We start from the raw sequence: 239,519 nt of genomic DNA, 5'->3' as shown, positions 1-239,519 counted from the left end.
AATGTAATCAGATTACGTTACTGAGTTTGGGTGATCCAAAAGTTACGTTACTGATTATAATTTTGGACAGGTAACTAGTAACTGTAACGGAGTACATTTAGAAAGTAACCTACCCAACCCTGACGGTAACTATACCGCTTGTCTCATGGAACAGTAGTTCCATTACAGGGAGTAACTCCAGGTCCACAGGTGAAGGGTTTGTTGCGTGCACCTGTAGGTGTAAAAATTATTTAAGTAATGACAGTTGCCGAGTGGAGAAAGTATCTTATAGTCCTAGGAGAGTCTGGGTCGTATAAGAGCACAAGGCGAGACCCAGATGCAGACACAGCGTCTTCGTTGTTTTTTATAATCTGAAAGGAGTAGGCAAGAGAATGGTCGTGGACAGGCAAAAGGTCAAAACCAGTTCTGAGTCCAAGGGGTAAAGAGTGGCAGGCAGGCTCGATGTCAGGGCAGGCAGAAGGGTCAGGCAGGCGGGTACCGAGTGCAGAAAAACAGGCAAGGGTCAAAACCGGGAAGACTAGAAAAAGAGAATAGAAAACAGGAGCACTGGAAAAACACAATGGTTGACTTGAAAACATACAAGATGAACTGGCACAGAGACAGGAAACACAGGGATAAATACACTGTGGAAAATAAGTGACACCTGGAGGGGGTGGAGACAATCACAAGAACAGGTGAAACAGATTAGGGTTTCACCTGTTAGTTGTCTTGCTGAGTGGTTTTTAATACAAGTTTCTCCCACTCTGGCGATCATTGACTCTAAGGCTGGTGCCGCAGCTGGAATCAGCAGGGCACTGGAAAGGCAACACCCGTAGGTAATAGACCTGGAGCAGGGGTAAACTAGGCTAGCTCACTAATCACAAGGGAGAGGTGTGAGTCGAGCATGACACAGTCTCCATAATAACCGTCGTCACCACTTCAAATCCCCATGACAGTACCATGGAAAATGCTCCCTAATCTTATGCATAGTTAGCAGGACAGTGTCTTATAAACATATAGTAAACATGTTTTATTAAGGTACCAATATGTTAACCAACCTACCACACATCATAAACACTACTGCAAAATTGCAAGACTACTACACGCTTAGTATATCTTGACTTGTTTAATAGCTAAATAAAAGCATGGTAGACTACATGGTGCTTGTGCACCTTACACGTTGACCTCATAATACTGGCATAACAGCGCCATCTTGTGGAAAGTACATAGCCCTGCGTGACACAGTCGGGACTCTTTGCACAGTTGATTTTATTAATGAAAGTGAGCATAATAATAATCATCATCATCATCATAGTAATAATACAAACATTTTGTTTGTTGTTTGTGTGCTATCAAAGGAATCATCCTTATCTCAACTACATCATGTCCTTGTGGTAATACTATAGACTATAAGACATCTGGAAGAGAATCACACATTTACAACATAAAGAGAATAGGGAGGCAGAAAATAAACCATATCAAACCGTACACATGGCATTTATATACATACAAACTTGTGCGGCATTGCATTAGATCAGACATATTCTAACACAGTAATGTATGTAATAATGACAGAGATGATTTGCATGGCTGACATGGAAGTAAGTGCAGGGCTGTGTTAGAACAGTTAGTATATAATATGTACAGATGGGGAAGAGGATTTATACAATCTATTCCTTACGCTTCTGTCTATATCTTGCTTGAAAGCACGCACGCACACCAGCACGCACGCACACCCGCACACACACATTCACTCACTCAGACGCTCCATTGGAAGCCATTCTTGGCTGTCAGTGCGATGTGCCATTAAAATCCTTCCCCGGTACTCTTCCTGTCCTCTCACTTGATGGCCAGCCAGATGATGATAGCCAGGACGGTGACCACCAGAGACACCACCATGGCCAGCATACACATCCTCTTACGGGACTTCCTCTACAGGGGGAGGGAGCACAAACAGGCCGTGATTGGTGATTGGAAATAATAATTTGTTCTTAACTGATTTGCCTGGTTAAATGAAGGACGCTGATCATCGACAGATCATTCGGACTTATCTACAAATCAAACACGGCCCATGTTGTGACGGTGTTGTGTTGATACCTGGTAGTAGGGCTGACACAATAATCGTATAATTGTGTAATCGACAATTATGGACAATAACCAAAAATATTGTCATATTCGTCTTAATACATTCATTTTAGGAGGGGGGATTCAACTTTATTTTAATTTACAAATAGTTCACCCAATAGCGGTTTTTCATTATTACATGAAGAGGGTAAAGTTATTTTACGAGCATAACGGCACACTTGGGAGGAAAAGCTTCCTTTACAAAAGTTCCAAATGGTCAAAACCATTCGTTTTTGAGACAGGGGTATCACCAAAGCTGTGTTGTATTCATTAGATATAAAAACAACATTAGGTATATTCTCCATTAGTCAGCACCTCTACAGTTGTGGCCAAAAGTTTTGAGAATGACACAAATATTAATTTCCACAAAGTTTGCAGCTTCAGTGTCTTTAGATATTTTTGTCAGATGTTATTATGCAATACTGAATTATAATTACAAGCATTTCATAAGTGTCAAAGGCTTTTGCAGTGTTGACCCTTCTTTTTCAAGACCTCTGCAATCCGCCCTGGCATGCTGTCAATTGACGTCTGGGCCACATCCTGACTGATGGCAGCCCATTCTTGCATAATCAATGCTTGGAGTTTGTCAGAATTTGTGGGTTTTTGTTTGTCCACCCGTCTCTTGAGGATTGACCACAAGTTCTCAATGGGATTAAGGCCTGGGGAGTTTCCTGGCCATGGACCCAAAATATCAATGTTTTGCTCCCCGAGCCACTTAGTTATCACTTTTGCCTTATGGCAAGGTGCTCCATCATGCTGGAAAAGGCATTGTTCGTCACCAAACTGTTCCTGGATGGTTGGGAGAAGTTGCTCTCGGAGGATGTGTTGGTACCATTCTTTATTCATGGCTGTGTTCTTAGGCAAAATTGTGAGTGAGCCCACTCCCTTGGCTGAGAAGCAACCCCACACATGAATGGTCTCAGGATGCTTTACTGTTGGCATGACACAGGACTGATGGTAGCGCTCACCTTGTCTTCTCCGGACAAGCTTCTCCGGATGCACCAAACAATCGGAAAGGGGATTCATCAGAGAAAATGACTTTACCCCAGTCCTCAGCAGTCCAATCCCTGTACCTTTTGCAGAATATCAGTCTGTCCCTGATGTTTTTCCTGGAGAGAAGTGGCTTCTTTGCTGCCCTTCTTGACACCAGGCCATCCTCCAAAAGTCTTCGCATCACTGTGCGTGCAGATGCACTCACACCTGCCTGCTGCCATTCCTGAGCAAGCTCTGTACTGGTGGTGCCACGATCCCGCAGCTGAATCAACTTTAGGAGAGGGTCCTGGCGCTTGCTGGACTTTCTTGGGCGCCCTGAAGCCTTCATCACAACAATTGAACCGGTCTCCTTGAAGTTCTTGATGATCCGATAAATGGTTGATTTAGGTGCAATCTTACTGGCAGCAATATCCTTGCCTGTGAAGCCCTTTTTGTGCAAAGCAATGATGACGGCACGTGTTTCCTTGCAGGTAACCATGTTGACAGAGGAAGAACAATGATTCCAAGCACCACCCTCCTTTTGAAGCTTCCAGTCTGTTATTCGAACTCAATCAGCATGACAGAGTGATCTCCAGCCTTGTCCTCGTCAACACTCACACCTGTGTTAACGAGAGAATCACTGACATGATGTCAACTGGTCCTTTTGTGGCAGGGCTGAAATGCATGGAAATGTTTTTTGGGTATTCAGTTTATTTGCAATTAATTGCAATTCATCTGATCACTCTTCATAACATTCTGGAGTATATGCAAATTGCCATCATACAAACTGAGGCAGCAGATTTTGTGAAAATTAATATTTGTGTCATTCTCAAAACTTTTGGCCACTTTTGGCCATGTTTTTTATTAGACTAGTATTCATTAGGTATGCCATAGCTAGTTCTCAAAGATGCATTATAAGCTCAAACATTTTTCAATAATGGTGGTCATTCCATAATTGTCACAGCCCTACCTGGTAGTTGGCGGCCCTTTGGAGCTGTCCGGTACCTCTGTCTACATGGACCTCTGCACTCTCCACATTAGCCTCAATGCTGTCTGTGAAACAGAGAGGAGAGGAGACACAGTGAAGGGCAGGTTCACAGGAGCCAGGACTGATACAGTATCAGATGGAATTCTAAACCTTCACAGACAGCATCCTTCTGAACCAGCATGTTATCAAACCAGAGAAGGAGAAAATCCATTTCAAGTCTACTAACCGATCATCTCTCCCTGGTCGTGGATCATCACTGCCAGGTCCTTAAAGATCTGGTTTACATCCATGATGTCAGACTGGAGGGAGAGGAGAAAGGGAGAAAATCACCACGAGGGTTAGTTAGGCTGAAGTCCAAATCGAACCCTACTCCCTAGCCCCCACCCCAGTCCTGTCATATCTACAGGAGAGGCTATACTCGGGAATAGGGGCTAAAGGTCAGGCTATACTAGAGACAGTGGAGGCTGGTGGGAGGAGCTATAGGAGGACGGGCTCTGTGTAATGGCTGGAATGGAATGAATGGAACGGTATCAAACATGTGGTTTGCATATATTTGATGTGTTTGATATCGTTCCATTCATTCCATTCCAGCCATTACACAGAGCCCGTCCTCCTATAGCTCCTCCCACCAGCCTCCACTGACTAGAGAGTTTGGGCAAAGGGTTGATTTGGAGTTCAACAGTATGCTAAATGACTCAAATGTAAATGTAATATGGCTCTGTGATTCCTGTATGGAATGTGAGTGGAGCTGGTAGCTGGGTGAGTACCTCTAGCTGCCTGATGTTGGTCTCCCTCTCCTTGATGACCTCCAGGTCCTCCTCTGTGACCTCTGGCTCCTCCAGCTGCTGGGTCTGACTCTGACTCCAGTCATCATCATCTCTACACACATACACACACAAACCCACGGACACAGACACACCACAAACACACACCTTTGTTACAACTTAACATTTTTATTATAACAGTATATTTGATAGGATTCTACCTCCACTGTGTACCTACTTTTCAAATGTCACAAGTTGTTCATCGACGTTCCCCTCATCTCCCTGCTGAAATAAAAACAAACCCATCATTGAAACACTCTCATTCACATTAGTTCTCTGCTGCCAATGGCTGGAACGAACTACAAAAATCTCTGAAACTGGAAACACTTATCTCCCACACTAGCTTTAAGCACCAGCTGTCAGAGTAGCTCACAGATTACTGCACCTGTACATAGCCCATCTATAATTTAGCCCAAACAACTACCTCTCCCCCTACTGTATTTATTTATTTATTTATTTTGCTCCTTTGCACCCCATTATTTCTATATTTACTTTGCACATTCTTCCACTGCAAATCTACCATTCCAGTGTTTTACTTGCTATATTGTATTTACTTCGCCACCATGGCCTTTTTTTTGCCTTTACCTCCCTTATCTCACCTCATTTGCTCACATTGTATATAGACTTATTTTTCTACTGTATTATTGTCTGTATGTTTGTTTTACTCCATGTGTAACTCTGTGTTGTTGTATGTGTCGAACTGCTTTGCTTTATCTTGGCCAGGTCGCAGTTGTAAATGAGAACTTGTTTTCAACTTGCCTACCTGGTTAAATAAAGGTGGGGGAAAAAGAAAAAAAAACATTGCATTACACTAATCAGTCATCATACTGTAATATGACAATGAAACTGTGTTTAATTTAGCCTTTCTAATAATACTATTGGTGAGTGACTATGACAGGCGGCTAATTCTAGGCCAATGAGAAAGCAGGGTGTTTACCGTGAGGCGGGACCCGGACCGGGCCCTGGCCACTGATTCCCTCTCCTTCTCAGCCACCCGTCGCTGGACTGCCTGGAAGTTGTTGAGCGCTGCAGAGAAGTCATTCATCAGTCGGTCCTTCTGGATCTTCTGCTGTCTCTGGAAGGATCAATCCCACAATACAGTAAAGTAGATTAGAGTAGAGTACAGCAAAGTAGAGAGGAGTAGAGTACAGTAGAATAGAGCAGAGTAGAGTACAGTACAGTAGAATAGAGTAAAGCAGAGCAGAGTAGTGCAGAATAGATTCAGTAGAATATATTGTATGGTGAGATGTCCTCGCCAGAGTTAGATATGATTTACACATTTGGGTTGTTAGATAAGATGATATACTGTATCAGGAAATAGAACACAAGATTATCGACATACAGTTAGTTAATTTGAAAATGTTAGCATTAGTAGGACTTTGATGTAGCCTGGTCCCAGATATGCTTACACAAACAGATCTGGGACCAGTCCATAGATGTGGAATTCTTCCATAGAACTATAGAAATATACAGTATCTATGCATATAACTTCCACTCACCTGTTCAGAGGGAGGGAGAGGCAGGGAGCCCAGATCTTTCAGGTGTCTGTTGGTCTCTTTGGCCAGCTGGTTGGTGTAGTGCTGTACCTGTTGGCTGTGAGTAGCAAACACACACACACACATACATATATATATATTTCATTAGTGATGCTCTTGTTGTCCCCATCAGTGGTGGAAAAGGCAAAGTGTTGAAGTAGTCAGTTAGTGTTAGTAGTTACTTAGTTACTGAATAGCAGTCAGTAGTAGTAGTCAGCAGTAGTGTCAGTAGTACTCACAGTCTGTCCTGCAGCTCTGGGGTCTCTTGTCTCGTCCCCATCTGGTACAGCATGTTTTTGATCTGCACAGCTGTATAGCAAAACAAAAACTGAGGTGAGCTGAACTAAGAGAAGGGGGAACTGAGAAAGCAGGATAGAACAACCCTTTATCTCTCTCTCTCTCTCTAAATAGAGCACTATATACTGTAGGCAGACTCAGGCTATTCTTGTCTCAGAAGTTCATTTTTTTAAACTTCAGACATCTCTGGCTAATATTAGTTAATTCCAGAGGAGACCAGAAGTAGGTGGAAGACACAAATAAACCCAAAACATCAAGCCTCCTAGATGTATTTGTGATAGTCAATTGTCCAAAGTGTGGGTATCTGGTGTTAGGGTAGGTTATAGAATAGAATATGCCTACTTTAATATACCATACAGGGAAATGTGCATTGCAAAATGTCACTCGCAGCAGTAGAACACTGGGTTCTGTCACTGTCTTGTTCATTTCACCACTCACTGTTCTGTGTGATTTTCTGGATGTTGACACTGCATGTCTGGGTGAGGTTGCTGAAGTCTCGCGGCTGCGGGTGGTAGCTGTCTGTTCTCCCGTATGACATCCTTGCTCCTGGCGTCTGTCACACTCCGTAGTGGGAACTGAATTGTTGGACACACCCGTCATACAGTCACATATAGCAGCCTTCATATATTCAAACAATCACCATTGTCAGAGTGCATATAATATAATCACTAGAAGCTACATAAGACTAAGTAAGGATGGAAAGACAGAAATAGTTGTGGTTTATCCGACCACATTGGTGGGCTATAATATATCGACTACTTACAGTGCACATTGCCGCATAGGCTAGGCCACATTTCGTCATGAACGCAGGTTGTTTACAATCGGAGCGAAGGTTCGGCTGGCATCGGAGCCGACTGGAGGCTGGCTATCCATGTGCACATAACAAAAATACCCGTCTACTTGGCGCGCTACTTCATTATAATGGCCCAAATAACAGTAGTTTACTGTTGCAAAAAAATATCCCAGAAACGTTATTTAGCGGGTCAACCATGACCAAGATATGAGGTCACGTTATAATTTTAACTGATTATTAATTAGACAATTCTGTGACCTGCTCATTTCATGATTGTAGGCTATAGTATAGCCCAATTGAACATGAATGACTATTTAAGAATAGCCTCGGTCTAACACTATTATTCAACCATAACATCTGAAATATCAGCTAAAATCTATAAAGTGACAGCGACAAGCCTGCATTACATTAAACATTTTTTTATGGAGAGCCCTCAGTCAGTCTGACATGCTCATATAGGCTATTGGTTTCAATGGGTTGTATAGCCTATAGGCCACTAGGCTAATTAAAATCGAAAGGCAGAAGACAAGCTATTCAACTTAATTAAGAAAACAGCTACAGCTACACAGAAACAATTGTAACCAGTTCCATATTATGTGTTGAACGCTGTAGATACAACGTAGCCTACCTATCCAGTTGAATCACTTACAGTTATAGGCACTGGCAGTCGCAATGTAGCCTACTTTCTGGGTGGTTTAACCAGTGTAGACAATCAAGATAAATCTGTTTTCTACTTACATATGTAAAATGGTTGATAAAATATTATGATAAAACCCTTACTTTTCAATGCGATTGCAGTATAATGCGTCGTTTCCCGTTTATGTCTCCGTATAATGAGATTTCTTCTAAGACCGAGCCCATAATGCGACGTCACACGTTGGTTGTTGGTCACAGTAATTCAGTGTGCGATTGGGATGTGATTGTGTCAAAGTCACTACTCTGCTCATATTCTGAGGCAGCAGACAAAAACTCATACGCTGAAACATACTAGATCTGTACTAAATAAGTATAATAGCAACCTCGGGTCAAGTGTATCCCTATAGAAAAGTAACTCATTTTATGAATTCTGATTTGTTTATGTTAGGTTATAGGCTACTTTCTCTGTTGATGACAGATTCGAATCTCTGATATGAGGGTTGGGTTATGATTGGAGGGCAGCTCAATCTGCAGGTTCATTATTATCAGGCCACTATGAGCAACATCCGTCACTCAGTCCTAAAATCTAGGTCAACATAACTAACGATAGAATAACTAAGCCTTTTGGTTTAATAGAGACCAGCAGTAGTAGGCTGCCCTGTGCCTGTCCCATGACTTTCACACGGCTTCTTATAATGGATCCCAAAGGCTGCTGCACTGAGCAGCACTCACATGACCAGCCGGTGTCAGGCCCATTAGTAGGACATGAACAGATTGAGTGGGTAGGATTTTGCAACATGGTCTCAGAGCATTTTGTATTATTCTGTACGTAAATCTGTGACACGCCATTTAGTCAAAATGCAAGTGGAGATCTACCTCTGACTTTTTAAATCATGACTTAAAAAACATAAGCCTATGCAACATTAACCAATTAAAACAGTACTGTAGCAATGAGGTTTGTGCAGTAGGCTATAGGCCTAATACATTATCACTGCGTATTGGCAATGCTGGAATTGCCCTGCCAATGTTGTTCTTCTCAGACCATTTTGTGGGGGAAAAAACAGGTAGATGATCAATTTGTTGTATTACTCGTGAAGCACCGCAAAGTGAGCATAATATTTAAAAAAATGTTTTATTGGACTGATGGCCTACATCTGATGGTCAGTCTGAGGGGAAGGACGGATCAGCGGTGAGACTGCCTCTCACCCGACTCATTGTCCCTCTGTCCTCCGTCCTCCTTCCCCTCAGACTGACCATCAGATGAGAAAAGAGGACACAGTCTTCCAGCTGATGGCAAAACTCAAGTCGCACTGCAGTATTTCTGCCTCATGCACCAATTCATGGTGTTAATCCTTTGACCAGAGAAAGTGAAATATTCCTCCATATTAAAAAAGACAAGCCGCTAATAATAACAACTCAAGTTTATCGGAACACTTTGCTAAACTCGTTCATTGCAGCTGTAGTACTGTTTGTAGCATTTGGAAGTAGGGCGAACGCACATTTAATGGCTTATAACTGTTTTGAACAAAGTGTTGACAGTGCTGAATAACAACTTAAACATGAACTTACACATAAAAACAGCAACTCTTCGCTGTATTCGTTGTCTCTCTCTAGTCATGGTTTTAAAAGTTGTGAAATGTCAGTATCAACTTTGCTGTGCGTTCGATGCTTATTTTTTTCCAGTCTATGGCTCGATAAACTGTGCAGACACAGTAATCTGAGCCATTTGATTGGCAAACTGTAGGCCTATAGATGCACTTGATTCGCTCTCGGGGGCCTGCCGTGTAGGCGGAGTTCTACCTTCAGACACATGAAATGGTTCAAAATGGGAACACTTTGCCTTCCCGGTGCTAGGGCTGCTGAATCAAGTGCACCTACCGCCAACAGCGTGAAACAAATGCAAAAAATAGGAACGCAAGGCTTTATCGTTGGCATTTTTACAGAAATGTTTGGTGATCGACTAGGAATGCCTTGGAGATTGACCGGTTGGTGACCACTGATTTAGTATATGTTACGTTTCATATGGTATGTATTAATTTGTTGATGTCCATCATCCATTTCGTATGTTACCAATTGAAAAACGTACAATATGTTGCGAAATTGCAAAACGTATATGTTACAAATTCCAATTTGTTGTGGCTAACATTAGCTAGGTGGCTAACGCTAATGTTAGCTAGCTCTAGGGGTTAAGGATAGGAGAAGGGTTAGCTAAAAGGATAAAAGTTAGGGGAAGGATTAGCTAAAAAGATTAAGGTTAGGGGAAGGGTTAGCTAACATGCTAAGTAGTTGCTAATTTGCTAAAATGCTCAAGTTGTCCATGATGACATTTGAACATGCAACCTTCAGGTTGCTAGACGTTCACATTATCCACCCACCCATCCATCCCGACCAACCTACTTTCATTTTTGCCATAAGAAACCTATGTGAGCATACCAAACTAAACATAACATAGTCATTTGAGTGTTCCGGATTTACGTATACTATGTTACATCTAGTCTATGAGAACAGTCTGCAACGATAGACACTCTCTGGGGCTGGGTGTGTGGAATGATTGAGGTAGCTGGATGCAAACTGAAGGCTCTGTTTTACTATTGTTTCACTTCAGGATTCTGATTCCAGCCTATAATTGAGGAGGATTCTAGGAAGGAATACCCCCCCCCCCCCCCTCTTTTCAAATAGAGTAACAGATTATTTTAGGGCCCTAAAGTTTGTTTCGGAATTAGGTTGTTCCACATTGCCAAGACATAGCTACACTCCTGAAAAATAGCAAATTAAAAGACAAAAAAATGCAATAAATTCACAACCAAATATATTATATAATTAATTAAATGTATCAAAATTTGCTTTTAATACATGTCGGTCTCAGAGCATCAATGTCACATGTATTTCTCTTCAAAAGCAAGACACATGAACACTGGTGATGTGAGCTTGTAGATACGGATATTCTTTGCTATAGTCAGCATGTGGTCTCGGAGCTAATTAACACTGAACAAGCTGATCTGATACTGTATTTCAACTACAGTAATATGAGGTGATCTGTAGACTAGCCTTAAAGAATACCATCATATCCTGCTAAACAGGACATTCCATTTGATATTGATGAAACAGTTACACTTTATAATAACTCAAATTAACAAGCATTCATAACCAACTTAAAGTATTTCATTATATGAAAACATGTAAAAGCATTTATATTAATTTATGAAGCATTTATAACATATTATTCATGTAAGTTATTATAAAGTGCTACTGATGAATTGAGAATGAATACACACACCTCAACATTGTCTTGTGTTGACGAATATTTACACAAAGCAGAATCAACAATCCTGTCTGTACCACAGCTTTCAAATTATAACATGGAGGAGAAAGGTTTAAAACACCCACTACACAGTCTTCCACTCCACAATAAAAAGCAAGTGACCCTAGATAGATAATCAAAGGTTGAAAAGGGTGTCGAATAGGGATTATATTTCAATCTTATTCTATTTTCCAGTGTGGACAATAAATATGAAAAGGAAGCTATGTGAAGGAGGGAAAAGACAGAGGCTCATACTAGCACTGCGGTCCATTTAGGATATGATTACAAAGACATCAAGCACCGAAACAAGCCTGTTCATTGGGCAATTGGACAAAACCAGTGCCCAATAACCCAAAAGAAATGAGTGGGGGTGAGCAATAAAAATTAAATTAAATTCAAACATGAGGGTGGCATCCTTTCAGTCACTGGAGCTGGGTTCACACGAATCACACGAATCATACACTGTGGTCTGTTCGCTTAGCTTAGCCCATTGCAAGAGTACAAGACACTGAAGACCAGCTACTCTTGGCAGGCAGGACGAGATGCCTTTACCCTTTGAACCTTCACACTGGGCTGTTCCAAACAATCCACATCGAGAGGTTGAGAGAGTCCGACTGTTGCTGTCTGTCGACCAGGGGGTCTGCTAGCTCTACTGTGCCTTGGATGGTGCAGCAGCAGTAGGACCAGGAGGCTCCAGGGCAGGCCAGTGGCAGTCTATGAGGGCATCATAAAGCTCCTCACTCTCCTCCATGTACTGCCTGTTGACTGCCACCACATCCAATGCCACCATGGGGTCTGCAGGAGGCACACACACAAGGCACACAGTCAGGCACACAGACAAAGGGGCACAGCCCAAGAGCCTTAAAGATCAGACAGACTGGACAGTTTGAAGGCTATACTCCAGGCCTAGGTTCAATACATTATGTCAAATAGTGTCAAATACTTAAGCTGCTTTTTTGTATCATGAAGCTAGAGAAATGAAAGAAAACAGAGCACTCACACTCCAGTCCATCATCTTCAGTCTCCCCATAACCCTAAAACAAAAAGAAAGGTCTTTACTCACAACAGCCATGCCCTAACCCTGAGAACCATGGTTATTAACCTTTAACATCACATATTCAGTGGTCATTAGAATGGTACCGCTTATGTATATGTAAAGAGTGATAGAGTAGAGGGGGTGGGAGAACACACCTGGTTGCTATAGTCATAGTGGTTGTAGTTGTAACCTCCGTAGCTGCCTGTGTTCTGGTCATACCCCCAGTTGGAGTAGTAGTCAGGGTACTGTTGGTAGTACTGGTTGTTGTATGAGTATGGCTGATTGTACCTGTTGTCTGAGTAACCACCTCTGTTTTTACAGGAAAGAAAACCTTTATGAATAAACATATTTATTAAAAATCAATATGCTATTAATAATGAGTAATGAATGAAAAGTGTGGATTATTTGGGATATGTCCTACATCTGTGATGGGAGACAACTTGAACATACCAAACAAATGGAGTAAAAGTGTCTTCTTTCATCTACACACAACTACCTTCTCTACTGTATGAAGGGAGGCTCCGTTAGTCCCTGGACAAAGTAAGTTCAGTGGCATGCAGTACATACCTGCTCTCTCCTTGTCTTCCATATGTGGCGCGGTTTAGTTTGAACCTCTTCGGCTGTAGAGAAGAGAGTTTTTTTCAGAATGGATTATTCCAGACGTTATTTATTTCTAATAAAGTTAATGGGTATATCAATAGTTCACCATATGCCCTATACATATCCAATCCTCTCAGAGTGCCTGAAATAGGTGTAGTAGGTAGGGGCTATGTGTTGATTCGGGATTGGAAATCAATGTGGAATCATTAAATGCTGTGTGTGTGTGGTGGCCCTGTACCGGTGTGGCTCCAGGGAGAGGCTTCCCGTTGACTTTCCTTAGACACCTCTCAGCAGTGGCCTCGTCCGCCAGCTCAACAAAGCAATAGCCTGCCGCACCCCTACACAAGGTGGAGAAGGACCGAAACACATACGTGTCGTGTTTGGTGGTTGTGCAAGTTCTTCTGTTGTTGAATAGTGGTAGTAATATACAGTAGCTACAAGACATCCCCAAAGACAAAAAAAGTCTGCATTAGTCATAACCCTTCTATTGTAGTAGCCTAATGTTCTCCCGTCTTACCAGTTCATTTTGTTCCGGATGATTCTCACCCCCACCACAAGCTCTCCCATGGTGGCGAATGCACGAGAGATGAACTTCTCGTCCATATAAGGCTCTAACTACAGGGGATGAGAGAAAAACACTAAGTTGAACAGAAAACCTCTACTCTAGCTAGCTACTGTAAGTTGCCTACACTCTGTTACTCTACACTCTAGCTAGCTAGCTACATTCAACTGAACATATTCTCAAACGTTCAGGGTCACTGACTTGGCGTGGTCTTTATCACCCAGAAATGACAGTCTTCACTAGACTAGAGGCTCTTTGGGGCTTGTCAGTGAGCAAGAACTAGTTAACGTTGGCCAAATATTAAAAATGCCTGAGGGTGCATCTATTATCTAACGAGCTAGTTGTTATCACGGTGGTAGCACTGAGGGGAGGTAACACTAGCTATCCTAAAGTGGGAGTCACACAAGAGCTAGGATATGCTAATGCTAGTTTTCTATGCATGCAAAGTTGTTATAATAACATATCAGGACTTACATTACCCATCCATAAGCAACTCATTTTGTTTACAATTTCAGTTCACCAACGTAAACACAGCTTCATAACACACGCTGCGATTGTTGCAAATCTGCAGACTGCCATCTAGAGGATTTGCGGATGGTGGTTGGGGGTGTTCCTTTTACTGTTGCATTGTGGGATAGTAAAGTCCTCCACATTGCGTCACATTTCCTAAAACGTATTGGCGCTTTTGGTGCATTCAAGACAACTGGGATTTCGGAAAAAAACGTCAGGGATCTTCAGGTCGGAAAGTCCGAGTTCGAGAAAGAGGCCCGAGTTCCCGACTTGGAACTCCGAGTTGGATGACGTTTTCTCAGGCGGAGTTCGTTTTTCCGAGTTCCCGGTTGTCATGAACGCACTGAAGTCGGAAGTCTGAGATTTCCGAGTTGGCTGTTGTCTGAACACTGCATCGTAAGAAAACTGGAAACGCGGGGGAAAACGAGGTCAAATCATGAAGTCAGTTATCTTCGGGTAGGAAAGTCGGAGCTCTAGAAAGATGTCCGAGTTTCCGATTTGGAATTCCGAGTTGGATGACGTTCAAAACGATTTACCCAGTTGGAGCTATTTTTTCCAAGTTCCCAGTTATCTTGAACTCACGGAAGTCGGCGATTTCCGAGGTCTGAGTACCAGTTGTTTTGAACTGGGCATATCCGCTGCGAACTAGTCATTGGAAAGGTCGTGCCAGGCATAAATGTAGCTTGTACCACATGACAAAGACGTGGGTCACTAAAACGTTTTAAAATATGATGTGGTTACTTCAAGTATGTGCCTTTTGGATTCCGGGATTAGATTTTACAGTAGCACGAAAGCGTGCGCGTTCAGTTCAATAAAATCTGAAGAATCAAATAACATTAGCTGACATTACCTTCTAGCTAAATTCACAGAATAACTAGGTAAACATGAGTCCTGCTACAGGACTTCCTGCTTCTTCGGGATCCCCTGGAAGTAGCACACCTTTCTCCATAACTGGACATATCCAGCAAGTCTACAGCCATGTCAAAATAGAGAATTTGGTTGCAGGACTCAGTGGAGGAGTCGTGTCAACACTGGTGCTTCACCCTCTTGACCTAGTCAAAATCAGGTTTGCAGGTAACGTATGTCAATGTGTGGCTCTAAACCTCTTAGCTACAAGGTGTTTATTTGTCCTGACTAAAAAGGATTTGCAGCAGCTAGCTAACTTCTACCTTTGACAGGTGTAAGAACCTGAAAATGATGCAATCGGCACATGGTAATAACATAGGAGTAGCTTGCTACCTGGCTATAACAGTTGATGTTCTGTTGACTCTGACAGTGCATGTTTTCCCCTGCCTTGTCTTTTCCTGCAGTGAGTGATGGACTGGACCTGAGACCTAAATATAATGGCATTATTCATTGTTTGAGAAATGTGTGGCAGCAGGAGGGGGTCCGAGGACTCTACCAAGGAGTCACCCCCAACATCTGGGGTGCTGGGGCATCATGGGGACTCTACTTCTTCTTGTATGTATAACCAGAAGAAGTAAAACCAGTCTACTTTCTCAGGGATAATAACTTTACAATATGACACTGGATGACATGACAGTCCATCAGCTGACATATATTTGAATTTCAATAGTCTATCCCAGGTTTTTTTTTTTACTTTTCTTTACCAGGTAAACTGCAAACATATTTTTTTTTTTACAAAATCAAATTTTCTGCAATTCTACAAATGTTTCCATTGAGGCGACATAAAATGTTGTAGATTTGAAGCTAGTTTACAGCAATTCTACACAGTTTGGCATGGAGCTGAGAGACAATTCTACGGTTTTAAAGCTAATTTCCAGCAATTCTATGCATTTTGCAATGCTTAATGCTGTGTTCTGCTGCTCAGACATTATAATAAAATCCCTGACTGTCTAGCTATTATTGGATTGTTAGTGCTCAAATATGGTATTATTTCAAATATATACAGTACCAGTCAAAAGTTTGGACACCTACTAATCTTTATTTTTACTATTTTCTACATTGTAGAATAATAGTGAAGACATCAACACTATGAAATAACACATATGTAATCATGTAGTAACCAAAAAAGTGTTAAACAAATATATTTTAGATTTGAGATTCTTCAAAGTAGCCACATTTTGCCTTGATGACAGCTTTGCACACTCTTGGCATTCTCTCAACCAGCTTCATGAGGTAGTCACCTGGGATGCATTTAAATTAACAGGTGTGCCTTGTTAAAAGTTCCTTTGTGGAATTTCTTTCCTTAATGCATTTGAGTCAATCAGTTGTGTTGTGACAGGGGTGGTATACAGAAGATAGCCCTATTTGGTAAAAGACCAAGTCCATATTATGGCAAGAACGGCTCAAATAAGACATGAAGGTCAGTCAATCTGGAAAATGTAAAGAACTTTGAAAGTTTCTTCAAGTGCAGTCGCAAAAACCATCAAGCGCTATGATGAAACTGGCTCTCGTGAGGACCGCCACAGGAAAGGAAGACCCAGAGTTACCTCTGCTGCAGAGGATAAGTTCATTAGAGTTAACTGCACCTCAAATTGCAGCCCAAATAAATGCTTCACAGAGTTCAAGTAACAGACACATCTCAACATCAACTGTTCAGTGGAGACTGTGTTAATCAGGCCTTCATGGTTGAATTTCTGCAAAGAAACCACTATTAAAGGACACCAATAAGAAGAAGAGACTTGCTTGGGCCAAGAAACACAAGCAATGGATATTAGACCGGTGGAAATCTGTCCTTTGGTCTGATGAGTCCAAATTTGAGATTTTTGGTTCCAACCACTGTGTATTGGTGAGACGCAGAGTAGGTGAACGGATGATCTCTGCATGTGTGGTTCCCACCATGAAGCATGGAGGAGGAGGTGTGATGGTGTGGGGGTGCTTCGCTTCGCTGGTGACACTGTCAGTGATTTATTTAGAATTCAAGGCACACTTAAGCAGCATGGCTACCACAGCATTCTGTAGCGATACGCCATCCCATCTGGTTTTGGCTTAGTGGGACTATCAATTGTTTTTCGCTAGGACAATGACCAAAAACACACCTCCAGGCTGTGTAAGGGCTGTTTGACTAAGAAGGAGAGTTGCATCAGATGACCTGGCCTTCACGATCACCCGACCTCAACCCAAATGAGATTGTTTGGGATGAGTTGGACCGCAGAGTGAAGGGAAAGCAGCCAACAAGTGCTCAGCATATGTGGGAACTCCTTCAAGACTGTTGGAAAAGCATTCCTCATGAAGCTGGTTGAGAGATACATTTTATTTTATGTATTTAACTAGGCAAGTCAGTTAAGAACAAATTCTTAATTACAATGAGGGCCTAGGAACAGTGGGTTAACTTCCTTCATACTGGACACAGAGACGTAAAAATTGTATCCACGATGGTATTCTGTTGCAGCTAGCGATATTCATAAAATAAATATTTTTCACATTAAACCCCCCCCCCAAAAAAATGTGCGTATGCCCTGCAGCCCAGTTTGAAATCCCCTGATCTATCCAATCAAATATGAACTCATAACTTAACATGACTGTTGATAATAGCACTTTTAAATAGCAATGGTAGCTTAGGGATTTGTCTATTGAAATGTCCAATGAATTTTCTGTACTGTCTGTGTTAACTTCCCCCACAGTTACAATGCCATCAAGGCGTACACTAAGGAAGGGCGTCAGTCTGAACTGAGTGCCACAGAACACCTGCTGTCAGCCGCCCAAGCAGGTTAGTACTGCCTCTGTCTAGACCCCAGGGACACACACACTGATGGTGGCGTGAGGTCAATACAATGTCTATAACCACAACTTCGAAGGTCAACACTGTTTTATCTATCCGCATAGGACCAGTGTGGGTCGGTCCATGCTTTCATTCCAATCAAACAGTTACCGTTACACAGCGAAATAAACATATAGTCTGCTCCACTAGTCCAGACTTTGATTAGTTGATTCAGGCGTGTGACTGACTGATTGGAACAAAATATTTGACACTTCTGACTCAGGAAAAAGTACATATGTGTATACATTACATTACAGTTACTGGTAAATTTTGTGATCTTTTATTCCTTTTTTGGCTATATACAGTCATGTGATTTGATTTACCCTAGCCTAATGATGTTAGAGAGCTCAGTGGAATAAACTAATGCACTGCACTCACTGCCAGACAATGGTAAAGGGAAGAAAGACACTGACTGCCCTGTGTCATGTTCTACCAACCTCAAGTGACTTTAATGAAACTTAATGAGATAGGGGTCTTCACCAGCTCCATCCTTCACAGGCTCCATGTAATGTAGCGTAGAGCTTGTAGTTTGGTTTAATTCATGTTGTATACTTATGCAGCTGTGTGTGTGTGTGTGGGTGTGTGTGTGTTAGCTCAGAAACTCACCTCTTTTCCCTCTGTCTCCAGGTGTATTGACTCTCACCCTAACCAACCCTATCTGGGTGACTAAGACTCGCCTGGTGCTGCAGTATAACGCTGATCCCACCAGGAAACAGTATAAAGGGATGATGGATGCACTGGTGAAGATCTACCGGCATGAGGGGATACCTGGACTGTACAGGGTGAGGCTCAGTATAACCCAGGTTTTGTCATCTGTATTTATGATGGCTGTATCCTGAATAGAGCTTATTAGGACTCTTGTCTGCTTACAGGTCAGGTCCAGTGAATGTGCAGGACATGTGAATGGTGCCATATGTAAACATGTTTTCTCCTTAAGATCCCTCACAGCCTAAAATTAGGCAATGTACCATAACACTTCAATTTAACGCTGTCTCAAATAGCCACCTGTCCTTTTTAATAGCCGGGCATCGGCAAACACTTCAGCAAATAAATGCCTGTTTCAAATAAACGCTGGGTCTAAATGAATTGTTTACGAGGTTACCATGGACAAAGCTCTGATATTCCCACAGTCAACATTTTTTTATTTTATTCTGTCATTGTTGCTAGCCATGGCGCCACCAAAAAGAAAACACGAGATCAAATGGAGCTCTCTATGTAGCTGATGCGCGAAATTGGGGAGTATGATAGGCACGCTAGTCTTTGCAAGTCTGATCTACAATGGATTTGTTATTATAATGTTTATACTGGTCACAATAAACAGTGTGGTAGTCTTTTCAACTTTTCATTGAGAAAAGCTGTGTGCATTAAGGAAATAGTCGCCTGGCTCAAATAGAAGCCTGGCTCAAATAGAAGCCTGGCTCTAATAAGCACAGATTGTGTTCAGTGATTGAAGCAAATAAACACCACGGCTATTAAAGATGCATAAATCGCTCTGACATTTCTTGGTTGCTCAAATTCTAATAGTTCTAATAAGACTCCTGAACAGGTAATCAAATGGCTACCCGGACTGTTTGCATTGTGTTCCCCCCCTAACCCATCTTTTACGCTACTGCTACTCTCTGTTTATCATATATGCATAGTCACTTTAACCATACCTACATGTACATACTACCTCAATCAGCCCGACTAACCGGTGCCTGTATATAGCCTCGCTACTGTTATAGCCTCGCTACTGTGTATAGCCTCGCTACTGTTATTTATCACTGTCTTTTTACTGTTGTTTGTATTTCTTTACTTATCTATTGTTCACCTAATACCTTTTTTTGGGGAAATTGCACTGTTGGTTAGCGCTTGTAAGTAAGCATTTCACTGTAAGGTTGTATTTGTTCCACGTGACAAATAAACTTTGATTTGATTTGAGTTAGCCTCATTTAATTTAGTGTAGTGTAGAGAATCATTGTACCATCTAAACCGCTGTGAAATAGCTTTTCCATACTCCAAAATATTGTATTTTCAGATGTTTGAAGCTGGTGTACAAAACCGAAAGTAAAAGCCGCAAAACAAAACTTAAGAACGAGAAGCATAGAAATAGCCACATAGAACAGATCTACCACTTCTTAGACCTGCTTTCAATGAGTGACATACCTACAACTCACATTTCAATGTGAATTTGGTCATTTGCCCAAAAAGTTACATATTGCAGCTTTTATTGAAGTTTTACAGTATGTACTGTAGTTGCATAAAATTTGAATGTATGTCTTGTAGACTACCACTAGGGGGCAGTACATCCATTTGACATTTTAGCAATTTAGCACACTCTTATCCAGAGGGACATACATTTAGTGCATTCATCTTAAGATAGCTAGGTGAGACGACAACATTTCAGTCAGTGGTGGAAAAAGTACCAAACTGTCATACTTCAGTAAAAGTAAAGATACATTAATAGGAAACGACTCAAGTGAAAGTCGCCCATTAAAATTCTACTTGAGTAAAAGTTTAAGTATCTGGTTTTAAATATACTTAAGTATCAAAAGTAAATGTAATTGCTAAAATATACTTAAGTATAAAAAGCAAAAGTATCAGTCATTTGAAATTCCTTATATTAGGCAATCCAGACGGCACCAAACCAGTACAGCTACCCCAAAAACTACTTAAGTAGTATGTTAAAGTATTTTTACTTAACTACTTTACACAGCTGTTCACAGTCATAGTAATACGTACATTTTTTCCTCAATAAAATAGTTAGTAGTGTTAGTAGAAGTAGATCATGCACAGGGCAGGGCTGATCAATGTCAGTCCTCTAAGGCCAAAACACTTCTGGTTGTCATCCTCTACTTCTAATAAGGGACTAATTCAGACTTGGGACACTAGTTGAGTGCAATTAACTACCAGGTAGGGAAAAAAACAGAAGTGTTTCGGACCTCCAGGACCGGAATTGAACAGCCTGGGTAGTCGATAGGATAAATTGTCTTTCAAGATATTAGTGTCTTTAAATCAGCTATAAGTATTTTTCAATATTATAAATACCATGATCATATCAATTGGATTTGGAAGATAATATATAACATTTCATTTCAAAGTTTATTTGTCAGGTACAGATAATGACCCCGGTGTTTAATCCTCCAGGGGTATGTTCCTGGTTTATTTGGCACATCACACGGGGCATTGCAGTTCATGGCCTATGAGGAGCTAAAGAGAGACTACAACAAATATAAGAAAATGCCTTCAGAAGCTAAACTGGTGAGTGCAGACTGCAGAGTGAGGAAACATTAAGACTTCTATAACCACACTTCGTTTTAATGACTCAACCATATGGGTAATAAACCTTTAAATTACTTATTAAGAAAACCCACATCTAAGTGTTGCAGGATTTCTGGAAGAATTACCGTAATGGTTATGAAAGAAGTGACTCACAGGCATCATTCCTCCAACCTCTCTCTCTCTCGGTCTGACCAGAATCCATTGGAATATATCACAATGGCAGCTCTATCCAAAATATTTGCTGTGGCTACCACATACCCTTACCAGGTGGTGCGGGCTCGCCTGCAGGACCAGCATAATAAGTACAATGGAGTCCTGGATGTGGTCAGGAGGACATGGAGGTAGGCCAAGACCACACTGTTGGTTAACTGTACATACAGGGAAAACAGCTAGTTTTAGGTTAACTAGCCAAAACTTGGTAGAATTGACTGTTAACTGGGCATATAACCATGTTCATGGGTTAGGTAACATAACAGTATGAAGCAACGAAGATCTGCAGCTTCAAACTCTAACCCTATAGAGAGCCATGAGAAAGCTTGCTAACGCCCATTCCAATGCTGCCATTTCAGTCTGTTTTTTTTCTCCCACATAGTGACTACTGTGTTTCTTTTGGCCCCTCCTCCACAGGAATGAGGGAGCTGTAGGTTTCTATAAAGGCATGGTGCCCAACCTGATCCGTGTCACCCCAGCCTGCTGTATCACCTTCGTGGTCTATGAGAACGTGTCTCGCTTCCTGATGGGCCAGAAGTGAGGAGGACTAAGGAGACAGCCATGGAAGGACCACAAAAAGGAAGGGATTCAGACAGTGTATGTGGCGCTAGATAAGATAAGCCATGAACTGAAGTCTGCAGAACTGTCACAGCAGGTAACTGGACAACTGAAGCGGACATATCACCTGGATGCACCTCTGGCAGCCGAGTCAAAACATGATGTTGACAATGCTGATAATTAAAGACTGGTCTCTGTCTCTTCCTTGGATGCATCACAGAAGAACAGACCTACTGGTACTGTACAGGATGTGGGTGTGAAACATCAAAGCAAAAAGCAACCATTCTTTCAATGCTGCTGGCTGGCTGTGTGTGTGTGTGTGTGTGTGTTAAAAGAGCATACCTGCTATTTTCAGGGTACTAATGTACGCCCAATTTGTTTTTATTTAATGGATTGGTATCATACTGTAGTGCATATAATTATGTCATAGGAAATGATCACAGATGACTGATTGCACCGTTTAACATCTTTGAAATAATGTTAATTTCAGAAGTCTTCATTTGAAATATCAATGTTGAATTGGCATTAGTTCATTTTCAGGTAAAATGTTCTATTAAAGTTTAAAGCTTTATGTTGCTTTTGCATTTCAGATAATTTTACATTTTGCTGTGCTGTGTTCACTTGTCATTTCAAAACGATATGAACACAATTTTTTTTATGAATTCACCTGGTCATGCATAAACAATGTTCAACAAAAGTTCTGATAGTAAAACATTTGTTAGCTTTTTGTAGCTTCAGATTACATTTAACAAAGATAACAAAGATATCAACACATGCATTTCTTTATTAATTTACCTGGTAATGCATAAACCAATGTTCAAATGATGTTCTTCTCTGATAGGAAAACATTTGTTAGCTTTTTTTGCTTCAGATAAAATTTTAAAGCTGTGCCGTGTTAACTTGTCACTTGAAAAATATATCTACCCATGCATTTCTTTATGAATTCACCAATTTTCAAAAAACGTATTTTCTGATAGGAAAACATGTTATAGTGTAATGAGTAACACAATGCTTGATTCATATAACATATTACTTAATTGACAGTAATTCAAAATCTTGCCTTATTAAACAGGAATGGGACTAATGAGGAATACATCTAATTTCAGGTGGCCAATATACTAGACCCTACCCATGTGCTGTAGTACAAAACATTCAAGTGAACATCAGTGATCCTGTAGTAGGCTTTAGCCACAACTGAAGTTGTCTGATTGGCCAGAGGACATTGTCAAAGACTAGGAACCCATCCAGAAACTAAACTGATATGTAGTCAAAGGCTTCAGAAGGACTGTTAGGGGTTCTTTCTCTATGGGGCCTGGTCTCATCACTTAATAAAGACGGCCTCATTTGGGCAACTCCTCTATGAAGACCCTGGATACGGAGTTCCACCCTGTAGATGCGTCTCCTCTGGGGTAGTCAGCACAGGTCCCCACCCAGATAGCCACGTCCACCAGGCCTGCCCGGATCCCCTCACACAACCCTTCAACTGGGACAAGACGAGAGGAATACACAGGTCATAGATCCCCTCACACAACCCTTCAACTGGGACAAGACGAGAGGAATACACAGGTCATAGATCCTCTCACACAACCCTTCAACTGGGACAAGACGAGAAGAATACACAGGTCATAGATCCCCTCACACAACCCTTCAACTGGGACAAGACAAGAGGAATACACAGGTCATAGATCCCCTCACACAACCCTTCAACTGGGACAAGACAAGAAGAATACACAGGTCATAGATCCCCTCACACAACCCTTCAACTGGGACAAGACAAGAAGAGGAGTTACTCTAACAACTGTTAACAAAGTGTTGTTTCTACAGTCATTAATGCATAGTTAAAAGGACGAAGTGTCACTGAGAAAAATACTAAGGTCATTGAGGTATATTTACAAGACAACTTCCTGAGTTACATTGAACACACACTGCCGTATGTGTGCCAATAGAAGGGCTGTTAATTGCTTTGTTTTGGTCTTGCTACAGTGGTGAACTTGGCAGCTAAAGAAAAAATAGTGGGCATGCGTATGCCAAATGTCTTGCTTCACAGTAGAATTTAAACAGTAATAGTAGAGATATTATTAATATTTTAAGGCTACAATAGATTTCACATTTGAGATATAAGCAAAATAGCACCACAAACAAATGGCTACCACTAGCTACTCTCAGTTTAGCTCCGTTCCACTTACCGGATGAGCTATACATGTTGGTGGTATAATCTGTAACCAGATGAGGTTCTGTATATAGTGAGTGTAAGGTTGATTACCAGATGAGGTTCTGTGTATAGTGAGTATAAGGTTGATTACCAGATGAAGTTCTGTGTATAGTGAGTATAAGGTTGATTACCAGATGAGGTTCTGTGTATAGTGAGTATAAGGTTGATTACCAGATGAGGTTCTGTGTATGTTGATGGTGGAGTTGAGCTCAGGGCTGCCTTGGTCGAGGTAGATGATGAACTCGATGGGCAGAGGTCCTGTACACTCAGCTCCGTTGAAGGTGAAGTACCAACGCTGGCAGCAGGCTGTCTTACACTTCAGCCTCAGGGAGCCGCTGAAGAGCACACGCAGGGCACTGTCTGACCGCAGCTTGGTGAATGTACAGTCCTACAGGGAGACACGAGAGGTGGAGAGGAAATCCTAACACTAGCATCCAATGATAGCATCTTCAATGTTTTATGTTTTGTATTCATGTCTCATTTCAATTCAGTGTGAATAATACAATGTTGTTAACAGTAATTATAATGTTAGTACAGAGGCTTAAGAGCAAATTTAAATAACATGTTAACGAATGCTTTTCTCTAAACGAACACAATCAACATTATTATGGATGATCAATATAGTAATAATGCTGATGTAACTATATTACTCCGTGCCCCAGATCCTGTCTAATGAGCATTGCCTGCTACTTACAGCTATCTTGCCCAGGTCGATCCCATAGTTGAGTGAGTTCCAGGCACACTGCTTGTAGTTGGGTTTCCATGGCTCCTCAAACACCTCACTCACACACTCTCCTTTCTCCCCCTTGATGCCATCACGCCCCGGGATGCCAGGGGTCCCAGGGATGCCATTGGTGCCAGGGTTACCCTCCCTGCCAGGGGTACCAGCCGGACCCTGGGGGCAGCTGTTGTACTGGAGAATGAGAGAGGGAGGGAGAGAGGAAGAGGTGGAGGGAGAGAGACACTGTTATAATGGGGAACAAGAGGGAGAGACAGACTGTTCTAATAACCACACTAATAACATACCACCTAGAGTTAAGAAATACCAGGTTGTCATCTAAGCATCATATGAACTACATCAAATGTATGTGCCTGTCACGATCGTCTTCTTGACAGAGATTGGACCAAGGCGCAGCGTGTGCAAAATACATCTTATTTTATTGAGAAGAGAGAGAAAACACAAAATGAACACTATATACAAACTAACAAAACAACGACCGTGAAGCTAAATAACGTAAGTGCACAGACAAGCAACAAACGTTCAACATAGACAACTACCCACAAAAGCCTACTGCCTATGGCTGCCTTAAATATGGCTCCCAATCAGAGACAATGAATGACAGCTGTCTCTGATTGAGACCCAATCTAGGCAGCCATAGACATAACTAGACAACCTCACTCTTCTCTACCCCATACACATACAACACCCCTAGACTAAACAAAAACACACAAAGACAACCCACCCCAACTCACGCCCTGACCAACTAAATAAATAACAGAAAAAGGAACAATAGGTCAGGAACGTGACAGTGCCCACATTCATGACAATGGACATCTAGACCTGTAATGGATAATGGTGGACACAGACGTCAGTTCAATGTCTAGTTTTGATTTACAGTTGATTGAGTTGTCAACTAACGTGAATTCAACCTGAAATCAACAGAAATGTGAACCTTGTCATGAATTTAGGCTAAAAGTTGGGTGAAAAAAAGACAAACATTTATGAAATTACTTTACGTTGATGACTTTTTGCAAATCCAATCACATTGATTTTTGTTTGTTTAAATGATGTGGAAACAACATTGATTTAACCAGTTTGTATCCAGGGGGACTTGACTCCCAATCACAAAAGTGCAAAAGAAGATGTCAAATGTCTGGGCCATTTGTGACCAAAATAAGTGAGTGATAGAGTGAATGAATCAGGAATTCAGAGTGTAAATCTGTGTTCCTGTGTTTGTGGTCAGTCAGTGACTTGAGACAGACAGACCAGCATGATTCAATGTCCAGTTCTGTTTTGTTTAAACAGATGCTCCCTCTTACTCACAGTGACTCAAACACATAGAGACAGGCTGGCCAAAGTAACCATACCACACACAGAGAGAGAAACCATGCTTCTCTAACATGACTGCTTATTGTAAGACTCTCATACTTAGATATACTTGGTGAATCTGCAACTGAGTAAATGTAAATTGGGGGAAATCATGAAGTATTTTTCTGTGCTGTTGTCTGATGTACTAGGCCTAGAGTCCAGTATTTAACATACAAACGTGTGATACTCTTAGCTAAGCACATTGTATCAGAATAAATAATGTAGCCATGTTCTCAGATCAAGAACATTCACTCAAAGGATATATACGAACATAGGATTTTTTTTTTGCCAGTGCTCAATGAAGTCATCAGTAACCGTTGAGAATCGTCTAGGAAAATGTCCGCTTATTATTAGACATGCAGCTGTGCTGTGCTAGGTTGTGCTGTGCTGTGCAAAGCCTGAGTCTTCTATAACAAAAAAAGAAACAAAAGACAACTTCAGCTTATATTACAGTGAACTGGTTATTTCAAGAACTTGTTCTAATTTGAGCTGATATTGTTCATATTACTTTTAGACAATGAGCATTTCAGGAATGCCAAAATCAAATATAAAATGGGGTAGACTATGGAATTACATGCCGTATTTAAATTCCAGCTGTCGAGACACAAATGGTATAGTGAGCAATATACCAGGCTTGAAGAGACCTGGGCCCGGTTTCCCAAAAGCATCTTAAGGCTAAGTTCATTGTTAGAACCTTCGTAGGAGCATCGTTATATCTCCGAGCTGTTTCCCAAAACCATCGCTATTAACGTTGCACTTGAAAACACTCGAAATCTAACGCCTGCCTCAGACCACTCATAGAACAGCTAAGCGTGCCGTAAAATGCTTTATTTGCCCTCACACGTCACTTTACACACAGAAGATCTCCGCTAAACATAGAATCACATCTGTCTCTGTGAGCATGATAACTTCAGAACAAAAAGTAAAAGTTGCCACTGTCTTTGCAATTGATACAAACTAGCGACCTATAAAAATATGTTTCAAATGAGAGATGACCGCATTAAAATATAAACAGTAAGCTATAGGCCTATTTAAATCATTTTGAAATACATTTCATGTTCAATAAAATTAGTTATATTTTGCTGTCTTTAATTTGTCTCAACATATGTTATGATGTGTAGCCTAACATGTGCACAATGATCTGCCAAATCAGTGATTTAGTGCAAATTTATCATTAGAATAATACCCCTCAATATTTCCAGCCATAAGTGGTAATATCTATCTAGGTGTAGGAGCTGTTCCGTCGTCGGTATTGTGAAATAATTATAACGTTAAGGAAAGATTTCGATGGAGAAAGCTGATCCGAGAACAGCGAAAGCAGCACTTGCTTTCTTTCGATCCTAACAGTATCAACACGTGCTCCAACGATACACTTAGCGACGATTCTCTCTGTATGGTGTTTAGGGAAACGCCTGATACATCTTCGGCCTTTGTAGGAAAGATGTATCTTTAAAACACTCGCAAGCCTACATTCCATCGCTATTGGAAAACTGGACCCAGGACTATTTTTGCCATTCAATGGCTATGGTGGAGCCACCTGGGGGTCTGCTCTGACTGGGGGAGTGATGTATCTGGGTCCCCCAGCCTACCAAACAAAGTACCAGGGTCATAATGTTGAAATAACAGATTGTGACTTTAAGATAAACCAAGTATTATCCTATTAATGCACTATTAATGCACTTGAGCACATGTATGGGATTTGAGATACATAATACATAATAAGTGACAATATGTAAATGCCTCTGTGACTATACATATATTTGAATGTGGTTATTATCCTTTATTAATATATGCCATTTAGCAGACACTTTTATCCATACATTGTTACATATAGGTGGTCCAGGGACTCCAACCCACAATCCTAGCATTGCAAGTGCCGTGCTCTATCAACTGAGCCATACAGGACTGGATCCAATATCATTATAAGACCACCGTTGAGGGAATGAATGTCTGTGATGTTTATTTGGGTTTGATTTGTTTCTGGAAAGAATTCAAAAGCCATGAAAGGAACCTCTGTTTCTGAAACGTGCTGAACAAACTGCAGTAGCCCACTGTATAATATACAGTGTTTATACTTTACACAGACAAACATACTACTGCTGTGATAACAGAGAAAGTGACTGTTATTGCAACTATGGACTAACATTGAGAAATCCCAAGCACACCATACATTAAGTTTGTACTCAATTAGGTTTTACACAGATCCAAACTTTTCAAACGAGCTGGACAAAAAGAAGACCTAAAATAGAGAAAAAAGTGACGTCTCAGTAAACAGTGTGCAGACTTCAAGCCAGGGTGAGAGCATGCTGCTAAAGACATACAGAATACACAGTAACGTTACATTGGCAAGAAAAAAACTATATGCTCTGGAAAGGATGAGATTATTACCATGTTGTTCAAATAAGAGGTTCTTGAATCGGATTCAGCAGAGATTCTGGTGCAGTTTGGTTTATCTGCATCGTTTCCAGTACACTAGACAGATAATAACAAGATGATGTTCATCAAATCACATTACTCAGTTATTACCATGCAGTCCTTTACTGCTGGTCAGATGTATGCACTAGGACTACACCAAAGCAACCACCCACTAGTTTACAGTAGGCTAAACCTACTGGGCAAAAACTGGTTGAAAATGTAGTTTCCATGTGATTACAACCCCAACAAAATCAATGTGATGAGTTGAATCAACGTGGGAAACTAATTGGATTTGCAAAGTCATCAACATAATTGAATTTCGTATTTTTTTTCTCCAAAAAACGTTTAACCGAAATCAAATGACATGGTGACATTTTGTGGGTTTCACGTTGAATTCACGTTAGTTGACAACTGAACCAAATGTAAATAAAAACTAGACGTTGAAATTACGTCTGTGCCCAGTGAACAAACAATGAACCAGCCAGACCCCTCGTGACTTCTGTCTGGGTCTTTGTTATTCTTCTGCATGTTGGACCTTTGTCAACTTCTTGTTTGCATCAGTTATGCCCAATATGCCATATAATATTGAAAGAACATTAGCGAGTGGCCACTGGTCAACGTGGCACCAATCATCCACAGCACATTCAACATGATGGTAGTAGGTATAGAACTGAAAATCACTAAAAAGCAAATATCTTTGAAAAAAACGTTTTGATATTTTAAAGGATGAAATAATGAAAGGAAATTGCAACAATTAAAGGCTTAAACATCGGTTAAATGAAGCATCGGTTAGATGCGGCACTTTGAGGGCTGTGCAGCTTTAACCCAAAATAGTTTATTTGAGATGAGTTTTTTTACCTTTTCGTATTCAACATCCTTCCTGTCAAGTGCCTTTCTCAATTTCTCTGCTCCATGGAAAGGTAGAATCACGCAGGTGATGAGCAGCAGACGAGTTAGAGCTGATACCATCTTTTATTTTCCCAAAAGATCGAGAGAGACCACAGCACTTCCCTTCTGCTCTGCTGCGCCGTACTTCAAGTGAGTGGGGGTTAGGGAAGTTTAGAGCGCGCCTATGCTCTGCCTATAAATGTGTTCTCACATAGCGTATGATTCATGAGTTTTTGTCACTTAAGTTTGTCAAATGTCTGGACCTACTCATAAGTTGTCATGGGCGGGAAATAACATTTTATTTGAAAATATAAATTATCTTAATAATGTGAGCCTACTGCGTGTCAATTGGTCTGGAACTGGAACATGTCTTAACCACATGGTCACTTGTTCAAGACCCGTTTTAGGCTATTTGTTCCCCCTCAATTGCTTCACTATAACAAAGTGCTCCAGCGAATTTGGAACTTTTACTGTTGAAAAGCGATATCTCAAGTATAAATAACGTAAAGTGCACACACTAAAGGGAAGAAGAAAAAAAACTTTTGAGCAAAATAGTGTTTTTTTTTACACAACTGCAAACTTCAAGGAGTTGGTGTGATGGGAATCTGTGATGTCATCGGCCTCCCACATTGCTTGGGGAATAATAGAGGAGCAATAAAGAACAAAATAAATCTTCAGCATTACAGATTGAATAGAGCCCAACATATTGATTATGCTTCAGCTTGTTTACAGTTGTTGTGGGCTGCCCTGTGCCCCACCACTAATAACAGATTGGGAAAATGGAACTATGTAATTTCTAATCTATTCTAGACCCACATCATGGTATGGAATCAGTTATATGTGGGTATCCTACTCTGTTATTTCATGAAATTGGGAAGATCTCAATGGCATACGCCTTGTGTCCTCTCGCCTCATCTCCTTCTCAAAACCCATTGGATGAGAAAGTCAGAGGTCCCGCCCCTCTGATCTTCTCCTCCAATGGGTTTTGAGAAGGAGGCATATTTAATTGAGATGTTCCCTATGTATTTATCCTGTAGGCTTGCTGATGATGATTATGTTGATGACTACAAACAATTATAGGTTATGTCTATTGGTGCTTTCAAGACAACTGGGAACCCAGAAAAGAACGAGGTCAAATCATGACGTCAGCTATTTTCAGGTCAAAAAATCTGAGCTCTAGAAAGACATCAGAGTTTCTGACTTGGAATTCCAAGTTGGATTAACTTTCAAAAAGATTTTTCCCAGTCGGAGCTAGTTTTTTCCCGTCTTGAACGCACTGAAGTCAGAAATCTGAGATGTCCGAGTTCCCAGTTGTTTTTAACGCGACAAATAACAGACATGAAAACATGGTTCACTGTCTGTATGTGCGATACAAAACCAGGCATCCATTCATGAGACAAATTACATTTCAGTTTATTTTATTCAATAATCTTTTATTAAAAGGAAATACATTTGATACAAAATATATATCAAATAGCGCATACAACGTAACACTACAAAAGTGCACAAAAATGTATAGGGAATTTAAAATAAAATAAGAATTCTACAGCCTAAACAAGTCTATATGCAATCAAGGATGAGTAGCGGTTATACTATTAATGTGTGAAGGAGTGGAAGCAAGAGAACAAATTCCCTTTAGCTGTAACCTTTGTCTTCTGATAGCCACATAATAATATACAATACATTTGGATGAAGAATAAGGACAGCGACAGATTAAAGATAATAAAACAATACAGCATGGAGGGATTCAAATTATTGTGAGTATGTATGGATGGATAAATGGTTTTTATTAATACAGTGTGCAAGACTTATTCCCAACAGGCCTTTCGGGAAAATGCTTGCAAGAAAAACGTGTACTGTCAAACACAATTCATGGATTACCAGTAAGAATCATGACAATTGAAATACTGAACAAAAGCCACACATTGGTCAAAAAAGATCAACTCAACTAGGTACATGCGTTGGATTGGATTTCGTCTCTGATTTTTCTACTGGTGTTTTCATATTGGATCATCAGTTATGTTAGATATACATACTACTATATTTGGTTTAAAGATAATTGCGGCGTAGCAGAAATATAAACTTCAAAAAAAAAAATTCTATCTCAGTACAAATTGTACAGTATCACTCAGTCATTTGCACTGGGTTCATCTTTAAGTGGTAACTCCTCTAGTGTAGTGAGATGTCCAACCACAACAACTTGTTGGTCAAGAGCCAGAAATAAGCCTGGTTACTTTGTCCACATATTTCACTGGAGATGAATGCACACATGGAATGACTGTCACACATGTAAAGCATCTGTAGGTAGACAGACAAAAAGTAGGTTTTCTGAAGACCATGATTTAGTTCATGGGGCACACTCTTCTAGGAACTGTAGTATAAAAAAAAATACATGCTCCACTCAGATTTACAGGAAATTAAGTTTATGAGCAGTCAGCAAAATTGAAAAATGCTTATGTAACTATTTATAGATATACTGAAAAACACTGTAATGGAAAAGGAATGAAAAGTATTGGTAGTGAGAACCTCCTGTCTACTGCAATTACTTTAACTACAGAACTGCTATGCTTGCTACTCATTGTTTCATGATGGAATTGTCTACATTCACATGACATTAACCATTTGAATACAAAAATAAAATAGATTTAACCACCACAGCTAGATATCGTTGAAGTTCTGATTGTTTGGTGAAACGATTTTCAGATTTTCAAGCACTTAAACTCAGTGTAAAGACTAGTCCAGTGATAGAAAATAAAATAGTTTACATAAAAATTGGCAGTGTATATTCTACACACTTTACATATCAATCTACCCTCAGAAAAGTACAGCTTTCATAAGTAAATAAACAATATGTTAAGTGACTGTTTTACAGCAGGGAAATGCAACCGTTGGTCTGAAGGGCTGCATGATTCTCTAACCTCATTCACCTTGATGTGGCCAGTGATCCAGTCAAGCTGACTGATGTATAGTAGCTACACCTGTTGAGTCGGTCACTGAAGAGAGCTCTCTAGGACCCTGGTGGCCCACCTAGTCTCCTCCTTCCTGTCTCTGTGGTGTGAAGGAAAACTCCTGTCCTCTGGATTTTCTCGACTTCCTGCTGGTTTTCTCTTCTCCCTCTGGTACTTAAATCCATCCACTAATATCACTGATTGTTCTGAGAGTGTACACATCTGGTATGGTATGACAGGCTAAATCAGTTGCTCATTTGAAAGGAAGAACAAAAACCAGCAGACACTCAGTCCAGCTCCTGAGGACCAGAGTTGCCCATCTCTGTTGGTGTTAAGTATCATAGGAGCCTGTTGATTGGGCTCAGCAGCTGCTATCCTTCTCCTTTTTCTCCTCTGGTAACTGGCGAACCAGGTGAGGGACGGAGCCTTTCGCACTGCCGCTGTGGGAGTGGCTTAAAGCCAGGTGCTGTCCACTGGGCACCTGTCTCGTCTCTGATAGTTCACTCCGGGGAGTCATCCTACAAGACAAGTTTGTAAAAAACAACCTTGTTAACAGTGGAGCGGACAAAACCTTTTGAAGTACGTATGTGTAGGTCAGAAAGTACTTGGGCAAAAGGGTGAAAGTATCTGTCTTTACCTTCCCTCTGGGACTCTGTGGAAGCTCTCTGAGCGGCTGCTAACCTTGCTGGAGCTGCCCTTCTTACTACGTCTCTCTGCCCCCTCTCTCCCCCCAGACAGGGCCTGTCCACTGGGCTGCCTCTCCCTCTCCCTGTCCCTCTCCCCCAGCCTGGAGCCACGGGTGGAGTTGCCTCTCTCCAGCTGCTCCCTGGCAGAGGCCTCAGATGAGCCCCTGGCCTCAGAGAAAGAAGCCTGGCCCCGGATGGCCTCATGGTTGCCCACTGCTGAGGTGCAGTGGTTGCCTGTGGCTGAGGCACCGGTGCTGGTGCCCATGGACTTGGAGATGACCTTGAGTTTGTGGGAGCCGGGGTTGTAGTGGTTCTTCTTGTGCTGGACACGGCTGTTGTGTTTGAGGAAGAACTCACAGGACTCCTGGAGAACTCTGCGGCTCTCACTAATGGGGCTGGGTAGAGAAATAGAATTAGAACACAGTAGAATTATATCTATCTGCAATCTGGGAATGTTGCATACTGTAAAAACCCAAGTTGCTTCCCAAATGGCACCCTATTCCTTATATAATGCACTACTTTTGCCTTAGGGTGCCATTTGGGATACAATCCATGGAAGAATATGATTTGTTTCAGCAGTTGAGAGACAGGCATTAGTGAAATGTCCTTACTCTTTCTTCCTGGTCCTGTTGAAGAAGAAGGCCCATTCTGAGCAGGTCTTCTTGCTGCTGACCCAGAACACAGCTGAGATCCCAACCACCAGGGTCATCAGGTATTTAATCAGGAATAGGGACAGGTCTGGGCGACCAGACTCTGTAGTCTGAAACACAACATTACAGTGTTATAAACCGGGTGGTTTGAGCCCTGAATGGAAATTTGTCCTTTGGTCTGGAGTCCAAATTGGAGATTTTTGGTTCCAACCGCCATATCCTTGTGAGATGCGGTGTGGGTGAACGGATGATCTCTGCATGTGTATTTCCCCACTGTAAAGCGAGGAGAAGGTGTTATGGTGTGGGGGTGCTTTGCTGGTGACACTGTCAGTGATTTATTTAGAATTCAAGGCACACTTAACCAGCATGGCTACCACAGCATTCTGCAGCGATATGCCATCCCATCTGGTTTTGGCTTAGTGGGACTATCATTTGTTTTTCAACCGGACAATGACCCAAAAACACTTCCAGGCTGTGTAAGGGCTATTTTACCAAGAAGGAGAGTGATGGAGTGCTGCATCAGATAACCTGGCCTCCACAATCCCCCGACCTCAACCAAATTGAGATGGTTTGGGATGAGTCGGACCGCAGAGTTAAGGAAAAGCAGCTAACTGTGGGAACTCCTTCAAGACTGTTGGAAAAGCATTCCAGGTGAAGCTGGTTGAGAGAATGCCAAGAGTGTGCAAAGCTGTCATCAAAGCAAAGGGTGGCTATATGAAGAATCTCAAATATAAAATATATTTTGATTTGTTTAACACTTTTTTGGTTACTACATGATTCCTAACATGTTATTTCATAGTTTTGATGTCTTCACTATTATTCTACAATGTAGAAAATAGTAAAAATGAAGAAAAACCCTTGAATGAGTAGGTGTTCTAAAACTTTGGACCGGTAGTGTACATTTACATTTGAACCATTTAGCAGATGCTCTTATCCAGAGAGACTTACATTCATCTTTAGATAGCTAGGTGGAACAACCACATATCACAGTAAGTACACCTTTTCTCAATAAAGTAGCTATCAGTAAAGCTGGAAAGATGGTGGGTGGGTCAAGAGCAATTGTGTTGTTTCAGGAATATTTTATTATTATCTTTTTTGGGAGGGGGATTATTTAAGATCCTCTATGAAGAGGTAGGGTTTCAGGTGCTTTCGGAAGATGGGAATGGACTCTGCTGTCAGGGGGAAGGAAGCTGGTTCCACCATTGGGGTGCCAGAACAAAGAAGAGCTTGGACTGGGCTGAACGGGAGCTGGCCAAGAGACCAGAGGTGGCAGAACAGAGTGCTCAGGTTGGGGTGTAGGGCTTGAGCCTAGGTAGGGAGAGGCAGTGTTCCGTAGGCAAGCACCATGGTCTTGTAGTGGATGCAAGCTTCGACTGGAAGCCAGTGGAGTGTGCTGAGGAGTGGGGTGACATGGGAGAACTTGGGAAAGTTTGAAAACCAGGTGGGCTGCAGCGTTCTGGATAAGTTGCAGGGGTTTGATGGCACAAGTGGGAAACCCAGCCAGCAGCGAGATGCAGTAGTCCAGACGGGAGAGGACAAGTGCTGGGATTAGGACCTGCGCCACTTCCTGTGTGAGGTAGGGTCATACTCCACGGATGTTGTACCACACCCCATCGTGCCTTATTGCTTAATGAGACCATTTCCATTTAAACGTCTGCCAAATATATTCATACATTTTACTGTGGCTGAACGAAGGCATAAGAACAGCAATGATTTTTAACAACTATTAATTTTAGATGAATTTTGCAGTGGCATATCTTCATAGAGATATCAAATTATTATGAAAATGTTCTAGTGCTGAGCGTGTGTTACCTTGTGTGAGCAGGGAATGCTGTACTCCTGGCAACGGTCATTGATCCAGGTGTTTTCCCAGGTGGAGCGCTGGCTCTGTTCATATATATAACACCCCTGCAGAGTGACCAGGGGCACCAGGTACAGACCACTGAACACCCCAATACGGATCATAAACTTCTTCAGCTTCTCCTGGTTCCTCTCATCATGCTGGATCACCTGACGCACGTTGTTGAGCGACACGATCCCAGCCAGAAGCAGAGACAGCCCCACCACAACCCCGATACACAGTGGCGCCAGCACAAAGTACCGCAGCGCGTCCAGATCATAGAGCCCCACGAAGCACACCCCGCTGATGTTATCTCCCTCCACCTTGTTGAGAGCCAGTAGCATGACAGTTAGTGCTCCGGGGATCCCCCAAGCGGCAGAGTGGAACCACACCGCCTTCTTCTCGATGGCCTCGCAGCTCCACTTGGGCCCGGCGGCCAGGAACCAGGTGATGGTGAGGATGACCCACCAGACGATGCCGGCCAGGGAGAAGAAGTAGAGTAGCATGAAGAGTAACGTACAGCCTTTACTCTGGGAGCCCAGCACCACCGTGTCCATGGCAGCCGGGTGCACCGCCTGGGATGAATGAATGAATAAATAGATTAACGAATGAATGACAACTTTTATGTCCCATAGAGAAGTTTTCTAGGAAAAGAAGAGGTATACCTGGCATACATATAAAACTTCACAATATATAGCTACATGACTTCAGATATCATCACAGGACATACATCACCAGACATGGGCTGTATCCCAAATGGCACCCTATTCCTTACATACAGTGCATTCGGAAAGTATTCAGACCCCTTCACCTTTTCAAAAAAAATTACATTACAGCCTTATTCTAAAATGTATTAAAATTCATGTTTTTCCTCATCAATCTACACACAATACCCAATAATGACAAAGAGAAAACAGGTTGACATTTTTGCACATTTATTAAAAATTAAAAACAGAAATACGTTATTTACATAAATATTCAGACCCTTTGCTATGAGACTCGAAATTGAGCTCAGGTGCATCCTGTTTCCATTGATCCTCCTTGAGATGTTTCTACAACTTGATTGGAGTCCACCTGTGGTAAATTCAATTGATTGGACAGCATTTCAAAAGGCACAGAACTGTCTAGATAAGGTCCCACAGTTGACGGTGCATGTCAGAGCAAAAACCAAGCCATGAGGTCAAAGGAATTGTCCATAGAGCTCCGAAACAGGAGGATTGTGTCGAGGCACAGATCTGGGGAAGGGTACCAAAACATTTACGCAGCATTGAAGGTCCCCAAGAACACTGTGGCCTCCATCATTCTTAAATGGAAGAAATTTGGAACCACCAAGACTCTTCCTAGAGCTGGCCGCCCGGCCAAACTGAGCAATTAGGAGAGAAGGGCCTTGGTCAGAGAGTGGACCAAGAACCCGATGGTCACTCTGACAGAGCTTTAGAGTTCCTCTGTGGAGATGGAAGAACCTTCCAGAAGGACAACCATCTCTGCAGCACTCCACCAATCAGGCCTTTATGGTAGAGTGGCCAGACGGATGCCACTCCTCAGTAAAAGGCACATGACAGCCCACTTGGAATTTGCCAGAAGGGTCCTAAAGGACTCTCAGACCATGACAAACAAGATTCTCTGGTCGGATGAAACCAAGATTGACCTCTTTGACCTGAATGCCAAGCATCATGTCTGGAGGAAACCTGGCACCATCTCTACGGTGAAGCATGATGTTTTTCAGTGGTAGGGACTGTGAAACTAGTCAGGATCGAGGAAAAGATGAACGGAACAAAGTACAGAGAGATCCTTGATGAAAATCTGCTCCAGAGCGCTCAGGACCTCAGACTGGGGCAAAGGTTCACCTTCCAACGGGGCAAAGGTTCAACTTCCAAGAGGACAATGACCCTAAGCACACAGTCAAGACAATGCAGGAGTGGCTTCGGGACAAGTCTCTGAATGTCTGTGAGTGGCCTAGCCAGAGTCCGGACTTGAACCCGATTGAACATCTCTGGAAAGACCTGAAAATAGCTGTGCAGCAACACTCCCCATCCAACCTGACAGAGCTTGAGAGGATCTGCAGAAAACAAATGGGAGAAACTCCCCAGATATAGATGTGCCAAGCTTGTAGCGTCATACCCTAGAAGATTCAAGGCTGTAATCGCTGCAAAAGGTGCTTCAACAAAGTACTGAGTAAAGGGTCTGAATACTTATGTAAATGTGATATTTATATTTTTTAATACATTTGCAAAAAAAAATATTCGTCATTATGGGATACTGTGTGTAGATTGATGAGGGAAAAAACTATTACAACAATTTTAGAATAAGGCTAATGTAACAAAATGTGGAAAAAGTCAAGGGGTCTGAATACTTTCCGAATGCACTGTATTACAATACTTTAGACCAGGGTCCATAGGGCTCTGGGGGAACTGGTCAAAAGTAGTGCACAATACAGGGGATTGGTTGTCATTTCAGACACAGACATACACAGACCTTGTTGCAGGATGCATTGTTCCCCAGCAGGAAGCCAATGAAGTAGATGAGCGACACGAAGCTGTAGCACACGGCGTAGAAGATGATTGGCCGTTCGGGGTAGCGGAAGCGTTTGACATCGATGAGGAAGGTGAGAAAGGTGAAGAGCGTGGCGCAGAGGCAGACGATGGAGCACACCCCGATGAAGGTCTTGGCGAACTCGATCTCATGGGGCTTGAAGTACATGTTGGCGCAAGGGGGAGCGCAGTCCCCGGCACCCAGGAACGTGGATCCCTGGCCGGGTCGGGTCTTCAGCTGAAGGGGGCACCAGAAGCCCATGTCCCTCTTGGCAGACAGAGAGGTCTTGGGTGTGGTCAGTCTGGTTGGTGGCAGGGCTGAGCCATCTGGAGAGTAGAGGCAATACTCCAATCTAGAGGAGAAAAAGTGGGGTAAAGAGTCAAAACCATAACTAAATGAATACCATTTCAAAACGTAGTGCTGATAAATGTAATAACTAGTCAACTGGATGTTTGCAAGCAGTTTATAAACGTTTACTATTTGGTCACCTGAAAAATGTCAGACATGTGCCTTTTCATCTATAAAACTTGGTACAGTACAACACGCCTATGTATGTAACAGATGTTGTGGCTCAGTGAACCTCGCACATGTGATGAGTAACCTGGCCTGAGACCTGGAGAATTGAGTTCGACTCAGTCAGTCACATTTACCTGTCGCACTGCAGCTCCAGAGGCCAGGTGATGCCGAAGGTGCCAATGTCCTTCCTGCAGTCTGACCTCACTTTCTCACACAGGTCACGACATGGCCGGATGACTTTGGTGTCCTCAATGCATGCTGGGATAAAGGCCTGACACAGGAAGTGATGTACGTCTGGAGAGCAGCGCAGGTTGACCAGCGGCATGAAGGGCTAAGGAGACAGGAGGGAGGGAAGGGGAGAGGGGGAGTGAGAGAGAAAGAGAGAGAGGGAGAAAGGGAGAGAGAGAAAGAAAGAGGGAGAATGAGGGAGAGAAAGGGAGATCGAGAGAGCGAAAGATAGACATAGATAAATTCAGATTTTTATGGTTCAAGAACATACTGTAAATACTAGGGTTACAAAATGCCAGTATCTTTTCCTCAATTCAAAGGTTTGAGTTGAGGAAAAGTACAACCAAAGTCCTGGTTGTAGTTTCTGGATTCCTAATTCTAGGGAATCTTCCAACCAGGATTTTGGGAAAACCTGTGAAAGTGACCTGAATTTTGCTACCCTAGTAAATACTAGTACTGTGCTCCTGTAGCTGTACCTGTAAGGCTGGAGCTGAACAAATGGTCAGACATGTTTTTAATCAAACAACCAATATTGATTTCAACTAGATTCATCTAGACATCACAACAGTTTGTAATTAAAAGTCAGTCAACGTGAGGTTAATACTGTCACCCACGGCCACAATACAGTCCATGCAGTTACCTTGCCATGGGCAGATCCAGAAATAGAATTGTTTTATTTTCCTGTACACGTGACTTGGTTGCAAAAGATTAGAAGGCTACAGTACATAAGAGGCTGTAATGCACTGTATTATGGTGCCACACAAAGGATTCCTTTCATAGGCTGACTCATTTTCTTTCGTTTCAACAGATTTGAGTAGGGGGGGGCATCGGGAAATGACTCTGGGACTATTTGGAAACAAGGAGTCAAGAGGGATGTTGACTGGAATGGACAGAACTGTTGGGCTTCTGCTCAGTATCCATTCCATCACACTAAAGCTGCAGCTCTGATCTAACAACCGTTCGAGTTCACAGTGATTTCTACCAAAGCATGAATGGTTATATTTGGCATTGTTGAGTCACGCTAAACAGAGTTTATCCAAATAAACAGATATTGTCGAAGTAACGACCATATCACAAAATCTTAAGATACCATCTGTAACGACTGCCACAAATCATTCCCAAAACAATTATAACTGCATCATTCAAAGACTACAGACTGTATCATGTGGCCATCTTAATCTAAGGGCCACTTGGTTTGGATCAGATACACCATGTTATCAAACAGTCCTGTTCAGTTTACAAATCCAGTTATGCAGAAAGAACTATGACTGCTGGAGGCAGTGAATCCAGCCGATGTTTACACTGTATAAGCAACATTTCCCCATCAGCACAGGGCCAATCTAACAACCACACTATTCAACGTTCTCTCCCTGACGGTTTCCCCAGCTCCAGTCTGGCTGCAGCCCAGATCTAAACGGGGCCTGGGGAACTGGCTCTCCGACTGTATGAGTCCTTGTTTCACTTCTTTGAAGGTCCCAAACTCCATCTCAAAGAGCTCTTCTTAGTCTACAATCTGCCGTTTCTTGTATTTTTCTGTGGAGCCACTGTAAATAGTTAGACATTTATTATGTATTGGAATTGGGGCCTCTGTATGTCCTCATTCAAAAAGAATGATCCCGCTACTGTGGATTTCCACTCAAGGTCCCTCAACTATGGATAACAATGACTCAATTGACCTTTTACTGCAGTAGGCTAAATCAGGGTCACACAGAATGTTTCTTGGTAAGGCCTTAAACAAATCTACTTTGAAACAAAAGTATACACCTCACATACATGGTTATGGGCTTAAAAAAAGAAAACACCTGTACCATGTCAGATATAGAGTTGAAATGTATCCAATTTAAATTTAGCATCCCAATATTACACTTTATATACATTACAGAAAACTGAAATATAACAAAAACTTTTGACATAGAAACACCAGATTTCCTTCAGTTAAAAAAATATGTTTATTAATTATTAAATTATGAAAATATGAATAACATTTCACCTATAAGGCTACTAGACGGCGATTTGGTCATTTAACTGCAGGAAAGGGCTGGCTACGCAATATGGCATCCTAACTTCAAAATGCAATGGTTGAGTATGTAATGTATAATAAAAACATATACTAGTTTTCACTCTATTTAGGTCTATTTCCTAACAGGTGCTGAAAGTGTTACTACTAAGCTGCCAAACACTAGTGGAATATTGGCACATTGACATCGTAACAGGAACAATGCCCTTAAAGGAAAGGGCTAGTCCTCAACCCGGAAAATCCTATCGAATAACACTGAACAGAAGAGCAACAGGAGAGTCAACATCATAACAATACCTAGATCCCATTATGGCACACTTTCCAACAGGCCATTTGGTCAGATTGTCTGTCAGCAGTAGGTACTGCATGCATCTATTACTATAGATACCTAACACTGACATTTTGAAGTGAAGTGAAGGAGTGGGAGACAAAGAAAGGAAGAGAGGGGGAGGTAGAAATAGAGAGAGAGTACAGTGTGGAAGGAATGCTGGCTAATCTTTGTGTGAGGTAGGTGTGTCTCCCTCCCCTTCCTCTCTTAAATCAAAGGACGCCCCACACGACAAAGTACCCAGAGTTCCCTGTGGCTCCCTGAGGTTGTCCTGAAATAAGAGGAGCACCTCAGCTCAGCCTGATAGATAGACATCACACAAAAAGTCCTCCAGCATATCACTGTCTGCCAAACACTGATTTAAATAGAGTACAGGCTTAACTGAATTAACCATAAAGATGGAATGCAATATGACATTTTATTAAATAGTTTGAGGAATGGCCTTGTCTCTGGGAGAAGATCATCAAAGCCAGATGATGTGATGGCAGCTTGCCAAAGGATCCCGACCCTACCGTTACGCTTGTTTACAATGAGGTTGGAACTCAATCATGGTTACGTGAAAACACTGTGGAGCCGGCGTGAGATACGGGTTGGAAAACGTACCTCAATGCAGGGATAGGATATACCATTGTAGTCCAAATTTGACCTTTATCCACACTGTTCCATCAAGAAGATTGAAATACTGCTACTTTTCCTGGAAAACTGCCATTTTTGTCTTCATGCTAGCTACCAGTAGCCACAGCAGCCATTATAGAATGAAAAACAAAAGGAGCTGATTGGCTGACACTGCCATTCCAAAATGGCTGCGGTGACTACTGCTAGCTAGCATGAGGACAAAAGGAACGTTTTTTGGGAAAACTAGCAGTATTTCAATCTTCTTGATGCATCAGTGTGGATAAAGGTAACATTTGGAGTACAATTTCAAAGCAAAAGAGAACATTCACACGGTAGTGACTCCTCTATTGAAGTTGAGGTATATCCCATCCCTGCATTGAGGTATCTTTTCCAACCCATATCTCACGCCGACTCCACGATGTCTTAATGTAACCATGATTGCGTTCTGACCTATGTGCTGCTCTGTGTAAAAAAAAGCATAACAGTAGGGTCAGTCTCTTTTGGCAATGATGGCAGGTGATATGCGGGACTGCTGGCATCGGAACCCCCCCACCGGGGGAAAGGAGTTCCAATGGCGGGCCTTAAGGTTATTATAACTGATGGTGGTGGGGAGGTGGATGGCTGTCGAAAAACGTTGCTGAAAAACAGCAAGTGAGAGAACGAGGGTAAGTTGACATATAAATACCTCCCTAGATTTACACCCATTGGTTGAGAGAGAGGAAGGTGATAATTGCAAAAGTGAGTCCATAGGTTAAACAGCAAGCATGAGGAATGTGCATTATTGTGCCGTGCTTATAGCCTATAAGGTAAAAAAGTGAATGACATTCCACACATGGCTAATAGGAAAGAGGGGAAACAAGACGCTATGCTGACGATGATACGTTTGTATTCACTCCCAGGATGCCTGTAGAATAGGAAACAAAAGTGAATTATGTTCTGCTGACTGGATGAAGTTAAACAAGCATTCAGTCTTCTGATTTAACTTTCGTAAACTACATTACATGTAACTGAACACTGCAGCTACAGTGAGAGAGGATGGAAGACCTTTGAGAATGCTAAGACACACAAGCTTCAATACTCAGCTATCAAATCAAACTTTATTTGTCACATGCATCAAATACAACAAGTGTAGACCTTACCGTGAAACGTTTACTTACAAGCCCTTAACCAACAGTGCAGTTCAAGACTTAATTTCCATTAAAAGACTGCATTTCCTCTACATCTTAGCAAGTACATAGAAAATGGTTTGAAAATAGTTATTTTAATACACAATTATCCTTTTGCACCTGTTGGATTCATGGCAAACATTTTGAGGTTTAAAAAGGCTTTGGTAGTTTGTAATTTCCACTTTGACATTTTAGACTTGATTTTCCCTTACGAAAAATGTATCAAACCCTACAAAAATGTCCATTAATTATAATCAACATAATAAATAATTCACATTTCCTGTTGGTGCAAGATTATTTGGGATCATTTTCCTGCTGTAGCAAACTGGCTCAAATTAAGATCCTACATCTGTAACAAACTGCAAAGTCATTTTTCCCTCTACGCTCCAAGTCTGATGGGAAATCTAAGGGTTTTATCACAGTGAGAAACACTCACCTCCATCCTGCTGGCTGCTATGTCCTGGTCATAGTGCTCCATCATGTTGGGGAAGAAGGTCATGTTGTAGAGCATCCCCAGGCAGCGATGCACCTTGATGGGTTCACAGGTAAACAGACTGTGGGCGTGGCAGCTCCTCGCCCCTATCAGTGCCAGGCACACCCAGACCAGCCTGGGTATCATTATGGTGGCAGCCAGTTGCTAGGCTAAATTATTTGTGTATAAACAGCTCTATTTGGTTCAGTGGAGGGATAACTTTATGTTGGAGGCCGGATCACTCTTTCATCCACATTCCTCTAGGCTTGCTGGGGTCCTATCCATGGAGACAAAAGGAGTAACGACAGGTAAAACATTCCCCATCAGCCACCACGGCATCAGCACGGTGGCACATTCGGATATCCCAAGCTTTAAAAAAGAACAGAGTATAATTTATCTGGTGTGTTTTGAAGGGCTAGTATGGAGTTTGGTTCCAAAGCATTAAAGGTCCAATGCAGCAGTTTTTATCTCAATATCAAATAGTTTCTGGTTAACAATTAAGTACCTTACTGTGATTGTTTTCAATTAAAGTGGTCCCCAAAAAATTATTAGCTTCTTAGCAAAGATATTTGCTAGGACTGTCTGGGAGTGGTCTCAGTGGGGAGGGGGAAACTGAAAACTAGCTGTTATTGGCAGAGAGGTTTGCAACTCTCTTTCTTATTGGTCTACTAACTGGTGATATCACCAGGCAGGCCAAAACTCCATCCCACGAAAACAGGCTGAAATTTCAGTTGGTGTTTTCAAACAGCTCTTACACTAAAAGGGCATTATCATCATTTTCACAGTATTATTCCAATCTCATTATGTGGAAATACAGTGGGGAGAACAAGTATTTGATACACTGCTGATTTTGCAGGTTTTCCTACTTACAAAGCATGTAGAGGTCTGTAATTTATATCATAGGTACACTTCACTTCAACAAAAATCCAGAAAATCACATTGTATGATTTTTAAGTAATTAATTTGCATTTTATTGCATGACATAAGTATTTGATACATCAGAAAAGCAGAACTTAATATTTGGTACAGAAACCTTTGTTTGCAATTACAGAGATCATACGTTTCCTGTAGTTCTTGACCAGGTTTGCACACACTGCAGCAGGGATTTTGGCCCACTCCTCCATACAGACCTTCTCCAGATCCTTCAGGTGTCGGGGCTGTCGCTGGGCAATACGGACTTTCAGCTCCCTCCAAAGATGTTCTATTGGGTTCAGGTCTGGAGACTGGCTAGGCCACTCCAGGACCTTGAGATGCTTCTTACGGAGCCACTCCTTAGTTGCCCTGGCTGTGTGTTTCGGGTCGCTGTCATGCTGGAAGATCCAGCCACGACCCATCTTCAATGCTCTTACTGAGGGAAGGAGGTTGTTGGCCAAGATCTCGCGATACATGGCCCCATCCATCCTCCCCTCAATACGGTGCAGTCGTCCTGTCCCCTTTGCAGAAAAGCGTCCCCAAAGAATGATGTTTCCACCTCCATGCTTCACAGTTGGGATGGTGTTCTTGGGGTTGTACTCATCCTCTTCTTCCTCCAAACACGGCGAGTGGAGTTTAGACCAAAAAGCTCTATTTTTGTCTCATCAGACCACATGACCTTCTCCCATTCCTCCTCTGGATCATCCAGATGGTCATTGGCAAACTTCAGGCGGGCCTGGACATGCGCTGGCTTGAGCAGGGGGACCTTGCGTGCGCTGCAGGATTTTAATCCATGACGGCGTAGTGTGTTACTAATGGTTTTCTTTGAGACTGTGGTCCCAGCTCTCTTCAGGTCATTGACCAGGTCCTGCCGTGTAGTTCTGGGCTGATCCCTCACCTTCCTCATGATCATTGATGCCCCACGGGGTGAGATCTTGCATGGAGCCACAGACCGAGGGTGATTGACCGTCATCTTGAACTTCTTCCATTTTCTAATAATTGCGCCAACAGTTGTTGCCTTCTCACCAAGCTGCTTGCCTATCGTCCTGTAGCCCATCCCAGCCTTGTGCAGGTCTACAATTTTATCCCTGATGTCCTTACACAGCTCTCTGGTCTTGGCCATTGTGGAGAGGCTGGAGTCTGTTTGATTGAGTGTGTGGACAGGTGTCTTTTATACAGGTAACGAGTTCAAACAGGTGCAGTTAATACAGGTAATGAGTGGAGAACAGGAGGGCTTCTTAAAGAAAAACTAACAGGTCTGTGAGAGCCGGAATTCTTACTGGTTGGTAGGTGATCAAATACTTATGTCATGCAATAAAATGCAAATGAATTACTTAAAAATCATACAATGTGATTTTCTGGATTTTTGTTTTAGATTCCGTCTCTCACAGTTGAAGTGTACCTATGATAAAAAATGACATACCTCTACATGCTTTGTAAGTAGGAAAACCTGCAAAATCGGCAGTGTTTCAAATACTTGTTCTCCCCACTGTATGTATGAAACACAGGAAAATCACGTTCTCACTGCATTGGGCCTTTAACGTCAATATATATTTTTTAATCTTACTGATAAACTTGTCCTTATAAATAAGAATTTGTTCTTAACTGACTTGCCTAGTTAAATAAAGGGTACACACAGATAATTCATATTGATCTGAGTGGATTATTGCTAGTGAGAAATACATCTGTCCAGTCTCTTCTGCAGTGGAGAATAGATTATGTGGTGGAATTGCACACTGAATTGCAGCTAATTTAATAACAACATCAGCTTGTTGATACAGGCTTGAAGCTTTAAGTGTCTTGTGAAGTTTGGTATGTAACAATGTCTGATTGGAGCATGCCACGCCATCTAATCTCACACAGGTAATGATTCACAGAAAGCACTGTCTGGAATGCATGCAGTTTGCATTCAATAAGTGTATAATTTGCTGTACCTCAGAAGATAAATCACTTATTTCACTTTTTCATCTGTTGCAATAGCCATTTTCACTTTTGTATGGTTGTTTATTTGTTGTTTTATTTAGTTTACATGTGTGTTTGAGCTGTGGAGAGAATTGCTTTAAAAAATAAACAAATCGATCAAAATTTATGTAATGATTATTATTATGATTTCACCAAACAATCGAGTGTTTTGCTACTGTATCGATTGGCATATAGCGAACCATGCGAACCACTTCATTACTTTTTCTATTATGTTCAGTAGCTTAGAATAGTTCAGCCAGCAAAAAAACATATTCGATTCCCAAAATAGGCTACTAACAAAAATAATACTGAGAAAGGGCTATTGAATAGTAAAATGTTTTGACTTGGTCACAAATCACGCACACTCCGGTCAAATCGATTTTTTTTTTTAAACATAGATTTTTAATTTTTTAAGTAAAAAACAACTACTTCAGAATAAAACCTATTATCAAAGGTTTAAGAAAATTACACTGCAGTTACATGGAATACTTAGAATAGGTATATTTCCTTCCTACGTGTTTTTCCCAAATGGGAAATCGGAAACTCCATTTGTCCCCCATGTCTGGCAGCCAACTTCGGGAAGTGCGACTAGTAAATATCCCTGTCTCAATGCCTTGGAAAGGGCCTCGATAAGTTTCAAATGTAACATTTGTTTAGACAAGGACAGAAAAGTCACATCAATTACACTTACCCTTTCGTTGTTAGTTTTTCCTAAATAAAGGGCATCATTCCATTGCAATCTTTTTGGATTTTGCGACGTTTCCAGCGACTTTCAACTATTCTCCGCCTTCTTTCTTTCAGCTCCACATCCTGTCTGTCTCCGTGTTCGATACAACACCCATATACAGTAATTATCCGGGGAAATACTGGCCGTTGTCATATGCAGGTGCTATTATCAAGCGTAGGCAGTGTAGCCAAAAACATTATGTATTTTATAATGGTACTATTCCAAGGAGATGGATAGTCCTCGATCTCAGATAATACATGCATCATAACGCTGTATCAACTTTGTACAATTAAATTCTGACTTTTCTTACATTATTATATTTTTCACTGTAAGGGGAGAATTCAAGTTGTACATTAAAGATACAAAATTAACGTAAAAAGGCTACAGATGAAATGCCACAAAGAAATGCTGATCATGGTTGTATTATGTGACTGACTGGATTCACCACCAGATGGCAGGAATGGTTCTACGAAGCATAGGCCTACACTGTATCATATTGTAGCCAATTTTGGGGACAAAAATCGGTTACAAAAATCTAAATGTCATGCATAGGACTCAGCCATCATCTTCATCTTGATGTCTGGAGACGTCTAGACACATAAAGATGAGAAGTCTTGAGTTGAGACACCTAGCGACTAGATAGTAGGCCTATCAGGTTATAAAAAACAAATGAGAGGCAGTGCACTACAGTAACTGAAGTCGTGTTTGGGGGGGTCACATGTTATCATAATAATTGCCTACAATCTCGGCTGCATTCTATAACTTCTAATTTTGGTCAAAGGTGCTGCCCATTCATTTTTTTCTCAACTGGGGGGGGTGGGTCTGGCAGCATAGCACTTGACTTGCCTTCAGCAAAGAAATATTTACTAGAAAACCTTTTACTTGAAAAACACTTATATTCACGCTGTCCCATCAGCAGCTGTTTCTTTCACCCATGTAGCCTCCGTCATGTATCCCTACGTGGACGACCACTGAAACATGATCGTATAACATTAAAGATGCCTGGCTACCCAAAGTCCTTGCTCCGGCGAAACGCTACGCCACGCCCAGTGACGTTAGTTTGCAGGAACAATGGAGCAGCTGAATAATTCAGTTTGTCGCCAGGCAAACATTAAAGTGATGCTCCAGAACTTTTGGATCATTTCAGCCAGTAGTTTTGAATGTGGTGCTCACAAGCCAAAACGGGTCTACGTTTTTTTGTGTACTATGGAATCCAATAGTGTACTTTGTCATTCATTTCATAAGATATTGTAGCGACCCGCACAGACAGCTGTGTGTTATGTGTTAGGCTAGTAGGTGGTTGTGTTGTACTGACCAGTACCCAGTGTTCGCGGGGTCCGACATGTCAATCAACCTGCTATCTGCCAATCACGGGAATGCCTGGAATGTTCTGATGCCGGGCATCCTGGCGGTTGGCGGAGTGGCGCGGAGGGGGGTTGGGCAGGGGGATGGAGCATTGGAAGTTAAGACCAGGTTTAGCCTTTGTTCTCTCTCTTGTCTGGCCTTCACAAGGGAAGGTCACGGTTGGCTTATGGGTTATCTTTCATTTATTTGGCCTGGGCTACGGCCAAACAGTAGCCTGTGTAAAGTTGGTTTAATAAACCGTCAATCCGTAAACTCAGTCCTCTGTCTGGACAATTGTTCCTTTATGATCTAGTCAGGTCATTACAATATGTTACATTTTTGCAATTCGTATAAAATGTTAGGAATCTAATTCGTACGATGTTACAAATGTGTTGTGCTTAAGATCCCGAACTGCATCTTTAACTTAATCACACATGTATTTCACTCTTCTGATTATCCCACTGGATCTTGTCTAGGACTATGTACTATTTTCTCCATCTATGTCCACCAACCCTATCATGTTTCTTCACCATTGAGACCTAATTGAAATGTCGTAATCAGCGATATCAGAAAATTAAAGATATAACGTTAGTAAGTCAAGGCAGAAGCTAGCAGATTCATTACTTACCAACAACAGCTGCAAATTCCAATAAAACATCATCAAGTTTTGAAGTTTACTTTCCTTGCTTTGTCTAACAACACTATCATGAATCTAGCAAATAATGTTTGTGGGTCAGCGTGCTGTATTTATTTTGTTTCATAGCACAAATGTTTAATGGCACGTTTCTCACATTGGCTTTAGCCATGAAGGGAGCAGGCCACCTGCCCGGCAAGTGCAGGGGGTTGCCTAGCAACACCGGCCTCTGTGGGAGTCAACGTCTGCATAACACGATACACTCCCATGATTTGTGAATCAGTATGAATCAGTTCAGACCGAACAGCTAAACGCCACAGCCGACAGCTAAAATGACTTTGAAAAAATACGATTTCTGCTAATAGGGTGAAGTATCTAACAAAATAACTACACTATTGCTTTCACTAATCATAAACTATTTACATATAATAGAAATTTCAGTACATTTGTGGACAAAATTCTTACTTAGCCTATTCAACCTTGAATTAGTCTTGATACCATACCTGGAGGGTGATGCATCATATTTTATGTTATAAAGTTATAAAAAGCATTATCCGAGGAAAGGAAACAGATAACCAATATTTTAGATTCAATCAGAAGTAACATTCTGCTCTCTTGTTGTTGTTTAAAATCAACCTTTGCTCATCTACTTTCAGTGCCATGATAACTCTGCATCATAAATATTTTCCTTGGGAACTGATGGATTCAACAGAACAGGCTGTTCTCATTGGGATGAATCCAAGAAAACTGTCATTGCCCAATACCAGCTTACTAAGTTTCAGCCTCACGGCTAGAGGGTAATGCCAAAGAACCCACGCCATAGCCTGTGACTGCTTGTTCATTTCATTTTCCATGTGAAGTTGGGCTGAAGAATTGCTGATGTATTTGAAGTACTAAGCTTTATGACACCAATGTAGCTTCCTGGAGCAATGCATGATAACAGCTGCAGCACCTGTTGCTGACAATGGCATGCGGCACTGAATTATGACATAATCAACTTTGACTGTTCTGTTCCTGAATCATCGACAGTACATTTTCAAAGCTGGAAAGAGGGAAAGTTGGTATGAGGTATGCAGAGAATGTCAGTTCAGGGAGTCATCGTCAATCTTCCATCACTGCATCAATCATTGCTCACATGCCTACCCGCTGAACTCATGGCATGAAGCTGTTTCATCATAGTGTCCTTTTCAGTGGGACAGAAAGTGAATAGCGCAGAGGCTTGCTGGGACATAGCTTCAGAAAGTGGCTGGGGCTGGGGAATAGCTGCCGAGGTTGACAGCCAAGGTGTCTGTTTCGGAGGCTGTGTTGATTTGGCAATGACTCTGAAACCTGACCATGCACCTTACAGAATGACCCCAAATAATTTCCCCAGCGGGCACTTGATGTTCCTCGATCTTAAAGAGGCCGTTATACTGTCTCATAGACCCATCAGCCATGATTTATCTATGTATACTGAAAAAATATATATACGCAACATGTAAAGTGTTGGTCCCATGTTTCATGAGCTGAAATAAAAAATATGCACAAAAAGCATATTTTTCTCAAAATCTGTGCACAAATTTGTTTACATCCCTGCATTTCTCCTTTGTCAAGATAATCCATCCACCTGACAGGTGTGGCATGTCAAGAAGCTGATTAAACAGTATGATCATTACACAGGTGCACCTTGTAGTGGGGACAATAAAAGGCCACAAAAAAATGTGCAGTTTTGTCACACAACACAATTCCACAGATATCTCAAGTTTTGAGGGGCAATTGGCATGCTGACTGCAGGAATATCTACCAAAGCTGTTTCCAGAAAATGTAATGTTAATTTCTCTACCATAAGCCACCTCCAATGTCGGTTTAGAGAATTTGGCAGTATGTCCAACCGGTCTCACAACCATAGACCACCCCTGCCCAGTCATGTGAAATCCATAGACTAGGGCCTAATTTATTTATTTAAATTGACTGATTTCCCTATATCAGCTGTAACTGTATATTTTTCTTCATTGTAGTTTGATTGGTGTTTGTATTTCTCCCTAAAACTATGATTAGAAGAAAATGATCACATCTAAATAGTCAGTTCTTAGTTTCGATGATTAATCTACCATGTTGTTATTAAAATGGTGTTAAGCAAAGATCACATTTAACAGAAAGGAACTATATACACAACAACTTGCTTGTGAGACCCACAGTTGGTCTATGAGAAATGTGGCATAACATATTGTTTGTCTAAAGTGATGATTGGTGATCAATAAAGACACATAAACTTCTACAATTATCTGTTTTCTTTAGAAAAGGATCTAGATAACATGTATGGCATCGCTAAAAAGGCCTTGATGTTGAAAATATCTTAAATATATTCATTACTACTCAAATCTGGTCAAATCTGTTCAGTGACAAAATCAGTATTGTTAAAGGACAATGTAAAGAGAGGTCCATCTATTGCAAAACTTCCAGATGGCGTGCTAGCATTTCCAGGATCCATACCTCTACATCATCACATGGAATTATTGTACAGATATAACTACAGGGCAACCCTTAATGAGGAATACCTGGGTAATCTGTCCACTAATACATGCACTGATAATTGCAACTTTGACGCATGATACAAGAACAATGGACTCCGAACATTACTCTAAGTCTCCACCTAGGTTTATTTATACAACTGTACAATTCTTTGGGGGAAAAAATAGATGATGAATGAATGTTAAATACATTCAGATGAAGGTCAAAATGTTCCCTGTACTTTGGCTCTGACATTTGGGTGAAAGATTAAATACAATGTATACTATGTGCGCAATTCTGCCACCAGAGGTCATATTACCTTGAGCAATATCCTGAAGCATTTAGCCTATGAGGTATCTGAGAAGTCTGAGGAGCATGACTGACCTTTAACCTCTTTGTGTGGTTTGGACTGGCTAATACAACGCTAATACAAGTCAATGAAATTAAAGTGGTGTTCGTCACTCTTTCCACTGGTCGCCTTCCTCACAGGACAGCTGTAAACCAACCTGAAACGCCAACCAACCTGAGCCAACCATGGTGACAGCATTGGCAATGGTATGATGTAGTAGGGTAAAAATAGAACCGTAACATTATAAGAGGCTCTGGAGAACAACAGTACAACACACAACCTCACACACAGACCAACTATCCTTCATCTCCAGCCAAAAGCAAGTCCCAGAGAAGCCTATAGATTAGCACATCTAACAGGTAGTCAGTCAACTCTCTCATCTCTGTCTCCACTATGCTCTACACACACAAGATTAACAGTCTAAACAGTGGGGATGTGTATCTGGTAAATGCCCACTGCGATGTAAAGGAGAAGGACCAGGAGAAGAAGGAGTCCTACCAGGCCACTTGGTTGGACTTGGTGATGGAAACAAGACCAGAACAACAGTATGTATATTAGCATGATAGAGTTTCATCAAATTTAGCTTTTAATCACTGTTCCAGCCGAGTGCTGTTGTTCATGTTCAATGTGTGCCACAAATTCATTATCATCATTCACTAAATTAACACATTTTCACAAAGATTATATTGGTCTTACAAATAACGTGTCTAAGAACAGCAGGACACTTTCAAACTGCTCTTTAAAAAAATGCTATTGCTTGATTCCAGGACCACATTGTTTGAGAACGACTCCTCGAGAAAGGAGACTTACAAGCAGAAACAGGTGGCTCATTTCTTGGTCCAGAGAAACCCAAGTCAGAGGATCAAGATGGGCACAAGGGGTGGAATGCTGAAGGAGTACCAGCTGCCATACAAGAACGCCCTCCGTGTGCCCATCTTCACTCCCAGCAAAGCCGCCTCGCCCAAAGACCTGTACAGATCTCCCTCTCCTTCAGAGTACAAGTCTATCATGGAATTTGAGACGATCGCCAAAGGAGTATGTTCAGATAAACAGGAGATTTTCGAAATCACTAAGGACTTACCTAAGGTCTCCCAACCTATCCGTGTTAACTTCAGGGCATCTAGTCTTATATCCCCAACACGTGAGTTTTCACACTCCTTCAGGGGTTGAAAGGGAAGAATGAATGTAGGACGTTGGAGGTAAAATGTAAAATCAGAGGAAATGATATCAGCAATGTGTAAATGGAAAAAGGGAAAGTTGAAGGGAATTATTAATTTATTTATGAAAGAGACTTTTAATTTTAACAGACTTCTGGCTGTGAAAGTTATGTTGAGGGAGCTGTTAACATGTGGAAAGGATAAAGTGAATTTCAATGGAACAGTGTATGACACCATTTTCTGGGTCAGTATCATAGACATCATGGTCAGTATATTCAACCTAGGAAAGTTTTTTATTGGCAAACCTCTAAGTTATTTTCATGGACATTAGCCGGTGCTGCTATACAAGGAAACAGAAGTTAATGTCGCCATCTAGGGGTGAAGCATCAGCATGGAAATGTATATGCCTTTCTTATACAATATGTAACGTTTTGACTGGTGTACTGTGATGTGATCTGTAATATAATAAATAAATCAAATAATAAAAATGAATCCAAACAAAGGATTTATTTATGGGACCTCATCCCCCTCCCATTCAGTATGTATTTTCACAGGTGTGTTTATTTTATTTCATTCACAGACAGACTTGCTTATAGTGGACATCAGTAACAAACTTCTAAAGGTTCTGTGTAATAGAGTCCCACAGTGGAGGTGTTATAACACCCATAAAACCTAGCGGTCAAACAGGGAAATGGTTCTAATCCTTTTTCCACCATTTTCCCCATAGGGAAATAAGGGCTGTGTTTCATGTAGGCTTACCCTGCCTGGCAAGATGTTTTGAAAACAATGTAAATATCTCTCGGACAAGTTGACTTTTATCAATATATTCGGCATTATTTACTCTCAGTTTCGAAAATGCTAATTATCATCAAAGTAGACATCATGCAAGACTGCAAATCCCTGCAAACTCCTGCAGGTCATATCTAGCTGACACCTTTGCTAACAGGTATTGTGTCAATTTAAAACTTGCACAAGACAGTTCACAGGATTGTCAATTTAAAGAAATGTAGCCAATTTATTAATTACTACATTTAGCTAACATTAGATAGTTAATCCAGAGATTATTACCTTTGCCTCAAATTGTCAGTCTCGTCCAAATCATCATGGTATTTGTAGTTCTTTATGGTAGCCACATTAGCAGCTAATTAGCATTCATTTGGGGGGGGGGGGGGGTAAATACAGGCAAATATATTGACAAAAGTCACCTTTACACGGTTATCAAAACGTCACATCAGGGTATGCCTTCACAAAATACAGCCCTTATTGTAAGTGTTTCAAAAATCCCTATGGGAAAAATGAATGGTGGAAAAATGATTGGAACCATTTCCCTGTTTGATCGCTAGGTTTTGTGGGTATTATGACTCATATTGTGGTACTCTATACTAATTCATTTCTGTGGTAATGTTGTATTTGATGATGCAGTTAAACATCTACGCCACCAGGTGGCATAGTGAACATACGGTTACTACAGCAAAACAACTTGGTGTCAGACAGTATACACTGAGTGTACAAAACATTAGGAACACCTGCTCTTTCTATGACAGACTGACCAGGTGAATCGAGGTGACAGCTATGATCCCTTATTGATATCAGTTGATAAATCCACTTCAATCAGTTTAGATGAAAGGGAGGAAACAAGTTAAATAAGGATTTTTAAGCCTTGAGACAATTGAGACATGGATTGTGTGTGTCATTCAGAGGGTGAAAGGGCAAGAAAAAATATTTAAGTGCCTTTGAACTGGGTATGGTAGTACACTGCTGGGTTTTTCACGCTCAACAGTTTCCTGTGCATATCAAGAATGGTCCACCACCCAAAGGACATCCAGCCAACTTGACACAACTGCGGGAAGCATTGGAGTCAACATGGGCCAGCATCCTCGTGGAACGCTTTCAACACATTGTAGTGTCCATGCCCTGACGAACTGAGGCTGTTCTGAGGGCAAAAGGGGATGTAACTCAATATTAGAAAGGTGTTCCTAATGTTTGTACACTCAGTGTAGTTGCCCCACTATGCAGAGCACTGCTGTCAAAATCCAATCAAATCAATCAAATATAATTTTATATGTCACAAGAGGAATAAAATACAAAAGAATGAAGCTATATACAGGGAGTACCAGAAACATAACACTGTGCATGGGTACGAGGTATTTGCATGTATGTACATAAAGGCAGGGGTAAAGTGACTAGGCATCACAGTAGCAGAAGCTGAATGATCTCTAGAGGTCCCGTCCACGGTCCTCCTAGTTCAAGTTCAGTTCCAGTTCCACACCTCTGTCCCACCTTCCCACATAGGAACATTGGGCACCCCGGGCTACTGCTTCAGCCTAGAACCAGCACCCTTGTCTGAGGTGGGGGGAAATTACTTGTTCCTGGCGGTAGATACAGCAGATAGAGGATTACCATGCCTCAAGGATTACCATACCTACCCGAATGTAGTACTAAGGTTTATTAAATATTGGCAGGGGGCGCTGTTTTGAAGCCACCACGCAGCCATTTCGATGCTATAAAATTAATTTATTAATTAATGTCTATATTTGTTTTTGACAAGTATATTCTATTACAGACACCATAATGCATATTTTTAAATTATATTAAGTGAATTGAATCTGAAAATTCTAAATAAAAATATATAAAAATATTCCTGAAAGCATTTTTGTTTTACAAATGTTACTGTCCCCACTAGAACAAAGAAATACTTAAATACATGTCATTTTATCCGTGAAACATTTTTTTTTAAATACAGTGCAATTCGATTAATTCCTATGGAGGACTGCTCCTTCTGGGGTATACCAATATGGCAGCCAGTAGCTTCAAAGCCTCTCATTTGCCATTACATGGCATTAGCATTCCAGGGTTTATACACATCGTTGTCTACTAAGGCCTTGCTAATCTCACAGCCACACAATGAGTCTCAACAGACCTTTGCAAGTTTTTTTCAGGAAGCTGATAAAGCATGGGCAGAAACACCTGTCGTATCTATCCTTATCTAACTCCCTTTATTGAGCTGGCAGGCCAGATCCTGTTTCTTGGGTAAACATTTGTCTCTTTTGAAAAGTCTGACATTATACACCACTATTAAAAAGGCACTGCCTCTGAAATATGGCTGCACAGTTCTCTAGTCATGGTTCACATGGTTCATATTCACTAATCACTAATTGTCACTATTCACTAATTGTCTCAAACGTTTATTGAAAACAAATAGGCATACATTTGCACAATGAGCACTATTTGTCTCTCAAATACATACACTACTGTTCAAAAGTTTGGGGTCACTTAGAAATGTTCTTGTTTTTTAAAGAAAAGCAATTATTTTGTGCATGAAAATAGCATCAAATTGATCAGAAATACAGTGTAGACATTGTTAGTGTTGTAAATGACTATTGTAGCTGGAAACAGCTCATTTTTAATGGAATATCTACATAGGCGTACAGAGGCCCATTATCAGCAACCATCACTCCTGTGTTCCAATGGCACGTTGTGTTAGCTAATCCAAATAGTACCCGCAAACACCAGTCTCAATGTCAACAGTGAAGAGGTGACTCCGGGATGCTGGCCTTCTGGGCAGAGTTGTAAAGAAAAATACATATCCAAGGCTAGCCATTAAAAAGAAAAGATTAAGATGGGCAAAAGAACATAGACACTGGACAGAGGAACTCGACTCCGGCATCCCGAAGTCGCCTCTTCACTTTTGACATTGAGACTGGTATTTTGCAGGTACTATTTAATGAAGCTGCCAGTTGAGGACTTGTGAGGCGTCTGATTCTTTAAACTAGACACTAATGTACTTGTCCTCTTGCTCAGTTGTGCATCGGGGCTTCCCATTCCTCTTTTTATTCTGGTTAGAGACAGTTTGCGCTGTTCTGTGAAGGGAGTAGTACACAGCGTAGTACACAAGATCTTCAGTTTCTTGGCAATTTCTCTCATGGAATAGCCTTCATTTCTCAGAACAAGAATAGACTGACGAGTTTCAGAAGAAAGTTCTTTGTTTCTAGCCATTTTGAGCCTGTAATCGAACCCACAAATGCTGATCCTCCAGATACTCAACAAGTCTAAAGACGGACAGTTTTATTTCTTCTTTAATCAGCACAGCAGTTTTCAGCTGTGCTAACATACTTGCAAAAGGGTTTTCGAATGATCAATTAGCCTTTTAAAATGATAAACTTGGATTAGCTAACACAATGTGCCATTGGAACACAGGAGTGATGGTTGCTGATAATGGGCCTCTGTACGCCTATGTAGATATTCCATAAAAAATCTGCCGTTTCCAGCTACAATAGTCCTTTACAACATTTACAATGTCTACACTGTATTTCTGATCAATTTGATGTTATTTTAATGGACAAAAAAATTGAACGGTAGTGTAGTTACAGTTGTTAGCTAGCTAGCTCATTTTAGCCATATTAGCATTGACATGAAATCCGTCAAACCACCTCAAAACAAGATATGGTATCAAGATGAAACTAGCTGAAACGACCCACTTACAGTTCCCCACAAGGCAGTTTCATGTCATTGTTGCTAGCCATCTGGCCATCCAGAATCACAACAACTCATAGACTTCTGCCCCATTAAGGGAGTGAGCGCTATTTATAATAAGGGTTACATGGAGAAAATCTTACCTCTGAAATGAAAATGACTGCCCCTCCCTTCAGCAAAATATATTTACCTAAACCCTTGTTCTATTTTCTTCAAAATCTTAAGCTAACAAGTGGTGGGCCTGTGCTTTTTGCCATTTTCTTTAATAAAAGGTAGGCTTATGGCATACTCTCTCATACCCCCTCAATTCGAGTCTTGGTTTTAACTTAACAGCCCTTCACTGACACGGAGGTAGGCTATTTAAAGAGTGCATGGTGGGTGGAGGAATTGACCAACAAATCTGTGGATATAGCAGCCTACAGCCTAAATTCGTCTGTGCATGGTGGGTGGAGGAATTGACCAACAAATCTGTGGATATAGCAGCCTACAGCCTAAATTTGTCTGTGCATGGTGGGTGGAGGAATTGACCAACAAATCTGTGGATATAGCAGCCTACAGCCTAAATTCGTCTGTCAAACAGGTAGACCTATCTCTTATTTCTTAAATAGGAAGAAATATGCTCCAACACAAAGCCCTCTTGTTGTTAGTAAAGTCTAAAATGAAGACTGTGCCTACTCGAATTTACCTACTTTCAGCAACATGAGATGTCTATAGGCTAGTCCGTGCGTAAGATAGTGCATTTTTTAGACTAGGCCTAATCAAAATGTATTTTCTGAAGAAGCCTTTGACTCTCCCCCTGAACTGCCACCTTAGGCCTACACAGCACAGCCATTGGTTAGGCAGCACACAAAAGGTTTTTGATCAGCAAGAGCAGAGCAGGCTTGGAATATTCATTAGATTGTGTAATGCAGCCTAGTTGTATTTACACCATCCCAGCAGCTATCTTAGAAATATAACTGTACTTTGTAGCCTATAGGCTATAGGCTATGGATCATTTGATTTAGACAACACTAAATAGCCTGTAGATTGGTTAGCTGACAACTTCACAAAAACAATGTGCATGTTCACTCCCTTAATGGTGCAGAAGTTTGTGAGTTGTTGTGGTTCTGGATGGCTAGATAACTAGCAACAATGACAAACTGCCATGTGGAGAATCTAAGTGGCTTGTTATAGCTAGTTTCATCTTGTTCTTGATACCATATCTTGTTTTGAGGTGTTAGTTGAGGTGTTAGTTTAGTTGAAAATGAAATATCATACAATTATTTTATAACACATTTCTTATACATTTGTACATTAACTTTGCATTGAATATTATTTTAAGTGATTTTTAAGGTGTTCCTAAAATAAATAATTCAACACAACGCCTGAATATATAAACTTGCCTTTGTGACAGCTGAAAATATTTATTTATCATGAAATAAGATATTTCCACCCAACCTTTTTGTGAGATTATGATAACATCCATATGATTTCCCTATCTAAAACAAATCAATAAATGTAAATTATACATAATATACTAATTTACCTAAAAATATGGATGTGGTGGAAATGACAAGGTGTGGTGGAAATGACATCTATGTAAAATAAAACTTATGAAAACAATATTTTATTGCAAACACTTTGAACAACCATTGTAGAACATGTAATTCATTTAAGAAAAAGTAAGATTCCAAAAGTGGGCAGAGCTCAAGGAAGTAGGCCAGTGGTTTTGAGAGATAAGCCCAGATTGCAGAGGGGTCATCCGCATAGAAGAGCTCAGTGAGCAAAATGAAACGGTATCATTTGTGATATGTCCAACACAGGTGTGGAGGGTCACCTGCATGTGAGAATCACCAAAGTAAACTGCCTGGATTTCACTGGTATATTTACGCAGGTAGTTCTCTCAGTGGCACAACTTTGGAACTTTGGTTTTAGAAGTGGGGGGGGGGGGGGGATTATTTGTTTGATCCAGTTGGATAAACACTCCAACCAGCATACCCGACCGCTCAGAGGTGTCTGCATGGTCCTAAAGCACACCATTGCCTCAATTTTGTATCACATTCAAATGATAAAACTGGAGGGGACAAAAATGCAATTTCAGAATGTGAGGGGGTCATTCCCCCCGTCCCCGTCCCCGTCCCCAGTGAAAGTTGCGCCCCTGAGTTCTCTGCAAAGTCAATATGCACGATGATCTCCTCTTTCCGCAGATTCTTTTTTAATTCTCTCAGTTTGGAGTATTGGTGTCGAAAGTTGTACATATGTTTTCCCAACTTCTCTTTCAATCCTTTGGAGAAGTCCTCCAGTAGAATCTGCAGTGTGCCACACACCTTTTCTTTTATTGTCAGATGTACAGTGAACTTCTCCATGTTTCCCTCTTTGTTTTTCCTTCTCTCTCTCTTCAGCTTTGTTTTTCCACTCAAACCACCATGTCTGCTATCCAGCATCAAAGTCAGATTGTTAAGCTCTTTGGCTTGGCAAAGGGAGAACTCTGTGTACATGCACTCTTTCTTCAGGTTCTCACAGCAGAAAGACTCAATACGGTTCTCATTGTTGTTGCAGCTTATCACTTTGTGATACTGTAGTTTGTCAGCCATGAACTGGAGGTTGGTGAGGGTTTTGCAGAGACATGTGTCCTTATCTTGGACTGCTGACTTGACAACCCAAAAAGGACGTCTTTTGCAGAATTCACAGTATGAAATTTAAATATCTGAATATTCCCTTAAACTTCTGATAAAGGTTCTGAATTGTGCCATTCAAGAAGCGCTTCTGCTTTTTCTTCTTGTTCCTTGTTAGTGTGTCCTTTTTCCCTGTTGTTGCTCTGCTGTTGTCATCACGTTCATAGAATCTAGTGATCTTCTCTTCTGTGGCAGTGCTAATTCTGTTACACTGATTTTTCCTGGAGTATTGAAGACTTGATGGCGTGTTTTCATTTGCCCTCATTGCTTTTGCTGAAAATCTAAATTCTCTGTTTGCGGCTTTGACCAGGCCATACTTTCTCAGGATGTTGCCTCTGAGCATTTTTGAAGCCACTTGTTTGTCCTTGGCACTGCACATTTTGTTAATAGTTTTGTTTTAACTCTACAATGATGGTATTTTGAAACAATAAAATGCTTCTCAAGTTCTCCAGAGTTCCCTTCATTTGCTGTTTTGTCTTTGGGGAATCTTGTCTCTCCATTTTGTTCATCAGTCGATCATACCTTTTTTTGTATTTCTCAGCTTTCCGTAAAGCATTATCAAGTTTGACATTTGTCATACTAAGATCTCTGTATGCTTTTGAGCGACCTCTTCCAACCTTTTTCCTTCCAGCAAGTATTCGACTTCTCATTCCTGTTGCAGACCATGAGGAAGGGGTATCAGGGCAGGTAAGTTAGGGGAACGTATGTTAGCCTCATGTTCTGGCTGCAAGTCATCTGGTGACTGAGGTGGTGTGTTGCCTGATCCATTGCAACTGTTCTCTTTAAAGTCTGTCTTAGATTTTATTTAATTGACTCTTTCAGTAGTACATAACATTATATAATGTGTAATTATTAATGTTTTCTCAGAGAAAGACATAGTAGAAGCTTAAAAGTCTGGGTCAGGGACAAGGGCAAAATAGTGAAATTGAGGTATAAAATGCATCTGAAAAGTAGCTAGAATACTTGATAGAGAGATGTTTAAAAAAGTATGGGGTGATTCCGGTGTGAACTTAACATACAAATATTTGTATTTGTTTTATTTTTTATAAAATCCCCAAAATTGACCCGAGGACATAGAAGTGCCCGTAGTTGCATAATCACCCTAAAATTCTACTTGAGTAAAATCATAAAAGTATTTGGTTTTAAATATACAATACTTAAGTATACAAAAGTAAATGTAATTTCTAAAATATACTTAAGTATAAAAAGTTAAAGAAAAAGTATAAATAATGACAAATTCCTTATATTAAGCAAACCAGACAGCACAATGTTTTTTAAATTTATGGATAGCCATGGGCACACTCCTACACTACTTAAGTACTTTACACCACTGGGAATGAGGGTGTGCATAACCTGTCTGCTTGTTTTTGCTCATGATTTCTTGTGTTGAAAATGTGCCCTCATTTATAATATTGCTTTGTTAATGTTTCCCTTACCTTGGTTGAATAGTTTACTCTCCATTCTTTTGGATGTTGGGGAGGCTGTTGCAAAGATGAAGTTAAATATTGTAACAAAATGTGTTTTTGAGGTCTGATTTGCTATTTTTATTTCATTTATGTTATGTTTTACCCCACTGTATTCCCCTTTATGAACTTTAACGGTATTGATGTAGGCGCTATAGCCTACATTTCACTTTGAAAACGTAATCTAAGGAAGGCTCTACTGTGCATGCTCTTGGGGGCGGGTGACAGATGACGATCGACTTCACTGTACAATACTTTGTGAAAGCCCGCTCTCCACTCTCCCTGGTTGACAAACACCTTTGTGTTGAAGGAGAACCATGCTTCGAATTGTGTTATCCCGAACTTTGCCTAGAATCTCTGGCATTTCCAATTGTCAGTATTCGGCGGCCGCCATCCCGGTTCCAAGCGCACAGCCCGAAGTCCATTATAACAAGGTAAGCGATAAGCATTGACCTGTTGAATGACCTGTTGAGTAGCTATTGTCATTGTTGCACACGACTGAAATGATCGGTTTAGTGTATTTCTGTCATGTGCAATTCATTGCAAGGCAACTAGGCATACGTGAGAATTGCAATATCTTTTGGACTAGATGCATTATTTGTTGTTGCTTGACTAGCTAGCCTACTTGTTGATAACTCTTGTTGACATTTAAAACACTTGACCTGATTGAACCTTGTGAGAACGTACTTATCCGATACATTAGGTCAACTGAATTACATATACACTAGATAATTGTTGGGTATGATGGTGTTATGCAAAACTGTAATGTGACAGACAGCCAGAAACCTTCCTGGATTGCATTAATAAAACGTTTGCTAGAGTTGAAAGACCAGCTTGTACATAGACAGCCACAACACATGTACATGCATGTGTTTCTGTTCAATTGTTTTGGAGGAATTTATAAAGAGACTTCTAAACCATTGTAATATTATGTCAGAGACAGTATCTTACAATACTGCACAAATAAAAACTGAAGGGACGTAATGGGATGCAACTGAACAATACAGTGTTTATACTGGCTCCAATTTATTTTCGGTCTATTGGATCAAAGAGTTGTGATTACATATGTAATCTAAACATAGAGCCTAATCAAATCCCCTCTGTCTCATTACAGCTGTTCATCAATAACGAGTGGCAGGATGCCGTCAGCAAGAGGTCCTTCCCCACCATCAACCCAGCCACAGGAGAGGTCATCTGTCAGGTGGCTGAGGCAGACAAGGTCGGTGGCTGGAACTGCCTTGAAACCTGGCTCTGTTCTGTCTAATTACAAGACTTACATGCTCGATTCCTTGGAGTAATCACTGATCTAATATAATTGGATTGGTGAAAGCAGGTATTCCACTAGCCTACATAGCTTGGACCTATGCAGTCGTAATGACTGTCTCAAGGAAGGGAGGAAGACGGCATTTTCAAAGCATTTGAACAGGCCCCTCACTATTTCTGTATTCAACACCACTACATCTGTAACGGCTGTCATCTTCCTCGTCTGAGGAGGATAAGTTAGAAGGATCGGAGGACCAATGCGCAGCGTGGTAATTGTTCATCTTATTTAATGAAAGTGAACAACTCAAAATACAAAACAACAAAAGTGACAACCGAAACAGTTCTATCTGGTGCAGACACACAAAGACTGAAAACAACCACCCACAAAACCCAACACAAAACAGGCTACCTAAATATGGTTCCCAATCAGGGACAACGATTGACAGCTGCCTCTGATTGAGAACCATATCAGGCCAAACACAGAAATAGCAAAACATAGAAATACAAACATAGACTGCCCACCGCAACTCACACCCTGACCATACTAAATAAAGACAAAACAAAGGAAATAAAGGTCAGAACGTGACAGTACCCCCCCCCCCCCCCAAGGTGCGGACTCCGGCCGCAAAACCTGAACCTATAGGGGAGGGTCTGGGTGGGCATCTGTCCGCGGTGGCGGCTCTGGCGCTGGACGTGGACCCACTCCACCATTGTCTTTGTCCGCTTTCTTAGCGTCCTTTGAGCGGCGACCATCGCCGCCGACCTTGGCCTGGGAACCCTAATAAAGGGCCCCACTGGACTGAGGAGCGCCTCTGGACTGAGGGGCGCCTCTGGACTGAGGGGCGCCTCTGGACTGAGAAAACTCCTCAGGACTGAGGGGTAGCTCAGGACTGAGAGGTAGCTCTTGACTGAGAAGTAGCTCATGACTGAGAGGTAGCTCATGACTGAGAGGTAGCTCAGGACTGAGGGGTAGCTCCGGACTGAGGGGCAGCTCCGGACTGACGGGCGGCTCTGGCAACTCCTGATTGGCGGGCGGCTCTGGCGGCTCCTGACTGGCGGCTCTGGCGGCTCCTGACTGGCGGCTCAGATGGCGCTGGACAGACGGACGGCTCAGGCGGCGCTGGACAGACGGGCGGCTCAGGCGGCGCTGGACAGACGGGCGGCTCAGGCGGCGCTGGACAGACGGGCAGCTCAGGCGGCGCTGGACAGACGGGCAGCTCAGGCGGCGCTGGACAGACGGGCAGCTTTGGCCTGCTGAGGCGCACAGTAGGCGTGGTGCCGAAACTGGTGGTACCGGGCTGGGGACACGCACCACTGGGCGAGTGCGGGGAGGAGGAACAGGGCGTACTGGACTCTGGAGACGCACTGGATGCCTGGTGCGTGGTACCGGCACTGGTGGTACCGGGCTGAGGACACGCACCTCAGGGCGAGTGCAGGGAGGAGGAACAGGGCGTACTGGACTCTGGAGACGCACAGGAAGCCTGGTGCGTGGTGTTGGCACTGGTGGTACTGGGCTGGTACGAGGAGGTGGCACCGGATAGACCGGACCGTGAAGGCGCACAGGAGGTCTGGAAGCACCGAGCCTGCCCAACCTTACCTGGTTGAATGCTCCCCGTAGCCAGGCCAGTGCGGCCAGGTGAAATAGCCCGCACTGGGCTGAGCTGGCGAACCAGGGACACCATGCGTAAGGCTGGTGCCATGTACACCGGCCCGAGGAGACGTACTGGAGACCAGATGCGCTGAGCCGGCTTCATGGCACCTGGCTCGATGCCCACTCTAGCCCGGCCAATACGAGGAGCTGGGATGTACCGCACCGGGCTATGGACGCGTACTGGGGACACCGTGCGCTCCACCGCATAACATGGTGCCTGCCCGGTACGACGCTCTCCACGGTAAGCACAGGGAGTTGCCTCAGGTCTCCTACCTGGCTTAGCCATACTTCCCGTGTGCCACCCCAATACATTTTTGGGGCTGCCTCTCGGGCTTCCAGCCGCTCTGCCGTGCTAGCTCCTCATAATGCTGCCTCTCTGCTTTTGCTGCCTCCAGCTCTGCTTTGGGGCGGCGATATTCCCCTGGCTCTGTCCAGGGTCCTTTGGCGTCCAACTCGTCCTCCCATGTCCATTCCTCCTTCTTGCGCTGCTCCTGCTGCCGCTGCCTGTTACCACGCTGCTTGGTCCTATTTTGGTGGGTTGTTCTGTAACGGCTGTCGTCTTCCTCGTCTGAGGAGGATAAGTTAGAAGGATCGGAGGACCAATGCGCAGCGTGGTAATTGTTCATCTTACTTTAATAAAGGTGAACACTCAAAATACAAAACAACAAAAGTGACAACCGAAACAGTTCTATCTGGTGCAGACACACAAAGACTGAAAACAACCACCCACAAAACCCAACACAAAACAGGCTACCTAAATATGGTTCCCAATCAGGGACAACGATTGACAGCTGCCTCTGATTGAGAACCATATCAGGCCAAACACAGAAATAGCAAAACATAGAAATACAAACATAGACTGCCCACCCCAACTCACGCCCTGACCATACTAAATAAAGACAAAACAAAGGAAATAAAGGTCAGAACGTGACAACATCCTTGGCACGCTAAGACAACAACAAGTTGCCTGAAGCAGAAACATGACAATTAGGTGTGGTAGGAGGACGAGAGGGTAAAATAACCATGGGGAAAAGTTAACCGTAACAACAGGTGTAATTAGAGCGCAATCTTGCAGGGGCCAGGTGTGTGACCATCTTTTTGTGTTATTACACTGTTGCAATTGAATTACTTGATGTTATTTTTTTAAATGATGCCTGTTGACCTAAGGGTTGAAACATTGTTGTAAATAAATATCACCTGTGAGCATGAGCAGCAGTGTGCATTGTTTTCCTTTCTGTTTTCCATTTTTCAAATTATATAATCTAATATTTCTGATTTGGTTTGCTTGTCTTTTCATCTCCCTCTGTTTTCCCTCTGTGGCCTCCTCCCTCTTTCCAGGCAGATGTGGACAAGGCTGTGAAGGCTGCCAGGGAGGCCTTCAGGTTTGGGTCACCATGGCGACGTATGGACGCGTCGGACCGCGGGCTGCTCCTGAGCCGGCTGGCAGACGCAATCGAGAGGGACACAGCCTACCTAGCGGTCAGTGACTCCGTCCCATTTCTGCTGGTCAATGTAAATAAATGATTAACCTGAAGTGGTGTTATGAGCGGCTAATTAGATGCACAACATTCCTGTTCTGGCACTCATGCCAAAGAAAGCTAAATTGTTTGGATTGTATTAGAGTTGACTTGTGTGGCACTGACATACTGCTTTGTCTGATGACAAATGTTACCTTCCAGTGGTGGAAACGTTTTACTCAGAAATATTATCTTTAAAAAAGTATGTTCAGATAGATTTATTTGGCTTGTAAACAGCAGCGCCATATTTTGCAGAGTCACTGTTAGTCCTGTATTCCACAGGTTGCTGACCTGAGCAGCTCCCACGCTGAAGTCACATGGCAGAGATAGAGACGCAGGGTCACGGCTAGGTCACATGATCAACACTGAGAAACCGCTGTGGAAGTGGAGTAAAATAATTCCTTAGTGCTGCTCTTACAAGACATACACAAAACATATTTGTTGGTGTTATGGTACAGGTTTGGCGAAAGTAATAGGGGAAAGGCTATAGTGGTGAAAGGGTTTCTCTGGGCTTGTTTTGATAAAATAATGAACAGCTTCAGCACAGGAAGCTGCCCTACTTTGCCTGGTAAATGAGGCCCTGCTAAAATCAGATTTTATTTTGTTTACGCAAGGGATTGGTTCATGGAGAGAAACAAGCTGCTTAGTGTGTGTGTGTGTGTGTGTGTGTGGGGGGGGGGGGGGGGGGTGTATTACAAGAGAGTAGGATTGTTAGTACAGTATTTAGATTGGACTTGATTAACTACTGTCAGATTGGCTTATCAGGGGTGCAAGGTCCTTCAGGACTGGAAATAGCAATGATTCTGTCCACGGAACCGGCTCTACCTACATATGGATATGGTGTGTATGTGAGAGGGAGTCTGTCCAGAGCCAAGCCAGTGACTCATCGGTACTTGTAAGACTGGCCAATCTGTTTAAGTATGTACAGTCCAATGTCTTCAACATGAACTGTATGTGCCTGTAAATGTTGTATCTAGATACGTTTTGTCGTGTGTGTTATGTTGACCACATATACTCTTGTTTTCCCATTTGCCAAGCCAAATAAATGGTGTGTGGACGACGATAATCTTTGATTCACTCTGATGACGATGAGCCAATTCATTCCCCGGGTTTTGTCTTGCTTGTGCAACAGTCTAATTTTTTCCCCTTCAAAATATTGGATTCTAATGTGACCTAACTAAAGTGAGGGTTACTGGTGTTTAACTGGACTCTGAACTGATTAACACCCTGTAGCAGTAAATAGTCCCTGTAATTTGATATGACAATGTTATAGTAAAACATCTGTTTTGCCCATTAGCAGCATGTTACAGAGCCTACCTCTAAATACATACTGTATGCTTCTGTGTACAACACTGGATATCTATTAGCTCTTTCTAGGAAGGTATTGACATTTTTTAAATTAACATTTGTTAGGGGGTAGATCAGCTTTATTATTGCAGATGGCTTCCAGCAATGTAATTGTCTGCATTGTTTCCAATCCCTCATATATTTTTTTGTAAAAAAACCACAAATATATATATATATACACACACACTACCGTTCAAAAGTTTGCGGTCACTCTGAAATGTCCTTGTTTTTGAAAGAAAATCACATTTTTGTCCATTAAAATAACATCAAATTGATCAGAAATACAGTGTAGACATTGCTAATGGTGTAAATGACTATTGTAGCTGGAAACAGCTGATTTTTTATGGAATATGTACGTAGGCGTACAGTGGCCCATTATCAGCAACCATCACTTCTGTGTTCCAATGGCACGTTGTGTTAGCTAATCCAAGTTTATCATTTTAAAAGGCTAATTGATCATTCAAAAACCCTTTTGCAATTATGTTAGCACAGCTGAAAACTGCTGTGCTGATTAAAGGAGCAATACAACTGGCCTTCTTTAGACTAGTTGAGTATCTGGAGCATCAGAATTTGTGGGTTCGATTACAGGCTCAAAATGGTCAGAAACAAAGAACTTTCTTCTGAAATTCATCAGTCTATTCTTGTTCTGAGAAATGAAGGCTATTCCATGCTAGAAATTGCCAAGAAATTTAAGATCTCGTACTACGCTGTGTACTACTCCCTTCACAGAACAGCGCAAACAGGCTCTAACCAGAATAGAAAGAGGAGTGGGAGGCCCCGGTGCAGAACTGAGCAAGAGGACAAGTACATTAGAGTGTCTAGTTTGAGAAACAGAAGCCTCACAAGTCCTCAACTGGCAGCTTCATTAAATGGTACCCGCAAAATAACAGTCTCAACGTCATCAGAGAATCTGTCTCCGCACCACGTGCTCACACCACTGGTGTCCCCCAGGGCTCTGTTCTAGGCCCTCTCCTATTCTCGCTATACACCAAGTCACTTGGCTCTGTCATATCCTCACATGGCCTCTCCTATCATTGCTATGCAGACGACACACAATTAATCTTCTCCTTTCCCCCCTCTGATAACCAGGTGGCGAATCGCATCTCTGCATGTCTGGCAGACATATCAGTGTGGATGACGGATCACCACCTCAAGCTGAACCTCGGCAAGACGGAGCTGCTCTTCCTCCCGGGGAACGTCAACTGTTGATGTTGAGTTCCATGATCTCGCCATCACGGTTGACAACTCCATTGTGTCCTCCTCCCAGAGCGCTAAGAACCTTGGCGTGATCCTGGACAACACCCTGTCGTTCTCAACTCACATCAAGGCGGTGACCCGTTCCTGTAGGTTCATGCTCTACAACATTCGCAGAGTACGACCCTGCCTCACACAGGAAGCGGCGCAGGTCCTAATCCAGGCACTTGTCATCTCCCGTCTGGATTACTGCAACTCGCTGCTGGCTGGGCTCCCTGCCTGTGCCATTAAACCCCTACAACTCATCCAGAACGCCGCAGCCTGTCTGGTGTTCAACCTTCCCAAGTTCTCTCACGTCACCCCGCTCCTCCGCTCTCTCCACTGGCTTCCAGTTGAAGCTCGCATCCGCTACAAGACCATGGTGCTTGCCTACGGAGCTGTGAGGGGAACGGCACCTCCGTACCTTCAGGCTCTGATCAGGCCCTACACCCAAACAAGGGCACTGCGTTCATCCACCTCTGGCCTGCTCGCCTCCCTACCCCTGAGGAAGTACAGTTCCCGCTCAGCCCAGTCAAAACTGTTCGCTGCTCTGGCACCCCAATGGTGGAACAAACTCCCTCACGACGCCAGGTCAGCGGAGTCAATCACCACCTTCCGGAGACACCTGAAACCCCACCTCTTTAAGGAATACCTAGGATAGGATAAAGTAATCCTCCTAACCCCCCCCTCCCCCTTAAAAGAGTTAGATGCACTATTGTAAAGTGGTTGTTCCACTGGATATCATAAGGTGAATGCACCAATTTGTAAGTCGCTCTGGATAAGAGCGTCTGCTAAATGACTTAAATGTAATGTAAATGTAATCAGTGAAGAGGCGACTCCAGAATGCTGGCCTTCTAGGCAGAGTTCCTCTGTCCAGTGTCTGTGTTCTTTTGCCCATCTTAATATTTTCCTTTTAATGGCCAGTCTGAGATATGGCTTTTTCTTTGCAACTCTGCCTAGAAGGCCAGCATCCCGGAGTCGCCTCTTCACTGTTGATGTTGAGACTGGTGTTTTGCGGGTACTATTTAATGAAGCTGCCATCTAGATCCTTTGAGGCTGTGGAGGGATCCAAATTGTGGATTTAAAAGAAAACATGAATCATCAGTGTACAATGACACCTTTGTTTGACAATGTTACGTAATACAGAATACAGCCTTGCTACTATCTGTCCTCATTTAAACTTCATCAGTTAGGCCATGGCGGAACTCTGTTGACACTTTGACCTTATTTTGCCATAGGAACTGGAGACCCTGGACAATGGGAAGCCCTATGCCGTATCCTACAGCGTGGACGTGCCCATGGTGGTCAAGTGCCTCAGGTCAGTCACAGTAATATAAATTGCAGTGTGTAAGTGTGAGAGCAGTGAAATGAACGCATGCATTTTATCCTTGGGGGATCAGGCTTTCAGCTCGACTGCCCCCAGCCTCTGGAATGCTCTCCCGGATCACCTGAAGGCACCACAGACTCTGGGATCCTTTAAAACGGGCCTAAAAACCTTTCTCTTTAGGAAGGTTTTCTGTTGATAGCTGTGCTCCTTGGTGACCTTGTCCCTTGTAGTGTCAGCTGTGTTCTTTGTGTCAGTTGCCTTCTAACGTTCTATTTGGTTTTTATTTTATGCACTTTGATATTATTCTGTATAATTATTCTGTATAATACATTTATTATTATTACTTTCTGCAAACCAAAATGTATGAGTTGTCATGAATCTTAAGTGCCAGATGTGGCGTTATGCTATATGGTTGAATGTTTATGTTACATTTCAAGTGTGTGTGAAGTTGTAGGGCGAGGCAGAGACAGAATGGTGGGAAAGAAAGGGGGAAAAAGAGGGTGAGACTGACTGTGAATTAGTTCTTACAAGAATGTGACTGCAGACTGCCAAACCTCCCTTATTTGATTGGCTGGCACACAGCACCATGACCTAGACTGCTTGCTGTATACTCACTGTGGATCCAATCACTATCTCAATCTACTGTCTGCTTGTTTACCCTTTAATGGATTGGAAATAGACTCATTTACAGTTTCCTTCTTTGAAAAAATACACATTTCCTTCTACTCTTGATATCTGAAACTATAGTTGCTATAGTTCTATTTCATAATAAACATTTATACATGGTAGCCCTACTGAGTCTAGTGTCCTCCTGGTATTTACTGAATATGGAATGTAGTGAGTACTTAATGCAGTTGAGAAATATTGACATCCCCCAAATCCCTTTTGATATATCTGAAAGGTGTAATATTTTTGACGATTCTTGAGTCCAAGTGTTTACTGTCTGTGTGTGCATGTGTGTGCACAGGTACTATGCCGGCTGGGCAGATAAGTGGGAGGGGAAGACCATTCCCATCGATGGAGACTTCTTCTGCTACACCCGTCATGAGCCCATTGGTGTGTGTGGCCAGATCATCCCGGTGAGTGAGTGAAGGAACTGTTCAGGGGTTAGGGATGGACCTCCTTGATGAATCTTAAGAAACATTCTCAATATACTTTCTCAATAGTTCATATTCGCAATTTGAACATGATTTGGATATGTAATTTAAGGTGACACCCTGCCTCCAAAACCTGGTAGAGCTGCAAGGCTGTGCGGTATATAGTGGCAGCCTGGACTTTAATGTGTTGAGTGCCTGCATGGATTTATGTCTGTGTACTTTGCATGAGTTTATGCACACGTTTGATATGGTCTGTCTTCACTCTACCGTTCACTCTCTTCCTCTCTCTATCTTCCCTCAGTGGAACTTCCCTCTGCTGATGCAGGCATGGAAGCTGGGGCCAGCTCTGGCTACAGGCAACACTGTGGTGATGAAGGTGGCTGAGCAGACCCCCCTCACTGCCCTGTATGTGGCCAGTCTCATCAAGGAGGTTGGTACACTAATACACACACACACACACCCTCCTTACCACATTTCTTAAGCTCTCTCCTCTCTCTCTCTCTCCTCTCAGGTTGGTTTCCCTCCAGGTGTGGTGAACATCCTGCCTGGTATGGGTCCATCTGCTGGTTCTGCCATCGCCTCCCACATGGATGTGGATAAGGTGGCTTTCACAGGATCTACTGAGGTAAGACAGACCGCCCATACCTCAGGCATCTCAAAGAACTGAGTCACTGCTTTCAAATGGCCAATGTGTTTTGGTGTATTAGTGTGTGTATGAGAATGAGCCCTGTGCTGTCTAAGCAGCTCCATGCTCTATGTGTCCAGGTAGGTCACCTGATCCAGCAGGCATCTGGCTCCAGCAACCTGAAGAAGGTCACTCTGGAGCTGGGAGGAAAGAGCCCCAACATAATCATGTCTGATGCCAACAGTGAGTATGGCTCAAGGCAACTTTACTTTTGGGATGGGCATCCAGTTATAAATATGTCAAAAATGGGAACACTTAATTTGGATAGTCAGCTACAGCAATATCTTAAGCAAAGTGTGGTCTCCGTTTTATTTATGAAGTATCAATTGCAGCAGACAGCTGCTACTTTTACAACGAAGGACATCTACCACAGGAGGCTGATGGGATGAGTTATAGGAGTACAGGCTCATTGTAATGACTAATGGAATTAATGGAACGGAGTCAAACGTGGTTTCCATATGTTTGACGTGTTTGATACCGTTCTGTTTATTCCATTCCAGCATTACAATGAGCCCGTCCTCCTATAGTACCTCCCACCAGCCTCCTCTGAAATCTACTACGGCATGTGCATGTTTGCCTGTGTGTCTTTATTTGTTTGATTGCGATTGCTGTGTCTGACTTAGCTGATATGTTTCGACTTGAGGTTATACACCTTCCTCTTCAAGTCAAAACTTTGCTCAGCTATAATGTTTGCACCGCAGTGACAAATGCAGGATAGGGCTAGAAAACATACCTCAGTCCAGGGATGGAAGATGTCACAGTACTCCTAATTATCCCATTATCCGACATGGAAAATCGAGAAGATTAAAATACTGCTAGTTTTTTAAACGGCCTTTTTCGTCAGCATGCTAGGCTTGCTAATGCTAAAGCAGCCCATTGGATTCCACAACACTTCAAGCAGCTACTCACCCCAAGGCCAGGTGTCAATTTCATGGAGTCCAATGCTGCAAAACGTCAAGTGGAAACATATCGGCTATGTATGACTGTGTTCTCTCTCTCTCTCTCTTTCTGCAGTGGCGGAGGCGGTGGAACAGTCCCACTTTGCCCTGTTCTTTAACCAGGGCCAGTGCTGCTGTGCCGGCTCCCGTACATATGTGCAGGACACCATCTATGATGAGTTTATGGAGCGCAGTGTGGAGCGGGCCAAGAGCAGGGTGGTGGGAGACCCCTTCAACATGAAGACTGAGCAGGGACCGCAGGTTAGAAATACTGCATGGTGCACACACCCAGACGAGTAGAGTAGGAGTTGAAGACACACCCAGACGAGTAGAGTAGGAGTTGAAGACACGCCCAGACGAGTAGAGTAGGATTTGAAGACACGCCCAGACGAGTAGAGTAGGAGTTGAAGACACACCCAGACGAGTAGAGTAGGAGTTGAAGACACGCCCAGACGAGTAGAGTAGGAGTTGAAGACACGCCCAGACGAGTAGAGTAGGAGTTGAAGACACGCCCAGACGAGTAGAGTAGGAGTTGAAGACACGCCCAGACGAGTAGAGTAGGAGTTGAAGACACGCCCAGACGAGTAGAGTAGGAGTTGAAGACACGCCCAGACGAGTAGAGTAGGAGTTGAAGACACACACCCAAACATAAGACACTGGATAAAAATAGAAGAGCTGCACACTCTATTGTACTGAAATAACTGTGGTACCAGCATTTCCAAATGCAGAGCCTTTATCAGAAAACAACTACAAGAACGCACTTGCATGCATACATATACACAAGCACTTGTAGTCTGGTTTGGTTTATAGCTCTCTTCCTTACACATTAATAAGACACCCACTTACGAGCACTGTAAAACGGTTCCCTATCTAGGTGGATGAGGAACAGTTCAAGAAGATTCTGGGCTACATCAGCAGTGGTAAGAGTGAGGGGGCCAAGCTGATGTGCGGGGGAGGGGTGGCTGCAGACCGTGGCTACTTCATCCAACCAACCATCTTTGGAGATGTCCAGGACGGCATGACCATCGCCCGTGAGGAGGTACAGCATGGCATTTATAATTAACAACTCACTCTTCATGAAACTGGTTGTCAAGATTCACCATTTTGGCTCTTGGGGCTGCCTTGACAGAATCCCCCTACTGGCTATACCCATGAAAATGGAAAGAAAAGCCAGTATATTTTGCTTGTCTAAAGTATATTTGTGTGGCTATTCTGAAGCTAGAATCCTTAGTTGCTACATTCATTTTTGAACCTTAATGAACTTTAAATTAATTATATACAGTTGAAGTCGGAAGTTTAAATACACCTTAGCCAAATACATTTAAACTCAGTTTTTCACAATTCCTGACATTTAATACTAGTAAAAATTCCCTGTCTTAGGTCAGTTAGGATCACCAATTTATTTTAAGAATGTGAAATGTCAGAATAATAGTAGAGAGAATGATATATTTCAGCTTTTATTTCTTTCATCACATTGCCAATGGGTCAGAAGTTTACATACACTCAATTAGTATTTTGTAGCATTGCCTTTAAATTGATTAACTTGGGTCAAACGTTTTGGGTAGTCTTCCACAAGCTTCCCACAATAAGTTGGGTGAATTTTGGCCCATTCTTCATGACAGAGCTGGTGTAACTGAGTTAGGTTTGTAGGCCTCCTTGCTCGCACTCGCTTTTTCAGTTCTGCCCACAAATTTTCTATGGGATTGAGGTCAGGGCTTTGTGATGGCCACTCCTATAACTTGACTTTGTTGTCCTTAAGCTATTTTGCCACAACTTTGGAAGTATGCTTGGGGTCATTGTCCATTTGGAAGACCCATTTGCGACCAATCTTTAACTTCCTGACTGATGTCTTGAGATGTTGCTTCAATATATCCACATAATGTTCCTTTCTCATGATGCCATCTATTTTGTGAAGTGCACCAGTCCCTCCTGCAGCAAAGCACCCCCGTGCTTCACGGTTTGGATGGTGTTCTTCGGCTTACAAGCCTCCCCCTTTTTCCTCCAAACATAACGATGGTCACTATGGCCAAACAGTTCTATTTTTGTTTCATCAGACCAGAGGACATTTCTCCAAAAAGTACGATCTTTGTCCCCATGTGCAGTTGCAAACAGGAGTCTGGCTTTTTTTATGGCGGTTTTGGAGCAGTGGCTTCTTCCTTGCTGAGCGGCCTTTCAGGTTTATGTTGATATAGAACTCGTTTTACTGTGGATATAGATACTTTTGTACCCGTTTCCTCCAGCATCTTCACAAGGTCCTTTGCTGTTGTTCTGGGATTGATTTGCACTTTTCGCACAAAAGTACGGTCATCTCTAGGAGACAGAATGCGTCTCCTTCCTGAGCGGTATGACGGCTGCATAGTCCCATGGTGTTTATACTTGTGTACTATTGTTTGTACAGATGAACGTGGTACCTTCAGGCATTTGGAAATTGCTCCCAAGGATGAACCAGACTTGTGGAGGTCTACAATTCTTTTACTGAGGTCTTGGCTGATTTCTTTTCATTTTCCCATGATGTCAAGCAAAGAGGCACTGAGTTTGAAGGTAGGCCTTGAAATACATCCACAGGTACACCTCCAATTGACTCAAATGATGTCAATTAGCTTATCAGAATCTTCTAAAGCCATGACATTTTCTGGAATTTTCCAAGTTGTTTAAAGGCACAGTCAACATGGTGTATGTAAACTTCTGACCCACTGGAATTGTGATACAGTGAATTATAAGTGAAATAATCTGTCTGTAAACAATTGTTGGAAAAATGACTTGTGTCATGTTCAAAGTAGATGTCCTACCCGACTTTCCAAAACTATAGTTTGTTAACAAGAAATTTGTGGAGTGGTTGAAAAATGAGTTTTAATGACTCAAACCTAAGTGTATGTAAACTTCCGACTTCAACTGTATACCCATTGATTCTTAAAGAATAGAACGTATAAATGCCCATGATGTAACGGCAGCCTTCCTCCTCTTCACGAGAAGAGAGGGTGTAGCAAGGATCGGACCAACACGCAGCGTAGCCAGTGCTCAACATGTTTAATTTAACGATAAACAGTGAACACTTACAACGAATACAAAATAACAAATGTGGCAAACCGATACAGTCCTAGCTGGTGCAGAGAAACACAAAGACAGGAAACAACCACCCACAAACCCCAACACAAAACAAGCCACCTATATATGATTCCCAATCAGAGACAACACAAAACATCTGCCTCTGATTGAGAACCATATTAGGCCAAACATAGAAACATAGAAACAGACAAACTAGACACACAACATAGAATGCCCACCCAGCTCACGTCCTGACCAACACTAAAACAAGCAAAACACACAAGAACTATGGTCAGAACGTGAGGTGCGGACTCCGAACGCACCCCCTAAAACTCTAAGGGAGGGTCTGGGTGGGCATCTGTCCGCGGTGGCGGCTCCGGCGCTGGACGAGGACACCACTCCACCATTGTTTTTGTCCCCTGCCTTAGCGTCCTTTGAGTGGCGACCCTCGCCGCCGACCTTGGCCTAGGAACCCTCACAAAGGGCCCCATCAGACTGAGGAGACAGCTCCGAACCGAGAGGTAGCTTAGGACATAGAGGTAGCTCAGGACATAGAGGTAGCTCAAGACAGAGAGGTAGCTCCGGACTGAGTGGCAGCTCCGGACTGAGTGGCAGCTCCGGACTGAGTGGCAGGACTGAGTGGCAGCTCCGGACTGAGTGGCAGCTCTGACGGCTCGGGACAGACGGCGGCTCTGACGGCTCGGGACAGACGGGCGGCTCTGACGGCTCGGGACAGACGGGCGGCTCTGACGGCTCGGGACAGACGGGCGGCTCTGACGGCTCGGGACAGACGGGCGGCTCTGACGGCTCGGGACAGACGGGCGGCTCTGACGGCTCGGGACAGACGGGCGGCTCTGACGGCTCGGGACAGACGGGCGGCTCTGACGGCTCGGGAGAGACGGGCGGCTCAGACGGCGCTGGGCAGACGGATGGCTCAGATGGTGCTGGGCAGACGGATGGCTCAGATGACGCTGGGCAGGCAGGCAGCTCAGACGGCGCTGGGTAGGCAGGCAGCTCAGACGGCGCTGGGCAGGCAGGCAGCTCAGACCTGCTGAGGCGCACAGTAGGCCTGGTGCGTGTTGCCGGAACTGGTGGTACCGGTTTGTAGACACCTCAAGGCTAGTGCGGGGAGCAGGAACAGGGCACACTGGACTCTCGAGGCGCACTATACACCTGGTGCGTGGTACCGGCACTGGTGGTACCGGGCTGAGGGCACGCACCTCAGGGCGAGTGCGGGGAGAAGGAACAGTGCGTACAGGGCTCTGGAGACGCACAGGAAACTTGGTGCGTGGTGCCGGAACTGGTGGCACCGGGCTGGAGACACGCACCACAGGGAGAGTGCGTGGAGGAGGAACAGAGTTCTGGAGACGCACAGGAAGCCTGGTGCGTGGTTTAGGCACTGGTGTTACTGGGCTGGAGCGAGGAGGTGGCGCCGGATATACCGGACCGTGAAAGCGCACTGGCTCCCTTGAGCACCGAGCCTGCCCAACCTTACCTGGTTGAATGATCCCCGTAGCCCGACCAGTGCGGGGAGGAGGAATAGCTGTGCTGGCGAACCGGGGACACCATAAGTAAGCCTGGTGCCATGTACACCGGCCCGAGGAGACATACTGGAGACCAGATATGTTGAGCCGGCTTCATGACACCTGGCTCTATGCTCAATCTAGCCCGGCCGATACGTGGAGCTGGGATGTACCGCACCGGGCTATGCACACGTACAGGAGACACCGTGCGCTCCTCCGCATACTCTCAGTTTCCACGGTAAGCCTGGGAAGTTGGCGCAGGTCTCCTACCTGACTTCGCCACACTCCCCTTTAGCCCGCCCCCCAATAATTTTTTGGGGTTTCTTCTCGGGCTTCCAGCCACGCTTCCTTCATGAGAGCGGCGATATTCTCCAACCTTAGCCCAAGGTCCTTTACCCTCCAGAATTTCCTCCCATGTCCAGGAGTCCTGTGTAATGGGCCGCTGCTGCTGCCCGTAGCCACGCTGCTTGGTCCGAGATTGGTGGGTGGTTCTGTAACGGCAGTCTTCCTCCTCTTCACGAGAAGAGAGGGTGTAGCAAGGATCGGACCAACACGCAGCGTAGCCAGTGCTCAACATGTTTAATTTAACGATAAACAGTGAACACTTACAACAAATACAAAATAACAAATGTGGCAAACCGATACAGTCCTAGCTGGTGCAGAGAAACACAAAAACAGGAAACAACCACCCACAAACCCCAACACAAAACAAGCCACCTATATATGATTCCCAATCAGAGACAACACAAAACATCTGCCTCTGATTGAGAACCATATTAGGCCAAACATAGAAACAGACAAACTATACACACAACATAGAATGCCCACCCAGCTCACGTCCTGACCAACACTAAAACAAGCAAAACACACAAGAACTATGGTCAGAACGTGACACATGAGCTTAGTTCATACCCTGTCATACCCCATCAGAACCTACAATATAAGCTTGTTTTACTCCAGTGTTTGTAAACAACAAATGTAAACAAACAATGTATAGCCTCAAAACATGGTTAAAACTATACATGGGATATCACGGATGGTCAGTTCTTGCATCCATAGCACTGTCTATGAATTTGAGTGTTTTTTTCTCCATCCCTTAGCTTTTTAGCGAAACTGTGGCGAGGAGAATGCTTTATTGTTTCAATTAAGTATTCTAGCTCTAAGGAAAGTAGCCAGACAAGCTCATACATGTGTAACATGTTCTCTTCAGAGAACAGATCTCTTTAGGTTAGATTATTTAAATGTATTTATCCTCTATAACACTTTGTCTGTGTTCAGATCTTTGGGCCGGTGATGCAGATCCTGAAGTTTAAGACTCTGGAGGAGGTGGTTGAGAGAGCCAACGACACAAAGTACGGCCTGGCAGCTGCTGTCTTCACCAAAGACATCGACAAGGCCCACTACATCTCTAGCGGAATTCGCGCTGGTACTGTCTGGTACGCTGATTTCTAGCTGACTTTATTTTACATTATGTCCATCAAATTGTCAATTTCTTTCCGTAGTATAAAAGGTCCAGAAGTTGGCCCATTAAAATACGATAATTGTGTATGTGGTTTGTCCATTTCTTTCTCCTAAGGATTAACTGCTATAATGTGTTTGGAGCACAAGCCCCCTTCGGTGGCTACAAATATTCTGGTAACGGTCGTGAGCTGGGAGAGTATGGCCTGGACAACTACACTGAAGTGAAAACGGTAAGGACCCCATAACCACTACAATACTGTAGGATAAAATGTTCATGCCCCATTGGGCCACATACGTAAATGTATGAACGCTGTTGCCACACGTTGCATACGTAATAAACAGCAACATCTCATAAGCAGCTGTATCTATGTTCACAAAATGTGTTAATGTCAAAGCTTCAAAACATATTTTATTCTTTATCTCAGGTAACAATCAAGGTCCCTCAGAAAAACTCGTAAAGACGTCTGAACTCTGCCTCCAATCAAGGAAACTAACTGACCATAGGAAGGCTCTATCGGAATAAATCAGCCTTTATTTTGTTTATCACAGAGTTAATCAGTTATTCAGTTGGACTTTAGTGTTACTTAGCCTCTGTACTCATCTCTAACTTCATGTAAAGAATTTCCAAACAAGATGAGAAAACAATTACAGGCATGGTGCTGTTAGTTTACACCCAGCTTGTTGTACAGCCGTGTCAAACTTCAACAGCTTATTTTAAGCACTTCATAGAGCATGCCATAATATTTCATAATACTTATTTCAGTCATTATGTTCATCCTGTTTTTATATGGTGAATCCCTGCTACAATGCAGAGTAGTTTTGTACTCTTGTAGAGTGAAAGTGTGAACTTTGAAAGTATTTTGGATAATAAATGCACTTGATACTCGCTATTACTTGTTTTTAACCTAGTGTCATCTGATTCGACACAAACAATAATTTACAAAGTGTTTTATTAATGGGCAAACAATTAAAATGCTTTTATGGAGGAAACAGCATGGGATTAAAAAATATAGATATTGACTGAAAAGAAACATCACAGAACACAATAGTGGCAGTTCTAGTGCCACACAACAATATGTCTCAACATATGTACATTATTTAGGTTGAAGTGTGTAACTCTGGATTGCAGTTTGAAAATAGGCTGCTGTATTACGCTCAGGTGTAATGATAATGATATTGCATTTAGGGAGGAAGTAACCAAAGAGTATACCATACAGACTGCACAGCACAGAGCAAGGATTGACGGAGAGTGTGTGCTTTCCTTTGGTAGACAGGTGCACCGTCAGAGATGACCCAAGAGATGAAGAAGATAAGCAAGCTGAAAGTGATGGATTTACCCTCGTTGTAGTTTTTGGGCAGGTCAGTTCCCATGTAGGCAAAACTAAAGCATGCAATACCCAGCAAAGCGGCAAACAGTACTATCACATAAAAGATGGGGATGACTCCATATGTGCGATCCAAAATTACCTCGCTATACAATGTTATCTGATTGGGCTTGGGTCCTTCAATGGCTATCCACAAAATGCACAGAAACAGCATTATGACAGTGGTTGTGATAATAGTGATCCACTGACCCCCATGCTTGACCCAGAAATCATACGCTTTGGGCAGTTTGGCGGCCATTTTGAAGATACAGACAATCTGGAAGGAGCGAACAGCAAGACAGGACAGGCAGGCCAGATAGAAGACTACAAACACAGAATTGCGTAAGGTGCAGATGGCCTCTGTGGGTTTGCCGATGTGGAAGAAGACACTGATGGAGGACATGGACAAGCAACACAACATGAGGAAGCAGAGCCTCCCACCGGCTGACTTTACCACAGGGGTGTCATTCTTACAAAGGAACAGAACCAAGATGGCCATTGAGATGAGGATGATGGAGCTGGCCTGGAACATCAGAAAAATGGCCAACGGAGCATCAGAATGCAGATACTCTATAGAGCGCTTAGTGCATGAGGTACTGCCAATCCTGGCCCACTCATCCTTTTGGCATGCTATGCAGCTGTAGGGATCGGCTGTTGGGCGAGGAAGGGAAGAGAAGGTCTGGGTGACAGATTCTAATATGTGTACAGATAACAATCATTCTTGTCATATGATTCATAGGTGTTCTTTCTGACCTCTTGACCTGTCCAGGAAAAACTCCAGGCAAAAACAGAAAGTCATGTTGCTCAGTACCTGTGTGGTTGATGTACTTTCCTTCAGCGCAGATCTCACAGTCAAAACAGCAGGTGTGGAAGCCAGTTTGAACTCTTCTGGAGCCAGATTTACACTCACTAGAACACTGCAGAACTGGAGCCTGCAAGAAGTAGGAACAGCTTAAAATATCACTGTGGAAAAGACCAGCATCAGTTATCACTAATTTGAATACCACGCAGTGTTTTGATGGTGTATAATGTATACTTGCATGCTTTTGAAGAATGTAGTACTAACCTTTGTGCCCTCAAACCAATGTATGAGAGTTTCATTAATATGGAAGCTTGGTGTGGGGTTGGTAAGGTATGAGCCAATGTCCACATTAGAACATGTTTCATTTTTGCAGTCCCAGTGTACAATGTCGTAATGAGCTGGTGAGTCCCCGTTCTAATCAAACTCTATACTTTGATTTTCCAATTTAAATTTACCTGTTGTAGTGCCTCAGTGACCTGGGAATGCAAGACAAAATGGTCAAATAAAAGATAATGTCAATTAATAATCATATTTTTGGTGATGTGGTTGACCATAAGGCTTCATGTTGAAGGAGATGCAGCTCACTTACCATGTAAGGATAAGCAATGATTTCTGAGTTAGCACATTTCCATGTCCCACACCGCAAAGCATTGTGGAGTGCATGAGCCACAGCATACACTGCAGAGTAGATGACAAAGCTGTATGTCGGGTCCTCTCCAATAATTGTCTGGGCACTGGTGGAGTTGCAGTCAGAGCAAATCTGACCACATCTTTCCTTCAAGTCCATGTCAGTGCATGCATTCTCATGTCTGGATTTTACTGTGTTGTTAATGAACTCATCAAATCCTCTCAGGTCCTTGTGCGTCTGTACAGTGACACCTAAGACCGTCCCTATCCTCTCAATCTGACTCTTCTTGATCAACTCTTGGTTCATGGACCATGTCTCACTAGCGATCCATATCTTCTCCTTCACTCTGAGATCTATGGCCTTTTGGATGAAAGGAATGACAAACTCCACATTGGCAAAGACTAGAATAACCTGGACATTGAACATGGCTATGTTGTTGAATAGACGCCCTATTAAGGATTTGTTTTGGGGAATGGTGTCTTGGTACGCCAAACAGATGTTAGCTGGTCTAATCTCATCCTGAAAAACTGCCAAGGCGTCTCTGCTGTAGTCATTATCACCACCGATGAAAGCCACCCAGTTCCGGTTTAACTGTCGGAGTATACGGACTATAGACTCCACCTGATATTTGTCACTGGGAATGGTTCGGTAAAAGGAGGGAAATCTGTTTTTGTAGCTCAGTTGGACACTTGATGCCCCATGAGTCACCTGTTGAAGTAAAACACAAAACAATAATGCTTTTGTGAGAACAAGGATTGTCATATTTGAACAAGCATTACAGTACAGGTACATTTACATTGCAGTGTTCTACAGAACCATTCACGAAGAGTACAAACACAAGGGAGCTACTGAATAAATAGCACCATCATGAGGTTATATTGTGCCATAAAATACTATTTACCATTGGAATCATCTCAGGCATGTACAAAGGGGTGACACTGATGGTTTGGCTGCTTCCAAACGGGCCAGTGACTGAGATTACTTTAGGTCTGTAGTTTGTACCGTTCCACACGGGGATGGCTCCTCTTCCCTTTTGGGTCAGAAATTCCAGAGCAGCCCCATAACTGAGCAAGTCAGAGCAGTAGTCGAAAATCTCATAGCCCAGGCTGACACCAGGCAACAGCAATGTGGAGTTGTTGATCTCTTCAATAGCAAACCTCATGACTTGAATCTGCTGGTAGCTTGCTGAGGAAAATTTAAACCTGGGATGTAGAATAAAAGGTTGCATAGTTTTACTGTCCATGTGTGCAACAAAAAAAGTTTGACATTTACAGTATTGTTTTTTCCCCCCAGTGGTGAAAGCAGACTTTGCCTTACCTGTGACATTGAAGCACCTCAGGTTTTCTGTTTTCAGTGTCAGTCGCTGTACCAGTCACTCCATACTTCTCATGCAGCTGGAATAGTCCTCCCAGAATGTAGTCTCCATCCAGGCTGAGTTATGGTGAAGAGGAGCATGTGTCACTTTGTTTCATCAGGTGAAATGACACCATCACCACAAGAAACAACATTGTAGGTTTCTAAGTAAGAGTGAGTTGTTAGAGCAGAGGCTGAAATGCTCTCCATCTACTAAGGTGACTGATACCAATCATCTTTCACTCTGTTTTACATGTTGCGTTACTTCCTTGTTTGTGTTCCATGCCCCAGATACCTGGATAACCACATCCACCTATCCATGGTCAGGCTATTATGGAAACATGTCTTGAGGTTTATGAAAATATCTGTCAGGTCTTTCACACACAAAAATACTTAGACATTTCCACCAGAAGAGGCTGGTGGGAGGAGCTATAGGAGGACGGGCACATTAATGGATGGAATGGAATAAACAGTAGCGGTGCATGGGTAAAATCACTGGGGAAGCCAAGACAGAATAAAAAGCCATATTACAACCTGTGTTGTGATAATTACGTTGTTTGCTCTATAACCTGTTAGTTCATATGCCTTGCGACTGTGATATATATGCCTAAGGCCGAGACAATAAGAAGACACAGTGGCAGAATAAATTCAACCATACCTTTGTTTCATCACAAAACCAGAAAGCAACCTCTGTCTCAACCTCTGTCTGGTGAAGTCCACAAAGCATATTGCATGTAACAATCAATTACATGACCTACAGCATGGTCAAGCAAGTTACTGTTTCTGACATTTTAGGACCACTAAACAACTATTGATTTAGAACTATGGTGAGTTACCGCAAGTCGCAAAGGAAACATGAGCTGCCTCCACTATTCCAGCACCTTTTCATCTTCAACATTATCAAATCACCTATGCTTAGTCTAATACAGTGACAGCTAAAAGATACCAAAAACAATGTAGTCCAATCAACATAAGCTAAATGTGATGTGGCCATGCGCGTTCGTGCAAATTGAAAAGCATGTTGGCTTACCCTACTTGTAGAGAAACGCCAATGCCATCCTCCTCTCATGTTGACGAAACGGTCTATCACTCTGTCATACAGTACACGCTTTCATTTTTTGTTGTCCTAGGCTACCTGGCTAAAATGCTTGCTTGCTAGCCTAATTTCCTTTCATGGGCAATGTTAGCTAGTTAACATTAGCCTTCTACAACTAGCTACACATTGAACTTCCATCCTCTCTGGCCAGGGGCACAATGTATGAATTTATGGTTGGATCAGAATCGCCATTATAATCACTGGCCAGTACGGAGAATAAATTAAAACCACAAGTCCAAATCCCTATCATCCATGGCTAATTTAGGAAAGGGACCATTTTAGATAGCTAGCTAGCCATCAGAGGACAACAATACAATGAGATGCACAACGAGTTTCTGTCAATGTTTGCTCTCGATGCAATGTGATTGGAGTGAAGCCAAATCCAAACTGGCTTCCCTTGACACTTTTTATGTGTGCGCCAGGACCACTCACAGTTGATCTACACTGATTGGCTATTATTTTATACAAAAGGCTTGCCTTGCATTCAATGCTACTGGCGGCATCAATTTCATACTCTTTTGGACCAGACAGCATCAGATAGATGGCCTATACATACAGAGACAGACAGCGCTGTTTAGCTCGCTCGGATGCTTTCTCCGGTGAGATTTGGGGAATTTTGGGGGGAAACCTGGCTTCCCTTTGCATCCATGAATACACACCACTGGGAATAAATGGAACGGTTTCGAACATGGAAACAACGTTGGACTTTGTTCAATGTATTTCACAATGAGCCCGTCCCTCTATAGATCCTCCCACCAGCCTCCTGATTTTCAATCAGTTTTTAGACCCAGAGGCACATCATTGTGAGACTTACGGGAATGCTTGCGAAACAGACAGAGCAGACCAGGATGGGGTTTGGTGTTTGAGAAGTCAATGAGAAGTGAAAAATTCTTCCTTAGTTAATTTTCTGAACCAATGTCTTAAGTAGTTGAACATGTTATTACGCCAACCTCATGAAAGTGACAAGATTTCCTTTTTCGTCAAAAACAACATATCTAAGGAGTGCATTTGACTTGACGGCCTGCACATGTGCAGTTCAGCGCAAGACGACAGTTACACCTCGATCACACCGACTGCGTGATTGCATTTTGGTACACCAGAATTACATTCATTTCCAATGGAACGCTGCGTTTGCCTTGCAGCATTGCATTGCAGAGGCATTTGCAGGGCGTTCTGTGTGGTGCATATGTTGGATTTATCGAACGTATGAGTCAAACTGTATGCGTAGACGGCTTGACAGAAATGGTAGAAGGTGAATGTTGAACTTTTGTTGCACAAATATCCAGATGACGCTGCGTACCATTTTAAGCAAATAAGCTGTCGGTGTGATCGAATAAGACCTGATGACGAGTTTCTGTACATGAGCTTAGCTAGCCCACTTCGCCATGACATTGCCTACAAGCGTCATCTCGGATTTCTATTGGAGAAGTAGGCCAACTATGCTGAAAGAGTAAAGTGTGTGTGTGTGTGAGAGCAAGTTCTCCAACACTGTAATATTCCATTTACATATGCTCAACATAATTTGCATCTGAAAGGCACTGTTCATGCACCACTTGTTGCCATCCCCACATTATAGCTTGAAACAGAGTTTTACATCAGTCCTGCCTAGGGTTGCATGTAGTGACCAAGGTGGCTCCGATAGACATGGCAGCTCTGTTTCTAGCTCCAAATGCTAGATGGGACCAATACAATTTCAATGGGAGGGTATATTACTGGGAACCTTCAAAGTTTACCAGTAAACTACCAGAATTTGGGTAATTTCAAGTTTCTTTGGAATTTTATCACAGGACGTCTAGTGGCCTTTTTGGGTACTTCAGATTATCACAGGTGTCTATCTCATGTAAATAGATAAATGAATCAGATAACATGATTTAAAAATTTAAATAGAATGACAAGCTGTAAAACATTTCTCAACATAAACCATTTAACTTAGTGAATACCATTGGTGTTTAATATGAGGATTTCAGCATTAAATATCCTTTATTCTTTTTACAAACGTATCTCTGTTAATGATTTCGCACCCAACTGGTAGCAGTTGTGAAAGAAAATCAAGTTGGAAGAGTTGCAGAGTTTATTGAAAATAATGCCATTGTTCAGATTTTTTCATTAATTAGGCTATTTTCTCATTAACCATAAAGTCTATCCACCAGAAACTCATGGACAATATGGACCCAAATATACACTTAAAAAAATACTATGAATGTATTTTAAAAAGTTATTCAAGTATAAAATGACCAACATTACCATAGATTACATGTTAATTAACAAAATTACAAAATGTTCCAGGAACTTTGGTAAATTACCAGTGGCTTTGCAACCCTAGTTCTGCATTCTTGTGTGTAAAATAGTTATGGCATTCTGTTTAAATCTTCAATATTCAGTGCCTTGCAAAAGTATTCATCCCCCTTGGCATTTTTTCCTATTTTGTTGCATTACAACCTGTAATTTAAATGGATTTTTATTTGGATTTCATGTAATGGACATACACAAAACAGTCAAAATTGGTAAAGTGAAATTTTTAAAAATCGCTTGTTACAAAATAATAAAAAAATAAAAATACAGAAAAGTGGTGCGTGTATATGTATTCACCCCTCTTGCTATGAAGCCCCTAAATAAGATCTGGTGCAACCAATTACCTTCAGAAGTCACATAATTATTTAATAAAGTCCACCTGTGTGCAATCTAAGTGTCACATGATCAGTCACGTGATCTCTATACATACACACCTGTTCTGAAAGGCCCCAGAGTCTGCAACACCACCACAAAGACCAATGAGCTCTCCAAACAGGTCAGGGACGAAGTTGTGGAGGAGTACAGATCAGGGTTGGGTTATAAAAAAATATCAGAAACTTTGAACATCCCACAGAGCACCATTAAATCCATTATAAACAAATGGAAAGAATATGGCACCACAACAAATCTGCCAAAACTCACAGAGCAGATAAGGAAGGCATTAATCTGAGGCAACAAAGAGACCAAAGATTACCCTGAAGGAGCTGCAAAGTTCCACAGCGGAGATTGGAGTATCTGTCCATAGGACCACTTTGAGCCGTACACTCCACAGAACTGGGCTTTACGGAAGAGTGGCCAGAAAAAAAGCCATTGCTTAAAGAAAAAAATAAGCACACATATTTGGTGTTCACAAAAAGGCATGTGAGAGACTCCTCAACCATATGGAAGGTACTCTGGTCAGATGAGATTAAAATTGATGTTTTTGACCATCAAGGAAAACACTATGTCTGGCGCAAACCCAACACCTCTCATCACCATCCCCACAGTGAAGCATGGTGGCGGCAGCATCACGCTGTGGGTATGTTCTCTCATCGGCAGGGACTGGGAAACTGGTCAGAATTTAAGGAATGATGGATGGTGCTAAATACAGGGAAATTCTTGAGGGATACCTGTTTGTCTTCCAGAGATTTGAGACTGGGACGGCGGTTCACCTTCCAGCAGGACAATGACCTTAATCATACTGCTAAAGCAACACTTGAGTGGTTTAAGGGGAAACATTTAAATGTCTCAATGGCCTAGTCACAGCCCAGACCTCAATCCAATTGAGAATCTGTGGTATGACTTAAAGATTGCTGTACACCAGCGGAACCCCATCCAACTTGAAGGTGCTGGAGCAGTTTTGCCTTGAAGAATGGGCAAAAGTCCTAGTGGCTAGGTGTGCCAAGCTTATAGAGACATACCCCAAGAGACTTGCAGCTGGAATTGCTGCAAAAGGTAGCTCTACAAAGTATTGACTTTGGGATGGTGAATAGTTATGCAAGCTCAAGTTTCCTGTTTAGTCTTATTTCTTGTTTGTTTCACAAATATTTTGCATCTTCAAAGGGGTAGGCATGTTGTGTAAATCAAATGAAGCAAACCCCCCCCCCCAAAAAAAATCTATTTTAATTCCAGGTTGTAAGGCAACAAAATAGAAAAAATGCCAAGGGTTGAATACTTTCGCAAGCCACTGTACACCCACACAAAAATAAATCATCCCTCAAATGTCCAGCTACCATGAAAACATTCAGAGCTTTGTTCATTGCTTATAACAAGGGTAATTTAATATTCAATCATACAAGGACACTTAAATGTAATTCTTATCAAATATTTAAGTTAATTTATGTCAATGTTCCAATAGGGACAGAAGTTTCCAGCACAGCAAGCTTGTCCTGAAAAGAAGAAATAGGTCAATTTTAAAATGGCTGGTATGACAAACACTTGAAATGATTGCAACTGAAACTGACATTAAAACTCAAGTAGGCGGCATTGAAACATTGACTAGACTATATGAAAACTAACCTTTGTGGATGGTTTCCAAAACCTCCCCAGCTCCTCCTCTAGGGCTGGTCCTTGGTAATCTTCTCTCCACTCGGCAGGCTCCATGTACCCCTGCAGAAACGCTGCTGCTTCGTCCACCAAAGGCATCTGTCCAACCGCCACTCTCTCAACCTTTGACCCTTCTATCCCAGCAACCTGCTCTTTAACTTTCTTTGACACCTTAGCATTTGTGGTGACAACACTCAACTCACTTGACATGTTCCACTGAGCTACCTCCTTAACCATCACAGTATTCTCCTCAGGAATATTGCCAATCTTTACCTCCACCTCTTTACCCTCAGGTATCTCCTCCTCAGGTACATGTTCCAAAGTTACACTTGCTGTCACTTTGTCTGTGCCATTCTCTTCAGCCTCCACCTCAATCACCTCCTCCTCAGCCCGTTTGTCCCCAATCGGCTCCTCCACACCCCCTTCTTTTCTGGCTACCACCCCCTCTCCCACTCCTTTAACTATCCCTTCCTGCACCCCCTCTACTTTATTCATAACAGCGACTGACAAGTTTTTGTCCTCCTCCCAAGGAGTGACTGCCAAACTTTTAAACTTCACCTCCTCTTTATAAGTGACTGCCAAGGTCTCCTCCACCCTTTCCTCACTGTCTGGCTGTCTCTCAGCCTGAATGGGTAAACTCTTCTCCCTGTCCTCCAACACTCTCCAGGGTTCACTGGTGATCAGGCTTTTCACTGAAGGATACTTCAAGGCTGGCCCTGGTTACATCAGGCAGAACCACAGGTTACAGATCAGCATACATTATATTGACTAATTCAGAAAAAAGGTGGTCCAGCATTAACTGTGTTGTATACTTACAAAACTCTGACACGTCACAGACAGAATCACAGCAGGAGCACACAGAGTGAGGGCCATACAGCTCCTCCCACCTAACAAGACATAACAACCAGGGGTGTAATCATTAGTCCAAAACGTTTTGCAATGGAGATTTTTCAGTTTGGAGTAAACACTTTTGCAACAAAAACGAGAGTTTCTATTGGACAAATTCAGGTAGGTCACTCCCTGTTTCGTTAGCTTCCGTTTGGTTTCTAGTGAATAAACCTCTACTTAACCAGTGCAAAAAACAATGCATGACAACTAAATGACTTAATGATTTCATTATTATCAGTGTCCTACACACTGATCATGACCACCGTATATGTAACTTGTGAAGTAATTCTTGGGCGATGATTGATCGACAGTGGTATAAGTAAAAATACTTTTAAGTACAACTTTTTGGGGATATCTGTACTTTACTATTTATATTGACAACTTTTTATTTTACTACAGATATTCCGAAAGAAAAAGCACTTTTTACTCCCATACATGTTCCCTGACACCCAAAAGTACTCATTACATTGAGTGCTTAACAGGACAGAAAATGTTCCAATTCACAGACTTATCAAGAGAACTCACGGTCATCACTACTGTCTCTGATCTTGCAGGCTTACTAAACACAAACGCTTTGTTTGTAAAGTATGTCAGTGTGCCACTGGCTATCCATAAATAAATAAAATAGTGCTGTCTGGTTGGCATAATACAGGGAATTTGAAAAGATTTAGCATTTACTTTTGATACTTAAGTATATTTAAAATAAAATACTTACTCAAGTAGTATTTTACTGGGTGACTCACTTTTACTTGAGTATTAAGGTATCTTTACATTTAATCAAGTATGACAATTGGGTACTTTTCCCACCACTGGATATAGAAATAGATCAGATTGGTCGAGGTTACTGTTGAGACTCTAAAAAGACAGTTTACCTTCCCACTGTGTTATTGTACGTGCAGGATTTGGCGCTCTGCTTTGAAGTGGATTTCATGACAGTCATAATACAGTGCAGGTAGAGACGCTGTGGAACAGAGTACGGATTATATAAATCACTATTCGCTACCGTTGTGGAAACATTTGTGTTCCATAAAAGGATATAGCCTAACCTTGGCAGTGATTTGGGGGAACAGGAAAGCATCCACAGTGAAGCGCAGGTCATTTGACTCTCTGGAGAAGAACTGGGACTGACTGCCTTTCCGCTTGCTGTCCACCATACATCTAAAAACACATACACGTGGATATACCCACCACTAGAATAGATACAAATGCTATAGCTACAGCAGTGTGTGAGAACTTAAGTGTTTGATTACCCAAAGTTGTGAATTACTTCATGGCGGGGTGTGGTATTTGGGTCCTTGGATGTCGTAACAAAGCAGGAATCAACAAACACACTCTCATCTTTGGGGACAAAAGCTGCGTAGGCTTTGAAGTACATTGGCTCCCCAAGCATGTAGCTCTCTTCTGACGACAATTGTACCCATCGCTCTAGATTTTGAAAAAAATATTTCCCCCTCATTCTCTGCACCTTAAATCATCTTGCCAACTCTTGTAATGGGACATGTTTACTTACCATTGCATGCAGTGAGCCTAAACATGTGTTTGCCATTCATACTCTTCAAGAGAGTGCGGTCATGCACCTCAGGTACATAGCCAACTTTGTAGGAGTAGTGGAATCTGTTAAGGAAATGGATGGTAAACGGCAAAAAACACTCATTCACAGAGTAGTAAGACTGAAGTATAAATGCCTACTGTTGACTAGTCTATTGGGCACTGTACCGGTTATAAATGCACTGAATGGGGAGGTTGAGAGGTATGGCTCTTATCACTGGCCCTTGTGGTTCTGGAGAAAAGCGAAGTGAGCTGGAGTACACCAGCTGGCCATTCATGGTCTGGAAGTCATTAACAGAATAAAGAGTACATATTTTAGGGTCAGTTTAAGAGTGTGCTCCAAATGGATAGAGAGGGCAAAATGTATCCCAACACATCTTACCGTTTGAGTACTGCCACAGTTATTCAGGTCATAATGGAAGTAAAAGAAAAGTGGGGTGACCCGGGTGACGGGGCAAGTGCCCAGGAAGAGCATGGAGGCCAAACACCTAAACCTGAGCTGACCTCTGTTGATGCGCACGGATATCTTGTTGTACCCGCACCACACCTCCACTCCACGCGGATTACGCACGGGAGAGAAGTGGTTGCGCTCTGGACTATTTTGTAGCGGAAGCAAGAGGTTGGTCAAGATACTGGGGAAACGTATTTTCCCGGCGACTGGTCTGAACAAGTCCCTATCGACGACGGGAACCGCAGAGTGCTGGAACATGGGAAGGAAGTAGTATGGTGGTTCTGACCGAGGGGCACCGATGGCATCGTCTTCCACTATCTGAGGCCTGATCACCTCACGCACTGGTACATTGCCAGGGAGGTGCCGCTCCGCAAATTGGTAGTCTTGATGCTCTTGACCACCCCATCTGTCAACGTTAAAATCAGCTTTTGCTGATACTTGTGTGAATGGAAAGGCAGAAAAAATCCATACAAATAGACAAAACATCCACGCAACTTGTGCCATGTTCAACGTGACCAAAGCCGAAAAAAAAAAACTCCGTTGTCCAGAGCGCCTCGTGGACACACTGTTGTTAGCAAACTAGTGACCATTCAAAGATTAATCATGTAGGCGCTTGATAATTGCGCTCACCTGGTTTTGGCGCAACAATTACGCACTTGGCACACACGGCGACGTTCATTGCATGTAGGCTACTGGGCGTAGATGATCAATTAATGATTCACTTCATTATATTCGCAATGATATATGAAAACGTATTATGCATAGCCTACAATGTTGTTACAATGTAAACTTTGAGTATGTAATTCTCTTATCTTTCCACCAGATGCCAGTATAAACTGTGCTCTCAATTTTACTCAGTGACTTGTGTGAATACAACACTTGGCCTTCACCTGTTATATTCATATTCAATAACTCTCAACTAGGAAGAGCGCAAATGTGTTGATGAACATGAGTCAAACGGTCCTAAATTGGTTCTAATTGCATGTCGTTCTATGGTATAGGTGACCCCACAGACAACATTTTGAACTAAACAGCATTTACCATTGACAATGGAATAGATAAACGGAGGATTGTGCTAACGTAAGCTGCGACCAAAGATACAGCTAGGGGCATAGAGTAGGTCTTCAGGGTAACAATAACCTGTCTTTAACACTTCCAGTAGCACGTGTTCATCAATCGTTACCTCCAGGAAGACACTGGTTCAAATACAGTGGAGACACTGTGTACCCATTTGATAGTAAAACACCAATCATTGTATCTAGCTATAATACTATGTTTACACTTAACTCAGAGCTGCCTGCTACTGTATATTGGCAACAATAAAATATTGTCACAAGAGTGCAAGACTATCCAAATGACGCGACTGATTCCTAATAAGTTCATTAGTAGCAACACCAACTTTGTGGTTCTTCACAGACATCATCCCCACCACACCCAAACAACACCAGTTACACTCAGGTACAACAACAAAAATAATGAAATAACTTGAGGTCAAACGCAAATCTCAGATTTATTATGCCATGTCAGTGATCATTTAGCTTGCCACATCAACAGTTTGTCTTTGTGGTAGGCCTGCTACTGTATGCACATTGCTCAGATGAGGGTCTGTCGACTGAAAGCTGTGATTTGCATTTGACCTTTGTGTGCAAAAGTATACTCTTTATTCTTATATATATCCAACTTTATTCTCACCCAGGTTCCCCATTCAGGCCCCGCCCAGTGGCTGACTTAAATTAAGAGTGTTTTAATAACACCTTTAACTGTTACATTTAGTCAATGCCCAACTTTCACCAGCAGGAAGGCAACCAAACAAAAAACAGAAAACAGGTTAATTTTTACCTTTTCTTTTTCTTGTTAAATAGTAATAAATACATGAGATGCAGTGGTTTATTTTTCCATTTTTTCTGAAGCAGGAGGGTTAAAAAGTTTCATTTTTATTTATTTATCTGTCTGTCTGTTTTCTTTAGCAGCAATCCGAACATGGTTGAAAGTGTAGATAGCAGCCGAGAGAGAAGTAGTTCACTTTTTTTTTGACTTGATGGCAAACAGCACTCACAGAGTGTCGTGAAGGAGGGAGGGAAGGGGAGAAAAAAGACAGGAGAAAGAAAAGAGGCCAGAGAAGTCAGTCACTGGGGCTGTAGGGGTAAGGAGGGCATGAAAGTGTCCCCTCATTAGTATGTACTCCTCCCTCCTGCTATATATTGCCCCCCTCCCCCCTCCTTCCAACAGAAAAATGGGGCAGAGGAGAAGAGAGCGAGACAGAGAGAGCGAGCGAGATTTGGCTTAGCATATCCAGTTACTCCAACCCAAAATGTGTGTTACATTTCTGTAGTTTATGGTCCAAAACAAAAGTGAATAAGAAAAGACAGAGAGAAAGACAGAGAAAGAGGGTGAAAGAGTCTGGTTAGATGGTTAGATGTTGAAGTAGAAGGCAGACATTTTTTTTTTAAACAACAGGGAAGCATTTTGGTTTTCCTTGTGGCAAAATGTTTTGTTGTTTTTCGTTCTTGAATCACTTCCTCCTTTTGTGAAGAAGTTCTGCTCCCCCTCTCCTCTTGAAAGCCTCTCACTTCGTCAAATGTTTCAGCCTCCTCATCGTATAGTTTCTCACTGTGTGGTGACTACGGTTTTTGTCATTTGCTTCATTTTATTTCTATGATCTGTTTCATAGTTTCAGATATATAAGCCAGTGTCAAGCGATAGAAGATTGGAAACATAAAAAAAAATGTAACAAAAGTGTGTGTGTGTGTTTCGGGGGTGAGATATACTGAACTGAAAAACAAACTAAAAAGACCCTAGTTTGTTTGTTTCTCTGTGTATGCACAAGTGTTTTCTGTCCATCAGCAAAAAACAAAGAAAAAAAACCTGTATAAATTAAAATTAAAATGAATAAATAAACCACCTCTCAATTTAGCGCTCTTCCGATCTCCCCGCTTACCCTCCTCATGTAGTGATGTTTAATAAATAAAACATGTACAATTAAACCTAGACTTTAGAAAAACTAAACAAAAACAAAGAAAATAAAAAAGATGTTAAAAATAGCATAAGGGTATTCTCTCGTGCCTCCCGCTTCTTAACCAACAATTACCACTTTTCAAACCATTCATTTACTTTTGCGGTCTTCATTCCAAAATACAACCCAAACAACAAAAATCTCGCTGCAAACCTTTCCTTAAATCACATAAAATCAAATAATATAATATTAATAACAATAAAACAAACTTATCTGAAACTTTCCATTCCAACTACTGAGCCCCGTTTCTTTCCTTCAACAAAAGAAAATTAAAGAAACTGAAAAAAGGATAAAAATGGTTTCAAAGCCTCTCTTACTCTCCCTCGACCTTCTCCCATGCAAAACAAAACTAAATTCCTTTGATATTTCATAAGTTTGTCTCTGTATGTGTGGCCGTATTTGTTTCAAACTCAAGTGTGTATAATGTATATGTATGCGTGTTGAAATTGTAATGTTGTCGTTGTTAAAATTGTATGGCTTTTGGAATTTGTTCAAGATTTATCAAGAGTTGGCCGCGTTCTGACCACCACCGCCTCCACTGCCGCACACACCCATCATGGTGGACTCCTCAGAGTCCGGCCTCCCCCCGCTGCCCCCTACTCCCCTGGGTGGGGGCCCCCCGGTGAGCATCCCGCCCCCGACCACACTACCCTGGGGAGGGTTGTTATTGTTGTTACTGCCCGGGTAGCATGGGGGGATGTATCCAAGCCCGGAGGCAGCGACCAAGCTGTCCTGAGAGGCTGGGGGCTGGGCCAACTGTTGCTGGGAGCCGGCGGGGGGCGGCTGGGGGGCCATGACCGTCCTAGTCCGAAAGGCAGAGAGGCCCAGGTGGAGGTTGGAGGAGCCGTACTGGCTGGAGTCCAAGCTGGATGGGGGCGGCATGATGGAAGACTGACCCAGATGGTGGTGGTGTGTGAGGCTGAGCTCGATGCTGTCCGGCATCTGTGGGGAGGAGATGGGCATCAGGGGCTGGCCCTGCTGGCCCTGTGAAGCCTGGCCCTGGGGCTGGTTCCCCTGCCCAGTCTGCCGCAGGCCCCGCCCGTTGCCGTGGTGACCGCCGTAGATGGGGTGCGGGTGGTGTGGTTCCATCATGCCCCCGACGCCGCTGCCTCCCAGGAAGTGGCGCGAGTGCTGCGTGGCCGCCGGCTTGTGCAGCAGCAGCTGGGGATATGGGGGGTCGCCAACGCTACTGCCGCTGTTGGACAGGGGACCCATGCCCCCCTCTCCACCCGGCCAGAGGCGTAGCTGCTGTTGAGATGGAGCCTTGGCAGTGTGGGGGGGGAAGAGAGGTCATTGTTAGAAACAGAGAATGCAGAATCTACAGTACATCATACAAATGTCAGTTCCAGCTGGTATAGAGGAAGAACATGTTGTTCCATGTGATGAGATCTGAGACATCAGAGTGAGGTCAGATTTAAACCGCTCACCTGTGGACTCTGCATCTCATAGTCTGAGTGAGTAACTGCACTGTTGTAGTACCGGTTACTGTACCGGTAATTCCGGTTGTCATTGGAAGAACCGCTAGATCCACCTGGACAGAGGGAGTAGGGGAGGAGAGACGGAGTAGGGGAGGAGAAGGGGAGGAGACACTCGGTCAGTCAGAATACACAATAGTTGTGTTACGTCAACATACTGACAGTCCATCACTGCTGGGACCATAACCTGTTGCTGAGCTGCTGAACATGGTGCTGTAGCTAAGGTGACTAGCTGTTGCCATGGTGAATGGGAGCTGTAGCTGTGGCAGAGGAGAGGCCGCTGAGGCTGAGCTGTTGCTATGGTGACGGTGTGCTGCAGGCTGTAGGGACTGAGCTGCGGCTGAAGTAACTAGGAGCTTGTTTCTATGGAGACTGTGTGGCTGTTGCAGAGAGTGAGGGGCTGTAGGGGCTGGCTGAGATGTAACATTGAACAACCATCACTATGACGCAGTAGACTGCAGTGTTCCCCCGAAGACTATGTAGGTGGGAGGGATCTCCCAGACAAGATCCTTTACGGTACTAACCAACATGGCTTCAATGGACTTTCAATAGCTCTCAATCTAAGTAAATCTTGGTGTTTTTCACAAACATAGGAGAGAATTATCTGGGGGGAAACACTGCAGTGGTAATATGGGATCAAATTGGCTGCCAATGCTTAGTTCTCTATTGAGGTTTGACCTCTGCAGTGGTTTCTGCTAGATGTTTCCCAATGCAGTGGACTGTGACTGTGGCTTATGGTAAGGGTATACTGTATACTAACTGCTGTGTCCCGTACCGGAGCTGGAGACGGAGCTGGTGGTGGAGGTGGAGTGGCTGTGGTCCATGGCCGGGCTGGTGGAGGTGGAGCTGCTGGTGTTGGTGCCCTCGTCCGTCGTCTTCTTGAAGAAGTTGTGCTGCAGCGCGTAGAAGGGCGTGATGCGCGTCTTGGGGTCGTAGTCCAGCATGCGCAGGATCAGGTCCTTGAACTTCAGGTAGTCGCAGGGAGCGTGCCCCTGCTCTCCGCCCCGCCTCCCGCCAGGACCCCCGGTCTCCACCCCCAGGATCTCATGGAGCCGCCGCGTCGCAGGAGGCTTGTACTCCTGAAGAGGGGGATAGAGTGAGAGAGAGAAGGGGGAGAACAGAGAATATGGATGTGGGGAGGTGCAGAGAAACACTTGAGTTCTCATTTTCTTCGAGGCAGTTTTAGTGACTTTTAGTAATTATTATGGTTGAATTTCACACATGCAAGCATGCATGATGTTATGACGGTGAAATGATTGATGGTCAGTAGAATGCATATTATGAATGGATAGACTCACTATTAGGCCTACTTTATTTACATAACACCAAGCCAGTGATGAGAAGCTGGATGAGACCTCCAACATGTATCCTTACATGATGGTCTCCCTTCTAAAGACCATCAGCTCCTAGTCCTAAAACTAACAATAAGTTGTCTTATCCTGCACTATATCATTCACTTAACCCCTAATCGTCTAGTGAAAATTCATGGCAACACCCATAGGTGTAAACCCGTGCTCACACACCCACCCAGGTGTGCCTGCCTCTGGGGTGAGATGGCTGATCCCCCACCATCTCCAATCCCTTTTGGACAAAGTTAATTAACATCTGATCCAAACTTTTCTCCCCCTCTTTCTCTCACCTCCAACGTAACCCAGGCCTCTCCCTTTGTTCAACCTCTACCTTTCACCTGCCTCCACTGCTCCTTCATCTCATCCCTCTATCTTATTAAGGGCTATGTAATGCTTCTGATACACACAGAATAATGGAACGATAAGGAGCTTTTTAGACAATTAGGGAAAGTTATATGACGAGGGGTTTTACGGTTTAGATGATGATGACTGGAGGAAGATGCTGAGGGCTCAGATCTCCTTCCTAAGAGTGGGAGTTTAGGTTGGAAATGAGAAAAGGGAGACAATACCTCTTCTGCACAAACTACTTACCAAAATCAAGCTAACCCTCCACCTCGGTTTTCTACCCATCTCTCTTTCTCTATCTACGGGTGAATGGTTAATACAAGTAGGAAGTTCGTAGAGAAGTTGCCTCTAACCTCTGACACTAGGGTCAAATATCTTTCCATCCCCCTAGTAGTTAAGTTTAGGTTTGGAGGTAAGAGCAAGGTAACCTGATCCAAGATTTGTGGGGTGACAGGAGAACTTGAACCTACTGCGTTGTGAGTGACAGGAAGGATGTGGTTCGGAGATGAGATGATTAAGTAAGAGCAGAGTTTTACTCACGGAGGCTGAGGGGTAAAGTACCTTCTTTATGTCCTTGTTCTTCTTGACAGTCCACAGACCGTCGGACAGCTTGTCAAAGTACTTCCGTGCTTTGGGAGCCTGATCCAGCATGTGGTTGGGAGGGACCCCCAGTACCTCCACTATCTTATTCATCTGATCCACCTGGAGAGAAAGAAACAACAGGACAGGTCAGGGGCAAATTCTGCATCGACACCCAATACTGTGTGTGTTCTCACAGCCTACCTCGTTGGAGCCGCTGAAGAGGGGTTCTCCCGTGTGCATCTCCACCAGGATGCAGCCCAGGGACCACATGTCAATGGCCAGGTCATAGGGCATGCCCAGTAACACCTCCGGAGATCTGTAGAACCGACTCTGGATGTACTGGTAGATCTGTGGTGGAGGAGAAGACGGAGGGACAGAATGAGGTGATATAAGAAACAAAAAGAGGTAGAGAGGGAGAGAAGAAGGTAGGGAGAAAGGGAGAGAAGACAGAGGAGGGATGGACAGGTAGGGGTGAGGTAAAGAAATAAAATATATTACCAAAGAAGAGAGCGAGATAGAAAGACGAGGGGAGAAAATGTGATGACAAAAGATAGAGGTATTAGCTCCAGTATGTTGGTTACAGCAGAACAGAGCTGTGTCCCTTTAATAACATTTCTAATCTAAATTAGAGCACACTCACTGGTGGAGGGAGACAGAATGGTGGAAGTGGTGCAGTGACAACGTTCGTCCACACGGGGGCAGGCCAAGCTGAGTAGAAATATCTAAACTGGGTGCAGCAGAGCCGCTGGGATTCTATACTTGAGAACTGTAGTGAGGCCCATTTCCTCATCTTCCCAAGAGTCCTCAAAGACGTGCTGTGAATGCCAGTTCCTATTCAACCTGGCAACGTCCTCCCTCCATAGCTTCCCTCTCCATGTCTATTTACCCTCTGCAGAAAACTGAGCTCATTCTCTTTTGAAACGGAGAGACGAAATCATCATCTGGGCTATTCTCTCCCTCATCCATCCATCCATCCGTCTACCCCACCCTTCTCTTCTCTCTCTTCCTGAGATATCCAGAGGCATTAGCAGACAAATAATACAATGTTTCAGAAAAGGTTAATATACAATGAACATTTATCTGGTGTACAAAATGCTGTCTCTTATTCATTCTACCTCTACCATTTCCTCCCTTCCCCGGCATCTCTCTCTCTATCCCCCCCAACAGCTCCCTCCTCTCTCCCTGCCCCAATTTTCTTCTCTACCCAACCTCCCCCCCAGCATCTAGAGGGTATATAGCGTGCATTAAGGGCCTACTATATAAACCACAGTCGACTGCTGATGTATGCATTGGTTTAAGTCGATCTTAAATATAACACACAGGAGCATGCAGATATACCCAGAACAATTCACAAAGGATACATTGGGAGTGGTGAACTGCAGTGCACTGATTTCAGGAGTGGACTGTGTATATTGATGTGCTTGGTAAGGTGTAGTCCTTCCTCCCCTTGCTTCTCCCTCTCTCCTAACCCAATGGTGTTCTCTCCTCAACACCCCCCCCCCCCCCGCCCCCCCTGACCCCCACCCAGCACATGCATTGGGTTCATTAGGGTCTTCTATATCTCTGTGCTTGGTTAGTCAGCTAGTCTCCTCACCCTCTGGCCTAGTTGACAGGAGCTGCCGAAGTCCACGATCTTGATGGCGCTGCGCTTGGGGTTGCACAGCAGGATGTTCTCGGGCTTGAGGTCGCAGTGGATGATGCTGAGCTCGGGCGTGGCCAGGAACAGTAGCGCCGTGCACAGCTGCTGGGCAAACTTTCTGGTCAGGTTGAGAGAGACGCCGCGGAAGTTGGTGTTGCGCAGGAGGTCATACAGGTTGTAGGAGAGAAGCTCAAACACCAGGCACAGGTGGTTCCGGAACATGAAGTGCCTCTTCAGGTGGACTGGAGAGGAGGGAAGAGGAGGGAGGTTAGTAGGGGAAGCGGTATACTGCAGTAACCTATCTGGGTGCTCTGCTCTACATGGGTAGTGGTTGAGGTGACTTCCAGAGTGACAGTGTGCCCTTGGAGTGGAGAGCAAGGTGCTTTGACCACATGGAAACAGCTCGGCCATATAAATGCCATCTATTTTTATATTATTGTGTGTCAATCACCTCGCTCAGCGCTATAGGAGCTTAGTAAGATAGAGGTGATTCTGTGACAGGTTTATCATTGCGAAGGCTACTGGATTGATATGTATGTAGCATCATATTTATACATAGGGATATATGAGAAGTAGGGCATTGGTCTATATTTCAATTGAGATGTTAAATGTGGAGCAGATTGCATGTGACGTCAAAGAGGCACAGTATGAATTCATTTTAGTAGATGGTATACAATGCAATAGTGTTAGATCATAAGTGGGGGCTTAAAGCAGAGTGTGTGTGTGTGTGTCCTCACCTATGTAGTACTTCATCTCGGTGTCATGTTTGTTCATGAGCTCCAGCAGTCGCAGCTCTATCTGGGCCTGGTTCAAGAAGGCTTTCTTGTTCTTGATGATCTTGATGGCCACCCACTCCTGCTCGTGGTGGTCATAGGCTTTCACCACCTGCGGGATGGAAAAGGTCACAGGTCAGACAGGCGGCCATGTTGTTTGTAGTATATGCAGGTGGTAGGGGCCAAGGCAAAGCTCCTTCACCAAACAAAATACAGTCATTATCCCTCTCCTCTTTCTTCTGGCCCACAAGAGCAATGACCCGTTTATTCTCCTCACGCCTGTAGACATACTTCATTCACCCCATGCAACTCTTCACCTTAAACTTTGGAAGTGTTTCTCCTCTCTTTTCTTGCATCCTCTTCTTTCTCCCTCCTCCCCCCTGACATATCCTCCCCCTACCCCCTGACCTATCCTCCCCCTACCCCCTGACCTATCCTCCCCCCTCCTACCCCCTGACCTATCCTCCCCCCTCCTACCCCCTGACCTATCCTCCCTCCTCCTACCCCCTGACCTATCCTCCCTCCTCCTACCCCCTGACCTATCGTCCCTCCCCCTACCCCCTGACCTATCCTCCCTCCCCCTACACCCTGACCTATCCTCCCCCTACACCCTGACCTATCATCCCCCTACACCCTGATCTATCCTCCCCCTGCCCTATCCTCCCACTACCCCCTGACCTCTCCTCCCCCTACTCCCTGACCTACCCCCCCCCCCTCCTCCCCACTGACCTATCCTTCACCCTGACCTATCCTCCCCCTACCCCCACGACCTATCCCATGACCTATCCTCCCCCCTACCCTATACTCTCTCTAAACTGTAAACTCTCTAAACTCTCTCCCCCATGTCCACTGACCTGCCCGAAGGAGCCCTTGCCGATGAGCGAGTCAATCTCGTAGCGGTCCAGCCACTTCTCCCCGTTCTTGACGATGTAGTCGTAGTTGTCGTCATCGTAGCCATCGTTGTACACCTTCCGCTCTTTCTTAGTGCTCGAGTCCTCCGGGGGCACCTGCTGGGCACGCCGCTTCTTCTTCGTGTAGTACACCTGGACACGGAGGAGAGGAGATGGCGAGAGGAAGGGCCGGGCGGGAAAAGAGAAAGAGGGGTAAGTCACTGATATTTCTAATTTTGCCACACTACTGTTTGGATAGATCTCGGAAGACCAAACCAATGATAAAACTGATATCCTTCACTTGTACATCAGTTTATGCTAATGCAGTTACATATACCTAGGGTTGCAAAACTCTGGTAACTTTCCAACTGGGATTTCTGGAAAACCAGGGACATTTGGGAAAGCAACCAGAATCTAATGTTTATACCAGGGGTGTAAAACAAATTTTGCCCTGGAGGCCTCATTCGGTCTTCAACGAGGTCCGGAGGGTGGCACCGAAAATTGGTTATACTTCCTCGCCATCAATATTTGCAAAAAAATGTCTGTTGTTCCCTGACTTGCTAGCTTTGATTTTGGTGCTAAGTGAGCTGGACAGTCAAGAAACTATATGAATGTAATAAATCCATTATCATTTCTACACAGTTTTGATTTTGTTTTAGTCATTTAAAAGTATATTGAAAGTATATTGAAAGCTACCCCCCCCCCCAAAAAAGCATTTTTATTTTACTCAAACCATCCCAGAGCCGGATTGGACCCTCGAGGGCCGGATCCCAGCAGGTGAGCTGTGAGGTGATGTTTCCTGGAGATTATGACTCCTGCAGCAGCAGAGTCCTGTTGGACCTGATGGCTGGCTGACATACACACTCCACTCACCTCATTGATGTGCTTGTAAGTCTTGATCAGATCGACAGAGAGTTTTCTCAGCGGTGCGCTGGCGGGATCTCTAAAACTTGGGGGGATCCTCCTCTGCAGTATGGTCGCATCAGACAGCACCTGGAAGGGACAGGTGGTGAGGGGAGCCCCAAAACTGTCCAAGACATTCCTGCAGTATTCTAACTAGCGGTTAAAAGAACTAAAGTAAATAAAGGTCACTATACAATGTGAGTGGAAGGAGTAATTTCCAATGAAATAACTGCATGTTTGAGTTAACCTATGTATACAGGCAACACTGTTGCCTAGCCACAGAACAATCTATCAGTGATGGTGGTTGTAGTTGCTTGTCAATAGAGTACAGTACCAGTCAAATTTTTAGAACACCCACTCATTCAAGGGTTATTCTTTATTTTGACTATTTTTTACATTGTAGAATAATGGTGAAGACATCAGAACTATGAAATAACACATACGGAATCATGTAACCAAAAAAAGTGTTCAGCAAATCAAAATATATTTTATATTTGAGATTCTTCAGAGTAACCACCCTTTGCACACTCTTGGCATTCTCTCAACCAGCTTCATGAGGTAGTCACATGGAATGCATTTTAATAAGGCACATCTGTTAATTGAAAGTTAATTTGTGGAATTTCTTTCCTTCTTTAATGTGTTTGAGCCAATCAGTTGTGTTGTGGTATACAGAAGATAGCCCTATTTGGTAAAATACCAAGTCCATATCATGGCAAGAACAGCTCAAATAAGCAAAGAGAAACAACAGTCCATCATTACTTTAAGACATGAAGGTCAGTCAATGTGGAACATTTAAAGAAATTCAAAGTTTCTTCAAGTGCAGTCGCAAAAACCATCAAGCGCTATGATGAAACTGTCTCCCATGAGGACCGCCACAGGAAAGGAAGACCCAGAGTTACCTCTGCTGCAGAGGATAAGTTCATTAGAGTTACCAGCCTCCGATTGCAGCCCAAATAAATGCTACACGGAGTTCAAGTAACAGACACATCTCAAAAACTGCGTGAATCAGGCCTTCATGGTCGAATACCGATTATTGGAGGACAAAAAAAGCCGATACCGATTAAATCGGCCGATTAATAACAACAAAAATGTTTTATATATATATATATATATATATATATAGCCCAAATAGGGCTATATAGGGCTATGTGTATTATATATATATATATACAGTGGGGAGAACAAGTATTTGATACACTGCCGATTTTGCATGTTTTCCTACTTACAAAGCATGTAGAGGTCTGTCATTTTTATCATAGGTACACTTCAACTGTGAGAGACGGAATCTAAAACAAAAATCCAGAAAATCACATTGTATGATCTTTAAGTAATTCATTTGCATTTTATTGCATGACATAAGTATTTGATACATCAGAAAAGCAGAACTTAATATTTGGTACAGAAACCTTTGTTTGCAATTACAGCGATCATATGTTTCCTGTAGTTCTTGAACAGGTTTGTACACACTGCAGCAGGGATTTTGGCCCACTGCTCCATACAGACCTTCTCCAGATCCTTCAGGTTTCGGGGCTGTCGCTGGGCAATACGGACTTTCAGCTCCCTCCAAAGATTTTCTATTGGGTTCAGGTCTGGAGACTGGCTAGGCCACTCCAGGACCTTGAGATGCTTCTTACGGAGCCACTCCTTAGTTGCCCTGGCTGTGTGTTTCGGGTCGTTGTCATGCTGGAAGACCCAGCCACGACCCATCTTCAATGCTCTTACTGAGGGAAGGAGGTTGTTGGCCAAGATCTCGCGATACATGGCCCCATCCATCCTCCCCTCAATACGGTGCAGTCGTCCTGTCCCCTTTGCAGAAAAGCATCCCCAAAGAATTATGTTTCTACCTCCATGCTTCACGGTTGGGATGGTGTTCTGGGGTTGTACTCATCCTTCTTCTTCCTCCAAACACGGCGAGTGGAGTTTAGACCAAAAAGCTCTATGTTTGTCTCATCAGACCACATGACCTTCTCCCATTCCTCCTCTGGATCATCCAGATGGTCATTGGCAAACTTCAGACGGGCCTGGACATGCGCTGGCTTGAGCAGGGGGACCTTGCGTGCGCTGCAGGATTTTAATCCATGACGGCGTAGTGTGTTACTAATGGTTTTCTTTGAGACTGTGATCCCAGCTCTCTTCAGGTCATTGACCAGGTCCTGCCGTGTAGTTCTGGGCTGATCCCTCACCTTCCTCATGATCATTGATGCCCCACGAGGTGAGATCTTGCATGGAGCCCCAGACCAAGGGTGATCGACCGTAATCTTGAACTTCTTCCATTTTCTAATAATTGCGCCAACAGCTGTTGCCTTCTCACCAAGCTGCTTGCCTATTGTCCTGTCGCCCATCCCAGCCTTGTGCAGGTCTACAATTTTATCCCTGATGTCCTTACACAGCTCTCTGGTCTTGGCCATTGTGGAGAGGTTGGAGTCTGTTTGATTGAGTGTGTGGACAGGTGTCTTTTATACAGGTAACGAGTTCAAACAGGTGCAGTTAATACAGGTAATGAGTGGAGAGCAGGAGGGCTTCTTAAAGAAAAACTTACAGGTCTGTGAGAGCTGGAATTCTTACTGGTTGGTAGGTGATCAAATACTTATGTCATGCAATAAAATGCAAATTAATTACTTAAAAATCATACAATGTGATTTTTTGTATTTTTGTTTTAGATTCCGTCTCTCACAGTTGAAGTGTATCTATGCTAAAAATGACAGACCTCTACATGCTTTGTAAGTAGGAAAACCTGCAAATCGGCAGTGTATCAAATACTTGTTCTCCCCACTGTATATATATATACACTGCTCAAAAAAATAAAGGGAACACTTAAACAACACAATGTAACTCCAAGTCAATGACACTTCTGTGAAATCAAACTGTCCAATTAGGAAGCAACACTGATTGACAATAAATTTCACATGCTGTTGTGCAAATGGAATAGACAAAAGGTGGAAATTATAGGCAATTAGCAAGACACCCCCAATAAAGGAGTGGTTCTGCAGGTGGTGACCACAGACCACTTCTCAGTTCCTATGCTTCCTGGCTGATGTTTTGGTCACTTTTGAATGCTGGCGGTGCTTTCACTCTAGTGGTAGCATGAGACGGAGTCTACAACCCACACAAGTGGCTCAGGTAGTGCAGCTCATCCAGGATGGCACATCAATGCGAGCTGTGGCAAGAAGGTTTGCTGTGTCTGTCAGCGTAGTGTCCAGAGCATGGAGGCGCTACCCGGAGACAGGCCAGTACATCAGGAGACGTGGAGGAGGCCGTAGGAGGGCAACAACCCAGCAGCAGGACCGCTACCTCCGCCTTTGTGCAAGGAGGATTAGGAGGAGCACTGCCAGAGCCCTGCAAAATGACCTCCAGCAGGCCACAAATGTGCATGTGTCTGCTCAAACGGTCAGAAACAGACTCCATGAGGGTGGTATGAGGGCCCGAAGTCCACAGGTGGGGGTTGTGCTTACAGCCCAACACCGTGCAGGACGTTTGGCATTTGCCAGAGAACACCAAGATTGGCAAATTCGCCACTGGCGCCCTGTGCTCTTCACAGATGAAAGCAGGTTCACACGCACATGTGACAGACGTGACAGAGTCTGGAGATGCCGTGGAGAACGTTCTGCTGCCTGCAACATCCTCCAGCATGACCGGTTTGGCGGTGGGTCAGTCATGGTGTGGGGTGGCATTTCTTTGGGGGGCCGCACAGCCCTGCATGTGCTCGCCAGAGGTAGCCTGACTGCCATTAGGTACCGAGATGAGATCCTCCGACCCCTTGTGAGACCATATGCTGGTGCGGTTGGCCCTGGGTTCCTCCTAATGCAAGACAATGCTAGACCTCATGTGGCTGGAGTGTGTCAGCAGTTCCTGCAAGAGGAAGGCATTGATGCTATGGACTGGCCCGCCCGTTCCCCAGACCTGAATCCAATTGAGCACATCTGGGACAACATGTCTCACTCCATCCACCAACGCCACGTTGCACCACAGACTGTCCAGGAGTTGGCGGATGCTTTAGTCCAGGTCTGGGAGGAGATCCCTCAGGAGACCATCCGCCACCTCATCAGGAGCATGCCCAGGCGTTGTAGGGAGGTCATACAGGCATGTGGAGGCCACACACACTACTGAGCCTCATTTTGACTTGTTTTAAGGACATTACATCCAAGTTGGATCAGCCTGTAGTGTGGTTTTCCACTTTAATTTTGAGTGTGACTCCAAATCCAGACCTCCATGGGTTGATAAATTTGATTTCCATTGATAATTTTTGTGTGATTTTGTAGTCAGCACATTCAACTATGTAAAGAAAAAAGTATTTAATAAGAATGTTTCATTCATTCAGATCTAGGATGTGTTATTTTAGTGTTCCCTTTAATTTTTTGAGCCGTGTATATACTTGTGTATTGATTTTAAGAAAGGCGTTGATGTTTATGGTTAAGTACACATTGGAGCAATGACAGTCATTGATTGATTGTTTTTCATAAGATAAGTTTAATGCTAGCTAGCAATTTACCTTAGCTTACTGCATTCGCGTAACAGGCAGGCTCCTCGTGGAGTGCAATGTAATCAGGTGTTAGAAGCATTGGACTAGTTAACTGTAAGGTTGCAAGATTGGATCCCTCGAGCTGACAAGATTAAAAATCTGTCCTAGGCCGTCATTGAAAATAAGAATGTGTTCTTAACTGACTTGCCTAGTTAAATAAAGATGAAATAAAAGTGTAAAAAAACAACAGAAAACAGCAAATCTGCGACCAAAAATATCGATTTCCGATTGTTATGAAAACTTGAAATCGGCCCCGATTAATCAGCCGTTCCGATTAATCGGTCGACCTCTAAAAGAAACCACTACTAAAGGACCCCAATAAGAAGAACTTTGCTTGGGCCAAGAAACACAAGCAATGGACATTAGACCAGTGGAAATCTGTCCTTTGGTCTGATGAGTCCAAATTTGAGATTTTTTGTTCCAACCGCCGTGTCTTTGTGAGACGCAGAGTAGATGAACGGATGACCTCTGCATGTGTGGTTCCGCCAGTGAAGCATGGAGGAGGTGGTGTGATGGTGCTTTGCTGGTGACACTGTTGGTGATTTATTTAGAATTCAAGGCACACTTAACCAGCATGTCTACCACAGCATTCTTCAGCGATACGCCATCCCATCTGGTTTGCACTTAGTGGGACTATCATTTGTTTTTCAACAGGACAATGACCCAAAACTCACCTCCTGGCTGCGTAAGGGTTATTTGACCAAGAAGGAGAGTGAAGGTGCTGCATCAGATTACCTGGCCTCCACAATCATCTGACCTGAACCCAATTGAGATGGTTTGGGATGAGTTGGACCGCAGAGTGAAGGAAAAGAAGCCAACAAGTGCTCAGCAATCCTCATTAAGCTGGTTGAGAGAATGCCAAGTGTGCAAAGCTGTCATTAAAGCAAAGGGTGGTTACTTTGAAGAATCTCAAATATATTTTGATTTGTTTAATCCTTTTTCTTTACTACATGATTCCATATGTGTTATTTCATAGTTTGATGTCTTCACTATTATTCTGCAATAGTAAAAATAAAGAAAAACCCTTGAATGAGTAGGTGTGTCCAAAATTTTGACTGGTACTGTACGTGATGCTGACGTGTTTGAGGTTGTGGATGTATAGTACAATCCAACAGGTAGGTAGCCTATCATTATGTCCATTCAGTATGTGATGCTAATACCTACGTTCACGTGATGAGTTGTGGGTGTGTATAGCGTCAGTATAAGGGTGTGTGTGAATAGCGCCAGGTTGTGTGTGTGTGAATAGCATCAGGGTGTGTGTGGTGTGTGAATAGCATCAGGGTGTGTGTGGTGTGTGAATAGCATCAGGGTGTGTGTGGTGTGTGAATAGCATCAGGATGTGTGTGTGTGTGTGTATAGCATCAGGATGTGTGTGTGTGTGTGTATAGCATCAGGATGTGTGTGTGTGTGTGTATAGCATCAGGATGTGTGTGTGTGTGTGTGAATAGCATCAGGATGTGTGTGGTGTGTGAATAGCATCAGGATGTGTGTGGTGTGTGAATAGCATCAGGATGTGTGTGGTGTGTGAATAGCATCAGGATGTGTGTGGTGTGTGAATAGCATCAGGATGTGTGTGTGTGTGTGTGTATAGCATCAGGATGTGTGTGTGTGTGTGTATAGCATCAGGGTGTGTGTATAGCATCAGGGTGTGTGTGTGTGTGTGTGTGTGTGTGTGTGTGTGTGTGTATATATAGCGTCAGTATAAGGTCAGTTCCTAAACAGAGTATTATTCTAAACAGAGCATTAGAGGAGTGTCCTGTGAGGGCGTTAGCCGCTGGGTACCTGCTGCTGTTCAGCCATGGACTGGATGTTGCTGAAGGAGGGGTGGCTGTGCTGGCTCGACATGGTTGGCTCAGCGGGGGAGAAGCCCAAGGCGGCAGGCTGGCAGAGGGTAGAGGAGGGGGGCTTGCATCCTGAGCTGCTTCCACCTTCGCAGGATAGATGTTGAGATGGAGGGAAGGGGGAGAAAGGACGAGAGAGGGAGAGAGGTTTTTAGAAAAAATACATCGACATGAAGCTTCCTAACTCATCATACATACACTGGCACTGCCGTGGGTGTGGGCACGAGCACTGCACTGCAGAGGAGAAGCACACATGTGCTCTCTCACACACCCTTCTTGGCTGTTCTTTGAAGTCACACACATACACCCTATCAAGGATGTAGAGCAAGAGGGTAGGGTGGCTACTTAGTAGGGTACCACTCCACAGGGCCATTTAGCTTACTGTCAGAAAGATCATACAAATAATGGTGGCGTGAAATATCTCTATGCAAGAGGGTGTCCTGTTTCAGTAGAAAAAGCATTAGCGCAGGTCAACCTGACAAAGCCGGTGTGTCTGTGAGTGTATGTGTGTGTGTGTGTTGGTGTGTCTGGGTGTGTGTGTGTGTGTGTCTGTGTGAGTGAGTCTGTGAGTCTGTGACAGAGAGAAAGATATAAGAGACCTTTGTGGAGGTCAGTAGTCCACATTGTCACACCTCAAAACCAGGAGGACATTTCCAAGCAGAACTCTTTCACTGCAACTCCTGCTTTTATATGAAAAGAGAAAGGAGAGGTGGCTTCTCACAAGATATAGAAGATGGAACTTAACCAAAACCATTTTTGTTGCTGAATGCTGTGAGCACTAAAATCTTCTGATTCTATCAAGGGAGCTAGCAAAGATGGACAATGTGGGTTAAAGCTTCAATGGGACAAACCACTGTGTGACAAGACTGTTGCATCATCCTACAAAAAAATGACGAGTCACTGTTTAGTGTGCTGCTTTGCTTTGTCATTAAGTTCCACCAGACTTGTTTTTCTGTCAGAATCCCAGGTTCAACTTGACTGAGATTCTCTGCAGTCTTGAGACTTTGCTTTGCCTGCAGTTTGACTGCAGTCGAGCTAAAATCATGGCTGGAACACAGCAGGCTTGTTAAGAGCAGTCCAGTGTGGGGTTGACAGTGCCGCACGCTCAAGCCTGATTTCCACCAAAGCCAAGACACAGCAGTTTGGACCGCTGGCTCCTGGGTAAACCTTGGCCTCTGCAGAATTTTGAACTCACTCACTTAGCTAGAGGGGGGCTGGTCGCTTGTACAAAAACAAAAAACATCCGCCAGTGGCTCAGCAAACCAGCCTGGAAACTCATTCCACTGGCATTAAACATATAAGGAGTCAGACCACGCTTTGACCTAGTTGTGGATGGTAGAAGGTTTACGACAAGATGTTCATCCTGGTTGTTCTAAGTTAAAGTTTGAATCAAATTTAAGTTCAGACCAGGGTTTCCGTTAGCCTGTAATAGACGGCTTTTAGCCAATAAAAAAAAGAAAGAAAAGCTGGTGAATAAAATTTGGCGCCGGCCAAAACATTGAAAACTAATGCTTTTTAGCCTATTCATTGATGGAAATACCAGTCGATGGAAATACATTTGACTGGTCATGCTTATCGGTCTATTAGCTTAATTTGCATATTTTAGTGGAATTAAATTGGCGCGTATACAGTACATTGGTTATGTATCATATTTATCACACACGTACAGATACAGAGGGGAGAATCTGTCAGACAGCGCGAGAACTGCTGCTACTACAGCTCAAACAGAAAATGCATAGGCAACGAAAAGCAGGCTTCATCAGCGTGTCACACACCACTTTGCAATGAGCTGGAGGCAGTACGCATTTTCAAAACATATACTTAATTGTTTGAAACATGAACGTTTTACTACCTATGAGGCATGTCTTACCTTGCCTCAAAAAAGCCTAGCCAAAATTAGACCATGTTCGAGGGATTTATTTTAAATCAACTTTTCTGTCATTGTCCAATAGCCAAAGGCACAATACTAGTCATATTAGCAACCCGTGCTAGTTGTTGCATATTACATTTCCCTCTTTCTTAAATTTCGAACAGATATTTCCATCTCTGTCACATGAAACCAGTCGTATGTGCTTTACGCTTTTGCTAACTGTCTTTCCCGCGAATTGCATTATGGAACGAACATTCGCGCGTAACCTACAACCATGTGTGCTTTGCTGCGCTTATAATGTGAAATAATATTTTATCAACATTTTAAGCTAAACGTTCTGATCGGTTGCATCAGACTCATTTTCATGTTGCCTAAGCCTACTGGTTGTATGAATTTGAGATATATCGTTCCACAACTGTCCCAGAGTCTGTTTGGAATGGGCTATTTCTTTCTTGACAAGCTGACCAGTAAACTTTTCCACTATGGGGATAGTAGATTGACAGGCTAGTGATGTTGCTGTTTGTTACTCTTCTTGTTGGCTGAGGAAAAGTAAACGTGCAGTTATTCTAACATCTTCAAAGTGCACGTCAGAATTCAGTAAGAAGGACGCACATCGTTGCATCCTCGAATTCCATGTTCTGTTAATATGAATTACCATCATTTAAGATGTGATTTCTGTCATTCTGAGGACTGTGGGTGGACTCCCTGATCAGGTTATGCATCCAATGCATATGGTTCTGGTAAATCTCTCAAATGTCCGGTAAATTAAAAATGCTGCCGGTCAAATGTCAAGACGGGGAAATTATGTCCCTTAACTTATACAGTCTGTCCGTCCCCAACTCTGTTCTTCCCTCCAGATGTGAGGAAGATTGAACAGAGGACATGGGGCTCCAATGACCTTACACTACTGAACAGTACCAACAGCATGTTCTGTTCAACGGTTTGGTTACTTTTAGTGCAAACTCTTTCAACACATCTTACAGTGCAATGTCCTAAGTTGCTGATGAAAATCTCAACCACTGTGCTAGTGTCCTGCAAAACCAACAGATTAATTGCACATCTCCAGTAAAGTGCAGAAAAAAATAATATGAAAAGGGGTTAATGAAATTGAGATATTTCACAGCCAATGCTTTTATCACTGGCTTTTAAAGTGAGGAATAACGGGGGTGAAATTTATCAACGACACATTACAACTTGAAATAGCCCGCCGGTCAATGGCCGTAGTTTAAACAAAGTGCAAAACAGCACATCTGAGCACCATCAGTCCTGAGGGGTGACTGCACGCATTCCATCCAATGATAGGATGAGTCCCAACACCGGCATCAGGAGTGGGCTGAGAGGGAAGGAGGAAACATTACATATGTGACTCATCTCAAACTGCTTTCTGTCTCGGCACAGATACAGAGAGAAAGAAAGAAACACAGACACAAATATTTATCATATTTCTTATTGTTGTTGCATTGTCGAGAAGGAACCTGCAAGTAAGCACTTCGTTGAACAGTGTATGCCATGTGTATCCTGTACATACTATCACTAATAAAACTTAAAAACACACACAGTATGTTTATATGTACACTAATAATTCAATATTAAACTGATTATGTCAGTAGGCAGATCATTTTCTGAGCAATCTTTTTCATTATTAGGACATGTGAACACCGACATTCCAGCGGTGTCTTTGATCTGCACATGTGCTAGCACCAGCAGGGCGAGCCTCCCTCTGTAGCCCGAGTGAAGTGTGTTTGGAACAACAATATATGCGTTTTAGAAGTCGTTTTCACATACAAACTTTGTCCGAATTCAGAATGAAATATGCTCGCTGTGGTAGAACATTTATTTTCAGGTAGCCTGATCTCAGATGTGTCCATATAAACAGTATTATTAGGGAAATCCTTCTTCTTGCAAAGCATGTAAACGTTTTAATCAAACTATTATATTAATCTGACTATCCACAATAAATTGCATTATTGTGTGCATGTAACCGCACTCACACAGACCTGTATCAAAGGCTTACAGGGCTACAGTTAATCAGCCTTTCAGATCAATACGACAACGTTCTACAGCAAACTGTTTAATAAATCTCCATCAGCATTGGACATGCATTGTGAGAGGTTAACAATACAACCCAGCTTTAAAATGGTCAACTAAAATAGTCAACAGCTGCACCTGCAATGTTGTGGTTTTATGCTACAGTAATGACTGTAGATGCACTGGAATCAGAATTGCAAAGAGGTAGAAAACGGTCTACAAAAAACAGAAGAGAAATTTCATAACGCATGGAAACTGCTGTTGTTATGAGAGGCCTTGTTCTGCCCTGGCCTCAGTTGGGAGGGATATGACGATAGTTATGAGGGCTATCTGCCGAGCACTGAGAAATGTCACACTGTGCCTTTAAATGCTGAAGTGAACACATTGAGAACTTCCTGAGTGTGACACCCCCTTCCTCTCTAGCTGCTCATTGGCTGCTAGTATCCAAGGGCTGGGCGGCGAGGTCTCTATAAATAAACCTGGTAGCTTGTGCTGTATCAGCAACCCTTCCCACAATGCCGCTCTCGCCCTCCCTCTTTCCTCCTCTATTTCGCTCTGCATGTTATCTCTCTCTCTCTCCCAGTCTCTCTCTCCCCCAGTCTCTCTCGCTCTCCGTCTCCCCCAGTCTCTCTCGCTCTCCGTCTCCCCCAGTCTCTCTCGCTCTCCGTCTCCCCCAGTCTCTCTCGCTCTCCGTCTCCCCCAGTCTCTCTCGCTCTCCGTCTCCGCCAGTCTCTCTCGCTCTCCGTCTCCCCCAGTCTCTCTCGCTCTCCGTCTCCCCCAGTCTCTCTCGCTCTCCGTCTCCCCCAGTCTCCTCTCGCTCTCCGTCCTCCCCCAGTCTCTCTCTCGCTCTCCGTCTCCCCCAGTCTCCCTCGCTCTCCGTCTCCCCCAGTCTCCCTCGCTCTCCGTCTCCCCCAGTCTCTCTCGCTCTCCGTCTCCGCCAGTCTCTCTCGCTCTCCGTCTCCGCCAGTCTCTCTCGCTCTCCGTCTCCCCCAGTCTCTCTCGCTCTCCGTCTCCCCCAGTCTCTCTCGCTCTCCGTCTCTCCCAGTCTCTCTCGCTCTCCGTCTCCCCCAGTCTCTCTCGCTCTCCGTCTCCCCCAGTCTCTCTCGCTCTCCGTCTCCCCCAGTCTCTCTCGCTCTCTGTCTCCCCCAGTCTCTCTCGCCTAACCGGCCAAAGCACTCACACAAATGTTGTCTCTAATGGGGCTGGATATTAATAAAATATAGTAGGTAAGGGCACACAGCCATCTATAGACAGACACACAGGTGTACTGCACAGGGTAAAATTCATCCTCACTTATGCAAGAGTCAAATCGGACTGGGTTAAATATATACATACTAAAGTAATCATTTACACCAATTAACCGTGCATGGACCATGAGATATCCCACCCCACCCCTCTACAGCTGACCAAATACAGCTGCCAATCAGGGTGTCACCATAGCAACAGACTAGCCCACTCCCCGTCTCCAAGGAACAGGAATGAAATGGGGTGGGGTGTGTAAGGCCAACAGCTGAACCCACCGTCCCTTCCCCCTCCCTGGCCCTGTCGACCCCTCTTATACCCTGTTAGGGTAACGGTAGCAGTGGTGCCACCAAGCCAAAGTTGGACACAGAGCAAAAGGCGGGGGGGGGGGGGGGGGGCTATGGAATGATGGAAGGAAGGGATGGAGTGGAGGTAAAGAGGCAGGTCTGTATGCTCCCATTCAGGCAATGACACTGTGGATGCCTGGCTGGTACACTGACACACTAACAACACTAACAACACACATTAACACACTCACCGCCACAACACGGGCAAGGAGGACCACCGTCATCTCTCCACTGTCCGGTCAGGATCTCCAAGCTCCCATACAGGCACACCTGACAGAGCCAGGTAACAGGCAGGTAATGCAGTACCGTTAGAGCTCCCTCTGTGAATGGTAAGATCACCTTGAACTTTGAAGACAGCAACTCATTCACAATGCTGCCAACAAGTTACTTCAGTGTTTAGAACAACAGTAAATAGAACACTTTTCCTTCTGTCACGCTGACGACAGCCAGACTACTTTCCTGACTGATCTTGTCCATTGTCAGTGGTCACAAGAGAAGGCACCACTGTCTATAGAAAGTTCCAAAAGCTAAATCTTCTTCTAGAACTGTCTCTGAGCTGACCTCGTGCAGGGTGCAGACCCGGCGAGGGAGAGTGGCAGGGGAAGCTAAGCCCATGCCCTCGTGGTGCCGACTGTGTCTGGGCCAGGTCAGGTCACTGAGGACACTCATTCTCCTCTCTCCCTCCATGGCCGGCTCGCTGGCACTGAGGGACAGGCACAGCTGAGACACAGATACTGCGCACTCTGACACTGCACTTTTCAGGCCCAGACTGTGAAAGAGTGTGAAGGGGGGGGGGTGTGAGAGCAAGACTGGCTCCTTGTACATCACTTGTACATCATGAATATGACATTCCATCTGTCATGTTCTATGTCATACCGTACCTGTGTGTCCCTCCACACGACATCTCTAGTTGTCCAGAATCTCAGTATGTCCCTCAATGTAAAGGCTCTGGACCCTCACTATACTGACCCTGACCATTAGCTACTTCTCAAAGGTCAAATGTCATACTATTGCGTCCACATACCGGGCAACAATCCAATCAGAACACAGCGGTAATGTCCGCTTCCAGCCTGCACTGCCCGACATGATTGCTGCATCAGATCATTGTCATGACATGACTGGCTTGTACATCTGGTCATTGTCAATCACTGGACTGAAAATACAACCACCTTGGCTTTGGATACAATCCAACAGGATAAAGACAGGCCGGAGGGAAGTACCTAACATCATATGACCGATCACAGTAGTTTGATAAAGGAGGAAGTTCTGGGCATTCCCTGGAAGTGTGAGCCATCCTATGGAGTGGACTGACTGACGATTAGGTCTTATAAACTGAGTCCAGGTCAGGAAAAACTCCTTGTTCTCCTGGTGACAATCTCCACCTGCCAATGCCCAGACACCAGCTAAACCTCCTCATATCACTGGCCTGCTCACAGCGCCGGCCGGCGGGCAGCAACAGAGTGCTTTATTTATTTGAGAGCAGCTCAAATAATTCTCCTCTACCCCAACACCCCCAATGAACTTTAGACAGTCAGCCCCCCAAAGCTGAGTCAGACTGAAAGCAATAAATAACACCCATCTGGGTCGACCTCTAATCAAACAGTGACACTGGTAAATTGAGCGCTCACACAGTACATACAAATATAACTAAATCCTCTCCCAAATGCAATGGGAGAAGAGGGCCGACGACAGCCCTGGTACAGGACGATTTGTGGCCGTGGTACTTTCTGGGCTCTGGCTCGACAACTTCTACTACAGAGAGAGCTAGTACGGATGAGGATGTGCTTAGTACCCAAATGCCCATCTTGTCAGCAACGACTGAAGCTAATCTGCTGCCTGAAACCCCTGATGGCACATAGGGTGGCACAACAGAAGGTATCAAACACACACACAACGTCATGCAAGCTTTCCCATGCCTCTTGGGTCAGGTGGCCATGTTTGTTATTGTTTCCAAAAACTTAGCAACCTACAGCCGCTCACCTACACCACTCCCCCTTTCCCAATCAGTTTCAACTGTGACCCAAAGGACCTTAGGTTCTCACCCCCTTTTGAGAAGGGCTTGTTCACATCTTAGGACGGCTGCAGGTTCTCCTCAGCTCTGGACTAACTCATTAGACTGTCTAATCGATCTCAGTGTGACCAAGCTCTTTGGTAGGCAGCAGCCTGGGCATGTCGAGAGAGATGAGTCGAGAGAGATGGAGAGAAGCACGGGAGAGTTTGCTTGCTAAATGTTTTATGTGCTTTCCATGATGGAAGTGGCTGTGTCAGCGTGGATACTGTGAGTTATGCGCAGCAGGGGGAGGCCGGGGGGGGTTTGTTTGTCTGCCAAAAGATGTTGGACGGCTGGACCACCGCTTGGTCACGCAGATGCAGGCTACAAGAACACTGAGCTCTGCTTCTGCTGCACAATAAATGTTTTCCTTTCAAACTTGCGTCATCAAAGGGGGTGTTGGGGAGGGAAGGTTTAGAGGAGGTCGAAGGGGTGGTAAACTAACACAATGTATAACTTAAAATTAAACCAAATTGTTTGCCCTCATGACTATTGGTTTCAAATACATTTTCAGCCAACTTAAAAGCAAATACTTTATCAATTTATTGTACCAAATCAACCTGCAAGGTTGCTAGCCAACTAGCCTGCTAACGTTAACCCTACTAGCCTGCTAAGGTTAGCCCTACCAGGCTGCTAACGTTACCTTAGCACTACGAGTCAGCCAGTTGCTATTAACAACTAGCTTATAGCTACATCAAAGTAAACCAAAGTTTTAGAAATACATAACGCCATCTAACCAGTTATCAAAGAATGCTAGCTATATGCAGTTATCTTAGCCAGCAAGCTAACTAGAGAGCTAATGTTAGAGAACATGCCCGAAAAGTTGACAAAACAAAAAGGAGAACAGACAAGCCCACTGCACGAAGGCACTAGAGCCTGCCGTGTCCATGGCCGTACGTGCCCCATCTACTTCTTGTTCACGTCACACTTCCTGTGATTGGTGGATTGTAGGTCACCACCGCCAACACATGGTCTGGAATTGAATTACATGCTAGCATGGCTAGTGGCTAACGTTAGCCAGCTTAAGATGGCTACTGAGCAAGCATACAAACTCAATAGCACAACATATATCCTCCAAATGACTGAGAAATAGTGCATTGTAGGAAGTTTAGAAGTTATCCAGGAATAAGGTAATAAATATGTAATAACCCAAAAACATAACTATGTTTGTACTTGTAAGTAACCAGATCATGACTCCAACTAAGTCTCTGACCACACTGTGTTACATTGGTGAGTAAAAACTCATGCTTCCTACCCTTTAACGTTTTTAACTAGTGTGAAGCGAAACACCACCACAACACAAATCTCCTCAACCCTCCCCCCCCACAAACACTTAGCCTACGTACTCGCCTCCCTAACAATCTCTAGTCCACACATCCCTATTGCTTCATCACCACAGTCTAAAAGTCACAGCCACAGAAAAGGACAAACTTACTTTCCCCCTTAGCTACATTCTGAGGGAGATGGAGGGGTGAAGCCTAAAGGGCCATTTTGACAGACTTGGGAGCGTTGCAGAGGTCCCCCCTAACCCTGTATACCAGCCAAGCTACAACAACAAGGATACTCAATCCAGACTGATTTATTGGACGGTGCATTTGTTTACTTCCACATGAATCACATTCCACAGAGTGGGACAATCTCAAGGGACAGCAGTTTATAGAGCACCACTCCACCACCACCTCCTCTACACCAGGGGAGGCTGGTGGGAGGAGCTATAGGAGGACAGGCTCATTGTAACAGCCACCTGCCACTAACTGTAACCACACAAAACACAACACAGTCCAACAGGCAATACTGTCTGGGGATCTTGTTTTAAACACAGCTATCAAGAGCATTGATTACATCACTTCAGTCACATTCTTGGAGGGGGGAATGAATGATAACTTCAGTATCTTGTTTACTGGAAAGTCAGAAGGATAAACATAACTCAACCACAGTAAGCAAGGGGACGAGACGTTTCACCTTTAGACCATAAATTAGTGCAGGAAACAAACAAGATGAAGGGAGGGAGGGAAAGGAGCAAAGGGCAGCGGTGGGGGCGTGGTGTTTGTGTGACTGCTTCAGATACCTTGGCTTCAAGTCTCACAGTCCAAACTCCACTAACGGAGGGCCTAACCTGAGATTTGTTTTCTTTCCCCAGCTCTGATATGGCCCTTGTCTTCTCCGTGTGTTTTTCTACTTCTGGAAAAGAAGCTCCCACCATGCCTTTACCTTTGGCCTTAGGCCTAACTATTATCATATCTTCAACATTTCCAGACAGAAAATAAATGAACCAGACAGAAAGTCACACTCTTTCTCAAACATTACTTATTTCTCTCCGGCATCTTTCAGACAGTTAAATCAAATGTTATTTGTCACATGCTTCGTAAACAACAGGTGTAGACTAACAGTGAAATGCTTACCCAGTTACTCAAGTCAGTAACCTACACACGTCCGCTCAGCCCGCACCACACTGTGAGGATGGAAATAGGCAGCAGAGAAAGAGAGTTGGATACTCAGATAAAAATAACTTAAATTAAAGGGGGAAATAGCTGAAGTCACCCAGATATGTGGGTATAAAGACTGCACTTTCTATTCCTGTCTCACAGAGTCTGATACCTCTTAAAGTCCAGAGAGGAGCTTTGAGTTACAATTGACAACTACAGCCATGCGTTGATTTACAATTAGCCTGCTAAATCGCTGTTACTAGGAAGTGATAATGGCAGCATTGAAAAGTTATGCACTCAGCTGTAAACTTGGACTCAAAGTGTCACCATCTCCCTACCCCCTTCCAATAGAGATAGCAATATTAGGAGTGAGCCCGAGGTCTGGCCAATGAGAAATACTTATGGTTGAGGGGAGGCGGGGCGACTAGATAACTTCCAACTGCCAAAACATTCTGGCCACCAACTTAGGTAATCACCAAGTCGTTATTTCAGTGCATGATCATTTTTGTTTCTGATCAAGCAGAAACCTTGTTGAATATCGACTAGACTTCTACCAACCATGCTATGACAGACAACAGTAGGTGAGCTAAGTTTCAATGTAACCCCCAGACACCGTGCCCACTTCAGTGGCAGCTCACTGTGTCACGAGAGGGAGTCTCTCAGCGGGGGGATGGGACGACAGGCCAGCGAGGGACACAGACAGTCCTTTCCTGAGCCAAGCTGCAATCCAATTTAAGGCTTATGGGGAGAACCTGCATTAAACTACAGTACACTAAGCAGTCTACAAGGTGAATCCCGTCAGCTATTCAACAAGTGTCCTCCTCGAGCTTCACTTTTCAACCCAACCTTTCTCCTGGCCTCTCAGCCGCATGCCGATAACTCGCTTAAGCTTTATGGGAAACTCCTGAGATAAACAGCACCATGGAAAGCTGTGACCTTAAAATAAGTGCTACAATGTCAAGCATCAAGGGCACAGCCATGGACAAAGTGCATGGCTGACTGTGATTGACCAATGGCAGTGTCAGAGGTGGCTCCATGCTACCATGCTGGACCAGCTGGTCAGACTGGGATCAGTGGGGGTGGTGGCTGGTGTGGTCGTCCTCGTAGAAGCTTTAGATTGCTTGCTTGAAAACTTTCTTAAAAATGGGCCAATTAAGTAATTTATATCTAAAGAGCATTAAGTGGATAAATGATTGACGGACAATTGAATTCCCTTCTTGAGCCAGTGCCGGAACTGGGAAAGAATGGGAAACCCCTATACAAATAAATAATCAAATGAAAGGATAAACCGATAAACCCCAAACTCAGTATTCATTCATGCCTTCATCTACCCCCATCCCCAACTCTCCCTCCACTTCCACCTTTATTATTCCGTCCATTGAATAGGCATCACCATCTCCACAAGCTGCTTCCTGTACTAAACACAGACCTTGCTATTCACTGCCTGAATGTCACCACACTAAGGTATCTTTGTCATTAATAAAACAGGCTACATCCTCTGTAATAACACAACAATAAGCCTGGTGTTCAAAAGTAGTTTGAACCCCTGCACCTGTAGGTCCAGGTGTTGCTTTTGATTGACCTGTATTGATCCAGCAGGTCCAGACAGTGAGAATCCATCTAAAACAGTTAGATACTGTGAAACGTGACAGAACATAAGATGTGCAATTCCCCAGGGGCAGGGATTCCGTGAGGCACTTGACTTATACAGCAACAACATAAATCTGTCATGATACTCGTAAAATAAACTGTGAATTGCCCAAATGTCAAATATTATGTAACCCTGTGAAACTTTAAGGGAATCTCCACAACAGAGGTGATAGAAACGTAATCTAAGAATTAAAAATATGCATCAGACCCCAAGAAAAGGATAGGTGGAGAAGGGCCCCATCACAGGCTTTGAGGTTTAACACTCAGATCAATAAAGTTGTTTTGCAACCACACGCACGGACTGTGGATCTCCCAGCTTCGCTAGGATTTCCCAGCTGCCGGGCTGTCATGGTAAAACACGCTCTAGTGTGAACCACACGACTCGTACAAGTAGAGCACAGCTGTGCAGAACATAAAAGGCATGTGTCCATCCATGGAAACACTGGGACCAAAAGATCAATGGACTCCAGTAGTAAAGCCTGAGCAACAGTAACCTTGAAAGGGAATGAATTTATTCCCACAATTGTTTGAACATGTGGCTGGAGACAATTGTGGGAAAGGAGAAGGGTAGAGGGGGTTGGCAGGGGTCTCCTAGGTGGAACTCCTCTAGGTGGGGCTTGCTTGAGTTTTTGTGATGAGTATTCCTGGAAATCCCAGGCCCTAATAAAATAAACCTAAAATAAACCTAAAACGACTTAAAATGATAGAGCATAAAAGTTTAACACAGCTATTGTTGAGGTAGTGGTTTTGTCCAACCCGAGGTCCAAAATGAAGTCAGAACAATATGAACAGGTTGAGTCTGTAATTACATCATTGTTATGCCAGTGACAAAACATTACAATATCTGTATTAGTTCCATTCTACTACGTTAAAACACGTGTACGCTATTCCACCGAAGCGCTCTACAACAATGATGAAAACTGTACTTGATGCATCCATGCGAACAGTAGTAGGACACCGACCAATGGAGCTCTGCAGCTTCAAGTTTAATCCTCCGACTCTTATGGAAATAATGGATAGGTCTTTCCCCGATTCTCTCGCCCTCCTCTCATTACGTCATCACTATAATGCTTGCTTCTTTTTTGTTTTTTTACAATTAAGATGGCACGCAGTTTTGTCATTGTTCATGACTTTTGGAGGAGGATAAGCGCCAGTGTCATCAACACCCCAGACCGTAGAAACTATGCATGAACAACGCACAAGTCAAAACTGTGCATGAACAATGCTCAAGTCAAAGAGACCAAACTGCTTCAGCTCACAACACCGAACATTTACACGCATTGAACCAACCAAGAGAAACCAGGAAGTTGTGCCATAGGCAGACACTTCTTGATTCAACTCATGCTATGATGAACATTGGTCTTATCGGTTTGTTTCATACAGGATGAACGTGTAAGGATACACAACACTCATATCTCAACTAAGAGCATTGAGGATATCACATGGTACAAAAGCTCCATGATAACATCCCACAGAGGTGGTGAACCTTTTGGAAGAGAGGAGGGGTTTCACAGAGAACTACACAGGTGATGCAATAGTGACATACTTTACTACTTATAATTCCACACTCATCATTCAAGTATGACAAATAACTATCTTTGCTTAGATTGATCCACTAAAAGTTTACAACACATGTGATTAGTGAGAGCGAGAGTGTGAGTGTTTATGTGCATCAGTATGTTCAAATAAGAGTGTGTATACTCATTCACAAACCAACAATATTGGTACTAACTTTTTGTCGGTTTCCGGAGTAGGTGTGACTGAGTTGGTAAGTAGCGACTTTGCTCTGGGTTGTTGATCCAGGATTCAGTCGGCAGATTTGCGACCATTCTGTTAGAAGGCTGTGGCTTCTCCTCCACTGACGAAGTGATCACCATCGGAAACTCTTGTGTGTTGGGCCGCTGTATCCCAGAAATCAAGTCAAAGTTTATAATTTGGGGATTCCAAAATTACTTTGGAAGACTATGAGGATGCATCAAGTGTAGAGTGAAGGGGTAATCCTCGCCTCAGAAATCTTCAGAAATCTTTGCAATTCAGCAATATACATCCAACGACAATAAAACTCAAGTTTGAACCGGAAAGGCAGGTATATATAAGGGTTTCACACCAAAATATTTCTTTGTCAACAATTCAATCCTGAAGTGGTGGAGACATTAGGAACCAACGAAACTAAAAAGGCACCATTAACTTGTTTCCAAAAAAGTTTCACGTCGTCTTTCCTGTTTTCTTTATTACAATGATTCTCTAAGGCAATGAACTGGGTTTCAGGCAACAATACTTATTTATTTCTGACGTAAAAATATAATATAATTATTTAAACTACATATTCTTATATAATTCATAGCTATTTCTTATTTAATATATATATATATATATATTATATATATATATTATATATAAAAATATGCTTCTCTGTGTATATGGGGAAGAAAATATTTGGTTACTCAAGTTTGCTTCTTATAAGTGCGGAGTTTCATGCATTATTCCTTGTTGAATTTCTTTTTTAATTCCAGTCAAAGATGCAAAGAAGATACAGTCAGATTGTAGACAAGGGTGAGATGTATATCTGGGAGCTTGACTGAGACAGGACCCCCACTCGGATTTCCAGTTTTGATAATTCAGCAGCTGACAATGGAACCAGAGCTAAAGCTGGAAGTGTTGTTGGGCTGAGGGTGGGGGTCTCAATTTCCAACTACCACCATTTACCCCATCACTCTCCCTAAAAATAGCCTTTGCCGCTTAGATTCTGTGTAAGTATCCTATTGTGAACGAATCACTCAAAAAATAAGCAGGTGAAAGCAATCCAAAAACATCTGTGCTGTTTTCTTTCCCGAACTTCAACCTGGTGGTTTAATCCAGTGACACAAAAGGTACAGTTCAGAGAGATAAATCATCCACAGTAAAAGCTTTTTGTCTTTGTCTCCCTTCACCAGATGCATAAACATGAAAATCTACCCTTCCCCCTTGAACGGAACTAGCGAAGTCCACAGTTAACTGGTGCCCTTAAGCGCTGCCAGGTCGAAACGGTGGGAGGAGAGGGACACGGAACTAAAAACACGAGTGACAACCTTTAGCTTGTGAAAAATGTTATTATGTGCAGGAAGAGGAAATAAACATGTGCATGCAAAAAGAAATACGACAAAGCAAAGTGTTAATGTGCAAGTAAGGGTATTCCAAGGCACAACAAAAGTAAAACCGTTTTCAGTGTCAGTTTCTTGCGCTCTATTCCAAAGTCTCTGATCTAGGTAGAGTCAATGCGCCTCTCTTGATAATAAAAAAAAATAAGTGAATCTTCAATTTTGATTTTCTTTGATGTGCCAGAGACGCGTCCACATACGCAGCAAAAATGTATCCTTCTCTCTCGCCAGTTCACTTGGGTGGCAAAGGCTGTTTGTTAACTACAGAATGTCAAATACTTGAATATAATATTTAACATATATTCAATAAATCCGGTCCGCACTCTCCCATATATTTTTTATTTTAAATTGCCGTATCTCGTCTGACAAAACATTGACGACAGTACAATATTCCGGTTTTGGAGTCTCTTCGTCAGTGTTGATACAAAAATGTAGCGACTGCTCAACAAAAAAATAAAGTGGGTTTCCGGAAGTGAGTCGCGATCCCCGCGAAAGTAAAATAAAAACGTGCCTTTAAAACAAAACCCAATACTCCGTAGTTACAAATGAACAAAAGCAATATACTTTTCAACACTGTCACCTCCCTCTCACACTGTCTTCTACGCAGTCGTTCGCTGCCAGTCAGTTCGGAGCTTCCGTATGTGGCTCGATGCTCTCTCCTCGCGCCTTTGATACCTCCAGGTCAAACAATTAACTATTTTTTCATTCAATCCTCTAATTTGTCTCGCAGGATATTCACCTCCGAGGTGGTGTTCTTCCCGGGTAGCATTAACTCATATTCGCCCCTCTCCCGTTATTACTCCCTGTGCTGGCTACCCTTTCTGGACCGCTCTGGATCCACACCCTGCGATGCGGATTGTTCCAACAGCTATTCGAGCGCAGGGGGGGCTGTGGAGATACACTCCGATAGCAGCTGGGTTGACGCAGCTCCACGCACATTAATGTTTAAAACTCTTAAATTAGCGGGGCTACGTAGAGTCACAGTACAGCAAGGAGACATTACGCAGAGATGTATTTATCTGTTTATGTGAAATTACACGCGGGGCACTTTAAATATTGTAACACACACAGCTACATGATGTCAACCCTGAGACTTTTCATATCCCCCCTTTTCGAGAGTAGTTGCGCCACAAAGTTGCTCCTCTCCATTTATAGTAACAGGCAGATATATATACATTACATATATATACTGTACATACACACATACACATATAGACAAGGACTACATTGATGGGGCGACACTCGGTGCGCGTGCCCAAATAAAAGCCCTTACCACTATTCACACAATATCTGAAATTGACAACCGCAACAATATTCCGCAACTAGTATACATGCTATGGGAAAAACTTGTCAACTCATCTCAATATATAACAAAAGGTTGAGTCCGATGGCGCATAACGAAAATATGCAAGTGAGTTATAACTAACTAATAACTAAGGTATTGGATAAAGTCAAACAAGTTACATTAGAACCAGTAATGTAATCGGTAAAGAAAGCATTTTGTGACACTATATTTGAGTCAACTTGAAGCTGTAGCCTATTTATGACTATATCTTTCAGAAGTGTATTACAAGTCATGATAATGACAAAAGTTGTTTCCTGTTCCTCAGGTTTATTCAGAAAATAATTACTAAGACAGCTAATTTGTTTGCTGTCCTTCACCATGTCTATTTCTGCAAGCTTCATTTAGTTCTACCAGTCCTTGAGAATGATTTCACATTTTCTGTGCTAAAGAACGCACACTGGCAAAACCCTTCCCCTTCTCTTATTGCTTTCCACCGCCACCACTCTCCGCTTTCCCTGGCGCGCCTTCCTCGATCGTGAGCTCAACACTCCCCACCCCCAGTGTGCGCGTTCACAGACTCTGTTGCTATCCGACGCCGCGGCAGCTCGAGCGTGATTGGTCAGACGACGTCCCTTCAGCGGCTTGAATTGGTCAAATTGGATATGTGGGCGGAGATAGAAAATGAGGCTGCCCTGTCCCCTTGCCTCCTCGTCGTCGCCAAATGCATCGCGGAGGCAGAAAGACGTGCCCGCGGAAACAGTTAAAGACCTCAGGTAGACAGATAGGGGAAGGGGGAAATACCACTAGAAATGCGACCAAAGGGGTAGCTCATGAAGTCATGCAAAAAATATCTATATAGAAAAGTTCAAACAATACTTTAAACTTCCCATAAATAGCATGCATAACTTGATAGAGCACAAAACAACTGAAAACGAGAATATCTAATGCACAGGGACATCTGCCAGGTGACCGTTCACATCTAGTTAAAATAGTATGTCCAGTAAATAAAAAACTTGCCTGCAAGTCACACAAACTAGGCTAACAAGCAAAACAGGCAATTACATGATCCAGGATATCTGAAAACACTGACAATGTGATCAAACTGAGTTACTTTTTGGGGAATATTAACAAAATATACTTTGTTTCTTCAGATCAAATACAGGAAGAAAAACTATTTTACACCCTTATGACACCAATAAATGGCAATGGGGTAAATGATTATCTATGACATAATAACAGACGACTTCAAAAATGTATATGTATCTCAATCCAGTAAAACACAAAAGGGCAGGTTAAGTAATGTTGTGATAATTTAGCCTTGGTATTTTGAAAGCTCTGAAAATAATTCCCTGTGAAGTATGGAGCTGAAACAACATTGTCTGTTCTCAAGGAGATTGCATGTTGTGAATCCCTGCGTGTTCATGTTGGGTATCCGTTTCCATATTCTCCCCCAAAAGAACAGCAACTGGAGAGATGGGAGGGGATGTACAAAACGAGGTTAACCATGCCGTCATTCATCCTCCACGGTAGCCAGTGAATGTGCGTGTTCCCCCTTCAGAAAAACTTTAACTTCACTTCACTGCAGACAGCTACTGTCGTCATGCAAGGATTGGGATAGATTTCAGCACACAATTTAATCAAACTGCGAGCTGGAGATATTTGCAATAGCTATGCAGCACGTGTCACTTCCATAAGAGAGCACTGTTGATGCAAAAACTAAACCCCAATGACAGGTTATAGGTCAGGGATGTTACTGAGGTGGTAGGCGACATGGGAAGGGGGATGTGGGTGCTCACACCCAAAATAAATGTACAATTTGCATGCAGGACAAGAACTTTAGAATTACTTTTGCAATAGCATCTGGGGTTGCTCTGCAGTTTGCACTGTGTATGCATTTGCTATGTTCTGGGGAAGACTGGCAATTTAAAAGTCGCAGGGTATTGCTATATTTCTCAATTACGAATGTTCTCTAGACCACAAATTAGGATGTAAACAGTCACCAACAACAATGACTCAATGGTCTGAACATTAGAAAAAACCTGTGTTACCAGAAACATACAAATGATGAGAAAAATAACAATACATTTACTATCTAATAGAATAAATAACAATGATGTCCCCAAATGTATGTGTAAACTGCTTATAACTTCATTCCAAAATGCCAGGGACTTTGACAGTCTTTAATCGGATCTGGAGACTGACACCACAGCCGCTCTCCATCTTTGTTCCAAAATATGACACACCAAATATGAATAGCAACATCATAACGTTATACTAAACTTGGTTGAGCAATTAGCCAGCAAATTCAGTCCCCCTTTCCCCTTAGCGCCGAACAGAGGCACAGCATGGCACATACAGTCCAAACCGAACTGGTGCAGCCTCCTTGTGTCATTACACTATTTTGATTGTATACGCACAAATGTATAGATAACTGTGTACGTGTATTATGTGAGCTGACTCTCCAAAGGGAGTGTGACTCGGTTCCAATAAATCACGTTTGCAAAGCTCCCAGACACCCGAGATTAAAAACGCAAGGCGAAGACTCCGGGACTCACGTGCCTTGCAGCAAAATTCCACCCGGCAACTACACACTGTACCATGGTAACAGCCCTGCCATTGGTCCCGGGTGCGTTTTGAAATGACCAATGGGAGGGCCGGCAGCGGGTGATGCGTGTTGCTAGGTAAACATGATGCAGTGGGAAGATACGGTAGTCGAACTCTACAGAAGAAGCTAGCGAGCGCCAGAGGAACGGAGGGGTAACACAGCAGCGAATTACAATTACACTGCGGGGAGGTTACCGGGGTTGCGTTTCAACTCAGCTAAAGCCTGGGAAGATGTTTTATAAGGTGTGTGTATACTGTTGAACTAAATGTCATTTAATTTCTGCGATAAGTAGACCCAGAGACAAGCACTGATTTCACCCATCTTAATCATCACTCATTCTCACCCAGCGCAGGGATGATGGAATCCTTACCAACAACGAATCACATGCTTCTCTGCTGTATTTTCAACCTCCCTATCTACAGGCAGAATATCCAAATATATATCATAGCTCTCATTGCCGACCAGTGAAATCCTGACAACTAAATAAGGTTACATGGCTCCTTGTGACGCCAAGGTCTCCACATTTTTATTTTTAAAATAGGCACTAACCTTTTTACTACCCGTTGACACCCCATGCCAGTCCCTTTGGAATGGAATATAATAAAATTAGCTAATAATACAATTCACTTTGTAAAACATAGAAAAATATGCAATAGAAAGTGATGTAAAACGCTTGATTTATTAAAGTGATCTAGAACTTGCAGTATGGTACATCAAGCTGCAACTGTTAAAAGTAACACACTGACAAGAAACTGATATTTGAATCTCTAACTTTGACTTGAGTGAAACAATGTAAAACAAAATATACATCTATGCCTCATCCTCTGTTACAACATGCCCCTCTGATCATCACAACAGCTCAAGGACCTCAGGGAGGAATGGGAAATGTGGCAGAATTCCTGGTCATGCCTAGAAGGGATCCAGCTTTTGTGAAATTAACATCAGAGTTGACTTTTCGTTGCATGTTAGGAGAATTAGGTTAAGGTTAGGAAAAGGTTTAGGGTTAGCTAAAATGCAAAAAAGTATACTTTTGACATTAATTTGACAAAAGCTGGATCCCTTCTAGCCATGACCCATAATTCCACCCGGCAACTACAGGCGTTTACAAAACAGGCGCAAGGCATGTCATAGGTGATGAGCATGAGCATGTGTTATGTTTCCCAGTGGGCTATATAGTGTACAGGAAAGGTTGGAGTTACATGTGACAAAAATGGCCTAATGTTGCTACTGCCACGAGAGTTCTGCCAAGAAACCCAAGAGCAGGCAGAGAGTCAAGTTGAACACTGAAAGAAGTTAGAGGCGCTTCCTCCATAAATAGGACCCGGGAGGTCCTTGCAAGAACAGGTGTAGGAGTGAAGTAAAGGGGAGGCAAATACTTGGGCCGTGCCGGGAATACTGGACAAACAGATTGAGCAATCTAGATAATATTAGTGTCATAAAGTTATGACATTGTTTTTTATAGCAGGGGTAAACTTAAACTGTTTGCTTCCTTGCGAGTAACCATGCAGATTTACAAATGAAATTCAACACAGAAAGTATTTCATAAAGTCCCATAATCTCTTATGTTTTTGTTATGTGATGCTTAGAAATGATAACTGTTGAATAGAAAAGAGGAAATAACTTTTTTGTATGATCACTTAAAAAAAAAGAAGAGGAAAATCTTTCTAGTCAAACATCTCCTTCAATGTCTGCTAATGACACCTAGAGGTCTCCATTCTCCTGTATGAAACCGCTGAACATAACTGAGGTATAAATGTGTTCTGCTCAGAGTTACCATCATTTCCATTTAAATTCTAATAAATTCAGGAAGCATTCTACAACATAAATGATAATTTTCATCACAATTTAATTCATTAATTATACTTCTCTATAATTTACATTTTACAATATTTTAATTCCCAAATTTCTTTTGGCTCCTTATTTATATATATATTTTTTTTTTGCCAGAAACTTGTAACCTGTTCTCAAGCAGGTGCAGGTCCACCCTCATTTGTGTGCATTACTGTGTCTGTATTAAAGGGGGAGGGATAATGGCACAGAGGGCTTACACGGCATCACTATGCAAGTGTCTTTGCGTTTATGCCTGACCCTTTCCGGAGAGAGACAGAGAATCCCCACCCTTAATCCCTGATGAGGCTCCCCCTCCCCCTGCTCGACCTTTCACCTGAAAAGCACACATTCATTCCAGCAGACAGACAGAAGGGGCTAGTCACACATACCACAAAACGGTGTCACACAGAGACCCAAAAGCGTTAAACAGGATCCTCATCTATTGTACATAACACAATGTTGTCTCGGGATGCATGTAGACATTTCCAATGTTGCACTATGTCATGGTTTACAATGCCAGGATTAAGGGTTATTTTTTCTTAAGGGGTCAGGGAGAGTTTATGTTGAGATCAGGTTTCTGTTTGGGATATACCCATAAGAGGCAATGGCACAGTTCTAGTTCTGACAGTCTGTCTGTGTGCAAAAAAATATCCTCCTGCTCTTCCATTTAAATTAACAGCATACATTTCGCATACAAGTAAAGGCAGAAAATAACAAAATATATTTTAATCAACTGATGGTAGTAAGAGGAATTGGAACTGAGGCTTTGTGACAACACCGGGCTGACTTTAGGACCAGGATAAACATCCAGAGAAGTAGATTAACGGGTGTGATGCAGGCCAAACATTGTTAAATTTGAGGAGGGTCTGGTGGTCCCTCCTTTGCTGCCCCCAGTGGCCAACCCTAGTTATTACAACAAACCACTGGCTGGGCACTGCCAGAGGAAGAGTGATTTCTTTTCTGACCAGCACCAAGCAACTGCACTGTGTTATAGGGGAGCAACTCACTCCAGTGCAAAGTGCAATTAAATACTACATGGATGTGGCTAGGATCACATCACACAATGCTTTTTTAAATGTAGGTCAACATTTTCTAGATTCAGTGTCAAGTATAGAAAAACTCCTTTTTACCATCAGCTCCTGCTTCAACATGAACTTATAACTCCTAAAATAGCTGCAGTTTATACTGTCAGGATGGATTTGGAGAGGGATAGGCAGGCAGAAACATTTCACAGTCACCAATAACATTATTAGAAACGGCTCCGGCAGTATGACTTGCCAAAAGACAAACCCATTACAAAATCTATTGGAAAACAGAACACATACCACCACAGCCAGGACTAGACCTTGTACTGACTATCTAACTGAAATAGCATCACAACAATAATTTGCAGATTTTCTGGAAACAGGCGGAAGTTATTTTTAGCCTAAGGTTTGGAGAGTCAAATCTACCTGCTCTCCATCCTAGATTCATTACAATATCTATGCATAATGATGAAGAAACAGTGACATAACAGCGACTGAAATTAATAAATTGTAGCCTAAGTACCGGCCGGTTGTAGACACCGACTCAATTCTGATAGGGGAGTGAGGACATTATATATTGTAGGCTGTGGTCTCTCCCAAAACCCCCAGCTGAACACCACACGGTTAGCTGTTATCAATGAACAGCAGTGGCAGTTTTCTTTATATAAATCTAAACATCTGCCTTAGAGATACTGCGAGATTCTGGCATTTATCTGGGGTTATAAAATGTTTATGTCTCTGCGTGCAGTAAAAAGGAAGTTTCGCAAGCCAATGCTAACTAGCGTTAGCACAATTACCGTAAGTCTACAGGTACGGTAGCATTGCTACAGAAAAAAGTACAGTAAGGAAGAACAGACAGACAAGGACAGCTGCAGCATCTATTCAAATATCTAAACAGAGACATAAAAATAATAAGACACTCAATTTTCCATCCAGCAAGCAACCGATCCAGTTTAAAGCTGCAATATATAACTTTTTGGGCGACCTGACCAAATTGACATAGAAATTGTGCTTGTTTAATTATGTTCCTTTTTTTGTTTGTTTTTACTTATCTATTTTAAATTTTTCTTCTTAACTTCTTAAAGCATTGCTGGTCAAGGGCTTGTAAGTAAGCATTTCACTGTAAGGTCTACATCTGTTGTATTCGGCGCATGTGACAAATAACATTTGATTTTAAATGTGAGTTATAGATCTGTCACTCATTGAAAGCAAGTCTAAGAAGCAATAGATCTGTTCTATGTGGGCTATTTCTATGCTTACCGTTTTTAAGTTTAATTTTTGCGTCTTTTACTTTTGGTTTTGTGCACCAGCTTTTTTGTGCACCAATATTTTTGGTTATTGAAAATATATTTCACAGCGGTTTAGATGGTACAATGATTCTCTACACTTGTTTGGGTCACAAACTGAAATTAGGCAAACTATTAGAACTTTAGTGACCAGGAAATAGCAGAGCGATTTCTGCATATTGCACCTTTAAACTGATGACAAAAATGCACTGGATGGCCTCTGCCCTCCAATCACCCCAAGGTCTCAAATGTGGTGGTCTTTTCCTCACGGGAGCCCAACACTCTGCAGCAGCATTTCATTAGAGTCTTCCTCTCATGTCCAGTGTTTCACACCAGGCACATCTAAGTATTGAATAACGTTGCCTTAACTTCAGGTACACGGGTTAACAGGCCACTGTGGGTTAATTGACATGGATCTGTCACAGATGTGGCCTCTTCCTGCAGAGGGAGGGCTTGTGGAGGATGTAGTCAAATACAAATTCAATCAATACTAACTACTTATCACATTCGTTGGGTAATAATTGCCTCACTTAGAAGGATCCAGCCAGCCCAGCGCTGCATCGGCACTAGGATACCAGGTTGCCCTGTAACTGACACAGCACCGGACATGGGACTACTTACACAGACAAAATGGGTAAAGATGGATCACAGTTTATAAATAGCTGCACAATTTAATTCCAACTGACACCTTAGGAGTAAAGGAAAGTCCCCAAGAGAAAATCTGACTGTAATTTAAAGGATCATGCTTGACAGTCCGTCGATAACAAGGACCGCGTTACTCCTGTGGTTACTGGTTTGCCTCACAAAAGCATGTTTGGCTCTGCGTTATCAGTGAAGAGTGCTGTCGTCAAGTTTATCTGAAGAGTTCTGACTTCAGTGACTCAGCTAGCAGTGGTGAAAAAACTTTGTGAGATGTGTTACAGCACAAAGAGCACCAGAGTTGAAAACCCTAAAAACAGAAGGTAGTTGATGTTGGCTTAAGGGTTAAACAGGCTTTTATTAGGGGAACCTGCACCTACCATTCATTATATTCAAATCCACAGTGGTAGAGCTGTAGCCTGCAAAGTACCTAAAATAACAATTTCCCATCTCCTTTTAAAGTCCTCTCCCACTCTTCACTGTAAAATATATATATTCCTCCCCCTCCTGGTCGCTGTTCCTTTCCTATTCACCCTATACTGCACATATGATGTGATTAAGCTTCTGTTAAGCCAGCTATAATCTCTAGAAGCTCTGGCTATTTAATTCTTGCTGTGCCAGTTTAGAGCTGGCATGGTGGCTGGCAAAGGGTATGTGCAGGCATGCAGGCACACAGACAGTCACTTTGGCTGTCATTGTTGAAGCTGGGAACAGTCTCACACTCCCACAGAGACAACAGGGCCTTTCACTTACAAGCATACACACACAAACACACGTATGTGAGCACAAATAGCCTGTCCATGGAAGCACACGGTCTGCAGCACAAGCAAAGGTGTACAAGCGCAGGATGTCAAAAGGGACAAAAGATGTAAATATTCACAATCATTAACACAGATGGATAGCCATTGCCTAGAGTCTACTGAGCAGACAGACGAGCTAGCTAATTAATTTATTTGAATGACATGTTTAATCCAAAGCCACTTACAATTTGTGGAACCCATTTCTGTAGTAGGGGTTCATCTCTAGGGCAATCCGGGTAAAGTGCCGGGTGTTACCTTGGGGCAGACCAACCGGAGGGGGCACATCCACCACCCCCTTTCCCCACCCTACCCATCACGCACCTGGAAATTCCAAGCGCTGCTTCCTGACACTCCCACATAACTCTACCTCTTAGGGCCCTGCTCCAATAGTTGGACAATGTTTCCTCATTCCTAGAGGTAATCATAGATCTATGTGTGATTGGATAAGAGAGAGCTTTCACCACTCCATACCATCTCAGATCTGTGTTTACTTCAAGGAAGGGATTAAGGAATGGTGCTCTTTGTCCGTAGTCCAACTGGGTCTGAGTGGTCTGGCTGATCTACTGGTCACTCCTGTGTCCAAACAAGGGATCTTTGTGGCAGGTGGGTGGGCTGGGCGGCTCGGACTGGTGGCATGTTTTGGACCCTGCCACTGTTTGCCAGTGTCATATGGCTTTCCGGAAGCTAGAGTGGAAACCGGTCGCATTCCGCTTCGCTCCTCAGGTAGTATCACATTTTCACATTCTCATTTCATTTCATTACAGTACAACGGTTTGATTTGTTTAATCTTAGCTAGCTACTTAGCCGTCTTTGTATCAAAGATAATTGCGTAGCTAGCCAGCTATTCTTCGTTCTTTTAACGTAACTTTTAACGTAACGTAGTCAACACTGCTACCTAGCCAGCTAGCCACCGAACAGCAACACTGTAGTAACTATTACATTCAACGGAACGACTCGATTAGTGTAGTGTTAGCTAGCTACATAGTTGTCTTTGCTGTCTTTGTTTCTAAGATAACTGCGTAGTTTAGACTAATTCGGTTAGCTAGCCAGCTATTTTTCGTCCTTTTAACGTAACGTAACGTAGTCAACACTGCTCGCTAGCCAGCTAGCCACCGAATAGCAACACTGTAGAAACTATTACATTCAACGGATCAACGGAACGATTGATTAGTGTAGTGTTAGCTAGCTACATAGTTGTCTTTGCTGTCCTTGTATCTAAGACAATTGTGTAGTTTATACTAATTAACGAGCCAGTTACCGAGGTTACATAGCTAGCTACCGAGGTTACCTAGCCAGCGACACTCTCAAACAAAGTCAACAACGCAGCCACTGCTAGCTAGCCCACTTCCGCAGTACTGTATCATTTTAATAATTTTGGTCAATAAGATTTCTGCAACGCAAGCTTAACTTTCTGAACATTCGAAACGTGTAGTTCACTTGTCATTCCAATCTCCTTTGCATTAGCGTAGCCTCTTCTGTAGCCTGTCAACTATGTGTCTGTCTATCCCTGTTCTCTCCTCTCTGCACAGACCATACAAACGCTTCACACCGCGTGGCCGCGGCCACCCTAACCTGGTGGTCCCAGCGCGCACCACCCACGTGGAGTCCCAGGTCTCCGGCAGCCTCTGGAACTGCCGATCTGCGGCCAACAAGGCAGAGTTCATCTCAGCCTATGCTTCCCTCCAGTCCCTCGACTTCTTGGCACTGACGGAAACATGGATCACCACAGATAACACTGCTACTCCTACTGCTCTCTCCTCGTCTGCCCACGTGTTCTCGCACACCCCGAGAGCTTCTGGTCAGCGGGGTGGCGGCACCGGGATCCTCATCTCTCCCAAGTGGTCTTTCTCCCTTTCTCCCCTTACCCATCTGTCTATCGCCTCCTTTGAATTCCATGCTGTCACAGTTACCAGCCCTTTCAAGCTTAACATCCTTATCATTTATCGCCCTCCAGGTTCCCTTGGAGAGTTCATCAATGAGCTTGATGCCCTGATAAGCTCCTTTCCTGAGGACGGCTCACCTCTCACAGTTCTGGGTGACTTTAACCTCCCCACGTCTACCTTTGACTCATTCCTCTCTGCCTCCTTCTTTCCACTCCTCTCCTCTTTTGACCTCACCCTCTCACCTTCCCCCCCTACTCACAAGGCAGGCAATACGCTTGACCTCATCTTTACTAGATGCTGTTCTTCCACTAACCTCATTGCAACTCCCCTCCAAGTCTCCGACCACTACCTTGTATCCTTTTCCCTCTCGCTCTCATCCATCACTTCCCACACTGCCCCTACTCGGATGGTATCGCGCCGTCCCAACCTTCGCTCTCTCTCCCCCGCTACTCTCTCCTCTTCCATCCTATCATCTCTTCCCTCTGCTCAAACCTTCTCCAACCTATCTCCTGATTCTGCCTCCTCAACCCTCCTCTCCTCCCTTTCTGCATCCTTTGACTCTCTATGTCCCCTATCCTCCAGGCCGGCTCGGTCCTCCCCTCCTGCTCCGTGGCTCGACGACTCATTGCGAGCTCACAGAACAGGGCTCCGGGCAGCCGAGCGGAAATGGAGGAAAACTCGCCTCCCTGCGGACCTGGCATCCTTTCACTCCCTCCTCTCTACATTTTCCTCTTCTGTCTCTGCTGCTAAAGCCACTTTCTACCACTCTAAATTCCAAGCATCTGCCTCTAACCCTAGGAAGCTCTTTGCCACCTTCTCCTCCCTCCTGAATCCTCCTCCCCCTCCTCCCCCTCCTCCCTCTCTGCAGATGACTTCGTCAACCATTTTGAAAAGAAGGTCGACGACATCCGATCCTCGTTTGCTAAGTCAAACGACACCGCTGGTTCTGCTCACACTGCCCTACCCTGTGCTCTGACCTCTTTCTCCCCTCTCTCTCCAGATGAAATCTCGCGTCTTGTGACGGCCGGCCGCCCAACAACCTGCCCGCTTGACCCTATCCCCTCCTCTCTTCTCCAGACCATTTCCGGAGACCTTCTCCCTTACCTCACCTCGCTCATCAACTCATCCTTGACCGCTGGCTACGTCCCTTCCGTCTTCAAGAGAGCGAGAGTTGCACCCCTTCTGAAAAAACCTACACTCGATCCCTCCGATGTCAACAACTACAGACCAGTATCCCTTCTTTCTTTTCTCTCCAAAACTCTCGAACGTGCCGTCCTTGGCCAGCTCTCCCGCTATCTCTCTCAGAATGACCTTCTTGATCCAAATCAGTCAGGTTTCAAGACTAGTCATTCAACTGAGACTGCTCTTCTCTGTATCACGGAGGCGCTCCGCACTGCTAAAGCTAACTCTCTCTCCTCTGCTCTCATCCTCCTAGACCTATCGGCTGCCTTCGATACTGTGAACCATCAGATCCTCCTCTCCACCCTCTCCGAGTTGGGCATCTCCGGCGCGGCCCACGCTTGGATTGCGTCCTACCTGACAGGTCGCTCCTACCAGGTGGCGTGGCGAGAATCTGTCTCCTCACCACGTGCTCTCATCACTGGTGTCCCCCAGGGCTCTGTTCTAGGCCCTCTCCTATTCTCGCTATACACCAAGTCACTTGGCTCTGTCATAACCTCACATGGTCTCTCCTATCATTGCTATGCAGACGACACACAATTAATCTTCTCCTTTCCCCCTTCTGATGACCAGGTGGCGAATCGCATCTCTGCATGTCTGGCAGACATATCAGTGTGGATGACGGACCACCACCTCAAGCTGAACCTCGGCAAGACGGAGCTGCTCTTCCTCCCGGGGAAGGACTGCCCGTTCCATGATCTCGCCATCACGGTTGACAACTCCATTGTGTCCTCCTCCCAGAGCGCTAAGAACCTTGGCGTGATCCTGGACAACACCCTGTCGTTCTCAACTAACATCAAGGCGGTGGCCCGTTCCTGTAGGTTCATGCTCTACAACATCCGCAGAGTACGACCCTGCCTCACACAGGAAGCGGCGCAGGTCCTAATCCAGGCACTTGTCATCTCCCGTCTGGATTACTGCAACTCGCTGTTGGCTGGGCTCCCTGCCTGTGCCATTAAACCCCTACAACTCATCCAGAACGCCGCAGCCCGTCTGGTGTTCAACCTTCCCAAGTTCTCTCACGTCACCCCGCTCCTCCGCTCTCTCCACTGGCTTCCAGTTGAAGCTCGCATCCGCTACAAGACCATGGTGCTTGCCTACGGAGCTGTGAGGGGAACGGCACCTCAGTACCTTCAGGCTCTGATCAGGCCCTACACCCAAACAAGGGCACTGCGTTCATCCACCTCTGGCCTGCTCGCCTCCCTACCACTGAGGAAGTACAGTTCCCGCTCAGCCCAGTCAAAACTGTTCGCTGCTCTGGCACCCCAATGGTGGAACAAACTCCCTCACGACGCCAGGACAGCGGAGTCAATCACCACCTTCCGGAGACACCTGAAACCCCACCTCTTCAAGGAATACCTAGGATAGGATAAAGTAATCCTTCTGACCCCCCCCCCCCCTTAAAAGATTTAGATGCACTATTGTAAAGTGGTTGTTCCACTGGATGTCATAAGGTGAATGCACCAATTTGTAAGTCGCTCTGGATAAGAGCGTCTGCTAAATGACTTAAATGTAAATGTAAAATGATATGGATGCATTCGGGTATGTGGGCACATGGAGGTGTGTGCAAGGGGTGAACATATGTCAAGGCGGGTTGGTATGTGTCTGCTTGCCATGGGATCAGCGAGTGCATGGATATAGACTCAGTATGCTCAAGGGTAATGTGGCCCCTCAGGTGTCTGAACATCTTTATGGTGTGGATAATTGTTTGTGTGAGTGGATCTCTATGGCGGTGTTCACACATCTTTGATCTTTTTTCACGAATTGGTCTTTTGACCAATCTAATCACCTCTGAAAAAGAGCTGAGGTGAAAAGATGTGATGTGTTTGGTCAAAAGACAATTAGTGGAAAAAATAGCATAATTGGTCTGCCTGTATAAATGCAGCCTAAGTGTTTCAAGGGACGCAATTATGAATATGTGACTTGGTCTCTGCTCTCTACCCTAGTGTTGCACGAACAGTATATGAAACTTCTGTATACTGAAACGCTTTTCCCTCAGAACAGCCTCAACTCATCGGGGCATGAACTTCACAAAAGTGTCGAAAGCCTTCCACAGGTTTGCTGGCCCATGTCGACTCCAATGCTTCCCAGAGTTGTGTCAAGTTGGCTGGATGTTGTTTGGGTGGTGGACCATTGTTGGTACACATAGCAAACTGTTGAATGTGAAAAACCCATCAGGGTTGCAGTTCTTGACACCAACAGGTTCACCTGACACCATACCCCGTTCAAAGGCACTTACATATTTTGTCTTGCTCATTCACCCTCTGAATGGCACACACACACAATCCCAGTCTCAATTGTCTCAAGTCCTAAACATCCTTCTTTAACCTGTCTCCTCCCCTTCATCTACACAGATTGAAGTGGATTTAACAAGTGACATCAATAAGAGATCATAGCTTCCAGCTGAATTCACATGGTCAGTTTGTCATGGAAAGAGCAGGTGTCTTTAATGTTTTGTACACTCAGTGTAGAACAGCTTGTTGCGTTGTGGTCATAGATATAATCCACAGAAGGATTTTGGAAGCTCTAACCCTGGCACTTTGTGCGTCGGACTGTGTGCACCTGACTTGAATGGGAACCTCCATCTATGAATTATATTTTTATGGTTGGTTGCGGCTGTCAGTTTGCTTTTCACAAATTTCAAAATACAATTGCGAGAAAAATGTAAGCCTACCGTTTGTAAAGCAAATGCCTACTGCTGAAAAGAGAAGACTAATCTGTCTGTAGAAGCGAACCATTTTTTTCTCAACTTTTGAGCGAGTCGGAGCAAACAGCACTGTTTTTAAAAGTAGCTTACCTTGAGATATTGGCACGAGTGCTTCGGCCATCTCCGGTGAGTAGTCTATGCTTCATCTTCATCATTGGGTGTGTCAGTGTCACTGGAAAGTTTATTTTGTAGCCTAATTATTAATTCAATGCATGCACACATTGAATATGCATTCACCTGTATTGTGGATAGACTACAGCTTGATTTACCGAGTTTATCAATAGAGATTTACCATTCAAATAAGTGATTACCATTATGTAAAAAAATGCTAATGTACTGATATTGAACTCAAGACGCCCAACGATTGAATAAAGCAGTAGCTGAGTTTGTCTGGATCAAGTGCTATTCTGTGACTTTGGATAATATGCCTTTTTATGCAGTGGTATTGTTTTGGTATTAAGTATTGTGATACTAAACCTGGTATCGAAGTCAAAAACACTACTCTACCCCGCATTGATGTTGTCAGATTTATGAATTGTAATTAGTGATGCACCAATATGACATTTTCGGCCGATACCAATATTTTCCTTGCAAAAAATAAAATATATATACCGATATTTAACATTTTAGCGCCCTTTTAAGCATTCTAGTCGCAGTAATAGCTAGTGTAAATTTGACAGTGCAGTTATATTAACAAGAATTTAAGCTTTCAGCCAATATAAGACACTTATATGTACCGACATTTGTTGTTTCTCTAAAATCTGCGATCTTGACATAAGGTGCTGCATGATTTACAACTAGCCCGTTGACGGGACGCCGATCCCTATTAAGCATTCTAGTCCAGTTAAATAGTTACACACACACATGGACGCAGCGGTCTCAAGCACTGCATCTCAGTGCAAGAGGCATCAATACAGTCCCTGGTTCGAATCCAGGCTGTATCACATCTGGCCGTGATTGGGAGTCCCATAGGGTGGGGCACAATAGGCCCAGCGTCGTCCGGGCCGTCATTGTAAATAAGAATTTGTTCTTAACTGACTTGCTTAGTTAAATAAAGGTTACACACACACTGACCAACAAGTTATTTTGTTGGCATTTACGCATGTCCCCATTACCAGTAAAACATCATCAAAACCTATTTTTCACTTACTTGCTGTGCTGTTTCGTTGTTCATTTGTTCAGTCGTTTCATTCTCAACCAGGATTTCTATGGAACACCGTTTGGGTCTTTGCGTGTCAAAAAAGAGACATGTCAAATAACACGACATAATCTATTTCAGTAGCTTTAGTTAGCTAGCTAACTATATAGCTAGGTGTCATCATCTAAAATAACCCTAACTTATAAGACAGTTCTTAATTGATTAATGGTGAACCTAGCCACAATGAGGATTAGCCACAATAGTGGACTTTGCGGTTAGCCTTCAAAATAAAAGTATGGCATAATTCTACTCTTTATTCATTTGCATCACTGTCAAAGACATACTTATATTATGAAGGCAAACCGCAAATTCTACTATTGTGCCTAATCCTTATTGTGGCTAGCTTCACAACACATAACCCGGTCCGGTCGAGCCTCACTAGCCAGATGAAGCTAGCTGGCTGCGTATAACACTAGCTTTGTGCAACAGGGTTAAGTAGCTGGCTAGCTATTTATTTTCATGAACTGAAGTTCAATTTCAATAGATGAACAAATGGCAACATAGCTAATACTTACTAAAAAGGATTCCCGAAAATCATTGCTAAGAATAATGAAAATGACTGCAGTTTCTACTGATCATTGTTTTCAGGCTGGTTGTATTGGTGCTAGCTAGGTAACAAGCTAAAGCTAGCTACCCCAGAAGTTCCGGTTGAACAAATGATGCATTATTACCAACACGGTATTGTAAACACATTGGTCGTGGCCGTTGTTTGCTTGTTTGCAGACGTTTTTGTACAGCTTTGGCAGTGCTACTGCATCTTTTTTGACAGACAAATGCATTTTTAGCTAATAATCGTCCGATTCCGATATATCGTGCATCCCTAATTGTAATAGGGTCGTTCCACCTCAAAAAGCACAAGAAAGAGGGTTTTGACACCCACCATCTCAGATTGTGCTGAAATTGTTTCTGTAATTAGGAAACATATAAGATTAGCATTCCTGAAACATTTAGTTGAACTATCATTTGATTTGAGAAATTAAGCTTATAGATTTCACCCAAATTGGGCATTTTAATTAATAGGATTACTATCTTCAATAAATATAGTACCGAACATTTGATTTGGACCATAATATTCTTAATAATGAGTAAGACATGAGGAATCCAATAAAATGAACAAAAGCCACTGGCGGACCCCCCACACCAATTCCAACCTAACAACCAGTTCTCTACAATTCCAGAACAATCTGGGATGGTGGGTGTCATGGCTTGCTGAAATGACATGGGAAAAAGACATGTCTTTACTGCTATTTTTTTTTACAAACATGGTCATATGCAATGATATACAGTACCAGTCAAAAGTTTGGACACACCTACTCATTCAAGGGTTTTTCTTTATTTTTTACTATTTTCTACATTGTAGAATAATGGTGAAGACATTAGAACTATGAAATAACACATATTGAACCATTTGGGAGGCAGGTAGCTTAGTGGTTAGAGCGTTGGACTTGTAACCGAAAGGTTGCTAGATCAAATCCCCGAGCTGACAAGGTAAAAATAATATATACACTGCTCAAAAAAATAAAGGGAACACTTAAACAACACAATGTAACTCCAAGTCAATCACACTTCTGTGAAATCAAACTGTCCACTTAGGAAGCAACACTGATTGACAATAAATTTCACATGCTGTTGTGCAAATGGAATAGACAACAGGTGGAAATTATAGGCAATTAGCAAGACACCCCCAATAAAGGAGTGGTTCTGCAGGTGGTGACCACAGACCACTTCTCAGTTCCTATGCTTCCTGGCTGATGTTTTGGTCACTTTTGAATGCTGGCGGTGCTTTCACTCTAGTGGTAGCATGAGACGGAGTCTACAACCCACACAAGTGGCTCAGGTAGTGCAGCTCATCCAGGATGGCACATCAATGCGAGCTGTGGCAAGAAGGTTTGCTGTGTCTGTCAGCGTAGTGTCCAGAGCATGGAGGCGCTACCAGGAGACAGGCCAGTACATCAGGAGACGTGGAGGAGGCCGTAGGAGGGCAACAACCCAGCAGCAGGACCGCTACCTCCGCCTTTGTGCAAGGAGGAGCACTGCCAGAGCCCTGCAAAATGACCTCCAGCAGGCCACAAATGTGCATGTGTCTGCTCAAACGGTCAGAAACAGACTCCATGAGGGTGGTATGAGGGCCCGACGTCCAAATCAAATCAAATCAAATTTTATTAGTCACATACACATGGTTAGCAGATGTTAATGCGAGTGTAGCGAAATGCTTGTGCTTCTAATTCCGACAATGCAGTAATAACCAACAAGTAATCTAACCTAACAATTCCACAACTACTACCTTACACACACACACAAGTGTAAAGGGATAAAGAATATGTACATAAAGATATATGAATGAGTGGTGGTACAGAACGGCATGGCAGATGCAGTAGATGGTATAGAGTACGGTATATACATATGAGATGAGTACTGTAGGGTATGTAACATAAAGTGGCATAGTTTAAAGTGGCTAGTGGTACATGTATTACATAAAGATGGCAAGATGCAGTAGATGATATAGAGTACAGTATATACATATGAGATGGGTAATGTAGGGTATGTAAACATTATATTAAGTGGCATTGTTTAAAGTGGCTAGTGGTACATTTTTACATAATTTCCATCAATTCCCATTTTTAAAGTGGCTGGAGTTGAGTCAGTATGTTGGCAGCGGCCGCTAAATGTTAGTGGTGGCTGTTTAACAGTCTGATGGCCTTGAGATAGAAGCTGTTTTTCAGTCTCTCGGTCCCTGCTTTGATGCACCTGTACTGACCTCGCCTTCTGGATGATAGCGGGGTGAACAGGCAGTGGCTTGGGTGGTTGTTGTCCTTGATGATCTTTATGGCCTTCCTGTGACATCGGGTGGTGTAGGTGTCCTGGAGGGCAGGTAGTTTGCCCCTGGTGATGCGTTCTGCAGACCTCACTACCCTCTGGAGAGCCTTACGGTTGTGGGCGGAGCAGTTGCCGTACCAGGCGGTGATACAGCCCGACAGGATGCTCTCGATTGTGCATCTGTAGAAGTTTGTGAGTGCTTTATGTGACAAGCCGAATTTCTTCAGCCTCCTGAGGTTGAAGAGGTGGAGGTTGTGCTTACAGCCCAACACCGTGCAGGACATTTGGCATTTGCCAGAGAACACCAAGATTGGCAAATTCGCCATTGGCGCCCTGTGCTCTTCACAGATGAAAGCAGGTTCACACTGAGCACATGTGACAGACGTGACAGAGTCTGGAGACGCCGTGGAGAACGTTCTGCTGCCTGCAACATCCTCCAGCATGACCGGTTTGGCGGTGGGTCAGTCATGGTGTGGGGTGGCATTTCTTTCCATTTCTCTCCATGTGCTCGCCAGAGGTAGCCTGACTGCCATTAGGTACCGAGATGAGATCCTCAGACCCCTTGTGAGACCATATGTTGGTGCGGTTGGCCCTGGGTTCCTCCTAATGCAAGACAATGCTAGACCTCATGTGGCTGGAGTGTGTCAGCAGTTCCTGCAAGAGGAAGGCATTGATGCTATGGACTGGCCCGCCCGTTCCCCAGACCTGAATCCAATTGAGCACATCTGGGACATGATGTCTCGCTCCATCCACCAACGCCATGTTGCACCACAGACTGTCCAGGAGTTGGCGGATGCTTTAGTCCAGGTCTGGGAGGAGATCCCTCAGGAGACCATCCGCCACCTCATCAGGAGCATGCCCAAGCGTTGTAGGGAGGTCATACAGGCACGTGGAGGCCACACACACTACTGAGCCTCATTTTGACTTGTTTTAAGGACATTACATCAAAGTTGGATCAGCCTGTAGTGTAGGATGTGTTATTTTAGTGTTCCCTTTATTTTTTTGAGCAGTGTATATATACACATTGTTCTGCCCCTGAACAAGGCAGTTAACCCACTGTTCCATTACAGGTGAAGCTGGTTGAGAGAATGCCAAGAATGTGCAAAGCTGTCATCAAGGCAAAGGGTGGCTACTTTGAAAAATCGAAATTATATTTTGATTTGTTTAACACTTTTTTGGTTACTACATGATTCCGTATGTGTTATTTTATAGTTCTACAATGTAGAAAATAGTAGAAATTAAGAAACACCCTTGAATGAGTCGGTGTGTCCAAACTTTTGACTGGTACTCTATATGTATTCACTAGATGACTGACAGAGGTTGTTCTGAAGTCACCGTCCGCCATATTGATACTACTCATTAGGAACAGACTCCGTAGGAATTAATGGGAATTTACACTATTTCAATGGAATGTTTCAAGGACAAAAATACATGCATTGAAGTATTTATTTGTTGTAGTGGGGACGGCTACATACAAACTCAAAAAATGTATTGAAATGTTGTTAATATTTTTCATATTTATTGAGAAAGGATTGACTTCTGTTCAGTTCATACAATATTATGTATTGTTTAAAAAGTATGCATTACAGTGTTTGTAATGGGGGGAAAAGTTGATTGAAATGAATACATGTAGCTCACCCCTCTACCCTACAAAGCAGCACAATGTTAATTTCTTGAATGTAAAGCTGGAGAAGTTAACGCAGGATCCCATAATGTTTTAAATATTGTTGACCAATTTTAGATCAATCTGATGTAAATTTACTCCCCCCATGAAGCCAGTAAAAAGAAATTGCAAGAAAGTCAAGATCAATAAATTACTCTTAGTATAATAAACCTAGGAACTGGTTCACTGTTGGCCTTCTTACTAGGCTGGCTGCTAACGTTAACTACATCCATTGTCACAACGGTGAAAGGACTATATATAATTCCGTAAGAACAGCAGTTCAATGGTACACATTTATCACCACCTTATCAATGCTTAATAACATCAACAATAGGTTATTGCTTTGTAAGCTAGCTAGCATACATTAGCCGTTAACTAGCTAGCTAATGTAATTTAGTTAAACCACAGACACATGCTTACATGCGTTACTATGGTTACACAGGACCACAAGCTGTCAGGAGTAGTCTCTCAAAATAGACCTACAATTACATTTTCTACACTAATAATTTCAATACTTAAATTTGAAAGGTCTTCCCATATTCCTTGAATTGGGGCTGGCTGCATCCATATGCCGTACATCGTGGTATTTTTCACAAGTTGGGTATTTTAATGTGGAGATATCGTTTTTCCTCGATTCACTCCCATTACGCAAAGCCTCGAAAGGAGGAGTATGAATATGGCGGCCGGGTGGCTTCAAAGGCTCTTATTGGCCAAGACATAGCGTCAGCTATCCAGGGTTTATATACGTCATTGGTCAAATGTTTGACTAGGCCATATGTCACACAGGTTCACACACGTCATAGGCTCTTCAACCCTCTCCTAAGCCCCTGTTACTTTGTCCCTGAAAAAAAATTGGTAACCTCTCCTCGTATCCGTTCCATCGAAAACCTTTTCTGAGGTGAAACCAATGACTCATTAAAGCCCATAACTGTAGCCTGATGCTTTTATTTCAGGGATCACAAAGGCTGTGAGACAAGCAGACTATTTACTAGTTAGGGGACAAAGCCCCTGGGTTGGCCTGAAAGGGATCAGGGTAATGTTCTGTTCCTCGACTGGGTCTTCTAAGAACCCACAGAAAGACACAGATACATTTGTCAACCTGGGTGTGGAAAGGTGGCCACCATGGTCACGTCTGTGTTTGAGAGCACCATGATGAAATAATAGAGGCCCGCTCCATCCGTGGCTGTCTCTGTGTGGCATGTTTTCAGTGTAAAGCTTCTCTTCTCTTCCCCCAGTGCTGACCCACTTTCTGCTGACCCAGCCAGCATCATCCCTGATACAGATCCTATACGCTCTCCGCACTGCTCACAGTGTACATCCTATCCTATAGCCATCATACGCCACAGCAAACAGCCCTTATAGACAGCACACACATAACCACCCTGTTCCATAAGTAAAATTACATCACAGTGATGCGTTCAGCGCCTGAAGAGCCAGGCTGTGAGAGGGAGAAACAGAGACAGAGAGAGGGCGAGGCAGAGAGAAAGAGAAAGACAGAGCGAGACGGAGAGAGAAACTGCAGACTTGTCAATGGTCACTGACACATCCCCACCACCACCCACTAGAGCTAAAGTGAAGCGCCAGGAACAGCACAGTCACCATCAGCGACAGCCCATTTAGAGCTATTGAGGAATAAGCAGGTGTCACACTAAATAGCTTCCCCCACTCTTACAACTAGAATGTGACACCCCATCTTTTCTATGTAGATTACGATACTTCTGCTAACAATACAGTCCTCTTTTGGGGGGAAATGAGCAACGCTACTTTACATGCGAGGGGATGGCCTCAATTATTTACCTTTACAGTGATGTAAGACCCCTCAGTTCAGGAATCCGTTCACCTCAGAAAAGTCACAATGCCACACCTGTCAGTGGCACCACGCACAACCGCTCTGTAAAAGTCCTGCTAAGAGAAGTCACATAACATATACAGGTACACCATTCAATGCTTTCAAAACCCCTCATGCCAAGATAAATGGGATGCTTGCTTTTCCTGAGACCTGACACTGACATTTTTCCAGTTTCAGGACTCAGAAATCAAACCATTCTACTTTTCTCTCTTCTCTCCATAAGAGGGCTGGGAGGCAGCCCTAGCAACAGCACTACCCCCCTACTGTCCACCACCGTAGCATTAGTGTCCCAACATCATGCAGGCAGGGAGCTGCAGACTGGAGGGGGAGAGGGGAGGGATGAGTTGCATAAGTCAAACATGGGGAAGGGTGAGTAGGGATGTTAGGAGGATGGGTAAAAGACAGAGTGAGGGGTATAGAGAGTAGAGCCCGGTCTTACCCCAGCCTGGTGAACTGAAGCCTGAACCCAGGCTCGGTCCTACATCACAGAAATGTATTAAGCCCGAACCCGGGGAAAAAGCCTGATTTCTAGAACTGTATATTAATTTAAAACTGGTGTTGAGAACAATGCAGCGGAGGCGGGAGGCAGCTGAGTGAGGAGAGGAAACAGGCCTCATCTTAGAAAAGCGAGAGAGGAAAACTCACCGTAGTTATGAGCAACTGAATGACGGAAAATATTGGTATAAAGTAGGCTAATGCAATTGAAGGCAATGCATGTATCAAACTGTTGCTTATACTGAAATTCCCAAAAGTCATATCCAACCATTACACAAAATGTAAAGTAATAGCAGTGTGTGGTCAACAAGATGATAATTTCAGCACCGTTTTGATTGGGACAGTGCCATCACGTAGCTTTGAGACAAGCGTGGGGACTCGTCTTGATAAATCAATGTCAGACTTATCTTTTCACTGAATCTTTGGATATCTGGTTACCAGATATCTGGATATCTGGCTAAATTGAGGTGTGCTCATGATCATCTTTATTCTAGTTCTCATATAGGCCTATCACTGATCAGAACATTTTGATAGCATTTTATGTAGGGATGCACCGATTTGACATTTTTGGCATAAATTTTTGCCTAAAATGACATACCAAATCTAACTGCCTGTAGCTCAGGCCCTAAAGCAAGGATATGCATATTCTTGGTACCATTTGAAAGGAAACACATTGAAGTTTGTGGAAATGTGAATTGAATGTAGGATAATATAACAATAGATCTGGTAGAACAAAACAAAGGGGAAAAACAGTTTTTTTCTACCACCATCTTTGAAATGCAAGAGAAAGGTCCCAGTTCTAGCCATCATTCTGGTTGTAATTCCGATGGTGTCCACAAGATGGCAGTGTATGTGCAAAGCTTCAGACGGTTAACTTGAAGTATGAGCGTTCTCCATGACATTTAGTGTGAAGTCACCCAGAACCATTTGGGCAAATCGTGAAGGAGACAGTTGCATTCATATTACATTTCTCTGCAAGAATATCGTCAAATCTGTATACTTGGACTTTGATTTAGCTTTTCCTGTATTAGTAGCCATATTATAAGTTCAACATTTGCAAAACAACCGGTTTTCATAACTTCATAACTCTGAATATTCTTATAATTTTTGTCCAAAAGGAAAAGGCATGCTGTCGCAAAAGGTTAGCACCTACATTTTGCGACAGACACAGGGTTTCCGGATACTCCTTTGTTTGACCCCGATTGGTGCTTATTTGACAAAGATATGGTCGTTCAAGTGAAGACCGCCCGCATTATCGGCGTGCCATGAAGGCGTCGCTCTCTGACCAAATATGCTGTCCTACAGGATATACTACACCCCTAATGATAAAGTGAAGTCTTGTTACGTTCTAGGATCTCTGAGGAATACATACAACCGTGATTTGACTCGTTGAAACAACGTTTAGGGTGAGACTTTCACAGATTCCTTTCTTTGCAAATTGAACGAGTGGAAATACAAAATTGATCGTGCATGCTATATGGACCTTTTTAGGATATGAAAAATGATTTATCTAACAAAACGACACTTCATGTTATCTCTGGGACCCTTGGGATGATAAATGAGAGCAAGATTTCAGAATGTAAGTACACATTTCACCTTCAGAGGTGAATTTATCAAACCTATCGCAGTGAAAAAGTGTTTTGTTGTTAGCTCTCAAACAATAGCATGGCATTTTTTCCGCAGTAATAGCTACTGTAAATTGGACAGTGTAGTTATATTAACAAGAATTTAAGCTTTCAGCCAATATAAGACACTTATATGTACCGACATTTGTTGTTTCTCTAAAATCTGGGATCTTGACATAAGGTGCTGCATGATTTACAACTAGCCCACAACTGCTCAACTTGAACTTGTTTAGTAGTTGGAAGTGTGCGCTTAATATTTTTCTGCGTTGTTCTGTGTAGCGCTGTATTTTTTGCGGCGTCATTACATCATCTACCTACGTTATATAGGTATGCACGTCAGCTTTGACATCAGTTTTGCACATCAGCATTAAACTAGACATCGGGCCGATGTTGGCATTTTTAGCTAATATCGGCCGATTCCGATATGCTCACCGATATATCGTGCAGCCCTAATTTTATGTAGCTTAACAAGTAGATCTTCACTCGCATAGTAGCAGCCTGTCCAACTCCCAAACAAAAGCCTGTGACTTGCCTGATAATGAACCAATGTGATTTGGTTTAACTAATTGATCTCTACATGGCTGGGCAAACAAGTGGAGGTGGTAGCTCATTTATTCATTTGGTCATCTATCACTGATCAGAAACATTTAGTATTAAATTATGTAGCATAAATCAAGTGTATTAACCATTTTCTTTTGAAAGGGAAATAAAAGAGCTTTTAATAATTAAACAATAAATAAATAAGATTTTCTGCCAAACATGAATGCATGTTTTATTACAAAATAACTGCATGAAGCCTATGCCTGATTAGGAAAACATTTTGATCAGTTTTGGGTCCAATTTCAATAGTTTACCAGGTCCAGCAAGGTACAGTAGCAGGGCAGTCATAGGGTGTAATTTCTTAGGATGTATCGGTGTTAACATATGCCATTGGAATATGGGCTTCTCCTAATTCTGGGATGCGCTGCCAGTCGGGGTCTTGTGGATCATCATTCTGCCGAGTACACTCCAGCATATTCGTAATGCAATTTAAAACATTGAAATCTCCAGAAAAATGTGTTTCATCATGGCCACAAATTTCTCTAGCCCAGACAATATTGGAATCCTGGCGCCGCTAGTGGCTGCAGCTGCTGAGAGAGCGCAGTAGTAAAAGGTATGTAGACATAGAGTTATTATTTAAATGTTTTATTTTACACAGCACGGCAAGACCGAATCCCGGCGGCCAAAACAATTCTCAAAATTTCCGGCTGAATGAAAACTCTAAGAGAGAGGGGTGGAGAAACAGAGCTAAGGGAGGAATAAGAAAGGAAGAGGTAGAAAGGTGGAGGAAGGTGGGAGCGAGAGCAAGCTGAAGAAGGTAGGGGAGAAATGAAAAAAGGGTGAGTGAGATGAGGTAGATATAGAGAGTGGGATAGAAGGGCACAAGTGTAGACGTTAAGAGAGAATAAGAGGTAAGAGATACTCCTTGGAATGAAGAGGGTTCACTCTTGTGGAGTTTGCCCTTAAACTGGACCTGACCTGCGTCAGTGAAACACCCTGCTGTGGGAGATGTGAATGGACAATATTCACAACAAGCAAGCCACTGTGTGGATGGATACTGCCATAGCAACAGCTTAAAAGTGATAGTAACAAACAAGTAGGCCTACTACCTATAGTCAAACCGACCACCTGATACCCCTTCCTCTCTCGTAAACATTCCCCATAGACAATGTGATAGCGTTACACAGACGGTGCCTCGAGGGTCATCTCTGATGAAAGATGTGTTTGTTGCATGCTGAAAGGAGGACACACTGGATTTAGGAGTTAACTCTAGCAAAACTTAAAGGTCTCATTATTCAGACGGCTGGTCAAAGGAGATATCATGGATTTTCTGTAATATTCAACATCTGGATAGCAAGGACCTCGGCATTTACACACAGTGCATTAGGAAAGTATTCAGACCCCTTCACTTTTCCACAATTTGTTACGTTACAGCCTTATTCTAAAATGTATTAAATGCATTATTTTCCTCACCAATATACACACACACACAAATACCACAATTAGAAAGAAAAAACGGGTTATTTTAATTTGCAAATGTATATAAAACAAAATATAACAGAAATATTCTATATACATAAGTAATCAGACTCCCTTTACTCAGTACTTTGTTGAAGCACCTTTGGCAGCGATTATAGCCTCAAGTCTTCTTGGGTATGACTCTACAAGCTTGGCACACCTTTATTTGGGGAGTTTCTCCCATTCTTCTCTGCAGATCCTCTCAAGCTCTGTCAGGTTGATGGGGAGCGTCGCTGCACAGCTATTGTAAGGTCTCCAGAGATGTTCGATCGGGTTCAAGTTCGGGCTCTGGCTGGGCCACTCAAGGACACTCAGATACTTGTCCCAAAGTCACTCCTGCATTGTCTTGACTGTGTGCTTAGGGTCATTGTCCTGTTGGAAGGTGAACCTTCGCTCCAGTCTGAGGTCCAGAGCACTCTGGAGCAGGTTTTCATCAAGGATCTCTCTGTACTTAGCTCTGTTCATTTTTCCCCTCAATCCTGACTAGTCTCCCTGCCACTGAAAAACATCCCCACAGCATGGTGCTGCCACCACCATGCTTCACCGTAAGGATGGTATTGGCCAGGTGATGAGCAATGCCTGGTTTCCTCCAGAAGTGACGCTTGGCATTCAGGCCAAAGAGTTCAACCTTGGTTTCATCAGACCAGAGAATCTTGTTTCTCATGGTTTGAGAGTTCTTTAGGTGCCCTTTGGCTTCCGTCTGGCCACTCTACCATAAAGGCCTGATTGGTGGAGTGCTGCAGAGATGGTTGTCCTTCTGGAAGGATCTTCCACCCACAGAGAAACTCTGGGGCTCTGTCAGAGTGACCATCGAGTTCTTGGGCCTTGTTCAGGGAGGTGACCTTCTCCCCCGATTGCTCAGTGTGGTCGGGCGCCCAGCTCTAGGAAGAGTCTTGGTTGTTCCGAACTTCTTCTATTTAAGAATGATGGAGGCCACTGTGTTCTTGGGGACCTACAATGTTACAGATAGCTTTTGGTACCCTTCCCCAGATCTGTGCCTCGACACAAGCCTCTACAGACAATTCCATCAACCTCATGGCTTGGTTTTTGCTCTGACATGCACTGTCAACTGTGGGATCTTATATAGACAGATGTGTGCTTTTCCAAATCATGTCCAATCAATTGAATTTACCACAGGTGGACTCCAATCAAGTTGTAGAAACATCAAGGATGATCAAGGGAAATGGAATGCACATGAGCTCAATTTCGAGTCTCATAGCAAAGGGTCTGAATACTTATGTAAATAAGGTATTTCTGTTTTTAATTGTTCATAAATTTGCAAACATTTCTAAAAACATGTTTTCGCTTTGTCATTATGGGGTATTGTATGTAGATTGATGAGGAACATTTTTATGTAATCCATTTTAGAACAAGGCTGTAACGTAACAAAATGTGGTCTGAATACTTTCCGAATGTACTGTAAGAGTAGAAGAGCAATATGTGAACCTGCGGGGATAAAAAGTCACAATCTTGTCATTCATACACCAACCTATCATTAACAAATACAGTACAGTGTATTCCACAAGTGCAAAGTCATCCACAGCAGTAATACATTCCAGGTTAACCTTCAAAGTAAAGAAGTTATGGCTCAATTCAATCAAATCTGCAATGGTGTATTTAGTCTCCACATTAGCTTTTTTGTAGATGGGAATTACCACGGTAAAGGAATTACACTTTGACTCAGATTTCTCATTTTAAATTGTATGCTAAATTGTATGCTATTGTATGCAAAAAAAAACATTACACTTCAAAGTTTAACACACCATACACAAGGACTACTTTGAACAATTTAAAATAGAATCTCAAAAACACATTTACTATTTTTTTTAATTATTTTTGTGTGACCATGTTTTCCAAAATCGCAGAATTAAGAATCAATAATGTCTGCAGAAAGAATGGGTTTCAGCTATGATATCTTGCGTTTGATTTTTTTTTTAAAATTTTGGTTACTGAACTACAGTAGGTAAAATGGATTTACATCATGGGTCCCTGACCTGTAATATTCAGACCTGCATAATTATGGATATGAATAGCATTCTCTTCATGGCAGGGGTTGCATTAGAGTTCAGAAATAAGCATTTTCAAAATGCAGATCATAAAAACTATCTATGTTTTATATTGAAAGTCAGTGTTTTTTTTTTTGCTTAAACAGAGTGACCAGGGGCGTGTTTTCCTATAGTATTTCTTTATAGAAATACATTAGTTCAAAACATTCCGCAGAAAAAAGCTTCATTGTCATCAGATGACAACAGAAGTGCAACACTATTAGGCTAGCAGCCACACAAGTAAATGAGATTACAATGAAAAAGCAAGGTTTCTTTTGCAAAAACTATCCATGACCATAATATTTCTAATGTTTATCATAAAAAGAATGTAGCCAGCAACATTTTCTAATGTTTTGTTTGAAGTTAATATTGCATTTTACTGGAGAAAAGATGCTACACACCAGCTAGAGCGTTGTCTGCTGATTGAATGCCGTGAATTCTCATCCGAGTGGAGAAGTGCAACGGAAGCACAAAATTAGTCTGATGCGGAGCAAAAATTACAATAAGAAGCATATTAGATCTGCGTTTACAAAACGCAGCAAGATATTTCTTATGCTTTAAAAAAAAAAAATAATAATCTGCGTGAAAAAACAGCATGGTGATGTATCCTGAATAGATACAAAGGTAGAAATAAGCAATATCCTTCTTTTGCATATTATTGTAATAAGCTCCGCCCCTAAAGAAGGCCCCATAAGTTGTCCGGACCAGACCAAATCTGAAACACACATAGACATTACAGTACAGCAAAGTAGAGCACACTAGAGTACAGTACCATAGAGTTTATAGTAGTGTGCGCTACTGTACTGAGCTCTACAGTAGTGTACTTTTCTTTACTGTTTTCTACTGTGCTGTACTGTCCAAACTCAGATTTGGTCTGGCCAGGGCGGACTGACCAAATTTCAACTACTTTTCAACATCCATGGACATCCGGTATTTGTCGGTGATGAGGGGCGAGGATGCTTGTTACAGTAGATGGAAACAGGGTAGGTGGTAGGTGTCAGTAAGGGCTGGGAGAGGTGAAAACTGGAGAGACAGAGAGCGAGGGAGGGATTGTCCAGACTGTTTTCACAGTCTTGCTTTGACCACCAGATGACAGAAAGACAAAATAACTGTTCTGAGTTGAATAACAGTATGCCAGTGGAAGGGAGAACAGTAGCAGGTGACCCAACTGGGGTTTGTGACTACAATTTCGTAACAGAGTTAAGAGTTTTAGTCACATCATTCAAAAACAAACTTGATATCAGTAAAAACACGAACTAATTGGTAGATCTACCATTACTTGTTACTTTGTGAACTTTCAGTATCCTCCCTCACGAGGGAGAGAAATTAGAAAATATCTTACACAGATGTGTGTTTTTGGTAACGGAATTACAAGGCACAAGGCAATGTTTCTTAAATTTACAGAAGGTAAATAATTTCTCCAAAACTAAATATAAGTGTTGATATTAATTAGTTAAATAATGGTTAAATAAAAATGAATTAAATATTAGTTGGCAGGGCTCTCTAACATTGTGTTTTGATGTATTTCTAATACCTTTTAAGACTTTCTGGTAGATATTGTCGAAGACCCCTTTTCCATCTATTTGACCAGAAATCAAAGCCTTTGCGTGTCCCTAATTTTTAGGATGGAAAATGGTTGAAAAATGTTATATATGCCTTACTTTCTAAAAAAGACTCAACTTTCATTTGAAATGCTCCTATGAAATACACATGTTGATGCTCATGTGTCCTTTTATATGGAAATGCCCATATGTGTCCAGTTTTCAGAATAGGTGAGTGCAGTGATAGTAGTTTGTTAACAAACAATGTAAACATTGCTATGGGTGGTTTGATTAAATTCCAAGCCTTGGTCACATGGAAATGTATAAAACCTACAGTAGAAGAGTCATTAACCAATCCATCAGTCAGGTTTTGTGTCTCTGTATGCTCCACCATCTATAAAAGCTCATCATATATAAAATATGCATAATGAAGAGATGTTTTTATTCATAGGAGGATCATCTAGGACAGTACAGGCATGGATCAAGGCTTGCTGAAGTGATGAAGTAGTAAGGTCTATTTAAGAGCTGCTGTCCCTCTTCCCTCCCCCACACTGACAAACAGTGGCTACCTACACTTTCTTATCTTGACATGTTATGTTGTCGTCTTTCTCCCTCTTTCTTTCTCCTTGTAAACCCCTTTCCACTTTACTTGATTAATCTCCTTATTTATTTTCTTCCTCTGTTACCTTGCTTTTCAGTGTCTCTGTCTCCTCCATCAGCTCCCTCTCAGCTGAGTTAAGCAGGTCAGCAGGCTGCCGAGGAAAAAAGCAGCACCAAGGAGAGCAGCCGCTCACTGCAAACACACTCACACAGAAACATGCATTTTTCTCACACACCCACTCACCCCTCTCACACCGTTCTGCATCTTCCTGGTGCATCAATAACATGTTCACTAGGCTTGGGCGGTATCCAGATTGTCATACACTACATGACCAAAAGTATGTGGACACCTGCTTGTTGAACATCTCATTCCAAAATCATGGGAATTAATATGGAGTTGGTCCCCCCCTTTGCTGCTATAACAGCCTCCACTCTTCTAGGAAGGCTTTCCACTAGATGTTGGAACATTGCTGCAGGGACTTGCTTCCATTCAGCCACAAGACCATTAGTGAGGTCGGGCACTGAATTTGGGAGATTAGGCCTGGTTCACAATCGGCGTTCCAATTCATCCCAGGGTGGCAGTTAGCCTTGTTGTTAGAGCATTGGGCCAGTAACTGAAAATCCCAGACCCAACAAGGTGCAGGGGGGAAATCTGTTGATGTGCCTTTGAGAAAGGCACTTAACTCTAATTGCTCCTGTAAATTGCTCTGGATAAGACCGTCAGCTAAAAATAAAAATCCCTAACTGTGGGGTTGAGGTCAGGCTCTGTCCAAGCCAGTCAAGTTCTTCCACACTGATCTCTACAAACCATTTCTGTATGGACCTCGCTTTGTGCACAGGGGCATTGTCATGCTGAAACAGGAAAGAGCGTTCCCCAAATTGTTGCCGCAAAGCTGTAAGCACAGAATAATCTAGAATGGTCATTGCATGCTAAAGCATTAAGATCTCCCTTCACTGGAACTAAGGGGTCTAGCCGGGACCATGAAAAAACGGCCCCAAACCCTTAATCCTCCTCCACCAAACTTTACAGTTGGCACTATGCATTGGGGCAGGTAGCGTTCTCCTGGGATCCGCCAAACTCGGATTCTTCCGTCGGACTGCCAGATGGTGAAGCGTGATTCATCCCTCCAGAGAACGCATTTCCACTGCTCCAAAGTCCAATGGCGGCAAGCTTTACACCACTCCAGCCGACACTTGCTATTGAGCATTGTGATTTTAGGCTTCTGTGCGGCTGCACAGCCATGGAAAAACCTTTCAAGAAGCTCCCGACGAACAGTTATTATGCTGACGTTGCTTCCAGAGGCAGTTCAGTGTTGCAACCGAGGACAGCCGATTTTTTACAAACTATGCGCTTCAGAACCCGGTCCCGTTCTGTGAGCTTTTGTGGCCTACCACTTCGCGGCTGAGCCGCTGTTGCTCCGAGACATTTCCACTTCACAATAACAGCACTTACAGTTGACCTGGGCAGCTCTAGCAGGGCAGAAATTTGACCAACTGAACTTTTGGAAATGTGGCATCCTTTGACGGTGCCACGTTGAAAGTCACTAAGCTCTTCAGTACAGGCCATTCTACTGCCAATGTTTGTCTATGGAGATTGCATGGTTGAGTGCTCCATTTTATACATGTCAATTAGCCTATCACAAGCTTCTAAAGCGATAACATTTTCTGGAATTTTCCAAGCTGTTTAAAGGCACAGTCAACTTAGTGTATGTAATCTTCTGACCCACTGGAATTGTGATACAATTAATTATATGTGAAATAATCTGTCTGTAAACAATTGTTGGGAAAATTACTTGTGTCATGCACAAAGTAGAAGTTCTAACCGACTTGCCAAAACTATAGTTTGTTAACAAGAAATTTGTGTAGGTTGAAAAACTAGTTTTCATGACTCCAACCTAAGTGTATGTAAACTTCCAACTTCAACTGTACATGTAAAATCCCATAGAGAATGCTAGCGAGCGCATTGCGAACATTTTGTACAGGTTCTGACCTAAACTCTACAAGTCACAAAAAATTGATAGTCACAGTTTGCTGAAGGCACAATTCAAATAGTAGCCAGCAAGGCTCTTGATCCAGAAGGGGATTTTCTGCTGTTACCAAGTGAATGCTTGATTTTGGAAGAAGCTAACTAGCTACTAAACAGCAAACCAAATGCACAACTGCAGAGCATTTAGCACATTACAGGCAGTTAGCTTAATAGTTAAAAGATATCTGGCAAGCAAACATTTAGTTGTGAATTCCATACTGTAATTAGATCACCTGGCGCATGCTGCACAACAGTGACTCACAAGTCTTCAGTCTCTAGTTGTTGTGTGCTTGTAAACAAACACCACGTGACACGTGACTACCATATTCTTCATAATAACGTGACAGGTGAAATGAAGAACGCAATGTTCTTTATCTCCTAATGTATTGCACAAGTTGACTACAGAACAACTAGCACCTGTGGTTGTCCACCAGATCCAATGATTACAGAGTCCACCTTACACTTAGAGTGATTATGGACTGCTCTGGCAACAACATAAAAGTCTGGCCCTCTCAGAGTGACAGTGAGATGTTGACTGTGATGAGTGGAGTTGCTCCCTCAAGTTTTCCATCCTGGTTAGTAGGAACCAAAAGGTGTGCAGACTTTTGTTCCAGACGAGTACTAACACATTAAAATAAAAAAAGGTTTTTGTGATATATTGATTAGTTGAGTCAGGTGTGTTAGTGCTGGGCTTAAGCAAAAGCCTGCCCTTCACATTCTGTGAGTCTTCAGACCCAGGGTTGAACATTTAATTTCTCCAGTCCACTACCTCTTTCCAGTAAAGGTAAATGGACAGACTGGAGCCCCAGACCAGCCAGGCTCAGCCCAGCAGTGACTCACTCCAAGGAGGGGACACACCCAGGGCCCTGTCCACCACACCGTCAGCTCTCCAACAGGCCAAGCACTGTTCAGAAAAGCCACTGTGCCTACCACTACACAAACAAGGGCAGGGGAACATGGCGTCATGCTTAATTTCTTTATGATAGGTGGCAGCATTTTCACTTTTGGATGAATTGCGTGCCCATAGTGAACTGCCTCCTACTCTGTCCCAGATGCTAATATATGCATATTATTATTACTATTTGATAGAAAACACTCTGAAGTTTCTAAAACTGTTTGAATGATGTCTGTGAGTATAACAGAACTCATAAGGCAGGCAAAAATCTGAGAAAAAATCCAAACAGGAAGTGAAAATTCTGAGAGTGGTCGTTGTTAAAGTCATCGCCTATTCAATTCCCTGTAATATATGGATCTGTTTGCACTTCATACGCCTTCCACTAGATGTCAACAGTCAGTAGAACGTGGAATGAAGCTTATGCTGTGTTGTGGGACCGGATGGGAGGGGAATGAGTCAGTGGTCTGGCAGATTGCCAGTTCTTGGTCATGGGCTTTCCTCATGTTGTCGCCTTGCGTTCCATTACTTATACAGACATGAAAGAATGCTTCGGTTGGAACGTTATTGGATATAAATGATAACAACATCCTGAAGATTGATTGTCTACTAAGTTTGACCAGTTTATTCGACCTGGAATACAACTTTTTGAAGTTTTCGTCCGACGTTTGCCTGCATCTGCGCGAGCATTTGGACACGTGTACTACACATGCTAGCAAAATTAGCTAATTGGACTTAAGTAATGGACATTATCAAACAAAACAACGATTTATTGTGGAACTAGGATTGCTGGCACTGCATTCTGATGAAGATAATCAAAGGTAAGGGAATATTTATGATGTAATTTCGTATTTCTGTTGACTCCAACATGGCGGAGAAATGTTGTTAAATCTGAGCGCTGTCTCAGATTATTGCATGGTGTGCTTTTTACGTAAAGTTTTTTTTATTTATCTGACACAGTGGTTGCATTAAGAACAAGTGTATCTTTAATTACATGTAAAACATGTATCTTTCATCAAAGTTTATGATGAGTTCTGTTATTTGACATGGCTCTCTGTAATTACTCTGGATATTTTGGAGACATTTCTGAACATGGCGCCAATGTAAACCGAGATTTGTGGATATAAATATGCACATTATCGAACAAAACATAAATGTATTGTGTAACATGATGTCATATGAGTGTCATCTGATGAAGATGTTCAAAGGTTAGTGATTAATTTTATCTCTATTTCTGTTTTTTGTTACTACTATCTTTTGCTGGGAAAATGGCTGTGTTTTTCTGTGGCTACGTACTGAGCTAACATAATTGTTTGGTGTGCTTACCCCGTAAATCCATTTTGAAATCAGACTTGTTGGCTGGATTCACAACATGTGTAGCTTTAATTTGGTGTCTTTCATGTGTGATTTCATGAAAGATAGATTTTTATAGTAATATATTTGAATTTGGCGCGCCACATTTTTTCTGGATTTTGGCCAAGTGGGACGCTACCGTCCCACATATCCTAGAGAAGTTAATAAACCACTCATAACACACACACACACTTAATCAACCACCCCAATGACCCCATGTACGCCCATATATATTGTAAATACACCTACATACTGGAAATGACCCAGGGCCTCCACAAGAGACAACTTTCTGATATTGTGGAGGGAAGCAGTGACCTGTGGGAGGGTAGTAAGCTTTTTGGAATTTATTCAGGATTCATGAAGACAATCAACAGATCTACAACAATCCACAGTAGTAGGCCTACATACAGTTATAAGGAGCTATAATATAAATCAAAACTGTTCATTACGGGACAAGTTTAGGATAACAACCACTAACCATTTCACCTTATATCCCTGGCTGGCAGGTCACCTGTAGGTCACCTGTATGATGATGGTTGATCATCATACAGGTGATGATCTTCATCCCCCAGTCAAGAGCCAGGCAGAGCACTCCTCTACCTGTCAGCCAGTGGTGAAGGAGCCAGTGTAGTGTGTGTTGCCTTTCATTAGTCATTTATGAGCCATTCGAAGAACTGAGAGAAAAGTGCATTAAAGGGGACAGGAAACTAACAGGGGCAGGGCAAGAAAATGAGAATTAGCCTGGCAAGGTCCTTTCTGGAAGTTACTAATTAAAAACACTGATCTGGGGTCAGGTGTCCTATTCCTCGAACTGCACAAACACCAAACTGATCAGTAAACAGTTTGTCACCATCGAAACCCAAGACCTACACCTTCGTTACAGATGAATGATAGAGGATGGCGGACAGACAGGAAGGGAGATATGTGAATGAATGAATGGCGTACAAAAGCAGCTCTGCATTTTAAGGTTAAGCTTATCCTAGATCTGTGCCTAAAGTAGGGCCCTATAAAATCTGTTATATTTTTTGCTTAAATCACACCAGGAAACAACTTTTGAGGTCTGGGTAAAGTTTGAGAAATGTTAATTTAATTCCAGTGCACACCTAGAATGAGGCTGTTTAGCGTGTTTTTGTAGCACACGTGAAAACCAAATACCTACTCGATTGATGCAAATAATCATGATCTTATTCTGCCAGGTAAGCATAGGCTACTTTGTAGTTAACATTTAATTGAGAAGGTTTTTGGGAAAACCTTTCTATCTACCAGAAGACTTTTCATTAACATCATCGCTAACGGCTACACAACGTGGCGCGTACCGCACATACTAGAGGTGGACCGATGCCTGTTTCAAGTTTTCATAACAATCGGTAATCAGCATTTTTGGATGCCGATTATGGCCGATTACATTGCACTCCACGAGGAGACTGCATGGCAGGCTGACCACCTGTTACGCGAGTGCAGCAAGGAGCCAAGGTAAGTTGCTAGCTAGCATTAAACTTATAAAAAACAATCAATCTTAACAAAATCACTAGTTAACTACACATGGTTGATGATATTACTAGTTTAACTAGCTTGTCCTGCGTTGCAAATAATCAATGCGGTGCCTGTTAATTTATCATCGAATCACAGCTTACTTTGCGAAACAGGTGATGATTTAATAAGGGCATTTGTGAAAAAAAGCACTGTCGTTGCACCAATGTACCGTTCTGTGAAAGCAGAGTCAGGGTATATGCAGCCGTTTGGGCCGCCTGGCTCGTTGCGAACTGTGTGAAGACCATTTCTTCCTAACAAAGACCGTAATGAATTTGCCAGAATTTTACATAATTATGACATAACATTGTAGCAATGTAACAGCAATATTTAGACTTATGGATGCCACCTGTTCGATAAAATACGGAACGGTTCCGTATTTCACTGAAAGAATAAATGTTTTGTTTTAGAAATGATCGTTTCCGGATTTGACCATATTAATCAAATCAAATATCTAATCAAATAAAATAAAAGTTTATTTGTCACGTGCGCCGAATACAACAGGTGTAGACCTTAAAGTGAAACGCTTACTTACAGGCTCTAACCAATGGTGCGGAGAAAAAAAAAGTATGTGTGTGTGTGTGTGTGTGTGTAGGTAAGTAAAGAAATAAAACAACAGTAAAAATACATTTGAAAAAAGAGTAGCAAGGCTATATACAGACACCTGTTAGGCAGGCTTATTGAGGTAGTATGTACATGTAGGTATCGTTAAAGTGACTATGCATATATGATGAACAGAGTAGCAGAAGCGTAAAAAGAGAGGTTGGCGGGTGGTGGGACAATGCAGATAGCCCGGTTAGCCAATGTGCGGGAGCACTGGTTGGTCGGGCCAATTTAGGTAGTATGTACATGAATGTATAGTTAGACTATGCATATAAGATAAACAGAGAGTAGCAGCAGTGTAAAATAGGGGTTGGGGGGAGGCACACAATGCAAATAGTCCGGGTAACCATTTGGTTACCTGTTCAGGAGTCTTATGGCTTGTGGGTAAAAACTGTTGAAAAGCCTTTTTGTCCTAGATTTGGCACTCCGGTACCGCTTGCCATGCGGTAGTAGAGAGAACAGTCTATGACTGGGGTGACTGGGGTCTTTGACAATTTTTAGGGCCTTCCTCTGACACCGCCTGGTGTAGAGGTCCTGGATGGCAGGCAGCTTAGCCCCAGTGATGTACTGGGCCGTACGCACTACCCTCTGTAGTGCCTTGCGTGATGCAACCAGTCAGGATGTTCTCGATGTTGCAGCTGTAAAACCTTTTGAGGATCTTAGGACCCATGCCAAATCTTTTTAGTTTCCTGAGGGGGAATAGGCTTTGTCGTGACCTCTTCACGACTGTTTTGGTGTGTTTGGACCAATCTAGTTTGTTGCTGATGTGGACACCAAGGAATTTGAAGATCTCAACCTGCTCCACTACAGCCCCGTCGATGAGAATGGGGACGTGTTCGGTGCTCCTTTTCCTGTAGTCCACAATCATCTCCTTAGTCTTAGTAACGTTGAGGGATAGGTTGTTATTCTGGCATCACCAGGCCAGGTCTCTGACCTCCTCCCTATAGGCTGTCTCGTCGTTGTCGGTGATCAGGACTACCACTGTTGTGTCGTCAGCAAACTTAATGATGGTGTTGGAGTCGTGCCTGGCCATGCAGTCGTGGGTGAACAGGGAGTACAGGAGGAGACTGAGCACGCACCCCTGGGGAGCTCCAGTGTTGAGGATCAGCGTGGCAGATGTGTTGCTACCTACCCTCACCACCTGGGGGCGGCCTGTCAGGAAGTCCAGGATCCAGTTGCAGAGGGAGGTGTTTAGTCCCAGGATCCTTAGCTTGGTGATGAGCTTTGAGGGTACTATGGTGTTGAACGCTGAGCTGTAGTCAATGAACAGCATTCTCACATAGGTGTTCCTTTTGTCCAGGTGGGAAAGGGCAGTGTGGAGTGCAATAGAGATTGCATCATCTGTGGATCTGTTTGGGCGGTATGCAAATTGGAGTGGGTCTAGGGTTTCTGGGATAATGGTGTTGATGTGAGCCATTACCAGCCTTTCAAAGCACTTCATGGCTACGAACGTGAGTGCTACGGGTCTGTAGTCATTTAGGCAGGTTGCCTTTGTGTTTTTGGGCACAGGGACTATGGTGGTCTGCTTGAAGCATGTTGGTATTACAGACTCAATCAGGGACATGTTGAAAATGTCAGTGAAGACACCTGCCAGTTGGTCAGCACATGCCCGGAGCACACATCCTGGTAATCCGTCTGGCCCCGCAGCCTTGTGTATGTTGACCTGTTTAAAGGTCTTACTCACGTCGGCTACGGAGAGCATGATCACACAGTCGTCCGGAACAACTGATGCTCTCATGCATGCCTCAGTGTTTCTTGCCTCGAAGTGAGCATAGAAGTGATTTAGCTCGTCTGGTAGGCTCGTGTCACTAGGCAGCTCGCGGCTGTGCTTCCCTTTGTAGTCTGTAATAGTTTGCAACCCTGTATTGACGCTTTGCCTGTTTGATGGTTCGTCGCAGGGCATAGCGGGATTTCTTGTAAGCTTCGGGTTAGAGTCACACACCTTGAAAGCGGCAGCCCTACCCTTTAGCTCAGTGCGAATGTTGCCTGTAATCCATGGCTTCTGGTTGGGGTATGTACGTACAGTCACTGTGGAGACGACATCCTCGATGCACTTATTGATAAAGCCAGTGACTGATGTGGTGTACTCTTCAATGTCATCGGAAGAATCCCGGAACATGTTCCAGTCTGTGATAGCAAAGCAGTCCTGTAGTTTAGCATCTGCTTCATCTGACCATTTTTTTTATAGACCGAGTCACTGGTGCTTCCTGCTTTAATTTTTGCTTGTAAGCAGGAATCAGGAGGATAGAGTTGTGGTCGGATTTACCAAATGGAGGGCGAGTGAGAGCTTTGTACGCGTCTTTGTGTGTGGAGTACAGGTGATCTAGAATTTTTTTCCCTCTGGTTGCACATTTAACATGTTGATAGAGATTTGGTAGAACTGATTTAAGTTTCCCTGCATTAAAGTCTCCGGCCACTAGGAGCGCCGCCTCTGGGTGAGTGGTTTCCTGTTTGCTTATTTCCTTATACAGCTGACTGAGTGCGGTCTTAGTGCCAGCATCTGTCTGTGGTGGTAAATAAACAGCCACGAAAAGTATAGCTGAGAACTCTAGGCAAGTAGTGTGGCCTGCAGTTTATCACAGTATACTCTACTTCAGGCGAGCAAAATCTAGAGACTTCCTTAGATTTCGTGCACCAGCTGTTGTTTACAAATGAAATGTATTATTATTTACAAATCAAATGTATTATTAAAGCATACATCAGCTGATATCTTTAAATCTGCGTATTCCTCCAAAGCTCAGCTATCCTGAGTCTGCACAACTCTGCCTGGACCTAGGATCAAGAGAGACACTTAAGTGTTTTCGTACTATATCTCTTGACACAATGATGAAAATAATCATGGCCTCTAAACCTTCAAGCTGCATACTGGACCCTATTCCAACTAAACTACTGAAAGAGCTGCTTCCTGTGCTCGGCCCTCCTATGTTGAACATAATAAACGGCTCTCTATCCACCGGATGTGTACCAAACTCACTAAAAGTGGCAGTAATAAAGCAGTAATAAAGCCTCTCTTGAAAAAGCCTAACCTTGACCCAGAAAATATAAAAAACTATCGGCCTATATCGAATCTTCCATTCCTCTCAAAAATGTTAGAAAAAGCTGTTGCACGGCAACTCACTGCCTTCCTGAAGACAAACAATGTATACGAAAGGCTTCAGTCTGGTTTTAGACCCCATCATAGCACTGAGACTGCACTTGTGGTGGTGGTAAATGACCTTTTAATGGCGTCAGACCGAGGCTCTGCATCTGTCCTCGTGCTACTAGACCTTAGTGCTGCCTTTGATACCATCGATCACCACATTCTTTTGGAGAGATTGGAAACCCAAATTGGTCTACACGGACAAGTTCTGGCCTGGTTTAGATCTTATCTGTTGGAAAGATATCAGTTTGTCTCTGTGAATGGTTTGTCCTCTGACAAATCAACTGTACATTTCGGTGTTCCTCAAGGTTCCGTTTTAGGACCACTATTGTTTTCACTATATATTTTACCTCTTGGGGATGTCATTCGAAAACATAATGTTAACTTTCACTGCTATGCGGAAGACACACAGCTGTACATTTCAATGAAACATGGTGAAGCCCCAAAATTGCCCTCGCTAGAAGCCTGTGTTTCAGACATAAGGAAGTGGATGGCTGAAAACGTTCTACTTTTAAACTCGGACAAAACAGAGATGCTTGTTCTAGGTCCCAAGAAACAAAGAGATCTTCTGTTGAATCTGACAATTAATCTTGATGGTTGTAAAGTCGTCTCAAATAAAACTGTGAAGGACCTCGGCGTTACTCTGGACCCTGATCTCTCTTTTGACAAACATATCAAGACTGTTTCAAGGACAGCTTTTTTCCATCTACGTAACATTGCAAAAATCAGAAATTTTCTGTCCAAAAATGATGCAGAAAAATTAATCCATGCTTTTGTTACTTCTAGGTTAGACTACTGCAATGCTCTACTTTCTCTCTCTCTCTCTCGGAGGAGGACCTGAGCCCAAAGACCATGCGTCAGGACTACCTGGCATGATGACTCCTTGCTGTCCCCAGTCCACCTGGCCTTGCTGCTGCTCCAGTTTCAACTGTTCTGCCTGCGGCTATGGAACCCTGACCTGTTCACCGGACGTGCTAAAAAAGCCAACTGACATTTACTCCTGAGGTGCTGACTTGCTGCACCCTCGATAACTACTGTGATTATTATTATTTGACCATGCTGGTCATTTATGAACATCTTGGCCATGTTCTGTTATAATCTCCATCCGGCACAGCCAGAAGAGGACTGGCCACCCCTCATAGCCTGGTTCCTCTAGGTTTCTTCCTAGGGTCTGGCCTTTCTAGGGAGTTTTTCCTAGCCACCGTTCTTCTACACCTGCATTGCTTGCTGTTTGGGGTTTTAGGCTGGGTTTCTGTACAGCACTTTGAGATATCAGCTGATGTACGAAGGGCTATATAAATAAATTTGATATCTCAAAGTGCTGTACAGAAACCCAGCCTAAAACCACAAACAGCAAGCAATGCAGGTGTAGAAGCACGCTGGCTAGGAAAAACTCCTTAGAAAGGCCAGACCCTAGGAAGAAACCTGGAGAGGAACCAGGCTTAATGACCTAAGGCTCGTATTTCTGTGTGTTTATTATATTATAATTAAGTCTATGATTTGATATTTGATAGAGCAGTCTGACTGAGCGGTGGTAGGCAGCAGCAGGCTCGTAAGCATTCATTCAAACATCACTTTCCTGCATTTGCCAGCAGCTCTTCGCAATGCTTGAGCACAGCGCTGGTTATGACTTCAAGCCTATCAACTCCCGAGATTAGGCTGGCAATACTATAGTGCCTATAAGAACATCCAATAGTCAAAGGTATATGAAATACAAATGGTAGAGAGAAATAGTGCTATAATTCCTATAATAACTACAACCTAAAACTTCTTAACTGGGAATATTAAGAACTCATGTTAAAAGGAACCACCAGCTTTCATATGTTCTCATGTTCTGAGCAAGGAACTTAAGCGTTAGCTTTTTTACATGGCACATATTGTACTTTTACTTTCTTCTCCAACACTTTGTTTTTGCATTATTTAAACCAAATTGAACATGTTTCATTATTTATTTGAGACTAAATAGATTTTTATTTATGTATTATATTAAGTTAAAATAAAAGTGTTAATTCAGTATTGTTGTAATATATATATATATATATATATATTATATATATATATATATTATATATATATATATACAGTGGGGAGAACAAGTATTTGATACACTGCCGATTTTGCAGGTTTTCCTACTTACAAAGCATGTAGAGGTCTGTAATTTTTATCATAGGTACACTTCAACTGTGAGAGACGGAATCTAAAACAAAAATCCAGAAAATCACATTGTATGATTTTTAAGTAATTAATTTGCATTTTATGGCATGACATAAGTATTTGATACATCAGAAAAGCAGAACTTAATATTTGGTACAGAAACATTTGTTTGCAATTAACAGAGATCATACGTTTCCTGTAGTTCTTGACCAGGTTTGCACACACTGCAGCAGGGATTTTGGCCCACTCCTCCATACAGACCTTCTCCAGATCCTTCAGGTTTCGGGGCTGTCGCTGTGCAATACGGACTTTCAGCTCCCTCCAAAGATGTTCTATTGGGTTCAGGTCTGGAGACTGGCTAGGCCACTCCAGGACCTTTAGATGCTTCTTACGGAGCCACTCCTTAGTTGCCCTGGCTGTGTGTTTCGGGTCATTGTCATGCTGGAAGACCCAGCCACGACCCATCTTCAATGCTCTTACTGAGGGAAGGAGGTTGTTGGCCAAGATCTCGCGATACATGGCCCCATCCATCCTCCCCTCAATACGGTGCAGTCGTCCTGTCCCCTTTGCAGAAAAGCATCCCCAAAGAATGATGTTTCCACCTCCATGCTTCACGGTTGGGATGGTGTTCTTGGGGTTGTACTCATCCTTCTTCTTCCTCCAAACACGGCGAGTGGAGTTTAGACCAAAAAGCTCTATTTTTGTCTCATCAGACCACATGACCTTCTCCCATTCCTCCTCTGGATCATCCAGATGGTCATTGGCAAACTTCAGACGGGCCTGGACATGCGCTGGCTTGAGCAGGGGGACCTTGCGTGCGCTGCAGGATTTTAATCTATGACGGCGTAGTGTGTTACTAATGGTTTTCTTTGAGACTGTGGTCCCAGCTCTCTTCAGGTCATTGACCAGGTCCTGCCGTGTAGTTCTGGGCTGATCCCTCACCTTCCTCATGATCATTGATGCCCCACGAGGTGAGATCTTGCATGGAGCCCCAGACCGAGGGTGATTGACCGTCATCTTGAACTTCTTCCATTTTCTAATAATTGCGCCAACAGTTGTTGCCTTCTCACCAAGCTGCTTGCCTATTGTCCTGTAGCCCATCCCAGCCTTGTGCAGGTCTACAATTTTATCCCTGATGTCCTTACACAGCTCTCTGGTCTTGGCCATTGTGGAGAGGTTGGAGTCTGTTTGATTGAGTGTGTGGACAGGTGTCTTTTATACAGGTAACAAGTTCAAACAGGTGCAGTTAATACAGGTAATGAGTGGAGAACAGGAGGGCTTCTTAAAGAAAAACTAACAGGTCTGTGAGAGCCGGAATTCTTACTGGTTGGTAGGTGATCAAATACTTATGTCATGCAATAAAATGCAAATTAATTACTTAAAAATCATTCAATGTGATTTTCTGGATTTTTGTTTTAGATTCCGTCTCTCACAGTTGAAGTGTACCTATGAGAAAAATTACAGACCTCTACATGCTTTGTAAGTAGGAGAACCTGCAAAATCAGCAGTGTATCAAATACTTGTTCTCCCCACTGTATATATATAAATAAAAAATTTAAAAATGTTTTTAAAAATTAAATGTTATAAATTAGTCCGATTAATCGGTATCGGCTTTTTTTGGTCCTTCAATAATTGGTATCGGTATTGGAGTTGAAAAATCCAAATCGGTCGACCTCTAGCACATACACAGACGGGGAATTCTTGTTGCCTCTTCAGAAAGTTGCAGGAAATACAAATCACTATTGCATTCTGTTTATGTCTTATGATAAACTTGGGCTAATTAATTAATTTAATACATTTAGTTGACTCCCTACTAAGTTCAATAAATGTTTTAAAATTGTTGGATTCAGTTTTAAAAGGGTAACATAAACCACATGTAACATATGGATTTGCAATAGTTATTTATTCTATAAAACCAATCAGAATTCCGAATAATGCCGAAGTCATGTCGGAAAAATATTTTTTCCCAGGGGGGTGATGTAATATTGAGAACCCGGCAAGTCAGCCTATTCCCTACTAAAGTTATGTTAGCACTACACGAGTCTGCCAGTTGCTATTAACACCTAGCTTACAGCTACATTAAAGTAAACCAAACCACCAACCAACTATTCAGCGGTCTTGTCTGTCAATTAACTTAGAAGAGACACACTAGTTTTCAAACAGACTGAGCATTTCCACTTCAGTTACTGGTCTGTACCACAAGGCTGGGCTTTAATTATTTTCTTTTTTTTACCCCTTTTTCTCCCCAATTTTGTGGTATCCAATTAGTAGTAGTTAGTGTCTTGTCTCATCGCTGCAACTCTCGTACGGACTCGGGAGAGGCGAAGGTCGAGAGCCATGCATCTTTCGAAACACAACCCAACCAAGCCGCACTGTTTCTTGACAACGCACATCCAACCCGGAAGCCAGCCGCACCAATGTGTCGGAGGAAACACCGTACACCTAGCGACCTGGTCAACGTGCACTGCGCCCGGCCCGCCACAGGAGTCGCTAGTGCGCAATGAGACAAGGATATCCCTGCCGGCCAAACCCTCCCTAACCCCGGACGATGCTTGGCCAATTGTGCGTCGCCCCATGAGCCTCCCGGTCGCGGCTGGCTGCGGCAGAGCCTGGGCTCGAACCCAGAATCTCTGGTGGCCTTAGACCACTGCGCCACCCGGGAGGCCCTGCTGGGCTTTAATTCTGACTTGGTGGGTTTCATCCACAACCCTCACCTCAGTTCTTGAAATATACCTTGATTCACATCTGTACCAAAAAAAGGTATCCTGAAAAGGAGGATATGGGTTAAATGGAAGGAGAGAAGGGGGGAGAGTGAGGAAATGTTGTGGTTTTCTTGTAGCTTGCCTGGTTGCTCCTGGCAACAGCAGGGGGAGAAATTGGAACTGTGGGATTACAGTAGTGTCCTTCAGTTTTTAAGATGCTGGGCTTTCTCCAATAGTTATCATTCAAAACTAGATGGGCAAAAAAAATAGTTATGGTCATGCTAATCACTGTAGTAAATACATATAATGAATCAAAGAGTAATCAACTTATGTAATTATGATCGCTACGCTCACTTACTTAAATGACTGATGACAAATGTACATACGATGCCATTGATCGAATCCATTCCAAGCGTTCCTCCATTGCAAATTGATCTAACCATTCACTTTATGCAGATTTTACTGACTGACCTAGCATACGGAATGGAATGTCCTTTGCCTTCTCTCACATTCAACATTTTCCAGTTTCCATAACATTACCTTAGACGTTCTGAGAATTATAAACACAATTCTAAGAACACAAAGCTGATCAGATGTTGAATTGGCTGAAGAAGTAGCGGTTTAGTAGCCAACTATGGTTACACTGTGCAGGTAGCCCAGTCTTGAAACTCAAACTTCACTGAGACACGTGCCAGTCAAGGTGGGGTGATAATGAGCCAAAGGTGCAAGCAGAGACCTCATATAGTCTGTGACCAAGAAAGCATCAGTGAACGTACTGGTACACTCACCAGTGTGTCCCCCAGATTGTATCTCAGATGGACACTGAAGGCCCCAAAATCAGTATCCAGTGGCACCTAAAAACAACATTTTCTATAAAAACTAATCTAAGACAAGATACAGGGCAACATATCAAGGCTGAGATGAGGGTGATGTTAGGGGAAACACTGCACGTGGGCAACTTGAGTACTGATGAGGTAGTGAAGTTGCTGTGCATCAGGAAATGGGTTCATTCAGAGCCAGATCAAAATCAAATGTACTTTTAGAGGACTGGAGAAGTGGGTGGGGTTGTCCTCTCAGAGAGAGATGGAGACACTGAGGGCAAAGTCACATTGGGACTGCTGGACAGGAATAGAATAGGGAGGGGAAGGGGCATATTGGGCAGGTTTAATAGGGGACGGACAGGCTGCAGTTCAATCAACCTTGGTCCGAGTAGCGTTCCAGGCCCTACTAAAGCCCACGTACAAACTTTCACTCTACTGTAAACTCCCTGGACCTGCTTCCTTCCAGTCCCTCTCTAACACAATTTTCAAGGGCTTGTGCTCAAAGGGGACTGCCTCGAAAAGCGTGGGCTATGGACTGTGCCTTCTCGGTAACAGGCAAGACACTGCTTACGCTATATATCAAGTTTGCCACCGTGTAAATGCTAGGCGCGGGAGGTGGTGGCGGGGCACTGTGAACTTGTGTGCGAGTGGGTGTCCCCTGCAACTCCTCCCTAAGCTATCAAACTCAGGAGTAAATCAATAGATGAACGGGGAAGGCCCCCTCAAGTGGTCTCTCCAAAGACAAACAAGCGATCTGTTGCCTCACCAGTGCCAGGTTCACCAGAAAAAGAGCATGGGAAGGGAGTGGGGGTGACAAGCTGGTACCTGGGTTAAAGTTACTAGATTCAAGTAAGAGTCCGATTTACAGACAGCCACCCCCATCATCATCATGATTGCTACTAGGCTTCATGACACACACACACACACACTCGCCGACTTGCACCTGCAAACGCCAGCACAAACTTTGCACACATGCTCACCAGTAAAACAGTGGCATGCCCTTTGACTGGACCAAGTGCTCATGAGCTCTAATACATATTTGCAACATAACCGGAAAGTCATCCTTGCAGGTGAGCATCTCATCATCCCGGAATCACACTCCCAAACACCCAGCTTGACTGACACAAAACAGCACCTCTTCACACAGTCAGTATTTTGGTGACCAGTCAACACCAACTTGCTGCACTTCACAGACATGTCAAGGTTCGGTACAATGAAGTTAGTCAGCCAGTCCATTCACAACAGCGTGTCACTCTGCTACCGGTACCAAAAGAAACCTCGAACAGAGCTTTTCTCTCACCCCAAATTGAGAGGGAAAGAGAACTAGAGAGGGGGGTGTACAGGCCTACAACATGAAGCTATGGTATGGAGGGATGTAATGCACACTCAAGTTGGTCTTTCAATATCTTGGCAAGAGAATGTATCACAACCGTGTATTCAGCAAAGCTGTTGACAAAATAAATGGGTCCTTGTCACATGCAGTCAAATGTTTATAATATGGTTCAGAATGCTAAACCACAATAAATGACATTGACCAATTCAACATTGACCATTGAAATCATCTATGCAACTTGGAAATACAGCATTTACTGAGAATCATCCATTTTAATGCTCCAAATGTATGAGGACATGCAACACTTCAATAAAGAATCATGACTCAGTAGCTTAGAGACAATGTCAAACTGCACCCAACCTTTCACCTAAAAACCAACGAGGGAATGATTTTTCTGGTTAGGGTTAACAAACATGATGGACGTGGATTATGGATACATTCATTAAGATCAAAATACATCAAATTATGATGTGTACAAATCATAACGACATATGCATTAACGTGTAATAACGGTTTCACTTCAGTGCAGTGGTAACAGTAAGAGAATGAAGCCAACATGGTAAGGACAGAGGAAAGTGAATCCATTTTGAACCGGCATTTCTACTTCAGCACCACAGCAAGGGGCTTGCTCATAATGCTACATGGAAAGGGTGTCGGCACCGAGATTTATCCAGGGTATGACTTTGCAACAAAGGTTATTCAAAATATACACAATAACAGACTGCTTTTCACAGTCTTAGTCAATTTCATCAGAAACTGCATGTCACTCCCAATTCACACGCGTGTGAACGTATGAAGATCCAAGGGTTGTAATGTCATCCTTCATACCGAAATCAAAATATATATATAATTATGACATTCTTTAATGTATCAGTTTTTCCTGAATCACCAACCACAGCCTTCATCAGAGATTACAATACCCTTCCACGCTGTCTTGCTGTGAATTCTAAAATGCAGTTTGCAGCAGTGCAGTGGCTTTTGGACATTCTTTAAAATATTTGCATTAGCTAGTTAAAGGAAACACTGCAGATAAAATTAGGCAGGAGTGATTTAGAATATGGCATCCATCATTTCTCAATTTTACCACAAGTAGGAACAGTGGCTGTGTGATGCATTGAAAAGGGAGGATATCCCAGTCATACATCAAATCGTAATAAGTCCATGATGATGCATGCTCATGGACAGCTTACATGGCCAACACTGACCATACAAAATATTAAGACTACTGGGCAGGGTGACTTTTGATAATCCTACTTCATTCCTACTGAGAATGTGATTTCTAAAAGATGGAAAAGGATAGTCTGAACTAGCCTCGGATACATTGTAGCTGTCTATGGCAGTTTTCCATCATGGCGAATCACAACCAACTACATTGCAAGGCATCACTACGGGGGAAATGTAGCTACTTTCTCAATTGTCCACAAAGTGTACGAATCGATAAATAATGTTACAAGCCAAATTAATGTCCTGTACAATTAACTAGAACCATAGCGATTGAAATGGCATATTGATGCTGAAGGTTGGAGGACATGGGAGGGTACGGAAGGTGCTGTTTGTATGGATGTCAGTTTATCATCATGGTCTTCTTCAAACACATGACGACTGATGACAAAAAAGGGCATCTTCACAACAAATGAGTTAAAACCCAGTGAGTGAATAAACCAAGCTTCTCTTACCTCAGGCGGCGGTTCGTTTCCAGCTTCCCGGAGCAGCCATTATCAGTATTCCCTCTCTCCCTCCGTCCTAGCCTCCACCACAGGTACCGGGCAGAATAAGAACCGGTAAACCAATCCCCCCCACCCCCAAACTGTCACCCCTCTGATGGGTGAGATATCCTAATAACGAGAGGGTAGTCCCGTTTTTTGCAATAAATCCCCGTCAAAACTCGGGTCTTCAGTGTGTTTAGTCTCCAAAACGCAGTCCAGCAAGAGCGCAGGATGAAACCGGAGGTTCGGCGCGGTCCGCCCAGCGCAGCGCAAGCTAGTTAATTGAGCAGTTCACAGGTAACAGATGTGGTACCGCTTGGGTAGCATGGCGATGGCTAGATTGTCATCCAAAATATACATTATCTCCCCGTTGATTCTTTCGTGGCCGCTGTTTCACTTAAGAAACCATGTAACGTTAGCAAACAGGTAACGTTGGGTTTATCGTAGCTGCTGAGTCTGGGAGGCTAGCTAACGTTAGCTGGCTAACTGACTAGCTAGCTTTCACTGTAACTGTTAGTACTAATATCCAACTACGTGTTGCATGTTGTGGTGAACGGGGGGGTGAGTATTGTTTAAATAAAAAATAAACGATTAAAATAAAATTGGGGTATTTGTTGCACCGCTATAACTAGCGATGTGCATTCGCAAGGGACCCCCCCTCTCTGCCCGTTAATCTCGATCACACCACAGACAGCTTTAGCTATCGCTTAGACCAGGGTCTACACGAAAAGCGCGCCCTCGACACGAAGCTCGTTCCCGCCTGTTTGAGTTGCATTCCCCCTACAAAATGGCCGCCAAAATAAACCTACGACAGTCAAACTATCTACTACCCTTGGTGTGAAATTAAACAGCACATGGATAGCCTGTTCATAATCTAACGCAGCGGTAATACATGTTTATGTAAACTGCCTCGGCATTTAAAAGGGCAACATTAGGTTTTAGGGTGAGTTAGCCACGGCAGGTACCAAGCCAACGTAACATAGCTAGCAAGCACGTGCATGTTTCCTGAACAGCAAACCTTGACGTTATCACCAATACGGTTAGCACCTTAGCGAATAAACTAGCTAAATGAGTACATTTAGATTCACGGACATGCTGTTAGATATATTTAGCTATTTAAATGATCGTAATACTGGTAAATGAGAAATAGCACCTAGAATGTTTCAATTGTGCTTGAAACTTAAATGAGTGTTTGTTAACAAATTTTCTGAAGGACTATCATACTACCAGCACCTAACTAGTTAACATCAGTGAATCATATCCCATCAACTAAGCACCAATCATGTTCAAATTACCCGCCTCATTCGCGCGTTGACGAAAACCACTGACCAATCTGTATGGTCGTTCACTCACTTAAAATGGCGGCGGTCACCACTGGGATGAAAATGGTCTTTTGTCGCACGAGCTGACACAATCGGTGTGTAGGTTGTTTTAGTACTATAGCAGCTAGTCACCACTTTCAGAAACCGTCATTTGGTAACGGTGAATACAATTTCGTCATTACTCAAAAGCGCGTCCACATGAAGTTAACCAAACTACACTGAACGAAAAATAAACGCCACATGCAACAATTTTACCGAGTTCATAAATGATTTCAGACCTAATCTATGGATTTCACATGACTGCGCAGCCCGTAGGCAACGGGAGCCAGGCCCAGCTAATCAGAATGCGTTTCCCCAACAAAAGGCCTTTATTACAGACAAATGCTCCTCAGCACCCTGCTCCTCCCCTCAGCCATCCCGCAGGTGAAGCAGCCAGGTGTGGAGATCCCGGGTACACGTGGTCGGCGGCTGTGAGGCTAGACATACCGCTAAATTCTCTATTTAAAAAACCCGTTGTGGCTTATGGTAGAGAAATTACCATTCAATACCCTGGCAACAGCTCTGGTGGACATTCCTGCAGTCAGCATGCCAATTGCGAACTCCCTCAACTTGCACCTATATTTTTGTTCCTATAGTTCTGAGTGACCATAACTTATGTCATGATAACACATTGTTCCTCTGAACAGGTCTTAAAGTGCAGAACTAAATAAAATATACAATCACATACTGTTTTAATAAAAATATCAAAGAGAAACATACACATAGGTAAGCCATAGTCTTGTTTTAACATCAAGGAAAAACAATTGTCTATGACTTCAACGATAAACAGAAATAGTTGCTCTTTAAAAGCATAAGATTACAAATGTGAATATTAAGCAAAAAAACTAAAAAAGTTAAATCAACATATCAGGCTTTCCCTCTGTACAGTACATGGCACTACAGAGTTAATTAGCGAAGTGATTCCCCCCCCCAACACCCTCTCACACAAAAAAACAGACAAGCAACAGTCCGAGCTCTGGAGACAGGAATACTAAAATGGTCAGTTCGGATATGGGCGTAAGCATGTGGGGGTCCAATCAGTGCCCCGGTGCTGAGCAACCCCCCTCCCCCACGGCAGGTGGGTCCACAGAAAAAGTCACTATGCCACAGCTGCTAAGGGCCAGTTCACTTCTTATTCTTGGGGGCAGGTCTGTAAGAAGGAATATTTGATACATTCTTATTACAAAGACAAAATACATTCTGCAGGGTAAAAGATTGTAAATGAATTTGGTGCCAAAACTCAGATTTATAGATATGAATTTATGCAACAAATCCAGGCAAAATAGTTAAATATAATACATCGGGGGTCGTGTTAGAATTCAGAAACCTGAATTTACAAAATGTAGACGATAAACAAAAATCTACATTTTAAACCATTTCACCTGCATTTTATATTTAAAGCAAGTTTTTTTTTTTTTGCTTCAAAAGTCACCAGGAGCGTGCAACTAGTTTTCCATCACAGAAAATACATTAGTGCAACACATTCAGCACAAAATCGCTTCATTCATCAGACAGAGGTGCAATGCTATTTGGCTAGTAGCCACACAATTAAATGGGCTTACAATGAAAAAGGTATTTTTTGCAATGTTTATCATAGAAATAATGTAGCCAGCTACATTTCCTAAGGTTTTGCTTGAAGTTTAGAACGCTGTCTGAATATGTACCGTTCGTCATCCGAGTGGAAAAGTGCAACTGAAGCAAAATTAGTGTTAGCAGAAAATTGCAAGCAGCAGCATTTTAGATCTGCGTTTATAAAACGCAGCAAGATACTTATTATGCATATTGTTTTTCCATTAATGTGACCCATGTACATTTATAAACAAGCATTTCCTCACCTGTAGATTCCTACTACGATGGCGTGATCTCTCTCATAAGGCTCCAGTGTCAGCTGCTCCTGGGGCTTCATGTTTTCTGAGCCCATCTTCTTCACCTCCGCAGCAAACACAGCCTCCGGTGCTGCCGTTGAGTCAATGCAGTTTGCCTGGAGGGAGACGAGACAAACGTACTTTAATCCCACTGCACCTGAAGCACTGGCCCTCAGTAACAGTAATCTAAGTTGCTCCTAAAATCAAAAGCTTTGCAGCTCAATGCAGAATGTTCAACGTCAAATATCTTAGTTTGCTTGCTTAATTAAGAATAGTATTCCAGAAGATGGCACCACTAACCCTGAATAACACAGGTTTTTGCACAGTCTCAATGTTTTACCTTGATTGAGATGACAAAGTGCCCTCCGTTCTTGAGGAAGTTGTGAGCGTTGAGTGCAACAATTCTGGTCTGATCAGGCTGGGCCACATCAGCGAAGATGACATCTACCATGCCTGCACAAAGAGGGTACAGCCAGAGTTAGTAAAACATACATAAACCACCACAGTATTTTGGCATCAGTGTATGATTTTGATGACTTACCAACAAGCATGCGGTATTTGTGTGGATGCCGGGCGTCCTCAATGATGGGAATTATGTTGGTTCTCTTTTTGGCAACATTGAGCAGATCACGCCCTGACCTGTGAGAGAACTCCACAGCATACACAAGACCCTCCTGCAAAACAGAGGAAAAGTCCTTACATGTACAGGGGTCAAAGGAATGAAGGTCCACACTTCATTGTGATAGTTAATTGTTCTAAACAAGACCATTATCGAGTAGCCCAACTAAACCAATGAGTTCTGATTACGTGGGGGGGGGGAAATATACTCACAGGTCCAACGATGTCTGACACGTGGGACACTGTCGTCCCTGATGCAGCTCCCAGGTACATGACCTTCGAGCCAGGTTTGATGTGGATCTGGTCACCCCCTCCCAAAATGGCTGCTGCCAGCTTTGACCGGAAAGGGTTCCACGCTCTGTACTCAATCTTCGTCTCTCCTTCCTCGACATTCATCCTTTTTTCTCCATACACAGACTCTCCAATTACCATGTTCTTTGTCACCAGGGCATCCTCCTTACCACGGCAGATGAACACACCTGAAGGCGGAAAAAAAGAGACGTATGAAATAACAACACTCCAATATATTGGGAACATTACAGTTAAGAAGAAATTGTGTAGAGTGGGTGCTGCTGAACAATAAACAAAAGTGCAACTACAGGCCTCTGCTGGAGACAGCTTGTATTGCACAGCTCCCCAACTTTTCCACTCACCTTCATGTCTATGAGGCTCCACTGTGACTTTCCTGCCCGCGCCGAAGCCCCCGCGTCCACCTCTACCCCTGGGGGTGCCACGACCACCTCCACGGCCTCTGAAGCCACCCTCGCCACTTGGAGACCTAAATCCACCTCCTGTAACAGGGAAATAACACTTAATGTCCAGTTCTTGTCCAAATTAACCACTTGCGGAAAACAACTTTCATCCATGGCATCCAACCTAAAAACCTGTCAAATAAAATCTAGCTATGTTTGACTTACCACCACCTCTGCCCCTGAATCCTCCCCGTCCGCCTCTATCGCCAAAACCTCCCCGTCCGCCTCTATCTCCAAAACCTCCCCGTCCACCACCTCTGTCTCCAAAGCTCCCTCTTCCTCGGAAGCCTCCTCGATCACCACCCCGAGGGCTGAATCCTAAAAGGAAGATGAAAGATTGTGAAAAATGGAGATTAACATTCAAATGTGTATGGCACATGACATGTTAACAGGGCCTGGTGCAAACAAATGCATGAGAGATGCTTCAGATTTATGGTGCATGTTACAGTAACATTCAAATGTCTATGGCACATGACATGTTGCCAGGACCTGGTGCAAACAAATAAGAGATGCTTCAGATTTATGGTGCATGTTACAGTATAGAATCATAGATCCCAACAACTAATGCATGGCTATTTGTCTTACAGCCATGATAACTTAACTAAATACAGGTTGATTTCACCATCTGTGATGAATTGATACTTTAATAGCGGATTAAAGGGGTACAACAAAGAACTTGGAAATGGAACAGGACATTCAATATTTTTGTATGTCTCGGTGTTAGTTTACCATCTAACTAGAATACTGTATTTGAGATCGAGTGGTAAACCAAAGATAATGGGTAAACAGCATGACATGGCCGGCCATGAATCTAGCGAATGCAATGGGTTAGTTAATGACCTGGTTACTAATGCTAGCATGTTGAGAGTATATGTGCCAATAACGTAAAAAAAATATTTGGCTAGGCACTCAAACCCAAACCACGTTCAGGCAATATAACAAGAATACGTGTGTTATGTGCGAACAATATCTAACGTTACCTAGATTGCTTGCTAGCTACTTAGCTAACGTTAGTGCGTTTGAACACGTGTTTAGTTTTAGTGCCATGCGGGCTTCACCATTGCGGAAAATGTGCATTAAATCACAGCAGATGCAAATACAGTCCAAACACTTTAATATGAATGATCATTAGGTGAAATTGAACACAAACACGTCCTACTTGAAACTGTATCGTTAGCTATATGCACCATTTACTTTTTGTCCAAGTTGTGTGAGAGAAACCATGGCTAACGTTACTGCTCGCAACACCAGGCCGGAATATTAAACAACTTCACAATAATATTTGGGCTTCATAATTGTAAGACTTTGACCGGCATTTCGATTATGTATCCTCGTTTACTCAATTGATAAAATAACTTACCTGATGTCATATTTGGTCGATTGCTGTGTTCTCAATCTAAAACAGCTCGAATTTGCTTTACCGGTTTTCTCTTCTACCTTCTTCTTGTGAAGACTCAGAAACTACGTAATAAAGTGGTCATGTGTCATCAGATTCCTCCTTCCCATGATACACCACGGTCTGGACGCTTGGGATTTTGTCGCCATCTAGCTTGGACGTCCATAAGTACACTCCAGTTGTTTTTGCTCATCTTTATCAAGGGTGTCAATAATTTCGGACTTTCTTGTCTTGAGCCCAATACTGTAGAGGTAAAAATACTGCCTACAGTCAGTCCTGACGGATCATAAAGTCATATGGCTGACTAAGAATGTGCAGTAATGATGATACGAAATACTCTGGTGGTTATTGGAAATTGAATAACTGTATGATGATTTAAAACATCTGTTTAATGGAAATGTAACTACCTCTAATGCAGAATATGGGAAATATTGGGAACTGCTGAAATTTAAAATCCACTCAGCCTGTATTACTTATGGAAAATTGCTTGGTTTAAGGCGATGTGAGGTAGCTGAGCTCTATAAGAAGCTTGATCTTAATGAGAAAGCTCAATTGAAGGAGTCACAATTTACACAATTCTCAATACCGTAAGTCACAATTTTATCTTTGATTGTCTTAAGCATTTGAAGTTTGGTCATTTTTTTGTTGGTGCTATTAGAACTCTGTATAATGGTGGCAATAGCTGTATCAAACTGCCATGGAACATCCTCAATGTTTAACATTTACAAAGGAATATGACAAAGTTGTCCAATCTCACTTTTTTTATTAGTATCTCAAACATTCTGCTCATTAGTTTATCAAAGTCTATTTGAAGGCATGACATTCTAGGTCAGAGAGATCAAGATATCCCCAACTGGCAGATGACACCTCACTTTTGTTTGAAAAATGTGTCACAAGCTAGATTAGCATTGGATATTGTGAAGCAGTTCTCCAAAATGTAAATAATCCGGGTGGTTATTTGATTAGTTGTTCAGCAGTTTTATGGCTTGGGGGTAGAAGCTGTTAAGGAGCCTTTTGTTCCTAGACTTGGCGCTCTGGTACTGCTTGCCGTGCGGTAGCAGAGAGAACAGTCTATGACTTGGGTGACTGGAGCCTGACAATTTTTTGGGCCTCTCTGACACCGCCTAGTATATAGGTGGATGTCAGGAAGCTTGGCCCCAGTGATGTACTGGGCCGTACGCACTACCCTCTGTAGCACCTTACGGTCAGATGCCGAGCAGTTGCCATACCAGGTGGGGATGCAACTGGTCAGGATGCTCTCGATGGTGCAGCTGTAGAACCTTGAGGATCTGGGGACCCATACCAAATCATTTCAGTCTCCTGATGTGGAAAGGGTATTGCTGTGCCCTCTTCACAGCTGTCTTGGTGATGTGGACACCAAGGAACTTGAAACTCTCGACCCGCTCCACTTCAGTTACGTCGATATTAATGGCGACCTGTTGGGCCCTCCTTTTCCTATAATCCACAAACAGCTCCTTTGTCTTGCTCACATTGAGAGAGAGGTTGTTTGGTATTATATATTTTGAAATGTGAGAAGTTTGTTCTGAAAGGAGCTGTCAATCCAGCAGATTGTAACATCACTGAAAACGATACTGTAACCTACCTAGGTGTAAAGATCACCAAAAATCTTAAGGCTGTGAATGAGCTTAATATCACGTTTCAGGACAAGACACAGGCAAAACGATAGGTCAAGGGCAGGCAGAGGTCAGTAATCCAGATCAAAGTCCATGAGGTACAGAATGGCAGGCTGTCTCAGGGTCAGGGCAGGCAGAGGTCAATAATCCAGGGTGGTGTGACAAGGTACAGAACAGCAGGCAGGCTCAGGGCAGGCAGAATGGTAAAAACCGGGAAAACAGGAACTAGAAAAAGACAGGAGCAAGGGAAAACCGTTGGTAGACTTGACAAACAAAACGAACTGGCAACAGACAAACAGAGAACACAGGTATGAATACACTGGGGATAATGGGGAACATGGGTGACACCTGGAGGGGGTTGGAGACAAGCACAAAGACAGGTGAAACAGATCAGAAACACTTAATTTGAATCCTGTAACTGAATCTATCAAAATAAATTATCCTCATGGTTAGGGAGGGATTTAAATATTCAAGGGAGGGTGCTTTTATCCAAAACTGAGGGGCTATCTCGTTCATCCTATATTTTTTCCCAAATCCACCTTAGATAAGCTATTGTACAACTTCATTTGGAAAAGTGGGATAAAATCTTTACTTCAGAATAATGCATATTTTGGATCATCTCCTATTGTAAGTGATACACAGGTGAATGGCATTGGTTTACTAGATAAGAAATTCAGCAATCGTTTATTAAGGGATATTTTCTACAGGAATTCTATTCCTTCTGCTATATTTTGTTGGGCTTCATCGTTTGATGTAAACTGGCGCCGTGCTTGGCTCACTCCACACAAATTGGTTTCAACTGAAATGGGTCTTCCGCATTTAACCCAACCCCTCTGAATCGACATCCACGTCCCCGGGGAACAGTGGGTTAACTGCCTTGCTCAGGGGCAGAATGATAGATTTTTACCTTGTCAGCTCGGGGATTCCATCCAGCAACCTACTGGCGCAATGCTCAAACCACTAGGCTACCTGCGCCCCTCAAAAGGAGATCTCCTTTAAGATTGTCCATAGATTTTACCTGTGTAATAGCTTGATTTCTAAATATATACCTGATGCTACCAGTGAATGCAGTTTTTGTGAACTAAAAACTGAATCTATTGAACACTTATTTTGTAATTGTTTACATAGTGAGGTGTTCTGTACTGATGTGAAACTATGTCTTGGCAACAAAATGCATATAACCATTGAAATATCTAAATTTGACATTATTTTACTACACTGATTCCACAATTGAATGCCAGTATGTCATCAATCTCTTTATTTTACGAGGAACATTTTTCATACACAAATCAAAATGTATTAAGAAAAATGCCCTTTAAAAATGTTTTAAATCTGATTTGGAAAACTTTTTAGAATCATTAAAATGAATGCAAAACAAAATGTCTAAAAAATAATTGTATTCGTATTCGATTTGTATTATAAAAAATATTTTAAAAATCCCTCTTCCTTATTCTTCTTTTTTTGTCCCTCTGGCTTTTCTGTCTTTTGTGTTTTGCACGTTACTGTTTAATAATAATTTTTAAAATATATATAATAATATATATATATATATATATATATATATATACAAATTCGGACCCCACTATATAAGCGGCATGTATTCATGGATGCCAAGGGAAGCCAGGCTTCCCCAAAAATTTAACCAAGGAAAAAAAGTAAGAAAACATAAAATAATGTATCCTGGCGCACCTAAAAAAAAAAGTGTCAAGGGAAGCCAGCTTGGATTTTAGTGTCACACCAATCAAATCGCATTGAGAGCATAGAGTGCATTCGGAAAGTATTCAGACCTATTGACTTTTTCCACATTTGGTTACGTTACAGCCTTATTCTAAAATTGATTAAATAATTTTTTCCCTCATCAATCTTCACACAATACCCCATAATGACAAAGCGAAAACACGTTTTTAGAAATACAGTAGAGTTCAGTACAGTAGAGCACACTACTATAAACTCTACTGTGCTCTAGTGTGCTCTACTTTGCTGTACTGTAATGTCCAAACTTGCGAAGCATAGACATCTATGATTGTTTCAGATTTGGTCTGGTCCGGACAAAACATATGTGGCCTTGTTCAGGGGCGGAGCTCATTACAATAATATGCAAAAGTAGGATATTGCTTATTTCTACCTTTTTGTGTATTTATTCAGGATACAGTGCTTTGCAAAGCTATTCAACCCCCTTGGCGTTTTTCCTATTTTGTTGCATTACAACCTGTAATTTAAATAGATTTTTATGTGGATTTCATGTAATGGACATAAACAAAATAGTCCAAATTGGTGAAGTGAAAAAAAAAAATAAACTTGTTTAAAAAAAAATGGAAAAGTGGTGCATGCATATGTATTCTTTGCTATGAAGCCCCTAAATAAGATCTGGTGCAACCAATTACCTTCTGAAGTCACATAATTAGTTAAATAAAGTCCACCTGTGTGCAATCTAAGTGTCACATGATCTGTCACATGATCTCAGCTGTTCTGAATGGCCACAGAAGCAAGGGGCACCACCAAGCAAGCGGCATCACCAAGCAAGCGGCACCACCAAGCAAGCGGCACCATGAAGACCAAGGAGCTCTCCAAACAGGTCAGGGACAAAGTTGTGGAGAAGAACAGATCAGGGTTGGGTTCTAAAAAAATACCAGAAACTTTGAACATCCCACGGAGCACCATTAAATCCATTATTTAAAAAAATGGAAAGAATATGGCACCTGCCAAGAGAGGGAAACTATTTAGAATCATTAAAATGAATACAAAACAAAATGTCAAAAAAATAATTGTATTCGCTACATGTCTGTATTTGATATGGTATAATGTGGATATAACCAAAATTCACGGAAAGGAGGGCATTAATCAGAGAGGCAACAAAGGGACCAAAAATAAACCTGAAGGAGCTGCAAAGCTCCACAGCGAAGATTGGAGTATCTGTCCATAAGACCACTTTAAGCAGTACACGCCACAGAGCTGGGCTTTACAGAAGAGTGGCCAGAAAAAAGACACTGTGAAAGAAAAAAAATAAGCAAACACGTTTGGTGTTCGCCAAAAGGCATGTGGGATACTCCCCAAACATATGGAAGAAGGGACTCTGGTCAGATGAGACTAAAATTGAGGTTTTTGGCCATCAAGGAAAATGCTATGTCTGGCGCAAACCCAACACCTCTCATCACCCCGAGAACACCACAGTGAAGCATGGTGGTGGCAGCATCATGCTGTGGGGATGTTTTTCATCGACAGGGACTGGGAAACTGGTCAGAATTGAAGGAATGATGGATGGCGCTAAATACAGGGAAATTCATGAGGGAAACCTGTTTCAGTCTTCCAGAGATTTGAGACTGAGACGGAGGTTCACCTTCCAGCAGGACAATGACCCTAAGTATACAACTAAAGCAACACTCGAGTGGTTTAATGGGAAACATTTAAATGTCTTGGAATGGCCTAGTCAAAGCCCAGACCTCAATCCAATTGAGAATCTGTGGTATGACTTAAAGATTGCTGTACACCAGGGGAACCCATCTAACTTGATGGAGCTGGAGCAGTTTTGCCTTGAAGAATGGGCAAAGATCGCAGTGGCTAGATGTGCCAAGCATATAGAGACATACCCCAAGAGACTTGCAGCTGTAATTGCTGCAAAAGGTGGCCCTACAAAGTATTGACTTTGGGGGGGTGAAGAGTTATGCACGCTCAAGTTTTCCGTTTTTTTGTCTTATTACTTGTTTGTTTCACAACAAAAACTATTTTGCATCTTCAAAGTGGTAGGCATGTTGTGTAAATCAAATGATACAAACCCCCCAAAAATCTATTTTTTTCCCAGGTTGTAAGGCAACAAAATAGGAAAAATGCCAATGGGGGTGAATACTTTCGCAAGCCACTGTACATCACCATGCAGGGGTCGCGTTAACGCTGGAAAAAAATACAAAACTCATAAGAAATATCTTGCTGCGTTTTATAAACGCACATCTAAAATGCTTCTTATTGTAATTTTTGCTTAGCATCAGACTAATTTGTTGCTTCAGTTGCACTTCTCCACTTGGATGAGAATTCACGAAAGGGCATTCTGTCAGCAGACAACGCTCTAACTGGTATGAAGATACTTTTCTCGGTGTAGCCTACTTTTCTACAGTAAAATGCTAGATTAACTTCAAACAAAACATTAGGAAATGTAGCTGGCTACATTCTTTCTATGATAAGCATTAGAAATATTATGGCCATGGATAGTTTTTGCAACATTTTTTTTTATTCTAAGCTCATATTCTGTTACCAAACTTTGCATCTGCACAGTTCTTCCAGTAAATGTGGTTTTGTGAAATTCATTTTGTTATGTTACAGCCTTGTTCAAAAATGGATTACATAAAAATGTTCCTCATCAATCTACATACAATACCCCATAATGACAAAGCAAAAACAGGTTTTTAGACATTTTTGCTCATTTATAAAAAAATTAAAAACAGATACCTTATTTACATAAGTATTCAGACTTTTTGCTATGAGACTCGAAATTGAGCTCAGGTACATCCTGTTTCCATTGATCATCCTTGAGATGTTTCTAAAACTTGATTGGAGTCCACCTGTGGGAAATTTTATTGATTTGGAAAGGCACACACCTGTCTATATAAGGTCCCACAGTTGACAGTGCATGTCAGAGCAAAAACCAAGCCATGAGGTTGATGAAATTGTCCGTAGAGGCTTGTGTCCAGGCACAGATCTGGGGAGGGGTATCAAAAACTTTCTGCAGCATTGTAGGTCCCCAAGAACACAGTGGCCTCCATCATTCTTAAATGGAAGAAGTTTGGAACCACCAAGACTCTTCCTAGAGCTGGCCGCACGGCCAAACTGAGCAATCGGGGGAGAAGGGCCTTGGTCAGGGAGCTGACCAAGAACCAGATGGTCACTCTGACAGAGTCTCAGAGTTCCTCTGTGGAGATGGGAGAACCTTCCAGAAGAACAACCGTCTCTGCATCACTCCACCAATCAGGCCTTTATGGTAGAGTGGCCAGACGGAAGCCACTCCTAAGTAAAAGGAACATGACAGCCCGCTTGGAGTTTGCCAAAAGGCACCTAAAGGACTCTCAGACCATGAGAAACAAGATTCTGATTAAACCAAAATGGAACTCTTTGGCCTGAATGCCAAGTGTCACTTCTGGAGGAAACCTGGCACCATCGCTACGGTGAAGAATGGTGGTGGCAGCATCATGCTGTGGAAAAGTTTTTCAGACGCAGCGACTGGGAGACTAGCCAGGATTGAGGGAAAGATGAACGGAGCAAAATACAGACAAATCGTTGCTGAAAACCTGCTCCAGAGTGCTCAGGACCTCAGACTGGGGAGAAGGTTCACCTTTCAACAGGACCACGACCCTAAGCACACAGCCAAGACAACGCAGGAGTGTTGTCTCTGAATGTCCTTGAGTGTCCCAGCCAAAGCCCGGACTTGAACCCGATTTAACATCTCTGGAGAGACCTGAAAATAGCTGTGCAGCAACGCTGCCCCATCCAACCTGACAGAGCTTGAGAGGAACTGCAGAGAAGAATGGGAGAAGCTCCCCAAATACAGGTGTGCCAAGCTTGTAGCATCATACCCAAGAAGACTTGAGGCTGTAATTGCTGCAAAAAGGTACTTCAACAAAGTACTGAGTAAAGGGTCTGAATACTTATGTAAATGTGATCTTTCCGGTTTTTTTAATACATTTTCAAAAATGTCAAAAAAGCTGTTTTTGCTTTGTTATTATGGGGTATTGTGTGTAAATTGATGAGGGGGAAAAATGATTTAATCCATTTCAGAATAAGACTGCAACATTATGTGGAAAAAGTCAAGGGGTCTGAATACTGTCCGAATGCAGTGTACAGAAAGAACTTGAATTGTTGCAGCTGATTGTATTGTTGTCCTTCGGTGGCTAGCTAGCTACCTAAAATTGTCCCTTTCCTAAATTAGCCATGGAAGGAGATAGGGATTTGGACTGGTTTTACTTAATTCTCCCTATTGGCCAATGATTATAAAGGTGATTCTGATCCAACCATTAATATATACATTGTTGTGCCCCTGGCCTGAGATGGAAGTTCAATATGTAGCTAGATGTAAAAGGCTAATGTTAACTAGCTGACATTGCCCATGAATGAAAGTTAGGCTAGCGAGCAAGCATTTTAGCCAGGTAGCCTAGGACAACAAAAAATGAAAGCATGTACTGCATGACAGAGTGAAAGACCGTTTTGTCAACATGAGAGGAGGATGGCATTGGCGTTCCTGAACGCCAATGCGCCTGAACGCCTGAACGCCTGAACTACCACTGTGTCTTATTGTCTCTGCCTTTAGGCCTATATATCGGAGGTCGCAAGGCATATGAATTAGCTCGTTATAGAGCAAACAATGCAATTATCACACCACATAAGTTGTAATATTCCTTTTTTGGGGGGCTTCCCCAGTGATTTTTGAAATGGAAAACTCCCTATGCCTGTGACGCCCACCGTTTGGTGCGACGCAGACCCGGTGGCGAGCGTGGTGAAACTGAGGAGACATTATCTGTCCTTTTGAGTTTTGAAGCAGAGTCTTTACTTGACAAAGTCATGTTAGGATATATCAGTTACCCAGTGAGAGCTTTTGTGCCAAATCCACTAAGGTGTTTCAGATGCCAAGCTTATGGTCATATTGCAACAGTGTGTAGGAGGGAGATTCCGAGAAGTGAGAAAAAGTGCATGGGACAAAGGAATATGTAGTATCGGTGGAATAAACTGTGTGTAAATTGTGGGGGGGCCCATGTTGCTGTGAGAGACACAGGTTAAGATTGCCAGGGTCAGAGTAGAACAGATGTTGTCATATGCTGAGGCAGTGAAGAGAGTAGAGGATGATGGGTCAAGGGTGAGTAGTAGGCCTAGGCCATTAGAGAGTGATACGAATTTGTGCTTCAGTAAGGTTAACTTCTTAGCATTCATTGCCATGGTTATCAGTTGTACCTCAGAAATTAAATGTAAATCACATAATTGTTTTTTGTGGTGGCAGTTGCGGAGAAGTACTCGGGTGTACAATGTTTTACTGCAGAAGAGTTACAAGTTGTGTTGAATGAAAGAGTCCTGTCCTCCCAGGCCGTCGGCCTGGTGTAGGATCAGTTAGGGTCAAAGTAGTGGAATGGGGTGGTGATTTGTATGTATTTATGAAATAGTGGTATAGACTGTAGGCGGAGGATTAGTTGGTGATGCAATTCTTTCCTTTTCCCTCCCCTTTTACATTTTTGTATCACAAAATGTAACGGGATTGAACACACACTACCACACAGTAGGCGGCAGCATGCACAAACACAATGTGCAAACTCCATGATACCAAAGAATAAGAAGAAGTAATCAAGATTTTAAATGATTATGTTTTTGTCAAATACTATAATTGTTTGAGCTTCGTGTGGTCAATTTGCGGTGTACAAATGATTTATAATAATGTTCCAGCCCCCCGACCATCCACTCAAGAAAAAATCATCCCGCGGCTGAATGTAGTTGGTGACCCCTGCCATAGGGACTATGGTGACGACATACAAGATATCGAAAAGTTGTTCTCCATGGATATTCATTTGCATTTAGTGTCAATTCTAGCGATCCAACTGAATTTTTTCTTTAAGATTATATGCATTTTTAGACACTACACGTAGGCCACTGGCTTCTGATTTAGCTCTGTGTGAAGGAGCCTATCCTCGGCTTTACCCTTCTGACTACAATACATTAGAGTTATTGAATCTTTATTTTGATTTAGCTGAGGGGAACTGATCAAAGCGTGAAACGCTCTACCTAAAAACAACTGATCCTTGATTCTGATACGGTTTTGGAAACCTTGAACACTCAACTTAATTATCAAAAAACGTTACAAATAGACTGCAAAAGATACACTGGCTACTGTTAGATATTTCATCACAGATTTCCACCAATGTTTTTTGTGTAGCACAGCTTCAAGCCAAGGTTTTTTTGTTCCCTCCCAAGTTTCCATTTGCAGTTCAGGTCAATGTGCAATGCAAAATACCTCTGTGGGATTCTGTGTTAAAACAGCAGACAGTCTGTCACACCTACTCCTGCTCCTGCTCCCCCCTCAGGCGCTCGACGTCGCCTGTCTACTAACCACTGGTCCTGGCAACCCACATAGCGCACACCTGTCAATCCTCATTGTGCACACCTGCTCCCCATCATTAAGCACACCTGGACTTCATCACCACCCTGATTACTCTCGCTTCATATAGCCCTCACCACCAGTCATCAGGCAGTATTGGTTCTGTTTTCATGTCTCAACATTTCTTTTGTTTTGTAACTCTCCATGTTCATTATTATAAAACTCCCCATCTGCACCTGCTTCCTGACTCCCTGCGTCTTTTTTACAGAATACTGCCTCAGAAATTATGGAAGCAGCAGATGATTACACTATCTTCCAGACGGTCGAGGAACAGGGTCATCTACTCCACCAATACCACGACCAGCTGGCTCTACTGGGTACGACCATGAAGGAGGTCCTCCTCGTTGTCCACCGCCTGGACAACACCAGCAAGGTTCTCCATACCTTTGACAGAGGGCCTCCTACCATGGGTCGTCACACTGAGCCAGTCCCCCAGCCTACCCAGCCATCCGCCCAGTGCATCGTGACTGTCTCTTCCGGAGAAGTATGACGGCACTCCATCGAAATGCCGTGGCTTCCTACTCCAGTGCTCCCTCTATTTTGCCTATCAGACGGGAGCCCCCACCACTGAGATGTCCAAGGTTGCCACGGTCATTTCCCTGCTGACCGGACAGGCATTGGAGTGGGATACGGCCATCTGGGAGAGAGGAGAGGAGGAGCTGGGTTCCTATGAGAGATTCATGGCTCTGTTCAGTGCAGTCTTCGACCATCCTCCAGAGGGCAAAGAGGGAGGGCTTTTCCAACTCCAGCAGGTTGTCCAGACTGCTGCGGAGTACGCCTTCACCTTTCGGACTGTGGCAGCCTCCAGCGGCTGGAATGAGCTGGCGCTCCGCACTCTATTCCTCAGTGGACTGCGCAAAGAGGTCCAGACCGAGTTGGAATGTTGGAATGACAACATATCCTTGGACGCTCTCTTCTCGATGGCCATCCGTCTGGATAACCTTCTTTGGGAGTGCCCACCTCGCCACTCACCTCCCTCCTTTGGCTGTCCATAGGCAGAGCCTGAACCCATGGAGGTAGGGGCCACACCTCTCCGCGTCAGAGCGGAGTCACTGGAGACAGCTGGGGCTCTGTCCCTATTGCGGCCAGGAGGGGCACCAGCTTCAGTGGTGTCCGACGCATCCTAACCCAGGGTCCATTAGAGCAGAGGGGTGGCCCCGTGACCTTTCATCTCCCAGGGTAGACGTGAGTATTCCATTATCATCGTTTTCCTCCAAACCCTTTCTGGTTCCCGTTTCACTGGCAGTCCCTTAAGTGTTGTCTCTACAGCTTTAGTGGACTCCAGTGCCACGGAACTTTATCGACCAGGCATTCGCCTCCTCCCTGAACTTAACCTCATACCCGCTCTCCTGTCCTTTTCCTGTCCAAGCCCTGGATATGTGACCATTGTGATCCGGCACAATTACTCATGTCACAGCACCACTCGCCCTCACTATGGGACTCAAGCACCAGGAAAGCCTTCCCTTCAACACCGCACCTGTACACAGTCATCCTAGGCCTCCCGTGGCTCTAACTCCATAACCCCATCATCTCCTGGTCAAGGATGAGAATCACCGCCTGGGGACCAGGATGCTGGAGGACCTGCTTTCCCGCACCCTTTGGTTTCACGTCGTTGGAGGGTCATGCGAGTCTCCTCCAGCCCATCAAGCCGTCCTCTCATATTGTTGGCCCGGTGTTTTGGAACGTAGATGTGGACATCCGCCTGGCTCTGGAGAGAGAATCCACTCCTGCCACCTGCCCTCCAGAGCGCATCTACATCCCCACGGGGTGAGAGATTGGCTGTTGACCTGGGAACACATCCCTCGCCGCTGGACACCCAGGTATCCCCCGCACCATCCAATCCCTCTCCGATAAATACTGGCGGCCCACTTGGTGCAGGACGTCGCCCACTGTGTCAACTCATGTTCGGTATGTACTCAATCCAGATCTCCCGGCATGCTCCAGCAGGTAAACTACTTCCCCTTCCCGTGTCTAAGCGGCCTTGATCACATCTGTCCATAAACTTTATGTCCACAGACTTTAATGTCCATCTCTGGTCTACCGACCGCTCTCCAGGTCGCTGAAGCACTATTCCAGCAGGTCTTCTGGCACTATGGCCTTCTGGAGGACATCAATTCTGACCATGGTCCCCAATTCACGTCACCGGTCTGGAAAGCCTTTATGGAGGACCTGGGGGCCACGGTCAGCCCCACATCTGGGTAACAGCCTCAGTCTAATGGGCAGGACCAACCAGGAGCTGGGGAGGTTCCTAAGGAGTCACTGCCAGGACCGGCAGGGGGAGTGGGACCGAGTTCCTTCCCTGCCCAGAACTCACATCGTCACTCCACCACCAGGCTGACAATCATCCAGTGCATCCTGGGATATCAGCCGGCCCTGGCTCCTTGGACTCCGAGCCAGAAGAGGCCCCTGTAATTAAAGCGTGGTTCCGCCGTCAGTAGGATCAGGCGGTGCACCACCGCAGTGAGGCTCCCGTGTTCCATCCTGGTGGAAGCTGAGCCCCTGGCTTGTGGGGCCCTTCAAGGTCCTCCGGAGGGTCAATGGGGTAACCTATTGTTTAGAACTCCCCACCAACTACCGGATCTCACCCTTGTTTCACTCTTCAGGCTGGTGGTTCCTGGTCCCCTGGCTGATGCTGTCCCCCGCGACACCCCTGCCCTGGACTTCGAGGACCCCCACTTATGCTGTTAGGTCTCTCCATGACTCCCAACGTTGGGGGGGTCGGCTCCAGTACCTGGTGGAGTGGGAGGGGTACAGTCCTGAGGAGCGCTCTTGGGTCCCAGTGGCGGACATCCCAACGTCATCCTGGATTTCCATTGCCGTCGTCCGGCCCGCTACTTGCCCTTGGGGCCGTCCTCCTGGCCGGTGTCGTCTTGCGGCAGGGGCCGCACGTCGGGGGGGGGGGGGGGTTACTACCGTCACTCCTACTCCCTCCGGCGCTCGATGTCGCCAGTCTACTAACCACCGGTCCTGGCAACCCACGTTGCGCACACCTGCTCCCCATCGTTAAGCACACCTGGACTTCATCGCCACCCTGATTACTCTCCCTTCATATAGCCCTCACCAATCTCAGTCATCAGGCAGTATTGGTGTCTCGACGCTGCTTTTGTTTTGTAACTCTCCATGTTCATTATTATTAAACTCACCATCTGCACCTGCTTCCTGACTCCCAGGAGTCATGTTAGAGTTCAGAAATCTGCATTTTCAAAACGCAGACCATCAATAAATCTGCATTTTAAACCATTTCACTTGATCATAGAGTGATCAGGGGTATGCAACTAGTTTTCCTTCACAGAAAATACATTAGTGCAACACATTTGGCAGAAAATAGCTTCATTTTCATCAGCTGATAACAGCAGTGCAATGCTATTTGGCTAGCACCCACACAAGTAAATGAGCTTACAATTAAAAAGCAAGGTCTTTTTTTTTGCAAAAACAATTCATGGCCATTATATTTCCAATGTTTACCATATAAATAATGTAGCCAGTTACATTTCCTAATGTTTTGTTTGAAGTTAATCTTGCATTTTACCAGAGAAAAGTAGGCTACGCTGAGAAAAATACCAGAGGTACACGTTGGTGAATTCTCATCCGACTGGAGAAATGCAAGTCAAGCACAATATTTGTCTGAGGCCATGCAGAAATTACAATAAGATGCATTTTAGCAAGATATTTCTTGCTGAACAAAGGCAGAATACTGCGCTAATGCAACCCCTGAAAACTATTTTGGTGTGCTATGAAAGTATAGCTGAGGTTTCTGAGGTTTCCAAATGCATATTGCATGCAATGATTACGAGGGGGTGTGGTATAATGAGGTATATATTAGAACAGTAAAAATAAATGTTTTGTCATACCCCTGGTATACCATGGCTGTTAGACAATCAGCATTCAGGGATCGAACCACTCAGTTTATAAAGGTTATACAATGGGTGGGACTAATCCTGAATGCTGATTGGTTAAAACCTCATTCCAGCCGGTGTCTATTCCACAAATGACCACTAGCTAAATCTATGACGTTAAAATTGATATTTACTCTGTTTCATCTGACTACGCAATCCACTGTCTCATCATCCCAGCCAGTCAATTTATAAACTTGATCTCCACTATAAAAAGCATCTAGACATTATCTCACATTTCTTTTAGACTAACATTTAGTTTTCAATATCAGAGACTTGTATAAACCTTGCTGTCTGTCTCTTCGACATTTGCAACATTGTTTCAGTATTCCCATTCGATCTCCAGCTGTAGAGCTAACTCTGCCCTGGACTACATGACAACAATTTGTATAACATGTAGTATGTCTGTCACCTTAGCGATCACATGTAGGACTTTGATTGTGTATGATTTGATTTATGCATAATTTGTTTTCTATGTGATTTGACGGTATTATGTCATTTTGAGTTTGATTTCAGTGGCAGTGCAGTATTCCTTGTTTACAATTAGAATGGGTGCAGTTTTAAGGGAACCCTGCTGCTTCATTATGATAAACACACCTTTCACCATACTTGCCAATGTCACAATTTGCTTGTGTTTGGGGGTTTTACGCCTTGTCCGATGATTAATGACTGACTTATATATGACTGCATAACAAAATTGGACTGATTATTCCTTCCCCTCATCTTTTTCTTACTTGATCAGGCTTGGAAGGAGTTGGAGAGAGACCCAAGAGGACCAGGTTGCTCTTGTCATGACGTTCTACAGCCAGTAGAGGGAAATCTTCACCAAGGTAAGACTCAATATGGCACAACTTCAGAGTGAATGATCAACCTCTAAAAACCTATCTGTGTGGTCACTGTGGCGTGAATGTAAAATGCAGAAATATACAAAAAAGGCTTCAATCATTTCAATTTACATGATAAGCGCTCAATTATTTATTAGGTGGTTGCCAACGCCCACTAATAGCAAACCCTTCCAAAATGCCTTGAACAGGATCATTTGTGAAGCCAACAAAATGGTGCAAGAAATCCAAACCATAACTTTAAACAATTAATTCAAAGGTAAAGGCCTTTCAAACTTAGTGATTTAAGATTTGAATACAAGGTCAATATTCATTCACGAAAATGAACACATGTAAGCAAAACCTGTGTATCAAAATACTTGAAATGGATGGGCATTTGGCCAGGCCTCATTTAATTCATCCTCTTTCACATTCATTCTTACACACATTGCTCTAGTCTAGTACAAAGTATTCAATAATTTACATACCATTATTTGAAACTTTTAAAATCATATTCACCCAGTTATCCAAGTTGTTTTAGATCAGAATATTGGCACTAAATGCTGTAATAAAAAAATGATGAGTCCGCGTGAAGACTTACCTTTGGTCCCTCTAATAGTAGTCAAAAACTATAGTATATCATAGTTTATGTTTGACACTCATCAGTTGATGAAGTTTGATATCAAAGCCATTTGAGACATTGAGTCAATTGCACAAGTACTTCTTGCCTATCTTCATGATGTTGTGATTTTGAAATCTTACCTCTTGTAGCCTCGTTTCCATGTATGAACTTGTTTTAAACCAGTGAGCAGCATCATCGGATGACATGGTTTGTGTTTTCACCAATGCACACTCATTCATGCCCATCATCCATCCTGTTGGCATCTCCATTGCTAACGTTATCCCCCTCTCCATCCCCTAGCTCCTCCGCCCCAACCTCTTCCTCCCCTCTGTCTTCCTCCTTCTCTGGACGTGGTGGGGGTAGCTCCAGGACTGGAGGTGGGGACTGGGGAGGTAAGGGGATGGCTTCTCCCTTCTTTGCCAGCTCTTGGGCAGAGCAGGTGGGGGTCGGGGTAGGGTAGGTGTGGTGAAAGGATTCATAGTCCACCTCGTAGAAGCCCTCCTCTAGGGAGAGCACAGGGGTGAAGCGCTCCCCCCACATGACCTCTGAGTCTAGGTAGGAGCTGCGCGCCTGGCATGTCATTCCTGGAGAGAGAAAGGGGAAGGGAGACAGACATTACTGACATGAAATAGAGGATAGGAACTTGAAACGACTGTGTGATTGGGTATAATCTAAATGTAAAAAAAAGAAAAAAAAAAGCCCTTGTCATGGAACTATATTAAGTCCTGGATTCAAGCTGCGTCGGTGTGATTTGAGGATCTAATTAAGATTCACTATGCTTTGTCTTCCTGACTTTAAATGAGCTGTACTCCTTTCATTGAGCAAACATTTTAGGGTTTCCAGGGTTGTACTAAAACAACTGAGACAAGAGAGAGAGACAGGAACTCACCAGGGAAAAGGAAATAGGCTGACGAGTGGTTCTAATACAGAGATGTGAATCTTCTCTTTCAATCACACACGTGTACACACATCAAACACACAGATGCAGAAACACACACAGATAAACACACACACACACACACACACACACCTTTCTGAATATTTATAAGTGGATTGCCTATAAATAGCTTGTGAGTATTTTCATCCTCTGCTCAAGTAAACCGTGAAGAGCCACATCAATTACAGTACATATTATCCACAGGAATGCTGAAACAAACCGACAGACCATGCACAGCCAGCACCAGGGGTATATCAAGGCAGACAGACCAATGTACACACACACACACACACACACACACTGATATTAAGAGAAGTAAGGGGTTGCGGGTTGGAGGATTCACAACCTTGTAATGTATCAACAGTTCTTTTTTTCAGCGGCCATAATGTATATGTATATAACTTAATTTGCATTTCACTTGCAGCAAATGTATCACATTATAATGATTTTGCTGTAATTCTTAGAATGTAAACTGCACGCTGAATGAATAAAAAATACTGCCAATTGTATCAATGGTATCATGTATACAGTGGGATACCTACATACTGTAACTGATGATGATTTTTAATATACAATCAACATATCAATTAGCCTATGTATTTTCATGAAGCATCACACATGGCAACCATCATTACGCACACCTGCTCCCCATCATTATGTGCACCTGGACTTCATCAGTACCTTGATTACTTCCCTTTTATTTAGCCCTCAGTAGCCTCAGTCTTCAGGCAGTCTTGGTTTTGGTTTTCATTCCCAGTACGCTACTCTTGTTTTGTATATCGTCATGTTCTTCCTTATTAAACTCACCAACTGCACTTGCTTCCTGACTCCCTGCATCTACGTTGCTGAAGCTCCCATTCTTTAAGCACCTGAGAGATTAACAGCAAACCAGTAAACTCTTTCCTACTTCAGGCAAATCCCACTTCAAGGCCTGATTGGGTTTGATCCCGAGGGAAAAGAGCAAAACAACAAACTGTTGTCGATAGCTTTTAAAAATTCAATAAAGCATTATCTTTTAGTTTGTCCCTTGACTAAACTGTCAATATTGACATGGGATACTGAGGAAAAAACAGCCCTTGCTGTGCGATGGATCAAACGTTCTCCCTCCGTTAAACCAAAGTCTATATATTGAGTAGAATATCAAAAACAAATCTGAAGCAATAACACCCACCCGGTCTGCATCCTCATGAAGAAAACCAAGGGTAAATCACCCGCAGTGTGTCTTTGAGCAGTGGTTCAGTTCACTGCCACCGCCCACTCCTGGACCGATAATCCTTGCCAGTGGGAGGGATAGGGTGGGAAAGGGAATTGTGTCATTCCATGAAAAGAGTGCCTTTTGTGTCCCTTTGATATTTTAAGTAGAAATTGTGCACCAATATTTAATTTTAAAAGTCTGTTATATTAAATGAAGTGCCCTTTAATATAGACCATATGGATAATTCAATAAATGAGAATTTTAATATGACTAAAGGCTTGCTAAAGTGCCAAAATCCAGCATTTTGACATGTCCCTCTGTCAACCCTATGTCACTTCTAGGAAGATTTCAACCCACTTAACCCCAAAATGTCTCCAAGTTTCACCATCATTGTAAAGACCTAGTTATTTTGTTGCTTTGACAAAGTCATATCTGAAGATTATTATTTATTTCATGTGACTAGTGTCCCTCATTTTAAGGTCAACCCTGTTAAGTGAACTGAACTCTCGTTTTAATATGGTGAAATTATTCCTTTTTAACAGAAACATTGAACATCTAATAGTCAAATCCTAGAGTAAAAGCAGGTGAGCTGGTTCTAATCTTTTTGGCCATTTTCTGGTGTTTTGTGGTGGAAAACTGAAAGGGTCGAACATAACACGTCAACCGTAGACAGGCTAGAAATGTTTTAACAAATACATTTTTGGGGCAAGCTTGCATTCAATTGCCACTCCCTGTTGCACACAACAAGCTTCCATTCCCCCTGTCACAAGGGGATTTATGGCTGATTTAAGAAGAAATTGACAACCCTGTTACGTTAAACGCTGTTACTTTATTTGTCACTTAATAGGCACTTACTATATATATATTTTTTTATCCTCTTGAAATGGGAAAACCAGTTTTTTATTAAGTTGAACATGTGCTCTTTATGTGGGTGAAATCAAACATTTATTTTGTCCAAGTTACACTTCACAAAAGGCACAAAATTGCTGGAACGACCCAATTCAATCACCATTCCGACCAGAATTCCCTCAACGTCTTTTACTCGTTTAATTTCCCAGAGGCTATGCTATTGACAGGTCTGGGATTCTCCCACAAACACACAGACGGGCTTCCGTGGAGTCCCTTCCGCTTCACACAGCAGCCAGAAGACCCTAATAGAGTATATTAGCGTACAGGACAATGCTGTGGCCATTTAGGCCAATGTAATTGCAGTCCTTGTCAAGTGCATTCACAGCCAACGTTAATTGGTGATACCCTGCAAGTCTCGAGTGATTCCTGACGACTGCATCCTCTTTATCCCACCAAGTGAATGAATGCTTCTAAACAATGTCACACAAACCTGCATTAGATTATCATATTATACGTTAAAGTACCTGTAATTATAGTTTTATTAATGTTATTTTAATAATCCTTTTCTACATCATTATGATTACAATAAAAATCTCTCCAGGTAGAAGTTTGTCGGCACAGATCTAGGATCAGCTTACTCTCCCCCGGTCCGAACCTTAAATTAGAAGAACCCACCTGTGGCTTCCACCATGCCCTCCAGGATGACCACTACCTCAAACTCCTCTCTCTCCAGCTGTTCCTGTGAGATCTCCCAGAAGGGACTGCCCTCGTTGAACTCGTGACAGATGATGAGTGGCGACACCAGGAAGAGCCTGTCGTCCCCCGTATCGAAGCCCACATTGATATCCGTCTGATTGAGAGGGATAAACTCCCCTTCCTTGGTCTGCTTGGAGCGGATCAGCTTGGCTCGGATGGAGGCCTCCACGATGTGTGAGTTCCTCAGGTCTCCGACCCTGAACATCAGACACAGCTTGCTGTCCCTCACAGAGATCACCGCCTTGTGGGAGAACATGAGCGTCTCGGCTCGCTTCTTTGGCTGGGAGATCTTGACGAACATGCATCCCACCATGAAGGCATTGACGATGGAGCCCAGGATGGCCTGGACTAAAAGCAGGAGAATTCCCTCTGGGCATTTATCAGTGATGACCCGGTAGCCGTAGCCAATGGTGGTCTCCGTCTCGATGGAGAAGAGAAAGGCGGAGACGAAGCCGTTGAGGTTGTTGACGCAGGGGATCCAGTCTCCATCGTCGGTGTGGTCCAGGTCTCCGCGGATGTAGGCGATGAGCCACCAGATGAGACCGAAGAACACCCAGGTGGTTGTGTAGACCAGGGTGAACACCAGCAGGTTAAAGCGCCACTTCAGGTCCACCAGGGTAGTGAAGATGTCTGTCATGTAGCGGTATTTCTCGCGCACGTTGCCATGATGCACGTTACACTTGCCGTCCTTCTCCACATAGCGCTGGCGCCGTTTCCTCAGGGTACGTCCTGAACGGTTGGAACCTTTACCGCCCCCACCTTGCCTGCCACCCACCACCATGGTCCGGTCTGTGGGCACCTGTGTATTGTTCGTGTGAGAGAAAAAAAGAAAGAAAGAAAGAAAGAAAGAAAGAAAGAAAGAAAGAAGAGGGTTAATGACTGTGGGATTTAACAAAGTAAGTTATTGATAAATTGATACATTCCATCAAAACTTCCATCACCTTGTTTTTGGGGGTATCCCATCTTGGTTTTGACAGCTTTTGGTCCTGTTTCTCCACATCCTGTCCAAAACGCCTTTTGAAGCAATTCATGGCCTCGAAGCTTTGGGCCACAGTCGCTGTTTCTGGCCCCAAACAGTACGCTTTCTTGCTGGAAAACATAAAAGCATATTTACATGAAAGATTATTCCAATTCCACTGTGTAGCGGACTAGCGACAAACCTGTGACATTTCATATCAAACTGAAATGAGGTGTGGTGGTTTTTTAGTAATACCAGAAATACATCATAAAATATAGAAGAGCCTACGTAAGCTTTTATGAACAGCTCTCCAGATCAACTCATTATTGCTGTTCACCTCTGTCAGCCTGGCAGGCGAGGCTCAGAGACATGGTTCATTTCTGCCATTGATCAGCAACAGCAGACACCCTCAAGCCAAACAGAGAACACACCAGTAATTAATTATGCTCAGAACAACTTCACAGTGTTAAATCCCACATACACACTGGGGCACAAACACACACACACACACACACACACACACACACACACACACACACACACACACACACACACACACACACACACACACACACACACACACACACACACACACACACACACACACACATGACCCTCTCTTTTTCACAGCTAACTACGTGACTCCTGGCTCACTTTAGAAAGGATAAAGTGAAACCCTTTTAAGTGAATCTGCCTCATTGTGCCTTTTGTCATCCTCCCAAATCACTCCAGTCAATGCAGATCTATCCACCACCGCGGTGTGTGACTTGCAACATTCTAAAGATGAGAACGACTGAACTTCAGATGGATTGCAGACTACTGGAGATGTAGATTGCATGATCATCAGCCTGAGACAAATCTCGGTTAGTTGCACTGCGACTTGCAATGTCTGCCACCAGCAAAACAAAACAACTCAGCTTCCTCATTTGTCGTTATGTAGATTCCAGAGCTGATTACTGCTATCTAAAGGCAGTATAGCAGGTGTAATGTGAGAGGGAGTGAGTTTAAGGATTACTCAGATAGTCCAAGGATACTGCTCCATGGCCATCTGTTCCTTTGTATTGACAGAAGTTGCTGTTGTGAGCTGCTGGGATCAAAGCTCCTAGTTCCAGTCTCCCGTGGTAAGTGTGGGGGGCAGGGGAGGGGACAGAGCAGAAAGCCACATTCTCCCTCCCTCAGGAACTCTCACTCACCTCATGTCAGCTTGTTGCATTTTTGTTGTTATAAAGATCTACAAGCAGCGCTTAAGATAAACTAATGACAAGATTGAGTGTGTCCGTGTGTGTGTTTCCGAGTGTGTGTGTATGTGTATGTCTGTGTACGTGTGTGTGTGTACCAGTGGAGGCTCCTCAGAGGAGGAAGGGGAGGACCATCTTACTCAGTGAATTAAAAATAATGAAACATTAAATATATTCACATCACCAAATACCTGATTAAAACACACTGTTTTGCAATGAAGGTCTACAGTAGTCTCAACAACACACTTTAGGCTGTTACTATGGTGTAGCCAGAGGACAGCTATTCCCCGTCCTCCTCTGGCGACATTGACTTCAATACAAAACCTAGGAAGCTCTTAGGCCTTACCTCCTTCCATAGACCTACAATGTAATTATGACCACTTCCGGAGGACATCCTCCAACCAATCAAAGCTTTTGCAATATGAACAAACATGTTGTCCATCAAATCATAGGATTAGGATCAGAGAACGAACCTAGTGTGTTGTATTGCGGTTGTGCCACAGAGCATTATGGGGGTTCTATGTGTTGAGATGCTTGGTGAGTTGGTGACTTATTGGATAGAGATTGACAGTGAAGAGTGATAGTTGAAAATTTTTAGGGATATTATTCCATTCAAATTCGTTTTTTCAAACTATAGGAGACGGAGGTAGATTATATATTGTTTTCTTGGTTTTAGAACTGTATTTTTGGGTGGAGTTAGTGCAATTTATTTCAATTTGCCTCGCTAACTTTAGTAGAAAGTACTAACATCGCTCCCGAGTAGCGCAGTGGTCTATGGTACGGCATCTCAGAGGCATGCTAGAGGCGTCACTACAGACCCTGGTTCGATCCTGGGCTGTATCACAACTGGCCGTGATTGGGAGTCCCATACGGCGGCGCACAATTGGCCCAGCATCGTCCGGGTTAGGGTTTGGCCGGTGTAGGCCGTAATTGTAAATAAGAATTTGTTCTTAACTGACTTGCCTAGTTAAATAAAGTTTAAATAAAAAAATTACAAAATAAGCGTTAGCTAGCTACCATATATGTATTTATAGCCCATTGTTTGTCAGGAGAAAATGTGAATGTGATCAAATTTGGTTTATATTCAAACTTGGGCTGGCTATGCTGCCTATACCTTTTCAATCCAAAATGATTAACTGGAATTTATCAATCAACATAAGAATGATGACATAGACTGTGAGTTCATTTTTAATGAGGCCTACAGTTGCAAGCTCTGCCCTGTGAGTTATATTGTCTATCAGTTGTTGTCTCTGTGTCTGGGTAGAGGAAACTCCCCTGTTAGTCTAGTCTAAATATAATTAATATGAACAAGTACAAGGTTGCTGCAGTTTGACAGGGTTTTCTTCAGGAGATTTTTATAACTATGTGATCTGATTAGAAAAAATGGTCCCATCATAGCCCATATAAACCCTTTTTACAATACTCCTGTAGCCCAGCATGTTCTCATAGACTAGACGTAATCACTGTCAAAAGAAAAACTCCAGGCCCCAGGGAGAACAATTTTCCCCACGGCTTTATCGGGGCTTTATTCAGGAATGTTTCTTGGGCTACTTTAATGTGTCAAGTGTGTGAGATGCGCAGTCTGTGTTTGACTTTGTGAATTCTGAGATGCCTAAGTTTAACTTCATGGACAAACTTGTTGCCCAAACCTGTGATGCCGCAGCTGTAATGGAATGTCCCCTCCTGTTCCCTGATTAAGAGGTGATGACCACTCCACTACCATCGCCAACTCTCTCCTGACATGAACTGAAGCCATGTCTCATGTGTCCGCTCATCCACTGGCACATTGAATGTTTCCTCTCCAGGGACTGTGAGTAGCCCTGTCAATTTTCTCTCATTACTGTATGTAGATTCAATCACATACACAAACCCAATCACATTATTAAACATCAATAATTTTACTCCTTGCTTGGACTAACTCATTCTTAGCTCTTTTGTCTAACTGTGTAGTGTATTGTGTTTTTGTTTTTTGTCTTCCCAGTCAAATCCTGTCCTGCCCTCGGCGGAAGAGTTGAGCTCGTCTCCAACACCATCCATCCATGATGAGCCTGTCCGGCACTGAAGCCTATGAACACCTCAACCCCTGTCCTGCACTGAAGGCTCTGAACACCTCAACCCCTGTCCTGCACTGAAGGCTCTGAACACCTCAACCCCTGTCCTGCACTGAAGGCTCTGAACACCTCAACCCCTGTCCGGCACCGAAGCCTATGAACACCTCAACCCCTGTCCGGCACTGAAGGCTCTGAACACCTCAACCCCTGTCTGGCACTGAAGGCTCTGAACACCTCAACCCCTGTCCGGCACTGAAGGCTCTGAACACCTCAACCTCTGTCCGGCACTAAAGCCTATGAACACCTCAACCTCTGTCCGGCACTGAAGGCTCTGAACACCTCAACCCCTGTCCGGCACTGAAGGCTCTGAACACCTCAACCCCTGTCCGGCACTGAAGGCTCTGAACACCTCAACCCCTGTCCGGCACTGAAGGCTCTGAACACCTCAACCCCTGTCCGGCACTGAAGGCTCTGAACACCTCAACCCCTGTCCGGCACTGAAGCCTATGAACACCTCAACCCCTGTCCGGCACTGAAGGCTCTGAACACCTCAACCCCTGTCCGGCACTGAAGGCTCTGAACACCTCAACCCCTGTCCGGCACTGAAGCCTATGAACACCTCAACCCCTGTCCGGCACTGAAGCCTATGAACACCTCAACCCCTGTCCGGCACTGAAGGCTCTGAACACCTCAACCCCTGTCCGGCACTGAAGCCTATGAACACCTCAACCCCTGTCCGGCACTGAAGCCTATGAACACCTCAACCCCTGTCCGGCACTGAAGCCTATGAACACCTCAACCCCTGTCCGGCACTGAAGCCTATGAACACCTCAACCCCTGTCCGGCACTGAAGGCTCTGAACACCTCAACCCCTGTCTGGCACTGAAGGCTCTGAACACCTCAACCCCTGTCCGGCACTGAAGGCTCTGAACACCTCAACCCCTGTCCGGCACTGAAGCCTATGAACACCTCAACCCCTGTCTGGCACTGAAGGCTCTGAACACCTCAACCCATGTCCGGTACTGAAGCATATGAACACCTCAACCCCTGTCTGGCACTGAAGCCTATGAACACCTGAACACCTCAACCCCTGTCCGGCACTGAAGGCTCTGAACACCTCAACCCCTGTCTGGCACTGAAGGCTCTGAACACCTCAACCCCTGTCCGGCACTGAAGGCTCTGAACACCTCAACCCCTGTCCGGCACTGAAGCCTATGAACACCTCAACCCCTGTCCGGCACTGAAGGCTCTGAACACCTCAACCCCTGTCCTGCACTGAAGGCTCTGAACACCTCAACCCCTGTCTGGCACTGAAGGCTCTGAACACCTCAAACCCTGTCCGGCACTGAAGGCTCTGAACACCTCAAACCCTGTCCGGCACTGAAGTCAAGCCTCTGATCAACTCATGCCTCATACCCTCATTCAATCGCTGCTGTGATCCCTTTCTAACAGAGTGGAAGTAGCCCTCTCATTCCCACCCTTCTCAACTGTTCTCTCTCAGCTCAGCAGTGTCATAGCTTAAAACATGTTTACAGGGCACAGAGCTTCTGGAACAAAACACCCAACACTTTAAATAAATAGATGTTAATTATAGAGTAGGGTGGCAAAGTAATGGTCGCGGGGCACATTGAAAGTGTGCCCCGCGAGCCAGACTGCCCCCGTTCTATAAACTGCCGCCCAGCATTTATAATGGACAAATAATGAATCATTACCAACACCACCTACTCTCAGCATATTTCTCTAATGACCCCTACCTGACAGCAGCGATTCATTAAGTCCCTGGTTTTAGATGTTGAGATCAAAACATTCTCTGCCACACACACACTCCCGGTTAAACTTCTTTGAAGTCATACGCTTAAAAGGATCAGCCTCCATTCCCCATGCTCTGTCCAGTGGTAGAACACTGGCAGTAGGTGTGGGTGTGATGAGGAGTTGCCTGTTAGTCAGCAGGAAATGTGTGAAAGCTGAAAGCCATATTAATAATGCAGGTCTCTGTGGGGTACGCGGCGGGAGGACAGGCAGAGACAGACGGAACACGCTGGGAGGCCACAAATCAGCCACTGATCCATCTAGAGGTGGGCTCGCCTGACGAGAGAAGATTAAAGAGACAAGGGGACAACATGCTGCATACATGTATGACTGGGAGGAGAGACATTAGCCAAGGACTGGCGGGGGACGGAGAGAAAGGGAATAAGGGAGGGGGACAAGTAAACAAACAGAGAGAAGGAAGTAGATAAAGAGATATAGGAAAGGGAAAAGAGAAAAACAAATGAGGAGTGAAAATGAGAAGGAAAGAGAGAGGGACAGAGTAAGGTGTCGTGTTGGACAGGGCAAAAGGCAAGGGTGACAGAGTAGATTGGCGAGCAGATCGGTCAAGTAGAGGGTTTCAGGGAGGGAGATAACGAGAGAGACAGTAAAGAATAGTTTAATAGGGGACAGAAAGAGAGAGATGGAGAGAAGGGGTTCATGGTTAGAAAGGAAATGACAGGTGTGGTTGGAAAGGTCAGAGAGGAGAGGCTAGAGGGAAGATGGTGACTGGTGGAGAGGCTGGAATAGCCAGGTGTTAGGTGAATCGGTGAGTGTTAGGTCTAGTGTTGACACCAGTACCACTACTGCCAGTAGCAGTAGCAGTGGCCATGTCTGTGTGTGTTTTCACAGGCTTCTCTCCAAGTTTTCCTTCTGACCACAGCAGCTTCCCCAGAGGCTCAGTCAACCAACATGGCTTCGTCCTAAAGACAGGACTGACCCCAGTGCAGAGCAGCCAGGCAGCATCTGCTTCCTCAGCACATCTCCACTGGCACAGCATGTTACAGCGCTAATGCCACCCAGAATAAAGAATAGTTCTGTCAGGGATAAGGGATGGAGGCCAGCCTGCTGGGATGAAATGTCATGTCACCAGTATGAGAAAAATATGAAGTCTCATTCTCTGTGTCGCCTTTGTGAGAATCTTGTCGAGAGCACCAGTGATTCTCTACTTTTTTATTCTTATTTTCTCACTCCATGTATCACTCTCCCCTGCTCCTCAGTCTCCTTCCCTAGTCACTTTACTCATTTCATCTGGGTTCCCATTTTGGCTCAGGATGATGAGGGTATAATGGCTTCATTGAAGTGTAATGCATTATAATGAAATGACCTGTCCAGTACAAACTGAGAGCCACAGGCAGACAGAGACAGACAGACTTGCCAGGACAGAGAGAGGATGTTTGAGCTCACTCCCCTCAGCCATTAAATTACATAGCCAAAGAGAACAGCAGTTGGGAGAGAGAATGGGTAGACGGGAATTAAAGAATACTGCAAGAAAGAAGAAGTGAAAAGAACGAGAATGGAGTGGAGGTAAAACGAAGTGGGTGAGGCTGAAACAAGAGCTAGGCAGACTCACTGCATTCCCACTTCACACTGTAGTCTACACACTATCTTTAAGGGCTTTGTACCACACTTAAACACTCTGCCCTTGAGAGAACTTCATCTTAGGGGGTCAGAGAATGAGTTGTAACTGCTATTTTTTTATTTTCAAATGGCTTGTGTAGCATTATTAGATATGAGCATAATCATTTACATGGCTAGATATGATCTTAAATGTCTAATGCAACCGTGGTTATCTTAATATCAAATCATTTCTGGGTTGAAATTAAATACCTTACTGTAATTGTTTCCAATTAAAATTGTCAAAAATAAACAAAAATAGCTTCTTAGCGAAGAGCAATTTCCCAAGCAAAAATGTTACTAAGAGTGGTCTGAGTGGAAAGGGGAAAACTGAAAACTAGCTCTTATTGGTAGAGGTTTTGAAATCTCTTTCTTATTGGTCTCCTTTTCACCTCATTTAACACCTGATTTACTTAACAAGAGGCACATCTCAATTGGTGGCCCAGGTAAGTCATTACACAGCACAAGTGGGGGGGCTTTCCTCTTTTGTTCTCTATTGCTCCTCTATTGTTCCTCGAGCAAGAGGGGAGACCGATGACATCACAGATTCTCATTAGACCAACTCCTTGAATGCTCTACTCCTTGAAGTTTGCAGTTCTTTCTAAAAAACACTATATTGCTTATAAAAAAATGTTTTACCCCTTAGTGTGTGTACTTTAGAGTATTTATACTTGAGACTTTTCAACAGTTAAAGTTAGCTGAAGGACGTCTTTCACTAATTTCAAATCAAATCCAATTTTATTTGTCACATGCGCCGAATACAACAGGTATAGACCCTACCGTGAAATGCTTACTTACAAGCCCTTAACCAACAATGCTGTTTAAAAAAAATGGAGTTAAGAAAATATTTACTAAATAAACTAAAGTAAAAAATAAATAAAAAATAATAATAATGAGGCTATATACAGGGGTTACCGGTGCCATGTCAATGTGCGGGGGTACAGGTTAGTCAAGGAAATTGTACATGTAGGTAGGGGTAAAGTGATAATAAACATAAAGTAGCAGTAGTGTAAAATGAAAATAGTCCAGGTGGCCATTTTATTAACTTTTCAGCAGTCTTATGGCTTGGGGGTAGAAGCTGTTATGAGCCTTTTAGACCTAGACTTGACCCTCCAGTACCGCTTGCCATACTTATTTTTTTTTTCAACCTTTATTTAACTAGGCAAGACAGTTAAGAACAAATTCTTATTTACAATGACGGCCTACCCCGGCCACACCCAGACGACTCTGGGCCAATTGTGCGCTGCCCTATGGGACTCCCAATCACGGTCGGATGTGATGCAGCCTGGATTCAAACCAGGGACTGCAGTTACGCCTTGCACTGAGATGCAGTGCCTTAGACCGCTGCGCCACTCTATGACTTGGGTGACTGCAGTCTTTGACCACATTTTGGGCCTTCCTCTGACACCGCCTAGTATATAGGTCCTGGATGGCAGGAAGTTTGGCCCCAGTGATGTACTGGGCTGTACGCACTACCCTCTGTAGCGCCTTACGGTTATATGCCGAGCAGTTGCCATACAAGGCGGTGATGCAACCAGTCAGGATGCTCTCAATGGTGCAGCTGTAGAACGTTTTGTGGATCTGGGGCTCAGTCTCCTGAGGGGGAAAAGTTGTTGTCGTGCCCTCTTCACTACTTTTTTTGGTGTGTTTGGACCATGATAGTTTGTTGGTGATGTGGACACCAAGGAACTTGAAACTCTTGACCTGCTCCCCTACAGCACTGTCGATGTGAATGGGGGCCTGCTCGGCCCTCCTTTTCCTGTAGTCCACAATCATCTCCTTTGTCTTGCTCATGTTGAGGGAGAGGTTGTTGTCCTGGCACCACACTGTCAGGTCTCTGACCTTCTCCCTATTGGCTGTCTCATCGATCAGGCCTACCACCGTTGTGTCGTCAGCAAACTTAATGATGGTGTTGGAGTCGTGCTTGGCCATACAGTCGTGGGTGAACAGGGTGTAGAGGAGGGGATTAAGCAGGGGATCCGCGTGGCAGATGTGTTGTTGCCTACCCTTACCACCTGGGGGCGGCTCGTCAGGAAGTCCAGGATCCAGTTGCAGAGGGAGGTGTTTAGTACCAGGGTCCTTAGCTTAGTGATGAGCTTTGTGGGCACTATGGTGTTGAACGCTGAGCTGTAGTCAATGAACAGCATTCTCACATAGGTGATCCTTTTGTCCAGGTGGGAAAGGGCAGTGTGGAGTGCGATTGAGATTTCATCATCTGTGGATCTGTTGGGTTGGTATGCGAAGTGGGTCTAGGGTTTTCGGGATGGTGGTGTTGATGTGAGCCATGACCAGCCATGACCAGCCCTTCATGGCTATAGACGTGAGTGCTACGGGGCGGAAGTCATTTAGGTAGGTGACTCGCGTCACTGGGCCGTTCGCGGCTGGGTTTCCCTTTGTAGGCCTGCCACATCTTACGAGCGTCAGAGCCGGTGTAATAGGATTCAATCTTAGTCCTGTATTGATGCTTTGCCTGTTTGATGGTTCGTCTGAGGGCATATCGAGATTTCTTATAAGCGTCCTGATTAGTGTCCCGCTCCTTGAAAGCGTGAGCTTTAGCCTTTAGCTTGGTGCGGATGTTGCCTGTAATCCATAGCTTCTGGTTGGGATATGTACGTACGGTCACTGTAGGGACAACGTCGTCGATGCACTTATTGATGAAGCCGGTGACTGAGGTGGTATACTCCTCAATGCTGTTGGATGAATCCCATAACATATTCCAATCTGTGCTAGCAAAACAGTCCTGTAGCATAGAATCCGCGTCATCTGATCACTTCCGTATTGAGCGAGTCACTGGTACTTCCTGCTTTAGGTTTTGCTTGAAAGCAGATTTTCCAAATGGAGGGCGAGGGAGATCTTTGTACACATATCTGTGTGTGGGGTAAAGGTGGTCTATTATAGATTTCCCCCCTCTGTTTTTCCCTCATGTGACATGTTGGTAGAAATGAGGTAAAACAAATGTAAATTTGCCTGCATTAAAGTCCCCGGCCACTAGGAGCACCGCCTGCATTAAAGTCCCCGGCCACTAGGAGCGCCGCTTCTGGATAAGCATTTTCTTGTTTGCTTATGGCCTTATACAGCTCACTGAGTACGGTCTTAGCGCCAGCGCTGGTTTGTGGTGGTAAATAAACGGCTATGAAAAATACAAATAGTGTGGTCTACAGCTTATCATGAGGTACTATACCTCAGGTGAGCAATACCTCAAGACTACCTTAATATTAGACATCGCGCACCAGCTGTTATTGACCGCCTGGTGATGTCACCAGGCACGCCAAAACTCCCTCCCACCAAAACAGGCTGACATTTCAGGCTGTCTATTCAAACAGCTCCTACACTAAAAGGGCATTATCCTTATTTTCACAATTTCAGTATTATTCCAACCTCTTAGTGTGGAAATATATATGTAAAACACAGAAAATTATTTGACTGCACTGGGCCTTTAATAAGACTTCCTGCCTACGATTTTAGCATGTTTCACAGTAAGCCTTTGGCTCATATACAAAAAGTTTAGACACACCTACCCATTCAAGGGTTTTTCTTTATTTTTACTATTTTCTACATTGTAGAATAACAGTGAAGTCATCAAAACTATGAAATAACACATATGGAATCATGTAGTAACCAAAATGGTCAGCGATGGTCAGCTACGAATGCACTGCAGAGAATACTAATGAGGGTTCAGAAGGGGTGTTAGCCTTGGTTTTGAACTGAAGGGGAGGTGGGCATGTGTAACGGAGGTTGTTTGAAGAGCCCACACAGCCTTACTGTGTCAAATGTTTTTTGGGGGAGGGGGCGGGGCAGGAAGATGGTTGATACCTGAGAGCGATTTACTGCTCTAGATTTGGCATTTGTTTTAAACCCACTACGAGAGCTTATTTCAGAATAAACAATCCTGGTGTTCTCTTGGGTAAATAAGCACGGTACCGTGGGAAGTCCAGTCATTTCCCGCATTTAGTATCTTTAATTAAAGCCTCAGGTCAGGTCAGGTTCTGTCCTGTTTTAGTCTTATGGCTTCATGATGAAGGGATGTTAATTTGCTGAATGGTTGCATAACAAGCTGGGTAACATGAGAGAGCTACAGAAACACTTTTGTTCTTACTGTATACTCATTGCCAGGTCTTAGTGATGGATCAGTCACTTTTACGACAAGGTATGGGACCCCTCTATGGCTGTTTCATATAGGACAAACTCTGTGAAAATTGTCTTGTAACTTTTGGCCAATACCAAGAAGTCAGAGCAGAGCAGGGAAATCCCATTAGTGGCTTTGCAAGCCAGTGTGATGGAGGTATCACACTAGCTTTTTTTATTTTTTATTTATTTATTTCACCTTTATTTAACCAGGTAGGCTAGTTGAGAACAAGTTCTCATTTGCAACTGCGACCTGGCCAAGATAAAGCATAGCAGTGTGAACAGACAACAACACAGAGTTACAAAGCTTGCTTGACTTCTTTACTGTTACCATTCTGGCCCAAGGTGTTTCAGAAGTGTCTCCCGTGAGGACGGTGTCTGTTTTTCTTTTTATTACCTTAAGAGAAGGCCACAACAGCCACCCCTGCACAAACCTCTGCCATCCATAGGATGAGAGATAATTTAAATCAATTTTTACTCTCCAGAATGCCAATGTAACTCCCTTGGACTATAACTCTGAGACACAAGAGCCCACAAGAGCCCCCCCCCATCTTATTCCCCTGGCCCCTCATCTACACAACATAGTTACTGGCGGTACGGTGTGTATGCTCTAGTGAAGTTCATAGCCGCCACGGACGTTAGACAAGGCCATAAGCTTCGATTCCCATAACTGAGAGAATCCAGGTTTGCCTGAGTTAAGAATGGGTAGCACATCAGTCATGACATACGTTTGAGAGGAGCGCTCCGGGAAGTTTGGGGTTTATACAGTTGAAGTCGGAAGTTTACATACACTTAGCTTGGAGTCATTAAAACTCGTTTTTCAACCACTCCACAAATGTCTTGTGAACAAACTATAGTTTTGGTCGGTTAGGATATCTACTTTGTGCATGACACAAGTCATTTTTCCAACAATTGTTTACAGACATATTATTTCACTTATAATTCACTGTATCACAATTCCAGTGGGTCAGAAGTTTACATACACTGAGTTGACTTGGCCTTTAAACAGCTTGGAAAATTCCAGAAAATTATGTCATGGCTTTAGAAGCTTCAGATAGGCTCATTTACATTATTTGAGTCAATTGGAGGTGTGCCTGTGGATGTATTTCAAGGCCTACCTTCAAACTCAGTGCCTCTTCGCTTGACATCATGAGAAAATCAAAAGAAATCAGCCAAGATCTGACAGTTGTAATTCCCAAACGCCTGAAGGTACCACGTTCATCTGTACAAATAATAGTATGCAAGTATAAACACCATGGGACCACGCAGCCGTCATACCGCTCAGGAAAGAGACGTGTTCTGTCCCCTAGAGATGAACGTACTTTGGTGCGAAAAGTGCAAATCAATCACAGAACAACAGCAAAGGACCCTGTGAAGATTCTGGAGGAAACAGGTACAAAAGTATCTATATCCACAGTAAAACGAGTCCAATATCATCATAACCTGAAAAGCCGCTCAGCAAGGCAGAAGCACTGCTCCAAAATCGCCATAAAAAAGCCAGACTACGGTTTGCAACTGCACATGGGGACAAAGATCGTACTTTTTGGAGAAATGTCCTCTGGTCTGATGAAACAAAAATAGAACTGTTCCTCCATAATGACCATCGTTATGTTCGGAGGAAAAAGGGGGAGGCTTGCAAGCCGAAGAACACCATCCCAACCGTGAAGCACGGGGGTGGCAGCATCGTGTTGTGGGGGTGCTTTGCTGCAGGAGGGACTGGTGCACTTCACAAAATAGATGGCATCATGAGGAAGGAACATTATGTAGATATATTGAAGCAACATCTCAAGACATCAGTCAGGAAGTTAAAGCTGGGTCGCAAATGGGTCTTCCAAATGGACAATGACCCCAAGCATACTTCCAAAGTTGTGGCAAAATGGCTTAAGGACAACAAAGTCAAGGTATTGGAGTGGCCATCACAAACTCTGACCTCAATCCCATAGAAAATTTGTGGGCAGAACTGAAAAAGCGTGTGCGAGCAAGGAGGCCTACGAACCTAACTCAGTTACACCAGCTCTGCCAGGAGGAATGGGCCAAAATTCACCCAATTTACTGTGGGAAGCTTGTGGAAGGCTACCTGAAATGTTTGACCCAAGTTAAACAATTTAAAGGCAATGCTACCAAATACTCATTGAGTGTATGTAAACTTCTGACCCACTGGGAATGTGATGAAAGAATTCAAGATTTCACATTCTTAAAATAAATTGGTGATCCTAACTGACCTAAGACAGGGAATTTTTACTAGGATTAAATGTCATGAATTGTGAAAAACAGAGTTTAAATGTATTTGGCTAAGGTATATGTAAACTTCCGACTTCAACTGTAGGTTGCCTGTAAACTGTGAGTGTTACTGGGGGAGCTTATCTGAGCTGTTTCCCTTCCATGCCATCATTCTAACGGTCTGTATAATACTACAGATAAAATGAAACACTATTAGATGTAGAAATCAAATACACTTCCTCCGCACACAGAATACAAATTGACAGAATTAAATGGTGTAAACTTATTTGCTCTTCACCGCGATTGTGTCATAAACCACTTTTGACATTAATTTGAGGGCAATTTGAAAGTGAAAAGGACAACTCAATACGTGATCCTCTCCTCCGCCAACGCACAGTACTCTGCTGAGTAAGGCTGATAATGGGCTGTGGTGGCTGAGCATGAGCAGTATGCCAGAACAGCACCTCTGTATTCTTAATCAAATCACTGTCATTGCCAACACCTGTAGTCCTTAATATTCTCCCAATCTCTCTCCCTCACTGCCTCGTTTCCACCCCAATGAACTAAAATTGACAAGTTCAGGCAGATGAGGCATACAAGCAAACGCTTGAATTTATCTTTGGGAAATAGAAAGCCACCCAGGTGATAGGTTGACTGAGGATGGGATAAGGAGGTGGGAGAGAGAGAATGTTTTAAACCTTGAATGGAACAAATGTTCTCTATGTGAACCGTATAGGCTAAGTTTAGAATCACAAAAAATGTATGCAGAGATTTGTAGCTGACAACATTAATGGAAAGTAAATATGAAAAATGTATAATGTGGTTACGGCTGTTGGTGAACTGAACAATGTGAATGAGGAGCCTTGTTGCAGCATCATGTCCAAAGCCAAACCTGGCAGGCTGACATGGTAATAGTCAGAGGCTTCATGCCCATAGTGGACACAGTGAAACGTGGCCTTCAGATCACATTCCTTTCAATCTTTCACCCAGATTTTAGCAGAGATGCAGAGAAGCATAGTCTGGAAGATACAGTTTAAGAGGTATGCTTAGATATGCAGGAAAATAAACATATATTTTGAATAGAATTAAGCATAATGATTATGGCTCTAGATTGCAGGAAAAGGCTGGTTTAGGTGTTTGAAAAATGAAAAATTCTTCAACTAGTGTTAACATAAACATAAACCGAATAGTTTGGCTCCTGGATGCTGAAAGGCTGAAAGCTGTATGACAATTATTTTTGTACTGTTCTAATAACGTTGGTAAACCAGTTTCTAATAGCAATAAGGCACCTCAGAGGTTTGTGGTATATGGCAACTCTGCGTTACGTCGTGCGTAATAACAGCCCTTAGCCGTGGTATATTGGCCATATACCGGACCCCTTCATGCGTTATTGCTTAATTATACCATGACGTTGTTGAATAATTGTTTCTGATTGGCTTGATGGGCATTCTAGAGCGTGCATTATTTCCCTATAACGCACAGTATATTTGCACGGTAAAATTAAATGGCTATAGTTAATTCTTACATGTTCTATGTTTGAGCTGCTTTTGAAAGCAAAGGTTGAAACGAAACCATTATTGGCATTGTTGAATTGGATTTTCATAATGGCAAGCCAGGACTGATGTTTTGGTTAGCTAAACTAGCAAGTCTGTTTGTTTGGTTACCACGGCAACTACTGTAGCTATCTAGTAAACTTGCTAGCTACTTCAGTGGGTGTTAAACACATTTCTATCAGCAAATGAACACATTTATAGCAGCAAATATGTTCAATTATAGCCATGGTATAAAAGGGATAATCAACTCGGGGCGCTATACGTTCTCTGGAAAATAATCCAGCTCCATAGAAGGTCAGTTCCAGTCTGCTAGCGCGTCGTGATTTATGGAACACACTTTCCACATCCTTCAATATTTTCCATAGAACGCCCCTCAATTGATTATCCCTTAGGTGTAGGCATGCATGCCAAGTAATTAAATTAAATCAGCAAAGAGAATACAAATCACAATGCTGGAAAACAAAAACACACAAAAAAATGATTGGAAAGGAATACATTCCTAGAATAAAACAGAGGCTATTTCTGCACTGGCCAGAAAATATTATGACTGAAATGGCCTTGAAGAAACAACAGTACTTAACATTTTCAGAGCTTATATATACTTCTTGAGAGTTTCCTAATGCGTGTTAGCTGAAAGTCCTTGATTGAATGATTCAACATACTGTAATGAAACAGGCAGGGAGCAGGTCTCGAACCCTCAACCTTCTAGCCCGAGGTCCGGCGCGCTATCGACTGTGCCGCAAAAGCATGCTCGTTTGGAATATCATATCTTATGATCTAAAACTGTATATTGAACGTAGTGAAAACATACTGAAAATAAGTTCTCGCAATATGCTCAAGGTTAATTTCATCAAAAGTTACTCATCAAGGCTTTAAATTCAACCCATTCCAAAGCCTTGGTAGATGAACACCCCACTGACCTTTGGGTCATCTTCAGAGCCATGAATAGTGGTTAAGCTGGATAGGCAGTGTAACCATTTAGCAATTCCCAGTCATATTTAATATTCAAGAACAAATCTAAACTATTCCATCTGACGCCCATATCCTATTCCAATGGTTCCATGATATCCAATTCGCTGTCATCAAATCTGAAGCATGTCAATTGCTCTTGAGCAGCCATGCCTTCCTTTTAGAATTTCAATAATATTTTATGTAAAAAAATATAACCAATTTGACAACGTGTGAATAGTTAGAGAAAATATCTTATTCTAAACATCCTTGACATGGATAACAGGATGTATTGAACACACAGCGCCCAGGGCATAGTCGCAGTTGACTGTCAGATCTGGAATTATTATTTATTCAGAACGTGAATCGTTGATGACAAACAGCAGCAAGGCGAAATAAAGCAGAGCGCGTTAATAATGGGGTAAGAAATAATACAGGAACACTTCACATGCTGTGCAGGAAGGAAGAATGGGGCTTTTTTAAATTGTAGTTTACACGTGGGTACTGGGTAGGCTAAAGAATTAAACTAGCTGTCAAAATCCTAGGCGAGCGTGAAATGCGTTGGAGCATAAGAGGAACACGTGGGCACGTTTTCACTCACTTGCTGAAAAACAACATGAAAACAGGGCGATAACGCAACACACAAAAAACTGCCGAGAGAATAAAAAAAGAGGGGAGAAGAGAGAGAGCGTGAGCGTGGAAGAGACTAAAAGAAAAAGCGTAGACAAATTTGGGATGGATGAATGGGGATAGAAAATAAATACAGTATAAATTAACAATGTATTAATAAATTAACAACTTCGTTTATTGAGGTTTCCATTTGCTGGTTTTAATTAGAACCACAACAAATGGAAACCTCAATAAACGAAGTTGTCCGCATGTTGGCTTCACTAGTTTAATAGACACATAGCCTAACATCCCGGAATCATATAGGCTACCCAAAACTGATGCAAATAAAGTTTGCCCCCCTGACAGACTCCGACCATACATGAACCCAGTTTGGTTGTCTAATAGCCATGTCTGTTCAGTCATATAGGCTACTACGGACATATATACAGCATTGTCAGGGTTACTAATCTATTAAGCATTTAATAATTATGGTAGTTAATAAAATACCTTACCTCGGTTCTACAACAGTGCTTGGTTCGACACGTCTGCACGAACTCTGACCAGTACCTGTCAAAGGTAGGTTACATCAAACACGACCACCGAGCGCGCCGCCAGTGCGTGTCCACATATCAACACATTTTATTCCTGTAATTTGACAGAAAACGGAATTAATTAAAATAATAAGTTGCATTTACTATCAATATAGTAGTTTGGAATTAACACCTCTGGTTATATTGGCTCGGTGGTTATCCATGAGTGGCAAGGCATCCTTTGTTTGCGCTGTGCTTACCTTCTTTCCGAACTGGATTTGAGAGTCCCATGATCGCTGCCATAGCAGATCAGGTGGCGGATTTAAAGCTGTAGGTAAGACCACCACAGTAGACTGTCACTTTTTTGTTCCTCCTGTAGCCCAGCCCGGTCTCATAGACTACACGTAACAGCCAGCTGTAGTCTACAGTTCATTGTGCGCGAAGGAACGGACTAGGCTTGCCACTCATACTGTACGCGTAATGCAAAAATCCCCTCCCCCTCATCCGCCCCTGTACTTTATAGACTGCTAGGCTTTTCTCATTATGTGCGATCTAATATATGGGTTTCCGTGCTGTGCGTAGTGCACAGCGCTAGACCTCTATTGCCGAGTGGCAATCGTCTTGGTATGATAACATTACTATTCGGCTTTGACTGCCCTCTGCACGGTGGCATCAGTAGTCCCATTTGACCCGGTGCAAACCATTCATTAAGAGTGATAATTTTTTCTCAGCGGGAATGCTAAGATTGCCTGCTGAAAAATGGTAGACTATAAGAAATGCAGAGGTAGGTGGCTGCATGATCTATCTATGAGATTACATTTCAAGAGTTAATTTAAGAGCAATAACATTGTATCAGCCATTAATGTGTGAGACACTCTTGCATGATGAAAAACCTTGGCTGAGACCATAAACTTGCTATAACTCCCCAAGCTAATGCCTATCATCTGGGCACAGACCTGAGTTCAACTTCTGGTTTTGATTCACATTTGGTTGAGTTGTCAACTAACCTGAATTCAATTTGAAATCAACAACAAAATGTCATTAAATCAAATCAAAGTTTATTTGTCACGTGCGCCGAATACAACAGGTAGACCTTACAGTGAAATGCTTACTTACAGGCTCTAATTAGATTTAGGTTAAACGTTAGGTGAAAAAAATTAAGAAATTCCCTTACTTTGATTACTTTTTAAAAATCCAATCAGTTTCCCACATTGATTCAACGTAATCACATAGAAATTGTCTGTTGAAATGAAGTGGAAACAATGTTGATTCAACCAGTTTTTGCCCAGTGGGTGCGGCTTTAGTTCAGTGGGCTAACCCGTCTTCTGGCATACAGATGACCTGGGATGACTGTGGAGAGGTGGTTAAAGGGGGAGTGTATGAAGTTTGCTTGACTACATTGTCACATAACTATTACTGAAATTTGAAGATTAATGTTAGCTCCCTGAGCGGATGCCTTGGGCTTTAGTTAATTGAGATCAAATAGTCTCTGAACTTGCACAGACACCTTGGGTCGTTACTGTCAGATTCACCTGTCTATCATGTAAAACATGGAATATACTGTATTTCAACTATTATGTAAAAAATGAGTGACTGGGGAAAGAACGAAAACAATGTCAGTCTCTTCCTGTGTAGCCCAATGATTTAGAGAGAAAGAAAGAGATATGTCACTTTCCAATTCCATCTTGAATCACAGGTGCAGAAAAGTAACTAGTGACAATGAATCAAGGTCGGAACATAATTGTATTTTCCGGAAATTACACTTCTCTCTGTATATGAATGCCCCCACCCCCTCCCACACATTCCTCTGTGAGCAATCTACCCACTTTCCTGTTCAAACTACCGTTGCTAATTGGCTCGCGGGGCTTTCATTCAAATCACATCTATTTTTTATGACTGCTGTGTAGTAGTGACTGAATTATTACATCTTCAAATCTACATGCACCTTATTTGTGAATATACTTCAGAACCAAATTATGGCGCCAGGGAGCTGACAGAATATAGATTTCATGATAATGATATGGAAGAGATAAATGCCTGCTGCAGATATGGAGTGTGGAATTATACTCTCACAGAGGATTCAGGGGGCTTTAATGCTTATTCAGCCTCACAATGCTGTACACAGACAGTATTAAGCCTATCTATCCCATTGTACACTCCCAAACAAGTGTTCAAGTTGAATACATTCAGTCCTCCTAATACACACAAGAGTAGATCAGTGATCTTGCTCACTCAAGGCTTACCATCTTTTCCATTCCCAGTTGAAGTCGTGCAGCACACGAGTCCCCAAAGCACTGTCACAATCTGTTTTATGACTCCATTCCATCACACTGGGTGAATGTAGTGTGGAGAGGCTAATTTAAGGCTCCCAATCTGTTCACAGTAGTAGCTACAGAGTATATAAAGTTTATTTTTCAAATCAAGTTTATTTTATATAGCCCTTCATACATCAGCTAATATCTCGAAGTGCTGTACAGGAACCCAGCCTAAAACCCCAAACAGCAAGCAATGCAGGTGTAGAAGCACGGTGGCTAGGAAAAACTCCCTAGAAAGGCCAAAACCTAGGAAGAAACCTAGAGAGGAACCAGGCTATGAGGGGTGGCCAGTCCTCTTCTGGCTGTGCCGGGTGGAGATTATAACAGAACATGGCCAAGATGTTCAAAATGTTCATAAATGACAAGCATGGTCAAATAATAATCAGGAATAAATGTCAGTTGGCTTTTCATAGCCGATAATTAAGAGTTGAAAACAGCAGGTCTGGGACAGGTAGGGGTTCCATAACCGCAGGCAGAACAGTTGAAACTGGAACAGCAGCAAGGCCAGGTGGACTGGGGGCAGCAAGGAGTCATCATGCCCGGTAGTCCTGACGTATGGTCCTAGGGCTCAGGTCTTAAATTCACACAGGATGCAGGAAATGTAAAACGTGTAGTGTAGTTGAGATTTAAAAAGGCTTCTGAAGTTTGGAGTTTCCACTCAGAAATTTTAGACATGATTTTCCCTTACAAGAAATGTATCAACCCCTACAAAAATGCCCATTAATTATAATCCATATGATACACAGTATAGGCCCATGTCCTCAGAGTGGGGAACAGAGTGGGGCTTGGGTGTAGAGAAGTACGTTGAACTGATCTTCTAAAGGTCAAAGAGGTTACGGGGGGCGAGGAGACTTAATGATACATTTCTCCCATTGGTCAGTACTGATCCATGGCTTTATTTATACATCACCTGGCTGAGGGGAGAGAGGGAGAGAGTGACAGCCAGGGGAGGAGAGGAGGACGGTAATCCTGTGGCGCTCCGGGAAAAGCTGGTGTAGTGTGGTGTCGTCATTATCACTCCCTTCAGAACAAGCACTTCCTCAGGAGACCAGAGACGAGCAGCTAGTAGAACTGGTATAGTTGGTAAATGATAACCTCACTGAATCAAGCCAGAGAGAGATGAAGAAAGAGATGGCAAGGGGGTCGAAGAGAGAGGAATGGGGGGCAGTGGTGGAAAAAGTACTCAATTGTCATACTTGAGTAAAAGTAAAAATACCTTAATAGAAAATGAAAGTCACCCAGTAAAATACTACTTGAGTAAATGTCTAAAAGTATTTGGTTTTAAATATACATAAAGTATCAAAATTAAATGGCATTGCTAAAATGTACTTAAGTATCAAAAGTACAAGTATAAACCATTTCAAATTCCTTATATTAAGCAAACCAGAAGGCACTATTTTTTATTTATTTATTTATTTATTGGCAGATAGCCAGGGGCACACTCCAACACTCAGACATAATTTACAAACGAAGCATTTGTGTTTAGTAAGTTCGCCAGATCAGAGGCAGTAGGTATGACCAGGGATGTTCTCTTGATAAGTGTGTGAATTGGACCATTTTCCTGTCAAATGTAACAAGTACTTTTGGGTGTCAGGGAAAATGTATGGAGTAAAAAGTACATTATTTTCTTTAGGAATGTAGTGAAGTAAAAGTAGGCAAAAATATAAATAGTAAAGTACAGATACCCTAAAAAACGACTTAAATAGTACTTAAAGTATTTTTACTGAAATACTTTACACCACTGATGGGGGGGTGGAGAGCATAGGATGGAGATGGAGAAAGAAAACAGGAATGGCAAGAAAGAGGAGTGGCGAGAGTGTGTGAGCGAGAACAGAGTGATGGAGAGAGACTGCTCATGAGAGGTAATGAATGTGATACATGACCAAACAATTGTGGAGTCAATTCTAGACTAAGGTATATCAATTAGCGTGTGTGGTATGTTTAAAGCATAATTCCTCTTGTGTAAGGAATAGATATTTGAGTGATAGACTGAATGGCAGGGTAAACAATCAGGTGTCATATTGTATTAATCTCTATTGCATCATTTACCCAGATTGGTAATTGACAAAGTCAGAAATCTTACTCATGTCCTAAATTTCACATTGTTCAAACCTCCCTCCCACCTCCCTCCAACTTATCGCATCCACAATGATCTTGACTGTGAGGACAGTGCTCTCTGTGTGCCCGTAATTTGGAGTTTGAGTATTGTAAAGTAGTTTTTACAGAGGAAAACTCTTAAGGACCAGTGCTTCTGTGGCATTTACATAGATGAATGTTCTGCTGTCTCTTACCATGAACATTATTTAGCCAAAGGATTTTCTAACACTTTATAATGCAACAGACATTTATGTCCTTGTACATAACAATCAAGAGAAGTAGTCCTTTTCATCTCTCTCTCTCTCTCTCTCTCTCTCTCTCTCTCTCTCTCTCCAATGAAAACTTTCAAGGATAAATGCACCACACTCGCACAATAAAATGTATTATGCAGAGTATACTTGACAATAGTCTCGATGGTTGTTTGTATTATTTTTTTAATTCTACGAGCAACTTGAGCACTTTCTGTCCTTGTACATAACAAACAAGTGAAGTGGTCAATCTCTCTCTCTCTCTCTCTCTCTCTCTCTCTAAAAGGTTATTGGGCTTTGAAGCCGTCCCCCTTGAGATGCTTGTGGTGCTGTTTCTTCTTCTCAGCGTGTCTTCAAATGGCTCCCCTAATTATGAGCGACGAGGGCCTTTTGAAGAGCACTAAGAGGGCCCTCTGCCCGCTCCGGCTCCACACAACATTAACTGTAACTGCACCCAACCTGAGAAGAATTATGAAAATGGCATCTTAACGCGGTTTACTAAATACACACCTGCTTCTGTCTCCCTGTTACTGAGCCAATCATTCAACTCACAGTCAATGATGTGGCCATTAGCTACCACTCTCCATGGATGTCATCATTAGAGACCAGCTCAACACACAGAGGAATTATAATACCAGCAGGCTCACTTAGCTAGGATGCCTTTCTGCAGGGTATGATCCATGACCACAATCCATTCTTAATAAATATCTCCATCTGATGGACTGACACAGTAGTGCAGAGATTGTCCTCCAGACTTACACACTAACACTACATATAGTACTGTAGGTATAACCCTCTGCCCTACTTTGTTTTCAAGGCCAGTGGAAAAGCCTTGGCTACTGCCAATTATCCCTGCTAAAATTCAGGGGGGGGCGCGTAGCCCATTCTGTGGCTCAGTGAGGCACACAGTCGCCCCGGAGACAGCCTTCATCACTGTGAAATGGGATTCCTTCAGGGGCCACGGCCCAGCGTAAATTACCACCAAATTACCCATCACAATGACTGTACAATGCCTAAATGGTGGAAATGAGGCTATTACAGTGCCTGCCTCCAGGAGGTTCCTGTGAAGGATATGCAGCGGTTGAAGCTCCATAGTGTGAGGAGACATCATGAGGATGAGAGGGACAGAGAGATGGGGAGAGGGAGAGAGATGGGGAGAGAGAGAGATTGGGAGAGGGAGAGAAAGATGGGGAGAGGGAGAGAGAGATGGGGAGAGGGAGAGAAAGATGGGGAGAGGGAGAGAGATGGAGAGAGGGAGAGAGATGGGGAGAGGGAGAGAGATGGGGAGAGGGAGAGAAAGATGGGGAGAGGGAGAGAAAGATGGGGAGAGGGAGAGAGATGGGGAGAGGGAGATGGGGAGAGGGAGATGGGGAGAGAGATGGGGAGAGGGAGAGAGAGAGATGGAGAGAGGGAGAGAAAGATGGGGAGAGGGAGAGAGAGATGGGGAGAGGGAGAGAAAGATGGGGAGAGGGAGAGAAAGATGGGGAGAGGGAGAGAGATGGGGAGAGGGAGAGAAAGATGGGGAGAGGGAGAGAAAGATGGGGAGAGGGAGAGAGATGGGGAGAGGGAGAGAGATGGGGAGAGGGAGATGGGGAGAGAGAGATGGGGAGAGGGAGAGAGAGAGATGGGGAGAGAGGGATTGGATGAAGGCCTTTGATGCAGCCTCAGAAGTTCTGGCACCATGTCACAGTGACATCACCGCTTTGATTCGAGACCCATTATTAAGTGCAGAATCTGAAGCACATCGATGCATTCATGCAAGTTAATGGAGGATGCAGTCAAGGTAGTTTTCTCCAATATTATTGTATTCTATTTCACAGAGGAGCAGGTGCTTCTGGGAACTTCAAGTGCAGTCAGGCAGTTTAAGAGTACTTACCGTTTTTCTCTCAGCCCAATAAAAAATGCTACACATTTTTGTTCTTGTTTGACTTGCGACCTACACTTTCAGAGTTCCATGTTGAGAATACTCTTGGTCTCATTTCATCCATCTCCTTCCACGAAGCATTAGCATCTGTTCCTTTTCCTAAAGGGATGATGAGTGTTGAAAGAACTTGTCTTGAGGTAGTTCATGCATTATCTAATCTGCAAAGTTGCGTTGTGAGGGGAGAACACTTTGGTCAGTAATGAATGGGAAGAAATCTTGCCAGTGCTGGTGTGTGTGAGTGCGGAATTGCACCATTCAAAGGGCAGACAGAGTGAAAGGGGGAAAAGGAGAGGAGGGGAGGAAAAGACAAGATGAACAGAAGACAGGTGGGGCAGGACAGAGCAGTGCACAGGAGAGATGAGAGGGAGAGAGAAAGAGAAGGGGGGAGGGAGAGAGAGTCAGAGTGTTTGAATTAAATAATTAATGTCAACAGTTCCGCACAAAATGAACTATGGCAGAGTGACGACATCAAATACAAAAACTCTGGAGCCATATATAGAGATACACAGTATATTGCTCTGCAAAAAAGTATTGGAAGCAACACAGACAAACTTCCCTTGGAACACAGATCTCCTAGACACAGTCAGTCTTACAATAGGCTCTAGTACACCATTGATTTACCTTCCATGACAACCTTGCAAAATGTGATATGTTAGCACTACAGCACTGACCTCAAACTGAGGTCTACTGTCCCATCCTCCCACCCCCTCTCCGCTCTCTGTTCTCCTGCTAACTCTGCAGCTATTATTTGTTTCCTTTCAAGCTAGAATCCTTAGTTACTACATCAATTTTTGGACTTATAAATGAATTATATACTGTATACCCATTGATTCTTCAAGAATATAACTTATACATGCCTCATGAGCTTAGTTCAACTGTCGTACCCCATCAGAACCTACAATAAGATTTTTTTACTCCAATGTTTGTAAATAACTAACACTGTATAGCCTCAAACATGGTTGAAACGATCATTTTTATACCATGGTTAAGCAATCCTTGCATCCATAGCTCCGTCTATGAATTTGAGAGTGGTTACACTTCTCCAAGACCATCCTTCAATTTTTACCAAAACCAAGGCAGGGTGGTAGCTTTGTTATTGTTTCAACTGCAGATTCTAGGTATAAAGCACCTTCAGCTCTTCCAGGAAGCTAGAGAGATGGTTTTACACTGCAAATACAGTAGGTATGATGTACAGCTCAATTATCCTCCCCTCTCCCATTCTTTAGGCTTGTCGCCTAAAACCCTGACAAACTTTTACAGATTCGCAATTGAGAGCATCCTGTCAGGCTGTATCACCGCCTGGTACGGCAACTGCACCGTCCTCAACCGCAAAGCTCTCCAGAGGGTGGTGCAGTCTGCACAACGCATCACCGGGGGCAAACTACCTGCCCTCCAGGACACCTACAGCACCCGATGTCACAGGAAGGCCATAAAGATCATCAAGGACAACAACCACCCGAGCCACTGCCTGTTCACCCTGCTACCATCCAGAAGGCGAGGTCAGTACAGGTGCATCAAAGCTGGGACCGAGAGACTGAAAAACAGCTTCTATCTCAAGGCCATCAGACTGCTAAACAGCAATCACTAACTCAGAGAGGCTGCTGCCTACATAGAGACTCAAATCATTGGCCACTTTAATAAATGATCTCTAGTCACTTTAAACAATGCCACTTTAATAATGTTTACATATCTTACATTACTCATCTCATATGTATATCCTGTATCTTATACCATCTATTGCATCTTGCCTATGCCACTTTGCGATCGCTCATCCATATATTCATATGTACATATTCTTATAGTTGTAAATGAGAACTTGTTCTCAACTAGCCTACCTGGTTAAATAAAGGTGAAATAAATAAAAAATTCCATCCCTTTGGATTTGTGTGTATAAGGTAGTTGTTGGGGAATTGTTAGATTACTTGTTAGATATTGCTGCACTGTCGGAACTAGAAGCACAAGAATTTCGCTACACTCACATTAACATCTGCTAACCATGTGTATGTGACCAATAAAATGTGATTTGATTTGATTATCACCACTACCTCCCAACTCTCTCCAGTCCTCCTCCTCCTCGCTTGGTCCTTCTAATTGCCTGAAAACCAGCCATGTTAAAAGCACTCCAGAAATTCCCAGTGCATGATTGGTCTCCATTTGTGCTGTGTTTTTATGTTCTGAAAAAAAATAACATCTAACATATACACACACAGACCGGTGGGAAATTCTCTCACTCTCTATTTACTTGAGTAGGGATCAGAGGGGCGCTGGCAGGATGTGTTTGTACATTCAGAGACCGAGCTGCCACCTCATGCCACAATGCTGTTGTTCTGTACTGTTCACTGGAAGCTAATGGGGAACTACAAAATGACATCTCAGTCCTAAGACCCCCCACATGAATGAACTGTAATTCTACACTCTCATTTGCATGTGTGCTTGAATTAAGCACATTTATTCATTACTATTTGAAAGAACAATCCGTTGGGGTAGAATTCGTGTTTTTCATGCCTCCATCCAGCCCTGATCATTCATTTTTATTTCTTGTCCTGCTATATGCAAGTAGCGAGCTGATATGAGAGGTATGTTTAATTTTGTGTTGCTGGCTATACACACTTAAGCTACAGAGCATTTACCTTGCACACTCAGGACTGGAGACACCACTGTCTTCAGTTATGCTCTTGTTTTCATCTCTTTGCAGCAATATTAATCAGCCTGTACCGGTCCCAGCCTTTCTGAGTAGCACTTCCCCATGCCTCTCCCCCTCTCTGTTTCATACACTTCACTGCCACTGGACCCAGACAGTCTGCTTAGTGCAGTACACACAAACACTCCACTGATATGTTTTTTACTCTTCCCTCCATTTTCCCCTTTCCTTCTCCTCACCATTCCCCCCTCCCCATCCTTTATTCAACTTCCCCTCCCCTGCATCTCAATTCTCATGAGAGCACATTCAGAGACTCCATTCCTCTCCATTCTCTCACAGAAATCATAAAAAATTCATACCGAGTGCTGCTGTGTAATTCTATGATGAAGGATGGTTGCCAAAAAAGTAGTTACCGTTTTTAACGATGTCGAACAGAAATACAGTGGCGTGTTGGTGTGTACATCACATTTACAGGCCTAATAGATGTGGAGAAACAGCCCTGTCCTGTATCTAGGGGCTGGGGAGGAGATGAAGAGGAGCTGATGGTAGGACTCAGAGCCCCTGGGGATTCACTGGTGATCCTCCACACCTTTCTGCCTATCATAAACTCACTCACAACGCCCGCAAGGTAAGCTGCTGCATCTGAGCAGGGATCCATCAGTGAGAGACTCATGCAAATCTCCCTGGATTGTGGTAGATGGCAGGGGGGGGATTTATTCTTTCATAAATCATAAAAACCATATATCTGAAGCCTATTGTGTGTGTGTGTGCACGCGTGTGTGTATTATACCGAATTGAGTGACACATACAGTTTTGGCTTGTGGAGATAGAGGTACTAGTTGCTATTAGACAGAGATTAGACGTTTAGAATACCACATGCAGGGAAGCGTTTCAAGAGTTGGAAACGGTCCTGATGATCATGTAGCATGATCATGTAGCAATCAACTCACTTTACTACTGTAGCGGCCCAATTATTTCCAATTTTAGACAAGTTTAATTTGGCGATTCTGAATACAGTGGCACACAATCTAAACAACTCTCCCTTTTCACATGGATCTGAGAATCTACTTCTGTATGTTACAAGCAAACTACTGACTCAGAACCTATAGGCAGGCAGTCGCACAAACACACACAGAATTTTTTAAGCATTTTAGAAATAAGGGAATTATTTCAGAAAATCCCTTGATCCCTCTTCAGAATGTTTCTGTGTCTCTGTGCATCTGCTTACTAACAAGCTGTTTGGAACATGGGATTAATGCAGCGATGCACTCATCTAATTGGGTGGTACATTCAGGTCTGTCGGAAGATACACTTCATACCAGGCGGAAGACTATTTCTTAGTAAAAGGCATGACGTTCATCAACCTTGTTTATCGAGTTGACAACAGTGTGGGCAAAAAGATGGGATCTAAACGCTGTTACTAACATTACTGAATACGTTAACATTTGGAAATGAAGAGCAAACGTCCAATGGCAGCTAAGGGAATGGTTCATACCAAGAGTCCAGATGGTTGTATGAAATAGAACAGGAGTTAAACCCAGGAGTCATCTAATAATGGACATTACCACCTGGACTGCTACAGTTTGGTTGATGTGAAAGGTCATTCTCAGATAGTATGTCCTTCCGATATAAAAAAAACAAACAATAATAATAATAATTTAACCTTTATTTAACTAGGCACGTATACCCTACAGTCCTTGGTTCTTACTAGGAAAAACGCTGTACTGGTGTTGCTACTGGTGTTAAATGAATGCCTCTCTCAGGACCTCATCTGATTAGATTTAAATTTTTCTCACATCCATCCTTTCCTACCCTCTCAGTCTTCTCAATAGACTCCTGACGTGACCAGTGAGAGAGAGCAGTAAAGGCCTCTGCGGTCTCGTTTAATGCCAGTCCTAGTCACTTCAGAGAGACCCAGTTAAGTGTAAATGCCAATGACTAGTGATTACCAGGGAAAGAGCTGCTATTTATTCTTGTCAATGCCCCTCAAATGTTTAATCTCGCAATCAATGACATACTAGTGGCAAATTATGCAAACATTTCTCCCCTTGAGTTTCTGCCCTCCTCCCATTTCTGATTCTTTCAGATCCCCTTAGCTGATTACAAGTCCAAGTAATATATGTGATTTAACATCACCCCACTGTCACATACTACAAACTCTTCAGACCTGTTTGTAAAACAGACAGATTGAGTGCAGCTCAAACAAAACATGATGCCATTCAATTGAGCCATTGGTCTGAAAGCCAACAGGACACAAAGGAATTCACATAAACACCGACAACCTCTCCAGTTTGTTACCTTGCATTTGGGTACATAGTTAAATGTATTTGAAGAGGGGCTTTGGTGAGGCCCAAGTCCTCCTCATGATTTGGCTAAGGACATGGATAGCTGTTAAGCAACTCCAGCTCTCTAAGGAAGCAGGCAGGCTGGCAACATGCTGTACTGTTACTGCACTTCATCCATGAATGCCTCCTCAGAAAATGCCATCCATGGCAAAAGATACAGACCATAATATAACATGTCTTATGTTTATAACAATTCATACTCATAACAATTTTACAACGTAATTACGCAGATGAAAACACCCATAGGGCTACATTTCATTCAAACAAATGAGACAGTAGAAGAGATCATCAGGAGGCTTGGTTTTGCCTTACTTTACCCAATTATAATACTTTGAATGAAGTAATGAAACTAGAATGGCCAGATATGAAAACAGAAAAGGTGGGTGTTTTATAAAGCCTTTAGGTCACAGTGAGTTTTATTAAAAAGCCTTGGCTGATATCAGAGGTACTTATAGATTAAGAATAGCAATTTTAACCTCACCCGCAAGCCAGACAGGAACTGAATTGAAGCCACAGAGGGGCTTAAGGAGAGGATGGGGGAGGCAGCCGCAGCACTGCACTTAAAGACTCCAGGCTAAGCACAAAGTCAACAGAAAACCCACTGCTAGCACAGCTTCTCAGGAGATACAGATTTAGGAGAGTATTTTCAGAAATATCTTCAAAGACTTGAAAGCTAGTCGCTGCTTTAACTCACAGAGGCTGTTTGATGTAGATTAGTCATGTTTGGGACGGTCCAGTTTGAGGAAAATACAAAACAGCATTTCAATTTGACATTTTCTGACTTTTGAGTTAACATTGCAAGAAAACGTAATAAATGTTTAATCCCATAGTAATATAATGCAGTGCTCAATTGGGTGACTTAAAACAATTCTGCTGTAGTTCAAAATGAAAAGATTGATATCTACAGCATTTGGTGGATCCAACAGGGAATTAATCATACCTCCATCCCTGTGTGTGTCTGCATAGTGTCTGTGCATGCACCTTTGTGTGTCTGTGTCTGTGCGTATACCTGTGTGTGTGTGTGTGTGTGTGTGTGTGTGTGTGTGTGTGTGTGTGTGTGTGTGTGTGTGTGTGTGTGTGTGTGTGTGTGTGTGTGTGTGTGTGTACCCGTGCTGTGCGTATACCTGTGTGTGTGTACTGCAATATGTGTCCATCTATCTTGCTCAGCCTCATTCAGGGATAAACAAGTTGATTATCCTGTTAGTGACGCACAGGGATGGTGCAAACTGTGGTAGAAATGCGTTAATAAAGCTACACAAACACAGCTCTTATCTGCAATCACTAGTGTAGTTGAGGCTGGGGCCACGCTGCAGGGTGGGGACTCAGGTCCGCTCTGTTATCTGACATCCTGGCTGCGCTCCTTATTCTAACTGCATCAAATCCATTTCCCACAGTCATATGTACTGAGTGTACAAAACATTTAGGAACACCTGCTCTTTTCATGACATAGACTGACCAGGTGAAAGCTATGATCCCTTATTGATGTCACCTGTTAAATCCACTTCAATCAGTGTAGATGAAGGGGAGGAGACAGGTTAACAAACAATTTTAAACCTTGAGAATTGAGACATGGATTGTGTATGTGTGCAATTCAGAGGGTGAATGGGCAAGACAAAAGATTGAAGTGCCTTTGATGGGGTATGGTAGTTGGTGCCAGGCGCACCGGTTTGAGTGTCAAGAACTGCAGCGCTGCTGGGTTTTACACTCAACAGGTTCCCGTGTGTATCAAGAATGGTCCACCACCCAAAGGACATTCAGCCAAATTGACACAACTGTGAGAAGCATTGGAGTCAACATGGGCCAGCATCCCTGTGGAATGCTTGACACCTTGTAGAATCCATGCACCGACAAATTAAGGCTGTTCTGAGGGCAAAATAGGGTGCAACTCAATATTAGGAAGGTGTTCCTAATGTTTTGTACACTCAGTAAGGTATCCATTTGGTATGGTGTGGAGCAAGATTACCATAGCAGCACTACGTAGGATATTCAGGGTCTCAGGAGTAATTTAATGTAAATGTGAGAAACACACCACTCATTAACTATAATGCCTGCTATTGATGTCCTAGCTGCTCCTATATTCCAACCACACGGATGGAGTTATTATATGGCTGTTAAAAGCACTACTCTACAGGCCATGGAGTCTTACATGAAGACCGTTACAGCCATGCTCAACATTTACATTTACATTTAAGTCATTTAGCAGACGCTCTTATCCAGAGCGACTTACAAATTGGTGCATTCACCTTATGACATCCAGTGGAACAGCCACTTTACAATAGTGCATCTAAATCTTTTAAGGGGGGGGGGGGGGTGAGAAGGATTACTTTATCCTATCCTAGGTATTCCTTAAAGAGGTGGGGTTTCAGGTATCTCCGGAAGGTGGTGATTGACTCCGCTGTCCTGGCGTCGTGAGGGAGTTTGTTCCACCATTGGGGGGCCAGAGCAGCGAACAGTTTTGACTGGGCTGAGCGGGAACTGTACTTCCTCAGTGGTAGGGAGGCGAGCAGGCCAGAGGTGGATGAACGCAGTGCCCTTGTTTGGGTGTAGGGCCTGATCAGAGCCTGGAGGTACTGAGGTGCCGTTCCCCTCACAGCTCCGTAGGCAAGCACCATGGTCTTGTAGCGGATGCGAGCTTCAACTGGAAGCCAGTGGAGAGAGCGGAGGAGCGGGGTGACGTGAGAGAACTTGGGAAGGTTGAACACCAGACGGGCTGCGGCGTTCTGGATGAGTTGTAGGGGTTTAATGGCACAGGCAGGGAGCCCAGCCAACAGCGAGTTGCAGTAATCCAGACGGGAGATGACAAGTGCCTGGATTAGGACCTGCGCCGCTTCCTGTGTGAGGCAGGGTCGTACTCTGCGGATGTTGTAGAGCATGAACCTACAGGAACGGGCCACCGCCTCAACAGGCGGTATGCGGACACTTTTGTCTTTTTTTTGGAACCCAGTTGAGCTTCGACCCCTGGTATATGAACACACATAAGGAATGGCAAAATGTGTAGAATTGCAGGAAATTAGCTTTAATACTGCAATTTCTCTCTGCCAACGTGAGGGGTGTGAACAGTTTGAGGTTGCATGGGTTGCGAGGTGGGTGCTTGTTACTATGCTGATAAATGACTATCCATTCGGATCTTTGCCACTTAGGACATTTGTGTGACCAGACCTTCTCAAATAGTACTTGAGTACCCGTGCCATAGAGCATCGTGGAGCACAAAGAGCATCAAATAAAAATATATTTGATAAAAAGTACTCTGAGCCTTTCTGGAACCCCCCACACACATAATAGACCCTCTTACAGGCAGGATCCTGATTCAAAGGACATACAGGAGAGATACCGAGTTAGTTAGTAATGTATGGTATCACGGTCTTCACCTCTACACCAGGGTTAAACTCCATGATTCCTGATGGGGGCTGTTGGCTAGAGTGAGTGGCAGGGCGTCTAATTGAAACTGTCCATATCTTTTCCTCATTCCCTCTGAATACCCAGGGAAACATCCCGAATGGCTTTCCCTTCAATTAGTCTCCATTTCCATCAGTCACTTACGGCCTCTAAAATATATATAAGATGAGTGGAGGAGAAGATGAGTAGAGGAGAAGATGAGTGGAGGAGAAGATGAGTGGAGGAGAAGATGAGTGGAGGAGAAGATGAGTGGAGAAGAGAAGATGAGTGGAGGAGAAGATGAGTGGAGGAGGGAAAAAGGAGTAATGATTAGGGACCATTAGTAACGCATGGTGGGAGGGGCGCTGGATGAGCAGATGAAGGGTGATGATAACACATTCATTAACGGGACGTAAAACCACGCGTTAAAGACGAGGGAAATACATTATTATTTCAGATCTACCAGAGTGAGTGTAGGCAGCTTGGGTAAAAAGCAGAGAGACTGTCACACATGAATGGCACCTCCTCTCTCTCAGACAGAGATAATGCTATTAGCTGATTAATTAGACTCCCGTGGATCATGTTTATGAAGAGGTTGGATGCAAACTCGACAGCAGTGTTTTTTTTATGTTCCTCGCAGACGGCTGGGTAATTGCATAGAGTGGTAATACGTTTGTCAATATGATCCCTAACATGAAAGGAAACAGGGAGAGTGATATATACCCCACTCAACACACACAGCCCAACTGCACTCAACGGGGGTTTGAGGGTGATGTTGATGAGTCAAGTGCCTAGATACATTTACAACCGTCACAACCCACTGAGCACAGACGTCATCTCAACATCTATTGAAACAACGTTGATTCAACCAGTGTGTGCCGAGTGGTAATGGTCTTTCTCCTTCCCTCTGTCTTGATTGCATGTTAAACATGGGTAAGATGGTAAGGACTGTGGAAACGGCAACCTCTTACCCGCTTAGCTGCATTTCAAAGGAGTGGGACAATGTCTTTGGTTTTAATTGCTGAGAAACTTCATCTCATGTGCTGCACTGCAGACCATATCCACTCTACGACTGCTGGGGCCCTTTTCTTCTCCCAGCAATCAGGCTCGGCTGCAGTGAAGCAGTTAGCTCCCCAGTATTTTATATAATCTAGCCCTAATGAGGCTCAGAGGGAGAGTTCTCTCTCTCTCCTCTCCTGTCCATGGTGTGGCCTGACAAACTCCGTGTACTGCAGCAGAGCAGAGATCATTGTATAGTATTGGTCCGACTGAAACAGAAAGGGTGGGTTATGAGGGGAAGCCCAGATAAACTGGCTGTCCAGGGCACTGACAAACTAGTCCAACTGAATCCTCCTAGGAGACCTGCAGAGAGAGTTGGCTCAGCTGAAAACAAGGCTCCACACAAATGGCCATTTACAGTTTACAGCACGGATGTGTCTCTTAGACAGTTCTGATTGATTGGGAAATACAATACAACCTCGAGCTAACAGAAAACTAGCAGCCAAAATGGAAATCAAACCATCCCTCAGAAAGCGAAACCATCTGGATTATCAGCTTTATGAAAATGTGTTATGGTTCACATCACCATATTATATAATGCAATACATCTCCCCTTTCCACTGTGGCAGCTGCAAATATTTTTTCACCCACAATTACTGTAGTACTCAGATAATCTTAAGTGCACAACACCTGAGGACCTTTTTATGACCTTCGACTTTCCAAAGAACACAGTGCAAATAGACCAGCTACCAATCACCTACGCAGACTTCATAACGATATTAATACCAACCCGAGTGCAATAACCTGGAGCTCGACAACCATGGCCAACTGCTATCAATATTTGTATTCTAAATAAAAGGGAAGGAAAACTCATTTTGGATAAGGGCAGTAAATTTCAAATGTTCACCTTCACGCAGGGAGTCAGAATTAACAGCATGATGAAAATCATCTTCATTTGTTTTCCACTCCCACAGAAAGTCAATGATTCTCTCATAATGCAGAATGTGTTACAACAGGCTTTAGTAAAGAAATAGTAAATATACAGTATATATCTCTCTCATTGAGACACAGTAAGGGAATATAGTCAGGCAAAGTGAAAGGATACATATTTGATTGACAGTCACAGAGGAGAGACAGTAGACCATTACAATTTGCTCATTTAGTCGCTGCCTCAGAAGATAGAGGGTTAGTGATAAATGAATGAAAGCAGGTGCTTCACTTCAATGCATTGAAAACAGTTAACCCCTCGAGGCGAAAGAAAACACCTAACTCCAGATTGTGATAATGAAAAACAAAACTCTTCAAAGTGAGGCAAAACAACCAATTAAGTTGACATAAAACTAAAACATAAAGCAGAGTATCTGAACCTGAAATCAACTAATAAAGTATAACCTTTCAAGTATCCTCATTTCAGTATAACCATTCAGATGAGGGCAGACAAACATTGAAGAGGCTGTTGATTTATGTAGACGGGGTCTGCTCCAATCACTTCACCTCTCAACGTTTCACAAGCGTAATGAAAGTTGCATTCACATGCTGATTTTATATTCCAGAGGAGAGTCTGGAGTTGGCGGCCATGCGGCTCGCCGATATTGCCGTTTCTCTTTGCCAGACACCATTAAAAGAAAACTCCACCCAAAAACAATATTTTGGTATTTGTTTCATTAGTCCCTTGTTGACATATACTCTTAGAAAAAAGGGTTCCAAAAGGGTTCTTCGGCTGTCCCCATATGAGAACCCTTTTTGGTTCCAGGTAGATCCCTTATAGATTACAGGTAGAACTCTTCTGTGTTCCATGTAGAACCCTCTGTGTAAAGGGTTCTACCTGGAACCAAAAAGAGTTGTTCAAATGGTTCTCCTATGGGGACAGCCGAAGAACCCTTTTAGGTTCTGTCAGGACCCGGTGCGAGAAACAGTCACTAAATCGGCAGAACCCAGAAGATGAGGCAGACACAGCAGTACTAGAGATGGTGGTTTAATAAAAAATAGAAATCTTCCAAAATACAAAAGAAAATCCACAAAGTGGTAAAAACAGCAAGGGAAAAAACAAACCTCAAAAGATCAATCCAAGAATACACGAGAACAAAACCAGAGAACCTCTGGAAAATTCAACAAGAGAAAAATGTTCACAAAGGCTGGGGCTGGGTGCTAACATACAAACACTGAGCAAGGAACTGAGGAACACACAGGGTTAAATACTAACAAGGGAATGACTTACAGGTGCAAACAATAATTAGGGCAAGAAAAAACAAAAGGTACAAAAAAGGTGCAAGGGGGACATCTAGTGAACAAAACCTGAACAGTCCTGGCCAAAACCTGACAGGTTCTAGATAGCACCTTTTTTTCTAAGAGTGTAGTCCCAAAATGTTTTGCTTGTCAGCAATCAAGTTTTCAAGATATGTAACTTTCAAAATACAGAAATCATCCCCATATTTAATAGTTACATATCTTGAAAGCTTGATTGCTGACAAACAAAACATGTTGAGACTATGTCAACAATGGACTAATGAAACCAATACCAAAATATAGTTTTGTGTGGAATTTTCCTTTAAGAGGAGGGTGGTGGGGAGAGAATTAACCCTGTTTCTCAGTCTTGTCCCCTCTTGGCTTCCTGCTACTCCACCAACGTGTGAATTACAGAGCACTCAAAGAAGAGGAGGAGGAAGAAGAGGGGTCAGAGAGGGAGAAAGAGTACAAACTTAAGACAAACACATTGGCTACAAAAATCAAGCCACCAACTTTAAACTTTCTTCACAAATCTAAAATGAAATCTTACTTTCTTGATAGTCTACATCATTTTAAATGCTGACACACTGCCCTAAGACTGATGGACAGGGAACAGAAAGTGAGGAAATTACCTTCAGCCTATTCTTGGAGAGAGCAATACAGTAGATAGATGGGAAAATCTCATTGTCTTCCTGACTTCCTCCTCAATAGATTTTTTAATCAAATAGAAGCACAATCACTTCTCTCCTCCTCTTGGAGACAAGGGCCATCTGCTGTGGAGGAAGCCAGTGTCCAGAACCATTTTAAAGATTTCAACAGCAGCAGCAGCTGCCACTGCTCTCCATACAGTAGATGCCAGAAGCAGTAGGCTAGTTAAGCAGGTTTTGTCTGGAATCCAAGAGAGAACGGTCGGTCCGGCCAAATGGTCCTGATGAAATTTGAAGACTGTCAAACATCAAATGATTCAACAACAATTCTAGGGCCCCTTTCATGCCGTTCCACGTTCTACCCCGCCGCCATGTCACATTCCTACAGTGAATCGGCTGTGGCAATATGCTTGTCTGTTTTCATTCAAGCAGGAATTATGGAACTGAAAAATGTGTCACTGACCTGTAATACACTATATATATTAGAGGTCGACCGATTATGCTTTTTCAACGCCGATACCGATTATTGGAGGACAAAAAAAGCCGATACCGATTAATCGGACGATTTATTATTATTTTTTAAATATATATATATATATATACAGTGGGGAGAACAAGTATTTGATACACTGCCGATTTTGCAGGTTTTCCTACTTATAAAGCATGTAGAGGTCTGTAATTTTTTTATCATAGGTACACTTCAACTGTGAGAGACAGAATCTAAAACAAAAATCCAGAAAATCACATTGTATGATTTTTAAGTAATTAATTAGCATTTTATTGCATGACATAAGTATTTGATACATCAGAAAAGCAGAACTTTATATTTGGTACAGACACCTTTGTTTGCAATTACAGAGATCATACGTTTCCTGTAGGTCTTGACCAGGTTTGCACACACTGCAGCAGGGATTTTGGCCCACTCCTCCATACAGACCTTCTCCAGATCCTTCAGGTTTCGGGGCTGTCGCTGGGCAATACCGACTTTCAGCTCCCTCCAAAGATTTTCTATTGGGTTCAGGTCTGGAGACTGGCTAGGCCACTCCAGGACCTTGAGATGCTTCTTACGGAGCCACTCCTTAGTTGCCCTGGCTGTGTGTTTCGGGTCGTTGTCATGCTGGAAGACCCAGCCACGACCCATCTTCAATGCTCTTACTGAGGGAAGGAGGTTGTTGGCCAAGATCTCGCGATACATGGCCCCATCCATCCTCCCCTCAATAAGGTGCAGTCGTCCTGTCCCCTTTGCAGAAAAGCATCCCCAAAGAATGATGTTTCCACCTCCATGCTTCACGGTTGGGATGGTGTTCTGGGGTTGTACTCATCCTTCTTCTTCCTCCAAACACGGCGAGTGGAGTTTAGACCAAAAAGCTCTATTTTTGTCTCATCAGACCACATGACCTTCTCCCATTCCTCCTCTGGATCATCCAGATGGTCATTGGCAAACTTCAGACGGGCCTGGACATGCGCTGCCTTGAGCAGGGGGACCTTGCGTGCGCTGCAGGATTTTAATCCATGACGGCGTAGTGTGTTACTAATGGTTTTCTTTGATACTGTGGTCCCAGCTCTCTTCAGGTCATTGACCAGGTCCTGCCGTGTAGTTCTGGGCTGATCCCTCACCTTCCTCATGATCATTGATGCCCCACGAGGTGAGATCTTGCATGGAGCCCCAGACCGAGGGTGATTGACCGTCATCTTGAACTTCCATTTTCTAATAATTGCGCCAACAGTTGTTGCCTTCTCACCAAGTTGCTTGCCTATTGTCCTGTAGCCCATCCCAGCCTTGTGCAGTTCTACAATTTTATCCCTGATGTCCTTACACAGCTCTCTGGTCTTGGCCATTGTGGAGAGGTTGGAGTCTGTTTGATTGAGTGTGTGTACAGGTGTCTTTTATACAGGTAACGAGTTCAAACAGGTGCAGTTAGTACAGGTTATGAGTGGAGAACAGGAGGGCTTCTTAAAGAAAAACTAACAGGTCTGTGAGAGCCGGAATTCTTACTGGTTGGTAGGTGATCAAATACTTATGTCATGCAATAAAATGCAAATTAATTACTTAAAAATCATACAATGTGATTTTCTGGATTTTTGTCTCTCTCCGTCTCTCAAAGTTGAAGTGTACCCATGATAAAAATTACAGACCTCTACATGCTTTGTAAGTAGGAAAACCTGCAAAATCGGCAGTGTATCAAATACTTGTTCTCCCCACTGTATATATATATATATATATATATATATATATATACACGGCTCAAAAAAATAAAGGGAACACTAAAATAACACATCCTAGATCTGAATGAATGAAATATTCTTATTAAATACTTTTTTCTTTACATAGTTGAATGTGCTGACAACAAAATCACACAAAAATGATCAATGGAAATCAAATTTATCAACCCATGGAGGTCTGGATTTGGAGTCACACTCAAACTTAAAGTGGAAAACCACACTACAGGCGGATCCAACTTTGATGTAATGTCCTTAAAACAAGTCAAAATGAGGCTCAGTAGTGTGTGTGGCCTCCACGTGCCTGTATGACCTCCCTAGAACGCCTGGGCATGCTCCTGATGAGGTGGCGGATGGTCTCCTGAGGGATCTCCTCCCAGACCTGGACTAAAGCATCCGCCAACTCCTGGACAGTCTGTGGTGCAACGTGGCGTTGGTGGATGGAGCGAGACATGATGTCCCAGATGTGCTCAATTGGATTCAGGTCTGGGGAACGGGCGGGCCAGTCCATAGCATCAATGCCTTTCTCTTGCAGGAACTGCTGACACACTCCAGCCACATGAGGTCTAGCATTGTCTTACATTAGGAGGAACCCAGGGCCAACCGCACCAGCATATGGTCTCACAAGGGGTCTGAGGATCTCATCTCGGTACCTAATGGCAGTCAGGCTACCTCTGGCAAGCACATGGAGGGCTGTGTGGCCCCCCAAAGAAATGCCACCCCACACCATGACTGACCCACCGCCAAACCGGTCATGCTGGAGGATTTTGCAGGCAGCAGAACGTTCTCCACGGCGTCTCCAGACTCTGTCACGTCTGTCACATGTGCTCAGTGTGAACCTGCTTTCATCTGTGAAGAGCACAGGGCGCCAGTGGCGAATTTGCCAATCTTGGTGTTCTCTGGCAAATGCCAAATGTCCTGCACGGTGTTGGGCTGTGAGCACAACCCCCACCTGTGGACGTCGGGCCCTCATACCACCCTCATGGAGTCTGTTTCTGACCGTTTGAGCAGACACATGCACATTTGTGGCCTGCTGGAGGTCATTTTGCAGGGCTCTGGCAGTGCTCCTCCTTGCACAAAGGCGGAGGTAGCGGTCCTGCTGCTGGGTTGTTGCCCTCCTACGGCCTCCTCCACGTCTCCTGATGTACTGGCCTGTCTCCTGGTAGCACCTCCATGCTCTGGACACTACGCTGACAGACACAGCAAACCTTCTTGCCACAGCTCGCATTGATGTGCCATCCTGGATGAGCTGCACTACCTGAGCCACTTGTGTGGGTTGTAGACTCCGTCTCATGCTACCACTAGAGTGAAAGCACCGCCAGCATTCAAAAGTGACCAAAACATCAGCCAGGAAGCATAGGAACTGAGAAGTGGTCTGTGGTCACCACCTGCAGAACCACTCCTTTATTGGGGGTGTCTTGCTAATTGCCTATAATTTCCACCTGTTGTCTATTCCATTTGCACAACAGCATGTGAAATTTATTATACACCTCTAATATATATACACACACAAAAGTCTGTGGACACCCCTTCAAATTAGTAGATTCGGGTATGACAGGTGTATAAAATCGAGCACACAGCCATGCAATCTCCAAAGATATATATTGGCAGTAGAATGGCCTTACTGATGAGCTCAGTGACTTTCAACGTGGCACCGTCATAAGATGCCACCTTTCCAACAAGTCAGTTCGTCAGATTTCTGCCCTACTAGAGCTGCCCCGGTCAACTGTAAATGCTGGTCTTGTGAAGTGCAAACGTCTAGGTGCAACGTCGTCTCAACTGCGAAGTGGTAGGCCACACAAGCTCACCGGAACGGGACCGCTGAGTGCTGAAGCTCGTAAAAATTGTCTGTCCTCGGTTGCAACACTCACTATCGAGTTTCAAACTGCCTCTGGAAGCTACCTGCCCCAATGCATAGTGCCAACTGTAAAGTTTGGTGGAGGAGGAATAATGGTCTAGGGCTGTTTTTCATGGTTCGGGCTAGGCCCCTTAATTCCAGTGAAGGGAAATCTTAACGCTACAGCATACAATGACATTCTAGACGATTCTGTGCTTCCAATTTTGTGGCATGACAATGCCCAGAGCGAGGTCCATACAGAAATGGTTTGTGATGATCGGTGAGGAAGAACTTCACTGGCCTGCACAGAGCCCTGACCTCAACCCCATCGAACACCTTTAGGATGAATTGGAACGCCGACTGCGAGGCAAGCCTAATCGCCCAACATCAGTACCTGACCTCACTAATGCTCTTTTGGATATATGGAATCATGTCCTGCAGCAATGTTTCAACATCTAGTGGAAAGCCTGCCCAGAAGAGTTGAGGCTTTATAGCAGCAAAGGCCTTCCATCACCCAGTTATCAATAATCATCAAATACAATAATTCAAATGGCATTATCAAAATGCATTATTACTGCTACAGGAAGAACACTCACATCATTGTTGTTCAACAAAGTAGAATTGGAAGAATAATGACTTGAGTACTATAAATACTGATTAATTGGGGCATTAGCCTAGATAACCAACACAATGGGGCTGTCACCAAAGGGCTGAGACACATCAATAGTGTTCGCTGGCCGAGAGTACTTAGCACCTCGGAACGTAATTTGAGCACCAATTTTTATTCGTAGAATCGTGTGAAAAATGTCAGCACTCAGACGTCTACAGCGCACTGAACGATTGGCAGACGAATGCTAGATCCATATTCGGTGCGATGTGATTGGCCTTGGAGAGAAGGATCCAAAGGTGAGAAGCCGATTAAAAAAACCATGCCAAATCATGACGTCAGTGATCTTCAGGTTGGAGTTGTTCTGCCTGCAGTTATGGAACCCCTACCTGTCCCAGACCTGCTGTTTTCAACTCTTAATGATCGGCTATGAAAAGCCAATTGACATTTATTCCTGATTATTATTTGACCATGCTTGTCATTTATGAACATTTTGAACATCTTGGCTCTCTCTAATTCTCTCCTTCTCTCTTTCTTTCTTTCTCTCTCTCGGAGGAACTGAGCCCTAGGACCATACGTCAGGACTACCGGGCATGATGACTCCTTGCTGTCCCCAGTCCACCTGGCCTTGCTGCTGTCCCAGTTTCAACTGTTCTGCCTGCGGTTATGGAACCCCTACCTGTCCCAGACCTGCTGTTTTCAACTCTTAATTATCGGCTATGAAAAGCCAACTGACATTTATTCCTGATTATTATTTGACCATGCTTGTCATTTATGAACATTTTGAACATCTTGGCCATGTTCTGTTATAATCTCCACCCGGCACAGCCAGAAGAGGACTGGCCACCCCTCATAGCCTGGTTCCTCTCTAGGTTTCTTCCTA

At 43.3% G+C, this 239,519-nt stretch overlaps 12 protein-coding genes across 28 annotated transcripts; 3 read left to right on the top strand and 9 right to left on the bottom strand.

Annotated features, from left to right (window-relative positions):
- Positions 1-1,230: 1,230 nt before the first annotated feature.
- Positions 1,231-8,414, bottom strand: LOC139573479 (syntaxin-12-like). Of its 4 annotated transcripts, none has more exons than XM_071396966.1 (10): positions 8,293-8,414; positions 7,158-7,294; positions 6,662-6,731; positions 6,387-6,480; positions 5,825-5,962; positions 5,066-5,112; positions 4,831-4,942; positions 4,290-4,362; positions 4,046-4,128; positions 1,231-1,911 (listed from the first exon to the last, which is right to left on the bottom strand). In XM_071396966.1, the coding sequence occupies exons 2-10, from the start codon at positions 7,255-7,257 to the stop codon at positions 1,819-1,821; spliced, it is 810 nt and encodes a 269-aa protein (XP_071253067.1). In that variant the 5' UTR covers positions 7,258-7,294; positions 8,293-8,414; the 3' UTR covers positions 1,231-1,818. The 4 variants fall into 4 exon arrangements, with proteins under 4 accessions (XP_071253067.1, XP_071253069.1, XP_071253068.1 ...); XM_071396968.1 differs by having other exon boundaries at positions 5,066-5,109; XM_071396967.1 differs by lacking the exon at positions 8,293-8,414 and adding an exon at positions 7,483-7,663.
- Positions 8,415-10,963: 2,549 nt separating this feature from the next.
- LOC139573477 (tRNA selenocysteine 1-associated protein 1-like) lies at positions 10,964-14,280 on the bottom strand. The gene is made up of 7 exons (XM_071396965.1): positions 14,122-14,280; positions 13,603-13,700; positions 13,324-13,423; positions 13,053-13,105; positions 12,641-12,794; positions 12,450-12,483; positions 10,964-12,244 (listed from the first exon to the last, which is right to left on the bottom strand). Exons 1-7 carry the CDS (start codon positions 14,143-14,145, stop codon positions 12,099-12,101), a joined length of 609 nt encoding a protein of 202 aa, XP_071253066.1. The 5' UTR covers positions 14,146-14,280; the 3' UTR covers positions 10,964-12,098.
- A 224-nt stretch (positions 14,281-14,504) lies between these two features.
- On the top strand, positions 14,505-22,798 carry LOC139573475 (solute carrier family 25 member 32-like). 2 transcript variants are annotated; one of them, XM_071396960.1, is made up of 7 exons: positions 14,505-15,231; positions 15,468-15,618; positions 17,745-17,830; positions 18,509-18,663; positions 21,008-21,121; positions 21,338-21,483; positions 21,770-22,798. In XM_071396960.1, the coding sequence occupies exons 1-7, from the start codon at positions 15,042-15,044 to the stop codon at positions 21,891-21,893; spliced, it is 966 nt and encodes a 321-aa protein (XP_071253061.1). In that variant the 5' UTR covers positions 14,505-15,041; the 3' UTR covers positions 21,894-22,798. The 2 variants fall into 2 exon arrangements, with proteins under 2 accessions (XP_071253061.1, XP_071253062.1); XM_071396961.1 differs by lacking the exon at positions 21,008-21,121 and having other exon boundaries at positions 14,535-15,231.
- LOC139573476 (collagen triple helix repeat-containing protein 1-like) lies at positions 22,677-29,730 on the bottom strand. Of its 3 annotated transcripts, none has more exons than XM_071396962.1 (5): positions 29,485-29,730; positions 28,600-28,683; positions 24,817-25,035; positions 24,294-24,510; positions 22,677-23,393 (listed from the first exon to the last, which is right to left on the bottom strand). In XM_071396962.1, exons 1-5 carry the CDS (start codon positions 29,593-29,595, stop codon positions 23,251-23,253), a joined length of 774 nt encoding a protein of 257 aa, XP_071253063.1. In that variant the 5' UTR covers positions 29,596-29,730; the 3' UTR covers positions 22,677-23,250. The 3 variants fall into 3 exon arrangements, with proteins under 3 accessions (XP_071253063.1, XP_071253065.1, XP_071253064.1); XM_071396963.1 differs by lacking the exon at positions 22,677-23,393 and adding an exon at positions 23,543-23,673 and having other exon boundaries at positions 29,485-29,687; XM_071396964.1 differs by lacking the exon at positions 28,600-28,683 and having other exon boundaries at positions 29,485-29,699.
- A 1,196-nt stretch (positions 29,731-30,926) lies between these two features.
- Positions 30,927-47,324, bottom strand: LOC139573474 (frizzled-6-like). Of its 3 annotated transcripts, none has more exons than XM_071396958.1 (8): positions 47,078-47,323; positions 43,477-43,881; positions 38,821-39,017; positions 38,114-38,522; positions 35,611-36,213; positions 33,760-33,908; positions 33,100-33,543; positions 30,927-32,980 (listed from the first exon to the last, which is right to left on the bottom strand). In XM_071396958.1, exons 2-8 carry the CDS (start codon positions 43,657-43,659, stop codon positions 32,824-32,826), a joined length of 2,142 nt encoding a protein of 713 aa, XP_071253059.1. In that variant the 5' UTR covers positions 43,660-43,881; positions 47,078-47,323; the 3' UTR covers positions 30,927-32,823. The 3 variants fall into 3 exon arrangements, with proteins under 3 accessions (XP_071253059.1, XP_071253058.1, XP_071253060.1); XM_071396957.1 differs by having other exon boundaries at positions 43,477-43,789; XM_071396959.1 differs by lacking the exon at positions 43,477-43,881 and having other exon boundaries at positions 47,078-47,324.
- Positions 47,325-52,218: 4,894 nt separating this feature from the next.
- On the top strand, positions 52,219-53,575 carry LOC139573473 (telethonin-like). Its single transcript, XM_071396955.1, has 2 exons — positions 52,219-52,475; positions 52,698-53,575. The coding sequence occupies exons 1-2, from the start codon at positions 52,324-52,326 to the stop codon at positions 53,098-53,100; spliced, it is 555 nt and encodes a 184-aa protein (XP_071253056.1). The 5' UTR covers positions 52,219-52,323; the 3' UTR covers positions 53,101-53,575.
- An 8,265-nt stretch (positions 53,576-61,840) lies between these two features.
- LOC139573472 (aldehyde dehydrogenase, mitochondrial-like) lies at positions 61,841-79,654 on the top strand. The gene is made up of 13 exons (XM_071396954.1): positions 61,841-62,111; positions 62,792-62,896; positions 65,930-66,070; positions 69,927-70,006; positions 70,983-71,094; positions 71,414-71,542; positions 71,624-71,737; positions 71,878-71,980; positions 72,812-72,996; positions 73,610-73,774; positions 78,582-78,739; positions 78,880-78,994; positions 79,190-79,654. The coding sequence occupies exons 1-13, from the start codon at positions 61,995-61,997 to the stop codon at positions 79,220-79,222; spliced, it is 1,557 nt and encodes a 518-aa protein (XP_071253055.1). The 5' UTR covers positions 61,841-61,994; the 3' UTR covers positions 79,223-79,654.
- A 192-nt stretch (positions 79,655-79,846) lies between these two features.
- On the bottom strand, positions 79,847-82,720 carry LOC139572583 (taste receptor type 1 member 1-like). The gene is made up of 5 exons (XM_071395286.1): positions 82,460-82,720; positions 81,520-82,266; positions 81,386-81,406; positions 80,940-81,060; positions 79,847-80,839 (listed from the first exon to the last, which is right to left on the bottom strand). The coding sequence occupies exons 1-5, from the start codon at positions 82,718-82,720 to the stop codon at positions 79,947-79,949; spliced, it is 2,043 nt and encodes a 680-aa protein (XP_071251387.1). The 3' UTR covers positions 79,847-79,946.
- Positions 82,721-88,029: 5,309 nt separating this feature from the next.
- Positions 88,030-92,576, bottom strand: zp3d.1 (zona pellucida glycoprotein 3d tandem duplicate 1). Its single transcript, XM_071396950.1, has 9 exons — positions 91,143-92,576; positions 90,929-91,041; positions 90,723-90,826; positions 90,463-90,637; positions 90,259-90,370; positions 90,085-90,173; positions 89,141-89,211; positions 88,298-89,040; positions 88,030-88,167 (listed from the first exon to the last, which is right to left on the bottom strand). The coding sequence occupies exons 1-9, from the start codon at positions 91,713-91,715 to the stop codon at positions 88,117-88,119; spliced, it is 2,031 nt and encodes a 676-aa protein (XP_071253051.1). The 5' UTR covers positions 91,716-92,576; the 3' UTR covers positions 88,030-88,116.
- Positions 92,577-92,702: 126 nt separating this feature from the next.
- LOC139573467 (dual specificity tyrosine-phosphorylation-regulated kinase 1B-like) lies at positions 92,703-173,384 on the bottom strand. 7 transcript variants are annotated; one of them, XM_071396942.1, is made up of 12 exons: positions 121,886-124,149; positions 114,219-114,347; positions 108,482-108,627; positions 102,151-102,270; positions 101,242-101,430; positions 100,352-100,499; positions 99,570-99,856; positions 98,177-98,323; positions 97,934-98,095; positions 96,460-96,778; positions 95,652-95,755; positions 92,703-95,487 (listed from the first exon to the last, which is right to left on the bottom strand). In XM_071396942.1, the coding sequence occupies exons 1-12, from the start codon at positions 122,028-122,030 to the stop codon at positions 94,726-94,728; spliced, it is 2,658 nt and encodes an 885-aa protein (XP_071253043.1). In that variant the 5' UTR covers positions 122,031-124,149; the 3' UTR covers positions 92,703-94,725. The 7 variants fall into 7 exon arrangements, with proteins under 7 accessions (XP_071253043.1, XP_071253044.1, XP_071253045.1 ...); XM_071396943.1 differs by having other exon boundaries at positions 96,475-96,778; positions 121,886-124,148; XM_071396944.1 differs by having other exon boundaries at positions 97,955-98,095; positions 121,886-124,148.
- A 1,331-nt stretch (positions 173,385-174,715) lies between these two features.
- LOC139573470 (rRNA 2'-O-methyltransferase fibrillarin-like) lies at positions 174,716-178,781 on the bottom strand. The gene is made up of 8 exons (XM_071396953.1): positions 178,636-178,781; positions 177,441-177,593; positions 177,177-177,314; positions 176,737-177,002; positions 176,447-176,579; positions 176,246-176,358; positions 175,876-176,021; positions 174,716-175,190 (listed from the first exon to the last, which is right to left on the bottom strand). The coding sequence occupies exons 1-8, from the start codon at positions 178,643-178,645 to the stop codon at positions 175,166-175,168; spliced, it is 984 nt and encodes a 327-aa protein (XP_071253054.1). The 5' UTR covers positions 178,646-178,781; the 3' UTR covers positions 174,716-175,165.
- A 276-nt stretch (positions 178,782-179,057) lies between these two features.
- On the bottom strand, positions 179,058-215,779 carry LOC139573469 (G protein-activated inward rectifier potassium channel 4-like). 3 transcript variants are annotated; one of them, XR_011674610.1, is made up of 6 exons: positions 215,416-215,689; positions 215,138-215,192; positions 198,442-198,589; positions 197,420-198,299; positions 193,904-194,347; positions 179,058-180,530 (listed from the first exon to the last, which is right to left on the bottom strand). XR_011674610.1 is itself a non-coding variant. In XM_071396952.1 (5 exons), the coding sequence occupies exons 3-5, from the start codon at positions 198,529-198,531 to the stop codon at positions 193,995-193,997; spliced, it is 1,323 nt and encodes a 440-aa protein (XP_071253053.1). In that variant the 5' UTR covers positions 198,532-198,589; positions 215,138-215,270; positions 215,416-215,779; the 3' UTR covers positions 193,272-193,994. The 3 variants fall into 3 exon arrangements, 2 of the variants coding, with proteins under 2 accessions (XP_071253053.1, XP_071253052.1); XM_071396952.1 differs by lacking the exon at positions 179,058-180,530 and having other exon boundaries at positions 193,272-194,347; positions 215,138-215,270; positions 215,416-215,779; XM_071396951.1 differs by lacking the exon at positions 179,058-180,530 and having other exon boundaries at positions 193,272-194,347.
- Between the last annotated feature and the right edge of the window lie 23,740 nt (positions 215,780-239,519).

Source organism: Salvelinus alpinus, chromosome 4 (genome assembly GCF_045679555.1).
Source record: "Salvelinus alpinus chromosome 4, SLU_Salpinus.1, whole genome shotgun sequence".
NCBI lineage: Eukaryota > Metazoa > Chordata > Actinopteri > Salmoniformes > Salmonidae > Salvelinus > Salvelinus alpinus.
The sequence above is the reverse complement of the archived record's forward strand: the minus strand, read 5'-3'. Positions and strand labels throughout refer to the sequence as shown.

Bases quoted from the DNA above. Each gene is read 5' to 3' on its own strand.
- LOC139573479 (XM_071396966.1), bottom strand. From the start codon at position 7,257: ATGTCATACGGGAGAACAGACAGCTACCACCCGCAGCCGCGAGACTTC. The intron at 5,963-6,386 runs GTGAGTGGAAGT...TGATCCTTCCAG, and splicing joins CTCTCCCTCCCTCTGAACAG to AGACAGCAGAAGATCCAGAA. The intron at 4,363-4,830 runs GTACTCACCCAG...CTCTCCCTCCAG, and splicing joins CCAACATCAGGCAGCTAGAG to TCTGACATCATGGATGTAAA.
- LOC139573477 (XM_071396965.1), bottom strand. From the start codon at position 14,145: ATGAGTTGCTTATGGATGGGTAAT. The intron at 13,424-13,602 runs GTAAGACGGGAG...CACCTTGTGTAG, and splicing joins ATCCGGAACAAAATGAACTG to GGGTGCGGCAGGCTATTGCT. The intron at 12,245-12,449 runs GTGAGTGCTCTG...TGCCTCCTGCAG, and splicing joins TGAAGATGATGGACTGGAGT to ACCCCATGGTGGCATTGGAT.
- LOC139573475 (XM_071396960.1), top strand. From the start codon at position 15,042: ATGAGTCCTGCTACAGGACTTCCTGCTTCTTCGGGATCCCCTGGAAGT. The intron at 15,232-15,467 runs GTAACGTATGTC...CTTTTCCTGCAG, and splicing joins AGTCAAAATCAGGTTTGCAG to TGAGTGATGGACTGGACCTG. The intron at 21,122-21,337 runs GTGAGTGCAGAC...CGGTCTGACCAG, and splicing joins TGCCTTCAGAAGCTAAACTG to AATCCATTGGAATATATCAC.
- LOC139573476 (XM_071396962.1), bottom strand. From the start codon at position 29,595: ATGGTATCAGCTCTAACTCGTCTGCTGCTCATCACCTGCGTGATTCTA. The intron at 28,684-29,484 runs GTAAAAAAACTC...TTATCTGTCTAG, and splicing joins AGGATGTTGAATACGAAAAG to TGTACTGGAAACGATGCAGA. The intron at 24,511-24,816 runs GTAAGTAGCAGG...GTCTCCCTGTAG, and splicing joins TCGACCTGGGCAAGATAGCT to GACTGTACATTCACCAAGCT.
- LOC139573474 (XM_071396958.1), bottom strand. From the start codon at position 43,659: ATGATACCCAGGCTGGTCTGGGTGTGCCTGGCACTGATAGGGGCGAGG. The intron at 33,909-35,610 runs GTAACACACGCT...GTTGTGTTTCAG, and splicing joins GCATTCCCTGCTCACACAAG to ACTACAGAGTCTGGTCGCCC. The intron at 32,981-33,099 runs GTAAAGACAGAT...CTTGTCTTGTAG, and splicing joins CACAGAGTCCCAGAGGGAAG to GATGACTCCCCGGAGTGAAC.
- LOC139573473 (XM_071396955.1), top strand. From the start codon at position 52,324: ATGCTCTACACACACAAGATTAACAGTCTAAACAGTGGGGATGTGTAT. The intron at 52,476-52,697 runs GTATGTATATTA...GCTTGATTCCAG, and splicing joins GAAACAAGACCAGAACAACA to GACCACATTGTTTGAGAACG.
- LOC139573472 (XM_071396954.1), top strand. From the start codon at position 61,995: ATGCTTCGAATTGTGTTATCCCGAACTTTGCCTAGAATCTCTGGCATT. The intron at 71,738-71,877 runs GTAAGACAGACC...CTATGTGTCCAG, and splicing joins CTTTCACAGGATCTACTGAG to GTAGGTCACCTGATCCAGCA. The intron at 78,740-78,879 runs GTACGCTGATTT...CTTTCTCCTAAG, and splicing joins ATTCGCGCTGGTACTGTCTG to GATTAACTGCTATAATGTGT.
- LOC139572583 (XM_071395286.1), bottom strand. From the start codon at position 82,720: ATGAGGTTTGCTATTGAAGAGATCAACAACTCCACATTGCTGTTGCCT. The intron at 82,267-82,459 runs GTAAATAGTATT...TTACTTCAACAG, and splicing joins TGCCTGAGATGATTCCAATG to GTGACTCATGGGGCATCAAG. The intron at 81,061-81,385 runs GTAAATTTAAAT...TACTTCTTGCAG, and splicing joins TCACTGAGGCACTACAACAG to GCTCCAGTTCTGCAGTGTTC.
- zp3d.1 (XM_071396950.1), bottom strand. From the start codon at position 91,715: ATGGCACAAGTTGCGTGGATGTTTTGTCTATTTGTATGGATTTTTTCT. The intron at 90,371-90,462 runs GTAATCAAACAC...ATGTGTTTTTAG, and splicing joins GAAGTAATTCACAACTTTGG to ATGTATGGTGGACAGCAAGC. The intron at 88,168-88,297 runs GTTAGTTTTCAT...TCTTCTTTTCAG, and splicing joins TTTGGAAACCATCCACAAAG to GACAAGCTTGCTGTGCTGGA.
- LOC139573467 (XM_071396942.1), bottom strand. From the start codon at position 122,030: ATGGTGATCACTTCGTCAGTGGAGGAGAAGCCACAGCCTTCTAACAGA. The intron at 114,348-121,885 runs GTTAGTACCAAT...TACCATTCACAG, and splicing joins ACTCCGGAAACCGACAAAAA to AGGGAGCTCTAACGGTACTG. The intron at 98,324-99,569 runs GTGAGGAGACTA...CCTCCACCACAG, and splicing joins CCTGTCAACTAGGCCAGAGG to ATCTACCAGTACATCCAGAG.
- LOC139573470 (XM_071396953.1), bottom strand. The intron at 177,003-177,176 runs GTGAGTGGAAAA...TTCCGCCTTCAG, and splicing joins GGAGCCTCATAGACATGAAG to GTGTGTTCATCTGCCGTGGT. The intron at 176,359-176,446 runs GTAAGTCATCAA...CTCTTTGTGCAG, and splicing joins CAAATACCGCATGCTTGTTG to GCATGGTAGATGTCATCTTC.
- LOC139573469 (XM_071396951.1), bottom strand. From the start codon at position 215,458: ATGGCAGCGATCATGGGACTCTCAAATCCAGTTCGGAAAGAAG. The intron at 198,300-198,441 runs GTGATGGAAGTT...AACAATACACAG, and splicing joins GGGATACCCCCAAAAACAAG to GTGCCCACAGACCGGACCAT. The intron at 194,348-197,419 runs GTGGGTTCTTCT...TTCTCTCTCCAG, and splicing joins GGGCATGGTGGAAGCCACAG to GAATGACATGCCAGGCGCGC.